This window comes from Canis lupus, chromosome 2, assembly GCF_003254725.2.
Source record: "Canis lupus dingo isolate Sandy chromosome 2, ASM325472v2, whole genome shotgun sequence".
In the NCBI taxonomy this organism is placed as follows: domain Eukaryota; kingdom Metazoa; phylum Chordata; class Mammalia; order Carnivora; family Canidae; genus Canis; species Canis lupus.
The window spans coordinates 56740928-57029285 of record NC_064244.1 but is presented as its reverse complement, the minus strand read 5'-3'; the positions used below and the strand labels follow the sequence as shown (position 1 = coordinate 57029285).

General features: G+C 44.1%; 6 protein-coding genes and 3 long non-coding RNA genes across 37 annotated transcripts in view; 6 read left to right on the top strand and 3 right to left on the bottom strand.

The window, feature by feature from the left end:
• The window catches only part of MMP15 (matrix metallopeptidase 15), a 20506-nt gene extending 10947 nt beyond the window's left edge, over positions 1-9559 (top strand). Inside the window, exons 2-10 of the mRNA XM_025447410.3 lie at positions 506-654; positions 1326-1454; positions 2746-3053; positions 3388-3549; positions 4482-4735; positions 5067-5205; positions 6076-6226; positions 6315-6430; positions 7564-9559. Of these exons, the coding sequence (XP_025303195.1) occupies positions 506-654; positions 1326-1454; positions 2746-3053; positions 3388-3549; positions 4482-4735; positions 5067-5205; positions 6076-6226; positions 6315-6430; positions 7564-8030 (1875 nt within the window). The 3' untranslated portion in view covers positions 8031-9559. The remainder of the gene's footprint in view (positions 1-505; positions 655-1325; positions 1455-2745; positions 3054-3387; positions 3550-4481; positions 4736-5066; positions 5206-6075; positions 6227-6314; positions 6431-7563) is intronic.
• A 43699-nt stretch (positions 9560-53258) lies between these two features.
• Positions 53259-67169, bottom strand: CFAP20 (cilia and flagella associated protein 20). The gene is made up of 6 exons (XM_025447498.3): positions 66692-67169; positions 56654-56733; positions 55779-55890; positions 54631-54819; positions 54172-54282; positions 53259-53697 (listed from the first exon to the last, which is right to left on the bottom strand). Exons 1-6 carry the CDS (start codon positions 66773-66775, stop codon positions 53692-53694), a joined length of 582 nt encoding a protein of 193 aa, XP_025303283.1. The 5' UTR covers positions 66776-67169; the 3' UTR covers positions 53259-53691.
• On the top strand, positions 67042-72623 carry LOC112660110 (uncharacterized). Its single transcript, XR_003136707.3, has 4 exons — positions 67042-67401; positions 68999-69076; positions 69556-69692; positions 71903-72623. It is a non-coding gene; the product is annotated as an uncharacterized LOC112660110 (long non-coding RNA).
• Positions 71828-151355, bottom strand: CSNK2A2 (casein kinase 2 alpha 2). Of its 13 annotated transcripts, XR_003136703.3 has the most exons (14): positions 150588-151329; positions 146578-146718; positions 112537-112648; positions 102890-102991; positions 100511-100561; positions 91201-91260; positions 85404-85487; positions 84498-84608; positions 84159-84260; positions 83316-83416; positions 82155-82303; positions 80553-80647; positions 74504-74752; positions 71828-73441 (listed from the first exon to the last, which is right to left on the bottom strand). XR_003136703.3 is itself a non-coding variant. In XM_025447485.3 (13 exons), exons 2-12 carry the CDS (start codon positions 146688-146690, stop codon positions 80571-80573), a joined length of 1062 nt encoding a protein of 353 aa, XP_025303270.1. In that variant the 5' UTR covers positions 146691-146718; positions 150588-151329; the 3' UTR covers positions 74303-74752; positions 80553-80570. The 13 variants fall into 13 exon arrangements, 12 of the variants coding, with proteins under 12 accessions (XP_025303270.1, XP_025303279.1, XP_048954105.1 ...); XM_025447485.3 differs by lacking the exon at positions 71828-73441 and having other exon boundaries at positions 74303-74752; XM_025447486.3 differs by lacking the exons at positions 71828-73441; positions 74504-74752 and adding an exon at positions 75975-76178 and having other exon boundaries at positions 150588-151330.
• LOC112660107 (uncharacterized) lies at positions 103671-106788 on the top strand. Of its 2 annotated transcripts, XR_003136705.3 has the most exons (4): positions 103784-103801; positions 104429-104518; positions 105304-105537; positions 106602-106788. It is a non-coding gene; the product is annotated as an uncharacterized LOC112660107 (long non-coding RNA). The 2 variants fall into 2 exon arrangements; XR_003136704.3 differs by lacking the exon at positions 104429-104518 and having other exon boundaries at positions 103671-103801.
• A 47-nt stretch (positions 151356-151402) lies between the features above and the next one.
• CCDC113 (coiled-coil domain containing 113) lies at positions 151403-191628 on the top strand. Of its 11 annotated transcripts, none has more exons than XM_049098117.1 (9): positions 151403-151749; positions 152736-152859; positions 153829-153990; positions 157554-157709; positions 158676-158756; positions 161368-161523; positions 166396-166503; positions 178930-179085; positions 191481-191628. In XM_049098117.1, exons 1-9 carry the CDS (start codon positions 151526-151528, stop codon positions 191550-191552), a joined length of 1239 nt encoding a protein of 412 aa, XP_048954074.1. In that variant the 5' UTR covers positions 151403-151525; the 3' UTR covers positions 191553-191628. The 11 variants fall into 11 exon arrangements, with proteins under 11 accessions (XP_048954074.1, XP_025303263.1, XP_025303267.1 ...); XM_025447478.3 differs by lacking the exon at positions 191481-191628 and adding an exon at positions 180049-183379 and having other exon boundaries at positions 151403-151737; XM_025447477.3 differs by lacking the exon at positions 191481-191628 and adding an exon at positions 180049-183379 and having other exon boundaries at positions 151404-151749.
• On the bottom strand, positions 180357-193685 carry PRSS54 (serine protease 54). The gene is given in 6 exon segments (XM_049098167.1): positions 180357-181128; positions 184123-184254; positions 184844-185098; positions 191572-191747; positions 193597-193645; positions 193647-193685. Coding segments are annotated over 6 exon segments (1188 nt in total). The 5' UTR covers positions 193683-193685; the 3' UTR covers positions 180357-180588.
• LOC112660111 (uncharacterized) lies at positions 193340-261767 on the top strand. Of its 5 annotated transcripts, none has more exons than XR_004813910.2 (7): positions 194246-195140; positions 199094-199200; positions 233580-234767; positions 235250-238415; positions 245854-246021; positions 256437-256559; positions 260241-261767. It is a non-coding gene; the product is annotated as an uncharacterized LOC112660111 (long non-coding RNA). The 5 variants fall into 5 exon arrangements; XR_004813909.2 differs by having other exon boundaries at positions 256396-256559; XR_007404289.1 differs by lacking the exon at positions 256437-256559 and having other exon boundaries at positions 194247-195140.
• Positions 261768-268144: 6377 nt separating this feature from the next.
• On the top strand, positions 268145-279174 carry GINS3 (GINS complex subunit 3). 2 transcript variants are annotated; one of them, XM_049098094.1, is made up of 4 exons: positions 268155-268497; positions 268813-268848; positions 275831-276064; positions 277700-279174. In XM_049098094.1, exons 1-4 carry the CDS (start codon positions 268312-268314, stop codon positions 277928-277930), a joined length of 687 nt encoding a protein of 228 aa, XP_048954051.1. In that variant the 5' UTR covers positions 268155-268311; the 3' UTR covers positions 277931-279174. The 2 variants fall into 2 exon arrangements, with proteins under 2 accessions (XP_025303398.1, XP_048954051.1); XM_025447613.3 differs by lacking the exon at positions 268813-268848 and having other exon boundaries at positions 268145-268497.
• The last annotated feature ends 9184 nt before the right edge of the window (positions 279175-288358 follow it).

Here is a 288358-nt window from a genome sequence, read left to right as displayed (position 1 = left end):
GGTACACAGATGGGGGTCTTCTTTTAACATTGTGTTGTCAGAGAATGCCCCTCCACTAAGGGGAGGTGAAAGCAGAGCCTGAAGAAAATGGGAGTGGGAACCATACAGGTGTCTGGGCAGCAGGAGCAGCAAGTGCAAAGGTCCTGAGGCAGAGATGTGACCAGCTAGGGTCAGGCAGGAGCAGTGAGGTCTGAGAGCGAAGGCCCGGCCAGGTACTGAGGGCCTGGCTTTTCCGCTGAGCTGGGAAGTCTTTGGAGGATTCTAAGCAGAAGACTCAGCAGACCTGACTTGTAAAGGCCTTTTATTCTTGCTCTTGTGTGAGAACAGGCCGTAGGAGGTGGCAGCAAAGAGAACAGTACAGAGGCTCACATGGTCACTGCAGTAGGAGGTGGCAGCGGCCCCAACCGGGCGGTGGTGGCGGTGGTGGGCAGTGGTCGGTGCAGGCTGTGTGTTTAGAAGTAGCAGTGCTAGACATGGTGACCGAGTGGTGGCTTCTCCTTTGCAGAACTGGCTGAGGCTGTACGGCTACCTGCCCCAGCCCAGCCGCCACATGTCCACCATGCGCTCCGCCCAGATCCTGGCCTCAGCCCTCGCAGAGATGCAGCGCTTCTATGGGATTCCTGTCACGGGCGTGCTTGACGAAGAAACCAAGGCGTGAGTCCCTCCACCGAGCCCTCCCCCGACCCCAATGGCACCTGCCCTCCTTCTGACCTGCTCTGACAAGGGTTTGGCAGGTGGAGTTTCCAGATTAGAGGGGCCTAGATAAGAAATGGCGAAGGGTTAGGTCTTCCATGCTAGTTCTGATTCCACGCTGGGAGTGGCTGCCTGAAGCTTCATGTTGAGCCCCAGGAGGTGACTCTGGTCAAGCAGCAAGGAGCGTGGGGCGGGCTGGTGATGTCTGCCACAGACAGGGGAATGGGGAGGAGCAGCATGCATGCCCTAGCTGGGACATCCTCATCCTTGCTTGGCCCGGGCTCTGTGCTGAATCTGACAGAGGTGATGGGACACGTCGTTGAGTGTGCACTGAGCATAACATATCAAGGAGTAACTCTCCCATTCCCGGGTGATACTGGTGAAAGGGAGCTTAGCTTGGTGGAGCCCTACTGGGCACTCAGTCTTCCAGTCTGAGGTCAATGGGCCCGTGTTTCTGTTGAGGATACCGAAGCACGGAAAGCCTCCCACCTCCACCATACCCATAGAAAGGGTGGCTGGAGGCCACAGGCAAAGGGGTGGAAGAAGGTGGGCTGCCTGGAAGAGGCAGAGCCAAAGCAGGCAGACATAGGAAGGAGAGGCTCTGGACTTACCCCTCTGTGCCCATGACCCAGGTGGATGAAGCGACCCCGCTGCGGGGTGCCGGATCAGTTCGGGGTGCGCGTGAAAGCCAACCTGCGACGGCGGCGGAAACGCTATGCCCTCACGGGGAGGAAGTGGAACAACCACCACCTGACCTTCAGGTAGGGACTGTGGCGGTCCAGGGCAGCAGCTTTCCCGTCGCATCACTTGGAGACTGCCCACTCCTCTCCCCACCCGGGCTGAGGCCTCAGGCTTCCCAGTGGGCTTGTCTGGAAGGCTTCCTTTCCCAGAAGCCCACCCCAGGGTGCCCAGCACAGACAGTCCGGCCCACTCCCACGCACACAAGTTCAGCCGCACACCCCAGGCAGTCTTCCGCCGGCAAAGGTCAGGACCCTTGGACCTGCTTCCGCTCAGTGTTCCTTCCCTCCTCACTCCCTACCCACCAGCAGTCCCGGGGCTGGCTTCCCAGCTGGGGGTCACCACACTGCCTGGCAGGGGGACTTCAGGCACCTAAGGGGAGGCACGCACCTAAGGGTGGCATGGTGCTGGAATCCAGGCCTCTGGCAGATGGGCAGGCAACAGGTCCCTGCAAGAACCCTGGGTCAGGCATCCGCCTCCTTTGGCAAGAAACCCCCTGAGCCCAGAGCCCTGTGGCAGTCCCAAGGGCTCCCCTTCCTGTTTCACTCCAGCCACCGCCCCACCCACAGCTCTGTCTCCCGAGGAAGAGCAGCTCCTGTGGCCACTTAGACCCAGGCCCCCAGAGCGAATTCATGGCCCAACCAGCTTTTAATGGAGGAGATCTGTCCAGCACACAGAAGCTTAATCTGATTTATGTGGGTAATAACAGGCTGCATCCTGCTTTTATCACGTGCAGACTCGGGGCACATGTCCTACATGAGCTAATTTGTTTTATCCCCACAGCTCCCCAAGATGAGAGCACTGCTCTCCTTTTCCCATTTTACAGATCAAGAAACTGAAATACAGAAAAGACTAAGTCGCTTGCCCCAGGTCACCTAGATCATGCCAGAGCCCAGTCTTAAACTCAGGGCAGCCTGACCCTACAGTCCAATAATCAGAACCACTTGGCCCATGTTTCCCAAGCCTCGGCCATTTGTATGCAAACCATCTAGTTCTTTCTCTCGGCTACATAGTACCTATAGTTTCGTTTGCTTAATGATTTTCCTATTTAAGATAACTGGGGACAGTGCAGCCTTATTTGGTGATATCCTAATGAACTCCCGGGTTTGACACGTTCTGTTTTTCAAATTGACATCGGAGTAAACTGACAGTTTGTACTGATGGGCGCTGTCCGTGAGCCAGCTCAGATCTTCTATATGTTTCTCATGACCATGTGTCTTCACCCCACCCCCACCCCTGCAGCGGGTGCTAGCAGGGGACAGTGAAACCCAGTAGGCCCTGGGTTCAATCCCTTGTCTCCCTGCCCACCCACAGCATCCAGAACTACACAGAGAAGCTGGGATGGTACCACTCGCTAGAGGCAGTGCGAAGGGCCTTCCGCGTGTGGGAGCAGGCCACACCCCTGGTCTTCCAGGAGGTGCCCTATGAGGACATCCGGCTGCGGCGGCAGAAGGAAGCTGACATCATGGTACTCTTTGCCTCTGGGTTCCACGGCGACAGCTCACCGTTTGACGGCACGGGGGGCTTTCTGGCCCACGCCTATTTCCCTGGCCCTGGTCTGGGCGGGGATACCCACTTCGATGCAGATGAGCCCTGGACCTTCTCCAGCACGGACCTGCATGGTGAGAGCACCTGGCCAGGGCAAGGCAGGGCAGGGGAGGCAGATCCAGGCACTGCCCTCTGAGCTGGTTGAGCAGGTACTGGGTTGGTTGGGGAGAGCATCCCCTGTGCATTTCTCTGAGCACTGCCCCTCCATCCCAGTCCGTTGACCCATGATCTCCAAGGGGCTATAGAGAAGAGAAATTATCGTACCCATATCCCAGGGGAAGCATGAGGCCCTGGAGTCAGAGCAGCTCAGCCTCTTCTAAAGGGGCAGAAGGGCCAGCTCTCTGATACCCTCAGCCCACAGGCCCCAGGCCGGGCCAGAGCTGACCATGCTGCCTACCCCCGCTGCAGGGAATAGCCTCTTCCTGGTGGCAGTGCACGAGCTGGGCCACGCTCTAGGGCTGGAGCACTCTAGCAACCCCAGTGCCATCATGGCGCCATTCTACCAGTGGATGGACACCGACACCTTCCAGCTGCCCGAGGACGACCTCCGGGGCATCCAGCAGCTCTACGGTGAGGGGGCAGCGTGGGCACGGCCAGGGGGCTCTGCACTCCGGCTCTCGACTCCCAGCCCGACCAGGCATAGGCACCACCACTAACCCTGTTCTGTAGATGAGGAAACCGGCCCAGAGAGGATTAATGATGGGTCCGCATCACTCAGTGAGTAACTGATGGTGCTAGAAATCACACCCAGGGCCAACTCCAGGGCCTGGCCCTCACCCAGGGCCCTCATGGTGTCTCCAGGCTGGGGTCCCTGAGGTCCCTCACTTACACCTCCTTTCCTCCTCAGGGTCAGTGATATTCTTATTAGACGGGGATGCCCCTGGGGTTCCAGACCCCATCCTTCTCACTCCTACTCCCAACCCAAGGCTGTCCCAGGCTCTCCAGTGAGTGTTGTTGCCTTATCACTTCACAGAGGCAGGTGGCACCCCCTCCACCCACGCCCCACCCAAGAGGGCCTCCAGTGGTGAGGTCTCTAGTTCTGTGGGTCAGGGCCTGCGCTCGGTGCCACACCGGGCCCCTTGTTAGGGCTGGCACTGCTGCGCACGGTACCTGCCCTGCTGCGTACATGATGGACACTCCCCTACTGTATCCCCGCAACTGGGCAATGAGGTGGGCCCTCAGCAGAGGTCACAGAGCCGCGTTCTTTCCTCTGCACGTGTCCACGACTTCCTGGTCCCCTGAAGCAGGCTTGTGCCCTGAGGGGAATGTCCCCAAGGAGAAGTGGAGACAGGGGCAGCGTCAGGGGCACAGTGACCCATGTCTAGAGTGGGGAAGTCAAGGTGGGAGCTGTATGGAGGATGGAGGTCCTGAGGGTGATGGCTGGTGTTGGGCAGGGGTCTACTGTGGATGGATAGCAACTTGGTACGTGTCTTCCTGGACTGGGGGCCCCAGGGTCCCCTGGTTCTGGGCTGACTTCCCACTCTCCCTACCCCCCTCTGCAGGCACCCCGGATGGCCAGCCACAGCCCACCCGGCCTCTCCCCACCGTAACTCCCCGGCGGCCAGGCCGGCCAGACCATCGGCCCCCCAGACCCCCCCAGCCACCACCCCCAGGTGGGAAGCCAGAGCGACCCCCGAAGCCAGGCCCCCCAGCCCAGCCCCGAGCCACGGAACGGCCTGATCAGTATGGCCCCAACATCTGCGACGGGGACTTTGACACAGTAGCCATGCTGCGCGGGGAGATGTTCGTGTTCAAGGTCTGGCCCCTGTCCCTGCCTCCCCAAGTCCCTTGGCCCAGCCTCAGAGCAGGAGAGCACCCCCACATCCCCCTCTGCCTGCCCCAGCATCCCCCGCTGCCTCGCTGAGCAGCCTCTGGGGTGCCATCAGACCCTAGGCCAAGAAGAAACCAGCCTGGAGAGCTCGGGGCTCGGGCCGGGGTGACTAGCAAGTGCAGGCCTGTATCCCGCCCAGGGCTGGCTCGCTGGTGCCCCCCTGGCTTTCCAAGCGACCCTCCGATCTCCCTGATCTGGGCAGGGGTGGGCTGAGGAGGAGGCCTGGTCTGCCCACTGACATACACGCCCTCCCCAGGGCCGCTGGTTCTGGCGGGTTCGGCACAACCGCGTCCTGGACAACTATCCCATGCCCATCGGGCACTTCTGGCGTGGCCTGCCCAGTGACATCAGTGCTGCCTACGAGCGCCAAGACGGACGTTTTGTCTTTTTTAAAGGTTAGCTGGGGTAGGTGGGAGGGCGGGGCAGCCTTCCTGCCCTGGCCTCTGGCCTGGCCTCTGACCCAGCGGGCCTGAGGGAAGAGGAAAGGGTTACATTGCATGTGTCATCCTGTTGTCCCCCATGGGGGCAGATGAGTCAGGGCAGGGGCGGGGGAGGTAGACGGCAACCGGGAGATGGGGAGACCCCCCTGGTGGGGAGGCGAGTGTCTGTCTTCTGCAGCATGGGGCTCTGCATCCTTTTCCTCCGTGCCTCTGGCAGCGCCCCCTCATACAAACAGATCCCCTGAGCCCACTCGGGCAAGCCTTCTGGGGTCTGCCTGCAGGGACAGAGGGGCTCCTTCCTACCAGCCCTCCCTTTGGGGCCCACCTCCCTGGGGAGGGTCTCAAGGGCAGGATGCCCTGGCAGACCTGCCATGTCCCCAGACCTGTGGCCTGAGCCCCCCCTCAAAGCAAAGCCCCTGGGCCCCGAGGCCAGGCAGGGTGCCCCCTTTCCTGTTTGTGCACAAGGACTGTGTGTGGTGCGGGGCGGATGTTCACATGGGAATACAGGCCATTTATAGCGGGAATGTGTGGTGTGTGTACAGCTGTGAGTGAGTGACTTGTACACGTGTAAATGAGTATGTTGTGGGTGTCCCTGAGTGGCGAGTGTGTGTGACATGCAAGTGAGTTGCATTGTGTATTGTCTTGGGTGTGTGTGTGGGGGGTCAGTGCCTGTCCTGCGTGTAAGGGTGTAAGTATGAGTGTGTGTGTGGTGTGTGTGTGTGGTGTGTGTGTGTGTGTGTGTGGTGATTGCAGCCGTGGATGTGGATGGATCTGTAGATCCAGGATAGTATTCCTCGTGTCCTCACCCACCTCCCACTCCTGCAGGTGACCGCTACTGGCTCTTCCGAGAAGCAAACCTGGAGCCCGGCTACCCACAGCCACTGACCAGCTATGGCCTGGGCATTCCCTATGACCGCATCGACACAGCCATCTGGTGGGAACCCACAGGTCATACCTTCTTCTTCCAAGAGGACAGGTGAGCACCCCCTTCCCCAAAGGGAGAAGGCCCCAGTCGAGTGCCCCTTACCCAGAGAGGACCCACATCCCAGTGCTTTTGGTCACAGGTACTGGCGCTTCAATGAGGAGACACAGCGTGGAGACCCTGGCTACCCCAAACCCATCAGTGTCTGGCAAGGAATCCCTACCTCCCCCAAAGGGGCCTTCCTGAGCAACGATGCAGGTACCAAGGCCAACCCCCTGCGCGCTGCCCAGCACCCACATCCCTCCTCCTCCACACCCAGGATTTACCCAGCATCGCGATGGCAGGAAGGGGGACACAGCTGTGTTAGAGCCCTGGGCTGGAGGCTGCCAGAGCATGACTCTCCTGGTCCTTGCTGCACTGTCTCCATCCCCTTTTTACAGACAAATAAATCAGAGAGTTTGAGTAAAGGGCCCCAAGTCCCCCAGCAAGTGTCCAACCCATGTCTGCCTGTGTCCAGAGCTGGCCCTGGAACTGCCCTGCTCCCTACAGAGTCCAGCCCACCCTGGGAAGCCCCCAGGGACCCTGAAGCCTGAGCAGGGTGAGCTCGGCTCAGAGCACTGGAGGGCAAGGGTCTTCCCAGAGTCCCCTTTTACCCGCCTCAAAAGGAAGCTTGACCTCTGTCACCATAACTGACAAAAGGGAGCCGTGGCTTTTATTTCTCTGGTGAGGTCTCTGGCAAACGTAAGAGAAACCATTAGTCTCTGTTCTCAGGTTCTGGGGTCTCGGGCTCAGGGGAGACCCTGCTGGCTTTGCCAGTGCCTAGGCACATCACATGGTGTCTTGTACGATGGCATCACTCCCCAGCCACGCTGATCTCATTGCGTTCAGCCGAGTCTAGACTCACCCATTAGTTCAGACTTGGCCCTTCCTGGGGCTGATGGGCCGTGGGCAGAGTGCCCAAGGCCCCAGAGCTGTCCAAGGCAGTGTGGGGCTCTGCTCCAGGTCCTCCACAGGCTGGCTGCATGGCCTTGAACAAGACACTAGCCTCTCTGGTGTGGGGTGGAGCCAGTCCTGGGACAAGGTAGCAGGGCCCAGGACCCTTGTGTGTCCCGCCCCAGTCAGTGTCAACCCAGCCAGGAAGCACTAGAAGCATAGTCAGGCCCTTGACCCAAACCCTGCCCCTTTCTGAGCCAGGTCTGGCTCCTGTATGTTGGACAGCGGGGGGGCGGGGGGAGGCAGGTTTGAAAAGGCTCAGGCAAGTGACTGGGAAGGTGGGTATTTTAAAGCCGGGGCACCTTCAACATGCCCTGGTCGTCTTGAGGGTCTCTGGCTGGTGAGTGGGGCCTGACCTGACACCTCTCCTCCCTGCCTGCCCCCTGCCACCCCTGCAGCCTACACGTACTTCTACAAAGGCACCAAGTACTGGAAATTTGACAATGAGCGCCTGCGGATGGAGCCAGGCTACCCCAAATCCATCCTGCGGGACTTCATGGGCTGCCAAGAGCAGGTGGAGCCAGGCCCCCGATGGCCCGACGTGGCCCGTCCGCCCTTCAACCCCGATGGGGGTGCGGAGCCCGGGGCAGGCGGGGACGGCGAGGAGGGCGAGGAGGGCCATGAGCCTGGCACGGGGGGCCGAGACCAGGACTCCGGGGAGGACACCGACGAGGATGGGGGCAGCCGTGTGGTGGTGCAGCTGGAGGAGGTCACGCGGACAGTGAACATGGTGATGGTGCTGGTGCCGCCTCTGCTACTGCTCCTGTGCATCCTGGGTCTCACCTATGCCCTGGTGCAGATGCAGCGCAAGGGTGCGCCCCGCATGCTCCTCTACTGCAAGCGCTCTCTGCAGGAGTGGGTCTGACACCACCCCCCTCCTGCCCTCCTGCTCCTGCGCCTCACGGTGCTAAGGGCTGGGGCTGGCGGGGCCTGTGCTTCTCAGACACCTGTGCTTCTCAGACGGCAGACGGCGCCTGGGGGCACCCAGCCAGAGCCTCCTGTGGCTCCCTCAGCCCCTGGGTGGGGGCCCCTCCAGGCCCGCTGACATCCCTGCCAACCCTGCCCCATTGATTATTTATGCCCGGGTTTTGTTTTTCTTTCTTTCTTTCTTTCTTTCTTTTTTTTTCACACTAATTGAGTATTTCATTTCTGCTTTCCTGACCAGAAGCAGTGGTCCCTTAGGACAGGGATCAGAGCTTTCTAGATGTAGTTCTGCTCTGGACAGGGAGTTAGCCCCGCCTTAGCCACAGCCAGAGGAGCAGGGGGTCCAAAGGCCCCGCTGGAAGGTGGCCAAAGGGTTCCTGTGGCTCCTTCCAGCCCTGGGCCCCGCTCAGCCTGAGCTGGCTTTGGAGACTGGTGGGGCCCCCACCTGAATCTCTGCCTTAGGAAGAGCATTCACCTGGGGCAGCCTCAGGCCACAGAGGTCAGAAGGGTCAAGGGGCCTACTGGCCATGAGTCACTTGGAGTTTTGATTCCTTCCCCACCCACCCCTCTCAACCCGTGACCCAGGCTTCTCTTGCCTAAGACTCCTCCCCTGGCCCTGGCTCTGGCCCTGGCCTGCCAAGGGCCCCACAGTCCCCAGTTCCCACATTACCACTTGAGCCTCCACCTCCTCCCCTTTCTTCAGAAGCAGCCCTGGGCCTGCCTTACTAAGGACCAAAGGGGGTTTGCCAAGACCCCTCCACCCAGGGGCCTCCCTCCAGCCAGCTCCCAGCCCCTGTCCGCTCCTCTCTGACCTATGATCCACCTGGGTTCCTGCCCTGGGCCTCCTCCCTCTCTCCCTCACCCATACCACAGTCCTCAGGGGTCTCAGAACCCCATCAGCCTCAGGCACCCACTGCCAGGTCCCAGCTGCCCTGAGGAGACAGGGGGCTGATGGGCACCCACAGCCCCCCATGTACCAGACTTGACGGCTCCTCCGTCTAGCTCCCTGTCCCTCAGGGCGCTGGGAGGAGGGACACTGGCAGAGAGAGGCCAGGAGCTCATCCCCTCATGCAGACTTGTGGGACATGGCTGTAGATCCCCAAGGAGCTCACTGTGGCCTGGAGACTCCCCTTCTCCCTGGCTCAGCCCTAAAGGCAGGGACACTTCCTCCTTCTTTTCCTTCCCAAAGCAGGAGGCAAGGCTGCTGTGGAAATGGTACTGTACAGCCGGCTCTGTCCCCTGTGCTTCCCCGTAGCCCTGAGCAAGCGGGCCTGCCACCCGGACCCCCGAGGGCCCCTAGAGGGAGAGGCGTCTCACGGGCTGGCCCGGAACACAGGTCTGGCAGCTTGCTCCCCTCTCCGTCCTCGGAACCGGAGGGCCAGCCAAGGGATGGGGGGTGGGGGGCAGCGTCCACCCCCAGGCATTTCTTTCTGTAAATACTCTGCACTGATTAAATTGTACAGCCGGCAAGCGTGGCCTCCTTTGTAAGAGGCTCGAGGCTGGTGCTCACGGCTGGAGGGGCTGCGGGTGACAGGAGGGGGTCCAGGCTGGGACCAGGGGCCGGGCCTCCATGCTGAAGAGACCTTGGTCCCAGTTCTCGAGGAGGCGATCTTCCCAGGGGGCCTGGGAGGAAGAGTGAGGGGTGCTGCCCTCCGGAGACCAGGGGAAAGTGAGGCGGGGACGGGCTTGGCCCTGCCGGAGTGGGGCAGGCAGAGTGCAGAATTGACCTGACATTCCTTCGTGGTGAGGGAGGGCGTCCCTGCTTCCCACGCACAGTGCGTGACCAGGAGGGGTGGGAACGCCAGGCCAGGCCACCTCGTTCTCCCACCCATCCACACTGGGTTCTGGGCGCCCGAAGACCAGCTTGGAGGCAAGAGATGGGACATGCTACCGCTTCGGATCTGGAAAGTGCCCCTTCAGCACACGCTCTGCTCAGAGGATGAGATGGTGGCCACCATCTGTCCTGCCATCTTTGGAGAAGCAGAAAATCTCACCCTGGGCAGCCTGCAGATGAGGCCCAGGAGAGCAGGAGACTGAAGCTTTTCTGCCCCTGGAATGTGGGCCTGGCTGGCACGGACCCCACATCCTCCTCTGGGCCGAGCTACTGGGCACTGGCCTGCACCCCCAGAAATGCAATGGTCAGCTGTTGTGGGGTGCCACCGCCACCGCAGAGCAGACCAGGCCTCCCCAACCGCTGGGGCGAGGGCCTTCAACCTGTGCCACACCCCACCCTCCTGCGCTCCTCCTCCCCAGCCCCCCTTGATCACACCCTTTCCTCTCTTTGTGTTGAAAACTGGCTGAGGAGAGGAGGAAATGCTGGCCCTCAGAAGCCCCGAAGGCCTCTCAGGCCCAGCTAGGAAATGGCCCGTGAGGGCCCCCCACCCACCACAGGGCCCTGGGCGGGCAGCATGGCGGCCGGGTTTAGACGCCATCTTGTTAGCCACAGGGCCCCACCAGGTCTGAAGCCTGAAGCCTGAGGGTCACTCAGAAGCCCAGAGGTCCCCAGGCAGGTGGAGGGCGGGGTAGGGGCCCAGGAACGATAAAGGAGAGGATGCGGGACCTCCCACCGAGCTCTTCCTCAGAGCCCGGGCCAGGGAAGAGACTGGGCAGAGGAGGCTGCAGCTCCTCAGGAAATCGCCTGAGGAGACTTCGACGCCCAAGCGCTCTGGTAAAATCTCAAAGAACCAGTGGCTGAAGGAATGAATCCTGTGATGCGCCCCGGTCCTCCTCCCTCTGGGGCCCACACACGTGGAGGTTCTGAGGTTTGGGTGTAAAGCCCCAACCCTGCCTCGCGCATCCCCAGAGAGCCGGCGGTGTGACCGGACACCCTCTTCCCCACCAGGACTAACAGGAACCTACCTGCATCTTTAGGTTGGTTTTGTTTGCTGTGGCTGTACCTGAGCTCACCATGGGCCTCAGCCCCCATCTTGCTAATTGCCAAGTAAGATCATTAAGACTTACCAGATACACAAAAAGAAGCAAAATATAAGTCATCTAATTACCCAGGCCAGTGTTGACCGCTTGGCGTGTTTCTTCAGCCTTTTTTTCCTCACGTTTGCACAGCTTGGAGTCGTAGAGTCTAAAATATCCTGGGCTTCAGCCTGATGCTCCCCATGCCTACATCTCAGCGGACAGGGTAACACGACAGGCCTCACGGGCCACCGGGAGGGCAACGGAGGGTGGGCGGGTGTGCAGCGCTGGCCACGTGCCTGGCGCTCCGCAAGTGCTCAGTGGGCAACTGCGACCCCAGTCGGCTTGCACACTTCCCACTTACATTTTACTCATAAGAAATGGTGGGGTTCAGAGAGGTCAAGTGACTTTGCCAAGGTCACACAGCTAGGAAATGGCCACGCTGGGAGAAGAACCCAGACGGACGGACTTGCAGGGCAGTTCGGCCCCAGCTCATCCTGGTGCCGTTGGAGAATAGAGACAGGGAAGAGGCGCCCCTGCCCACCCTAGTCTTCCCTCCCCATACATTCTAAGCATTAAAGACCCCAGGGCCACCAACAGAGCCCCCTTTCAGGCTGGGGCAGGGGCCAAGCTGGCCGCTTCCTCCCTGCCAAACTTGGCAGAAAAGCCTTTTTGTTGTGGCTCACATAGAGGCCATTCTCCGGCTCACGGGAAGGAATGGCTGGTTTCCTGTCCATTCCCAGACTGCAGTGGGCTCCTCCACGTAGGCCCGAAAGGAACAGGGCTTTCTGGGCCTCCGCATCGTCCAGTCCTACCTCGGGGACCCACAGCTGCCAGGCTTTACCCTCCCGCTCGTGAAACCACACAAGGGGGCAGAGGTCAGCCACTTCCTGCTCACCCCCCTACCCCCCCCACCCCCCTGCCCGCAAATGCTGGAGATTCCAGGCCTCAAGGCACTTTCAGGGCAAAGTAGTACCACCCTCACCCCACTGCTCAAGTGGTCCTGTGAGGTAGAGGCCCCTGCTTGGCTGCTTGACCTGCCCCAAATGTCCCCTGGCCTGGCTTGCTTCTAGGCCTTTGCTTACGCTGTTCCCTCCTACTGGAAAACCCTTCCCTGTACAATTCATCCTGTCTAAATTGTATAGATCCTCAAGGCCCAGACAAGGCTTGCCTTTTCCAGATTGCCACCCTCCCTCCTCAAGATCGTGGAGTTTCCTTCCTCCTCTGGCTCACCCAGCACTCCTGATCATGCCTTGCCTCCAAGAGTAGCCTCCCCCTCCCCCCTTTTTAATTTAAATTCTAGTTAGTTAGCATACAGTGCAATATTGGTTTTAGGAGAATTCACTTCCATACAACACCCAGTGCTTATCTCAATCTCTAATCCCCATCACCTCCACATCAACCCTCAGTTTTTTCTCTATTTTAAGAATCTTCTTAAAAATATATTTTTTTTTTTATTTATTTATTCGTGAGAGACATAGAGAGAGAGAGAGAGAAGCAGAGACACAGGCAGAGGGAGAAGCGGGCTCCCTGCGGGCAACTCGATGCAGGACTCGATCCCAGGACCCCGGGATCACGCCCTGAGCTGAAGGTGGACACTCAACCGCTGAGCCACCCAGGTGCTCCACTAATATCTATTTTAGGTGTGGGTACCTGATGGGCATGGAGGAGGCTTCCCTCCTTGCCTTTCTGTCCAGGAGTGTTTATGGGATGCGGTCAAAGGTTGAGGAGCCTGGGGACAGGTGCGGGGAGGAGGGACATTCCTGTCTCACCCGCTCCCCTCCCAGCTGCCGGGCCCCTCCTCACCCTCGGGTGCCCTCAGTCCCAGACCCTGACTCAGGTTTCTCCCTGGGCCTCCGACACCTCCCACCCCCACACTGCTCACCCACCTCAGTCAGCCCGAAATAGCCTCCAAACTCCCCTTCATTTACAGCCCGGCTGCAAGGCCTCTCCTGGAAAAACGCTATCGGTCCCCTGCCAGCATGGATCACAGCAATAAACTGGATTCCATTAAGAAATCCTTCTGAGTCACTGGAAAGGGGAGAGGCAGCTATACCCCAATCATTTCATTGAAGACACACAGCACCATCCTAAAACCTGCAGGCTTCAGTGAGATCAACCTCTCTGTACAGATGGGGATACTGAGGTCTGGCTGGAAGGGAGCTGATTGGGCCACAGTCCCTGGCTGACTCTGAACTGTCTTCCAGTCTTCAGGCAGGACTCTCTCCCCCCACCAGCCACCGCTCCCCCCTCACTTCCCATGCCCCGTCTTTTACTCCCCACCCAACCCTCCCCCCCTTGTGGGACCTCCCTCTTCTGCTCTTTGGAGAGCTGAGGGCAGTGTGCTGTGATTAATCCTGCCTTCCTGATAAAGGGCATTTCTGTGCTTCACAGAGCACGGATCATGGAGAGGAGCTCTGCCCTCTGCAAATAGCCCCCCATTGTCCTATGAGAACAACCCCTCCCTCCCTCTCAGGCCTGGGATTCTGGTACAGCTGACCCCATTCCCTTGGTGGCCAGATGATCTCGTGACCCAGCACTAGCCAATCAGCAACCCCGTTCATTGTTCAGGGGTCGGTGGGCCAAGCCAATCAGGGCCTCCCTGTCACTTTTTCTGGAGTCCCTTGGGGAGAGAAGCCCTGTGTCTGCCAGGATTGCTGAGCTACTGGAGCAGGAGCCTGGAGATGCTAATGGATTATCTAGACACAGCATGGAGAGAGCCTGCCTCAGAGCAGAGACAGCACAGAGGAAAACAGAGCCTTGAAGACTCTGGAAGGCACCATTTGAGTACCTGGATCCAGCCATTCCTGAAGCTCTAGGGCCCTAGGCTTTCAGTTACTTGTACCAATAAAGCCCCTTTATTTCTTAAGCTAGTGTCAGCTATTATAAGTTTGTTTTTTGTTTTTTGTTTTTTTAATTTGTGTCCTGACTGACACCCAGATGCCAAACTTGAGTTCCAAACTTGTGCTAAGCTTAACACATTCTTTTTGCCCATCTAGGACTCTTCACGGGATAGTGCCAAACCCCATGACCACAAGGCACACATCTCTTCAACCCTTGAATGTTTACTGAGAGCCAGGGCTCTCTCCCTCAGGGCCCTGACACAACTCTCAGCCTCAGTAATGCTGCCTAAGACAGCGCAGGGCACCTGAGTTCTCACATGAGGCCCTGGGGATCAAGTAGCCAGATGGTGGCAGACAAGGAGAGCTGGGGAGGCTCAGTTCACTGTTCCATGGGCTTCCCCAGATTGCAAAAGGTAATACATGGCCATGGAGGACAATCAGGAAACCACAGGAAAGGCAAAGATGACTACGAAATATGCCAGCAATTTCTACTCTGTCACCACGCAGCCCTAACATTTGGATGTAAACCCATACAAGGCTTTTCCTATGAGTATATATTAACATTTTATTTATTTTATTTTTAATTTTTATTTATTTATGATAGTCAGAGAGAGAGAGAGAGGGAGAGAGAGAGAGGCAGAGACACAGGCAGAGGGAGAAGCAGGCTCCATGCACCGGGAGCCCGACGTGGGATTCAATCCCGGGTCTCCAGGATCGTGCCCTGGGCCAAAGGCAGGCGCCAAACCGCTGCGCCACCCAGGGATCCCAACATTTTATTTTTTTAAAGTGAGTTTATACGAGGCATGTTGTTTTTTTACCCATCTTTACCATTTCATACAGCATGAGCTTTGAATGAGAAACAGAAATGTAAGATGTAGAAAACTTTCACTTTATTAGTTGCTTACATATTTTGAGCATGCATTATATGCCCGTAATGATGAAAGAAGTGAGTAAAGGGCATATCTTTCACCCCTTTTTGTGTCCACAGATTGTTTTCTATGACATCCTTTTGGTGGAAGCATCCTATGGATGCCCAGAGGCGTTTCCTCAACCCATGACAAGACAATTGCAGATAACATTTTTAAAACATCCATAATTATCACTAATGGTTCTCAAGGGCTCACTCTACACCAGCTGTTCTTACCTGCTTGACTATAGTTGTTAATCTTGATAAGAACTTCATGGTGTAGTTCTTCTGTTTCCACTTCATATCAGAAGAGCACAAAGCTCAGAGAGGTGAAGGAATTTGCTCAAGTCACACAGCTAATTAGTGCTGAACTCAAGGCCACACCTGCTTCTGACCCCAAGGCTCATGCTCTTGACTATTTATTCGAGAAATGTCTGCTAAGGGATGCCTGGGTGGCTCAGCCGTTGGGCGCCTGCCTTCAGCCCAGGGCGTGATCCCGGAGTGCCCGAGTCCCACGTCGGGCTCCCTGCAGGGAGCCTGCTTCTCCCTCTGCCTGTTTTCCTGTGTCTCTCATGAATAAATAAATAAAATCTTTTAAAAAATAAAATTAAATTAAAAAAAGAAATGTCTGCTAATGTCAGGAGTCAGGTCAAGGATGCAGCAGTGAATAATACAGAGCCCCTCCCTAGGGGGCTCACATTCAAGGGATATGGACATCCCAGACATAGGGAATAGGCTGCGCAAAGATCCTGAGGCTGGACCAGGCCTGGAATATTTAAGGAACAGAAAGGAGACAAGCGGCATGACAAAGGGGAGTAGGGGGGCGGAGAGGGAATGGGACAGGTCTAGGTAATGCAGTCAGGTGTTGGATTTATTCTAAGCCTGATAAGAAAGCTTTGGAGTATTTTAAGGGGTAAGGAGAAAGGTGGCATGATCTCTGATTTTAAAATATTTCTGTCTACTACGTATTTTGATAAGCTACCTTTGCAAACATCCAAGATTCTTGCCTTTACAGAGAATCCTAGAAGTGAAATCACCAGCTCACGATGTTCTAAGACTTTTATTACATACTAATAATGTATTCTCCAGAAAGAAAGCAGAACCTCCCTCGAGTGGCTGAATGCCCATCCCTCTGTCCCTCCCATCCCCCAACCACATTAGCTATGAGGTCATCTTTATCAACATAATGGGTGAAAGTAAGCTTGCTTTGTTGATTTTACTTGCAGTCCTTTGATTGCTGTTGAATTTGCACAGTTTGGGGATTTTTTTTAGGGGAGGGGAGGGTTACCTGTTCATGCCAACTGCTCAGTTTTCTTTTGGGATGTTTCCTCTTATTGATTTGTAGGAACTCTTTATATTGGGAGGAAACTGGCCCTTTGTTAAGCAATGAGTTTTGGAGCTACAGAGTTCTCAGCCCAAGTCCCTCATGTACAGATGGGCAAATGGAAACCTGGACAAAAACAAATACTGACCCTAGTCAGTGCTTTCAGTTCTCTGGAGCCATGCTGGTTCCAGGAGGATGTCCATGCCAGCTGGGTTCATTGCCCTACAAGAATCCCCCTCTAGCCCTTCCTGATGTGTATAATGTTCCTTCCCTCACTGAGGTCCTGACTCCTCACCAGAGCCTCTTACTCAGTTCCTAATAGAGAGGAAGCCATTCTACAGACAAGGGGCTCTGTGTACAGGTGATGTCACCCATGGAGGAATAAATGGGCCCCAGAGAACAGCGCTTAGTTTCTTGGGCCGGGTGGGCTGTGGTGGGCAGGGAGCTGTGCCACTGTCTCTTCCTTGTCCCCAAACACCAGGAGGGGACACAGAATTTGACTGGGAGGCTGCCACACAGACATCCCACACCAGTAGTCTGCTGTATGCTGTGGAGACAGCAGGAGCAGAACTTAGAACACTTGCAAGGGTCGTCAGAGAAGTGGTAGTGAGACAAATCAGAAAAAGTCCTAAATCAGGGCTCAGAAATCCAAGGTTGGAGCCCAGCTCTTTCCCACAATTTCTGTGAGCTCTCAGCCCTTGCTGTAAGACGGGGATTCAGCTCAATGGTGGAACTCAGTTCAATGCCCCGATTACTGCAGTGGTACCAGTGGTGTTGCCCACCCAGCACCCATCCACCTGTTTATTGGCTGCACACCTTGATTTCCCTCTAGAGAGCCAGTCCTCTCCTGCTCTCATTTTACAACCTGCGGAAAGGCTGCCCTTGCCCCCACCTGGAAGGGCAGGCAGGAACCAGTTGGAGGGAGTCCCCTGTCCCTCCCTGCATGCCTACTAGGGCTGGGCAGTGGTCCAGGTCATCTGGGGCCTCATGGAAAATGAGCAGCATGTGAGGGAACAGACACACAAGACAGAACGATGACACTGTCTGAGCCCCCGGATATAGCCAGACCTGATGTCAGTGCCCTTACTGTTTTGCAAGAGCCAATAAATACTCTCTCCAGGCAATCATTTAAGTTGGAATTTCTGTTATTTGCAACTGAGAAAAATATAACCAAACACAACCGTCACTTAATCTAGGTCTTTGTCACCCAAGTCTGGAGCTCCGTGAGAACAGACTTGTCTCAGGTCACACACAACTTGGGAGCAGAGTGACAGCTGTAGAAGCCCAGACACACTGTCTGCTGCTGCAATGCCAGCCCCACTCACTGTCCCTCGTGTCCCTGTGCACTTGTAAGCTAACAGAAGGCTTTGCAAACATGTGATGTTGTTCAGTTTCATAAATGCATCGAGCAGTTTGAGAATCCATATTAAGGAAGTCTGTTTCCAAAATGTGAGAAGACCTTTGTGCTGAAACATGTTCGTTTACCTTTACCTGCAGTGGGAGTAACTGGAAGAACCAAAGGGTCCCATAAGAGGACAATCTTTGATGGAATGGCATGCAAGCATGTTTACGTATGTGGCGATTCTGGAACTCGTCCATGTGGCAGCATGGAATCCAGCCATGGCGAGGGGGACGGGTGGGCAGCGGGGGAGGGCTCCACTGCGGGCCACGGAGGACAGAGCCCAGAGGAGAAGGGAAGGTAGCATCATAGCTGATCAGAAAGGGGCCTTCAAGAGCAGCCCAGGTGGCCCAGCGGTTTAGTGCCACCTTCAGCCTGGGGTGTGATCCCGGAGTGTCGGGATCGAGTCCCATGTCAGGCTCCCTGCATGGAGCCTGTTTATCCCTCTGCCAGTGTCTCTGCCTCTGTGTGTGTGTGTGTGTCTGTCATGAATAAATAAATAACTTAAAAAAAAAAAAGATGACTTTAAGAAAGGGGCCTTCAAGAGCATCTGGTCTATTTCCTACTGGGGAAACTGAGGTCCTAAGAGGCACCATGGCTTGTCCAGGGTCCCAGCAAAAGTCAGTGGCCAAGTTGGACTTACACAGGGTCCTGTGGTCCCTGGAGGGAGGTACAGGTCCCAGCCCTCACTCAATTCCTTATGTGCGCTACATGCATGCATTCTCTGTGTAGAAAGTTGAACACATTGCAGATAAGGCTACAATCCAGATCCTTCTCACTGCTCAGGGGTAACTGCTCCTTCAGTGTGGTGTTCCTTGCTCCAGACCACGTCTGTGCATTTATACACTGTATGTATATATTCATCATCGAGGGAGTATTTATGACCGATTTATTTGCTTAACATAAATGTTATCCTATTGTGTGCAGGGCTCTGTAGCTTGTTTTTCACCCAATATCATGTCCTGGACACCTTCCATGTTGGCATGCACAGATTGGACTCATTCTTTTTTTTTTTTAAGATTTTATTTATTTATTCATGAGAAACAGAAAGAGAACCAGAGACATAGGCAGAGGGAGAAGCAGGCTCCCTGCGGGGAGCCTGATGTAGGACTCGATCCCAGGACACTGGGATCACACCCTGAGCTGAAGGCAGACACTCAACCACTGAGCCACCCAGACAGATGTCCCTTGATTTCATTCTTTTTCATTACTCTCCATTTTGTGTGGAAGAGATTACTAGGGATAAGGACGGCAAAACTCCCCGTCCTTCCTGAGTGTATAGGAAGGCAGCCCCACCTCCTTCGTAGGGAGCCTGTCAGTAGAAAGGGCCAGTGGGACTTTTGGTGAGAGGCAGCTCACGCAGAAGGCCTTCAACCCACTTCCCCTACCCCTGGAGGGCTGATCCCTGACGCCTCTTTTTTTAAAAATATATATTATTTATTTATTTATTTGAGAAAGAGAACATGAGAGAGCACAAGCAGTGCAGAGGAAGAGCAGGCTTCCCATCCAGCAGGAGGCCTGACGCGGAGCTCCATCCCAGGGCCCCGGGATGGCGACCTGAGCCAAAGGCCACCGTCTAACTGCCTGAGGCAGCCAGGGGCTCTCCCTGAAGGCCCTTGTGAAGAAGGGGGTGCCCTCTAAGATGGGAGAGCCTGCCTCAGTCTGTCTCCCTGAGTGACTGTGTGGAGCCGAGGTCTCACCTCCCCCTCCTCCCCGCCCCCCCTCCCGCCCCCCCGCACTTGCACTGGACACACTGACCGAGCAAAACACAACTGTGTGCGTTGAATCCTGACGGTTTCCGGGAGAAGTCAGTTCTGCAGCTGCACGGCCCGCGCGGGCCGACTGACACCGTCTGGGCGCAATCGGTTTTTAAAACCATCCCCTCTACCGACGGGCTGCTCCTCGCTGTGGCTACTAGCGCCGCCCGGGGCCTTCTCCGGGGCATTTCCCAGGCTTTTCTGCATTTGCCCCGGGACACGCTGTCCGCTCTGCTCCACCGGCCCTGGGAGCCTGGCCCCACAGTTGTCCCTCCGCAGGCCCACCTGCTCGCTGGCCCACCTGCTCGCTGGCCTCTGGCTGTGTTCCACCAACAGGAGGCACCTGCAGTTGTCTGAAGGCAGAAGAGAAGGAGGTCTGGTACCCCCCCCCACCCGGCTTCACTACTCTCAGAGCTCCTGGCGGTACACAGCGCCCCGCAGGCAGACCCCCAAGGGTCTCAGCTGATGCTCTCACTCCCCCTGATCTCCAGGCCGAGGGTGGAAAGGTCACCCCTCGGGGCTGTCCAGTGTCTCGGCTTCCCTCGGAGGGTCCAGTGACACCTGACAACACCTGTGTAAGTCGTGAAGACTGCATTTTACTTGGCCTGGAGTGGATTCCATATCCTGCCAGGGCTCTGCTTGATACACTGGAGAGAAGGTCAAAGTCCCAGATCCCTGGAAATGTGTGTTGTTTTTTTAAAACATTTATTTTATTTATTCATGAGAGACACAGAGTGAGGCAGAGACACAGGCAGAGGGAGAAGCAGGCTCCGTGCAGGGAGCCCGATGTGGGACTTGATCCCAGGACTCCAGGATCACACCCTGAGCCGAAGGCAGATGCCCAACCACTGAGCCACCCAGATGTCCCTATTTTTTTTTTTAAGACTTTATGTATTTATTTAAGACAGAGAGAGAAAGAGAGAGAGAGCGCGTGCAGCGAGGGGCAGAGAGAAGCAGTCTCCCTGCTGAACAGGGAGCCGAACTGGCTCCATCCTGGGACTCCAGGATCATGACGTGAGCCCAAGGCAGCCACTCGACCCGCTGAGCCACCCAGGCGCCCCTTGAGTGTTGTCCATTTTAATCCATGCTTCCAAATCACCCTTCCAGGTCACAGTAGAGCTTGCCTGACCAGACCAATGGGCAGCCTTGCGAGAGATGGGGAATGTGGGGCTCCCTCCCTGAGCCTGGGCATCTGGCTCCTGAGGTGCAAGCTTTGTTCTGGAGTCGGTGTCCTGGCTGACCACCAAGAGCACACGGGTGCACCCGGGAAACCCCTGTCTGGCCTCATGCCCAGGCCCCCGCCAGCCCCTCCTGGCCACTGCCACCAGAGACCAGCCTGGGACACCTGCCCCCGTCCTGCTCACAGGCAGGACAAAAACCCGACGAGCATGTTTTCACCAACCTGAGAGTTTCAGCCCCTCTCTGGGGACTGTTTGTGTTTCAGGTCACGTTGTTGGCTGCCCTCGCCTCCTTCTTTCCTCTGCCAACGTGCGTTCCCTGGGCTGCCAGGCTTCCAGGAAGCTGGCCAGTCCTGCCCTGAGCTGCCTGGTGGGAATCTCCTCTTCCTCTTCCAGGACCTTCCATGTCCCCGGTTCCATGTCACTCTCCCCCCAACGTTCATCAAATGGGAGGCACTGCCCCCATCTTCCAGACAAGGAGCAGAAGAGGGGGGACTCGCTCAAGGTCACTACGCAGGCCCAGGGCGGGGGTGCGGTGAACACTGCCCCCCAGCCCAGTACCCAAGCCCACCCGCCCACGCCAGCTCAACCACCCGACCACCAGCAGCCTGCCGGGGACTAGGCCTGGTGGCAATCCCTCTCTCCCTGTCCCGTATTCATTAACAAATACAGAGGCGTGGCCCTTGGCCAAACCCTGCCCCCCACCTATTTTTGTAAATAAAATGTTGGAACTCGGCCACCCCCCTGGGCTGTGTACAGCCGTTTCCCCCATCCGCAGTTTCGCTTTCTGCAGCCTCAGCTACCCGAGGTCAACCGCGGTCCCCTAGTACATGATCCTCCCCCTGGAGTTGTTAGAAGGTCGAGGGCAGCCCTGTGCCACTGCCTCACCCCAGCTCCCCCTCCCGCAGGCACTTCATCACCTGGTGTGCGGGGGAAGCAGGTGCGGGCACAGTGCGACCTGGGAGAGGGCGCCCTGCAGACCTTCATTACAGTATCTTGTTGCAACCGCTCAGTCTTCTCATCGTTGTTCGTCTCTACTGCGCCTCATTTATACATTAAACTTGGGGGCGCCCTGGCTGGCTCAGTGGGTGGAGCTCACGTCTCTTGATCTAGGGATGGTGAGTTTGAGCCCCATGTTGGGTGTAGAGGTTACTTAAATTTTTTTTAATCTTAAAAAAAACAACAACTTTATTGTAGGCATGTATGTATAGGGAAAAACGCAGGGGCACCTGGGTGGCTCAGTCAGTGAAGCATCTGCCTTGGTCTCAGGGCATGATCCTGGGGTCCCCGATGGAGTCCCACATCAGGCTCCCTACAGAGAGCCTGCTTCTCCCTCTTCCTGTGTCTCTCATGAATAAATGAATAAAACCTTAAAAAAAGAAAAAACACAATATGCACAGGTTCAGTTCTATCCGTGATTTCAGGCATCACCTGAAATCCATCGCCTTGGATAAGGGGTCAGGGAACTACCCTACTATCCATGGCTGCTTTCTGCTGCATTAGTCACATTAAAGACCATCAGGTCACCAAACCTAAAGTATTTACTATGTACCCAGGCCACATTATGACTTTCTAGGCACTTTCGTGCCATTTGAGCCCCTTCCTTGTAAAAAAACCCCAACAATATATATGCACATAATTATACAAAATTATATTTTATGACTGCATTGGTATAAAGACAAGTATAAGCCAGGCTGGATTGTATTTTCTCTTTTATTTTAGTGATTTTAAATAAATTAAGGCATTACCATGGGCCTCTAGAACAACTGTGGACCGTAGGCACTGCACCTATTGTGCCTCATGGAGAAATCAGCCCTGAGTTTGCCACACTTTGGGTCCCTCACTGCTGAGAGTAGAGTCCCAAAGGGAGACACCTATGTGGTTAGCCCTCATTTTGGTCCTTACTCCAATAATAAGGAGGCAGGGAGAAGTTTGATGAGTTGGAAGGGAACTATTCAGGGCTCAGACAAAATGACAGCATGTATTTATTTCTTAGGGTGAAAGTATGTATTTCTTTTCAAGTTTCTATATTTTGTATTTTTCTAATTTTTAAATAGTTTTTTTTAATAAATAGATGGCCATGGGTAAAAAATATTTGGAATATCCCAAATAACTTACAAAGGAATGTGACTCTCCCTCCCACCTCTGCATCCCCACCCCCTTGCTGCCACTGGTGTGATTCCTTCCCCCAGTGTGTATACAAGAAGGGACGTGTGCGCAACGTTTATCACACACGTTGTCCCTCTCCCTGCCTTTCCCCCTCTTAAGTCCATATTCTTTTTTTGTTTTCAAGATTTTTTATTCAGGGACGCCTCGGTGGCTCAGTGGTAGACTGTCTGCCTTCAGCTGAGGTCATGATCCCGGGGTCCTGGGATCAAGTCCCACATCAGGCTCCCTGCAGGGAGCCTACTTCTCCCTCTGCCTGTGTCTCTGCCTCTCTCTCTCTGTGTCTCTCATGAATAAATAAATTAAATCTTTTTTTTTTTAAAAAAAAGGTTTTTTTTTTTTCAGAGAGAGTGAGAGCAGGATGTGGGGGGAAGGGTAGTGTCAGAGGGAAAGGCCAATTCCTTGCTGAGCAGGGAGCCTGAGGTGGGGCTGGTGCCCAGGACCCCTGGATCCTGACCTGAGCCAGCCAAGGCAGATGCTTAACCAGGCGCCCCTTAAGTCTATATTCTCATGCATAAAAGCAGCTTGTCTTTGTTGAGCAGGTCTTTGGTATTCCATTGAATGAAGATACCATACTTAGGATATTTGGGTATTTTCAATATTTTTCTACTACACAATGGAACCACGAACACTTCTGTACAGTCCAGCCTATGCCAGAATACAGTTTTGCCTTCCAAACTAATCTCTCAGGAAAGGAGTCTCTTTCCATACAAGTTTTGATATGGTCTCTCCCATTACCTGGCGCTTTCTGACTCCTTTATTTTAAACAAGGAAGTACTATTTGCAGAAGACACAATAGCCTGAAATTACCTCAGTGAATTCTAATTTTGGATGTTTATGGTGGACACCCAGCAGAACTGGGAGGGGGGAGAAAAGGAGGCAAAGACGTTTAACACAGATTTAGTATTTTTCCTGGGGATGTGACTTCACAGTTGCAAGTGTTAAATAGCACTGTAAACAAAACTTTAAAAATTAATTTAGAAAGCAATGCTTTAAAATTAAGAGCACCCATTCACCAAACAGTATTCTCTTAAACAGGAGTAAACAGTGGAAGACACTTGCAATTCATATGGCCAACTAAAGACTTTTTTTTTTAAAGATTATATTTATTAATTCATGAGACACACAGAGAGAAAGGCAGAGACACAGGCAGAAGAAGCAGGCTCCCTGCAAGGAGCCTGATCCAGGACTCAATCCTGGACCCCAGGATCACAACCTGAGCACATCATTGAAAAAGGATAACCCAATGACCAACAAACATATGAAAACACACTCCATTAATCAATTGGGAAATTCATATTAAAACAACAATGCAGAGACACCTGGGTGGCTCAGTCAGTTAAGCATCTATCTGCCTTTGGCTCAAGTCATGATCCCAGAGTCCCAGGAGAGAGCCCCATGTCGTGCTCCCCACTCAGTGGGGAGTCTGCTTCTCCATCTGACCATTCCCCTCTCTTGTCTCTCGGTCTCAAATAAAGTAAGTAAATAAATAAATAAATAAAATCTTTGAAAAACAAAACAGAACAATGCAATACTACTATTAACCCACTAGAGGGCTGAAATGAAAACAAAACAAAACAAAACAAAAACACTATGAAGCGTTGACAAGGACGTGGAGCAACCAGAACTCTCAAACCCCATCGATGGGAATACAAAGGGCACAACATTGGAAAACTGGCACCATCTGTGAAAGCTGAACATATGCACACAACTTCACCCAGCAGCTTCACTCCTAGATGTAGACTCAACAAATATGCATGCACCTGTTCACGAAAAGGCATGTGTATGAATACTCATAGCAGTACTGTGTTATTGTGATTTATAATAAGAAATATACATTTGGTCTCCTTCAAGGTTCCTGGCACACAACTTCTAAGACCCTTGGGGTTTCCTAAGTGATGGGAGCTTTAAGGAGTCTTTTGTTATGTTAATGAAGTGACTTTTGGAAAGCCAGGGCAACCAATCAGTGATTAGAGAGTTGGAAAGTTTAGTTCCATCTCCTCCAGCAAAGGAAGAGGGTCTAGAGATTGCATTCAATCACCAATTACCCATGATTTAATGGACTATAGTTCTGTAATGAAGTCTCCATAAAACCCCAGAAGGACAGGATTTTGAGAGCTTTCTAGTTGGTGAACCTTGAACCCTTTCACGTGCCTTGCACTCGCTGTGCATCTCTTCCATCTGTTTCTGAGTTACATTCTTTTATAATAAAATGATAATATAGGAAGTAAAATGTTTCTCTGAGGTCTATAAGAGGGTCTAGCCAAATAATCCTGCCCAAGGAAGGGGCCATTAAAACCTCCGATCTACAGTCTGTAGATCAGAAACCCAGGTAACAGCTTGGACACGCCCTCAGCATCTGAGCATAGGGGAGGGCAGTCTTGTCGGACTGAGTCCCTAACCTGTGGGATCCTATGCTATCTCCAGGTAGAAGATGTCAGAACTGAGTTAATTGCTTTGTGATGGTGAAAAAAAAACCCACATAAAATAATTAGTATTACTGAGTACTCTTTTAAGTACTATTTGTGATAGCCAAACAAACCAAGTGTCCATCAACAGTATAATGGACAATTGTGGTATAAACATACACATACTAGAGAGTACTAGAAATGAACAAACTGTAACGACAGGGAATGGCATAGAATCTCAAAAACATGAGTCAAGGAAGTGAGACATGAAGTAGTAAAGGCGGTATGACTTCATTTATATAAAATTCACTTCATCTTAGCCAAAAGGCTGAGAAGCGATTATATAAAATTCAAAAGCAGGCCAGGCTAGCCAATAGGTGGGAAACGATAGATGAACAGAGAAACTGAATGTGGTATATCCATCTATCTATCTATCATCTATCTATCATCTATATATCTATATCTATCTATCTATATATATATCCTTATATGGAATATTATTTGCCCTAAAAGGAATGGAATTCTGACCCCTGCTACAACCTGGATAAACTTTGAAGCTATGATGCCAAGTGAAATAAGCCAGTCACAAATAGACAAATACTGGATGATTCCATTTATATGAAATATATGGAGACAGAGTAGATTTAGAGGTTACCAGGGGCCAGGGTGATGGAGAAATAAAGTCGTTGCTTTATGCTTAAAGGGTCTGTTTGGGATGATGGAAAAGCTTTGGAAACAGATTGTGATGATGGTCGCACAATGTCATAAATGTAATTAATGTCACCTAATGTACCCCTAATAATGGTTTCAATGGCAACTTCTAAAAAATATATGTTACCACAATAAATAACTTTTTTTAAAAAAAAAAGATCCTTATATTGCAAATAAAGAAATGAACCCAGAAGGGGGATTTAATTTTTTTAAAGATTTTATTTATTTATTCATGAGAGACAGGGAGAGAGGCAGAGACCTAGGCAGAGGGAGAAGCAGGCTCCATGCAGGGAGCCCGATGTGGGACTCGATCCTGGATCTGGGGATCATGCCCTGAGGCATGAAGCTCAACTGCTGAGCCACCCAGGCGCCCCAGAGTGGGGATTTTTAAAAAAATTTTTTTAAAGATTTTATTTATTCATTCATGATAGACAGACAGAGAGAGAGAGAGAGAGAGGCAGAGACACAGGCAGAGGGAGAAGCAGGCTCCATGCCAGGAGCCCGATGCGGGACTCGATTCCGGGTCTCCAGGATCGCGCCCTGGGCCAAAGGCAGGCGCCAAACCGCTGAGCCACCCAGGGATCCCCCAGAGTGGGGATTTAAGAAGAAGAAGAAAACAAAACAAAACAGCAAAGAACCAAGGCCAAACTAACCTCTGGTGTTAGAAGTCAGGCCAGTGGTTCCCCTCGAGTGGGGGATAGCAGCCAAGACGGGATTCAGGGGGATTCTGGTGGATTGGGTATGTTCTTTCCCTTGATATACAGGCTGGTTACAGAGGATGGGTTCTGTCTGTGAAAATTCATCAAAATACCTGTGTGTTTTTCTCTATGTATATGAAAAGATGAAACAGACTTGCAGGATCTAATATTTTGGCAGATAGCTAATTGGGACCTGGGTTAAATTTTGAGGACAGCGTCTTAGGTGCCTGTTGCAAACGCTTTAGATGGTAGTCACCCTGGAAAGTGGCGGGGCACACTTAGAGACTGACCACAGTGACAGTGATGACGAAATGACAGCTGTGTGGGCAGAAGTGTAATCCAGAAAGTAGAACATAGCTATTTAATGAAATATGACAGAGAGGACAAAGTTACACTTCTAAAGTGAGGTATTATTTCAGCTAATATGTGATTTTATTTTTTTAAGATTTTATTTATTTATTTGACAGAGAGAGCACAAGCAGGAGGAGTGGCAGGCAGAGGGAGAGGGAGAAGCAGGCTCCCCAGTGAGCAGGGAGCCCAATGTGAGGCTCGATCCCAGAACCCTGAGATCATGACCTGAGCCAAAGGCAGATGCTTAACCAGCTGAGATACCCAAGTGCCCCCTAATATGTGATTTTAAAAAATATATGTGTAGCAAAGTCAATACATTAAATATTTCAAGTATTTGAATATTTAACCAACATACTTGAAAGTTATAGATCTAAGCTGGCCCACAGCTTATGAGTGGTAAGATACACATAGCATAAAATTTACCACCATAACCATTTGTAAGTGTGCAGTTCTGTAGTATTAAGTACATTCACACTGTTGTGCAACCACCACTGCTGCCCATCCCCAGCACTCTGTTCGTTTTGTAAAACTAAAACTCTATGCCCATTACCCAATAAGCCCCCCACTCTCTCCCTAGCCCCTGGCCACCACCAGGCTACCTTCTATTTTTATGGATTTGATACTCTATGTACCTCATATTAGTGCAATCATACAGCAAATGTCTTTTCGTGACTGGCTTAGTTCACTTATGTTCTCAACTATCAACCATATTGTAGTATGTGTTCAAATCCCCTTCTTTTGAAAAGCTGAATAACATCCCATGGTATGAAGATAATTTATCTTGCTTATCCATTCATCCATTAATGGACACCTGGGTTGCTTCCATATTTTAGCTATTATGATTAATGCTACTATGAACATGGGTATGCAAATAACTCTTTGAGACCCTGGTTTCAATTATTTTGGGTGTCTACCCAGAAGTGGAATTGCTGGGTCATATGGCAACTCTATCTTTAACTTTTTGAGGAACTCCACACTGTTTTCACATTGGCAGCACCAATTTACATTCCCACCAGCAACTCACAGGGTTCTGATTTCTCCACATCCTCTCCAACACTTGTCATTTTCTGGGTTTTGAAGATGGCTTGATAGATGTGCTGTTGCTTTTGTTTTTTATCTCTTTGGGAAATAGAAGATTGTCATATATTCGAGCAATATGCTATTATTAATATACATATGCAAGAATGCATATCTCGGGGATAAATTCCTAGATGTGAAATTTCTGGATCAAAGGATATGTGCATTTTTTTTAAGATTTTATTTATTTATGGATATGTGCATTTTTAAAGTCAGCAAATTTCCCGCAGAGGCTGCCCCAGTTGCTACTGCCACCAACAGTGTGTCAGAGTACCCATTTTCTCATGCATCACCCCCCCAGCATGTGATCAAATACTTCTATCTCCTGATGTTCCCTGCTGGTGTCCCTGGTCCTTTGCCCTTCCTTCAGGGCCTCAGAAGCCATCAGCCATCCCCCCATTGAGCCTTGTTTCAGGCCCTTTTGAGAGTCCTCTCTCAAGTATCCTCTCCTCCATCCCACCCTCCACAGAGGCAGCCCAAAAGATTTTTCTCAGTTGCTCCCCAGGCTTGGAACTCTGGTGACTCCAAGTCACACATAGTTGTGTTGTAGCTCAATAAGAGTTTGCCAGTGATTTGCTTTTGAAAACGGATGAAAGCAGGTGCAAGGGTACCCCTGTGTCTCAGCTTGGGTTCCCCTAGAAGTGAGCCTGAGACAGGGATTCCAGGGAAAGTTCTGTAGTTTATCACTGGTGATCCAGGAACATGAGCACAAGAGCAAGAAAGTGATAAAGGAAAACAAGACAGAATAAAGAGCATGTTGTCAAGCTAGTTATGAACATGGGTAGCCAGAGCTTACCCCCCTGGCCTCTGGAGGATGGAGTAGCACATGCACATTGGCCATCCTGCCTGAGATGTGGGGAGCTGGGGCGTTACGCACCGACACCCATTAACAACTGTTGAGGGCTGCTCTGGGATGTTCATTCTCTGGCACCTCTGGCTTGCTATGTGCATGGGCATCACCAGAGGAAGTTCTCAGGTAAAGAAATGCAGGAGCTGGAAGTTGGACCAGCATGCCTGACTAGTAAAAGCCTGGGGGCTGACAGCCTCTGCTACAACCTATAATTGTTTCTCCTGTCTTTTTTTTTTTTTTTTTTTTTAGATTTTATTTATTGGGATCCTGGGTGGCGCAGCGGTTTGGCGCCTGCCTTTGGCCCAGGGCGCGATCCTGGAGACCCGGGATTGAATCCCACGTCGGGCTCCCAGTGCATGGAGCCTGCTTCTCCCTCTGCCTATGTCTCTGCCTCTCTCTCTTCTCTCTGTGTGACTATCATAAAGAAAAAAAAGAAAAAAGAAAAAAAAAGATTTTATTTATTTATTCATGAGAGACACACACAGAGAGAGGCAGAGACACAGGCAGAGGGAGAAGCGGGCTCCCTGCAGGGAGCCTGACGTGGGACTCGATCCCAGGACTCCGGGATCACGACCTCGGCTTAAGACAGATGCTCAACCACTGGGCCACCCGCGTGTCTCCTCACTGTGTCTTCTTGAGTGAATAAGAGAAAGGAAGAGTTGCAACTGGTGCAGGGAAATCTGCACCCCAGCAGCTCATCTTACTGTAGCCATAGGCCTTGTGGCTTTCCAGAACTCATCCTGTCTTCTCAGACTAGCTCCTGGATTTTCCTTGGAGGAATCACAGCCAATGTCCCATCCTCTGTCCATGTGGCTGGGGTGGAGTTGGCCCCGCGCCTCAAAGTCTGGTCACATGATTTTGGCCTGACCAATCAGCAGACACCATCCTGCTGGCCATTGTGGTTGGTTCAGAGATAATCAGATGAAGCAAATAGCCCCATCAAAGGTCTTCTCTAGACTTTGGCCACTGGTACTGGGAAGGCGGGTCTTTTTTTCCTCCTGGGTTTGTGGGTGTGGAGCTGCTAGTCACTCTCTAGTCATCAAAAAGTGTATGTGGGGGGATCCCTGGGTGGCTCAGCAGTTTGGCGCCTGCCTTTGGCCCAGGGCGCCATCCTGGAGACCCAGGATCGAGTCCCACATCGGGCTCCCAGCATGGAGCCTGCTTCTCCCTCTGCCTGTGTCTCTGCCTCCCTCTCTCTCTCTCTCTCTATCATAAATAAATAAATTAATTAAATTAAATTAAAAAAAAAAAAAGAAGAAGTGTATGTGTTGGTGGTTGCTGCCTGAGAGCCATTCAGGGACCACCCAGCAGGGAAGTAGAGACTGATTTTGGTGGCACCTTGAGCCCTGCAGTTAGGCCTAAAGTGAGGTCCACCTCCAACCATTCAGGTACCAGTGCAAATTATGTGCCCTTTGTAGCTTAAGCCACTTCGAGATGGGCTTCTGTTGCTTAGAGCCAACAGAGTGCTAACCAGTGCACCAAGGCACCTTGACAAATGTGCCCATTGAGAATAATTGTGGGGCTTCCCTTACCTACACATTTGGGGGGTGGACCATCAATCTGGGTCTCCTAGTGGGAGACAGACAAGTGCTATGTTCCTCATCATGGGAATCAGGGCAGGAAAGGTGGAAGATACAGTCTCATGTGCACCATGCTTTCCTTGTTCTCTCCTTCCTTCTCCACACCTTGGCCACCTTGGCCACCTCAGGTTCCTCATCCTTTCCCACTCATGCTCTGAGTCTTGGTCCTGCCATTCCTGCCATTCCCCATACCTCTCCATTCCCACCCGACCCAGCTCAAATATATCCTTTTCTGTAAGACCAGCCTGGACCAGACTCCAAACAGAATGCTTTGCCCTCCTCCTGTGCTCCTACTGTGAATATCCTTCTATTTAAAGCAGAGTGTGGTGCTCAGTCTGATCATTCATTCACTCATTTTTACAACAGTTATCTAATGAGTATCTTCTGTGCTTTTGTGCATTAGTATATAGCAAAGGGCAATACAGACAAAAATCAATCTTCCTGGAGCTCATCTAATAAGGGAACAGACAATAAAAATAAATGAATCAGTAAACTCCACATGGTATACCTAAGAGTAAGGTAAATCAAGAAAAATCAAGCAGGGAAAGAAGATGGAGAGCTGAAATGTGGCCAGAGAAAGTCTTTCTGAGAATACATAGCATTTGATCAGAGGCCTGAAGGGGATTAGGGAGTATAGTAGATTGAATGGTGGCCCCCAGAATATATGTCTACAACCTAGGCTCCAGGACTTATCGATGTAACCTTATTTGGGAAGAGGCTTTTGCAGAACTATTAAAGAAGGAATCTCTGTTGTTGGACCACCAAGTTTGTGGCAATTTGTTATAGCAGCTCTAGGAAACTAATACAGGATTTAAAAAAAAAAAAGATTTTATCGGGATCCCTGGGTGGCGCAGCGGTTTGGCGCCTGCCTTTGGCCCAGGGCGCGATCCTGGAGACCCGGGATCGAATCCCACGTCGGGCTCCCGGTGCATGGAGCCTGCTTCTCCCTCTGCCTGTGTCTCTGCCTCTATCTCTCTCTCTCTCTCTCTCTCTCTGTGACTATCATAAATAAATAAAAATTAAAAAAAAATAAATAAATAACGAGAGATGGGGTCACTTACATCTATAAAAAAAAAAAAGATTTTATCCATTTATTCATGAGAGACACAGAGAGAGGCAGAGACACAGGCAGAGGGAGAAGCAGGCTCCATGCAGGGAGCCCAATGTGGAACTCAATCCCAGGACCCCGAGATCACGACCTGAGCTGAAGGGAGACACTCAACCACTGAGTCACCACCTAGGTGCCCTCTAATATAGGATTAGATCATGTGGGAATCAGGAAGAATGTTCCAGGAAGAGAGAATCTTAAGGACAAAGGCTCTGAGGCAGGGACCAAGCTTGGTGGGTTTATGAAGACCAAGGGGCCAAAGCAGCTAGAATATATTGAATAGGGCAGCATGCTAGGAGGTGAAGTCAGAGGTTTAGGGGGCTGGACCATGAAATCAAGTAGGGCCTTGTTGGCTTTCACCCTGAGTGAGGTGGAGCCAAGAGAGGGTTTGAGCAGAGGAGTGACATGATTGATGTAGAGTGTAAATAAATGAAGGAATAAATGAATGCATAGCAGCCACCATATCACATCCCAATTATGTCTGTGTCTGTCTATGCTGCTAAACACTAAGCATCTGGACATATGGTCTATATCTTAAAATTTCCCTCATCCCTAGGGTTCAGCCCTAATGCCTGTCCTGGTTTTTCCTACAAACCATAAGAAAAAGACCAAAAAGGGATGTCTGTGTGGCTCAGTGGTTGAGCATCTGCCTTTGGTTCAGGTCGAGATGCTGGCGTCCTGGGATGGAGTCCCACACTGGGCTCCCCACAGGGAGCCTGCTTCTCCCTCTGCCTGTCTCTGCCTCTCTCTGTGTGTCTCTCATGAATGAATAAATAAAATCTTTTTTTTTAATTTTATTCATTTATTCATGAGAGAGAGAGAGAGAGAGAGGCAGAGACACAGGCAGAGAGCAGGGAGAGGCTCCATGCAGGGAACCCGACGTGGGACTCGATCCCAGGTCTCCAGAACCAGGCCCTGGACTGAAGGCGGCGCTAAACCGCTGAGCCACCCAGGCTGCCCTAAATAAAATCTTTTAAAGAAAAAAAGGATGTGCAAATTATGAGACTCTATCTTCCACCTATTGGATCAAAATACAATAAGACTGTATCTTCCAAGCACTGGATTTCCAAAAATGTTCAAGACTAGTGATACCCAGTGTCCTCGAGGCTGTGGGGATTCTCATATACTGTAGATGGATGGGACTGTCATAGTGGCCCTGCCAAAGCCATTGGTCTGGATGCCCCCCATGCTTCCTTCCTGTCCCCTTCCTTCCCCCAGCAGCTCGTCCTTTACATACAATGTACACAATGTTGTATCCTGTTTTCTCCTCAGCATTAGATTATCAACATTCCCCAACTTCTTTAAACAGTCTTTGTAAACACTGCACTTAAAAGAGGCATTGCAGGATTTGGGTGTTTGGGTTTGTTTTGTTTTGTTTTATGATTACAAAGCTCATTGTAGAAAAATTAGAATATACAGAAAAGGACAAAGAAGAAAATAGAAATGCCCTGAAAACCTACCACTCTGACATTTTGTTGACTTGCTCCTTGTCTTCTGTGCGTGTGCCTAGGCATACACGCACACATTCACACAGGTTTTTTTTTTTTTTTTTTTTTTTAAGATTTTATTTATTTATTTGAGAGGGAGAGAGAGAGAGAGAGAAAGGAAATGGGAGTAGGGGGAATGGCAGAGGCAGAGGGAGAAGCAGGCCCCCCGCAAGGAGCCTGATGTGGGACTCGATCCCAGCACCCCAGGATCACGACCTAAGCCAAAGGCAGACACTTAACCAACTGAGCCACCCAGGTGCCCCCACACAGATTTTTATGTTTGTGTGCATTTTAACAAAATTGGGATCCTATAGAACATCATGTTTTATTACTCAATTTTCTTAAAATTCTTCTGGGATGTGTTTTTTCCAGGATGCCTGGTTCTTTAGTGAGGGACCACATTATTTCTCCATTGTTGGGGTCCAGATAGGGTCAGCCCGGTACTTGCTATGCTCTTGGGGATCCCAGGGCAGGGATAGGCCCACCAACATAGATGTTAGAGCTGTGCAGGCTCCTGGGGTCAGAGGGCCTGGCATAAGCACCCACTGATTCTGGGGGGGGGCACCCCATTCCCCTGGCCTGGCTGCCCCAGCAGCCCCCGCCTGCTGCTGCCAGGATCAGCTGAGAGCAGAGCCCATAATCGCTGTCTCCTCAGGGTTCCGCTGCCTGTCCTGGCTTGTCCTGCTTGTCCTGAGCTGCCCTGGCTGGGCCCCGCGTCCCCCTGAGGACTCTGGGAAGAGCTGGCCATCTGGGGCCAGCCGTCAAGGAGTCTTGCTTCAGCGAGGCTCTTGGCCCAAGAAGCAGCCTCCAACCAGCACTCAGCCTGGAGGAAACCCCTGCGCCTCAGGCCTCATTGTGTTGTCAGGATGTCCCGTTTCCTGACCGCCTAACCTATTTATGGGCCACAATGGCTGCTTCCCTGGGGAGGCCTCTACTGTACTTGGGCCCGTCCTCTTCAGGCCTCATCTCTGGACTTGGCCCATATGTCACATCCTAGGCCCAGCCTGGGCTCACCCTGGGGCAAGGACAGTAATGGGTGTTACTCAGGTACTGTTCCAGTGGACTGCTGGAGGCTGCCCGGCGTAGGCTGAGGATTCCGAGGCTCTATGTGGACTGAGCAGGAGAGGGTGCGACAGTCCATCCACCGTGTCCACGGTGTGGTGCTGAGTGACACAACCTTGTAGCCTGGTGACAGCAACCTTCCGATCTGGCCCAACTTCCCTTCTAGTCTCATCTCCTACCTCCCTTCCATCCTCCTCCCCTCCAGCCAAAGGTCTGCTCTTCTCTGAACACTGCCTTTGCCCGCCTCAGGGCCTTTGCTGTATTGCTCTTCTGGCCTCCGGCATCCTCCTTCTCCCTGAGTAATTAAATCAGGCAAGATTTTATCAAATGGAGCATTCAGCCCCAGGTAGCTGGGTTTTGTTTCTTTTTTCTTTTTTTTTTTTCAAATTTTATTTATTTATTTGACAGAAAGACAGAGCAGGGGTGGGGGCACAAGAGGGGGAACAGCAGGCAGAAGGAGAAGCAGGCTCTGCACAGAGCAGGGAGCCCAATGCGGGGCTCCATCCCAGTACTCCGGGATCGGGACCTGAGCGGAAGGCAGACGTTACCGACGGAGTGCCCCAGGCGCCCCCCCAGTTAGCTGTTTAGTTCAGCAGTTCTTACTCAACCTTCCAGGCCCCAATTAGAAGATCACCTCTTCTGGAAGGCTCTCCTGTGCCCCAGGACTGGGCCACATAACGCCCCGCGCCCTGATACCATTCTAGAGGAGAGGCCTCCAGATCAGTTTTTTTTTTTTAATAGCTTTTTTGTTTGTTTGTTTTTTGTTTTTTGTTTTTATGATAGTCACAGAGAGAGAGAGAGAGAGAGGCAGAGACACAGGCAGAGGGAGAAGCAGGCTCCATGCACCGGGAGCCCGACGTGGGATTCGATCCCAAGATCGCGCCCTGGGCCAAAGGCAGGCGCCAAACCGCTGCGCCACCCAGGGATCCCTCCAGATCAGTTTTTTGAGTGTCTAGGGTCAAGCTCCCTGGAAGCAGAGCCAGAGGAGGGAATTCCTGTGCAAGTGGCTTATTGAGAGCTTGGGTCCAGAGGACAGTGGGGGGAGGAGAATAGGACAGAGGCAGAAGCCCAGCAAGACGTGGTTCCAGGAGAAACCTTGCCTCAGCCTGCTCCCCCGAACTCCAGCGTGTGAACGGCCCCAGAGGAGTCGAGCACTCCAGAGGCACAGGGCCTGGGCTGCTCTAGCCCCACGTCAGTCGTCGCGCAGAACCTCCCGGGCATCTCCAGGGAACACGGCGCCCATCGGCCAAGGGCAGCCTCTGCACAGGGATGGGCAGCCGAGGGAAGGGCACCAGCCCTGGGATCTGGGTGGGCATGAGCCACATCTGCCCCTGGGAATGTCCAGTGCCCCCACCATGTGTGAGGCGCCCAGGGCAGGTGTGGCATTTGAGGCCCCGCAGGGCTGCTAGTTGGCATCTACAGATAGCTCAGCCCAGGGAGGGCAGCAGCTTCAGACTGAGTCCAAGGCCTGAGCCCAGGCCTTCCCAGCGGGCCTGGTGCCTACATCCCGGGGCCCCATCTGGTTGGGTCCCACCTCCCACCCCAGGGCTGTTACTCAGCCTGGCTATATGTTGAGCAGGTTCCAGGAAGGCCACAGGCCTCTGTGTAGAGGATGCTCTGGACTTGTCCCCAGCCTGTCCTCCTCCTGGCCCGGGCATCATCCCCCTACACAGGTCACCTCTAGACTAGCAAGCAGGATCCCAAACACTGCCTCCTCCTGGAAGCCGCCCTAGACTTGCCTAGCCCAGCTCCACTCCCCACCCTAAAGACAACTCTAGGACTTACATGATAGAAGATGATTTCTGCAATAACCTAAATATTAGAAGCTTCAAAATAGCCTTTCTAAAAGTTGTTTTATATCACCCATTTTTACAACCATGCCTCCACAAAGACAGACCTGCTGTGCAAGGATGTGAAGGTGGCCTGCCTGGGTTATGGTGCCGTGTTGGCTCATGGTGGTCTGTGTCGGGTGGTAGCAGCAATGTCACCACTATCTTCTGATACCCTCAGTATGGTGCTGTCAGTTATGGGCTTGGATGGGTGGCCACTGTTGACAGGCTGCACGACGCTAAGTTAGTATGTGTATTGGCCTAAGCTTTGCCTTTCTATGCTCACTATGCTCATTTGAAATCAAGGTCTCTAATGTTCAGAAATATGGTTAATTTTGGAACTGGGGACTAAACGATAACAAATCTATACTTCATGTATCCATTTAACACCTCTCAACCTGTATCAGGACCTGACACTTAGTACATATCAGTGGACAGGTGGGTATTTGGTAGATGGGTGGGTGAGTGGGTGCGTGGGTGGATGGATGGATGGGTGGAAAATGGGTAGATAGCTGGGTAGATGGAAGGCCAGGTAGTTGGGTGGCAGGGTAGTTGGGCAGATGGGTAGATAGGTAGGTGATTGGGTGGATGTGTGGCTGGCTGGCTGGCTGGCTGGCTGAATAAAGGGTAGATGGCTGGGTAGATGGGAAGCTGGGTAGTTGGGTGGCTGTGTAGTTGGGTAGATAGGTTGATGATTGGGTGGGTGGGTGGACTGATGGGTGAATGGGTGGATATGAATGAAGGGATAAGTACGTGCTTTACAAAGAGAGAAAATGGAGTTCCAAGAGGTAGTACCACTTGCTCAAGGTCAAATAAATGGCAGAACTAGAATTCCTTACTTATTCTTAGGGCACTCCAACCCCACAATTTGGAGGCATAAGGTATGGAGGAAGGAGGAGATAAGGATTAACAGGTCTCTGGAGAAGGGGAGTGGTGAATTGGTCAGGAAAAGGGATACTGGGGAGTGGGCATGGTTCTTGCTGCTTCCTGCCCCCTAGTGGTGGTGGTTGGTCTCCAGCCTGACTACCCCAGGGACTGACCTCAGGGACCTAGATCATCCAGCCACCTGTTTACACTGGGATGATAGGGTCAGGGTGCAGACAGGGGGGGTCTGGGGGAGAGCTGGGTCCCTTTGAGCAACTTATAGGGGGAGAGATCCATGCCCAGAAAAGGGGTAGGGGCTAGCGGGGTGTCCAGAAGCCTTACTCAGCATCCCTAGCTCACTGAGCAACCTATTTGGGTAGGGCAAAGGAATTGTGGTAGGGTTTGGGCCAGGCAGAAGAGAGAGGAAGGGGAGTGTGCTTGTGTTGATAGCTCCTCCAGGAACCAGTTCAATTCATGCTTGGAGGAAGGAAGAGAGAAAAACAGGCCACCACCTAGACTACCAGGCAGGGAGCTGGAATCCCACTCTGCCCCAGGTGTACCCTGCAATCTTAGGGCCTAGGCCCCCCAGGCCTCAGGATCCTCACTGGCAACTGAGGACAGGAACAGCACCTGCCCCAAGGATTGGTATGAGGACAGTCAATATCCAGGGAGCTCAGGGACATGTGCCTTCCCACCTTGGCTTCTGTGATCCTCACATCAGCGCTACTAGGGAAGCAAGGCAAATGTCATGCCCATGTCTCAGATGACAAAACTGACGCTCCAGGTGGTGAGCTCAGGCATGCCTCTTTCCCCCACTGATGCACCCGGTCTCTCCCTCACCCATGGCTACACATGCTGATGGCCGGGTGCCTCCATTTCCCACCTGCACTAGGGCTGCAACACACACACACACACACACACCTGCCCCCTCTGCAGGGCTGCTCTGGGCTCAGCAGAACTAAGGGTGGGAGCTGGGAGCAGTGCATGGTTTTTCCAGCTGCTGAACTCCTTCTGCCAGAAAGTGAGGGAGGAAGGAATGGGAGGGGAGTGGGACGGCGGGGATGGGGGTGGGGGGGGAAGGGGTTGGGGGGAGGCAGCACTGGCTGTCTATTCTATGGAAGGATCAGTTTTTCCCTGGAAACACTCAGTGGAGTCCGGCCCTCCACCCAGCTCCCTTTTCCTGGAATGAAGGCTTTTGGGGTGGAGAGAAGGTCCCAAGGCCCGCCTGGCTGCATGCACAGTCTCACTACGGGCCCAACTTGGGCTCCAGAGCCCCCTGCCCCCACCCCATCATTGAGGCTCCTAAGTACCTCTCTGCCTCATCGAGGGAAACTGAGGCAGATGATCTGAAAACCACCTTCCTCTGCCACTGAGCTCTATCAACCCAGAGGAACACAGCTCAGTCCATGTCTTTTGAGGGGTAATGGTGACCAGTCCCCTGCTTCGGGAATGCTGGGGGTCCACTGAGGGGGCCACTTCCATTGGCAGGCCTGCTCTGTCGCATCATCAAGACATTGCTACTTCTGTCCAACCAGATCATCCCTGTTTCCTCCTCTGTGAGTTGGAGAACAGGCTGGTATCCACCTTACCCCTGCCTCCCTTGCTGGCCAGTGAGGCCTAGGCTGAGGGTGCGGGGCGTGGGGGGCATGGACAGTGGAAGGCCTAGGCCAGGAAGGACTGGGGGAAGTTCTCTGGTTTCTTGTTCCTCTGCCTGGCTGTGGCCTAGATCTTTCTCCCTCCCCCCGACTCCTACTCTGCCTCCTGCTTTCTGGCCTGCATATGCTCTTCCTCCTTCCTCTCCCCTCTCCCTCTGCCCTCGCCCAGCGTCTCCCTCTCTCTGGGTGCTGGTCTTGTGCAGGATCTCACTTGCCCCTTCCCTGTCTTCTTAGCCTTCTTGCCCCCATCTCCCTCCCATGTCTCTGTTGGGGCAGTGGCCCGGTCACCTCCTCACTACCCACAGGTCCCTGCTGGCTCCTTTCCTGCCTCCCCCTGCTTCTCCCCTCACCCCCAGGTCCCCTCTGGCAGGCTCCCATCAGACAGACCCCTGGGGGGGCCCATTGCCTTCCCAACGAAGTCCCTTCCCTGGTGGCAGCCTCGCTGGCCTTGCCCCCACTTCCAAGAGCCTCCACCCACTCCTGGCACATATTGGCTGCAGGCTTGTCCTCCCTCTGGGACTTTGCACTTGTCCCTTCCATCCAGCAAACCCTGTGCCCGCTCAACTCACTTCCAAGTCACTTCCTGACCGGGAGCCCTCTCCACCCCCTGGGCTTTCCCAGCTCAGCTCCCTCTGAAGGCAGGGAATGTCAAAGCTGCTGTCCCAGAGACCTGACCTGAGCTAGGGGTGGGAGATCCAGGTAAACACTAGCCAGGAGGAATCCCTAACAGACCCCAGGGGAGGCCAGCTGAGGGGCAGCTCCAGAATAACAGAGGTGGGGGGGGGGGGTCTGAAATACCAAGCCTAGACCTTTCACTTTACAGCTGGTGAGTCATGGCTCCCTCTGTGGGGTCCCAGGCAGGCACCCCCAGACCCAGCAGGGGACAGCTCTTTGTGGCTCTCTGCTCTCAGGGCACTCCTGGCTGATCAGTGCCCCCCAGCAGGCTGCCCGGGCTGCAGGCTGTAAATCACCACATTGTCTGCCCCGTTCTAGCCCACACTTTAAAGGGGAAGGACAAGAATCTCCCCTCACTGGCCCCTCCGCCAGCCAGTCGAGAGGCTGGCGCAGCAGAAGAGAAAGGGGGTCTTTATGCCCACAGGCAGGAGGGCACCACATCCCCGCCCAGTCCCCCCACGATGCCCTCTGGTCAAAGGAGCCTTTGTGAAGCCCCTGAGATGGGCCGGAGCAGACACGCAGACACGCAGCCCTCCCCAGGCGGGGGCAGGGCCAGGCAGTGGGGGGTGCTCTGCCCCAGGCGGGGGCATCACAGGCCATGGTTGGGGAGGCCTCGGGGGCCCAAGGACCTGAGGAAGAGGCCGAATGGTGACAGGAAAGGAGCAAGGACACGCTCACACCACAGCACTCGGAAGTGGTCTCACGGTTGCCAAGTCCTGTGTGCACACAGGCCCTGACCTCGCGCAGCTGCCAAGGGGTAACCTCTTATGGACCCGTCACAGGGGAGGGCCGGCCACCTGCCTTGCTGAGGGCTTTCTCACCTGCTCTAGCCCACAGCCACTCAGCTTTTAAGGCTTCTGAACCCCTGGCCACTCCACACCCCACCAGGGACTTTGCGATACTGTTCCTTCCACCTAGAATGTTCTTCCCCAGGAGCCTGCACCACTGGCTGCCTTCTCAAAGAGCCTGTTCTCATGGCTCCCCACTCTACCTCCCCTTCCCCACCTGCTCACCCTCTAGCCAGCTTTGTCCTTTGTCATGTTGCAATTTCTGTCAGTCTTTCCAGCTAGAAGGTAAGCTCAGTGAGGGAACTTGTGTCTTTGCTTTATCTTGCCCCAGAGCCTGTGACACACAGTAGGTTCACGCTGAATATTTCTAGGAGAGAATGCATAGATCGCTCCATTTCATTTACCCTTCCTCCTACCCTGAGAGGGAGGTACAGTGGTTCTCTGTCAGGGGACAGAGGCATTCTTCTCAAGCTATGCACTGAGAAAGAGGTAGAATTGGGATTTAGAGTCAAGGTTGACTGACCCCAAAAGCCATGCCTTTAACCTGCATGCTCCCTGCTTCCCTATGGAGGCACCCTGCACACATCAGGCCCCCACCTGGCAGGATCTCAAGGACAGAAGGCCTTAGCCCTTAGAGAGTGTTCTTGAGGATGCCGTTGAGAAGCAGCTCTGGAGTTCCAGAGACGCCATCTCTCTTGCAAGTTGGATGGGATCCAATGCGGGGTCCTCAGGCAGAGCTCCCTCCGCATGAGGACCTCACAGCTGCAAGCCCCACACGGCCCAGCTAGGTATCATCAGGTGGGGCTCCAGCTCCCCCTGGAACCCTAGTGGTCCCCACCCTCACACATCCAGGTGGGGCAGTAACATCTGCCCGGCAGGTGCATCTGTGAGGAGCACAGATGAAAATATGCAGGAAAGGGAACTTGGGACCCGGACAGCAAAGCCCCCAGATAAAAACATGACCCTCACCCCATCTGCAAAGGCCTGAAGCTGGCAGGAAGCTAGTAGGAAGGACGCCAGAGAAAGGCTCAGCCCCCCTTGGCCCTCAGCTGGAGGAAAAGGCTGAGCCAGGACTGCCAAAGCTGTGAGTCAGCTGTCCCTGAAAAGCCAGGCAGCCCGGGGCCCAGCACCTTGGAACCCGGACCTCCTCTGTGGGTGGAGAAGGTAGAGAGGGTCTCTCCAGGAAGGCGCAAAGCCATCCAGCCAGGTGCCATCTGAATCTGCCTTTTCTGAGCACCATCCAAGTACCTGGAATGATGCTGGCAGCATGTGCCTTTCCACGCTGGTCCCTGGGAAGAAGCTTCCAGACAGAGGCTGAATGGGGTAGCCTGCACCCCTGCGGACTGCCTTCGTCCCCCTCTGCATCTTGCTGCCCCAGGCCCACAAGCGCAGAGTGCCCCCGGCCCCAGGGCCCCTCTTAGCCAGGGACAACAGCAAGGCAGCCCCTTCACTGTGCAGACAGGGGAATCAGCCCAGGAAGAGGTCACAGAACCAGCCAGTGGCACATCTCAGCCCCGAGGCCTTGCACTTGGCTCTGCTCTGAGGACAAGACACTCAAGGGCAGCTGCCCCTCTCAGTGCTGGGTCGGATGCTCTGGCACAGGCAGGTTCTGACTCCAGAGGGGAGATTCCATCCAGTGCCCCATCTCTCACTGTCCCCCACCCCCACTCATGATCCAGCGACACCAGGATGTCCTGAAGTTCCCCACAACTGGCCAGGCTCTCTCCAGCCTCTCCTCTTGCCCTCTCTGAATTCCTACTCACTCCATAGAGACCACTCTGCAGGGTTGTGGTTCAGCCCCAGCTCCCAGTGCCAAGGCCTGCACACAGTAGGACTCAGCATTATCGACTGAAGGGCCTGCAGATGAAGGAGAATGAGCTCCCCGTGGTGCAGGGTCTCTTGGATGGGGGTAGGGAGCACTTTGCTCCTCCCTTTCTGGCTTCCCTCCTCTAACCACTTAGGTAGCTGGGAAGATTGGGGGGCGGTGCCTGCGAGAGGGAGGGGCTACTCTCCCCCACATTGTCTCTGTTTGCCTCGCCTTGGAAGGGCCCACTCCACCCCTGCTCTGTTGGCCCCATTTCTCACTTCCGCTTCCTGAGCCCCTGATGCAAACTGTCCCCTCCTCTCTGTATTTCCGTGTTCAAATTCCAGGCACAGGGATTTGAAGGCTGAGTCCTGGGTCACCAACCAGTCAAGAATTCATCAGCCAGTCATTTCCAGCAGACACTCAAAAGCCTATTCATTCATTCAAAATATGTGCTTTGCACACCAGACTGGTGCTGGGCACTGTCCTAGGTGCTGGGGATACAGCAGGGGAAAATGGACGCAGGCCCTGCCCTCTTGGGCTTACAGTCCAATGGGCTCCTCCCACCTCACTCCACTTTTGGGAACCTCCACCTTCCTCCCTGATAAAGATTTCTTGCTTTCTCCTCTTCATGAAACCCCTTCTGAAGCCCTCTATGAAGGCAGACACACTGCCATGGCCCTAGAGGGAGGCCAGCTGTGATGATACCCATGAGGATGATGAAACACAACAAGAACCGTCACCATGACAACACTCCTGCGTGCTGGGTTTGGCTCTAAGCACAGTCCATCCATTCTCAGTGGATCCCCGCCACAGTCCTATGGGGTGCTGATTACTATTGTAATTCTTGTTTCTGTAAAATGCAACGGCTCAGGGAGGTCAACTTTATGGCCTGAATTCACAGGGCTGGTAGGAGCCAAGATTCAAGTCTACATTGGCATGTCCCAGAGGGAAGGGCGTACCCTCTGGCCACTTGGCTCTTCCCTGCCCAGAGTGCTCTCATCTGTTCATCTCATTGCCCTGCAATGACCCCACAGGCAAAAGGGCAGGTGCCACCAGAGTATGGTCCCCACCAAACTTGCTTTCTGCCTGGAGGGATGTGCTGCGGAAGTCCGTCTGGAAGAGGGGGTGGGCAGTGACCATAAGCTGCTCCGCTAGCCCTATCCCTTACAGGCAGCTCCCCCGCAGTCCCAGTCTCTGTCCCAGGGACCTCCTTTCCTTCCCCACTGTTGCAGTGGCACAGGGTCAATACGGGGAGGTTGTGCCCACCTTCCCCACCCCTTCCAGCCAATCCAGACCACACTCAGGACACTAGCTAAATGTTTTGCATCCTCCATCTTGAGCCTGTTTCTTCTCTGGCCTGTTGTCCTCTACACCCCTGGTTTCAGGGATGACCGTGTCCTGCTCCCCAACACCCCCTGTAATTAATCATACAGACTGCCCTCCCAGTCAGGCCCCGCTCTGGCGCCTCCAGCCCACCCTGTTGCCAGACCCCAACACAGCCATCCATGTCTCCTGGTCAGAAGCCAGTGACCAACTCAAAATAACTATTTCCCTTCCCTCCAACACAACTGTCTTCCCTGGGGAGGATAACAGCTGCAAGGGATTAGGGGTGGGGAACAGAACCAGAGAGAGCCCCCCACCCTCAGCCCTACACCCAGGCCCAAACCCACAGAGCTAGAGGCTGGGGCAGTGGATGTGGGGGCGAGGAGGGAAGAAAGTCCCTGTCCCCAGGAGCAGGAGGCACTGAGGGGAGCTGGAGGGCAACAGCCACCCCCAGCACAGGACCCCCTACCCCCCACCCCAGGCCCACCCGTGGCCACTGGGCCAATCCAAGCCTGAGGCTGCTGCCTGGAAGTCAGGAAGAAGGAACTGCATGCTTTGCTACAACAGGAAGCCGAGGGGTGCCCCCTTCCGAGCCTTTGCTCCTGCTGTTCCCTCTGGATTGCCCTTCCCTTTATGGCCGGCGTCCATTACCCCCAGCCCCTCAGAGTCCTCCATAAAGCCCTCCTTGAGCCCCCAGCTCCCCAACCACATTCAAAGACTGGGAATTACAGCCTTCACCTGGCCACACACCATCTCTAATGGTATGGCTCACAGGAACAGAGGCCCGGCACTGAAACGGCACAACCACCTTCAGCTGGAGGAAATGGGGGCTCTTTCGGACGCTACTGTTGAAGTGGACCGGCCGGGCCTCACTCTGAGCAGCGACCTCTCACCCCGGGGCTAGCTCAGGCCAAAGGACAAGGGGAGGCATGACTGGGCTGGGGAGAGCCCAGTCCCCAAGGCAGGGGCCGCCCCAGGTACGTCTTCCAGGAATAGGGCAATCGCTGCCTTACAGGGTGCTGCTTTTCTCTCGGGGTGGCTCCTCTGTGCGGGAGCTGGAGTCTGGCCGCGCGGAACCGCCATCCCGCCCCGGGGCCGCTCTCCCCGCCTGCTCTCCCCGCCGGCCCCGCCCACTCTCCCCGCCGGCCCCGCCCGCTCTCCCCGCCCGCCCCGCCCGCCCCGCCCACTCTCCCCCACCGGCCCCGCCCACTTTCCCCGCCGGCCCCGCCCACTCTCCCCGCCGGCCCCGCCCACCCTCCCCGCCGGCCCCGCCCACCCCCCGCCGGCCCCGCCCACCGGCCGGCTCCTCAGGCGCTGCGCACCACGCCTCCGTCGTCCCTTTCCTGGGGCAGCTGGAGCTTTGCTTTCTCCCGCCAGGTCTTGGTCACACGTTTAGAGCCCGCATCCCACACAAACACGAGAGCGGGCATGTCTCACGGACCTTCACCTGGCTGGCGGCTCTTTTCCTCCTGCCGTTTTTTTCTTCCAACTTTGAAGACAATCTTACATTACACATATTTTTGGTAAACCATCTCATACTTTTTTTTTTTTTTATGTATGATAGTCACATAGAGAGAGAGAGAGAGAGGCAGAGACACAGGCAGAGGGAGAAGAAGGCTCCATCCACCGGGAGCCCAATGTGGGATTCGATCCTGGGTCACCAGGATCGCGCCCTGGGCCAAAGGCAGGCGCCTAACCGCTGCGCCACCCAGGGATCCCCATCTCATACTTTTTGGAACCGAGATGAGATCTATGTTAGCAAGTAAATAAATATTACCTGCTCTGTCCCGTGCATTTAATTTATCCTTTCCTCCCCTTGCCTGAAGGCCCTTGGTGTCTGGAAAGGGGTGGGTAATAAAAAGGACCAGCTGGCTTTGCTTTCTTACCAGCCTCCTGTGTTACTTAGGTTTTGGTAATCTGTTGCTACTTAGGGAACCACCTCAGAGCTTTCTGGCTTAAAACAACCAATTTTGGGCAGCCCCAGGTGGCTCAGCGGTTTAGCACTGCCTTCAGCCCGGGGTGTGATCCTGGAGACCTGGGATCGAGTCCTGCACCAGGCTCCCTGCGTGGAGCCTGCTTGTGTCTCTGCACCTCTCTCATGAATAAATAAATAAAATTAAAGAAAAAAGAAACAATTTTATTTGCTCCTGGTTCCTGCACCTTGGCTGAGCTCTCTGGGCATTTCCATTGTCTGGTCTTGCTGGGAGCCACCTGCCTAGTGTCACTCAGCTGGAAACTGAGGCCATGCTTTTGCATATAGTTCAGGCCTCCAGTCCATCCTGGTCCAAGTGGCTCTCCATGCAGTTGCCCAGACGATGGCTCTAGCAGAAGTGCTAAGAACAGAGAGTGTTTCCAATAGTAAAAACACAGAAACTGCTAGGCCTCCCTAAGGCTTTGATTCAGAACTGGCACAGTGTCACCTTTGCCACATCCCGTAAAGTAAGTCACAGGCCCAGCACTACACAAGGTGTCCATACCAGCAAGCAATGTCTATTGCAGGCCACCAAATTCGTAGGCTGTCATAATGTACTTGGGACACACTGGAAGCAATTCGTGAAAGATTATGACAACAGGAATCTGACGTGATAGAAATACACAGGCTTTGAACTTCTCTATTTTTACAGTTGAAAAAAGATAAGAAATAAAGGGGAGACTGAGAGGAGGCATCCAGTTCACTGTTCTGGGTGGACCTGTCTCAGGCAGCTGTCATGGCGAGTCCCCTTGATTTCCAGGAAGTTGAGGCTTTCTGTCTGATGGACCCTAAGTGAGCAGGGAAGCTGTTGCTGATGCCAGGGCCTATCCCTTTGGGAAATGAGCCTTCAGGCTGAGCCTTCCATTTACAAGAGGCCTGAAATGTAGGCTTGAGACGTCATGTCTCAATGAGGTTCAGAACGGCCAAAGTATCCAGCCAGGAGTGAAAAAAGATGATGCTCATCACTCATCATGCAATTCTGAACTTGCATTGCATCCCCAAGGTTCATCACTTAAAATGCACCGTTTTTAAATAATCCAGTCATCCCTCACTGTCCAAGGACCAGCAGCATTAGCACAACTTGTGGGCTTGTTAGAACTGAAGATTCTTGGGCTTCACCCAAGACCTGCTGAATCAGAATTTGAATTTTAACAAGATCCCCAAATGATTCTTATGCACAATTACATTTGGGAACCTGTTTAAATCTGTTCTTAAAAACATGATTATGCTACGTTGTACTCTTTTTTTTTTCTTGGTGATAATAAAGTCTTATTTTTTTTTAATTTTATTTATTCATGAGAGACACACAGAGAGAGGCAGAGACACAGGCAGAGGGAGAAGCAGGCTCCATGCAGGGAGCCCGATGCAGGACTCAATCCGGGGTCTCCAGGATCACACCCTAGGCCGAAGGTGGCGCTAAACCGCTGAGCCACCTGGGCTCCCCAATAAAGTCTTATTTTATTTCAGCATTGTACAATTAAAATTTCCTTTATATCTGGGCACTGCCCAATAGGGTAGGATTAGCCAGCTACAGACCACTTGGAATGTGGCTTGTATGACAGAAGAATGGAATTTTAAGTTAAATTTAAGTTAATTAAAATTTAATTTAAAGAGCCACAAGTCACTAATGGCTACTATATTAGCATGAATTTTAAATCTACTTCTTTTTTTAAAGTTCTATACACCTAAAAAATTGCTGCTGGGCTCCCTTCATCTCCAGGGGATTTGCATAGCCGTGAGCTCCTTGCTACGATATGATGTTATGATGTCAGAAGAAATAGATATTTTGGTGCTTGACCTGAGTACCTGGCCAGAACTACTAAAACCGTTGTGATTTCCTATGCCATAAAGGTGCTGAGGAGCATCTTTTTAAATTTTTGGTCTTTGACCTTGGTTCTTGACAGAGCTCCTAAATCCCTTGGAGTTTCCTAGGTGACAGAGTGTCTTTTGGGCAGCCCGGGTGGCTCAGTGGCTTAGCACCACCTTCAGTCCAGGATGTGATCCTGGAGACCCGGGATTGAGTCCCATGTCGGGCTCTCTGCATGGTGCCTGCTTCTCCCTCTGCCTGTGTCTCTGCCTCTCTGTCTGTCTGTCTCTCTCTCTGTGTCTCTCATAAATAAATAAATAAAATCTTTAAAAAAAAAAAAAAAGGAGTGCCTTTTGTTCCAATAAAGTGACTCTTGGCAGGCTCCTGGGTAGCTTCAGCACTGGGGCTGGTGACCTGAAAGACCAAGTGTGGTCAGAAGCTTGGAACTGTCAATAGCCCTTCACACCCATCCCTTGTGGAGGGGAGAGGGGCTGGAGATTGCAGTAACCAGCAATCATGCCTCCATGATAAGGCCTCCATAAAAATCCTTAAAGTATGGGATTTGGAGAGCTTCTGGATGCTGGTACCTCTGAGGCTCATGGAGTCCCCAGTGGGAGGGGAAGATGGCAGCTGCAGTAGGTTCCCCATACCATGTGAGCACCCTTCAGGCCTCAGTGGCTTCCTCAGGCAAGTGGGGCACAGTTCCCACAGCAAAGGCGAGTGGTCCTTCTAGTGTTCAGCTGCCTAGGGAAGCTCAAACTTCTTCATTTCCCTTATTTGAGGTTGCTGGGATTTCCTGGGGCCTGGGCAGGGTCTAGTAAGGGAGTTTGTGGTGAAGAGCATCTCCCCTCCACACTCACTGCCAGCACACCAACCAAAGTGAGTACGGCCTCTGGGATGAGCCTCTGCACCCTTTAATTATACAGGAGTATGAGAAGTACCTGTTCATTGGTGAAGTGAGGCACGTCCAAATACATGACTGGCCAGAAACGTTATCTAGGTGCCTCTGTCCCCAGTCAAATGGGGCACAAGAATTTGGCAGGCCCAGCCATGTAAGCCCTGCAGAATGTTTGAGTCTGGAATGCCTATAGGGTCTGCAGCTCATGCCCCGAACCCACACACACACATTCAGCAGAGCATTCCCTGTGAGCCTGCTTGGTTACTTGATCCCCGCCACACATCCTCCTGTTCCTCAAGGAAGTACGCAAGAAAAGAGCAAAGGGATGCTTCAACAAGTTTTTGGAACGGGTGGCACGAATCTTTCTCATGTGCTTACCAGTCAATGTCATACATGTGGCCTGAGATGTACTTTCAGAGCCGCACACCACCTTGCAGCCAGCCCCAAGGGAGAAAGAGCAACAGCTTTACACTGCCTCTCACAGGTGGGGGCCCCTGACAGTCACCAGGAACCCGACATATTGGCTTAGGTAGGCTTCCACAGTGTGAACCAAGAAAAGAGGCTTTGAAGAATTCTATTCTTCAGGGTTCAAGTGAACATGAGTGCAGCCTTGGAAAGGAGGCAGCTATGGAGGGTGCCCTGGAACCCAAACGCTGCTGTGCATATGGACTGATTCTACTGTCTTTACTGAATTTACTGTATTTCCTCCCAACCACTGGGAGGATTCACAACTGAAGACTAGACTTTCTGGAAGAGAGTTGGGAGAGACCCAAGAGAGGGAGAGAACTCATGGAAATCCTTGTTAATCTTTTATTTCCCCCATGCAGTGAAATAGCAGAGGCTCTCAGTGACATTCTACCCCCTTAATAAGGGGTTCCAGCCACTGCACACTGTTTTGCTTTGCTTCAGACACCATGGATACCAAGAGGCACAATTTTTCCAAGGCTCACGCTTCATCCAGATGTTCAGAGCCTTGTGGATTTACAATCTGGAGCACCTCTACCAGGGCCCAGAGGCACTCGTGGTTTGCATTACAGGACTCCGTATTTTCAGGTTCTGGAAAAGGCGCAGAGATGTAAATTACATACTAGAATTTTGTATAAAAGGAACTTACTTAAAGTTCAAGGAGGGCTTTGCTCTATGCTTTTCTTTCTTCCTGGCATCTGGCCTATCTGCGCCTAACTCTTGCTTACTCCAACTTCGAGCAGCTTCATCAGTGATAGAAACACCAAGTCACCAGGGGACTGCCATGCAGATTTCTGGGCCAGATTTAGATCTACTGAAGGAGACTCTGCATCTTAATGAGCTGGGCCCCAATAGCCTGCATTTTAATAGGCCAGGGCTAAGTAATCTAAATTGGACTTTAAACCAAGGAGTATAATCAGAAGAATGTATTCGTGTGTATAATTCAAATTGTAATGAAACAACATCCGTGTGTAGACACTTCCCAGGTTAGGAAATACAGCCCTGGTGGCCCTTGGAAGTCCCCTGAAGCACTTCTCCCATTGCTCGTGTCCCCATTCCACCCCCCCCCACCGCCGCCAAGGTAAAGCAATCTCTCAAGCCCTGAGATTCTCAATATCCCCTGCCTGTCGCTATGGACTGTCATTTATCAATGCAACCTAGAACAGCACATTGTTTGGCTTATCTAAAAATAAGAGGGAAGTGGAATCATTCTAAATACTGTACCTTGCTGTTTTCACTGCACATGGGGTCTGTGTGCTCGCTATTACTGCACCTAGCTGCAATGGGTCCCTTTTTCATGGCTGTATCATATTCCACGGTGTGAAAAAACACAACCGATCAAAGCCCTCATTCATGGGGTCTCTTGCAGCCCAGTACTGAGGTAAGCTTCCTCATCTGGCTGCTTTTGTTGAGGAGGAAACAGCGGGTCAAAGAAGTCGAGTGATTTCTTGATGGGATGAGCACTGGGTGTTATACTATATGTTGGCAAATTGAACTCCAATAAAAAAATATGCAAAAAAAGAGAGAAAAAAGTGGAGTGATTCAAAGCCTAGCATGGGGGTTCAATAGCTTGATTTTGCAATCCGCTTCTACCAGTTGGGGGATCATGGTGTGAGCTCAGGCATGTTCATCTCTGTGCCTTGGTTTTCTCATCTGTAAAATGAGAGTAATGGTGCCTGTTTCAGTGCTATGATAATTCAGGAAAACAAATCCATATAAAGTAGTTAAAACTTGGCCTAGCCCCTTCAAATACTTTCAGTTCAGAAATGGGACTCAGGGCCAGTCCGGGTGGCTCAGTGGTTTAGTGCTGCCTTCAGCCCAGGGCATGATCCTGGAGTCCCGGGGTCGAGTCCCACATCGGGCTCCCTGCATGGAGCCTGCTGCTCCCTCTGCCTGTGTCTCTGCCTCTCTCTCGTGTCTCTCATGAATAAATAAATAAAATCTTAAAAAAAAAAAGAAAAGATATGGGACCTTTCTGTGACTCAAACCTTTGCCCTACTGCTCTTTACCCTCAGCCTTAGTTGCTGAAGGTCCACTAACACGCAACCATGAAGTGACAACCAGGCCAGCCCCTACCCTAAAGGCCGAGCTGAGTCTGGGCCTTGAGCTGTCTTCAGCAGCCAAGTCTGACCTGGCTCAGCCACCCAAGGGATTCTCCGACTTCTCACTGCCCTCTACAAAAAGGGCACAGCCAGCCACACAGGAGGCAGGTGCCACGGACACCAGGAGGATGGGGATGGTATAAGATCAGGTGACCCACATCCTTGTTCCACTCCTGCCACTATTAGAGGGGTTAGCCCAAGCCTCATCAGTGAAATGGAGGGAGATAAGTCTAGACAAGGAGAGGACCAAGATCTTTCTCAGTGAATACCCTAACCCTTGAGGCTTTTGGCTTAAGCTGGGGAAATCACTTGGAGACTGTCCTCTGGCCTACCTATCTTCCTGAGAAAGCCCCAGAAGGGGGCTGGTCTGGCTACAGGGAAAGCAGTCAACGGGCCAGTGGCACATCAGGGCCGTAATGGATCCACTCTCCCCCAGGATTAAGTCCTGTTGGGAATGGACACATATCCAGCCCATTAAGTTCATGTTGGGAATGGACACATATCCAGCCCATTAAGTTCATGACAATTAACACTCTCATTTTTTTTAAAAGATTGTATTTATTTATTCATGAGAGACACATAGAGAGGAAGAGACATAGGCAGAGAGAGAAGCAGGCTCCCTCTGGGGAGCCCGATGTGGGACTCGATCCTGGGACTCCAGGATCATGCCCTGGGCCCAAGGCAGGTACTCAACCGCTGAGCCACCCAGGTGTCCCAACACTCTCATTTGGAAGGCAATTCCTTCTAAAACATATCATGACTTTAAAGGAGCCTCATAATGCAACTCTGGCTCCTTCAATTTCTATAATCTAAGGTTGGTCTGGTCCCAGCACCATGGAGGAAGCTGCTAACCCTCATGATCTGTCCCTCCCTCCTTCTCTCGGCCTCTTAACTGGTCTTTGCCGTCTTTCTGGTGAGCTGGAAGGCTGAGGGCAAGGGGCCATGCAGTCGTCGGTGCCACAATTCATACTGGCCTGGGTCCAGCTTAGATAATACATCCCTCATCACCCTCACTCCCCCTCACTTCCTCTCCAATGGATATGTAAAGCATCTGGGAACAGCTGCCGCCTTCCACCCCAAAGAGGGAGGTGAGGTAATCCCCATACATAGTCTGACAAGTGCCTCAGGGTGAAAGGGGCTCTGTGTGAAGGAGAGTGTTACTGTATTTCTCTGTACTTCCAGGAGCACTTCCCTGATGGCCTGGCACTAAAGAGTGATGAAAAGCTAACGGGGTCTTCTCGTCTCCATAAAAGCATCTTTCATCTCACAACAGACTCCGTATCAGAAGGAAGATTTCACTATACAGTGACCAGAGACAAGGAGCTCTGTTGAGGTCCCAGGCCACCCCACCACCACCCATTTCTGAGGATCCGCGTGTAATGTAACCCTGCAGGCTTAGGAGATAGGCACATGGAGCCTAACAACGGCAATGCTAATATGTTTAAGGATGGAGAAGCGGGAGGACACTCAGCTGCGATGGGTTGGCCCTGAAAGAGTAAGGCAGTGTCACCTGGGTGAGTGGTCCTCTGAGTGCTGACCCACTGGTGACTGTCAGAGGGGTGGCATCCATGAGAAAGGTAGCTCCAGTCTAGTCGTTAGCACAAAAAGAGAGGGCAAATTTCTTGTGACTGAGCCCACCTGAGTGTCAAGCACTCAGCAACTATGGGGAGAAATGAAATTCAGGGAGTTGCATGAGGTTGCAATGGAGCACCTTCGCCTCCAGACACACCCCCCTCACCCCCCGCCCACCTCCTGAGGGATGTAGCCCACAGAACACTGCACGATGAGGATGCAGGAGGATAATGCTTCTTGCCACTTAACTTCACAGAAAGTAGCAATGGCAGTGTCCAAGCCAGAGCTTTTTCTACCTCTAACCAACGTTAAGATGGCTGGTGCCAATTCCAACGTCTTTCCTATGGAATGGAACTAGATCCAGGAGGGTTCCCTGGGGCAAGCACAGTATCTCGGACGGCCTTTTGTTCTTTTGACTTGGAAATTCTTACTACATAAAATTACTTTTCAAAAAAATTTTTTTATAGTACAAAAAGTCTACATGTGATACAATAACCATTCTCTCCAGCTATAATCACTGTACTAGTTCTTCTGTATCCTTTGGGACCCAGGTGCATCTGCATATGCTCTGCTCTGCTTCCAAAAGGCTTTCCTCAGGAATGTTACACTTGGTACGATTGTATCACCTAAGTGTTTAACTTTTGTAAATTTAACTGTTTGTGCCAGAGTTGGTCATTCCCTAAACAAGCATATGCCCAAGAAGTCTGAGTGGGTAAAGTGGGGTCCGGTCTCAGTTCTCTCATGTGATTCAAGTGTTTAAGAAAACACTTCTCCTCTAAGTCCCTAAATTCTAGGCAACAACTTCATCTGGAGCTCAAATAAGGAAATGGAGATTGGCTCCAATGCTGAGGGACACTAGTTGTGCTATTTACCAAAGAATAGGTGGAGCGCCAGTAGGACAACTTCCTAAGGTATTTTTTTTTTAATTTTTATTTATTTTATGATAGTCACAGAGAGAGAGAGAGAGAGGCAGAGACACAGGCAGAGGGAGAAGCAGGCTCCATGCACCGGGAGCCTGACGTGGGATTCGATCCCGGGTCTCCAGGATCGCGCCCTGGGCCAAAGGCAGGCGCTAAACCACTGCGCCACCCAGGGATCCCCTTCCTAAGGTATTTAAAAGCATTCTGGGGACACCTGGGTGGCTCAGTCGGTTGTGTCCAACTTCTGATTTTAGCTCAGGTTGTGATCCAGAGTCTGAGATGGGGCTTCATGTGGAGCTCTGCACTCAGCTTAGCCTGCTTCAGAGTCTCTCACCCTCTCCTTCTGCCCTTCCCCCCACTCATGCTCTCTAAATAAATAAATAGAGAAATACAATTTTTAAAAAAGAGCAATCTGGACTGGATGCCACTTTGTCTTAAGCTTGACATAGGCCCCAACCCCTAATAAGATGATTCTACTGGTCATACACTGTTCACATTTTTTTTCCCATTTAGTTAATCTTGAGAGTTGTTCTAAATCAGTATCTATAGATTTGTCTTGCTCTTTAAGTGCTTACTGCAAGTTACTCCATAGCATAGGTGTACGGGATGTTCTTTGGAAAGAGCTCTATGTTCACATCACAAAGGAAAGAAAAAATACTTAAAAACTAAGAACAAATTTACAAACCAAGAATATAGTATTTTATTCATTTCCGGATTATGAGTATTACACAGCATATACATATATTTAGATAATATATAAAACAATGAACAAACCGTAGGAAGAAATATTGGTCTGAAATTGCCTTATGAGACATCTTTAATTCTGTAAGTTCGTGGTAAATGTATCTCCCCACGCACTGGGGCAGGCAGCAGGATAAACTCCAGCATTCATGTTCCAAAGGACAGCTTATTCCCTACTGTACTTATAATGCAATTATGGCATTATGGCATGGTCACCGGTGTCCACAACAAAGGATACCAAGTAGTAGATAAAAGAACCACAGCACAGTAAACTAACAGAAATATTTGTTTTTTGCATTGTCCTCCAGATAGTTTCCTTTTTAAACTAAGAGCCATGTCCAGGGTCTATCCCTTGAATTGCATTCCAGTTATTGCTAGGAAAAAAAGAAGAGGCATCAGTTTAAATTCTCAGAAATTAGATGGTCGGTGCCACTGACACCACCGCCCCCCCCCACCACCTTTGGTGACACTGGAAATGTATGTCAGCAGCAGTCAGGCATGTAACAGCCTGCCATTTTGTCAGAGACCAATGGGCTGCTAGTAATTTGGGGCTGATAAAGAGGTTCGGATGGAAGACATCCGAGGAAAGCCCGTGAGCCGGAAGCAGCAGGATACCCACCGGGAGGGGCAGGACCACCCTGTGGAGGTAGAGACAGAGGTAAACAGAACATTTCACAGGATTGATCCCGATTCAGCGCTGGTGGATAAAGAAGACCCAAGGTCTTAGGATGAAAGGTACTCCAGCCCCCATGTCAACATGGAGAAGCTCTGCGGCTGAACTCAGAAGAGAGCACTTTCCCAGCTTCCCCTAATCATGGTCTGTCCTCCTCTGAGGAAGGCCGGCTTACCTTTGCTTTGTTTTGAACTGGGAGATACAGTTTGAACTCTGCTGGCAGTTCATCTTCTGAGTAGAGTCTGTCTGAGAAGTAAACTCGTCGGATGCGACAGTTTGCATGGATCTGTGGGTGCAAGATTTTAAGAGACAAAATATGATTGACCTTCCTCTTTTCCTGCTTCTCCTGGAACCCCTCCCATTGATGCTGTCAAAGCTTCATCTTGTTGGCATCTCCTCAGCATGGTGTAGGGGTGGATTCTTGGAAGAGGGATATTTTGCTTGCTATGTTCTCCCGGTATATCTGAGCAGACACCTGAATGTGTGTCCTGGACCCCTCTGAGCCTTCTGAACAGTGACCTGGGCACCCTGGCCAGAAACCCATACTGTTCTGTCACAAGGGCCATAAGCCTGTAACAGGCAGAGCACAATCTTCTCTCCCGTTTGGGGTTCCCATCAGAAAAGGAAACAGTACCTGCACTCTTAGGGTCTCGATATAATTTGTGCCATATGCCCGCCTAGTGAAGTCTGACAGATTGAACTGAATCTGGTTCCAGCCATCATCCAGCCTCATGGGCATGGTACAGATGAATGGTTTGACTCGGGTGGTGCTCTGGTAGTTACTTGCTCGAAACCGCCGACGCACATTCTTATCATCTAGTACCTGTGAAACACAGAAAAAAAGCCACACAGGCAGCCCCGGTGGCGCAGCGGTTTAGCGCCACCTGCAGCCCAGGGCGTGATCCTGGAGACCCCGGATCGAGTCCCATGTCGGGCTCCCTGCATGGAGCCTGCTTCTCCCTCTGCCTGTGTCTCTGCCTCTCCCTCTCTCTCTCTCGCTCTGTGTCTCTCATGAATAAATAAAAATAAAATGGAATGGAATGGAATGGAATGGAATGGAATGGAATGGAAAGGAAAGGAAAGGAAAGAGGAAAGGAAAGAGGAAAGGAAAGGAAAGAGGAAAGGAAAGAGGAAAGGAAAGAGGAAAGGAAAGGAAAGGAAAGGAAAGGAAAGGAAAGGAAAGGAAAGGAAAGGAGAGGAAAGCCACACTAACTCTACCTTGCAAGAAGCAAACAACCCTCGTAAGACGAGGGCCTGAACTCCCATAGCCCAGTTTCCCAAGGCTGAGGCCCAGGGGAGAATAAACAGACCAGATACAGGTCACACTGGATGCAGATGGCCCGGAAGTAGCAAGTTTATCTTGTCCAATGCCGAAACAACGCCAGCTGCTTATGACACATCCAAGGGCCCACAGATGATTTCATAGGATGATTTCATAAATCTTCTTCCATTTGAAAAATCAAGTTACCAAAACAAAGGCCAACAATAACCAGTACTAAATGGATACTACTCTAACCTTCAAGCTTTGAAATCCTGTTGCCATATTGTTCAGATTTAGTGCTTGCTGCTCCTTTAAAAACTTGGCACGACAGGTTGATTACTAATACCAAATTTCTGTCATAATAATAATGGTCGCAACAAGTGTACAGTGGAGGCAGAAAAGAACACACATAAAAGAATAAAGACACTTTCCTAGAGCTACTTTATTCCTCCAAGTTGATAGGCCATCCCTATGGTATAGCTAGGAGCTAGGAGTGTACATAATCATATGCATCTACTAACCTGTACTTCAAAGGTAAAATACTTCTTCAGATTTTTGATAATCATGACGAGGAAGGGAAGTTTAATCCCTAATGTCTTCTTTGGATCTGCAGGACATGTGATATATGTGGTGCTGCAGAGAGAGGAGATGCTTATAAACACACCAGTTGTCTTTTTCCTCTGTGCTATACAAAGTGAAAACACTCGGTCCAAGAGGTAAATTGAAGAGCAGATTTAAAGATCCAGATACATCATCCAATAATCCTTCAATCCACAAATTAGCTGATGCTTTTATAAAAATAATGCCAGACTCTCAAACAGAAGCTTAACACAGAGCCAGACATCAACAAGAAAATACCTGAGAAACAAAGCCAGGCCAGTGATCTGACCAATTTCCTCCAGCGAGAGAAGACTCACTTCTGGTCTAAGAGAACCATCAAGTGATAGAAAACCTGAACTAAGACCACTGTAGCCCAGAAAACCACACTGGGGTCCAGGCCACCTGACTGGATGATTAGTGCCACCCCTCCATGCTCATCCACATGCTTTGGTTACATATTAATAACAATATAACTACCACTTAGCACTTAGTATGGGCTGAGCAGGCTTTATCTATAAATCACTTACTTAACTATTTACAATTATAATTCACTAAATTGTTTACAGTTCACTTACTTAATCTTCACAATAACCCCATACAGAAGGTGTCTTGTTATCCTCATTTACAGATGAGGAAACTGAGGCCCGGGGCATTAAGTAACTTGCTCAAGGTGAGCTGTCAGCAGCCGGGCTGGTTCCACAGCAGGTGGCTGATCCTGCGGTCTGTGCTATTAACCTCTATGATGTACTGCCTCACTTGTGCACAGTGTCATTGGGTGAACAAAAGGGCCATCTACCTGACATTTGTTCCTTCAATCTCTAGTACCAGGGACTGGATGTCGTTGTCAGTGATTCTTTTGATATGGCCGTTCCGCACCTACAATGAAGAAAATTAAACTGATTAGTTAAAAAAAAAAACAAAAAACTGATTAGTTCTGAAATATTTGGCAATTAGTTTAAGATTCTGAAGGCTGAATGGGACCATTTAAAATTTCACAGTAGCCCTCGGAGCATAACACAGAACTCTGTAACATGGTATAGTTGAGTTTATACGTAAGTAAGCCATGATGTTACCTCTCCACAGGGTCCCATCAACCACCACAGGAATTGGAGGTGATCTGGCAATCTGTACATCAGAATAATGTTGTATATAACTATGCACTAGGAACATTCATATACATTCTCGGACTTAACTTGAAAACAAAAATCACGAGGTAGGTGGTATTTTACAGATGTCGACATTGACACCGGGGAATGTTAAACAAGGATCCTGAGAGAGTAGGATTAATGACCAGGCTTTCCACTACCCACCCTGCCTCATGCATTTTGGCCAGAAAGGCTGAATGCCGGGTCCCACTGAGAAGGAGGGTGGCTGGGGTGCCTGGTTGGCTCATTCAGTTAAGTGTCTGCCTTTGGCTCAGGTCATGATTCCCAGGTCTTGGATCCAGCCCCGTGTTGGACTCCCAGCTCAGCGGGGAGTCTGCTTGTCCTTCTCCCTCTGCTTCTCCCCCCAGCTTATGCTCTTTCTCTCTCAAATGAATAAGTATAATCTTTTTAAAAGAGAGAGAGAGAGAAGGAAGAGAGAAGGAACCAAAAAATGAAAGCATTATTTCCCCAGTATGAAGCATTATGTTTATCTTCTAAAATGCTTAGTTAGTATCATGTTCCTACTTCATGCTTATCTTCTGTTCCCTAAATTGCATTTTGGAAGTTGTCTTATTTTAAAATTTTAGTTGGTTAATATACAGTGCAATATTGGTTTCAGGAGCAGGATTCAGTGATCCATCACTTATATACAACACCGAATGCTCATCAAAGTGCCCTCCTTAATCCCCATCCCCTACGTCCCCTTTAGGAACACTCAGTTTGTTCTTTATCATTAAAAGAGTCTCTTAAATTTCAACTTTCTAAAATGAGAATTCAAGTCTCATCTTTGCCATACACAAAAGCCTTCTTCTTTAGCATTTCATCCCACATTGACCTCTCTTCTTTCTAATTTGTCTGGCTTATGTAGCCCAGATGACATAATTTAGTACTTCATCCTACATTGTTTTGTATTGTCTGCTACATATGTAGGAGGTACAATATAGGGAGGGATCAATACTCAATACAGATTCCCTTTCTCAAAATATTCAGGAAAGCACAGATACCATCAAGCACTGAACTGTGAAGCACCTAATATGGATGAGCAGAGATAGGCACAGGTATTTTCGACTTGGGGCTGGCCTATTAAGGCTGAATGTATTCACACATGAAAACAATCAACCAGCTTTATAACAGGATGCACCAAAAGCATGTAGTCCTTTCCCAGGTGTAGTGAAAATGGCTGTATTGGTCTGTCATAGTCTGTGGCTCAATCCTTTGGCTTTCCACTAGGCTTGCATATCAAGAGAGAACATGGTGCCAAGTCTGATGGATAATTATATTTTGCAAAACATATTATTAATAATACGGCATTTGGTTTCTAGACATCAGTCTCTGTGACCTATTATTGTGAATTTGATCCACTTATGGCATGCTTGGTGTTCCCATGTGCCCATCTTTTTCTGCAAGATGCAACTGAGTCTAGTCTCCTCCAAAAAGTAAGCTCAAAGGTAGGGATCAAGCATTAAGCATCATTTGTGTCTTCTACAATGCTTAGTATCATGCTAGGTATAAACTAAGCATTCAAATATTTGCTGACTTCTGGAACTTGTCACCCTGAGAGTTGGCAAGGATGAATAGATTCAAGGAGGATTTTTTAAAAATTCCTGGATAACATACCCACCATGGACTATTATAGGAAGCCAGAGAGCCTGGGGTATATCACAAAGCCAGGGAGGCTGCCAACGTGAAGAATGCTTTCCCACAAATCAGCCTTTGGTACCCATTATCAGAGACAGAATGCATAGTGGATGGGCCTCAGATCTCTGCCAATGCAGCATTTCTTAGGTTCTTAAGACACAAATGTCACATTGAAGTGCTTCTCAAACAAAGCTGGCGACACCCAATGCCCTCCTGCTTCAAATTCTGGGCCTCTTTCCCAGGGAGATTAAGCAAACAAAGCCTTGGGTCTGTGTAGCACATGCCAACACTGCCCACCTCATTCCCCATCTAAACACTCTTGACCGAAGTGACAATATGCCTCCTCTGTTTGCTAGCCCACAGCTACTGGGGAAAATCAAGCAGGCTTGTTGGTGAAGGAAGACTCAACTGAGAAATTATTTCTATTTCCAAGTAATGTGAGGCAGTCACATTGTTAAGAGCTACCAGTATTCCAATAAGATGCAAACACTAATTTTATAACATACAGCTAATTATTCTAATATAGTTATATCTAATATAACTTCTTTCTTTCTTTAAAAGGTACATAATGCAACAATTAAACAGATGGTTAACTTGATTAATTAGGGCTCAAGGACAACTATTGCTAAAAGGCAACTTGTTGCCTGAAAACATTGCTTGAAAGCATGGCTTCAAATCTTACCTCCCCAAAGGTCTCTCCTAGCACAGTGAGACTTCTCTCAGCTCCAGAAAGCCCAGCCAGATTTCATAGGGAGGAAATGTTAGGAAATTTGCTTCTGCCCATCTCAAAGTTTATAGCAAATGACTTCACTCCAGCAAATGTGACTTTTCAAGTCTTCACAAAAGAAAACACTGCCTTACAATGCATGCAGAAACCACCAGACTGGAAGCCAAAACAGACTTGGTATATTCTCTTCTGCTTCTGCCCTAGAAGTAAGCTCATTTTCAGTTAGACTTTCAACAACTTCTTAAAGAAAAGTTTTTTGGTGATCCCTGGGTGGCTGAGCGGTTTGGCGCCTGCCTTTGGCCCAGGGGGCGATCCTGGAGTCCCAGGATCGAGTCCCGCGTCGGGCTCCTGGCATGGAGCCTGCTTCTCCCTCCTCCTGTGTCTCTGCCTCTCTCTCTCTGTGGTCTATCATAAATAAATAAAATATTAAAAAAAGTTTTTCTCAGCAACACATCAACCACCACACTCATAGACTTTTTTTTTTTTTTTTTTAAAGATCTATTTATTCATGAGATACACAGAGTGAGGCAGAGACATAGGCAGAGGGAGGGAGCCCAATATGGGACTTGATCCTGGCACTGGGATCACCCCTAAGCCAAAGGCAGATGCTCAACCGCTGAGCCACCGAGGTGTCCCTATAGACTTAACTCTTATAAAATTAACTGGGTCCATAAAACAAGAGAACTCAGGAAAAAAGGCAGCTTTTTCAAAGGAATGCCCACCAGTCTCTCTGGAGTTTGAAGTAGTCTTATATCACCAGCTGCCAGAGTTTTGAAATCAAATTAAGTTGATCTGTTAGTGAATTATGATTTTTCTCCTTTGTTGTTGTTGTTTTTTTATTTTTAAGATTTTATTTATTTATTTATTCATGAGAGACAGAGAGAGAGAGGCAGACTCCATATAGGGCGCCTGACGTGGGACTCATCCCAGGTCTCCAGGATCAGGCCCTGGGCTGAAAGGCGGCGCTAAACCTTTGAGCCACCTGGGCTGCCCTGATTTTTCTCCTTTATTAAGTTCACAGGGCTGCAAATACAAACTCATTGGAGAAGAGGGGTGGGGCAGAGGTGCACTTAACAAGAGACATGAGCACTCAAAGGAAACCTCCCCAAACCTCTTTAGGCTCTAAAGCTAGGATCAAAGGGAAAAGGAGGGTGGACAATTTGGGGGAAGGCCTCCCAATCACCCTGGCAATCTGGCTGTCACCACCTTTAATTGTAAAGTTCTTCCAGGAAGCCACCCCTCCTCAGACCAGCTCTGACAAACACATACAACAAGATACACGGCCTCAGAAAGCATCAACTTCCTTTCCTTAGCTCCTTCCAGTTCAGAGGTCACTAAGCAGGCCTGGCTTTGAAATGAAGATAAAATGAACTGGTCAGCATTTATTGCTTAGGGTGGAAGTGGGTTTTATTTTACTTCCTTCTCTAAATGAGAAACTGCCAATTGTCTTTGACTTGTTAATTCTTTTTTATTTCATGACACATTCCCATTATCAAGGTGTTGGTTACATGTGTTTTATTCCGCAAAAAGAAAAAAAAAAAAAAAGGCCAATTCTACATTTTTTTTTTCATGAGTTCCCTACCCCCCTACTCCCCACCCCTGGCTACCCCCAAGCTATGAGCTACAGGACCCAGGCTTCTAGCTGTTACAAATGAGAACCCTTCTCAGCCTCTGCAAATGTGAGGAAGGGAGCCTTCAAGCCCTTGTTGCACTCTCCCAGGCTTTCCATGGTTGCTGAGGCAACTAATAAAGAACACTGATTTTTTTTTTTTTTTTCTCCTTCAATGTAAGCTCCAGGGAGGAGGGTCAAGCTGAGGGGAAAAAAGTACTCCTGGGATAGGGAGGAAGCTGGCCAATGCTCCATATTTCTTCAAGTGTTTTAAAAATAACAGGAGTTGTATCCATTCCCTACCCCAACCTTTCATTTCTCTGGCTCCACCCACTTATCCTGGCAGACAGCTGAGCCCTCCGCCATCTGGCATCCTAGTCTTAATGACACATGTTCCAATTTACATTAAGCCTTTAAGAGCTGTCCATTTCAGCAGGAAAGTTTCTGCCTGCGGCTAGGGGCTGGGATCTAAGTCTGAAAACAGGCAGAGGGAGACCTCTGTGGGGAAAAATGGGCATAGCTCGGTCTCAAGGCTTGGGCCTTGCAGGCTCCAATGGGTCAAAAGCTTCTCTCCCTTTGCTGCACTTAATAGGGACTCTCCAGACAGCACACAGGCAACTCTCGGCATATACAAACAACCCTTTAGTTAAAGTAAGGATAATTAAGTGCATCGCTAACCAATCTTCCCAGCAATGCCTTGCAAGGGCAAGTAGAACTAAAACCCACGCCAGAGTCCAATTACAATAAAAGCTGTTATTCAGAATAATAAACATCAGAGTGATCCAGGGAAAGTCGGAAAAAACAAAAACCACCAAAACCCAAAACAGTTGTACTACCTTCCCATCCAAATGCCCTTGATTCTGCTACTGGAAACTGCAGCAGTTTAACATGTACCAATAAGGCTTGCTAATTAAAAACTAGATGGGGGGGGGCAGCGGGGAGTGGGCGGGAACCTGGGTGGCTCAGTGGTTGAGCATCTGCCTTTGGTTCAGGTCGTGATCCTGAGGTCCTGGGATCGAGTCCTGCATCAGGCTCCCCATGGGAAGCCGGCTTCTCCCTGTGCCTGTGTCTCTCATGCATAAATAAAATCTTAAAACAAACAAACAAGAAAAAACTAGGGTATGGAAACTACTTTTCTGGAGACAATTCATTTTTAAAAATGGGAACAGGGAAAATAAATAAGTAAAATTAGGAACAGGGAATGGGAATCTAATACTATCCAGAAACAATCACAGAAAGTCTGGTTCTAATATTTCATTTTGGAATAGGCAAGGATCAGCAACAGCTGAAAGACAAGGTGAGAGGCAAGAAAGATGGTATGAATGAACATTCTCATCTAGTAGACTTTCAGCATGTTAGACTTATATTTATAATTTGAAATGTGAAAACTGTTTTATACAGACATAAGTGAGAACAGAACTGTCTGGTATCTTCTTTACAAACCAGAAGTAATGACTATATTAAACATAAAAGTCCTTTAGTAAATATAATATTTGCTGGTCCCAGAAGTTAAGGGAACATCAAGAAGCCCCTAATTTCTCATAAGCTCAAAATTTCTCAAGATCTCAAAACAAAACAGAGATCTTGGGGCTCCTTGGTGGCACAGTTGGTTAAGTGACTCTTGGTTTCGGCTCAGGTCATAATCTCAGGGCCATGGGATCAAGCCCTACATTGGGCTCTGGCTCAGGAGGGGGATCTACTTGAGACTCTCCCTCCCTCTCTCCCTGCCCTCTCTCTTGCTTTTCAAACAAATTTTTTTTTTTTTTTTAAATTGCAGAGGCCTCTATCAGGAAGTTTACAGTATAACCAGGCATACAGATTTTAAGAAGCTAATTTCAAGTACGAGGATGATGATGAAAAGGAAGTAGAGGTTCTATAAGGGGATAAAAACGAACTTAACCTTGGAGGGGTGAGTGGATATAAACTAATGTAACCTGAGGAAATGCCTTTCCACTGTGATCCAGAGACTAATGAAGAGATGGCAAGGGGAGTCCCAGCAGAGGGATGGACAAGGACAGAAGCCTGAAGGTTCGAGAACATGACCTCTTTCAGTTCAGTGGGAGGTTACTGCTAAGGTGAGGGAAGAAAGGGAGGTGAGCCTGGAGAAACAGTGAAGCGGGCACCAGACCATGTGCTGTGTGGCCTGAGAGCCATGTTAAGGCTTTTAGACAGGGAAAGCCCTGGTACAATGACTAAATTATTCTAATTTCTGAAATCTGACTTTACTGCACTTCCTATTTCTAAGCATCAATTATAGACTTATTTACTCTTGAGCAAATTTCTCAGTTTCCTGCCCTACTTAGTACTGTATGCCATAACTGCTGCCAAGCATTTTATATACACCTTCATTTAATCCCCATAACCATGGGAGAAGGTGGAATCACTACAAAATGCGACACAATGCAGGTGTTACATATATTAGTAACCACACTCACAACAACAGAGTTTGTCAATTCACTGGCATTAGGATTATGGCATTCACTCCACACATTCATAAGGAGACACAGCCTAAACAGAAGCCAAAACTAGGGATGCCTGGGTGGCTCAGTGGTTGAGCATCTGTTTGCCTTAGGCTCACAGTGTGATCCTGGAGTCCCGGGATCGAGTCCCACATCAGGCTCCCTGCATGGAGCCTGTCCCTTTCTATGTCTCTCACGAATAAATAAATTAAAAAAAAAAATCTGAAAAAAAAAAAAAAAAAAAGCCAAAACTAATTTTTCCAAGATTATTCTTCACAGAAAACAAACTATAGAAATTCTGTCTTGATATACTCAGGCAGGGGAATAGTAAAGTTTGTGTAATCAAAATAGTAAAAATAGGGATCCCTGGGTGGCGCAGCGGTTTAGCGCCTGCCTTTGGCCCAGGGGGCGATCCTGGAGACCCGGGATCGAATTCCACGTCAGGCTCCCGGTGCATGGGGCCTGCTTCTCCCTCTGCCTGTGTCTCTGCCTCTCTCTCTCTCTATGTGACTATCATAAACAAATAAATAAAAATAATAAAAAAAAAAAACCAAAATAGTAAAAATAGCCATATGTACCTACTGGCAAAGGTCAGAGTCATTTCTTTTCTTTTCTTTAGATTTCATTTATTTATTCATGAGAGACACCAAGAGGCAGAGATATGGCAAGAGATATAGGCAGAGGCAGAAGCAGGCTCCCTGCTGGGAGTCTGATGTGGGACTCCAGGATCACACCCTGAGCCAAAGGCAGATGCTCAACTGCTGAGCCACCCAAGCAACCAGGTCAGGGTCATTTCTAAGATAAATGTGGGCAGTCCATCCCTCTTTCCATCAAACTTTGCCTTTACTGCAACTTTGCCTTACTCCCTGAGAGTATGGAAAGGTCTTCTCTCTGCTGTCACCCCAAATCTACACAATGCCTGTGACTTAACTGCTGCTCAATAAGTCTTTGATAAGTCTATCAATTCCCAGTGTTTTCCCAACTGGGTTGGAGTCCCAAAACTTCCTGAGGACTCTGTAATACAGCCAAGAAAAGGCACACATACAACGAGGCCTATGAATCTGATCCCAAACTTGCCATTCTTCTTTTCCTTACCTTGCCCCAGGGGAAAAAATTCACCCCTAAACACTTTGTAGTCTAAATACAAAAAGTAGAAATGTAATTAATTTTTACTATTATGAGAACTTTGTTGAAAATGAGTGTTAGGGATCCCTGGGTGGCGCAGCGGTTTGGCGCCTGCCTTTGGCCCAGGGCGTGATCCTGGAGACCCGGGATCGAATCCCACATTGGGCTCCCGGTGCATGGAGCCTGCCTCTCCCTCTGCCTGTGTCTCTGCCTCTCTCTCTCTCTCTCTGTGACTATCATAAATAAATAAATTTAAAAAAAATAAATGAGTGTTATTCTATATGTTTTCTTTGCTCAAACGTGTTTCATTTAGGCCCTGTAACCCTGCCAGTTGTTCTAATGTTTTCACACGTGTTTATGTCATCAGGGTACCATCCGACCTCTAGTGGTGTTGTTAAGCGACACAGTGCACCATGGTTACTTTGCTTTTATACTCCATGTGTAAACATGTTGACTAATCAAAAAGCTGTAAAAAATAGGCTACAAAAGATCAAGCCCCAAAGGGTTAAAATGGACAACTCTGGTAAGTTTCACACACTAGAAATGCTGAGGCCTCCCTAACCCTGGACTTGTTTCAGTGTAAGTTCTCTGACCTGCTCTGTAAAGCTCTCCTAGATCAAGTCCCATTCTCTAGTTTGACTGCCTCATATTGACAATTCTGTTACCATTCCACGTTCAAGGGCACACAAGGTCACTCTCTCCAGGCCTCCTGACAGCCCATAACTAAGTCAAGCCACAGCTGTGAAGCCATCATCCTTACAAAGTTTCTAGGTATATTTATTCTAGGTTCTCTTTGCAGAGATGTGATTTTAGAGTTTACAGTGTTTATTCCAATGTGAACAAAACCATGGAACTGAAAACCTCAGTAATGTAAAAAATAACTAACTAACTAACTAACTTAAGGAACTACTTTCCTGTGTAATACTCCTGGTATTAGCCTTAACTTGTAAAAGAGGAAAACTGGTCAAATTTTTCATATATGCATAAGCTCCAAATAACTCACTATACTCAGATCTTTCAACTGTCTTATAAAAATGACTTTAAGAACACACCCTCAAAGCTGCTTTGGAAATGCAGAATTTCCTAGTGGTGACAGGCAGAAGACTGTCCGTGTTCTCTCCCAATCTCTGGGTTGCCCAAAACACTATCTGTGGATAAGGGAAGACAAAGAGTTGTTCTGAGATGAAATCCAAGATTCTTGGCTTCATGACCAATAAACTGATTATTTAGATGATTCCACATCCATCTCTATAGAAACACCATTCAACATACCACTTCCACCATTCAACTACCACTTCTCTCTGTTCTCCCCTCAGGAATCACAATAAAGTGCCTGTCTTAACTTATCCTTAACAACAACAACAACAACAACAACAACAACAAAAAGGGGGGGGTGGTGAGTACAGCTGACTGGGAATCTGGATGAGAAATGAAACGACTCAGGACAGGATCATTATCTCCAGGGGTCAGTGAAAAAGTGTTATCCAGAGGATACCTCAAAAAATAATAATAATGAGGCTGAAACCTGGCTCTGAGTTTATTAATCCAAACAAAGCTTTATCACCATTTTGTAACTTTTTCTGATGTAGGCATCAAGCACGGAAGGCACAGTACAGACCCCAAGTAGCACTGAATGTGGAGCAGGTGCCCAAGGCCCCCGAATTCTCCCTGGAGATCACTGGAAGGAAAGGAGCAAATGAATGAAACCCAAACATAACTGCCTCTGGCTTGTGTGCCTGGAACAAAGGTCCTGTGTCTTGTGCCCAGCACAGTGCCCGTCACCCAACAGGGCATCAGGAAATATTCGTGCAATCAGTGAACAGCAGCTTCTTTCAAAGCGGCCTCAAGTTGTAAGGTCATGCATTTCACGCTAGGACACGGTACCACTGATCCCCCCGCTATATAAATGGGGAAACCGAGCAAGCGACTGACCAAGTCAAGACGGCGGCAAGGTTCGGCGGTCACGGCACACCGCGGCCGCAGGCCACGGAAGCCCCGGCCACGCCCCCACCTCGCGCCTGGGGGCCGGGGTCCCGCCGCGGCAGGACGCCCCCGCCGCCCGCCCTCAGCGCCCGCACGAGGAGCGGCGCGGCCCCTGCGCCCCGCCCAGCCAGCGCCCCCAGATCCTGACCTTTTTGTCCCAGATCTGCAGGGGTTTGCTGCCAATGCTGTAGAGGATGGAGAGGAAGCCGCTCTGGAACGTGTTTTTGAACATCTCGCCCGCGGCCTTCCCAGCCGCGCCGGAGCCGACCTAGATACGGACGCCGAGGGGCGAAGGGAAGGCAGGGCCGGCCCCGGTCCGAAGGAGAAGCTGCGCTCCTGGCCGCCGGCTCTGTAGTCACCTGCGGCTAAACTTGGACGCGAGACGCAACGTCCTCCAGTTTCAGCTCCCCGAAGGCAAAAAAAAAAAAAAAAAAAACCTCGACTCGGAAACCACAGCAACGGCCGCCCGCGCCGCTCTCCCCGCCCTGAATGGAGGCGGCGGACCTTCCGCCGCGTAAAATGGATCCCTCCGCCCACTTGGCCCGCCCCCGAGCGCGCGGGGCCCAATCCTGACACAGGCTCGCGGCTTCCGGTCCCTCCGCTCTTGGGCCCGGGTGGAAAGAACTCTGTTGTCAAGGGAATATTTTTCCCATCTCAGTCCTCCTGAGTTGCCTTAGAAGGCGGAAGAAGACGGGAGATTGCAGACGGTGCGGCACCCCCGCGGGGCGTCACGGAAACGTGGCGGGGGCGGGGTCAGGGACCGCACGGCCCGCCCCCGCCCCCGCCCCCGCCCCCGCCCCCGGAGGGACTGGGAGGAGTTACCGGGGCGAGAGCGGAGAAAGGCGCGGAAGGTGCTTGGTAAGCAGCGGCTTGCCTGGTGTTCTGAGAACGTCAGGGCAGGGCTAAAGCGGCCGACCGCTCTTGCGCATTCCCTGGGCTCCTCGCCTCGTATGCATCACTGCTTTATCAACAGTCACTATGGCTATACACCGTGTTGTCCTGTGGGATGCAAACCGTGCCCTCGGGAAAACATTACCTGGAATTCACTAGCAAACAAAGCCTGAATATTAATATAAAAGCAGAAGTTAATAAAATTAAAATAAAGTTGAGTTGGATCAACAGGTTTTTTTTTTTTTTTTTTTTTTAGATTTTATTTATTTATTCATGAGAGAGAGAGGGAGAGGCAGAGACACAGGCAGAGGGAGAAGCAGGCTCTTCGCAGGGAGCCGGATGCGGGACTCGATCCCGGGTCTCCAGGATCATGCCCGGGACTGAAGGCGGCGCTAAACCGCTGGGCGACCCAGGAGTCCCTCAACAGTTTTTTTTTTTTTTTTTTAATTTTTTTAAATTTTTATTTATGATAGTCACAGAGAGAGAGAGAGAGAGAGAGAGAGAGAGGCAGAGACATAGGCAGAGGGAGAAGCAGGCTCCATGCACTGAGAGCCCGACGTGGGATTCGATCCCGGATCTCCAAGATCGCGCCCTGGGCCAAAGGCAGGCGCCAAACCGCTGCGCCACCCAGGGATCCCTTAAAAATCAACTAATACTTAGAACATTTTTTAAAAGACATAAAATAAGCTCTGATATTTCACGTGTGGAAGAAATCCCAAATGCTGGAGACCTATCTATCACTCACTGAGCATCTACCTCCATATTATACCGTATGCCCAGGCCTGTTCTGGGTGTTGTGGCTACGGAAAAGGAGTTTGTAGTGAACATCATCATCAAAACAGCTACAAATGGCTAAGATCAGTGGAGCATTCATTAGGTATCTGGCACTATACTAAGAGCTTTAGCTTTTACTAAATCATTTAATCCTCACAGCAACCCTGTGAACAATCTAGCCAGAATTTCTAGACATGGTACAGGGGGAAATATATGGATCTTATTAGGGTAGAATCTCAAAAATTTTTTATATGAAATAATCCTTTTTGGATGACTTCTGGGAACTCTATATACTTTAGGCCAGTGGACAATTTATCCCTTCATTGTTATTAAATTTTCAGGGATCCTTATTTGCCTCTTCCAGCTCTTGATGGTCCTAGCTGTTCCTTGGCCTGTGGCAGCATTACTCCAATCTCTCTGACATCTTGACATAGTTTTCCTGTGTCCCCTCCTCTTATAAGCACACCAGTAATTGGATTTAGTGTCCACATTGAATCCAGTATGACATCATCTTGAGGCTTTCAACTTACTGCATCCACAAAGACCCTATTTCCAAATAGATGTCCATTTTTGAGGTTGTGTGTAGACATTAATTTTGAGCAGACACTATTCAACTCAACATACTACCTCATCAGAGAGGACTTCTTTGACAACCAACCTGAAATGGACCCCCTACCCCAACTTTTTGTCACCCTACCCCACTTTATTTTTTTTCACAGCACTAATCACCACTTCATAGTCTATATAGTTACTTATTGCTGTCTCCTTTCCCCTGATTTTGATCTTCTAGGAGAAAGAATTTGGTCTGTCTTGCCTATTGATGTATTCCCAATACCCAATCCAAGTGCCTGCATAAAGTGGGAATGCAGTAAGTATGTGTTGATTCAGGGAATCAGAGTCACAGACTTGGGGTCCTGGTTACTGCAGATCCAGCACAGGCTCTGTCTCTCCTAGTTTCAGCAGCTCCACACCCATCCAGCCAGTAGAGATCTTCTACTCTGAATTGGGGCTCATCTAGCCCATTTGCCTGCTCACATTTCTCTAATTAACCATGCATTCTCCTCAAATAAAGTGGAACACCTTAAGTGAGTGTGGGCCTAAGTGCCTTGAACAGATAGCCAATCAACGAGCAAGCTGATGGAGAAAATGAAAGCATTTGCTTCTCCTAACTACCCATTCTCAGTAAGTGTCTGCCTGAACTGTGTTCAGTTCTTCCTTATATTGGATTTCAAAGATGATTGTGATCATGACCTTGGCTACAGTAAAAATGATTTGATCAAAGGTTTGGAGAGCATGAATTAGTGAGTTGGCTCCGTTACGGACCTAATTTTGGTATGCTTTTTTCAGGTGCAGATTGTATCTCTGTGCATTGTATCCCAGCACCTACACAGTACCACCATCATGGCAGGCACACGATGAATGAATGGACGGATGAGTAGACTAGAGCCAAAAGGACACCTCTGACATTTATTTTCATTTCAAAGGTAATGTTGACCAAATTAACCTAAAACCATGTGTCTCTCACAGAAAAATGCATTTAAGCACTAAAATTCTTTAGGATTGTTTTCCCTCCATCAACATGGAGTTATGTAATGACAAAACACAAGAGAAATCTTGCTAATTAGTTGCTTCCTTCAATGATTTCTCTAATTAGAATGGAGTGGGTCAGTTAAAAAAATTAATAAATAGGAAGCAGAACTTACTGAGACAGTAAAGGGATTCCAATCTGGGTAGTGGGTGAGGATGCAAATAGGCCATTAAGAGTTTTAGAACAGGTAACATAATCCTAACCCTCATCAAGTAAGGTATAACATAGGGGGTGGCCTTGAAAACCCCATTACTACTGCAAGGGGCTTAGTTTGTTTACCTGAAATTTGGGTGAAACCATTGCAGAAGTAGCAACCAGTACATGACCAGCTCAGAATCTCTAACCGTGAATGTATCACAGTCCTGACTTTAGATAGAATATGTTACCTTGGTAGGATATCAAAACATACACAGAGATTATGGCAAGTAAATTAAAACCCTGGTTATCAGTAATCTTTGTCAAATTGAGGAATAAGTTTCTGATTATTGTGATATTTTGTTAAGATAATGTATTAGAGAATCTGATACATTGAATTTAATTTTAAATGCTTAAAGGAATGTGAAATTAGATCTGTGATTTTAACAATGTCGAAGAATTATAAGTATATAAGCATTTGATGTTTAAAGATTTTTATTTATTAAATATATGAGTTTAGACATAAATATGTTCATATTTGAATGCTTAGGAAAACTTCATCTAATTTTAGGTCTTCCCTATTAGCAATTGGAAATGTTTGTGGAATTCAAACAGATTGGGTATGTGGTTGACTTTGAAATGTCTGAGGAAACTAGATTCAACGTACAAACAATATTTACAGTTTAACCCATTAAGTTTTGAGATGATTGAACCATCAGTCAAGGAATAAGCAAAAGTGTTTATATACAAAACCAACTAGTTTGTAGTTAGAACAGGACTTGGAAATCAATGTTAAAAACACAAATTAGATTTTAAATGTACAGCTTTAATAACTAAGATACTATTAGAAATGCCAGTAATTATAAGCATCCTTTTCAGTGTGCAAAGGCTCTGGTCAGACACCAGAATCTGATGGACAGTGTTTATTCGTGTCAAACCCTAGGAACTCTGAACACTAGCCTCCTCCAAGAGACATGAAGTACTTGCCACACTGCAAGGTAGAGTTTATGCCCCGCCCTCCTTGCTGATAGGGATGGTAAGGTCTAGCAATGAGAGTAGTTGTACCTGGAGAATCACCCTTTAGCTAGGAACAAGGATGGAAGAGAGCCTTGAAACTGGGTGTTCAGCTGGTGGATGGAGAACCACTGCACGCCAGCACCAGTGGTTATACCCAAAGACCATCAGCCCTGACATCAGTTGAAGAGCCAGTGGTAGGCAGATGAGGCTCCTGTTCATCTGAGATGAAATTCAAATGGGACTCTGTTGATCCCTAGCTTATTGTTTTTAAAATTTATTTTTTAATTCACATACAGAAATTTGTGTGTGTGTGTGTAGTTTTGACAAAGGCACCAAGTCATATAACCATCACCATATTAGGATACAGACAATTCCATCAGCCCTCACATTTCCTCCTGTTATCACCCTCCTCCCTCCGCCACGGGCCATGCTTAATCTCTGGCAACCACAAATCTGTTCTCCATTTCCTACATTTTGCCCTTCCCAGAATGTTATATAAATGGAATCACTCAGTAAGTAGCCTTTTGAGTCTGGCTTCTTCACTTTGTATAATGTGTTTGAGATGTACATTTTAAAAGCTTGCTGAATATTCCTCAAAGTGTTCATCCATTCCATACCCACCCCTCCGTCCAGGGATATTTTAGAACATTTGCTGTCCCCCTGCATGCTTACTTTTGAAGGCTTCCCTACAGCATTTCAAACATATTAAAAGGTAGCCATTTTTCATATTTAAGGTAACTTTTTCTCGTATTTTTTTGAAAAGATCTTTTTGATCTTTTGAAAAGATTGCTTTTGAAATTATTTGACTTTGTGATTGTGACACTTCACCATAATGAGAAAAATAATTTTTTAAAGCAAATAACAATGAGGCTCATAGGATTGGAAAGACATGTAAGTACATTTATTGATTTTTTACTTTGTAGCTTTCTTATGTGAGCACCAATGCTTTTTCAGGTTTCAAACATTCGTGTTTCCCTGGAAAGCTCAAAGACTCTGGACACCGTGTCTCAAGTGCCTAACAGAGCCCCACAAGAATTCCAAGGCTAAAGGCATCACGGTTCTGACCTACACCAGTGAAAGAAGGGAAGAGAAGACTGCTTTCTCTGAATCATAGCAATGCTCTTTCCAAAACAAAACAAAGCATAGAGCACAGTAATTCTTTTTAAAGATTTTATCTCACAAACACAATGAACTGTGTAAAAATGTTATGTGCAAATGTGTTCACTGCAGCAGTACTGGTAATAGAGTCAATCATCAGTAAGGGATTGCTTTGCATGTAGTACATCACACACTGGAACACCACACAGCCATGAAAAGGGGTGAGGTAGATCTTTACGTGCTAACAGTGAAATTGTCACAACTCAGTGAAAGCACAAGTTGCAAAAAAAAAAAAAAAAAGATGTATAGTTTGATTACATTTCTGTAAAAATAAAAATCATCTTGATGTTAGTAAATGTGAAGAAAGAAATTCCACAAGATAGATGCCAAATTTAACCATGGCTTCCTCCAAGGGAGGAAAGAGTTTTCGTATGTGTTTGTGGTAGGATGGGAGTTGGGTGTGGTGGGGGAAGGTGTTCATGATTTACTTTTTGCAACATTTGAATTTTTTGCCACCAGCATTATTACTTTGGTCATCAGAAAAGTTAAATAAACATTAAACAGCCCAAAACACAAACGTGAACATTGAAAGATGTGAATTGATGTTCTGGATCTCCAAGCACGTTGTGGATGAGCTTTACAGACTGTTTTTGGGTAAGCAGGTCCCTTGTCCCCTTCCCTCAAGGTCAAAAAAGCCTAAGCAAAAACTCTCTCCCACCCAATAGTAATCATCCACACAAAAAAGAAACTTATCTGATATGCTTGAGAGGTTTCTGGAAAAGAAGACTTTCCCACTGGGAAATTAAAGAGCACCTTGGTTGAGAGGATAAATGGGGAGCTAGCATTCAAGTTCTGCATGGCATCTAAGAATTCCCAAGTCAATCAACCGTGTCTACTCTGGACAGACCCTTATCCTCTGGGAAGGCTATCAAATGCTGGTGGGTCAATGCGAAGGGAACGTGCTATGTAGACAAACATGCACATGCAAAGCACCGTGTCGGTAGGAGCTTCAGAGACGTGCTCATTAGACCAAGATATGGAGATGCCGTCCCCCAGAGACCTGGTCATTTGCAGAGCCTTGAGTCAGAAGGGCCGCATGAGAGAGCCCACTTGAGAAAACCAGGCCAGTGATGGTGCTGCAAAGTCCCAAGTCCATCCACTCGGCGTCCTGTCGGCCTTACAAAGTCTGCTGGCAGTGGGCCTGCGGGCCCTCCTCGCTGATGTCCGGGGGGCAGGCACTGTCTCAGGCTCCCACACCTGTGGAACTGCTTGCATACGACAGAAGCTGCTCCAAGGGACACTGTGATGCTGCGGTGACCCCGAGGGGCCTCTTTGCTTTTCCCCCCACAATTGCTTCAGAAACTGTGAGTGTCCACACCTGGTTCCCACAGTCACCTGTTCAGGACAAGCAGCAAAGACAGAAGAAGGAATATTGTGGGACCAAGTGGCTTTTGTGGAGAACTAGTGGGCGCCCCTGAACAACCTGGGCATCAGGGTCAGCCCATCACTCCTGCTCTCTATGGGCTGTGGCAGGACATGGGCCATGGCCCAAGGCAAAGCTGTATGGCCACCAGGTTATGGCTGCTTTCACCTCCTGATGGCACGGCTGTCCTGGGAGGGCAGGCCTGAGGGAGCCAGGGAAGGCTCGTTTGTAAAGCAGGTTTCATTTTCACTTAACAAATACAACCGGTGCTTCCACTGTACCCTTTCTCACGGCTGAGTGGGCCACTTTTCCTTCCGGCTCATGGGAGCTTCCGAATGCCACAAGAAACAGCCCATGGATCTGGACCCAAGACCCTTGATCCCTTCCCTGCTGTACAACAGCAGACTCACCCAGCCTCCAAGGTAAGATGCCTTTCCAGAAAGGGCCAGGGGAAGAAGATGGGGAGTTGGAATGAACTATGGAGACACCAGCAACAGAAAGCAAAGAAGGGACTAAGGCATCCTCCAGACGTTGCTGGAGGTGACATTGGTCTACCACCTAATCACTAGGTTAGAAGGGTCAAGGCAAAACATGGCTTTCCTGGCTTGCTCAGTCTACTGGAGTCACCTGCCATTTGCCCCACTCCAAGGATCAGTTCATGATACCTGTCCCACTTCTCATCTCTGGTCAAGAGTGTCCTTAAAACTGGCCCTTCTCACCTCTGGAACTCCCCCCTGCTAGAACCTGGCATGAATGCTCTTCTATTTCACTCAGTTCTCTGTGGCCACGGGTCTTGGTTAATGGCCCCTTCCACACTGAAAACTCTCCATACATTTCTTTTAAAACCTTTTATTCAATAATATATACTTTTAAAATTATAATATGTAACTGCCCGTCATGCCATATATTGCCCCGTTCCCCCACTCTGGAGTCTGTGGTCGGCTAGTTAACGTGGTCTGCTGGAAAAACAGGCGGCCACAGGCCGAGTCAAGGGACACGGGGGAGCAACAGTAACCAACAACCATTTTGCATACCCTTCACATTTCCCATGCTTTCTGGGTCAGGAGGAAGTCAACAGGAAGCCAAAGGCGTGTGAACCTTTTACATTCGGAAGTGAGGTTTGATATACGGTGGTGGGCTGCCCTTCAGTTGGTCTGGTTCGTGCTGGCCAAACCTGCCACCATTTTGTGTCTGCTCACGGAACGTGATCTCTCTACACACGTTAAGACGTTTGATTTGGTTCTTGTTCTGCTTATGGAAAAGTGGGAGGAACCGCAACAGACCTGGGGAAAGAGATGGGAGGAGGGGAAAGATGGCATTAATCAATCTGACCTGGAGTGAGGACAGGCTTCCACTTGCCTGCGGCTAGAGTGCTGGGAACAGAGTACAAGCTTAACTTTCCCATGCCGCTTTGTGGAAAACCTAGTAAGAACTAACTTTATGATCTCAGGTTTCAGAGCAATACCCTCTTCCTTCCTCTTGTGATTGCTGCTAACAAAGATGGTCTAAGGCGTGGTCTTCTGGAAAAGCAAAGGGAAAGCTCTGGTTGTAGAGTGTGTTCCCTGGGTCTCCTCCCCACCTCTTGGGCCCAGAACACAGATTTAGAAGCCCCGAGGCCTTTTGACCATTCTGTGCAAGCTGAGCAAGAAGCTCGGCATTTCCAACTCCACATCCCCATCAGCCGTGGCCCCATTTACTGAGGACACCTCGGGACTAATCAGAGGACTGTATTTACACCAGGAAAGTGCCAAGTCCACAAATAAACAAAGAGTAGAAAGGGAGCTCAAATATTTTTAACTTTCCCCTGGGAGCAGCTGTGTGGCATGGCCTGAAAACCCCATTTCTTCTTCCATGTCCAGCACAGTGAAGTGGGGCGGTGAGATGCCAGCAGAATTATAGCAGTGTCTCAGAGATCCACCCTAACACCAACAAGAGAAAGGACTATGCCCTTGGGAAGGAAGCTGTTACAGAAACATCATCTCATGAAAACTTTCCCTGGACAAAGGAAGGGTTCTACACTCTTGAGCAAGGCCACATGGTGTGGAAGGTTAGGAAAGAAGGGTCTTATTTGCCTTTCAGCACTTCGGCAACTGATTTCCAATTGTCCAGCGCCACAGAGGGATCCGTCAGTGAGAAGCACACTAATTAAAGACACCACCATCTGCCAAATGCAGACTCAATAGCGTGTGCCTGCTTGTGATGCAAGGAATGGGGGTGGGGAGAGGTTTTCATCAACACAGAGCGCTCTGCCACAAAGGTGAAAGCTGTGCACTGGAATGGGCCGATCCCAGGAGCAGGTGCCTGGGGAGGGCAATGAAGAAGCAAGTGCCAAGGAACCACACAAGCCCCCATTGGGACACCAGTCTAGCCCCGCCTCTCTCAGTAAAGGAAAGCCCCACGGGAACATAGGGATTCACTGCAACCTCCATAGCACACATCTTTGCAGTTCAAGGTTTCCCCCTTCTCTCCCCCAAGACACAGGAAATACAAGCTTAAGGTCCTCAGAACAGTGGCTTGTCTCCCGCTTTGGGAAGATGGTGGTTATCAACATTTTTATTTATGAAAACAGGAGTGAACATGGCATTTGTCTTTCCTCTAAGGGCAGCAGCACGTCAGTCATGCATCAGTCATCCAGTGATACAAAGAGGTGGCCAAGTGCGTCTGAAGTGGTCATTTGGAAAGGATAGCAACCCAGGCAGTGGTGCTTTTCTGCAAACAGAAGGAAATAGTTGGCTCCATGGGTCTTGAAGATTTATCCAAGCTTTCCACAGGGTGTCAAGATTTCTGTCCCAACCTCTTAGTTACCATTTACAGCAAGAAAAGCCAGCAAGTGCAAAACTGTTAATTTATTGATTCAATGAAAGGTTTTTTTTTTTTTTTTTTTGAACAATCCCCAATACATGCAGTTCAGGGTTAAGTATCACATTTGTAGCACATTGTTGAGTCTCTACACAGAAGTACTCATCCCATCAGCTGTATAACCCATCACATCACTTTCCCCAGCCTCCACAGCACCTGCTTGCAGTTGTTTCCATGAACACATCCATAGAGCTCAAAAGTATGTATTATTACTGGTTTTCTTGGCCAGATGCTTCACCGCCACCTCCTCTCCCCAACTCCCACCCTGGGGTTAGTTATTAAAAGCAGGATGTTATGCCATCTCAGATTTATTAAACTCACTGATAAACTGTGGCTTCTCGTGTGCCCCCATGGACCCTGCTTTTTGCTTTTGGAAGGGCTTAGATTTCAATGACCTTAACGCTGATCTGTTATTATCCAATCCCATTTATTTGTAGGAGGGAAGTTTGCTTTTTCCCATGGGTGCTCATGCAGTAACAGGTTTCTAAACAAATCGTGCAGTCTGAACTGGCATTAAGGGAAACTGCTGAGTGGGCTTAGAACCATTTCAATCATATATAAAAATTCTTCCAATTGCTGCTTGTGTTCCCCAAATAGTTTTGCTTCTATCCTTAATACAGCACCTGGGAGAACCTAAGTTATTTCCCTGAGTAGGTGTGGACCAAGACCCAACGCCACCAGCTCTTTCTGGGACTCAGCATCTGCCCCAAGGGCACCATCTTCCAGTCCCACCGGGATCAGTCCAGGGTGCCGTGCCCAACTCAGGACACAATTCCAGATCATGAACATGGTGCCCCCTAACTCTCTCAAGAAGTCATGCTCCCTCCTCAATATCTACCCTTTGACTGATTTTCTTACTGTTCCCTTTCTTATAACCACCTCCTCTCTGAGCCCCCAAAGATTAAGCTCTTCTGTCTTCTCCAGCCAAGCAGACTGAGCCTCTTCCTTCTCTGAAGGGAACACAGCAGCTTTGAGCCTGGTGAGCAGCGGTGTGTTAGAGAAGGTCTGTTAGACCTGGCACGTGGCCGGTGTGTAGGTGCCTCAGAGAGCCGCCATCGGCACTGCTCTCATTGGTGAGAAGACCCAGGAATGCTTGGTCTGCACTGTCCACTTGGCTTCTCCCACCCAGTCACCTCCTACAGGAATGGGACAGGGGTAGACAGCTGATATGATCCAGGGGAGAATGAACTGCAAGCAAACTGCAGATGAAAAGACCATGTGGCATTTCATCAGTTCTGCTCCTGCCATAGGGACCTGTCAGCTGAAATCAAGCCTTGTACTTATGCTTACTTGTGGCCCAGCAGCCCTGACAGACCAATCTGAATTTGGCAGGGGAACTTTTTGTTCTCACCATACCAGGTCTATGTTGTTGAACACAGGTGGAACCTGAGATGATAGTGTAACGCTACCCTGTTCCCCACAGTTTTTGCTTTTCTTTAGGAAATAACTAAGTCCTTATCATAGGCACTTTTAATTGGTTATAAGGTAACAAAGCAAATAGATGGCTAATCAAAATTACTGAGATGGATTTAAGAAATACTCTGCTGACCGAAAAGGATATTGGGTGGGTAAATCTACCATAGCTTAAGTCTAAAATATAGGAGCAGACTCCCACTCATTCACACATCCACCCACACACACATCCACCTACACCCTTTTCTCTCTCATCATCTTCCCCTGCCTCTTCCCCCAATTTTGGAACTCTCCATGAACCACCTCCTAACCCAGGTAAGTACTCTGAAATCTCGGGGAGCTATGGTATATCTGGAGACGGGTAAGAGAAAAGGTCTGCACTGGACTCACTTTAGTTTGGGAAAGAACAGCCTACGGCCAGCCAGCCAGATGTCAAGGCCAGACTCAGAAAGGGGTTAAACTCAGTTACGTAAAAACAAAACAAAACAAAACAAAAAAAAACTCAGTTATGTCGTCTAAGGTGGGAAGAGAAGTGAAAAGTATAGGTGGTGGAAGAGTAACCCATGCATTAAAAGGAAGAATTACTCCCATGTCAGAGCCACAGTCACAGAGCCCCAGGATAGGCAGGTTAGCTCTGTCTGCACTGACTAAATTATGATCAACGGAGAGAGGCAGAAGTACATCTGTACAATGGTAAGCACCCAAGTGTACTCTTCCAGATGCTTTCAACTGCCTCTTGGGAACCCAAGGGAAAGTAATGGGGTTTGTACTTCACCAAGACCCTTCAGGTACTCCCCATGCCTAGTCCAGACAGGCAACTTAAAAAAAAAAAAAAAAAAAAAAAATGATTGCGGAGGGGAGAGAACGAATGACAGAGGAGACGAAAGGCAGGGGGGGGCAAAAAAGACACACAGTGGCACATCTCCCTGATAACTACCAACAGTGTTGCCTAGAAGGGCACATCAGAAAGCTGCTGCTGCCTGACAGGTCCAGCTGAGAGCTCATGTCTTGGCTTTGATTTTCAGGTAGAACAAATGCATACATTGACACAGAATGTGCAATACAGGCAGGTAGTACTGGTACGAGAACCTTAAATGAATGCATTTCCTCGCTTTGGGGTTAGGATCTTTTTAAAAATTTTCAATCTGTAAGCTCAACTCTAGTAAGAGTTTTCTCTGCATTTTAAATTCCCACCAACCAAACGACAAAAATACAATCTACATTTAGAGATAAGATAGGACCTGCTACCAATACCAGTATGATTTTATTGGAATATGGAATGTAAACAGATGTTTTCAAACGAACAATCTAACCTTATAAAAATGTATGGCATTATTAAATAGTTAATAAAGAAATCCTAAGGTATGATGTGGGTAGACACCTCAAGCTCTAGCCTAGCTGTAAAGTCCCCACAGCTGTGGCATGGCCCTGCAACTGGGGGGAGGGGACTGCCTGCAAACCATACTGGTGACAAGTCCCCAAAATGAAATCAGCCCGACTATTTTTTAAAGCAGAATCTAGCTTCCTTTGTTAACCTGAAAGCTAGCACAATGGATCCCAAGCTCTGACACTTGCTCCAGGAGCTCCAACCCGCACCCCCCGGCCCTCCCTGACCCCAGGTCCCTCATATGATGTTGCTCTGCTCAGCCACCTAGGAGTGGGCCACCTTGCACATGCAACCCCAGTCCCTGCATGTGAAGAAGACAGCTCTGCCATCACATCCACTTATTACCTCTCAGAGCTTCAAGATGCAGGTTACCCAAATCATAGAGGGAAACTGCTTCTCATGGGGATAAAGAGAGGCAAAAAGGGGTGGGGCAGGGGACTACATTTTCCTTAACCAACAGGTCTTTCCTAAGTACACTCTAATAGGATATTTCTCTCACTCCCCAACCTGCCTGAAGACCAACTTTCCAGCTTTCATTACAGTTGTAACCAAAAAGTCTCTGTTTCAGAGAGGTGCATGAACATAGGTGCACAAACAGGGACGTATGTGCTAGGAAATGGTAAGGTTTTCCTTATAAGGCTGCTAAAGGAAAAAAAAGGCTACACAGAAAAAATAGCAACAAGATTTTATGGTTAGGCAAATCAACAAAGGTTACAGTGAGCTCCAAGTTATGCACTTCGCATTGAACTTTTGATGAGTCAGATGGACCTGTTCACGGCATCACAAGGTCTCAAGTGATGACTCCTGACATCAAAGGGGCCTCTTATGAGTGATTGCAGTTTGCTCCCAAATGACTACACTTAGAAGAAAACTGCAGTGGTGAGGTACATTTCCTAGAGAGCTCATGTCATAAAAAAATACATAAAACATGAATTTGTAAAAGCTTAAAAAAAAATACTGTCACTGTTTTAATATCTCCTTTTCTTAAATGAGGCTGGTGTGTCAGTACAGACTGCTGACTTAGCTAAAACTTGAGCCTGAATCTCACCAAAGGAAACCCAGACCACAGTGGAATAGATAGGAAGTCAGATATTCAGAGCTTGTTGACTGAATGGGTTAATTTAACAGCGGTCTCCTGTTAAATAAAGGTAAATGTACAACAACTCCGAGTCTCTCATCTCCCATGCATTCCAAAGGGAGTGTTCCCTCAGATCCTGAACTATGTGCATCGTCACACTGCCACGATAGCAGCTCCCTGTAGACTAGTACTGGGGGATTTCTTTCTTTTTGACAGACATTTAGGTCTTTACTCTTCTTTGCATTTAGAAGGAATGACTAGAATTTCTTTTTATCACATTGTAGTTTTCCTTCAAGATTTGTGTTTGGTTGGTTGGTTTTATTGGCAAGCATCAATGCCTCATTACCCGTCGCCTTCCAAGTTTTCACCGGGCTGCCGTGAGGCCACTGGAAAGCACAGCATTGTCTGCACAAGGCTGGGACTGCTCCTTTACCACGGGGTCTGCAAGAAAACAGGATGGGAGTCAGCCAAGTCTGGGCTTGGAGGTGACAGAGACATCATCATGACAAACCCCCTTCCACAGTGGGACAATGAGAGAGATGGACAGACTGACGGGAGAGCTGAGGCCAGAAGAGTGACAGAAATCACAGAACGAAGGTTGGAGAAAAATCAGACACTGAAAAATAACCGGGAATTTGCTCTTAGAGTCAACCCTTATACTTGCCTCAGAGGGCAAGTTCAACAACTGAGGCCCACACACACTGACTTCCCACAGCTCAAAATCACTACTAATCTTCCTGTGTGTTATTTTCCTTAGATACTATGTCAGATCCAACCCCCAATTTCTTCAAATCATGTGCAGTAATGAGCACTTGGGAGCAAAGGAATGAAAAGAGCCATTAGAAGACCTATTAATTTTAAGCAGCAGTTATTTGAAACATTTTTTTTTGACAGAAGATGTGTGTTCAGAAAAGTAGACGGATCATGAATTACATATTACAAACACCAAAATTCTTAATTCAATCTAACTCAAAGGTGAAAATAGCATCTTGTGCCAGAAATTGGAAAAAGGACCTCTGGGTTGTACTTGTTAGAGGTCTTGAAGGTTAAAAAAAAAAAAAAAAGAGGTCTAGAAGGCCAAAGGGTAAAACCTTTCCAATTTGCTGTCTACTAATGCTTATGGGCCAACAGCTTCAAAATTTGTATTCTTCAGGTAAGACCCGCTTAATCTCCAGAGGGGAAGAAAAGAAGGTTAGATAGCATACTGGCCAAGCAACAGACAGGCTGAAGGTTTTCTTCTTGATCCAGAGAGTGGGCTGAGACTGGTCCTGTAACCTGTATCCCCTATCTCCTCTATGCCTGGACTAAATCATCTCATGTTGCCAACAATTAAGGGGAAAGTCTATCTGAGACATACTTTATTGGGAGGGAGGGGCCAGGGAGCTGTACGCAGGCAGCCAAGAAGCAACCATGTGCACTGAATACATACACACATACATACATACATACACACTCTGAAGTGAGACCTAAAAATTCTTTAACTCAGATAGGATTTTAGTGAGGTCCTTCCATAGCTGCTTTCCTTTCTTCAGATTCCTTTTACTGAATTTAACTCATTTCCTTCTTTAAAAATATACTACGGTCATCTTATTACTTTTAACCAACTACTTTGTTTTTTTGAGGGGAAAAAAACATGTTTGATTAGGTTTCCACACAGATATATCCGAAAACAAAGTTCAGATATTTGTGATCTCTCAGCCCAGGGCCACAGGGAACGGTCTGCAGACCAGACTCAAGGGGAGCTATGGCAGTGGACAAGCAAACACCTCTGCAGATCAAGAAAAGGAACTGCAAGAGCTGTCTCAATAGTCCAGAATGAATGAGGCCAAATTCCAAGGATGATTCAATCCAAACACCTAGAATTCTCCTGACTGGCCTCAAAGATAAAGAACAGGAGACTTATTCCTTTAATAAATCAGGCCCCTGCAAATGGTCCCTGGAGACTCACAGAAGTAGGGATGCTCCATGGCCTCTTTGGCGGTCAGTCTCTGTTGATGGTCGTATCGCAGAAGTTTGTCCAGAAGATCTAGGGCCTCAGGGCTGACGAGGTGTCTGTTCTCACTGTGGATAAAGTTTTCCCAGCGTTTCCGTGAATGTCTGAGGAGGAAAGGGAAGCACTGGTACTGAGATTCAATTCAACAAGAATCCAGACATTACCATGGTTAAAGCCAATAGAATCTTAGAACCCCAGGAGGATTATAAACTTATTAAATCTCATTCTCACAGGTGTCTGCCCCACCCTCCACGGGAATATCTGAGGCATCTTGAAACAAAAAACATGCTCTCTGATAAAATGAACTAAAGCTTCTACATCTGATTTAGAATTTGTGGCACCTTCCTAGATCATTTCTTATGGATCAGGCTTTTAGTCAATTCTGGTGAGGCACAGAGGTGACAGAGTTATTTTTGTTGTGCAGCAAAAATATTTAGAGAGCTAGCCTTGGAAACAGAGGCTCCACAAAACACTGAGAACTGTCAACGCATTTACTTTTCAACACTAGTACACTGTACCTGCAAATATGCTTTAAAATTTGCCACGTTGGGGGGATCCCTGGGTGGCTCAGCGGTTTGGTGCCTGCCTTTGGCCCAGGGCGTGATCCTGGAGTCCCGGGATCGAGTCCCACGTCAGGCTCCTGGCATGGAGCCTGCCTGCTTTTCTCCCTCTGCCTGTGTCTCTGCCTCTCTCTCTCTCTATGTCTATCATGAATAAATAAATAAGATCTTAAAAAAAAATAAAATTTGCCACCTTGTAGAAAACCCGTTAACTAGAACAAGAAAAAACTATAAATCTCTTCCTCAAAGAAGAATCACAGCTTTCTAAGATTTTCCATTAAAATAAGCATACACTGTCCTGCAAAGCATTTCACTGTAACAGGATTTTGTCTCCTATTTTCTATGGACTGACAGGTTATCTCTTGGAGAAGTACAACGATCAGAAGACACATGTAAACAATGCCCAAACCTCAAAACAAGTTTTAAAAAGCATACATGAGAAAAAAGAAGGGTATTTTCAACTTTGCTATGATTAGCAAGTGATTTCGGCGAATATTCCCTCTTCTGAAATGGGTTTAGTTAAAACCCTCGTTCTCTCTCCCTCTCTCTTACTTACTGTCCCAGGATATCGTTGAAGTGCGGATCTAGGTCTATGTGATACTTCTTCAGATACCCATACAGCTCATCTGTACCCAGAACCTTGGCAATGCGAACAAGCTGAAACACAAAACAAACTGACCAAATTACTGAGCACAGAGCTCACCGCAAGCCTGTGAGGATGCTATCCCAAGAAATGAGAGGACTTCTCCATCACTGAATCTCCAGGGACCAGAGGCAGATTGGAGCCCGGGGCTGACAGGAGGCAGACCAAAGGCCAATGATGTTCACAGAAAGCAAATTTCCAAACTCCCTTTAAAATGGTAATAACTGGGATCCCTGGGTGGCGCAGCGGTTTGGCGCCTGCCTTTGGCCCAGGGCGCGATCCTGGAGACCCGGGATCGAATCCCACATCAGGCTCCCAGTGCATGGAGCCTGCTTCTCCCTCTGCCTATGTCTCTGCCTCTCTCTCTCTCTCTGTGTGACCATCATAAATAAATAAAAAAAAAAAAATTAAAAACAAAACAAAAATAAAATGGTAATAACTTAAGACAATAATCTTCCAGAAGCTGACAATTACGGGGGCATCACAATCTAATCTAGAAGCTAGTTGTTAGACAAGGTGTGTCTGACTTCTTCACAGACTCACTGTGGGGCATACGTGGAGCTTAGTAAGATAGCTTTATCTGGCTCTATGTTTGGGGACCTAGTAACCACAGACAAAATCTCATGAAGCTCTTTACCCTGAAGGAGAACTTAAGTGCAGACACTGAGTGACTCAAGGATAGCATCCCTGTCAACAGACTCCCATTTCTTTGGCATGTGCCCCCACATGGGGAAGAGCCAGTTAGTGTTTGCTCACCTGGTCATAGTTGTCCTGTCCGTGAAAGAAGGGCTCCTTTCGAAAGATCATGCTTGCTAACATACAGCCCAAACTCCACATGTCCAAGCTGTAATCGTACATCTGGGGAAACAAGGTCAGCCTGTTAGTGAAAGGTGTTGCAAATGTATTTCTTTGATCTGGATTTCTAGTCTTCAGTTGACCTTTGCACATATTTTAGAATTCAAAGAAAAAAAAAAAAGTCACTGAGAAAAATCTGAAATGACTGCTTCAGGCTGGGGTTTTGAATGTATCCAAACTGAATAAACAGCACACGAGGAGAAGCCCTAAGGAAACACACAAAGGAGGCGTGAGTTGTACCTGATAGTCCACAAGGAGCTCCGGTCCCTTGAAGTACCTCGATGCTACACGGACATTGTACTCCTGAGCAGGGTGGTAGAACTCTGCCAGACCCCAGTCTATGAGCCGCAGCTACAAACACAACAGAAATCAAACCCGTAAAGGAGTGTTTCTAGATGCCTGTGCCTTAGAAAAAGGCCACATCACGTTAGCTGACAATATGTGCGCTACATAACAAATGTTAGCCAGTGCACTGGCAAAAATTACCCTTTCAGCAACTGTGGAAGAGGTCACCTCTACAGTAGAGCTTTCAGAATCTTATTTGTTGTTTTTTTTTTTTAATTTAAATTATCCTGGCTTATCATTCTCTTCCCATCAATCAAGCTTAAGCTTTTTACTCTGCCTCTGTTTTACTTGCATATAACACATTCCCCCATTATTAACAGCTCCCATCATAAGCTCAAGCCACAACACAAAGGGTTGGAGACCCAGGCCCCACCCCAGGATTGAAGCATTGCTCCAGCTTTTCATTAATCACACAGTAGTGGAATCACTTACTCACCAATCAGAGACAACCAGAATTGGATATGAAAAACAGGAGGGACCCAAGTGTAAAGGCTAGGCAGACTGGTCTAAGGGTCATTAAAAGAAGTACAAACCATCTGCTGGAGTTTCTTTGCAAGGCCCTCTGGAAAACCATGACCAAAATAAACAAGGGACTACAGTTAGGCTCACGGGTCTACTTTCCTTGTGTACCATGCTCATGCAGAGCAGAAAGCAACACTGGAGACCGGAGAAATAACAATAACACAAGTCTGCCAAAGAAAACAGTACTGGTCTGCAGTCCCTCCTAGGTCAATACCTAGAGTTGTGGTCTGCCCTAGACCTTTTAAGAAAAGCCTTGTTGCTGCCTGGCTGCAACGGTACCTTTTTCTGTTGGTGATCTATCATGACATTGTGAGGTTTCACATCCCTGTGCATGATTCCCTTGCTGTGGCAGTAATCCAGAGCCTATTAGATAAGAAAGCACAGAGAAAAGTAAGCACACTGTCTACCAACCTCCCAACGCAAGCATATTATTTGTGACAGCTTCACGTGAATACAATCTCCCAAGGGGCAGCTTACTGCTGCGACAGAGGACAATAACCATGCCTCAGATGGTACCCCTAGTGCTCTGTGCACACTATGCTGGCAGCCGGCGGAAAAGGGGCTGCGTTAAGGAGGGAAGATAGGAGACACTTCTCTGGACACTCTTGCTACTTGCAGTTAGTAAGTAACACTTTACCAGTCACTTTGACTTAGGAATCATACATTAATCTATTGGTCTAACTCAAAGGGTTTAAAACCAGTCCTGGGAAACTCACTAGAGTCCCCTCTCATAGTGATTCAAATGGGAATGACAAACTGTGACATCTGACATGGTTTGTCTTCTAGACAAGTGCCCACTGTGGACTTTTGGGATTAACAAGTATTCTAGCTGAGTGAAGTAAGTCAGTCGGAGAAGGACAAACATTATATGTTCTCATTCATTTGGGGAATATAAATAATAGTGAAAGGGAATATAAGGGAAGGGAGAAGAAATGTGTGGGAAATATCAGAAAGGGAGACAGAACGTAAAGACTGCTAACTCTGGGAAACGAACTAGGGGTGGTAGAAGGGGAGGAGGGCGGGGGTGGGAGTGAATGGGTGACGGGCACTGGGGGTTATTCTGTATGTTAGTAAATTGAACACCAATAAAAAATAAATTAAAAACAAAAAACAAAAAAACAAAAACAAAAACAAGTATTCTAGTATTAGTATTTTCTTTTACAAATAATCCTTAAGCCAACTGGCCTTTAAGGATTCTATTTTTCCTCTAAGGGAAGATATTGCTTCCTAGAAGATAGAGGATATACAGGTAAGATTTTAAGTGTATAAGCCAATGAGTTTTTTGAGCACATTCATAGAATTGTGCGACTGGCACCACAATCCAGTCTTGAAACTTCTGCCATCATCCCAAAAATCCCCAGCAGCTTGCCTGGGATTGGTCACCATTCCCATTTGCCCCCTACCTCAGCAGTAACCACAAACTTGCCATTGCTACTGATCTGCCTTTTCTGGACAATTGTAAAGTGGAACGGTACAATATACAGTACTTTATTTTTTTTTTAAAGATTTTATTTACTCAGAGAGAAAGAGAGAGGCAGAGTCACAGGCAGAGGGAAAAGCAGGAACTCGATACCGGGTCTCCAGGATCACACCCTGGGCTGTAGGCGGCGCTAAACCCACTGTGCCATTGGGTCTGCCCAGTCCTCTATCTTCTTTCCCTCAGCATTATGTCACTGAGATTCATCTGTGTTACGTTTTTCTTCCTGAGTAGCATTCCACTGTATGGATGTACTAGTTGATGGATATCTGGGCTGTTTCCAGTTTGGGGCTATTATGAATAAGGCTGCTTATGAATATTCATATACAGGCCTTTGAGAGGACACAGGCTTTCATTTCTCTCATGCAGATTCCTGAGGGTGGAAATGCTGAGTTTTATGTTAGTTTACATCAAACTTTTTAAGAGTCTGCCTAATTGTTCTCCAAAGTGCCTGCTCCAGTTTACATTCCCACTGGTAATGTATGAAGGTTCAGTTTCTCCACATCCTCGTCAACACTTGTCACTGCTTCATCTTTGTGATTATCGTTGTTCTGGCCGGTCTGAAGTGGGATCTCATGTGGATTTGAATTATATTTCCTTACTCAGGGATCAGGTTGACATCTTTTTGGGTGTTAGTGGTCATGCTGTATCTTCTCTGGACAAATACTGATTCAAATCTTTTACTCATTGTTTCTTTGGGTGGTTTTAGAGAATACAAAAATTTGCTTCTATTTCTCCTTTTTTGAACACAGTAACTTTTCCCATAAATTTTAAATTAGGCCCTATGGCTTGTCTTAAAAAGCACTGAAGCCTACCTGAGTGCCATGATTTTCTTCTTGAGTAACAAAACAGCAACTCACCATCTTGTGGTTCCTACTATGTGCTTGGCACTGAGTGGTTTTAGGGAAGTTTTCCACAGGACAAGATCAGGGTTTTTCAACCTCAGCTGTGCTGATATTTTGGACCAGATAATTCTTTGCTGTGGGGAGCTGCAGGGTGTTTAAAAGAATCCCTGGGCTCTTCTCACCAGATGCCAGCTGCACTCCTCCAAATTGTGACAACCAAAAATGGTTCCATATTTTGTCAATTTGACTTGGTTGAAAACCACTGGACTGGGTCCAAGAATGATCCCCAAGATCAGCAAATCCAGGAATAAACAAATTTTGCTTTTCCCCAGACACAAAAAAGTAAACAGTGCGCGATGCTTTTTATATGAAGGTAAAAAACATGCAAAACTAAACTGGTGGTAGAATTGAGAATATTATCTTCAGAAAAGGAGATCCGGAAGAGAAGGGGCACAGGACAGCCTTCTGGGGTATTCTTTTTTCTCTGCCAGCCCTGTTCAACAGAACTTTCAGTGATGATAGAAATATTCTATATCTGCCTGTCCAATATGGTAGCCACTAGCCACACGAGGCCACCGCACATCTGAAATGTGGCTACTGAGATAAAGGAAAGGAATTTCAAATTTTAATTAAAACTTAAATAGCTGTGCCTGTGGGCAACAGCTACTGTACTGGACAGCATAGTACTATGTAGATCTGGGTGAAGGTTCCACTTATGTAAAAACCCAAAAACCTGTACACTTAAGATTTATTCATTTATGGAAGTTCTACTTCAATGTAATTTTTCTCTGTTTTGTTTTGCAACAACAGGTATAGCAAGATTCCACAACGGCTTTGTGGCAGTATCTTAGGAAACCAGGGCTCCTGAGGACAGAGTTCCCTGGACCTGAGCACAGGCACCCAACAACCACTTCACAGCCCTCTGGCCTCAGTTTCTTCCACTGTTTCAGTGAAGCTGAAGATTTCCTCTTCCTTTTTTTTTTTTTTTAATTTTTTATTTATTTATGATAGTCACACATTGAGAGAGAGAGGCGGAGACATAGGCAGAGGGAGAAGCAGGCTCCATGCACCAGGAGCCCAATGTGGGATTCGATCCCGGGTCTCCAGGATCGCGCCCTGGGCCAAAGGCAGGCGCTAAACCGCTGCGCCACCCAGGGATCCCAGATTTCCTCTTCCTCATCTAGTTCCCCCAAAGAGAAAATCTGGCAAGTGTCAATTCTGTTATTTTGCCTAGTCTTTGTCCAAAGGAATGAACTAATAAGGACCATAATACCTGGGGTGTGAGAAATACCTGAGCAGAGGCTGAACAAGTAGAGGAAGGGAATTCATTCTTGTGCCAAGTTCACTAGTCAGACTCCCTGTGGAGTCACTGACATGCTTTTAAATTCCTTGGGGGAGCTATTTCACTTTCAAAATCTGGCATTATCTGATCATTAGGCATGAAAGACATTTTTCAAGCTTCATCTGGGGTCCTGTGCCTCATTAGCAGAAAGAATGTCCTTACTGCCTGCCTGGCCGCTACCTCCAGAAAGCAGAAGGGATATCAGACACAAAGGACTGTCTGAATGACCAGCCTGTGGAGACTTGTGTCATCGGGATGTCTTTACTTGACCTAAGGACAACTGTGCAAGATTATAAATCTTCATCTTTGGTGTGGTAAGTTAAAAACACAAAATCTTAACACCTTACTTAAAAATAACCCACTGTGAGATTTAGATTGCGGCTCTCATTGGGTGAATGCATGGGGTTCTCTGGAAAGCACCCCCAGGGAAGGAGCTAGCCTGACAGCTCACAAGACCACACCACCACTAATAACCTCTTCTCCACCGACATCTTCAATTCTGGCATGGAAAGGACATGCAGAAAGATGTAATACACCAAGCTCTACCTTCAAATGTTTCTGACCTTATTGACAAAAGAAAGACCCATTAGTTTTAAGAGTGGACTCTTAAATCTACCACCTTGGTACTAATGATAAGAGGTTTGTCTAAGTGCTTCTAAGAAAATACATTCACCGTACAGGGCTAGTTCTTCAAACTCCCATTCCCTAAAACTAAGCCTTAATTAAACTTGGGATTTTGTTCAAGTAATTGTTCACAATTCCATCCAATCTCCATCTTGGCAATTTTCTTCAATAATGCCAATAACTTAATTATCTCTATCTTTCAGAGGTTCTTAAATTGAGATCCCCACACCCCATAAAACTTTATGTAATACTGTGTATTTATACATGCATTTTGGTGGGGAGGGGGGGAGTTTAAAAGTTCTCATTAGATTCTTAGTGATCTAGACTCAAAACAACTTAGGAGCCATTGGTCTATTCCAATTTACAAGCCTTTTTAGAATTCTTTACCTAAGTGTGTTTTTTTAAAATATTTTAATTATTTATTCATGACACACACACACACGTAGAGACAAGGCAGAGGGAGAAGCAGGCTCCATGTAGGGAGCCAATGTGGGACTTGATCCCAGGACTCCAGGATCGTGCCCTGGGCTGAAGGCACGGGCTTAACCCCTGAGCCACCCAGGTGTCCCAGAATTCTTTACCTAAGTGTGTACCTAGACAAACTAAAAAAAGGTCATTCCTCCACCAACCAGTAATGCTTCAAAATTTCCATCTTGGGATTACTAAGTGTCCTAAAAGGGCCACCCATCACCTCTCCTTGCATGTCTAGGTCAGTCAGGGCTAGAGGATAGGCTGGGAAGGGGATTATGAGTGATGACAAGAGAAAGGAGATTGCAAATGCCTGCCTACCCAGTATGCGTGTCCCTTTCTACTGGGACTTCAATGCTCTGGCCCATTAAAAAGTGAAGTCTACTTCCCCACCCTTTGAATCTAGGTATGGCCAGGATCTGCTTTGGTCAACAGGGCATTAAGAGACATGACACAAGTAGACGCTTGAAAAGCACTTACACATTTAACTTCACCCTCTCATGCTACTAGGAACCCTGAGGCCACCACAGGAGGAAGTAGCTTAGACTAACCCCCATAGAAAGAGCCTTCAGCTATTCCAGTTGCCATTCCAGATATGTGAATGAGGCCATTTGGGACCAATGTGCACCAGTCAAAAGACTCACCCAGCTAATCCCACAGAATTATGAGAAATAGTACATAATTTTTAAAAAATTGTTAAGTTCTGGGTGATCTGTTACACAGTAAAAATTGATAGCATTAAGTAAGCAGCAAAAAGAAAATCCGAAGGCCAACAAGAACTATGAAGAAGGAAGTTCTGATTTTTGGCATGTTCTTGGTATCTCCTGACTGTTCCACAGGAAAGTTTCTACGTAAAAATCCCACAACAGAGATCGCAATGGAAGTTAAAACAAAAACAAAAATAAACCCTCGGGGCACCTGGATGGCTCCGTCGGTGGAGCCTGCGACTCCAGATCTCAGGGTCATGATTTCAAGCCCCACGTTGGGTGTGGAGCCTACTAAAAAAACAAACAAAACAAAACAAAACCACCTCACTAAATTCTGTAAGTGTCAAGAGAGAACCTACCTGAGTTCTCTTTGTCCTCTCAAAAACTTCTTGGGAAGTGGGAGGGAGGATGGAATAACTGGGTGACAGGCATTGAGGAGGGCACCTGACGTGATGAGCACTGGGTGTTTGTTACATGTGACTGATAAACTACTGAACACTACATCTGAAACTAATGACGTGCTATGTGTTGGCTAACTGAAATCATAAAAAAAAAAAAAGTCTCCTTTGATGAATACACCTGAAAAGATTCACTGCCTCTGAATGCCACTTACCTTAAGTAGCTCATACATATAAAACCGGATATCGAAGTCTGTCAGGATCTGGTAAAGTTGCTGAAACACATTTCAGATAGCAGAAAGTTAATTTAGTCTCATCATTTTGTCATCCCAAATATTGGCCATAATTCTCTGTAAACTTTACTGCTTAAGTCACTGAAGAACCCCAGGACTTTTTACCACTTGATCTGGAACAAATGAGACAAAGACCAAAGATGAGGGTATAATACTTTAGTTTTTTTTGTGTGTGGGGTGGGGTGTGTGTGGAACTCCAAGGGAGAGAAACACTTAATTCACTGTGGATCTTCTAAAAACTTGTTCAATGCTCCATCATTTCAACACCCTAAATTACATTATTATGGAGATAAAGCCCAAGTTGTCAAATTGTCCTCATATTCTTACTATACTTCAAACAAAGTAATCCACTGGAGCAGCAGTGTCCGTCAGAGAACTAAGTTCTGAGTGCAGAGCAGAACCTGAAGAACTTCATTGGCCCACGTGGTAAAAAGTGGCAAGACAGTCCACCTGCTTGGTTCTGGCAGATGGTAAGAGACTTAAGAAAGGAGTACGAGAGTGAGATGTTACAGAAAAAAAGAATAGACATAGGCACTGAAAATGATTCCAGGTCAAAAGGACATGCAAACAGTTCTCATACTGGGACACAGACATACCCACTAGGAGTTTTGTTTTTTTAATTTCAATTTTTAAGAGGCAGAGTAGCATTAATACATCCAGGTTCATTAAAGTCATCACAAACCTTCATCAGAAACTATACTATTATTTTTAGTAATCAATTCCAAGTATATGTTTCCCCATCAGTCCAAAGCAGCACCTTCTAGAAAATCAGTACACTTTTTAAAACATCCTTTGTTTCTTTACTGAAGACTCAGGCAGTAAGAGGGAAGCTCTCTAAGGAGCTCTGATCAGCATATACAATTGTATCTGTGTAAGGAGGAAGTAAAACTACACATCCCAACTTGTTTGTATTTATAATGATATATGGACATTAATATGTGGGTGATTTTGCATATATGCGTGTGGGGGATGGACAGCTGGCACACGGGGAAATAAAGGAAATTTTTCATTGTGTACCATTTTATATTCTAGATCCATGTAACTACATCACCTGTTCAGAAAGATAAACAATTTGCCAAATTTAACATCCTCTAAGAACACCAGGATTTAGCTTCCTCCTCAAATTTTCCATTGAGAAGAGTAATTCTCCCTCTGGCTTGGTAAGAGTATTTGATTTCTTCAACCTCAGGCAGCAGCCAGCACAGAGCATGAGAACGTGCGGATCAAACACCGGTGGTGCCTGGGAGCTGCCCTGCTATGGGAGGCTAACCTGGCTTAGGGGAAACTGCACAGATGGCACTAGCACAGCACCACTCTGGCTCAGGAGTGGATTCAACTTCAGAACAGCCAAACACCCAAGTATTCTGTCCTCCAGCTTGGCTCCGCATGGCAAGGAAGATTTCTCAGCCGGCATACCAACAACCCATATGTACAGACACGAGCTGAAGATACTATCTCTGGGTGTCAAATCAGCTCCTCCTCCGAGGATTAAGGACATCACTCCTAGACACTGTGCCAAGTTTAACCTCAAGTCAATATACAGGCACATGACAGTGAAGCAAGCATTTCCTAACCCTCAGAGGGTTGGAATATTTTACTTACAGAGAACAAATATGCAGTATTTTATCATTTGGACTTTTATCTGTGGAAGGTTTTCCTCTCCTATCATGTGGTATCCATACCAGGCATCTGTGTAAATGGTGTTAAGACAGAACACAAAACGTCCTTGGATTGCCAATATAATATTTCTAGCTACTCCAACCAACCTCAATGTTATGTAATATAAAACACTAAATGAATACAGTGGTCAGGCCTAATACATTATGAAGTCCCAAATGATAGGCTGACATTCACTCCCATCTCTTAGGAGCTCTGGGAAGGAGACCAAACTACATCTAGAACATTTTACCTCCTGGGCCTAAAATTCAGGACTCGTCAAGGTCCACAGTCTGGCTTCATCTACTTTTGTGGCTCTGTTCCCACTGTTGCCCCCAGGGGGTCTCCAACTCTGGCCAAATAAACCTGCTTGCCTCCTCTGTTCTTTCTTTTCCGGGTCCCTACCTCTTTCCAAACCTAGAACACATCATCCCTCTCCCTTAGCCTGTTAAGTCAAGAGAGCTGATGGTGGTCCCCCTTCCTTATCTGAACTCTCTTGCTATTTACTGTCCTCGGGGGTGTCCCTGGAGTTAATGTTCCCCACTCAGGCACTTGGCTGTGTGCAACAAGAGGCCGCTCCACTCTGCCTGCATCCCAAGTCCCATGCTAGTGTCCTGGCACATCAGGCACACACCTCATGGGGAAAAAATAGGTGCTGTGGCTGGTGGTAGTCACCAGCTTACTAACTCAAGATCTTTGCTTTTCCTCCCTCAAGTATGGTAGGGGCCACCATACAACCTGGTCCATAGTCTAAGTATTTGGGTAACACAACAGCAGAGTAGTACATGCTGTATATATACCTCACCCATGAATGGCGGTACCCAGAAGGCAGTCGATAAATATTTGCCTTTGAAGATGTTCACGAGTCAATGGAACAAAATTAAAACTGTCTTCCAGGAAACACAAGTGTTAAAGAGTCCATGACAAGTTATAAAGGGAAATTTCACAAGAACCACACTTTTCTTCCATTCTTCTTGGCCAGCTATGTGGAGAACATTGTTAACCAACCGACTGTGAAATGTTGGCAGGAAATTAGCTTTGCTTGTGTTTTCATGAAATAAGTGACTTATCAAAAACAAGCCTATGCTTCCCAGAAGATTACAAAGGTGCTGAGGAAGAAACCAATCATCAATCCTTGTTTGGTCTCAAAGCCTCAAACACACTGGCATTTTCTTAGAAACCAGGCCTACTCTAGGACTACTCAAAAGGCCCAAGGTGGAAATTTTCTGGGACTTTTTATTAATCTCAGAAAGTCTGAGGACAATGGGAAAAAAGGCAATCTGATCAATGGCCTCAGAACCTCTTTGGTCTCAAACTACCACCCAGAATAGAATGGCCTCACGTGGGCCTCGCTCTTGCTGTATACCTGTTGGTCCTCTGACTGCAGGTATATTTCAGCATACCAGTCAGCTATAGGTTCCTCAGGCCCCATCCCTGAGAACTCATTCAGGAGGACTACACATCTCAGCAAGCCATATGTGGGAATCACCAACACAGCTAACTCTCACCCTGCACACAGAGCTTGCAGATTCCCTTACACACACAGCTTGGTCTGTATCCAGAAATCCCAGTGGTCCCCACGTAGGGAGAAGAAAAACTGGGGGGGAGTGGGATATAAAGTCAAAGATGCTTAATGCAGTTATCACCAGTTCTGGCATTACGCATAACCGCAAGATCCAGAATAAAATCAAGGTCAATATTTTTAGAAATTTAAGGAAGTAGAAAAAATCATTAATCAAGCAAATCAAAGTTATTATTAATCACCCAAAAACATCTTAGAAGATCTCCACATCAAACTCAAACAGCATTAACAAGGCCTTAGGACATCAGCTAGTCAAGGCCCACCTCTATAGGAGGGATTCAGAAATTCTCCACAGAGCAACTTGGGTCTACTATCTTCTCAAATGGACTCTACTCAGGGTACCTTATCAATCTTTAAAATGTCCAGATGATATACTTTGCTTAAAATGTCTATTCATTTTCATTTATACTCTTCCAAAGGGAAAGAAAACTGAGAAGAAACCTTTTCTGCCATAAACTCTACATTAATTTCCCTGAGAAAATGTCAAGTTTGTGGAGTTTTCTATAACTGTTTATTCCAACTTTTAGAGACTGGCTTTTCCTATTCCTTTGTTTGGAAGTTTTGTCTTTTTTTTTTTTTTCCTGAGTGTCACTATGTATCTGTTATGATCGCTTTGACACATATAAAGCATAACTATTTCAAGGAGAAATTGACCAAACCAGTACCTCTACCATAAAATGAAGTATGAAGGGGAAAAATGATAAGGCCACAGAAGATCTGAACTAAATTACAAGCTTGATGTAAAAAAATGGCCATGCACTAAAGTCGCAAAGCAATCGCCAACAAAGTCCAAATAACCAACATTATATAGGTCATGTTCCTCTAAACACAGTGCAGCCAAATTAGGAATTAACAACAAAAGACTATCTTTGTTAAAAAACCATGTGGATCCTCCCTCATATTATTCACAATTATACAGCTTCTATGAAGGACATTCCTAGGACAATAATTACTAGGAAACTCTTAAATATGGACTCTACTGTGTATCAGATAGCATTATTGTGTAAGTATTGAATTCCAAGTGTCCTAATAGTACTGGCAAGTAGGAAAAGGTCCTACTTAGTTCTAGTGCTAGCATATTTAGGAGTGAAATATCAAGATGCCTACAACTTACTTTGAGAAGATTTCAATAAAAAGATAAAGAAGGGAAAAAAAAAAAAAAAAGAAGGGAGGGTAAGGTAAGGAAGAGAACTGCAAATATGGTAGATACTATCAACCAGTAAATCTAAGAGAAAAACATGAGAGTATTAATTGTGCTACTCCTTCCAATTTTCAGTAGGTTTAAAAGATTTCAAAGTACATAGTTTGAGGAGAAAACCCCAAATTCATGAGTTTGGAATTTGTACAACTTTAAAATGAAGATTTTTTTTTAAAAAATGAAGATTTATTTATTTGAGAAAGAGTATGTGTGCATGCAAGCCCATTCGTGCAGGTGGAGTTGCAGAGGGAGAGGGGAAAGAAACAAGTAGATACCACACTGAGCGAGGGGCCCACAGGGCTCAATCCCACAACTCTGAGATCATGACCCGAGCTGAAACCAAGAGTTTAATGCTCAACTGACTGACTCGGGTGCCCCCTGGAAATTTAATGTCTGATTTGAAACCTATACAGAAGTGAATTTCATAAGCACAGAATGTAGCTAAGATGGTCCTTGGAGTAAGCACAGATTTAAAGCCCACTTACCATTAATCAAGAAAGACAGAAACACTTGAAATGAGCAGACTTTGACTCAAGAAGTTAGGGGGAAAACAATGAAAACCCAAGAAAGAAAAGAGTTAAAAGGAACAAAGAAGGGAGGAAGAAAGAAAATAGAAGCAAGGAAATAGAAAAAACAAAAACATTTAATAAAACCAAAAGTTATAAGGGAAAGGAGGGGAAAATGAGAAGAGGGAGACAAACCAAGAAAGACTCCTAACTCTGGGAAACAAATGGTTGCAGAAAGGGAGGTGGGTAGGGGGATGGGGTAGCTGGGTGACGGGCACTGAGGAGGGCACTTGATGGGGTGAGCACTGGGTGTTATACTCTAAGTTGGCAAACTGAATTTAAATTAAAAAAAAATTAAGAAAAAAAAACAAACCCAAAAGCTGTTTCTTTGAAACTACTATTGAGATCTCTAGCAACACTGGTAATTTTTAAAAAGAGAGAAAAGGTACAAATAATGTTAAAAATGTAAAGAAAGAGGTGCCTGGGTGGTTCAATCGGTTAAACATTTGTCTTCAGCTCAGGTCATGTCCCAGGGTCCTGGGATTGAGCCCCACATCAGGCTCCCTGCTTAGCAGGGAGTCGTCTCCCTCTCAGTCTTCCTCTGTGCTCTGTCAAATAAACAAAATCTTTAAAAGAAAACGTAATTACAAACATATTAAAGTCTCTGAGCTCTAAGAGAATTCTATTAACAGTTTTAAGTAAGATTGAAAGTGGACAACTTTAGGGGTACTTGGGTGGCTCAGTGGGTTAAGCATCTGCCTTTAGCTCAGGTCATGATCCCAGGGTCCTGGGATTGAGCTCCACATCAGGGCTCCCAGCTCAGCAGAGTCTGCTTCTCAGGAGGACTACACACCTCTGGCTTCGTCTCCCTCTTCTCCCTCTTCTCCTAACAGGCACATGATGCCTCTGAATGCCACTTCTTCTCTTCTCCTAACTCATGCTCTCTCAAATAAATAAATAAAATCTTAAATAAGAAAAAAAGTGGACAACTTTAGAAATAGATACCATCCAAAAAGACTCAAGAAGAGACAGAAAACCAGAATAAACCTTTCATTTATATGTGTGTACATTCTGAAAAGGATAGTCCAAAGTCTCCCTTCCCTCCCTAAAGATATCTAGATAATCTCTATTTTTTTTTTAATTTTTATTTTTTATTTATGATAGTCACACAGAGAGAGAGAGAGAGAGAGAGAGAGGCAGAGACACAGGCAGAGGGAGAAGCAGGCACCATGCAGGGAGCCCAACGCGGAACTCTATCTTGGGTCTCCTGGATCACGCCCTGGGCTGAAAGTGGTGCTAAACCACTGAGCCACTCGGGCTGCCCTACAATGACATTTTGAAGCTAGATCAAAATGTCCAACTGACACAGCAGACCAAAAAGAGTAGAGGGAATCCAGAACCAGACAACCTCACATGGAAGAACCATAGGAAGGCTCAGGAATCAGTGACCCTGGGTATCAATGAAAGAGTAAACAGATTCAGCTGAAAACAGGAAAATAGGCTTAAAACCACCACACTGAAAAGGGGAATTATGAGAAAGTATACGTAACATTCCCCATAGCGCCCCCCTGCTGGAGGCCAGGAGGCCCACAGCCAGGCTTGCAAGCTCTACACAGGAGCTGACAAGCAGTCATCAGTAATTTCATGACTCTATAAGAGTAGACAGTCAAAAACCATGACATATCAGACAAGTGTGACAGAGACAAAAAACAAGAACACGCAAAAAAGGAATTTAAGAAATTGAAGAAAACATCATGGGGGGGGGAACCCACACATTCTCAGTGAAAAAATAGAAATTACATCAAAGAACAGGATACTACCTTTAAAAGTTCAGAGAACAGAACAGAGCTGAGATGAAATCTAACATTTGAAGGAGTTCTAGAAAGCGAGAACAACAAAGAAAGGAAGGAAATCAAAGAATGTTAAAAATATTGTTCCAAAATAGAAGGACATGAATTTCTAGATTGAAAAGGCCCAGCAAGTGTCCAGAACAAAAGATAAAAGTGACCCATTCGAAGGAACATCATTGTGAAATTTCAGACTGTGACTGAAGAGAAAATCCTAAAAGCTTTCAAAAGAAAAAACCAAAACCAAAATCAGATCACGTAAGGTGAAGCCAGAATGGCTTCAGTGGTAATACTGGAAAAAGCTCTTCAAAATTTTGAGAAAATTATTAGTTACAATCCAGAATTCTATGCCACGGCCAGTATGTTAACTGGAAAGATAAAATAAAAATGTTTTCAGATATGCATGGCTCAAAAACATTAATTTTCCATGACCTCTTTAAAGGAAGCTCCTAGAGAAGAATGTGTGCCATTAAGGCATTCCTTTGAGAGTTAAGATGTATTAGAAGTAAGATTTGTCCAGGGAGTTAAAAATTCCTGCTGAACTGTTGCCTGCTGTTACATCAACAGGATACCCGTCAATTTAAGAAATACAAAATGCTGAAGTGAAAATTTTATATGTGTGGCCAGACAACTGGTAAAAATTCATTAAGGAGGCAAGAGCATGGGTGCCTGGGTGGCTCAGTGGTTGAGCATCTGCCTTTGGGCTCAGGTCGTGATTCCGGGGTTCTGGGATCCAGTCCCACATCAGGCTCCCTGCATGGAGCTTGCTTCTCCCTCTGCCTATGTCTCTGCCTCTCTCTCTGTGTCTCTCATGAATAAATAAAATCTTAAAAAAAAAACCAAAAAACCAAAATAACAAAAAAGGAAGGCAGCCAGGTGACTCAGTGGTTTAGTGCTGCCTTCAGCCCAGGACGTGATCCTAGAGACCTGGGATCGAGTCCCGTGTTGGGCTCCCTGCATGGAGCCTGTTTCTCTGCCTCTCTCTCTCTGTGTCTCATGAAAAAATAAATTAAAAAATCTTAAAAAATAAAAAAATTAAAAAAAAAGGAAAAAAGAAAAAAGGAGGCAGGAGCATTTAAAATTCAGGCATTTCTCCAACAAGTTTCATTAAGGCCAGCTTTTAAACTTTTGGCATTTAGGAAAATGTTTGGTTTCATTAAGAAATACACATTCCCACTCATGTACCTACACCTTGATACATTGGGTCATTAGTTGCAAAAGTGGGATCAGATGTTTGTATCAGCACTAGCTAAGCACTGCTAGGCTGATGAAAAAACATTTATGTTCTACTGCTATGAGCTCACTATTAACTTCACCTTTGAGACACATTAACAAGGAAACTTGTTATATATCGAAAAGCTGTACTGTATGTAAAATTTGCTTATTGTTTCATAAATTGTAATATCTGTGTTTACTTATTTTCTACTAATAAACCTTAGAGTTGTTTTTAGAGTGGTCACCTGAGAAATATTAAAGGTGAGATGAAGCTCTTATTTCTATCCCAAAGTTTCATTCTCAATACTAGCATATTTCAACTACAGATTTGGTTTTGGCCCTAACTTCCATCACAACAAAATCACAAGCCTTTTATTCACTGACAGAGTATTATCATCTAAAAGGTCTCACAACTCTTCTCAAACTCAACACCACAATTGTTTTTATATTGGTTTTCTTTTTTAAAAAATATTTTATTTAAATTCAATTTGCCAACCTATACATAGTAGAACACCCAGAGCTCACCCCATCGAGCGCCCTCCTTACTGTTTATACTGGTTTTCATATATTATTATGCTCTACCATGTCCAGGATGCCTGGCCCCAGAGACCTTACCAGAAGTTAAGGTTGTAGTGTCTGAACAATACAAACTCATGAAAAACCAGCTTAAAACCATCCTTTTAGAAGCATATTTTAAATCTAAATTAATATGGATTAATTTATAATGCATTTATAAGAAATGTAAATACCTAGGATAGGGCTTTTCTAAAGTGCAGTGACACTTAACTAGCTCTTCAGTGTCCCTTGCTTTGTTTAGTGTTAATAGACACACACACACTCATAGCTTGAATCCCATGTACTGTTTCTTTTCACACAGGCCCTGTATCCCTTTATTGCTTCCTATCAGCAATGGAAGATTCCTATGCAAATCAAGTATCTGCCTAAAACTATGTTGTCCAAAACAGGAGTGTTACAGATGAGGCATTAGTTTAGACCCAGCCCAGTAGTTATTCCTCAGGTAAGCAAGGCAAAGGGTGATGAGTAATTTCACCAAATACAAGAACCCAACCCACTTTCTGCATCCTATACTCATGCTGTAAGGAATCCGATCTGTTGCTTCCCACTCTCACCAATGATTTTTCCTGGTCCCCTCCTGTTCTGGAGTGTACTATCACCACCTGCCCATCCCCCAATTAACCCATGCCAGAAAGAAAAAGCATATACGCACCTTAAAATCTGTATTATTGATATATTCAAATACCAAAGCTGGTGTCTTTGACTGCAAGAGAGAATAGTAATGCCTTATAAGTATTCAAACAATAAAGTCCTTTGCCTCTGTTGTACCAATCCATCCCCAATCCCACTTAAATGAAAAAGGGATATACTCATCTTGGAGAGCCTATTAAGTATCTTCTCAAGACTAGGTGACTGGAATTTGCTTTGAAATAAGTGGGGATGGCAGTGGTGGGAAAGTGGGTGGTAGGGAGAGGAAACAAATTTGGCAACAAGTTGAGGCACTGCTAAAGTTGAGTGATGTGTGCAGGGAGGTTCATTATATCATTCACTTTACTTCTGTAAATGGTTGACATTTTTCACAAGTGTTTTTTGTTTTGTTTTGAAGGAAATGTATTCTCTGACTAACCTGTCAGTGGGCCTGGCACATTATGTGCAGATTTATACTCTGCAGTGTTCCAGTCTGCCAACCACAAAAGGAGTGACATGTTTTCACCTTGGTTTAGCAAGCCAGATGCATTTTACAAAATTATCATAGGTCTTGGGAATCTATCAGAGGCCTTTTCAGGATCCAAAAGGAAAATATCTATGATTATCAGTAAGCTATAATGTGAAATTATTGCCTTGGCTAGACACCCTTAGAGAATGTCTCAATTTACAAAGTAGATATGTTCCCACCCCACCAAAATCATACATAACCAACTATTTCTAAAGTGCTACAATCTTTAATGCAATGAGTACAAAATGTCCAATATTTATTTCCTTGTACAAATTTTTCAAATGTCAGATTTACTTAAGTAAGATAAAAATGCTCATTAGCAGTAATAAGCTTCCACAATTGGGGGAGAAGCAGGGGTTTAACAGGTCAGAGAAAGAAAATCACCTTGGAAATCTTTAAGGCTGGGAAGTTTTGCTCAAGGAAGCAGGTGAAAGTTACCTAGTTAACAGGCCACAGTACATGCACACCGGTCTTTGTCAGAACAAGCAGCAGTCGCGGCAGCCCCGGTCAAAGGGTTCCTCACTAGCCTAAAGGTGACAGGGTTTCAAGACCACCAGATCGCTCTACTGCCTGGGAGCAAGCCCATTTCCTTAAGTTTTGGGGATGAGGGCTCCCCACACCTTGGTTCTCATCCACGGATTTACTTGTGTTATATAGTCTATAAAACACACACATGCCTAAGGCAACAAAGTTAAGACAAGTTATCACTTAAGTCCTATTAACTTAAAAAAAAAAAAAAAAGGCAAAATGAAGAGGCTCCTCATCCAACAATAGTATGTACTGGCTCACACTGCAGGCCAATTTCAAAGATTATGGAGTCCAGAGCTAGTCACTCTAAAGTCAATCCGAGCTGATCAGGCTGATATATTTTTAATGCCAATTAGCTAGAATCTAATATATAACCATTCTTCTCAGTCTTATTCTTCAATTTGATGATACTGTACAATCTTGAACAAACTACTGAACCTTCATAGCCTTCAGTTTTCTTATCTGTACAGTATCACATTTTGGCCAACAACAGTACTTACTCCAGTGGATTGCTAAGGATGGTTGTGAGGTCCACAACAGGGCCTGTACATAGTAAGCTTTCAATGCATGTCAGCTAGTACATCGTTTCTTTAGAATGTCTTCAGCAGACAGAATCAAAGACCTACCTCTTACACAAAAAGCTATCATGGGAGGACAGGAAAACAGGTGAGGTAGAACAGGTGAAGGACAGAAATGGGATGGGAGGTGGTACATAAAAACTTTAGCTAATCATAAACATCAGGTTAAGTTACTCAAGAAGAGAAAACAAAACCAAACACGTCTCAAATGGCTACAAAGTAAGCATTTTTAACAAAAACAGTTTAGTTGTATCAGTATATACAATGTGACACCATGAATTAAAGCCTAGTATGAGAAACAGCAAGATGCCTTCCTTAGTGGGTCAGTGGGGCTGTGATCTCTCTGCCAGGTATCCACGTGGAGATATTTGGTTATTTCCTTCTGTAAAGTCAGACTTTCAAGTGTCAGGCTTAAGTGAAGCAAAATAAGGCTAAGTGGCGATAATAAGCTTTCAAAATTAGGAGAAAAATAGGGGCTTAAAGATGACGTTCAGCGAACATTTGTGGGCTGAATCAGAACGAGGTAATAAACTGGGGACAGGGATTTTTCTATATACACTTTTAGGTTCTATAAAAGTGGTGGTGGCTACTTTTATCACTGGGCCATCATGATTTTTTCTGGTTTTCAGAACTACTCAGGAGTAAAGACAAACACAATCATTCCCACTATGTAATGATGTTGCTCATTATTTTGACATTCTGTGTCTTGCACACACATACTCACTCACTCATCCACTCTCTCCATCTTCCCCAACCACCAGGCACCTACCACAGGGTCCTTCACAGTGTCAATCAGCTTAATGATATTTGTTCCACCACGAAGGTTCTCCAGAATCTTAACCTCTCGTTTTATCTTCTTTTTCTTCACTGGCTTAAATACACAAGAGCAATTGGAAGTGAGATTCCTTTTGAAGTTAATAAATAAAACCTTAAAACAATGTCAGCTAATCAAGTGGATACTGCACTATCTTGCACACCGTGTTATGTTAGAATGTCTAAATCAGAAAAGAGAAATCAAGATAAAATGGGGCCTGTCCTTGAGAATGTTTGAGATTAAGTTAAATACAGACTCATATAGCATATGTGTCAGATCTTTAGGTAGTTACATTTAGGACACTTACAAATTTTGAACACCCATGTCTTACTTTAAAAATAAAATGCTTTCTAGATAACTGCCAAATGGAATGTGCAGTTATAGCTCTGAACAGCTGTATATCATGCACTTGTGAATAGAAAAACTGAAACAAAATGGTGAGACACCTGCTCTTCCAATGAGTTACATGTAATTTTGTCTTCCAGGAGCAAAGACCAGTTCATTGACATCAAGTTACAAACTTGTTTCCCAGCTGCTGGCTCCTATTTCCTGTTGCCACTCCCATTTCCTCAACATCTAGAATCTGAAATCAGCACAGAGCCAATAAACTACCCAACAGATCCCACTTCTAAAGAAAGAGATGATGGATCAGCAGAGGAGAAAACTGATCTCTGATACAGTACTGATTGGAAACTGCTACCTGCTAACCTCATCTGGACAGAAAAACTAAAGCTCTCAATCAGAAATACAAGCATTATATGTGCTATTTCTTGTCTTAAAGAATCTGAAGAATGTAATTCTGGAATAAGAGACACATCACAATCAGCTATGTATGACAAAGCACTTAGAACATTTGATTGGCACATGGTAAGCACTTAATAAATGTGAGCTTTATTATTTTCATATTTTTAGTTAGTAATAAACCACAAAATTCCTATGTAGTAGACTCAGCCTAGTTGAACCATTTGCCCAAGGTCCCACAGCTGACAGTGAAGAGCAGGGGCACAATCTAGATCTAGACAATAACTTTGCAGCCTCCCTCTTGCCCATGGTGCTCTCACTTCCCAAGTGTGGCTATGAGAGAAAGGGAACTAAGGAAAAGGAGTATTCTATCACTGGGTACTAGACACTATTCTGATAGCATAGGCAAAGAGAGTCCAATGGGTTGGCAATGAAATAAGATTTGAAAAGCCTGCGTGCATGTGGTGGTGGGAGGGAAGAGATGTATACGTATGCCAGAGAAACTGTCATCTCTTGTTGGTCACTAAGCTACAGCTTTAAACAGTAATAAAACAGAGGGAGATTATGAAACACAGAGCACCTGCATCACCTCTAACTGGGTGCTTGACCGACTGGAATCTAGCTGTATTCTTCCAAGCCAGCTGCCACACTCATGTCCCCTTTGTCAGGGTTCCCAGGAGAGTAGATCTGGCTAATGTGTCTCTCTCCCAATTCCACTAAGGAATCATACCGATTCCCTTTTTTCATATTTAGGGAGCTCAATACTTTGGGGAAATAAATCACTCAAACATGATGTACAACTTGATCAAAAAAACATCCAGAGAAGGACGTATTACAAAATAAGTAAGCTTCAAAAATGCCAGTCATGAAACAGATGAAACAACTGTTCCAGATTAAAAAGAAATGGCAACTGAATGTAACACATGACCTGGGATTTTCTTTTGCTAAAAAGGACATCATATGGACAACTGGCAAATGAGAACAATGGCTGTAGAATAGTTAACAGCATCGTATCAATGCTGATTTCTGATTTTTTATTGTGGCACTGTGGGATTACATAAGAATTGTCCTTGTTTTTAGGAAATGTACACTACAGTAAAGATTACTGCGATTAATTCTCAAGCACATAATTATATATGTATATACATATATGTGTATTTATACATATATATATAAGACAGAAGCATTAAGCAAATGTTAACATTTGAGAAATCTGAGTGAAAGATATATGGGAATTCTTGAAACTTTTCTTTAAATCTGAAATTACGTCACAAAGTTAAAAGAAAAATAAAAGCTGGCTATCTTATCTATTAAATTCAGACACTGCTACCAGTATATTCAATGTAAAAAAATTTGAGAGTTGTCATCCACTCCTGGAAAGCAGTTACAGATCTGAGACTGATCACACAGGAAAAAATACACCACAGCCAGAGATCTGTATACACTAAAACCCTTCCTCTCCCTCTAACAGTGAATTAGTAAGGGGTAACCCATTAAATAAGTTGCCTTTATGACAATGCCCCATGTAAAGCCTTGCTTTGCTCTCCCGTAGTCAGTAACAGGTCACGCAGGCACACTGTTCCTGGACAATGCCACTGAGATTAAGGTATCTTTCATTATGTCCTAAGGTAACTTATGGAGCAAGTGAGCATATTTTGCTGCCCAACTGTCACCTGTCCAACAACTTTCTCAGAGACTGCGACAGCAGGGCCATTCTGAACTGGCACAATGGTCTCACAGAGCACCTGAAGTCCTTACATCCTGACAAAAGACCCAGAGCTTGTAAAAAAGGAAAGTGACCTACGGCCCAGGACACCCCTCCAAAGCATGGACATCTATTCTCTACAGGAACCAGGTTACAGGTAACTAACTCCCTTTAGCCTCAAGCTTGTTTATCTGAACCCGGGAGATGCCCCAGAAGCTAAAAAACCAATGAGCTCCCAGGGAATTGAAAGTAATCATTTTAAGGTTGTAAACAGAATGGGAAAATGTTAGAAATTATGAAGGAAGACCCTTGGCATCCTATGGAAAATAGATCACGGATTTTACAAAAATATTCTGCTTTATACCTGTAGCCCAGTGTCTGCCTTCATCTACCCACAGCTACATGGAGAAAATGCTCACTTCCATCACAGTCTCATCATTTCATCCTGCTAGACAAAGTCTCTCCCACCTAAGGTTAATTTACTCCAATTGAGAGAATATCTGATTAAAAGATTCGAAATCCATCAGCTTAACGGCCTCCCAATCCCTTCACCATTTTGTTTTTTTACAAAGTCTAGTAGATAAAAAAAATTTTAAGAAATTAAAGTATTAAATCAAGTTTCAATAATAAATGAATTTTGGCACACACCTAGAGGGAATGTTTAAAAGGAAAAAACTCAATTTGAAATTTTTTGTGCATGAGCTCAGGAAAGGAAGGAAAGGGAGGGAGGGAGGGAGGAAAGGAAAAAACAAGAGAGAAAGAGAAAGAAAAAGAGAAAGAGAGAGGGAGTAGAAGGAAGGAACTTTCTTAAAGGTTTCTGCCCACATGGTGGAGAGTCCCAGCTACTGAGGACAACCCTATTCAATGTAATCCAAGAGTAAGATACCACTTCTTTCTCCCTATTGACCAACATTAAAAAATTTAAAAGACAAATTTAGCAATGGGCTGCTTAGTTAATGAAGTCAGTGAGCTGTTCTATTTACTTATGGCTGATTTTAAAAAGCCAGATCTGAGCATGATTTCAACTGCTAACATTCAGTTGTGATTCAATTTGTGAACTAATGTATACACAGGCCGTAAGAATTAGGACCTCAATAACTCCCAGCAAATGCTAATGGGCAAGCATTTTAATTTCTTTCTAAGCACAACTGAATCAATAAATTCAAGACAAGTGGGAAGATAGCTCAGAACTTTCAAACCTGTAAATAACTTTTATTTCAGTGCCACAGCAACAACTGAGAGATTAATGTCATCACCTGCAGTAAACAATCACAATGAACACTGGCTGCCAGGGATGAAGAACAGAGTAAGGCAGAAAAGTTCAGCCTGGATGACAGCATTTGACTACCTTGGGAGCATCTCTCAAATCCCCTGCAACTGACCCAAATACAAACATCATCTGAGCATCTGAGCTGTTCTTTCTTTTTTTTAAGATCTTATTTATTTATTCACGAGAAACATGGAGAGAGATAGACAAACAGGCAGAGGGAGAAGCAGGCTCCCTGCAGGGAGCCCGATGGGGGACTCAATCCCAGGACCCCAGGATCACAACCTGAGCGAAAGGCAGAGAGGCCCAACTGCTAAGCCACCTAGGCATCCCTGAGCAATGTCATTTCTTCACAGCAACTTTTCCCTTAATCGTTCAAGTCCCATCTTTCCAATTATGTTATCAATCCATGAGACTGGTTACTCTCAGAATTTTTGTGTTGTTTCTTCTTAATTTAAAAAAGGCATACATCAGGCCTTTTGAGTCTCATCAAGAGAATGGTATATAGTCCTTTCTGCTACTAGTTTTGCCCTATGAAATCATTCACATGGCCCAACTGTAATATTATTAGAACAATGCTTTATTGCTAAGCGCTAGGCACAATTTTAGGCATATTTAATCCACTTTTAATAGTATTCTAAGAGGGCAGCCTGGGTGGCTCAGCAGTTTGGCACTGCCTTCAGCCCAGGGCGTGATCTTGGAGACCCAGGATCGAGTCCCACGTCGGGCTCCATGCATGGAGCCTGCTTCTCCCTCTGCCTGTGTCTCTGCCTCTCTCTGTTTCTCATGAATAAATAAATAAAATCTTTAAAAAAAAATAGTACTCTGAGAGGAATACTATTGGCACGATTTTACATGAGGATACTGAGGCAGAGTTTAAGTAACTGCTCAAGGTCACAGAGCTTCTCAGTGTTGGGAATGAACATCTGAATGCAGGCAGTCTACCTTCAGGGCCACTTTTGGGAAAGCAGCACTGTGTAGATCACTAAAACACTGTCATTTACCTACCCTCCCCAGATCTCATTTAATTCTCCTAACAATCCCGTGAGTTTCACACAAAACATATATGCATTTTACAGGTAAGAAAATAGAATCAAGTAGGTATAAATGAGGAGGTTGGTTCTAGAACCCAAGTCTTCTGACCTCCATTTACAATGTGTCTTAACTACTATATTAACCTCATCATGAGGTGGCAGATGCTAGAATAAGGCTTTACAAATTATCTAGAGCCATGCTGTACACATGAAAATGGGTACTCTATGTCAAGATATTCTTTTTATACAAGGCTCACTCTCCAACAAACCCAAATATATTAAAGGGATAAAGCTGTTAGCCCCCAAATCTGGCCAGTCATCATAAGGAAACTGTATGTGTTAAAAAAAAGTATAAACACACTGGTTATGGTGGCTTCAAACCAAGAGAGCAAAGTAACATTTTTCTTTTTTTTTTTTTTTTTTTTTTTTTTACATTTTTCATTTATGCATTAACCTCACTCTGTCTAGCAACCTCCAAGTCAAGCATTTAACTTCCAGAAGAATAACTCCCCCAAATCATTAGAAACAAATTCATTTGACTTCTAATGAGTGTTTATCCATCTTCCCAGTACAGTTCAACACCTCAAGAAGTCAAATATGCAGCAAAGGTCCTAATTGCTCCTCACATCTCTAAGACTCCATGATAGGGACAGAGGACCCTAGTGCTTCTACCCCCTAGCCACCTGATCCTGAGAAAACTGTATGCTCTGGGTCTCAGTTTATCTGCAACAAGGATTTGGATTCTCTGCTCCCTTATTTCGTGATTCTGTTTCACTGTACTCTCAAGCTCAGACCCTACAATCACAATACTGGGAGCAGCACTGATTAGGGCCCCCTGGGTGGCTTAATCATCTGGGCAGCCAACTCCTGGTTTCAGCTCAGGTCATGATCTCGAGCCCGAAGTCAGGCTCCGCACTCAGCATGGAGTCAGCTAGAGATTCCCTTTCTCCCTCTCCCTTTACCTCTCTACTTGCTCATGCTTGCTTATGCTAAGTAAAAAAAAACAAAACAACTTAAACCCTCATCACTGACTAGTTCTCACATAATTTTTTAAAAAGATATTTTATTTATTCATGAGAGAGAGAGAGAGACAGAAGCAGAGGCAGAGTGAGAAGCAGGCTGCCTGCTGGGAGCCCAATGCAGGACCCGATCCCAGGACCCCCAGATCACGACCTGAGCCAAAGGCAGACGCTCAACCACTGAGCCATCCAGGCGTCCCTCTCACATAATTTTTAAAATTTATATACTTTTTGATGTTACGAGCACTTTAATAATACCATTTTAACTACTTTTTGCCATATTTGTGGGACTCAAAAATCACAAAAACTTTAGATAATACTAATGTCTTGCTTCAGGAAGATGTTTTGGTACACTTGCCTAACAAAGTACATGGAGGGCAAAAACCTACCCACCAGAGAAAGCAGAAATAAAGGAGCAAGCCCGCACCAGCATGGAGCAGACATCATTTTGATAGAACCTACTAGACAATCGTCTGCTCACTAGGAAACAACCCCACAAGATAGGTGATCGGTATGCCTCCCATTCTTCTAATACTACTGCCTCATAGCACAGAATTTTAGAAATATCTACAAATATGTTAAGCACACTTAAAAAGTAAACTTGTAGTAACACCATTCTTTGCATTAATCTTGAGATTTAACCTCTGGGGGAAAAATGGATTTGCCCAACTCTTTAAATAAGACTACCAACAGACTACCAACTTATTCTTTTATATGAAAATTTCCAAGTTGGTGCAGCATGGGTTTAAAACATCATGTTTATTTAAAAGTGGTATTGCTCCTAACTTCTATATAGGAAATAGCAGTTTTAACTTGAAGGATCCCAAGAAGGGCTGAAATCCACACATAGATGGTGCCCACAAAATGCTACCAGTTGTTCAAAATGGAAAAGTGCTTTTATTTCTGCACGTACCTTCTAATGAGGTACTACAAGGGAACTGAGAAACGGATTTTTCAAAATCAAAAGATGAAACTTTCGGCATTTCAGGGGCTTTCTGCCCTCCAACGTTAACCCTTACCACCTACCCTCCTCCCTTTTCTCCTCAAAACAATTTCTGCCAAAAAATACATAACCTTCCTATTGATTGGAACATTTTAAGATTTTAACCTCAGAATTTCACTTCAAGAGATTTCTTGAAAATCATTTTGAATTGAATTCAATATTTCTTGAATATCAATATCAATTTTGATTTCATATCAAGAAATTGTGCCCACCAACTTCTAAATTCCTAAAACCTCTTAAGGGCTCCAATATGTTTTGACCAAAAAAAAAAAAAAAAAAAAAACTAAAAAAAAATCTACTGATGCTAATTAAATGACAGAACTCCTCTGGGGCCATTCACCACCATCTGACCATCCTCATTTATTGGAAAGAACTAAAGGAAAACGTTATTGACCAAAAGGGAAGACATACCACCCTCATGGAATATACCCTCTATCTTGGTCACCGTGTAGACATTAACATTCATTTCCTTCCTGCAGTTGAAGTACAGTAGGCCTTTTATGAAGAGGAAGTTTTCTCTAGATTCCTCTCAATTATGAGCAGCTGGTACTCTGTTAAGGACCTAATTTCCTATGACCAAACACCATTAACAGCAGATGACAGTTATAACTTCTCTGAGTAGGGGCACACACAACTTGGGATCAAGACCCTGTCCATTAAAAAAAAAAAAAAAAAAAAGTAATTTTAATCTACTTTAATTCAGCCTGTGAAAATGAGACAACCACAATACCATCAGCAGTTTCTCACCCCATCCTTCAGCTAGGACAAAATCTGGGGAGAAATGCCACAGGGCTTTGAAAAAAAGAAAAGTGAAGGTGGTTTTCATCAGCAGCAATGAGTTGGTTCAGGCTGCAGCCTGAAAAGAACTTGTATGGAAAAGATACAAGAAACACTTCATTAACTAGAGCTTCGAAGGAACCTCTCAAGTCTTATTCCAGAACACAGGAACTTATTTGGAACATCTTACAAACCAATTCTAAAATGGGGTCGGGGTGGGGGGATGGGAAACAGGTGTTCTAGCTAAGGGTCATTTGGACATAGTGGTTATCAAGTAAGGTTTCCGGTGCCTAGGTTTCTTGTCTGTAAAAATAACCTTTGGCTTCCATGTTGGGTTCCCTAAACATATCCAGTGAATCTTTAGAGGAATGATGCCATGAAGACCTCTACACAGAAGTCTAAAGAGCAATGCAATGTTCTCTTGCATGAACATACTCTCACTCATATACCTAAAGGCCATTCCTCCAAAAAAGACCATAGGAAGTTATACACTTATTCTAAAAATGTTGCTACGGCATAAAAGTTCAGTTATTTTTCTGAAATTGTTCTGGAGTCAGCAGTTCATTCTTTCAAAAGCACAGCCGTGGAATATGGATATTCCTAATTTCAATTTATGCCTTTGCTTACTTTGTGTCGGGCTCCACACAGGGAACCTGCTTCTCCCTCTGCCTATGTCTCTGCCTCTCTGTGTCTCTCATGAATAAGTAAAATCTTAAAAAACAACAACAACAAAAAACCAACAACAAACATTTATGTTTACTTATAAAGAAAAAAAAAAGTCACACGGCTTCCCCAGGTAACTTCTCGGAAGGGAATGTTTTGTTAAATATTCATGCTTGTAAAGGGGGGAGGAAAAAAAGACCATGTGACTTTTCAGGTCCAATTCACATTTGGGGAAGAAGGGAGTCAAACTCCACATCTCCAGTATCAATTTCTCACTTCTCACCCCAGTGCCTCTGATGGCACAGATAACTCTGCCTATTTCTCTCTACTGCAACTCTGCATCTTCATCACTAGGCTTGGATGGTACTGAGGAACAGAACGGAGCTGGTCACTTTTCTGAGAAGTGATTTTCAGACGATGTAAGCCTGACCCTTCATACGAAACAGGGACACAGCTGCCTCAACTCTACCCTTAAAACACAAAAACAGTTTTTCAATATATCCTTTTTCACGGAGCCTCTGCAAATGGCCACACTGGAAATCTTGTATATGCAAAAGTGCTTATATTAATTATTAATTATTAATTTAACATTTCACTAAATGACATGCACACACATTAAACGATCTGGCAACAATGGGGACCCTTCACAGACTAAGAATTACCCCCCTTTTTAAGTGCATCCTATAAAACATTATAAAGGAGAATTTAGCCAACTTACACTCATTACCGTGTCTCCACTGAAGAGACAACAAAAGGTGTATCTTTATCAAAGTTAGGCTGCTAAACCAGACACTAAGATGGTTTGTTCCAATTATTAACTGTAGTGATTAGACATGTACTCTTCTACTGCTCCCAATTTCACTTTTTCTATTGGATAAGCATCGATGAACCTTCTGGCTACTACTGGTTCACTGTATCGACTGCATCTGACAAACTTTTACTGCCAAAGGATACGAAACAACTGATCATCCACTGAAGTGTTATGCAAGCTTCAAACCCATCTTTGAAGCTGCTCTAATTTTTTCCAACTTTCTTTCTGAAATAATTTTGAGCACCATGGGTAACAAACTCAGTGCTCACGGAAAAGCTTTTCTTTCATCTGAACCCCATTTCTTTAATAACAAATGGACTCCTTTGGAACCTTCGCTTTGGGAGCCCACAGTGACATTTCAGAACAAGTATGTTCCTGGACTATCATACTTAGATTCCAAACAGGTGTACATTCTTTCTTCAAAGTTCACAGGAACATGGGTGGGAGAAGGAACAGTAAAGGGGCGTCAGAGAGAAGACGTGTAAAACGAAGGGCTTGCACTGCTCATCCATCCTACAATGTGGCTGGAGTTTAGTCCTGACCAGTTAACAAAAATCTTAATGCCATTCATAAGAAACTCACCTTGAGAATTTTTACAACCACTCTCTCATTGTTGGTGATGTTAATGGCCTCAAATACTTCACTATACTTTCCCCGACCAAGTTTTCGAACCAGTTGGTAATCATCTTGATTACTGTGAAAGGCAAGAGTGACACATAAATGCCAGGACTTGGGATTAACCAAGCCTATGCCCATTCTACACCCCCATCCAGCCACTTCCATTAATCAAGGGTTGGAAGCGTCTATACATCACCACACAACTCATTCCCTAAGTGAAAGCCACAACATAAACTTGGCTCCTTCCACTGTGCGCACAGCTCCTAACCTAATTGGTCCATCACAACCTGGGGAGCAGAGGTAGGAAGGCAGGGCTCTGAGCCACTGCAGAAGGGGGAGCAAAGCATCCATCCTGGAGGCTCAGAGCGTGCCTCTCTGCCTGGGGCTCCACAGCAACTGCTTTAGACTTCACGTCCCAAAGGTGGCCAGCGCCTGCTTTGAGAACGTGGATGTCGTTAAAATATTTCCTCTCACCCGGGCTCATTTCAATAAACTAAAAAGGCGGAGAATTTTAATAGCTCCAGAGGACAGCTGCTGCCTGCCCACCCCAAACAGAAACCCAGAAGTGTGAGGAGGAAGGGCTGCTCCCTCATCTCCACCAGGCTCCAGTCCCCGGACCCTACACTTCCCAGTAAGAAGCATTCCTCGGGGTAAGGCGGAGAGAGGGGTGCGCAAGGCGGGGACACGGGGGGGCGGCGAGGCCGGGGCTGTGCGGTGGGGGAGGGGGCCCTGCGTCCAGCAGCCGGGCGGCGGGGGCGGCGGGGCGGCGGGGGCGGCGGGGGCGGCGGGGGCGGCCGGGCGCGGGACGGGGGGCGGGGGGCGCGGGGCGGCCGGGCGCGGGGGGGGCGGCGGCGGCGGCGGCTTTACCCCCAGCTCGGGACGTGAGCCTCATAGTCCCAGTACTCGCGGCTCCTCAGGCTGTTCACCTCGGCGTAGACCCGGGCCCTGCTGCCCGCGGCCGGGCCGGGCATGGCGGGCGGGACCGGGGGGCGCCGCGGGGCGCAGAGGGCGGCGGCGGCGGCGCGGCGGGGGGCGCGGGGCGGCGGGCGGAGGAGGCGGCGGGCCGCGGGGCGCCGGAGGAGGAGGAGGAGCGCGGCGGCGGGCGGCCACGCCAGGCCGGGCCCGCGGGGGCGGGCGGGCTGGGGGCGCGGGGGGCGCCGGCCGAGCCGGCCCGGCCCTGGAGCGGCCGGCGGGGCGGCGAGGCGGGCGGCGCTCGCGCTCCGCGGCGGCCTCCGCTCGGCTCGCGGCCCCGAGGCGGCGGCGGCGGCGGCGACGGCAGCAGCAGCGGCGGCGGCTGCCGGCCGGGAAAGGGGCAGCGGCGGTGGCGAAGAAGGAGGAGGAGGAGGAGAAGAAGGAGGAGGAGGAGGAGGAAACCCGGAAAAGGGGCCGCGCTCACTAGGAGCGGCCGCCGCCGGGCCCCGGGCCGCCCAGCCTCACAGCGCCCCCTGCAGCGCGGGGGGACCGGCCGGGCCGCCCCGGCCCCGCCCCGGCCCCGCCCCGGCCCCGCCCCCTCCTGCCCGCCCGGCCCCGCCCCCTCCTGCCCGCCCCCCGGAGCCCCTTCCCGCCGCTGCCCGGCGGACCTGCGGCGCAGTGCGCCCTCCCCGGAGCCTGCCCACCCCCGCCCTTGAGCCCGGCCCCTCACGCCCCTTCAGGACCGTCCCGGCGATGCCGGCTCCGAGCCCTCCAGCCGTCCGCATGCTGACCCTTCCCGTCAACCAACCCGTCCTCATCAAGTCCCTCCCCATGACTCCCTCCTAACCACCGAGAGCATCCCCCACCTCAAGATTTTTCCCTCCGTCCCGGAGACGCCCCCTCTTTCTCCGATGGACCCTGCCCTGTCACCCAAGAATCCCTCAACCTCAAGACTTCCCCTTCTTTCTCCAACCAGACCCTTCCTCACAGATCCTTCTCTTGCACCTTCCCCTCGTTCCCTTCCCCGAGAACCCTCTGAATGCTCACTGTGTCACTCGGTTAAGCAGGAGTGGGCCAGGGAGCTGGCTGCAAAGTTCCTATTTTTCTCTCTGTAATTAATAAGGGCAGTTCGTGGGGAGGCACGTTGAGACGCTGTACCTGTCCTGCTATTTGGGAGGACAGAAAGCAGGAGAATAGCGAGTCCTGCCTGAAGGGTTGGGGGAGGTGTTGGGCGTGGATGGAGGGGGAGGTGGCCGACCAAACTTTGTCCTATTTTATGATGATGCTTTTTAGCCCCTGACACTCTTCTCTCTTTGATCTTCTGGGACTTTCTTTGTCTTGTTTTCCCATTCCACATCGTTTATCAACAGCATTTCCCACTCAGCTCAGGTTGCTCTGACTCCAGTCTTTTTAAAAAAATTCTGTTTTCTAGGTGAGACCCTGCTTCTCCGTCCTGATATAGTTAAAAGCACAGACTGAAGTCAGATGCATCTGGGTTGAATCCTGGCTGTGTTGCTTATGAACTGTGTGACCTTGGGCCAAATACTTAGCCTCTCTGTGCTGCCGTGTTTTACAGCATAAAAACAGTAATGGCCTTTTCACGGGACTATGGGGAGACAGGCAAGGTAAACCATGTAAAACACTTAAAGCAGCGTCTAGCAGTTACGAAGTGCACAGTATCATCATTGGCAGACATAGAGCCTTTTTCCTATCACTTCTTCCTCCCTGAGGACACCTCATGCCCAGCTTTTGGTTCCTTCCACCCTCCAAGCTTGGCTGTGGCTGCCTCCTCTCCCTCCACCACCATGTTCCCATGCTTGCCTTCTTTTTCCTCCTCCCTGAGTCCCACCTTTAAGCTCACTTTATTTACTCGGATGTGGATTATATCTAGTTGTAAACATGGGATGGTGTGAGCTCAAAGTCCTTTTACTCTGCCACCTTCCCAAGATCTCTTTAAGTTCATTTTACTCTTTTAAAAAAAATTTTATTATTTTTTAGTGGATTTTTTATTTAGGGGCACCTACCTGGCTGGCTCAGTTGGAAGAGCATGCCATAATCTCAGGATCGTGAGTTCGAACCCCACGCTGGGTGTAGAGATTACAAAAAAGTTTTTTTTAACCTTTTTAAAAAATAGATTTAGGGACTACTGAGTGGCTCAGCAGTTGAGCGCCTGCCTTCAGCAGCTCAGGGCATGATCCTGGGGTCTGGGGATCAAGACCCACATCTGGCTCCCTGTGAGGAGCCTGCTTTCTCTCTGAATTATGTATCTGACTCTTCTGTATCTTTCTGTCTCTCATGAATAAATAAATAAAATATTTTTAAAAATAAACTTATTTATTTGAGGGGGAGTGGGAGAATCTTAAGCAGACTCCGGGCTGAGTGCAAAGCCTGACGTGGGGCTCAATCTCACAACCCTGAGACCATGACCTGAGCTGAAATCAGGAGTCAGACTCTCGAGCGACTGGACCAGGTGCCCCATATTAAAATTTTTTATAGATTTTTAAATTTAAATCTCTACTTTTATTTTTTTAAGTAAGCTCTACACCCAATGTGGGGCTTGAACTCAAAACCCCAAATCAAGAGTTGCATCTCTATGGACTGAGTCAGCTAGGCAGGTACCCCTTTAAGTTCACTTTAAATAATGGTAGAGTTGATTCTTCTCTATCTCATCACTCTATCCTTCAGAAAACTGCATATTTTGTAATGGTAATTCTGTCTCCACTGTAAAAACAGCATGAGAGCAAGGACTGAATCTGGATGCTCACCACTAGCTCACTCAGCATTTGCTGCATTTAGAGGCTATCAATGAATACAGTGTTACCCCAGAGATCACTTACTAATTACAAAGTGGAGGTCACCACTTTAACCACAAGTCAAATTTAACATCATCAATAAGGGACCAACTAACCCTGTGATGTGATGCATCAAGAAGGGACATGGCATCTGCCCAAGATGCTTAACTTGGATCTCATTATGAGGATACAAGCAGACAAATAAAAACTGCGAAATATTCTGCAAAACAGCTAAGACTGGGACTCTTCAAAACTATCAATGTCACAGGAGAAAACAACACGAAAGAAAATAAAACTCTGGAATAGTGTTCTTGATTACAGAAGCCTGAGAGATAGAACTAAATGAAGTGTGTAATTCTGGATTTGATCCCAAATGAGAAAGGTAGGAAGGAAAAGGAAGGAAGGAGGGGTGGATGGAGGGAGGGAAGGAGAAAGAGTACAGCAAAGAACACATCCTAATGAATGCAATTACTGGAGCAGTTTGAATATAGGATGTTCATTACATAATAGTATTACATCAATGTTAAATTTTGTGAGTGTGAGACCATCTTGTGGTTATGCAGGAGAATCTCTTGATCTTAGGAGTTATATGCCAAGTGTTTAATGATGAAGTATTATAATATCTGCAACTTGTTCTCAGATGATTCTCCAGAAAAATGTGGGATCCCAAGAGTATAAGCATACCTGGGCATATGGGAGCAATGAGGCAGAAATGTTGACAATGGTAGAATATAGTTGAAGACTACAGGAGCTTGCAACTTTTTGATAGATTTGAAAATTTTCAAAACAAAAGCTAGAGAAGATAAAGCATTTATGGAGTGAGTGGACTTTGAAATTCAAGACAAAAACCTGCAAATGTCTCTAAATGTCTTCCACACAAGAAGGGACAAACATTCTTTCGCTCTTAACACAGCCTTTGTATTTTTTTTCCAACAAGTCCTTGTGAATTAGTCTAGGCCAGACTTTCTTAATCCTGAGCCCTTGAATGAGCTTCCTGGGTTCCAGGAATCCCTGACATGGTAGGCAGAATGTGTGGGTCACTTCACAAGTGTGAGTATGTGTGTGTATGCATGTGCATTCTCTCCTTAGCATTTATCAGATTCTCAAAGGAGGTTGTGACCCAAAAATGGTTCTAAACTCCTGGTATGATTACTAGGTCTAACCCCAGTGGGGGCCCCATTCCTCACCTCCACCTCCTCCCACCTCTGACCCCACACACCCTCCCTGCACGTTCCTCTCATCCCTCACCACCTAACCCACACCCATCTCACGTAACCTGCTCTCACACCTGCTGGGATGCCAAGGATTCACCCACACATTACTCTGGTGCAACACGCTCCTGGATTTGGCTGACACTTCACTAAATCAGCCCTGAAACCTGCAGCCAGTCCTCCCACAGCCACACTATGTTTTTATGATTTGTTGTTAGGTAGGTTGGGCTTTCTGTGGCACTGGTGGAGACCCACCACCTCTCCTTCCTCCAGCCCACTATACAGTGTGCTTGGTGTGAATTAAGATTGGTGATGGGGGATGGTGCTAATGCAGCCCTCACTGGAATAAATCTCACTTGGATATGGGGAGGGACAGGCCAGTGGCTCTTGCAGGGTTGGGTGACAGTGAGCCAGAATTGACTTCTACTAATTACTATGTGTGCGTGGGTTTGGGAGTGAGTACAATTCAGGATTACACAAGGGAGAATGCAAGAGAGCATCTTGGGTCAAATAGCTCAACAATTTCATGCCAACTCTTATGCTCCCAAATTCTATCCAAACACACACATACACACACCCTACAAAAATATAAAACCCTCAGAAGAACACTTTATATCTTCTATTTCTATTTCTGTCTATTTCTAAAACATTTGAGAGATTTTACAGGCTTTTATCTTATACGGCTAGTTCTAAGAACTCAGCCTAATAAAATAACATAAATTATGATCAAAGAATTATTAACAGTGGCGACAATTCATGTGTTCAATATCACCATATCCTGTAAAAACCCTGAAGTTAAAACCCTGATTTTGTAGTGGGTGAATTACATGGTATATGAATTATAGACCAAGAAAGCTGTTAAAAAATCCTGAGATTGGAGTGGTAAGGATCCTGTTTTTGTAGTTGAGGAAACCAAGACTCTAATGAAATGGAGAATTGAGGCAGAATCTGGATTTGAATTAAGGCCTTTCTGACCATCAACTCCACTTCTGTGACCCCTTTCTAATTCTATATATCCCCTTTCCAAAAGACCAAAAGATGTTCATCATGAAAATTGTGAAAGGTAAAACAACCCAAATATCCTAAATTGCAGGACCAGTTAAATAAATTGCGGCATATCCCTATGGTACAATATTAGGCATCATTAAAACTTATGATTATCCTGAACTTTTAGTGATGAGAAAATTTTTATTTCATAAGATTTTAAAATAAGGATTATTTATTTATTTAAAAAAATATTTGTTTGGGAGAGAGAGCATGAGTGCAAGTGGGAGGAGGAGTAGAGGGAGAGGGACAAGCAGACTCCACGCTGAGCTCGGAACTTGAGGCAGGGTTCAGTCCCACAACCCTGAGATTATGACCTGAACCAAAATCCAGATTCAGATGCTTAACCAACTGAGCCACCCAGTTGCCCCAGTAAGAGTTTTATAAAAGTTATAGAAGTAGTGGTGGTAAGCAGAATAATGCCATCCTTCCCACCTTGGTCCCCCCAAATAATCTATTTCCTAATCTCTGTGGCTTGTGAACTTGTGACTATGTTATCTTACTCGGAAAAAAGAGTAAGATGTGATTAAATGCAAGATTTTGAGATGGAGAAATCGTCCTGTGTTATGTCCAGGTGGCTTTAATTTTGTAGGGGTCCTTAAGCAGGAGAGGGAGGCAGGAGCATCAGAGAGGTAGATGTGATGGAAGCAGAGTTCAGAGTGGTGTGATTGCTGGCTTTAAAGAAGGAAGGGGGCCATGGGCTAAGGATTGTGGGCAACCTCTAGAAGCTGGGAAAAGGCAAAGAAATGAAAATCTCATCTAGGGCCTCCAGAAGGAATCCAGCCCTGCCTACACCTTGACTGTAGTCCAACAAGACCAATTTGGACTTCTGAGCTCTTGAAGTTTAAAATTTTTTTTTTTAATTTTCATTTATTTATGATAGTCACAGAGAGAGAGAGAGAGAGGCAGAGACACAGGCAGAGGGAGAAGCAGGCTCCATGCACCGGGAGCCTGATGTGGGATTCGATCCCGGGTCTCCAGGATCGCGCCCTGGGCCAAAGGCAGGCGCCAAACCGCTGCGCCACCCAGTTTATAATTTTAAACTTCGGGATAAACCCATATCCCGAAGTTTAAAATTATAAATTGGTGCAGTTTTATGCCACTAAATCTGCGGCAATTTATCATGGTAGCGATAGGAAACTCGTTCAATAATAAACATTTACCAGGAAATGCAGAAGTCCATGAGGTGAAAAGTCAAAGTTGCCCTTCTTTGCCTTTCAGGTTCCCACAAGTTGGCAAGTATCCTTAAAAGCCCTTTGCACTAAGGACATAAAATACAACCCATGTTCTTTTGTATTGCTTTGCTTAGTTTCAAAGCAGGATACCAGAGTGTATGTATAGATTTAACGGGTAAGTTCTCAGACATGTAACAAAAACATAGGAAAAGACCTGGAAGGAAGCATACTCTGTGCCTTGGGGTCTCAACATTAGAAAACATAACCTGTGTTTACGGGCTGTTGACTATCCTAGCCCTTCCCCTAACAACTTGTGAGTTAATGGAGACTTTTGGCCAGTTGGGAAAGGCTAGAGGGTAGGGCAGTAGGGTCTTAAATTCTTTCTGTAACCAAGGAGTCTACAAGGAATGTTGGATCCTCATATCTGTCTTTAAGGCTCCAAACAGGTGAATAAAATATGTTAATTAGAGCCCTACTGGCTGCACTTCACCTGGGTACATTTATATGCAATATGCTTTTGTCTCTCTCTCTCTTTTAAAGATTTTATTTATTTATTCATGAGAGAGAGAGAGAGGCAGAGACATAAATAGAGGGAGAAGCAGGTTCCCTGAAGTCAGCCTGATGTGGGACTAGATCATAGGACCCTGGGACCACTCCCTGAGCTGAAGGCAGATGCTCAACCACTGAGCCACTCAGGTGCCCCAGGGCTATCTCTTTTTAATTCTTTTTTTCCTCTCTAATTATCCTTAAAGTATGACCCACTCTGCCCTCCAACCCACCCAGAAAGTGCCTCTATGCGGACAGGCAGGGATGGGGGCACAGCCTGCCTAGGCTAGAAGCGATAGAAACAGACATTTTTCAGCTAGTGCTGGGGGGAGTCCCCTTTTATTCAACATTGGCTCACTGGGAAAGGGGGCACACTTTTAGCTGCCATCCCTCAATAGCCAACTATTCCCAGAAGCTCAGTGAATTAGAATTTTTCTAATATTTTCAGGGAAGGATGGATAAACTCGTTCGGGCTAAAATGTGAATAACAGCTCTCTATCTCTAAAAAGGGATTTGTATTTTAAGGAGGGTCAGGACTCTTGCAGAATGTATAGGGAGGGGTACTTTACAGGGTAGGTGGGATTTCTCTGGGGCTTCACCCACTCCGGGAGGTTGTGGGAGGCATTTAGAGGGAAGTGGGCTAACCTCTAAAGAAGCAGGCACCGCATCCATGGTAAGGCTAGTGTACTGAGAAAACCTTCATCTGCTTCCTGCCCAACTGCTCTTCCAAATTATCCAGAATCACCATCACCTCTCATGTCCCATCTGTCACTGAGGTCTGTCCGGCTCACTTCTGGCCTCCCGTCTGGGTGCCCATAGCCTTGCCCTGACTTATGCAGGCATTGTGTCATCCTTGGGCTTCCTGCAGGTCCTTTGCTGAAGTGATTTCTGGGCTGTCAGACCCACCACGTGATAACTCAGTATCCTTAACCTGAGTGGGTGGCTAGGACTTAGGATGTTCATAAACTTGGACGCCAATAATTACATCCTTATTCACAAACCTTTAAATGAAATTTAGCATTTCCTTCCATTATGGATAAACACTCAAAAACAAAAATAAGAACAAAGCACGTGAGCTGTACCTGAGAGTTTGTCACCATTAGAAATCACAGATAATTGCTTATCACTTTGCGGTTGGTGTTATTTTAAAGTAGAAAGTTTTCTCTCCAAAAGGACCAGCTGCTCTAATTATTGGAGGCAAAAGAATATGAAGGAACCTCCTAACACTGGGCTTTCCACCCTATGTTTCCACTGGGTTTTCCGCCCTAGAAGCCCCTACCCTTCTTCATCTTAGGGTATCTGTTTAGAAGATTCTGAGCCTGAGATTTTGTTGCCTTTTATTTTTATTTTTCTTAACTTAAGTTCAATTAATTAACATTCATTATTGGTTTCAGAGGTAGAGGTCAGTGATTCATCAGTCTTACAACACCCAGTGGTCTTTATCTCACATGCCCTCCTTAATGTCCATCATCTAGTTACCCTATCCCTAAGCCCCTCCCTTCAGTTTGTTTCCTATGATTAAGAGTCTCTTATGGTTTGTCTCCCTCTCTGATTTCATCTTGTTTTATTTTTCCTCTCTTCCCCTATGATCCTGTTTTGCTTCATTTCCATATATGAGTGAGATCATATGATAATTGTCTTTCTCTGACTTTTTTTTTTTTTTGCTTAGCATAATATCCTCTAGTTCCATCCATGTCATTGCAAATGGCAAGATTTCATGTTTTCTTTGATGGCTTAGTAGTATTCCATTGCATATATATCTATATCCCACATCTCCCTTATCCCTTCATCTGTCGATGGACATCTGGGCTGTTTCTATAGTTTGGCTATTGTGGACACTGCTAGCTCCATAGCTTTCATTTCCCCCAATAGATACTATACCAAGGAATGAAAATTAAAACACGAGACAATGACAACAACAACAAAACTAAAAGATGTTGCATCTGCAGGCTCTACTTTTGTTTTAGGAAATGCATCATTTCTGGGTACTTGCAGAAGTCTTCCTGTTTGACTGGAAGACAACCTGAGAAACCCAGATGCTAGCGATGGGCCCTAGGAATGTGCAAACTTGGCAATTCAGCTGCCCATATGGGGACAGAGGACAACAGAAGTCCTCATGGATGAACTGTCAGCCCCAGAAAGCACAACCCAAGCCCAAGAATAAAATCCAAACTCCACATCTCTGAGGTGGAGGTCGATCCCTTCATTGAGAAAGTGGAGGAGGGAACACAGGTGACAGTGGCAGAGATGATTGGGATAAGGTGGGCCTGGCACAAGCACACTAGACATTGGTAGCATTGGTGGAACCATCATGGAATCAAGTAGAGACTCCCCTAGGTAGAGCAAGAATTGTGTTATACTGCCAACACCATAATCCTTAGACCCCATTCTAATTTTGCCATTTGTCCCAATAATATCCTTTAGAGCCAAAACATCCCCTCCAGAACAATGTTTAGTTGTCATGTTTTTTTTTGAATCGAGACATAGTGACATATAATGTATTAGTTTCAGGTGTATGACATAATGATTCAACGCATGTATATACCATGAAACAATGACCATGTTGTGTCTAATTAACATCCAGTGCCACACATAGCTACAGAGTCATATCTAGTTCATCTCTCTCCATTTAGAGCAGTTCTTACATTTCTTTTCAAAGAGTATTATCAGTTATTTTGTAATCTGTTCCTCGATTTGGGGTTATCTGATGGTTTTTCATGGTTTGATTTAGTTGTATATCTTTGGCAGAAATCACAGAAATAATCACAGAAAAAAATATAATCACAGAAATAATATTGTGTACTTCTTGTTTCCTCCTATCAGATGGTGGGAAATTTCTATTTGTTCCATTTCTTGAGGTATTAAATTCAATCACATGACTAGCATCTGTCAGATTTCTCTACCGTAAAGTTACTCTTTTTACTTTTTTAAAGAAATTTGTATTTTATGGGGAGACATTTTGAAAACTGTGTAATTATCCTGGTCCTTACCACTTTTTATTTATTTATGTTCACAGGGGCTCACAGATTCTTATTTTACTTGGAGAATTATAATTGATTATTGTCATTAGTTATTTTGGTGTTCAAGCTATCCTTTATTTGGCTAGTGGGAGACCCTTTAAGCTAGTTACTGTACCTTTCTAATGTGTCACACAATCCTTTGAGCACTTTCTTCTTCTTCTTCTTTTTTTTTTTTTTTTGGCACAAAGATTGTTCCAGGCTCTTCTTGAACTTTCCCTGCCCCAGGCCTGGAATCAACCAATTCTCCAAGAGGTCCTGATTGTTTTTAGTGGAGAATAATATGTGAAAGTCGAGATCTGGGCATGAGATATGCTCATTGTTATTGGACTGTTGCTCCCAGGCCTTCACCAGTGGCCTGAGTTCAAGAATATATGTACACACACACACACACACACACATGCGCACACACACACACCATTTCCATCTGTATTTATTGCTATATATATTTGTCTATTGAAAACCATGAAAAAAAAAAAGAAAACCATGAGTTCACTCCATATCTCTGATTCTAATCTACCACCCTAGAATTCATTCTAGTCTTTTCCCTTTCTATATTTGTAAACTGCTTTTCTGACAGTGAGCAATCTGGCACGTGCAGGGCTCTTTTAGGTGGTAGAGGGAGTGCTAAGAAATGTCTCTCTGAGGAGGTGACATTTAAGCTGAGACTCGAAGGAAATGAGGGCAGAAGCCATGCAGATTCTGGGAGAACAGTGTTCTAGGCAGAGCACTGCAGTCATTGCAGTGGCCCTGAGCAGAAGCACCCTGGTGTATCTGAGGAGCAGCTGGCTTCCTGTGGCTGAGCCAGTGGGTGGATGACATCAGCCAGGTAAGAGAGGGTAGTTCAGGCAGCACTTTGCAGACTGTTGTAAGGACTTTGGTTTTTATAGTGACAAAGATAGGAAGCCAAAGGAGCATTTCAAATACGGGAGGGACATTCTTTTGTAAAAGATTGCTCTGACTGCAAAATGGGGAAGCAGGGAGAGCAGGGGGAGATATGCAGCAAGCCTGGGAGGAGGCACATGGCTGGAAAGGTGGTGAGAAATTATCAGACTGGGGGAGCCTGCAGGATCTGTGCGAGATCATGGATGTGGCACGTGGAGTGTGAGAGATGGGTAGCAGTACATGGGGCTTTGCAAGTGCTTGTTGCATAAATAAAACAGAAAAGTTTTATTCAAAGCACTTAGTACACTGGGTGGCATGCAATAAAGTAATCACAATCCCTGTTTATTATCATTGATGAATGAAGCCGGCTCCTTTTCCCCACCAATCCAATTCCAACCCTGTTCTGGCATCCTAGAATGTTCATACTTGAACAGAGCTACCCCCTTGCCACCAGAGCTCCTTCCCATCCCTTCCTGCCTGGTCCAGTGAGTCAAAACTCCCACTTCCTCCAAGTGGTACCTCGGGAGAGTGTGGGTCAGCATCTGATAAGCTCATTCACAACCAGCTATTGACTTCTTGCAAGATGTCTACCCCTCCCAGAGGTATTCACATTTTCAAAGGCGGCAACTTATTTACTGAGTTTGGGGATAGGGTGGAATCTCTTACTCAACTCTGATGGTGGTGAAGGAGGTCATTTGATTGTGGGCAGCACCCAAATGACCCTTTGCAAAGATTGGGGACATTCTCGAAGGGCCCAGTCCAGGGCCAGCCTGCTTTTCCCCTCTCCCTTGCCTCACTCAGCCATCCTGGGCATTTATTTACTGCCTCCTTTTACATGAGGATGATGTGATCCATGTCTGGCCAGAAGATCATGCATTCTAGATGCTTCCTCCTAGGTGGGTAGGATTTGGTGTAGGCATCCTGCCCCTTTGGGAGCTCCCATCTGTGAGATAGCTCAACAGGGCAGTCTTCACTCATCCATCAAACTCAATCTACTAGTAGAGGCTTAGAACCATCAAGCAATTGTGCTTAGTTCCTCGGTTGTGTGCAAAATTGTTTTCTGTGCAAGACTGATTTAGGAAGCAAGGCCATGAAAATACCATGACAGCACTTCACATCCATTAGGATGGCTATAATCAAGAAGGCAGATGATAACAAGTGTTGACAAGGATGTGAAGAAATTGGAACCCTCCTACACTGCAGGTGGGAATGCAAAATGGCAAAGCCACTTTGGAGAACAGCTTGGCAGCTCCTAAAATGGTTAGGTATTATTACCAAATGGCTAAGAAATTCCACTCCTAGGATATGCAATGAAAACATAGGTCCTGGGGCAGCCCGGGTGACTCAGTGGTTTAGCGCCTGCCTTCAGCCCAGGGTGTGATCCTGGAGTCCTGGGATTGAGTCCCGGTTTGGGCTCCCTGCATGGAGCCTGCTTCTTCCTCTGCCTGTGTCTCTGCCTCTTTCTCTCTCTCTCTTTCTCTCTCTCTCTGTCTCAAACGAATAAATAAATAAAATCTTAAAAAAAAAGAAAACATGGGTCCTCACAAAAACTTGTAACTCAGATTTATAGCAGCATTTTTCATAATAGATAAAAGTGGAAACGACTCATATGTTCATCAACCGATTAAAATATGTATATCTATCCAGGGGCATATTATTCAGCAATAAAAAGGAACAAAGTAGCAATGCATACTACAGCATGGATAGACTTTGGAAATATTGTGCTAGTTGAAAGAAATTAGACACAAAAGACTCACATGTCATATGATTCCATTTGTAAAAAGGTCATCCAGAAAAGACTAATACATAGAGACAGGATGTAGATTACCAGTTGCCAGGGGCTGGGAGGAAATGGGGAGTGATTAATGGATAGAGGATTTCTCTCCAAAACTGATTTTATAACTGTGAATGTACCAGAAACCATGGGATCGTGCACTTTAAAGAAGTGTGTGGTATATGAGTTGTATCTGGTTAGCTATAGTGTCTAATTGGAAATACCCAGGTCCCTGGGGACTGATCTCCCCTTCCTATAATGGAGGAAGGAGGATGAGGGATGCCAAGAGCACCACCAAAACGGTGGCCACTTTCTCTGAGAGAAATCTTGCCAAGAATTTGTTTGGGGAACCAGGGAATAGAATGAGAATATTCAGAAAAATTATCCCAAACTTGGATATACGACAAAAGGAGACTGGTGCAGACTGGGGGGAACACAAACAAACGACCCCAGCATTATTTCATTATCTAGAGGATATACCTCTGTTTCACTTCATCTATCCTCTTGACTGGGGCCCCAATTCTGTAAGATTGTGTGCTAGGTTATAGAATTTTGTTTGGTGGAGATGCAAATGATTTTTGTTAGGATAACCTGAAAGGTTATGGTTTTATTGCCCTGTAGTATATGAGTCCGTTTTGCCTTTAACCTAGCACACTGATTTTCATATGCCTTTCCTCATGGATTATATAACCTCTTTCCTCTACTTCTTCTTTGTTTTTTTTTTTAAGATTTTATTTATTTATTTATTCATGAGAGACACAGAGAGAGGCAGAGACACAGGCAGAGGCAGAAGCAGGCTTCACACAGGAAGCCCTATGTGGGACTCGATCCCAGGACCCCTCAGCCAAAGGCAGACACCCAACCACTAAGCCACCCAGGTGCCCCTCTACTTCTCCTTTGTACTAATTTTTACCATCCCACTGATTCCCTCATTAACACGTTAAATATATCTGGGGTGGGTGCTCGTTTGTCAAGTGCCATGTTTTCCATGTTCTTCAAGTTATACTTTGGGGACAGAGGTCATTTTGTCGTGTGTTAACAATGGTATGGGCACAGAATCTCGTCAGTGCTGTCAGAACCTGAGCAGTAAAGCAGAACCTTCTAGACGCACGAATAAGGAGCGATTACGAAGGACTCTTGGTGCTTAAAGCAAGAAGAGATATTACAATATTCTATTTTTTTAATATCCTATTTTTTTAAAAGGGGGTTTTGCTTAAGATTTTATGCACATATCTAGGTATATATACAGATACATATTCTACACAGAGGAAGAGAGAAAGGGGAAAAAAAAGACCAGAAGTCTGTGAAGGCAATTATGTTATCAGTGATTATCTGGAAGGGATCCAGAGGAAAGATTTTAATTTTCTTTCCTGTGTTTTTTTCTGTATTTTCTGATTTTCACTAATAAATACTTATTACATTTGAAATTTTTTCAAAGTTCTTTATAAGAAATCCAGCAAATAAACCTGACAAGGGGAAAAAACTTGGGATTAAGGAAAATTAACCCTGTCTGGACACTCAGGGAATGGCATGTTGGGACTATACATCTTCCTCTAGAAAAACATAGGTAACTAGTTGTAAGGGCACCAAGGGAAAAGAGCCAGCTGACCAGTTTACAGGCTGCCAAGAGGACTTCAGATCATTTTATAGCAGTGGTTTTCAACTGGGAATGATTTTGCTCCGGGGGACATCAGGCAAAGTCTGGAGACATTTTTGGTTGTCACTATTAAGTGTGTGTGTGTGGGGTTGCTATTGGCATCTGGGGGATAGAGGCCAGGGATGTCACTAAACATCCTAGAAGACACAAGTCAGCCCCACAACAAAGAATTATCTGGTCCAAAATGTCCATTGTTGCAAAATTTGAGAAATCCTGGTTTTTAGCAATAAAGCCAAAGGGGGGAAAAAACGGAATCTGAAGTGTACACCCTGTCATTATAATTATGTACATGTACATAGACTCAAGGATATGGTTAAAGCCATGTACACCTCATTACCACCCACCAAACCCTGTCCCTGACCTTGTGGCACTCCCCTGGGGAGCCATTCCATCCCTGGGGGATAAGGAGTGAGGGATAGGTGCTACCCTCCCTTTTCTTTCCTCTGAGATAAAATTCCTGTCCCTACCATGGGACATTACACAGCGATTTTATTTTATTATTACTTTTTAAAGATTTTATTTATTTATTCATGAGAGACACAGAGAAAGGGGCAGAGACACAAGCAGAGAGAGAAGCTGGCTCCATACAGGGAGCCTGATGCAGGACTTGATCCCAGGACTCGATCCCGGGACTTGATCCCAGGAGTCCAGGATCATGCCCTGGGCCAAAGGCAGATGTTTAACCACTGAGATACCCAGGTGTTCCATATGCAGCTATTTTAAAGAATGAGATAGATCTCTATATATTGACATTGAAAGAAGTCCAGAATATATTTTTATATATATAAAATGATTCATTTTTGTAAAAGTAAACTATACAAAGAGGTACTGATGCTTGCTTATGTTCATAATGAGGCATTATTGCAGCAATTTCTATTAGCAGAAAAAATGGAAACATGGCACTTTTAGTTAAAATAATAGATTGAGGGGATGCCTGGGTGGCTTAGTGGTTGAGTGTTTGCCTTTGGCCGAGGGCATGATCCTGGGGTCCCAAGATCTAGTCCTGCATCAGGCTCCCTGAAGGGAGCCTGCTTCTCCCTCTGCCTGTGTCTCTGCCTCTCTCTCTGTCTCTCTCATGAATGAATAAATAAAATCTTTAAAAAAAGAGAGAGAGGGATCCCTGGGTGGCGTAGCGGTTTGGCGCCTGCCTTTGGCCCAGGGCGCGATCCTGGAGACCCAGGATCGAATCCCACGTCGGGCTCCCGGTGCATGGAGCCTGCTTCTCCCTCTGCCTCATTCTCTCTCTCTCTCTCTCTCTCTCTCTCTCTCTCTCTCTTTCTGTAACTATCACAAATAAATTAAAAAAATATAAAAAAAAAGAGAGAGATAAAATAATAGATTGAGGATATGTGTTTTCCTTTGCCCCTTCCCCAAAGCCCAACCAAAATCACGGTAAATAAACCAAACTGGTATAAGCTTACAAGAGAACCAAAAAGAACAGGAGAGAGGACAGCAGCGGATGAGAGGTGTTGACAAATTGGGGAGGGGTAAGGTGGAGAGCAGAGGAATGAGTAGAGTTGAAAATGCCTGCTGAAGGCAGTGCCAGTGAGCAGCCAGGCCACCCACTAGCCCTTAGGCTAGACATGTGCTTCTCAGCTCTCACATTTGCACACGGAGGCCCCCCACAAGAAGCAGGAAGATTCATGGACCCAAACCAAAAAATGCCAGGAATTGAATCAGAATGATGTATCAGAGGTGGAGAGGGATTGCCAATGGAAGCGTGGCTAGAACCCTGAGAAGCAGGGAGACGCAGTGGTGGGTTGGATTTTCCAGAGATGACCCCAACCATATCACCCATCGCTTGTGTTCCACAATGTGATTGTGACACTGAGAGATGGGGTCTATGTCCCCTCCCCTTGAGTGGGGCAGGCTTGTCACCCACTTGTGATAACAGAACATGGGGCAGTAACACTGTAATCTCTGAAGCTGGGACCATTGTGCTGGAATCTTAAGTCTCTATATAAGCAGTGTGACTGTCCTGAGACCATGATGCTGTGAGGAAGCTTGTATGGAGGAACATGGAATGGTCTTGAGAGAGAGAGGAGAGAAAGAGAGAGAGAGAGAGAGAGAGAGAGAGATTGAGAGACACAGAGACAGAAAGAAACAGAGCAGTAAGTAGATGCCTGGTTCCTGGTATTCCAGCTTCAATTACCTCATGAGAGATCCCAAGCCTGTTCTGAGCCTTTCTAAAATTCCTCAGCCACAGAAACTATGAGAGATTTAAAAAACGAATATTGTTGTTTTGATTAGTTTTGGGTGATTTCTTACTTATCATTTATAACTGGAATGACCAGCTGGGGCCACTTTCAGATCTAGGGCAGCCAATAAATTATCTCTGCCTGACCTCGGTAAACATTTGTTCTACAGAAAAATGGAAGCAAGGAGGTTCCAGACCTGAGGATATCAGGCACGGCAGAAGGCAGGAGAGACACTGAACAAAAAACAGGAATGTTATGTGAAAGTCTGTGTGCTGACCAGAAAGATTCCTGCCCCTCCTGCCCACTGGCTCTAAGGATGCTGCCAGTCAGGCACAAGTCCTCATCACTATAGGAAACTGGAGGATTATCTATAGAGAAACCCGCAAAAACTAACCTGTAGATATTATGAGCCAAGCTAAGTCTCCATATAGCAGCAGGAGTGAAACTTTTTAAAACAAATGTTGGATCTCATTGTAATTAATATCCTCAGAGAGATAATACAGTATTGCATCTATGAAACACAAATAAGATTCTATTTAAGAAGAAAAAAAGGAGTGTTTTGGTTTGGGTTTCCCCAGATGCCCATTCCTGAGATAATAATTGCAGTGCAAGTGATTTTTGGCAGGTAATCCCAGAAAATATGAGTTGAGGAGTTGGGAAGTGAGGCAGGGAAGGGAAGGAAACCAACAAAAGGTGTGTTATCCTAGCCAGTTACTATTATGGGCACCTGGAGCTTGATATTTCTGGAGAACCCCGGGAACTGGTGTAGAACATGCCTCAGAGGTATCCCAACCAGTGCACAGGAATCTACTAACTGCTTCAAAGGGGGAGTGAGTTCTTATTTATAGCTTGTCCTGCACTTAGGCTGAGGATGCTGTTGGGAAGAGAATAGCCCTTGGGCAGAGTGTCATAGATATTTGTAATAAATAGCCTTGGGCAGCACTCAGGGGTGAATGCCAAGGGCCTGTGCCAACAGGGTTTGCTGCAAGAAGCAATCAGAAAACAAGAAAGAGTTCTTGTAAATTAAAAATAAAAGAGTGGAAAGAAAATATTCAATGGAAGATTGACAAGGAAAAAGTTGAAGATAGCCTGACTTAATCGATCTGGAGTGCAGACTGGGCTTTAGGATTATTTAAAGCTCCCAGGTGATTTAAAAGCTCCCTGGTGGCAGTTGAAGTTAAGAACCTTGGCTTGGCAGGAAAAAAAGAAAAGATCACAATAATGTAAACTGAGAATACTGATCTAACCAGAAAATTGTTACATAATCAAATAGGAAGAACAGAGAGAGGGGAAGTAAGTTGGTGGGTATGGTGCATATAAAGCATACCTACCTCAATAGGAAGGCAGTAGATCATGTCTCAGGTTGATAAACGAAGAAATAGCATATAAGTTTCTTAATTACAAATATGGAGGTCAATGCCAGAGGAAACAGTAAGAAGAATACTAATTTTCTCAGAGAAGCAGGACTTAGGTGTGTGTGTGTGTGTGTGTGTGTGTGTGTATATGTGTGTGTGTTGCCTTACTGATAATTGCTAGAAACCTTGTAACATAATTCCATGGGCTGTAGTGAGAATGGACTCAGATGAAGGATAAAAGTCATGACAGATTTTGTACTGTTTCATTTTTTCTCCCACAGAAAGTAAATTTTTGCATTATTTGTAAAATCAAATTAAAATTTAAAAACTGAATATTCATCAAGAAACCCAGAAGACAAGCCACAGATTGGGGGGAAATATTTGCAAATGGCATCTCTGACAGAGTGCTATTGTACTCAAAATATACAAAGAACACTGAAACCTCAACAATAAGAAACAAACAACTCAATTAGAAAACGGGCCAAAGACCTGCACAGACATCTCACTGAAGAAGATAGTCAGATGGCAAAGGAACATATAAAAGATGCTCCACATAATATGTACCAGGGAAACACAAAATAAAACACTGAGATACCATTACACACATTTTAGAGAGGCCAAATTCTGGAACACTGACAGCGCCAAATGCTAGAGATGATGTGAGGCAACAGGAAACTCATTCATAGCTAGCAGGACTACAAAGATGGTGCACCGACTGTGGAAGATAGTTTGGCTATTTCTTCCAAAACTAAGCATACTCTTACAGTATAATCCAGTGATCACAGTCCTTGATATTTACCCAAAAGAGTTGAAAGCTTATGTCTACACCAAAACCTGTACATGGATATTTATAGCAGCTTTATTCATAATTGCCAAAACTTGAGAGGGACCAAGATGTCCTTTGGTAGGTGAGTGGATAAACTGGTACTTCCAGACAATGGGATATCATTCAGAACAAGAAAGTTATAAAAAGACATGGAAGAACCTTACATGCATTTTTGCAAGTGAAAGAAGCTGTTCTGAAAAGGCTGCATACCGTATGATTCCAGCTGTATGATGCTCGGGAAAAGGCAAAACTGTGGAGACAGTAGAAGGATCAGTGGTTGCCAGGGTTTGGGAGTGAAGGGAGGGAGTATATAGGTGAACACAGGGGATTTGTAGAGCACTGAAAATACTCTACGTGGTTCCAGAATGATGGATACATGCCACTATGCATTTGTCCAAACCCGTAGAATGTACAACACCAAGAGTAACCTGTAATGTCAACTATTGACTTTGGCTGATTATGTTACATAAATATTGGCTCATCAATTCTAACAAAAGTACCACCCAGGAGGAGGATATTGGTAATGGAAGAGGCTGGGTATATGTAGGGGCAGGAAGGATATGGTAAATCTCTACACCACTTCCCTTCAATTTTTCTGTGATCCTAAAACTGCTCTTAAAAAAAAAAAAGTCTTGATAAAGAAAATTGAATGTGATGGGATGCCTGAGTGGCTCCAGGATTGAGTGTCTGCCTTTGGCTCAGGGCGTGATCTCGGGGTCCTGGGATTGAGTCTCACATCGGGCTCCCTATAAGGAGCCTGCTTTTCTCCTTCTGCCTGTGTCTCTGCCTCTCTCTGTATCTCTCATGAGTAAATAAATAAAATCTAAAAAAAAAAAAAGAAAATATAATATGCATTATACAGGATCTGGAATGTTCCACATGAAGCTATTAATGGTTTCCTCTAGTGCACGGATTGAGATGGAGGGCAGAGAGGAGGGGAAAGCTTTCTCTTTCCTGTATGCCAGTCAGTAATGATTGTTTGACAAAAACTGTGATAGTATGAAAGCCTTTTCAATAGAATAGGGTTCTGAGAGGCCTGGTAGTTTTGGCTGACAAGTGTCTTTTGCTTCTGACAAAGGAGGAGGGTGAGGGTTCCAGCTTGGCAGGGATGGGTCAGCTCCAGGGGATCTGGTAAAACCAGCTGTGACATCACAAGGGCATGTTGATAGGGTGACTCACTTTGCAGGAGGGGTGGAGATGGCTCCCTCCTTTTCTTCTATGTGAGCTGCCCATGGGCCTGGAGCCTGCAGAGCGCCCTTGTTTTGGCAATCCTAAAGGAAGAGTTCTTTCCAAATCAATAGGACCATTTCAACCCAGGCCTATACACACCCAGCCTGGGGTGGGGGTGTGCATTGCTCAATCAAGGTTCATTGATTGGAGCAAGAAAAAGAGGAGGGATGGAGGGGGGCTGGGGATGAGCCTTGAAAATGGCGATCTGAACAGTCTTGGGCCTATAGGTGTGTGTGGCGGTTGGGGATAGCAAAAGCTTCTTATCAACCATTGCTTCATTAGTAACCTTTGATTTAAAAACATTTTTGAGATGTCTGCCTGGATGGCTTAGTTGTTTAAGCATCCAACTCTTGATCTCAGCTCAGGTCTTGATCTCAGAGTTGTAAATTCAAGCTCTTCATTGGGCTCCATGCTGGGCATGGAACCTACTTTAAATAAATAAACAAATAAATATTTTTAAAGTAAATAAAAGAGCTTTTAAGTATGGCCATTTTCTTACTTGGCCCTCAGGATCACCTGGTGTAAACATTCCCATTTTCCAGTTGGAGAGACTGAGGCCTAGAAAGATTAGATCACTTATCTGAAGAGTAAGTTAGTAGCTGTGTGCCATGTCCTCTTAGCCAGGCCCACAGACCCTCTTTGCTTTTTTATCTGCTACAGAGTTCCTCCTTAAGACACAGGAAAGGTACCTCTGTCCCAAGACAATGGTTTCCCTCCTTGAAACAGTGTTAGCTAAGCAGCTGGTGCCAGGCTAGCAGGTGCAGAGGGACCCTTAGACAGTGCTGGTCTCTGAGTGGGTCATTACTTCTGCATCCACCCAGGGTTGGTGGAACTGTTGCTCTTGGCTGGGCACAGTGCCAAGTACCCTATATGCACAATCTTACCACAAGCCTATAATTTAACTATAGTATAATATAATAGCCAGGCTCACCCTATGGGCAATTTTTATAACCCTGTTTCTATGCTTCTTCATTTTGCTTTTTAACATATAGTAGTAAAACAGCAACAGTTGGTCTTTCTTGATGCCTGTTGGCCTGTGTTCATTCAACATGTACTTAACTGAGCACTTGATCTGTGCTGGTTTCTACTAGATGTGGGCATATCACAGGGAACAAAATATGGTGTCCCTGCCTTCAAAGAGATTACAGTTTCCTACTGGTCAGGTGGTCCAGAGAGACCACAAACAGATGTTAATCACTCTTGACCTTCATAGCATGCTGGTGATATGGGGATAGAGGTAAAGGAGATTATGTCTCAGGTCATGCAGAAAGGAGCTAACAGAGGACTGGGATCTTCTGTGGTCAAAGTGGAGACAACTGGAGCCATGATGGTATTTATAGAAAAGTGTTACTTATGGGTGCCCCAGAGGTCCTGAGACCCCACAACACACAGTAGATGGAGAACTCTGGACATCAGCCATCCCTCCCCATAGCCAATTTTATCCAATTTTGCTAGCAGCCCTTTGTAGGGAAGGCAGGCAAGATCTCTTCACTTAAGGGAGGTTTGGAGAAGCTGAGTCCCTTGTTCAGGCCACACAATTAGTGGGAGATATAAAAGAATGGGGGTGGTTGGGCTTAGACTCCAAATCCAACTCCCTCTCTTACCCTGCCACTCTGTGGAACTTAGAGGAAGGAGGATGAAAATAAGACCAAGAGGGACCCTGGCTTTCCAGACAGATACCCTCACCATAGTCCCATGCTTTGAGGTTGACAAAGCACTCTGACACTCACATCCTTGTCACACTGTCTGTTCCTTCTTTTGTGGTCACTTAAGACCTCACCTGTGCCCTAGAGGTGAGCATATGCATCAGCAGGAAGGACACAGGTGGCATATCCAAGTAAGTCACTGAGGAAAAGTATAATGAAGGATCTCTTACAAAGGTGAAGGTAGGATCCAGGGAAACCAACAGGAACTGGTAGTCCCCTGGGGCCTTCAATGGCTAGCAGCCATCATCCCTCTTAGCCTAGAGAGGCAAGGATAGAGAATGATTACAGGGTCCAGGAGGAATGGTGTTGTGTTGAGAAGGTCCTTTGGCAGGAGCTGAGACCTTCAGTGGAAACATGCAGCTGGCTCACAGCAACCCAAAAGGGAAAGAGCTAGAAAATCCATACCATGACTATAACCTCTTCTTATCCTCTAGGCTCTTGTGTGTGCCTCCCATTTGATAAGTCCAACCTAAATTCAGAAAGCAAGAGAGTCTGCTTTTGTAGTTTGCATGTGTCCATCTCCCAAGGCACAGAGGAGGGTGGAAAGGGTGGAGAGTGGTCATGGAGGGGCAAATAGGAGAGATCTAGCATGGCAGGACCCAAACAGACCAATAGACCTTTACTACCTTTACATCAGCCCCAGGACCTTTACTAAGGCTACTAGGAAAGACACATTCTCTCTTTTCTGGGGTTGCTCAGCTGGTAGGACTTGAGGCTGGGGCCACTGATCATTTTTTTTACCACATAAAAGTGAAGCTTCATAGTGAAGCCAGCATGGAGGAAAACTGAGTCCAGAAGAGATGGAGGGGATTGATGGCATAATTGTGTCCCTGGATCCAGCCATGCCTGAAGATTGAGAAAGCACCCTTAAGAGCCAATGAGTCCTTACTTTGTGTCACCTGGTAGGAGTCAGGATTCTGGAAATCCCGCACTGGAAAGCATCCTGACTGATGCAAGTATCTGATGCACAGGTGCCTGCAGGTGGCCAGGACTGAAGACGGGCTGGAGTGGCCATGACTTGTAGTTTGTGAGCACCAATCCTTGGGGATGGGGGAGTCCTGAGGCCCTGATTTAAGTGATGAACTTAGAGTGGGAAGATGTCCCTAAAGGCAGCAGCTTTCATGTGAGGTCATGACACCAATATAAAACTCTTATGTACCAGCTACTGCTTCTTATGTTTGACATACATCAGATGGTGTTATCCTCTTCAATATCCTCTGGGGGCAATACATCCCTATTTTACAGATGAGGAAACTGAGGCAAAGAGAAGTTAAGTGATTTGCCAGAGCCAGGATTTTAAAAAAGATTTTATTTATTTATTTGAGAGAGAGAGGTAGAGGGGGAGAGAGAGAGAGAGAGAGAGGGAGGGAGGGAGAGAGGAGAGAGAGAGACTCTCAAGCGGGCTCCATGTGGGTTGATCCCATGATCCTGAGGCCACAACCTGAGCCAAAAACTGATAGTTCGATGCTCAATTGACTGAGCCACCCAGGTGCCCCTAAAGCCAGAATTTGGAATCAGGTAGTCTGGTTCTTCTTAATCACTTTCCCTACCCTTCTGCCCTAAAACTTCCCTCTATAAAACTGAGTAAAATCCCAATCAATCAATGTATAAAACAAATATTAGCACAGTTGTTCTGCAGGTAAAGGGGTCCAGGTCAAGGTTCGGAGAAGAAAGACCTAAGCTCCCTGAGATTCACCATCTCACTGTGGGCTCCCCCATCCCCAATTAAGCAGTACTGACATAGGGCCATTATGGAGTGTGCTGGGGAGGCAAGGAGGTGATTGGGACCCATATTCAAGAAGAACCTCAAATGCATACTTGGTGTAACTATCTTATGAGAAGCACTGTTATATTTTGCATCATACTTTTTGTTTTAAAACCATTGATTTGTTGGGGCACCTGGGTGGCTCAGTCAGTTGGGCGTCTGACTTGTGATTTCAGCTCAGGTCATAATCTTGGGGTTGGGAGATTGAGCCCTGCGTTAGGATCCCCAATGAACTGTTAGGATCCCCAATGAATGGGGAGTCTGCTTGGGATTCTCTCTCTCCCTCTTCCTCTGCCCCTCCCCCCTGCTCACTCGTGTGCACACACACTTTCTCTCTCTCTCTCAAATAAGTTCAAGTCTCTTTTTTTTAAACCATTGATTTGTTAAAACATATACTATAATCTTTGTAAACCTCCCCACCGCCCTTTTGGGGCCCCCACTTCCTTTCCTTTCTCCTTTTTCTTCTTCTTCTCCTTCGTTGTTTTTGAAAGTTGAGGTATAAATTCTCCACTAAAAGAAATTAGAGCTGTTTGGAGAAATGGCTGATTCCAGATTTGGGTAAGGGCAATATAGGTGAACATCTAGTTTGCCAGAAAGTAAGCAATACACAAAAAATGGTAGCAACATTGCAAAAGGGAAAAGGAACCAACTTTAAGGAGCTCCCATTGGCCAAATTCAGTATAAATCGAACATCAAATTAAATAATGACAATAAGGGATTACAACTCATAGAATAAAATAAAAATCCACGAGTCCATATTGATATAAGTAAATAAAGTAGAATACTAACTTAAGAAACATAAAAGGAATGGTGGAGTTTAAAAATTGCCATTTGCCAGCTGCCATAGTAACAATTTACTCAGCAAGAGTCAACAATGAATACTAAAACTGGTGGGTGAAGGTATGATAGGAAACAGGTTATTTACATAGACTTGTATCTCCCCACAAGATACTTAAAAACAACAAAGAAAAAAATAGTAACTTTACAGCAGAAAAAATCTGGCAGGCACCACCCTAACCAAGTGATCTAAGTTAAAACCACATGATGTCACATGCCTCCCCACACGTTGCCCTGAGAATGACGCATCACTTCTGCGATATTCCTGCCCAAGATTCAGAACTTGCATATAATCACAAGATAACATAGGACAAGTCCAAATGGCGGAGCACTTTTCAAAATAACTGGCCTTTACTCTTCACAAATGTCAAGGTCACAAAAGACAAAGACTAAGAAACTGTTCCAGATCAAAGGAAACAAAACACATGACTTAATGCAATTCTGGACCAGAAAAATTCATGTAGTTATTTTGCTAAAAAGGCAGTAATGAAACAATTGAGAAAATTTAGGTAAGATATCTACATTAGATAACAAAATTAAATCAATGTTTATATATTGATTTTTATAATCTTTTAAGGAAATGTTCTTGCTTTTAGGAAATACAAATACTGAGATATATTTATACAAATAAATACTGAGATATTTAGGGATAAAGGGACTCATCAGATCTGCAACTATTCTCATGTTTCAGGAAAAGGGAAACATTTGGGTAAGGGATATAGATGAACATCTAGTTTGATATAAATGAAAGAAAGAGATATTTAAGAGAGAGGGAATGATAAAGCAAATGTAAGATGTTAATTTATGAGTAATGTGGAAAACCTGTGTAAAGGGTGTATGGCAATTCTTTATTATATTGTGCGACTGAAATTATTTCAATATAAAACATTTAAGATAGCACCATATTAAAAATACACCTCTTGGAGGGATTATTAATGTGGTCCCAAAAGGGATAATTTATGATCTGAGGCTGGTGTTTGGGTAACATAGGCAAGTTCATTATATACATTATTTTATCAGATAAAATACGTTAATTATTGGCTTGTTAAATCTGAAGGTCATAACTTGTTTACAGGCCATTACTAATCATAAATAAGTGTATGATTGCAAATTCTTGAATTGTAACATATACACAGTGTATGTTGTAAAGTGTAAAGTGTAATTTTGCATTATATATCATCACACATAGATATAAACATACATGTTTAAATTCTGCATGCTCTACTACCACTGATGCTCACCCACTGCATAATCTGCTCAGGAATCAGGGAAGGTGGGCATCATTAACCTTATTTAAAAAATTTTTTTAAAAATATTTTATTGATTTATTCATGAGAGACACAGAGAGAGGCAGAGACACAGGCAGAGGGAGAAGCAGGCTCCTTGAGGGTAGCCTGATGTGGGACTCAATCCCAGGACCCTGGGATCACGCCCTGAGCCAAAGGCAGCTGCTCAACCACTGAGCCACCCAGATGCCCCCATTAACTGTAAAAGGAAACTGAGGAAAATCACACACAAGCAAGGGGCAGGATCCAGAATCAAATACCCACCATTTGCTTCGACATGGATGGACCTCGAGGGTATTATGCTGAGTGAAATAAGTTAATCAGAGAAGGACAAACATATGGTCTCACTCATTTGGGGAATATAAATAATAGTGAAAGGGAAGAGGGGAAGGGAGAAGAAATGTGTAGGAAATATCAGAAAGGTAGACAGAACATGGAAGACTCCTAACTCTGGGAAACGAACTAGGGGTGGTGGAAGGAGAGGAGGGCGGGGGGTGGGGGTGAGTGGGTGGCGGGCACTGAGGGGGGCACTTGATGGGATGAGCACTGGGTGTTATTCTGTATGTTGGCAAATTGAACACCAATAAAAAATAAATTTATTATTACAAAAAACACCATCGTCTTTTGAATTTATTTTATCTTATTTTTTATTTTTATTTTTTAAAAAAGATTTTATTTATTCATTCATGCGAGACACATAGAGAGAGGTAGAGACACAGGCAGAGGGAGAAGAAGGCTCCCTGTAGGGAGCCCGATGTGGGACCCAATCCTCATACCAGGATCAGGTCCTGGGGGCGGGGGAGTCAGATGCTCAACCTCTGAGCCATCAAGGTGTCCCCATTTTTTTTTGAAAAAGATTTTATTTATTTGAGACAGAGAGAGAGAGAGAGAGAACATGCAGGAGCGAGGAAAAGGCGGAGAGGGAGAGGGAGAGGCAGAGAATCTCAAGCAGACTCCTGCTGAGCGCAGAGCCTGAGGCAGGGCTTGCTCTCAAGACCCTGAGATCACGACCTGAGTGGAAACCAAGAGTCAGGACACTTAACCGACTAAACTACCCAGGCACCCCAAGCCATCATCTTTTGAATTCCAAAGCCAGCATTTTTAAGCACTCTGCTATATCAGTTAATGATATCATCAACAAACAAATGCCGAGGACCAGCCTGCAGATGTCTGGTCCATAGAACCAGACGAAGGGGATGCCCTGGAAGGAGTAGCCTCAACTAGTAGGACACGGCGGTGGGAATGCCAACATGGCTGGGAGGAGCAACTGCCCCTATCTGATGGAAGTCCTCCTGGTGACTACCCAGGTGACCTAAAGCATGTACAACTGGCCATCCCCCACCTACATGTCTCAGCTGCTCCCATTGGTGCAATGATCTTGGTGAATGAGTCTGGTCCTTTTATCTGAAGATCTCCCTGCTGGCCCTGTAGGTCTCTGCCAGGATCAGTCAGGGTCTAACCTTGAAAAAAGAAATCATTCTTTTTTTTTTTTTTTTAAAGATTTTGTTTATTTATTCATGAGAGACACACAGAGAGAGGCAGACACATAGGCAAAGGGAGAGACAGGCTCCCTGTGGGGAGTCTGATGCAGGACTCAATCTCGGGAATCTGGGATCACGACCTGAGCCAAAGGCAGATGCTCAAACACTGAGCCACCCCGGTGCCCCAAGAGAAATAATCCTAAAGCAACTAAAAAGGGTATGATTACAGGGAAATGATTGGATGCACAGGTGGTGGAAGAGGGGGAAAGCCTAAGAGCCACCAAGTGTAAGAAGCCACTGCTACCCATCAGCTGGAGGGACAAGGGAGCAGGTGATGCTACTGAAGCGAAGGGCCAAGGTCACCTGAGGAAGCTGGAATCATGGAAGATACACAGCCACAACCAGAAACATTGCCCCAGGCAGAGAGAGGGAGGAACCCTCACACCCCTAGATTTTTCCTTTCTCTTGTCCGCTGACTTCCAGCCAGTGCCCACCAGCTGACCTGGAGCCTAGGAAATACAGCTCAGAGGGCTCCCTAGGTTATCCCTGTCCTCCTCCTCACACACACATTCAAGGGGAAGGAGAAAAGAGAAGGGGATGGGGAGGGGATAGATATCAGGGCACACAGAGCCAGGATTAGCCCATGGCACTTCCACTGTGGCCTTCCAATCCCTCATTTAGCGCCTTGCACAGATCCAGGGTTCATAAATGTGTGTGAATAAATGATTGACTGTGGGGAAGGAGGTCACCGTGCCCCATGTCACAGATTGTTTTAAAAAGTGAACTCTGGTAATCTTTGGAAAACTGTTTGGCAGGGTCTACTAAAGTTGAACATACTGTGACCTAGCATTTGCACTTCTAAGTGCATATATAACAGAAATGTGTACGTATGTTCACCAGAAGACATCTACTAGAATGTTCATAGTAACTCTTATTACAACAGCCCCATACTGGAAACTCCCCCAAAAGCTCACCAACAGTACAATGGATAAACACAATGGAATCCTGTACAGCCATGAGAATGGACGATCTATGATCACCCATGTCAATGTAAATGACTCTTGTCAAAATGATGGTGAGTGAAGGAAGCCAGACACAAAAGAGTGTGGGCTGCACCATTCCATTTGTATAAACAGAAAAAAGGGGCAATATTAAGGTCAGCTTTGGAAGTCAGGGTCGTGGTTATCCTAGAAGATGGTGGTGACAGTTAAGAAGTATTTGGAGGGCTTCTGGGATACTAGTATTGCTCTTTTTCTTCAACCATGTGCTGATTACACAAGTGTGTTCAGTTTTTGAAATTTTGTCAAGCTGTGCAGTTTCCTGAACAATATTCTTTTATAAAAAGCTAACTTTAAAAAAGTGATCCAGTGAACAAACACTAATTTGAAAAGATATATGCACCCTGATATTTATTGCAGGATTAGTTATAATAGCCAAACTATAAAAGCAACCTAAGAGTCCATTGATAGATGAATGGATAAAGAAGATGTGATATATCTATATCTGTATTTATCACATGTAAAGAAGATGTGATATATATAATCTGTATATACATTTAAATATATATGTAGTGGAATATTACTCAGCCATAAAAAAGAATGAAATCTTGCCATTTTTAACAACATGGCTGGATCTAGAGGATATAATGCTAAGTGAAGTAACTCAGAGAAAAACAAATACTATAAGATTTCACTCATATATGGAATTTAAGAAATAAATCAAATGAATAAAGAAAACAGACTCAAAAAAATAGACTCAACTATAGAGAACAAACTGATGGTTACCAGAGGGGAGGTAGATAGGGGGATAGAGGAAATAGTTGAAGGGGAATAAGAGTACATTTATCCGATGAGCACTGAGTAATGTATAGAATTGTTGAATCACTATACTGTACACCTGAATTTTTTAGAAGTGAATACCCTAATGGAAGAACTGTTTTGTTTTCCTGCTTCCTCCATCTCAGCCGAGGGAGCTTCCCTGGAAACTGGATAAAGGAGTAGGGTGGGCCTGGGTTCATGGTCAAAGATGAGAAAGAAACAAAGCCAAAGGTCTAGGCATTTTTTGGGTTCCAAGTCCTGTGTAGACCTCTTGAGTGGTTTTTGTGACTCCCTCAACACACACACACACACACACACACACACACACACTCCTCTAGGGGGCATCACTATGGTAATGAGAAATGAGTGACTTGCTTCAAATCACAAAACTAGGAATGGTCTGGGGCTGGATTTGAACTCAGTCGTTGGCTACAGAGCCCAGATTGTTAATATCTTTGCTCCTCCGTGATGCAGAGAGAGCAGGAGACACAGTAATGTTGACTGTGGGTCCTTGTCCTTGGCTACATGCTTCTGATTTTCTGATCTTCAAAGTGGGAGCGACCTTGTAAGTGGACTAGCCCCAGCTCTGATGCTTACCCAGGACTTTCTGCCTCTGTCTCACCTTGGCTGAGACTAAGTGATTTCCATATATTTGATAAGACACCAAAGATATCTGGTTATGCCTGATGTTCCTTCTGCTTCTAGATGAAGTCAAAGGCCTTTGTCCTTACCTGGGGATCAGACCTAGACGAGGGTCTCTGAAACTGAGAAGGGAGTTGAGTTCAACAAGGACAGCAAGAGAAAGCATCCAATAACAGCTCATATTAGAAAGGGAGGTCAAAGGGAGTCCCTGGAGGACAAAGAGGAAAACCAGAAGGTGGATCTTAGCAATGACCTTCTTTGCTTTCTTCTCCTGGGAAGGTAAAGCCTAGACTGACCTTCCTTCAATTTCCCAAAAGTGCTTGCTCTTCCCTCTGGGCCTTTGCATAAACTCTCTCCTCTCTTCCTCTCTCAACCCTACTCTCCCTTTGGTCTTTGCTTGGGGGCTAAAGTTGTGGTTGACTTTGGGCTAATGAGCCTAACCTATCTGTTTGTGAATCTTACTCAGTCTTCAAATCTCAGCTTAGACCTTACCTGCTCCAGAATACCCTTTATAACCCCTTGAAATCTGAGCACTTGTATTTCCTTACAATAGCACTTACCACACTGGATGGCTAGTGTTTATATCACACTGGAAGGTTCATGTGAGCAAGCATACCAGCCTTGCTGCTCACTATTGCATTCCTAGGGCTAAGCTCATAGTAGCTGCTAAACAAATATATGTTGAAAGAATGGAGGAAAGTGCCTGGCAGCCATCAGGTGATTGTCCACCTCGCAGGGCTGGTCCCTCTCCCATAAATTGCAAAGCTTGAGTTTCTTTCTCTGGTTTTTGATCATCTTCCCTCTTGGGAAAGAAGAAGCCAGGCATTTATTTATGATTGAAGCTTGATATTTTGGGTGGATCTGACCATATCATTCTTAAGTCAAAATGCAAAATGCTGTAAAAATGCCAGGCAGGGGGCAGCATCCACATGGAGATACTGGGGGCTATCAGAAGAAGGAGTGGTCCCAGAAAAGTGGAAAGAGAAGGACCTCTGGACGACTTGACGGCACTCTGAGACCCTTTCTGTTTGTAGCTGTGTGGATTAACAGAGACACATACTCCTTGCTTCCCAGAGAAGAAATGCCTCCTTCTAAAGCAAAGTTTCTCAACTTTAATACTCTTGACATTTTGAGCCAGATAATTCTTTGTTTGGGGGTGGGGCTGTCCTGTGCCTTGAAAGGTTAGCAGGTTGAATAGTGTCCCCCCAAATTCATGTCCACATAGAACTTCAGATTGTGACCTTATTTAGAAGTAAGGATCTTTGCAGGTGTAATTAGTTAAGAATGGTGACATGAAATCATCTTGGATTTTGGACTGGCCATGAATCTAATGATCATTGTTATCATAAGAAAAGGAGAGGATACATAAAGACACAAGGAAGAAGGCCGCGTGAAAGTGGAGGCAGAGAGTGGAACGATAGAGCGACAAGCCAAGGAATGCTAAAGATTGCTGGGAGCCACCAGAACCTGGGAAGCATTCTTCCCTAGATCCTTCAGAAAGAGTGTGGCCTTGCTAACACCTTGATTTTGGACTTTAGTCTCCAGAACCATGAGACAATAAATTCTTGTTTTCAGCCACCTGAAATAAATACAAGTACCACCACTGCCTTCTGTCCTCTAGATGCCAATAGCAACCCCCTCAGTTAAAACAAACATAAGCATCTCTAGACATTGCCAAATGTCCCCTGGGGGCACTATTTTGCACCCCACCCCCACCGGAATCACCACTCTATCAGGTGAATACCATGAAAGAACAGAGCAGAGTAGGATGAACCCAGGCTTGAATTTCAGCCCCAAGATAGCTATGTAGTTTGGGCAAAGTTGCTTAGCTTCTCTGAGAATTGGTTTCCTCACTAGTAAAATGGACGTTAAGAAGGTACCTGTATCTCACAGAACCATCAAACTGATGCAATGAGACAATGTGTAGAACGTGCTTAGCATGACGTCTGGCACATAGCTAGCAATCAATAAATAGTAACTGAAACAATATTGTTATAAATGTTTTCATTAAGCAATAATAATCTTACCTAATTGGCCATAAATATATTAAGAAATAATAATGGCAATTGTCATCACTATTATTTGAGGCCTGCAAGCTGAGTCAATTTTTCAGTTAATAATCTACTACAGATAGTTGTCAAACTAGGGTAGTGGCTCCTTCCAGATGGAGGATGTGCGCTGAGTGTCCATCTTAGTGTCATACTTTCCTAACTACTGTTTTTTCTTACTCCATCTCATTTCAGCCTGAAAATAAACATGTAAGATGCATAAGGTAGTCATTTAAAATATGTCATCCCAGAACATGAGAGACTCCTAACTCTGGGAAGTGAACAAGGGGTAGTGGAAAGGGAGGTGGGTGGGGGAATGGGATGACTGGGTGATGGCACTGAGGGGGGCACTTGACTGGGATGAGCACTGGGTGTTATACTATATGTTGGCAAATCGAACTCCAATAAATATAAAATATACAAAAAAATATGTCATCCTCATTTTACAGAGGTGGAAATTGAGGGACAAAACACTGAGAGACTTGAGTCAGGTGGCCAGTAGCCAAGCAGCCTCAAACCGCACACCATGAAAACACTCTGCTCCTGACTCCCTCCACCTCTAGGTTACTTCCTTTACCACATCTTTTAGATATCTGATACTACCTCCCTAACAAAGCTTGACTCTTAGAAATTCCACTCAGTTCAACTGAATAGACCTTAGTGAAAGGACTATCTACACTCACATGGACGGAGCTAAGGAACCAGGCAGGAGGGTGAGCTATCCATGGACTAGAAGCATTCTAGGTGTGAAGGGAAGGGGAGGGATGGTGAAGCTAGTGTTTATCCATGGCTGATACTGAGTGAGGGGACGCTACACAAGAGGTGTGGTCATGGAGGGCTTATGCCCTACCACGACTGTGATGCCCAAGCAGGGAAGCAGTAGGAAAGAAATCCCCCACTACCCTCCCCCTGCCCCCGCAATCTCTCTTCCCGCCCTCATTGGATGAAGCTGCCGGAAGTCAGCCAGCAAGGGAGCCTGGGAAATGGAGTCCACAAGAACTAGTGTCCCAGGGTGTAGAGGGTGGAGGGACAGGGATAGGGATGGGAGACACATCAGTGCAAAAATGAAGAAGGTGGTGGTGTGAAGGGGGCAGAGGTAGAATCAGCAAGCAGCACAGATGAGGAGTTGATGTGATGATGGGCTATGTTTGTGTGACTCTTCCGCCACGAGCAGGAAACCTGAACCTTTTGTATCTTAAGGGCTTATTTCAAAAACTGACCAATTTTGCTTGCTAAGTTGCCAGGACTCAATAGGGGGCAAGGAGAAGAAGGAGATATCCTTGAAAGATAATTGAATCTACTAGTTTATATCCTCTGCAAACAAGTTGTCCAGATAACTGGTGCTCACAAGGGGTGTGATGAAAGCAGAGATTATGTTTTTAATTGGCTTTTTGAAGAGCATAGATGGTAGGGGTGGGGATGTGGCTGTGCAGGGAGAGCCAGTGAAGCTGGCAGTCAGATGGCCAAGGCTGGCTGTGCTCTTGTGAAGAAACAAATGCTTTCTGATACCCACTACACCCATCATCTTGGGGAGAGGAACCTACTGTCAACGACCAGGCAGGGATGGATTCTGGATTACTAAAGGAAGGAGGTAAAAGGGGCAGTGCCTGGAAGGTTGTCTTTGGGAATGGTCTCCACCTTTCCTTCCTCACCAGCCCACCTCAGGGGAGGATTCAATGTCTGATTTAAGCCCAGAAGAGGGAGGTATGCCCAGTGGACTTAGCTTTTCTCCCTAGTGTCTGGAAATTCTTTGCTTGGAGCATCTCAATGGCCTCCCTGCTGGTCACCAAGGTTTACTTACCCTCCCAGGTGGGAGTGAAGACAATGCAGTGTCAGAACTAGACGAAGAATGACATCTCCTGACCTCTCTTCTATACCTTCCCTCTGCTTTCGTGAATCTCTCTGGCTGCCCATAAGGTAGGTATTTATCCCATTTATTCATCTTTAGAAAAAAAGAAGGAAGAGATTTTGGGACAGAGGCGATCAGGGACTTGTCCAGAGTCATTCATACAACAAAAGAATGACTGTGCCCAGATTCCAACCTGAGTCTGTTTGATCCCAGAACCTGAGCTCTTAAACTCCTCATAGTCCTGCCTTCACATTCTTGCATTTATTGAATAAATATCTCTGGGGCATCTACCATATGCCAGATGCTGTTTTAGGTACTAGGGATAAAGGCACATACAAAACAAACAAAATTATTTGCCCTCATGAAGCTTATATTTTAGTTGCTAGGGGTAGGGTGGAACTGGGGACACAGACAGATAAACAAATAAATAAGTGGGTTGCCTCAGTTGGTTAAGCATCTGACTCTTGGTTTTGGCTCAGGTCTTGATTTCAGGTCGTGAGATGGAGTCTACATTGGACTCTGCACTCACTATGGAGTCTGCTTGGGATTCTTTCCCTCCTCCACTCCCTCCCCCCTGCTCATTTTCACTCTCTCTCTCTTTCAAACAAACAAACAAAAACAAACAACAAACAAACAAACAAACAAAATCCTTAAAAAAATTAATAGGTAAGGGGTATCTGGGTGGGTCAGTCACTTAAGCATCGACTCTTGATTTTGGCCCATGCCATAATCTCAGGGTTGTGGGATTGAACCTCAAGTTAGGCTCCATGCTCAATGGGGAGTCTGCTCAAGATTCTCTCTCTCTGCTCCCCCCTCCACCACTTACACTTGTGTGCGTTCTCACTCTCAAAGTAAATAAAATCTTTTAATAAATGAATAAGTAAAATGCACAGTAATTTATTTATAAGTGTCATGGGAAGAATAAAGGATAGAGAATACCAAGGGCGGGGTGGAGAGGGAGGTAGGGAGGGAACCTAATTTTACCTAGGGTGATGAAGAAAGGCTTATTGCAAAGATATTAATTTAAGCAAAGACCTAAAGGAGGTAAAGTATAAAAGGAGTGAAAATTTGGTAAATAGGCAGTGTTTTCTTCTCCCCACCCTAGGTTTTTCTGGGGGCATATAACTGACATGTAACAAATTGCACAGTGAGGGGTCAACTATGATAATTCAGGCAAAAGATGATGGTAGCTTGAACTAGGGTGGTCATAATAATGAGAAGAGTTCTAGGTTCATTCTGAATGCACAGCCAATGGGCTCTGCTCACAGATCCAATGTAGGGCCAAGAAAAAGAGGGGAGTCAAGAGTTAGCCAGTGATTACTCCCAGTTTTCTGGCCTGCGTCCCTAAGAGGATGGAGTTGCCAGTTACTGAGATGGAGAAGAATGGGTGAAAAGCAGATTTGGAGGGAGGAGTTTGACATGCTCACTCCACACTTGTGTGCAGCTACTAAGTAGGTACTTTGATGTATAAGGCTGTAGAGAAGAGACTGTGTTTGTTTGCTTGCTTGTTTTACAGCTTTACTAAGGTATAATTGACGTACAATACACTGCACATATTTAAATATTGAACAACATACAACTTAATAAGTTTTGAAATTTTTATTTGTGTTTAAATTTTAAAGCACTGTTGTTTTTATTTGTGTTTAAATTTTAAAGCAACCCAAGTCTCCATCGACAGATGAATGGAGAAGCAAAATGTGTTATGTATGTACAATAGAATATTTTTCAGCCTTCAATACGAAGGAAACTCTGACACGTGCTACCTGGGAATGAACCTTGAGAACATGCTAAAGTGAAAAAGCCTGTCACAAAAAACAAATACTTTCTGATTGAGTTTATTATTTTTTAAGATTTTATTTATTTGAGAGAGAGAGCAAGTGAGAGAGAGAGAGAGCGAGCAAGAGCATACACACACACACAGAGAAGGAGAGAGAGAGAGATCAACAGAGAGAGGGAGAGGGATAAGGAGAAGCAAATTCCCTGCTGAGCAGGGAGCCCAATGCAGAGCTCCATCTCACTACTCCGGGATCATGACCTGAGCCAAAGGCAGTCACTTAACCAACTGAGCCATCCAGGGGCCCCTCTGATTGAGTTATTTGAGGAATTGAAAGCAGTCACAAAGTGCTTGGAGACAGAAAGTAGAATGGTGGTTGGCAGAGGCTGGGGGCGGGTAGGAAGGGAGGGTTATTGTTTGATGGGCACAGAATTTCAGTTTTGCAATGTAAAAAAGCTCTGGAGGTTGGTTGTCCAACAACGTGACTATACTAAACGCTACTGGACTATACACTTAGAAATGGCTAAGATGTTAAATTTTATGTTGTGTTTTTTACCACAATTTAAAAAATGTAATGCAGCAAAACAGAGTGTGAACAGCAAGGTATTTTTGTTTGGCAAATGCAGATTTTAGTTCATACACAGGCTATATTACTATATTTTAATATCTTTAGGATTGAAATTTATTATTTGTGTCAGTTCAGGTCCTCTAAGCCAAGGTGGAATTAGACTTGTGAAATTTATTTAATGGAGGAAATGCCTGTGGTGGACAAGGAAGATGAAACTGGAGTAGATAGGGAGAGTGTTCAGGCCACAGTACAGGTCTCATACTTGGGAAAGAAAAGAGGGAGGATTGGAGAGGAAATTTCTCAGATGATAGCATCTAACAGCATTTCAGCCAGGCTGATGGGGAGTCCCTAAGCCAAAGTTCCCCCTTAGATGAGTCCCTGTAACCACTTCTCACCTGAGGTCACTTCTCCTTCCATACAAAATAGATGACCAGGTGCCACTCACAGCTCTGCCCTGTGAAAAGATTTTCCTCCTCTACTGTCTTTCAGAGCCTTCATGAATGTGGTTGTGATGCAGCCACCCTCCTTGTTGGGCTTGTACTCACATTCCAAACCAGCCCACCTCTAAACCAAGTTCAGGCTTTTTCCTCCTTTTTAGCTGGTTGTGATCCTGTCCCCTCTCTTAATATGGTCATGAGTGTAAATGGGTGTGAGTGTGGTGGATGACAAGTAGGTCTGGACTTCCTGCTCATGCAGCTTACTCATGCTCCCTGGTCCTTCTGGGACTCGATCCTGGACAGAACATTTCCATTTTGCAATGGACTGAAGCTGGGCCTGTCCAACTTTATACCTCGGTGGGTCCAACAGGACTCACATCACGATGAGCAGGGCTGGATGCATGCTTTTTATAAAAAAATTATTTATTTATTCATGAGAGACATAGAGAGAGAGAGAGAGGCAGAGAGAGAGAGAAGCAGGCTCCATGCAGGGAGCCTGATGTGGGACTTCATCCTGGGACTCCAGGACCATGCCCTGGGCCAAAGGCTGGTGCTAAACTGCTGAGCCACCCGGGGATCCCCTGGATGCATGCTTGAGCGTTCTGTCCCTATGAGGGTCTAAAACCAGGCCAGGAGCTGGTTTTCAAACGGTGTGAAATATCCTCCTGTGGACTGCATGGTGTTTTTGCAAAATCCCGTGTCCTCAATTGTGGTCCCTCAACTAGATCTTACTTTAAGCTTCACACTGCATCTTTCCCTACCATCAATACTTCTAACCTTATGGAACTTGTGTGGACCTGCCGCACAGAGTCCTTTCTGGCCCTCTTGGGGCGGGCCTCTATTTGTATCACCTGGTATATGAACATCTTCAGTATCTCTAAACGTGGTCTGCATTGCTCCTAGAGAGGCCTACCAGAGAGAAGAAGGTGATGGCAGGGCTCAGCCTCTCTGCCATCATCTCCAGTATTCCACTCTGGCCCCAAATCTGCACCCTATGCAAAATAAAAACCAAAATCCAAACCCCCCAAAACAAAAAATCTTTCTTTGGAGTTTAGTAACTGTATGTTGATGCTAAGGTGCGTCCCTTATGGGAGGAGGTGGCTGACCTCCACTCTAAGCAGTTTATTATAGCTTGCCTTCTAACCACATCCAGCGCGCACCTGACCGGGAGAAGGCTGCTCACCTTGGCCTTCTTCCATCCCAGGGCGGGCAGACAGAACGCCAGGCTGCCGCCCTGCGGGTCCTTGCGGGGCACACATCAGTGTAGAACCTGACTGTAGGAGCTTCGGGTTCGGCCAGACCTTGATTCCATTCCTGTGTGACCACGACCAACTCCGCCAAGCTACTGCTCAGTTCCTGATCCGTGAAATGAAGACAGTAATACTAATTTCATAAGACTGTTTTGAGGATTAAATGAAATGATGGCTGTGAAAAACTGTGAGGCACCACATTGTTGCTCTCGTCACTCCACTTGCAACAGTGGGTTTAGGGGCTCTTTCCCTCACTTAATCTGAAGCGAGAGCTGGATTCAGGATTGTCTGTTCCTTACGTTCCCCCAGCACATAATGGCTGTTTCGGTGCCTATTTAGGGTTGTCTCTTGAATTTATACCATTTAATAATCGGTCAGCTTTTCCCTTCTAGGAATGCAGGATATCGGTGTCTGAGAGAAACTGCAGTTAGTGCGGGTGAAGCACCAGGGGGTGAGCAGACATAGCGGCCTCACAGCGAGGCGGGGGAAGGAAGACACTCCGACAAGTCAAATGAACTTTCCGGGTCTGTTTCCTCTACTTGGAGAATAAGCAGAATAAGAGAGAATGTTACGAGAGCGTTGCAAGGACTTGCCTCAACCGTGCTTGGCACAGCGCCAACGGCGGAGGAAGCGCGGCGCAAGCAGCAGCGGCAGGTAGCGGCGTGGTGACGACGGCTGCTGAAGGAGGGTGGGAGGCCGCTCGCTCGGCGCCGCGCGGAGCCGGCGGAGGCCCCGCCCCTCACGCACGCGTCCGGTCGCTCCGGCAACGCGCCGCGAGGTGGCCGCCGGCCGCGTGACGCTCGGCCGCTGGCGCTCGGCGCCCTCGGTCTCTCGCGGCATTGGCGAGGCTGCTGGGGCGCAGAGATGACTGATGAGGAGGACTCCGAGACCGCCGTCGTCGAGTTGCAGGGCGGGGAGGAGAACGAGCTGCCGACTATCCAGCTGTGTGAGCTGGTGGAAGAGCTCAGGTAGGCCGGCGGCCCCGGAGGTTCAGAGGTCAACTGTACAACTTCCCGGTCTCCCAGAGTATCCGGTTGTAGCAGCGGAGCGGCTGTTACTTCACTATGTCCGTGAACAGTTGAGGTCAGAACTGAGGTAATCTTATTAATAGCTACAGTTTTTGGAATGCGGCATGACGTGCTGGGGGGAAAAAGGTGTTTTGATTCCTCCGGCTTTCCATTGAGCATTTTCCACTAATCTTAAATTTTAGCCCACAGGAATTCCCTCAGTATTATCCAATATGCATATATTCATATATATCGTACACACATAACTTGTGTGTTTTAAATATGTAAAAGTTAAAAAGGTCAAAATCTTCGCATATTACAGGATAAACTAGGTTTGTCATCCCCAGTTTATTCCGAGCCTTTCCACCATTTACAATACGCTGCTTGTGGATACTTCATCTCTCTGGTGCTGGAAGGAACAGCTGAGAAACATAAACCAAAGCAAACATCCGAAGATTGTGGATATGTAGTAACTTCAAGCATGTAGTAATTCAGAAGGAATTTCATGAATGGGTTCGAAGATACTGGAAAGTGGAATTTGTAGCTTCATCTCAGCTACGATTTTCAACATAATGCCAGTTTTTTCAGTTTTGTGGCTTATTAGACATTTGAAAAAAATCAGATATTTATTTTTTTAATTATTTATTTATTCATGAGAGACACACACACACACACACACACACACACACACAGAGGCAGAGACACAGGCAGAGGGAGAAGCGGGCTTCATGCAGGGAGCCCAATGTGGGACTCAATCCCGGATCCCGGGACCACCACCAGAGCCGAAGGCAGCCGCCCAACCACTGAGCCACCCAGGCTCTGAGCCGTCCCAAAATCAGATATTTAAATAGAACTTACTATGTGCAAGGCACTGTTCTAAAGGCTTTGCCTTTCTTATTGCAACTCTTCATAATAGGCACTGTTACTATTCTCATTTTACAGATGAGGAATTTGAGGTACCAAGCAGTTGAGTGTTTTGCAGAAGGTAAAGGTAGCTGCTAAGTATTAAATACTAGTTATTTGGGGTTTGAACTCTTATAAGTAGAACTTACTCAGGTACCCTCTGTCTTGCAGCTATGGAAACTCTGCTCTCAAAACTGAGACAGAGATGTTTGAGAAATATTATAATAAACTGGAGCCCAGGGATCAGCGACATCCACGATTATCAGAAATTATATCAGGAGCCGAATTTGCACAGGTATACTGTGGAGATCTAATAATTCTTTTATTCTCTTTGTCCCTTTAGATACAAGTAGTATTTGTGTATCTGCCTCTGGTATGTCCTCTTTGGCATATAATTCTCTCCCTATTCTACTTTTGATTCTTCCTTCCCTCCCAAGGTTTTTCTTTCAAGTGAGTGTGAAGGGAATCAGGTTCAATTAATAGTGGATTGACTCTCCCAGAATATCTTAGTTTGTTTGAAATAATTCCTTTAAATTGGGGGACTCGAATGTTTACAGGGCCCAGCTAGCCACCTATAATAGGAGTGAAGTGAACCTGCTGTGGGCATGGAAGCTTTCCTCCCTCATCTAAAAGCCAAACCAGGTGGCCTGGTATTGCCAGAGCTGATTTTACAAGAGAAGCTGAAAATATAGATTATTGTGGTGGAATGTCCCAATTTTCAAATGTGGGTAATTAATTTTTGAAAATATACACCTGGATGTAGATCCATCTTTTGAGAGCCAAACAGTCTCATCTCCAGGCCCACACATTCCCTGGGCCATCTGCTGGTGACCTTTGGCTTAAATGTGTAGGGAATCAAAATATTTTTGTCTGTTTGGTTTTTTTTGCTGAACACTGTGCCCCCAGATGCAATTTCTCTTCTGTGTTCAGTTTAAGAAGCATTGAGCTCTGGGCTTCCCCTGACACTGACTTGAATGCTGGTCTATAGTAGGTTCACAGTCCTTCCACAGCCTCAAGACACTTTCCTTTATTTATTTTAAGGTCATTATCAAGAACAGGCCTTTGAATTCTTAAGCACAGGGCCTTAGGCTGACTTCTGAAATAAACATCACCTCATACCTAATATCCCACATCCTTTCACGTTGCATTTGTTCTCCCTGGCTGTCACTCAGAGTAATTTCTAGCAGGTCTGAGTGGTCACTTTGATACCCAATTTGAGCATAAATTCCTACTTGACAGTGGCTTGGTTTTGCTTTTATTACAGTTCCGAGGCAAGCATAGATCCAAATCCCGTATAGGTATGGACCATGTGATAGGCCTCAGTTGTGACCAAAAATGCGAGCTTGTACAAAAGGAGCTGGAAGACATGAAGGACGAGATCAGGCACATGAGAGCAAATGCCGAACGAGACCTGCAGCATCATGAGGTATACCATTTTCTCTATGGCTGGTCCTTCCTGGGCTCCCCACTTCCACCTCATCGAGAAGGACCGAGAATATGATCATATAATTGTTATTTTGAAAGAAGCATCAGTAGGAGAAGACAAATTAAACCCGACTTTTGAGAACCCTGGGTGGCGCAGTGGTTTGGCGCCTGCCTTTGTCCCAGGGCGCGATTCTGGAGACTTGGGATCGAATCCCATGTCGGGCTCCCGGTGCATGGAGCCTGCTTTGCTTATGTCTCTGCCTCTCTCTCTCTCTCTCTCTCTCTCTGTGACTATCATAAATTAAAAAAAAAAAAAAAAAAAAACCCGACTTTTAAGGAACTTCCCAGATGCTGGAAGAGACAACAAATTATAAACCGTTTTTCTTTTTTAGATGTATTTATTTTGGAGACAGGGAGAGTGAGCATGAACAGGAGGGGCAGAGGGAGAGGGAGAGAGAATCTCAAGCAGACTCTGACATGGGCTCCAACCTTGAGGTCATGACCTGACCAAGGGTTGGATGCTTAACTGATTGTGCCACCCAGGTGCCCTTTAACTTTTTTAAATGGAAAATTTCAAAAATACACACATGTAGAGAGGCTAGCACAATGGACCCCTATGCACGCAACAGCCATGTGCAACAGTGATCAACATATGGCCACCCTTATTTCTTCTGTATCCCTACCAAATTCTCCCTCATGATGGGGCCACTGGGCTATTAGGAAGTGATACCTCAACATATCATTTATACATATTTCCATATATGTCTCTAAGATATGAATTCTTCAAAAAAATAACCATAATAAACAGAAATGCCCTTAAAAATGTATAGTAATTCCTTAATCACATAAGTAATTTAGGATTTAAGTCAATGGGTTAGATGAAAAATCCTTTAAATCATTTTCTGTGTTGGTTATGCATGACCATGGTCCAGGTCTTGTTGGAGACCAACATGGTCAGTTTTCCTCCAGAGAGCAAATATCACTGTTAGTTCAGTTGCCCATGGGATATAGTTGTTGGCTTGCATTAGAGAGCAATATTGAATGAAAAACAGGTATTTCTGTTCTATTTATAAATTTTTCTATTTCTAAACGTGGGCACAGTGACTCACACTCATTGCAGTAGATTCATGTCTTTATTGATGGAATCATCTGTACCACATAAACCTAACCTCCCTCCATTTCTTCCTTGACTCATGCCCCCCCCTTTCTTTTTTTTTTTGTTTGATAAATCCTTTTTAAATTTTTATTTATTTTTATTTTTTTATTGGAGTTCAATTTGCCAACAGATAGCATAACACCCAGTGCTCATCCCATCAAGTGCCCCCCTCAGGTGCCCATCACCCAGTCACCCCTCCCCCCACCCACCTCCCTTTCCACCATCCCTTGTTCATTTCCCAGAGTTAGGAGTCTCTCATGTTCTGTCTCCCTCTCTGATATTTCCCACTCATTTTCTCTCCTTTCCCCTTTATTCCCTTTCACTATTTTTTATATTCCCCAAATGAATGAGACCATATAATGTTTGTCCTTCTCTGATTGACTTATTTCACTCAGCATGATACCCTCCAGTTCCATCCATGTCGAAGCAAATGGTGGGTATTTGTCATTTCTAATGGCTGAGTAATATTCCATTGTATACATAAACCACATCTTCTTTATCCATTCATCTTTCGATGGACACCAAGGCTCCTTCCACAGTTTGGCTATTGTGGACATTGCTGCTATAAACATTGGGGTGCAGGTGTCCTGGCGTTTCACTGCATCTGTATCTTTGGCCCCCCCTCTTTCCCAACATACATTGTTGAATTACAACATGTTAACGTGAGCTAGAGTGGCCAAAGAAGACTTTTTGAGGAGGTGGGTTATAGCATGGTATAGGGTTTTGCATGGTCTTGAAGAAGATGAGGAATAAAGCAAAGTACCAGAAAAGAAAGGGACCCCAGATAAGGTGAATGACATGAGCAAGGAAGTAGAGGTGGGAATGAACGTGGTAAGTCTTGAGACGTTGAAGGGGCTGGTGTGTTTGGGGGGCTTTTTGAGGAAATAGGGCCAAGGAGGGCTGTGAGACCTTTAGAGCCAGGCAAGGGAGTTTATCTTTGATGCCTTAGGACGTAGAACTTCAATGAAGATGGCTGAGCAGGAGAGTGAGTGTTGAAAGTGGCATTTGGGGGGTTGAGGTTCTGGCACGTGAAGACAGTGGGGAGAGCAGGGCTCCTTCCAGTGAAGGAAGATGCTTTTGTTTCTTGATGCCCAGGGACAAAGCTGGAACTAAGATGATTTGCTCTACAGCTATGGATACCTTTTCTTTCTTTCTTTCTTTCTCTTTGGACCTCTAATATAATTTTTTTTTAATATTTCACTTATAAGTGATCCCTGGGTGGTGCAGCGGTTTGGCGCCTGCCTTTGGCCCAGGGTGTGATCCCGGAGACCCAGGATCGAATCCCACGTCGGGCTCCCGGTGCATGGAGCCTGCTTCTCCCTCTGCCTATGTCTCTGCCTCTCTCTCTCTCTCTCTCTCTCTGTGTGACTATCATAAAAAATAAAAAAAAAAAAAATAAATAAACAGTCCAAATTGGCTTTAAAAAAAAATATTTCACTTATAAGTTCATCACCCTCCATGTTACGGATACCTTTTCATTTTATTCTTTCAAATAATGTGTATGCATGTGTTTGCGTTTTCTTATTTAAAGACAGTCTCTATGTTGTACCAAATTCAAATGTACAGGTAAGCTAAAGGAGCATTTATATACATCCACAATCTACCTAGAGGTAATTAATGTTGACTTTTGTGTTTATCTCCTAGAGTTTAGATTATTTTTTCGGCATATATGAATGTCTTTATAAAAAGTATTACATTATTTTGTAAATTGTATTTTGCATTTACAGTCTTTCCGTGTGAATATGTATATATTCATTTATAGCATCTTTTTTCAAATTACTGTAATATATGTTAAGTGTTGGTCTCCCTAGTGATCCGCCTCTCTAGATGTGACTGTGGCTAATGTTTTGGTGTATACCTTTCCAGATATTTTTTATATCCTATCCTATCCTATCCTATCCTATCCTATCACATTACATTAATGATATAATTTTTAGTGGATAAATAATATTTCAGGCATGGAAATAGATCTGTACAGAGATACTTTAGGCCCTGATTTTGTTCACCTCCTTTTTGTGGATATCCCCCTTTTTTTGAGGCCTGCTTTTGAAAAATCTATTTATTTGAGAGGGAGAGAACGCACAAGAGGTGTGGAGAGTCAGAGGGAGAGGGAGAAGCAGACTTCCCACTGAGCAGGGAGCCCCACACGGACTCAATCCCAGGACCCTGAGGTCATGACCTGAGCCGAAGGTAGATGTTCTACTGACTGAGCCACCCAGGCACCTGAGACCTGCTTTTTAATAATAACATTCATGTAGTCAAATTTGTATCTTATGGATACATTTCTAAGGCCAAGAAGAAACATTTTGTATTAGGGCACAAAGAGGCCTGAGAACTTAGGTTTCCTTAGAGGGAGATATCCTTGAAGATTTTTGGAAACTGTACTTTCTTTGTGCTTACTCCTTCAGGCTATCATTGAGGAAGCTGAAATCCGATGGACTGAAGTTCAGAGAGCAGTGCATGAGTTTAAAAAAGATATTCTCAAAACCATATCCAAGAAGAAAGGGAGTATTTTGGCCACTCAGAAAGTGATGAAGTACATTGAGGACATGAACCGCCGGAGGGTGAGTTGGCAGGAGGCTGGAGCTTAGATGGGAGAATAGATTCACAGAATGAAGACATAAAAATGACCCATGTGCAGTAGTCACCCTCCATTTGGTCCACCAAAAATGTCCACATGTGCAGATTTATTGCATCCCCCAAATTGTATGTCTTAAAAAAGTGCAAGCTTATCAAGGCTAAAATCAATCAGGCTGGATGAATATTAGTAGTATCTCAGACCGATTTTTAAAATTTATTTATTTATTTATTTGAGGGAGAGCATGAGCAGGGAGAGGGACATAGGGAGAAGCAGACTCCCGCTGAGTGGGGAGCCCTATGCGATGTGGGGCTCAATCCCAGGACCTCGGGATCACGACCTGAGCCGAAGGCAGACACTTAACCCATTGAGCCACCTCAGACTGATTTTTTTTTCTTTTTTATCGTTGCTATTTGTTTCAAGATCTGATATATTTTCTAGAGAAAAGCGATATAGATCTTTCTAGTCAGGTGACTACATGGAGGAGGACAGGTAAATTCCAATCTCTTCAAATTCCATTATTACAACGAGACATAAAATGCTCCTAAACTTCCAAAGATTTTGTAGCATGTCAAGCTTTGGATCCTGGACATAGGTAGAACTACTAACCCTAGCCTGTTATAAGTGATAAAAATTATATAAACTACCAAGAGAATAAAAGACCAAAGAATCATAAGATCATTTTGTCAGGAATGGCCCCATATCCAAATTATATATCCAAATGATCTCGAATTTAAAAATAATAGAAGATTTGCAGGAGCAGACCCAGTTAACTTCTGCTTCTTGGTCACGAGTGAAGTGTTACTGCTTGGGTAAATGTAAAAAGACCTAAAAATAAGTGACTGAATGTTAGAGGACTTAAGATTTGGGGTGTAGCCCCAGACTTTTCAACTTTTCAAACCAACAGAGAAGACGAAGAGAAGTGGATTAAAATTTACTTGTATTTTTTTAGGATAATATGAAGGATAAATTACGTTTGAAAAATGTTTCTCTCAAAGTACAGAGGAAAAAGATGCTTTTACAATTGAGGCAGGTATGTGTCTCGCTCTTTCTTTCTTTCTTTTCTTTCTTTCTTTCTTTCTTTCTTTCTTTCTTTCTTTTTTTTTAAGGTTACTGTTGAAGGTAGAACAATGCATTCCCAAAGATGTTGATGTCCTAATCCTTGGAATCTGAATCTGTTACCTCACATTGCGAAAGGATTTTGCAAGGGTAATTAAGTTAAGGATCTTGAGATGATCTTCAAATAATCTCCCCTTGACTCTAAGGGAGATTATCTTGGATTATCTGAGTGGGTCCAATATCATCCCAAAAGCCCTTGTAGGAGGGAGGAAGGAGGGAGAGTTGGGATCCTGGAACAGAGATCAGAGTGATGAACTTCTAAGGTACAGGAAGGGGTCATGAACAAAAGAGCGTGGGCAGCCTCTAGAAGCTGGGAAAGGCAAGGAGACAGATTCTCTTCTAGGGCCTCCAGAAGGAACGCAGCTCTGCCAACACCTTAATTTTAGCCCCAAGAACTATTTTGGACTTCTGACTTCATGAGCCATAAGATAATAGATTTTTGTTTTCAGCTACTGAGTTTGTGGTAATTTGTCACAGCAGTGAAAGGAAACTCACACAGTTACGGTGCCGGCAAATCTGTAGATATAGTTGGCTTGTATTTAAAAGACCCTTGTGAGACAGAACATGAGAGACTCCTAACTCTGGGAAACGAACTAGGGGGTGGAAGGGGAGGTGGGCAGGGGGTGGGGGTGACCGGGTGATGGGCACTGAGGGGGGCACTTGATGGGATGCACACTGGGTGTTATTCTATATGTTGGCAAATTGAACACCAATAAAAAATAAATTTATATAAAAAAAATAAATAAATAAAAGACCCTTGTGATGTACTTATTGACGTTTTTTGGTGAGCCTGGCCTGGGTGGCACAGTTATAGGGTGCTTTGGTTGCCTTTGCAGCAGACTAAAGGCTCCTGAAGAAAGGTAGTAAGGCAGACTCGGCACAGGGCCTCTCAAATGTGATTACATGGCTCATCCTCTCCTAGCTCCAATTTTTTTCATTAACTTGAATATGGGCACTGATGTCTTGTATATTAGAGGTTGGCAACTGACAGTGACACAGAGTTGTGCAGGAGAATTAATGTGTCTGGAATTACTGCCTGATTGACTTGGGATCCCAAAACGCGACAAGCTGGGACAGCTGTAACATCATGGAGTAACTGAGGACAAAGTAAGCTTCTCTATTTCAATCTACCAGGACATCTGCACAGGTGCCAGATGGCTTAACCGTAGGGTACCTGATAAAGTCAGCTCAGCTGGAAGTGATGCTACGGCCTGGGTTGCACCCCGAGAACCACAGTGCCCCACCAAGAAAAGGCTGGGCTTATTGTCTTGTTCTGAGCAGCCCTACCTGGAGTGCTGTGTCTCAGTGAGAGCTGCATTCTTGCAAGAATTGGTAACTTAGAGCTCACACAGGCGAGGGAGCTGGAGAGCAAGGGGAACAGAGAGCCTGTCAGATGACCTGGGGCTGAGGGACCCAAGAAGACTCAGGAGGGCCCTGGGCAGCTATGGAGAGAAGAAAATGCACTGCCTTGGAGGTCCCCAGCAGGAGCAAAGGCTGGAGGGACGGTGTCCCCTGTCATTGAAGGAGATTTGAAATAATGAGGTTTGTGTAAGAAAGGAGAGAGGAGCTGCCTCCACAGAGAGAGTTCCTGGTACTCCAGGCTTTGTGCAAGCTCAGGCATCATGAGGAGGGGATTTAAGTGTGAGAGAGGGAGGAGATGGATGACTTTTAGCCCGAAAGCCAGTGCCACACAGAGCTGACACCGAGGTGGTCCTGTCCTCAGGAGCTCACATACTAGTGGCGCATGGGGATGGTGGGAAAAGGCAGGATGTGGAACTGCTATCCAGACGCAACAACAGCAGGGACCACAGAGCTGCAGCAGGGGTTCTCCTGATGTGGAAGATGGATTAGGAGTGTTTGAGCTGGAGGATGGGTCATCACTGGGGCCTAAGGAAATTGGTGTGTTGGTTTAGGGGAAAGGGAAAAAGCCTCCTTAGAGGTATTGTGTGGGTAGAGTGTGGGGGTGAGGAACAATTCCTGGGTTCAGCTGTTGCCTACCACCAGTGTAAGATGGCCTGGCCTGGTGCAGCAGAGAAGGTAGGCCAGGTTGCGGAGGGAACCCAATACACTGATACAACTACAGTACAGAAGTGTCATGTGATCACAGGATGGGAATTTATGGGCTGCTGGTCCTGGCCTTTCCAGGGTAAAAACAACTTTTATACAGTCTCCTTCTTTCATAGCCCTGTTTAGACACTACCTCTTGTGGGAAGTCTTCTCTGACTGAGCCTCCCATTCTTCTCTGGCCTGGCTGAGCGGCTTCCGTGTGCCCTCTGCCCCTCTTACTACACCACACTGCAACCTGTCTGAACCCTGGGTGAATATGTGCTCCTTGAGGCCGGGGACTATTGTATTTATTCAGATTTCTATCCCAGGGTCCTGCGCCAAGCAGATCCCAGTCCATGTTTGTTGAATGACTGACTAAATGATGACCAACTTTCAGAATCTCATCCAGAACTACAAGGTAGGAGTCAGATTCAGAAGTCACAGCCTCACGTTATTTCTTTCTTCTTTCTGAGCTGTAGAAGGAAGAGGTAGGCGAGGCCCTCCATGATGTTGATTTTCAGCAGCTGAAGATCGAGAATGCTCAGTTTTTAGAGACAATTGAAGCAAAGAATCAAGAACTGATCCAGCTAAAGCTGGCATCTGGAAACACCCTGCAGGTCCTCAATGCATACAAAGTAAGATCTTCCCTGATGGCCGGGTCCCTGAGGCCTTTCACACTTACCATTCCAGCCACAGCAAGGTTCCTGTGCACCATTGCACTTCTACATAAGGTCTTGGGAGTCCCTCAGTTTATCATTGCTCCCTGATTTCTCTTGACAGAGCCATTCTCCTCAGATACCCTGAATGTTCTCACACCCGTTCTTGTGCAATGCAACCACCCAGAGAGCTTTTGTTTTTTTAAAAAAATATACAGGGCAGCCCGGGTGGCCCAGCGGTTTAGCGCTGCCTTCAGCCCAGTGTGATCCTGGAGTCCTGGGATCGAGTCCTGTGTCGGGCTCCCTGCATGGAGCCTGCTTCTCCCTCTGCCTGTGTCTCTGCTCTCTCTCTCTCTCTCTCTGTCTCTCATAAATAAATAAAATCTTTAAAAAATAAAATAAATAAAAAATAAGAAAATATACAAACACCTGACCAGTTGAATTAGGAGGTGAAAGCCATGCATCTATTTCTCTTAATGCCCCCAATGATTTTTATGCACAGTGAGTTTTGAGAACTAACCACATTCAGGATCCTGTTTAATTTAGGCCTGGAATAAGCACTTCCCTGCTTACAACCCTCCAGAAGAAAACTTTCTTAGCTAAAAATCAGGAAACTAACATATAATTCCTTATCTGCCCAGAACCATTTTGGGAGTGAAAGAGATACTACTAATAATGAAGTGGGAACGATAGCCTGAATGTCCAGCTACCCTGCTAGCAATTGTCTGAAGCAGTAGTCAACTACTGTGGGCCGGTGTATCCTGCCCACCCACGTGGCCTGTGAGCTAAGAATGGTTTTTACAGAAGGATATTTGTAACTGACTACATAGAGAATGCTACCTTTGAAACCCATTAAGCAAAATTGGTTTCTTCCCTGGAAATTCCATTCTTCTTAATAGACCTATATTCCAAAATGTACTTAATGATTATATTTTGAATTTCATCAATAAAACATTTGTGGAAATTTGTTTTTTCTTTTGTTAATATAAGCAATTACATAATATGCTCAATTTTGCCTCTTGGCCAGCAAAGCCTAAATATTTGCTATCTGGCCTTTTACAGAGCAAGGTGGTTGACCTCTGGCCTAGTGCCTGCTTGACAATGGTGGCTATAAGCTTAGGTAACTCACAGGTGGTCTTCATTTGGCCAATACAGTGTCATTTTAAAATATAAATTTGTAAACAAGTAAATAAATAAAATATAAATTTGCAAGTGTTTAAATTAGACTATGTTTGTCGAACATTTTCCTCTTAAAATTAAAAACATGAGGCCCAAAGAGAGTAATTGCCAGCTTCAAGCAACAAGTTTGTGCAGGGCTGGAGCACCTAGTCCAGTGTGTGTCCTACCTAACCCAACTGCCTCTCCCTGGCTTAAAGCATGTAGACAACATTATGCTGGCATTTTGAAACTTGTGTCATCCGTCTGCAACAGATCATCCACTTTGATCTTATCTCATCAGTAGTGAGCTTATCTGATCACTGTCATTTCAAGATGAAGCCAATCCATGTGACTCCTGAGCCCTCGTTGGCTAGAGAGCTGGGTGGTACGTGGCTACATCACATTGGATCTTGATGGTATTCTGTGGAATCAACTTAAGTAGCACAGGGCCTGTCTGGCCTTGTGTAGAAAAGTCAGGGGTTTGGAGTGGAACTACTGGTTTATAAAATGAAACTGCCAAGTCCAGGGTCTGAGGTCTCTAGGACAGGTCTAAACGCAGAGGATCCATTGTTTGCGATACCCAGGCAACAGCAACACAGGCCACAGTGGGTGAAATGGGAGCTCTTCCAGTTAGAATTATAGGGGCCATCATGTCTGTAGGCCTGTTTCAAATAATAGTAAGTAGATGGGGGAGCTTGGGAGGAGATGCCCACAGGAGTCCTATGGTGGACACAGTGATGGGTTGAGGGAGAAGCAGGCTCATTTCTTCTGTGTCTCAGTTCTTAGATCTCCTGGGGGAAGGTGGAACAGCTGTTGAGTTCTGGAGTCAGGCCTCACTTGGGTTTGAATGGGGATTCCACTAGGGACCATGGGTACAGTACTTCACCTCTTAGAGGTAGGCTTTTGTGACTCATCACCAGGATAGAGCTCTGGCTGGTGTGTGCTACATACCTAGCAAGTGCTCAGCCAGTATTGTCAAATGAACTGCTATCAATTGAGGTGTGTGTTTAGGGGATGGGAAGGTGGCAGGAGGGACCACTTTCATATAAATACCAAACACCCAAGTATAAGACCTTGTAAAAGCATGCAGAATAATTCTTACCGATGTGTTCTTTTCAGCAGTACATATACGGACTGACTTACCAAACATACCCAGGAGCTGTTGCATGCCAGGCTCCAGGCTAAGTGCTGAGGGTATAGGTGTGAAGGAGACAGACAGGGTCTCTTCTGTGAGTTTGGTGCATGAGCTTCAGCCTGAGGGGCACCTTTTCTCTGACTTCATGCCATCAAGCCCTGCCCGGTAGAGTCTGGTAGAACACAAGCATGTGATGACAGCTGTGATGTGTCATTCCTGACTGTAAACCAGCAATCCCCCTGTGGTAGGTAGAATTCCAAAATGTCCCCCAAGACTCCCTACCCCTTGGCGTATATATCCAGTGCAATCTCCAAGGCTTTGGGGTATGATGAGTTCTATGATTCAGTTCTGTTCTATGATTATGTAATATGATATACCACAGTTGACCTTAAGATAGAGAGATTATTGGATGGTCCTGAGCCAATCATATGAGCCTTTGAAGGCAGAGAGTTCTGTCTAGAAGAAGAAGTCAGGGATTTGAAGCACGGAGGGAATTGTCTGGGTGAGAAGTTCTTCACCACTGGCTTGAAGATAGAAGAACCTCAAAATGCTGAGGGCTATGCTCACAGCTAGAAAGAAACAGATGGCAGTCTTACAAGTTCAAGGAAATGTGTTCTGCCATCAGTCTGTGAGCTTGGAAGAGGACCTCAGATCCAGATGAGAGCCAGCCCTGGCCAACATCTCGACTTCACCCCAGGGGACCCTACCTGGGCGGAGAATCCAGCCTCACCATGCCTGGACTTCTGACCTATGGAAACTGAGATAATAAATGGGTGTTGCTTCATGCCACAGAATTTGTGGTGATTTGTTAACACAGCAAGAGAAAGCTATAAAGTGCCCTTTCGGAAAAGCTAAAGTGGCCCATGTCCTGCTCAGAATCACAAATAGCTCTCCTCACATGTTTTTGAGGGCCCTGCCCAGTGGAGCCAGTGATGGCCTAGCAGTAGCCTTTGCAGTTCCATTCTTTCCTGCCCTGTCTCTGCATGGTGGGGGTAATGCCTTCCCTCCACTCTCTCTTCCTCCCCCACTGACTTTCTGGTTTGCGGTGGAGTCCTGCGCTGCCTCCCCTTCCCCTAGCACACCTCCCCTCAGTCTGGTGTCTCCCCCATGGGGCTTTCCTAAGCAGAGTGATGTCGTGCAGGATGTGGAGCAGGAAATGAGCCTTAGGGGAGGGAGGATTGGCAAGAAGGGGAATGGGGGGTAGGGGGCGTAGTGCCCTAAGGTCCCCAGGCAGCTGGCTCTAGGCTTTTCTGCAAGGTCTAAGATTTGATACCCTGGATGTATTGCGCCAGCACCCACCTCTCCCAGGCTTTTCCTTAGCTTGGCACATTCTCCCTGCCCTCTCACCTAGACAGCCTTTCAGCCTCTACTTGGCTGCCTTTCAGCTTTCTTTCCCATATGCTTTCCCCCAGGGAAACCTCAACCACTGTGCTCATATTCTTAGCACCGGCACAGCTGCAGTTTTACATTGCTTCTTGCATCTCTGTCAAGGCTGTGAACCGGCCGCAGGCTGGCAGGGCTGCGGTGTGGCTGTAGTGCTGCTCAGCGTTCTCAGAGTTCGTTGAGCCATCCCCCCCCTGGAGTCGCTGGCTTCTGTCACTTGGATTACTCTTCAGCCCAGCACAGTACCTCTCAACTCCTCCAAGCTGACCCTTCTCTGCAGCAAAGGGGACAAATTGGAGAAGCAAGGGCTTGTGGGGAGCTGGTGAAGAACAGTATCGAGTGATGCAAGGGGAGGCTGCAGGGCAGTTTGTGTAGGAGGCCTCCAGTGCCAGTGGGCCCGCCTGAACAAGTATTGGAGACGATGGTGGAGCCTGTGGGCCCCGGAGTCAGATCGCCTGGGTGCAGACCCTGGCTGACCTCTTATCTCTATGACCTTGGGCAAGTTGTTTTACCCTCCGTAGAGTCAGTTCTTTTTTTTCTTTTTTTCTTTTTTTAAGATTTGTTTATTTATTCATGAGAGACACACAGAGAGAGAGTGAGTGAGAAGCAGAGACACAGGCAGAGGGAGAAGCAGGAGCCTGACATGGGACTCGATTTGGAGTCTCCAGGATCACGCCCTGGACTGCAGGTGGCACTAAACCACTGCGCCACTGGGGCTGCCCTGGAGAGTCAGTTCTTTTACCTCTAAAGTGGGATGCAGCATCACCTAGCTCATGGGGAGTGTTTCTCTTCATCTAGCTTGTATGAGTGTTCTCCACACGTCAGGTGCTGTGGTCAGCTCTTTACCACAATTATCCCCCTTAAGTCTCTCCACAGCCCTGTGAGGTGACCAGCCCAAGTTTAGAGAGATTCTGGGACTTGCCTAAAGTTTCTTTTAGTAAGTAGTGGGGCAGGATTTGGGTCCTGGTGCATCTAGCCACCCGGCAGGTTTTTATCTCCCCTACCATATAGGCACCAGAATGCTGAATACCTGAGCAGCTGTGAGAAGGGCAGGCCCAAGTTCCTAGTTGGTCTTAATAAAGAGCTGTCATCCTGCTTAATAAAGAGCTGACTATCCTTCCTGTAGTGCGGAGTGATCATCTTTGCTCAAGACTTGCTGTGTTGTTATATTTCAGAGCAAGCTATACCAAGCAATGGAAATGTCTGTCAATCTGGACAAGGAGATCTTGCTGAGAAATGAGTTACTTGAAAAAATTGAAAGAGAAACCCTACAAGTAGAGGAGGTAGGAGAGGGTAAAGTGTGTCACTTCTGGTGTTTGCTTCTGTCTATAAAGGTTTGAGCCAATGTACACCAAGATCCAAGCCACCTTGGTTTTTGTCTAGAAAAGTATAGACCATAAAAGTCAAAACAGCTCTGGGCCTTTGAAAGAGGAAATGGCACCTTGAGACTCATAGTCCAGTAGAGTTACATTTTACTGCTAGGTTAGGGTCTAGAATCAGAAATCACGTAGAAATGAAATCATCTAGAAATCACGTAGGGTCCAAATAACCCTTCAGAATTCTTTCAGTGACCTGTAAAGTACCATACTCAAAGTGTCATGTATATAATATCACACACAAAAATCTATAATGCATCTAATTGGTATGAGAGGTACATATGCCAAAATACAGCATTCTATGTAAAGGAGAGAGTTCTTTAAATGTGTAATTTTCATTCAGTACAGTGGCTGGTGGGATAACAGACCTTCAGCCTCTGTCCTGAGCCCTCTCTGGGGCCTGTGGTCACTGTGAACAGATGTGTGGCATTATCTGAGCTCCTTACATCTACATTGTGATTTAGTGCTCTCACTACTTTGCTGAACATGTACAGTTGAGTTTTAGCAAGTTAAGTTGTACAAAGGATGTGACTCAGAGGACTTTTTTTGGAAAGATGGGGGAAAGAGCATAAGCTTTGATGTTGCCAGGTTCTAGCTTTGAATAAGTCTTTTAGTTAGGCCTCAGTTTCTGCATCTATGAAATACGTGTCACAGGCCTTGTGCTGATCCATTAGGACCAGAATAGCGATGCTTTGTCAGCCTCCCAAACCATTAGTATAGTTATTAGTGGTCTTGTTTTGAATGGGCCTAAGTGTCCCCAGCAGTATGCGTGGCTCCAGACCTGTCCACAATAACTGAAAAGCCACAGGATGACTTCATCTTCAGTTTTGTCATGCATTCACATCATATCCTTGATGGAGAGCCAACACCTGCAAAACAAACAAACAAAAAAACAAAAAAAAGGTCTCAGTAGAGTGGCCAGTAACAAAGTTAAAGCAAAAGTCTGTGTGCTTTCTCCATGTAGGATTTCTGTGGTATTTGGGTAGATATTTATTAAATTACAAGTGAAGCATGACAGTAGTTTTTAAAAGCCTGGTATTCACTGCTTAGTATATTTTAGGTTTCTTGTGGACTTTTTAAATAGCTCTGTTGGGTTATAATTCACATACCATGTTATTCACCCATTTAAAGTGCACATTTTCATGGTTTATAATATATTCACAGAGTGGTGTAGCCACCCATAAGAAATTCTTGTCTGTTCCCCACGTCACCTCACTCCCACCCTCCAGCCCAGTGACCACTAATCCACTCTCAGTCTCTGATTTTGCCTGTTCTGGACATTTCATTTAAAAGGGACCATACAGTACAATGACGATCACTTTTGTGACTGGCTTAACAATATTTTCAAGATTCATGTTGTAGTATGTGTTAGCACTTTGTTTCTTTTCATGGCTGAGGAATATTTCCTTGTATGGATGTACCACATTTTATCCATTCATCAGTCAAGAGGTTGTTTCCCATGGGTTGTTTTTGGCTGTTATGAATAATGCTGCTATGAACCTTCACGTACAAGTTTTTGTGTGAACGTCTGTTTTCTTTTCTCTTGAACATACAGCTAAAAGTGGAATTGTGGGTTGTATATGGTGATGCTATGTTTAACATTTAGAGAAACTGCAGAACTGTTTTTTTTTAAAGTGGCTGCACAATTTTACATTCCCACCAATATTTGAGGGTCCTGATTTCTGTACATCTTCACCAACACTTGTTATTTTCAGTTTTTGTTCATTTGTCTTTTAATGGCTGTTCTAGAGGGTGTGAAGTGATACCTCACTGTGGTTTAGATTTGAATTTACCTAATGACTAATGACATTGAGCATCCCTTCATTTGCTTTTTGGCCATGTGTGGTTTTTTTTTTTTTTTTTTTTTTTTTTGAGAAATGTCTATTCAAACCCTTAGCCCCTAAATTTTTAATTATTTGTCTTTGTAAGAATTCTTTTTGTATTCTGGATTAAAATACCTTGTCAGATATGTGACTTGCAAATATTTTCTCCCATTCTGTGGGTTTCCTTCTCACTTTCTTAAAGGTACTGTTTACTGGTGAGCTTCAGTCCATCTATTTTTTTCTTTTGCACTTGAGCTTTTGGTGTTGTATCTAAGAAATCATCACAATATCATGAAGATTCAGTCCTATGTCCTCTGTTTGAGCTTTATAGATCTTACATTTAGGATTATGATGCATTTTGAGTTAATCTTGTAAATTCTGTGAGGAAGGGGTCCAAAAGCTGAGAGAAGAAAGGAGATGAAGCCTGGGGTTTTGTTTTGTTTTAAGTAGGCTCTACTCTCAGTGTGGAGCCCAATGCAGGGCTTGAACTCATGGCCCTGAGATCAAGACCTGAGTGGAGATCAAGAGATCAAGAGTTGGACACTCAATGGACTGAGCCACCCAGGTGCCCCAGAGATGAAGTATGTTCACAAAGTTTGTTGTATTAGCCTTCCTCTTTACCATTGCATGGTTCTCTCCATTTCTTCCTCTGGATTCAAGTTATCATCTGATGTTATATCCTTACTTAGATATGGCTTTGTTTCACCCTGCCTTCTTTTAATTGTTATTGTCAAATATGTTTTTATATGTCACAGATCCACAGTAGAATTATATATGTGTTGCTTTATGAATTACTTTTTAAATCAATTAAGAGAAGGAGAATATGCAATTTTACTGTCCCTTATAATTATTTACATAATTACCTTTACTTGTGCTATTTGTTTTCTTCACATGGGTTTAAGTCACTTTCTAGTGTCACTTGTTTTCAGTCTGAAGAACTTCCTGTAGTACTAGCTTGTAAGGCAGGTCTGATAGCAATGAATTCCTTCAGTGTGTGTTTATCTGGGAATGTCTTCACTCTTTATTAAAAAAATAAAGTTTATTTTATAATTGTTTTAGAAAATGGTGTAGAGTACAGAGTTCCCAAATAATCTCACACCCAATTTTCCCCATAATTAACATCTTACAGTGGAATATTTATTAAAATTGAAAAACCAATATTATTAATTGGCCTTATTATTAATATTTATAATTAATATTATTCATATAGCCTTGGTTTTTACCTGAGGTCCTTTTCCAGGATCTCATCCAGGATAATGCATTACATTCAATGTCACATCTCCTTAGGTTTCTCTTGGCTGTGACAGTTTCTCAAGCTTTACTTGTTGATGACCTTGATAGTTTTGTAAAGTGGTCAAGTATTTTGTAGAATGTTCTTCTATTAGGATTTGCCTTCTGTCTTTCCTGTGTTTAGATTGAGGTTAAATGGTATTCGGGAGGATGATCACAGAAGTGAAGTGCCATGTTCATCATATCATATCAAGGAAGCGTACTTTCAACATGACTTACTACTGGTGATATTAACCTTGATCACCTGCCTGATGTAATATTATAAGGGTTTCTCTGCTGTACAGTTACCTTTCCTCCAATTTTCAGACTCCGCTCTTTGGAAGGATGTTACTATATGCAGCTCACACTTAAGAAGTGGAGAGTTGGGGCAGCCCCAGTGGCTCAGTGGTTTAGCGCCATCTTCAGCCCAGGGCGTGATCCTGGAGATGCGGGATTGAATCCCACATTGGGCTCCCTGCATGGAGCCTGCTTCTCCCTCTGCCTGTGTCTCTGCCTCTCTCTCTGTGTCTCTCATGAATAAATAAATAAAATCTTAAAAAAAAAAAAGAAGTGGAGAGTTATGAATTGTATGGAATTCTTCTGTCTGGGACATTTGTGTATTCTCCATTTATTTTTTAAATAATTTATTTATAGCAGTATCAATTCATAGGCATTAGCTTTATTATATGTGCTGTTGAAGTGAGCATGGATATTTTATATGTTGCATTAAAATCGAATATTATTTGTTTCATTACTCATATTGTTTCACCTTAGGCATTGGGAGGTTTTTCAGTTGGCTTCTGTGTCCCTTTGACATATCTCATTTGTGTATGTGTGTGTGTGTTTAACACTTTCTTTTCTGGCACTAGAAAATGCTTGAGACTCATCTCATGTATTTCCTGCTCCAGCCCTAGAATTAGCCATTTCTCCAAGCAGTCTTGATTCCTTTTATTTGAGAATAGCATTAGAAACCAAGATCTGAGTATGCTCATTGTTTGCTTTCATTTTTGAAAGATAATTTTACTAGATATTGAGATTCTTAATCACTTAATTCACAGTTTCACTTAATTCACTTTTAACTTTTAAAAATAATCTGACAGTGTTTTCTTTCCATTCAACCCTTAGAATGTCATCCCACTGCCTTCTGGCCTCCATTGTTTCTGATGAGAAATCACCTGTTGTTCTTGTTTGGTTTCACCTGAATGTGATGAATTGTGTTTTCTCATTGCTTTCTATATATATATTTTTTTAATTTTTATTTTTCCACTGAAGATGGAGCTCTTTACTTTTTAATAATAAATTTATTTATTTATTTTTTTTAAAAAGATTTTATTTATTCATAGACACACAGAGAGAGAGAGGCAGAGACACAGGCAGAGGGAGAAGCAGGCTCCACGCAGGGAGCCCGATGTGGGACTCGATCCTGGGTCTCCAGGATCACACCCCAGGCTGCAGGCAGTGCCAAACCGCTGCGCCACCGGGGCTGCCCTAATAAATTTATTTTTTATTGGTGTTCAATTTGCCAACATACAGAATAACACCCAGTGCTCATCCCGTCAAGTGCCCCCCTCAGTGCCCGCCAACCAGTCACCCCCACCCCCCACCCTCCTCCCCTTCCACCACCCCTAGTTTGTTTCCCAGAGTTAGGAGTCTTCCATGTTCTGTCTCCCTTTCTGATATTTCCTACCCATTTCTTCTCCCTTCCCCTCTATTCCCTTTCACTATTATTTATATTCCCCAAATGTGTGAGACCATATAATGTTTGTCCTTCTCCGATTGACTTATTTCACTCAGCATAATACCCTCCAGTTCCATCCACGTCGAAGCAAATGGTGGGTATTTGTTGTTTCTAATGGCTGAGTAATATTCCATTGTATACATAAACCACATCTTCTTTATCCATTCATCTTTCGATGGACACCGAGGCTCCTTCCACAGTTTGGCTATTGTGGATATTGCTGCTAGAAACATTGGGGTGCAGGTGTCCCGGCGTTTCATTGCATCTGTATCTTTGGGGTAAATCCCCAACAGTGCAATTGCTGGGTCATAGGGCAGGTCTATTTTTAACTCTTTGAGGAACCTCCACACAGTTTTCCAGAGTGGCTGCACCAGTTCACATTCCCACCAACAGTGTAAGAGGGTTCCCTTTTCTCTGCGTCCTCTTCAACATTTGTGGTTTCCTGCCTTGTTAATTTTCCCCATTCTCACTGGTGTGAGGTGGTATCTCATTGTGGTTTTGATTTGTATTTCCCTGATGGCAAGTGATGCAGAGCATTTCCTCATGTGCTTGTTGGCCATGTCTGTCTTCCTCTGTGAGATTTCTGTTCATGTCTATTGCCCATTTCATGATTGGATTGTTTTGTTTCTTTGCTGTTGAGTTTAATAAATTCTTTATAGATCTTGGAAACTAGCCCTTTATATGATATGTCATTTGCAAATATCTTCTCCCATTCTGTAGGTTGTCTTTTAGTTTTGTTGACTGTATCCTTTGCTGTGCAAAAGCTTCTTATCTTGCTGAAGTCCCAATAGTTCATTTTTGCTTTCGTTTCTTTTGCCTTCGTGGATGTATCTTGCAAGAAGTTACTGTGGCCAAGTTCAAAAAGGGTGTTGCCTGTGTTCTCCTCTAGGATTTTGATGGAATCTTGTCTCATATTTAGATCTTTCATCCATTTTGACTTTATCTTTGTGTATGGTGCAAGAGAGTGGTCTAGTTTCATTCTTCTGCATGTGGATGTCCAATTTTCCCAGCACCATTTACTGAAGAGACTGTCTTTATTCCAGTGGATAGTGTTTCCTCCTTTATCGAATATTAGTTGACCATAAAGTTGAGGGTCCACTTCTGGATTCTCTATTCTGTTCCATTGATCTATGTGTCTGTTTTTGTGCCAGAACCACACTGTCTTGATGACCACAGCTTTGATCAAAACTCTTCAGAGTGTAGGGATAGAGGGAACATTCCTCAAATCTTAAAAGCCATCTACAAAAAGCCCACAGCAAATATCATTCTCAATGGGGAAGCACTGGGAGCCTTTCCCCTAAGATCAGAAACAAGACAGGGATGTCCACTTTCACTACTGCTATTCAACATAGTACTAGAAGTCCTAGCCTCAGCAATCAGACAACAAAAAGGCATTAAAGGCATTCAAATTGGCAAAGAAGTCAAACTCTCCCTCTTCGCCGATGACATGATACTCTACATAGAAAACCCAAAGCCTCCATCCCAAGATTGCTAGAACTCATTCAGCAATTTGGTAGCGTGGCAGGATACAAAATCAATGCCCAGAAATCAGTGGCATTTCTATACACTAACAATGAGATTGAAGAAAGAGAAATTAAGGAGTCAATCCCATTTATAATTGCACCCAAAAGCATAAATACCTAGGAATAAACCTAACCAAAGAGGTAAAGGATCTATACCCTAAAAACTGTAGAACAGTTCTGAAAGAAATTGAGGAAGACACAAAGAGATGGAAAAATATTCCATGCTCATGGATTGGCAGAATTAATATTGTGAAAATGTCAATGTTACCCAGGTCAATTTACACATTTAATGCAATCCCTATCAAAATACCATGGACTTTCTTCAGAGAGTTAGAACAAATTATTTTAAGATTTGGGTGGAATCAGAAAAGACCCCGAATAGCCAGGGGAATTTTATTTTATTTATTTATTTATTTAAAAACATTTTTATTTATTCATGATAGACATAGAGAGAGAGAGAAGCAGAGACACAAGCAGAGGGAGAAGCAGGCTCCATGCAGGGAGCCCGATGCGGGACTCGATCCCGGGTCTCCAGGATCACACAGCCAGGGGAATTTTAAAAAAGAAAACCATAGCTGGGGGCATCACAATGCCAGATTTCAGGTTGTACTATATATATATTTTAAATGTTTTTATATATATTTAAAAAAATATATATATATATTTGCCTGTCATTCAACATTTTGGGTATGATGTGTCTGGGTGTGGATTTATTTCCAGTTTCCTACCCAGAGTTTGTTAAGTTTCTTGGATGTGTGGCTTAATATCTTAAATTAAAAAATAATTTCATCAGATTTTGGCAGTTTTCAGCCATTATTTCCTTGAATATTTTTTCCTTTCTCTTTTTCTCCTGTTAATTCTATTACATGAATGTTGGTACACATAGTGGTGTTTCACATTTCTCTGAGACTGAATTTTCCTTCTTTTTCCTCTGTGTTTTCCATATTGCATGATCTCTATCAATCTACCTTCAAGTTTACTAATTTTTTATTCTGCTGGCTCAAATCTGTGATCTCCTCCCATAATTTTTCATTTCAGTTATTTATATTGAAAATATTCTAAATTTTCCATTAAAAATTTCTCTTTATAGATATTTTCTATTTGAGGAAACATTATCATCATATGTTTCTTTAATTCTTTAAAAATGGTCACCTTGTTTCTTTGAACATATTTATAATAACTGCTTTGAAGACCTTGTCTGCTAAGTCCCCCATCTGGACTCCCTCAAAGGTAGTTTATGTTGCCTTCTTTTTTTCCAGTGTGGATCACACTTTCCTGTTGCTTTGCCTATTTTATATTTTTTGTTGTAAACTAGACATTTTAGATATTATAACAATGCTGGATACTAATCCCACCTATCTCTTGCTTATTTGGTGTTTTGGCTGGAATCATTTAGTAAAACCTGTTCATCTAGCTGTTGGTAGCCTCTGGTGTTGCCTTAGAGGGGGCAGCCTTGATTATGGATACAGTCCCTGGCAACCAGGAATGATTGGTGTTTCTGCTGAGTTCTCTTTGAGTCTTCCCTTCACTTCCAGCTGAGCTTCTGGCTGGCCTGCTTCTATTGTTATCATACCCAGCTGTTAACCTCCATTAATTACTAGCTGATTGCTCTGTTGCTTTCAACAACATTAACTGCCACACATTCTGATCTAGTCAAAGTCAGGCCTGTTTATAGGGACTTTTTTGGCAATTTATGAGATTTGCTCCAATCCCAAGAAGTCTCTTAGTGATCTCTTTCTCTGGTTCTGTTGAACATCTAGCTGGTCTACTGTTTTGCTTATTGCTACTAATATCATGGAACTTCCAGCGACCTCGTAATTGCTCATCCCAAAGATCTCCATTGTTTTCCACAAAGTACTTAAGCATGAACTCCCCACACTTTGTTCCAAATAAAGTCAGTCTTTCCAGGCAGCATTCTAGAGCTATTTTATAGCCTTTCCCCTTGAGTAAAACTTCTGTACTGCTACACTGGATCTGAGGGTGGGAACAGTGGCCCATCTGTCTTGTAACAGCCCTGTTCTACAAGTGGATGCTGGGTAAGGATTGTAATTCCTGGTCAAAAGCACATCCCTCATAGCTGTAGAACTTCTTTTTTTTTCTTTAAGATTTTATTTATTTGAGAGAGAACAAGCATGAGTTGGGGATAGGGGCAGAAAGAGAGGGAGAAACAGATGCCCTGCTAAGCAGAAAATGGGATGTGAGGCTCAATCCCAGGACACTGAGATCATGACCTGAGCGGAAGGCAGATGCTTAATGGACTGAACCACCCAGGCACCCTTGTAGAACTTTTTTTTAAAAAAGATTTTTATTTATTCATCTCTCTCTCTCTCTCTCTCTCTCACACACACACACACACATAGGCAGAGACACAGGCAGAGGGAGAAGCAGGCTCCACGCAGGGAGCCTGACATGGGACTCGATCCAGGGTCTCCAGGATCAGGCCCTGGGCTGAAGGTGGTGCTAAACCGCTGAGCCACCTGGGCTGCCCCTTATTTTTAATGCCTTTTAACGCCAAGGTTCTTGCTCCTTCGTTATATTTTCTTAAGTATTCTTTAATCATTATCCTCACAGGGGTGTCCACTGATAGTTCCAGGTCAATGTTAGACCTCCCTATGCTAGACACAGCAGATATTCACTGAATGCTTCTTGACGAGTTTTTATTGCATTCTGACAAGTTAATTAAAAAATAATTGTTTTGGTTTTCGTCAAAGTGAATTAAAGTAGTGCTTCAAACTAGAAGGTGCAAACCAGTCACCTGGGGATCTTATTAAAAGGCAGATTTTTTTTTATCTTTTCTTTTTTCTTTTTTTTATAAATTTACTTTTTATTGGTGTTCAATTTGCCAACATATAGAATAATACCCAGTGCTCATCCCGTCAAGTGCCCACCTCAGTGCCCATCACCAGTCACCCCACCCCCCGCCCACCTCCCCTTCCACCACCCCTAGTTTGTTTCCCAGAGTTAGGAGTCTTTCATGTTCTGTCTCCCTTTCTGATATTTCCACTCATTATTTTCTCCTTTCCCCTTTATTCCCTTTCACTATTTTTTATATTCCTAAAAGGCAGATTCTGATTGGATAGGCCCAAGAGTCTTCATTTTCACCAGTTCCCAAGTGATGCCAATATCATAGACTTATACTTTGTGAAGCAAGGAATGAAAAGATGGTGCTAGGCTAGGAAGGTTCAACATCATAAGAATGTTAGCTCTGTTTAAGTTGAGATGTGAAATCATGGTATTCCAATTAAAATACCAAGTAGATTTTTAAAAAGGATTTAAATAAATTGACTCAAAATTCTTTTGGAAAAATATCCCCCAAATTCTTAAGTAGATGAGTGGACTAGCCCTACCAGATACTGAAACATGATATGAAGTTACAGTATTTAAAACAAGCTTGTGAATAGACTGGAAGATCAGAGAGAAAAAATAGAAGTCCTATGATGAGCCCTAACACAGATCACATAGATGTCATGTATATGATCAAATATCTGATAAAGTTTTGTTATTGATGCAGTTTATGGTAAAGGCATTGCAGTGAGGCACAACCAGATTATTCAATAAATCATTTGGGATGAGTAGGTGGCCATTTAGGAAAAAACAAAGTTGGAGCTATGTGTGTTATGGTGAAATTAATCCAGATGTGTCAGAGATTTAAATGTAAATGATAAAACCATTAAAGTCCTAAACTTAATAGTGGGAACATTTTTATTATAACCTCAGAGTGGGGAGAACTTTTGAAGATTACATACATACATACATGCTCATGGATGGGCTTCTCAACCTAGACGTCACTGACATTTTGGGTCAGAAAATTCCTTGTTGTAGGGGACTGTCCTATGCCCTGTAGTGTGTTTAGTGGCATCCCTGACCTCTACCTACTAGGTGCCAGTAGCACTCTCCTAGTTGTGACAACCAAGAATGTCTCCAGACATTGCCAAATGTTTCCTAGGAGCACAGTTGCCTCCCCCACACCTGTTGGTTGAGAACTATGGTCTTAGAACAGGCAATTTCACTTTCAGTAGTTCATCCTACTGATGTACTTGCATATTTACAGTATAACCTATACCCAGAAGATTAGTAATCACAGCACTGTTTATTGTAATAGCAGGAGATTGAGGAACTGAGTGACTGTGAGGACTTGTTATGTTACAATGGAAAATGGAATACAGTGGAAATGAATACAATGGAAAATGATGCAGCTGTTAAAAAGAATGAGTAGTTTTTTTATGTGTTGATGTAGAAGGATCTTCAGTATTTATTGAGTGAAAAAGAGTTGGAAGTGTAAAAGTGAATAGCATTGGCTACTCTGTGCAAAAAAGATAAATATACATTTATATGAATGTAGATCTCTAGAAGAATATGCAATACCTAAAAATAGTGCATGCTTCTGGGAAGAACTGTGTGGCTGAGGACAAGGTGGGCTGGGAGATCGTCCTGTATACTTTTATACCATTTGAATGGAATGTATTGCCTATTCAAAACAGTTAAAATAAAACAGAGGTGGCTGGGTGGCTCAGTGAGTTAAGCTTCTCACTCTTGGTTTCAGCTCAGGTCGTGATCTCAGAGTCATGAGATCAAGCCCTGCATCAGGCTCTGCACTCAGCATGGAGTCTGCTTGAGATTCTCCCTCTCTCTCTGCCCCTCCTGCTCATACACTCTCTCTCTAAAATAAATAAAACTTGGGGCAGCCCGGGTGGCTCAGTGGTATAGCACTGCCTTTGGCCCCAGGCATGATCCTGGAGACCCGAGATCGAGTCCCACATCAGGCTCCCTACATGGAGCCTGCTTCTCCTTCTGCCTATGTCTCTACCTCTCTCTCTCTCTCTCTCTCTCTCTCTCTCTCTCTCTCTCTCCTCTCTGTGTATTTTCACGAATAAATAAAATCTTAAAAAAATAAAATAAACCTTTAAAGAATAATAAAGGACATTGTCAATTCAAAAAATCCACTCAATTAAAAGAAAGACAAATTAATTTTACAGTATGATAATTTTAAATATAAAATTTAAAAAGACAGAGATTTCTCAAAAAGTTGAATAATGATTGATCCAGCAATTCTACTTCTGGATACATATCCCATATAATTGAAGGCATGAACTTGAAAGGATGTTTGTACACCCATGTTCATAGCAGTACTATTTCATGATAGCCAAGGGGTAGAAGCAACCCAAGTGTCCATTGGCAAGGTAAATGGAGAAGCAATGTAGTGTATACATATGTATGTATGTAGTATATACATTAATTTAGCCTTAAATAGGAAGGAAATTCTGCATATAACACAGATAAGCACTGAAGACATACTGAGTGAAATAAGTCACAAAAGGACAAGTATTCTATGATTCCACTTATATGAGGTACTTGAGGAGTCAAATTCATAGAGATGGAAAGTAGACTGGCGGTTGCCAGGGCCTAGGGGAAGTGGTCCTGAGGCATCAGTACTTCATGAGTTCAGGGGTTTAATTTGGGAAGATGAAGAAAGTTCTGGAGATGGATGATGGTGAAGCTTGTACAACAGTGTGAATGTACTGAATGCTGCAGAACTGCACACTTTAAAATGGTTAAAATGGGAAACTTTATGTTATGTGTATTTTACAAAAAGATAGGAAAGTGAGTTGAGTCCGATCAAATCAAAATGTACATAAGTACATAGTTTTCCCCCAGAGAACCCACCAAACCTAAGAAATCACAATAAGGAAAGCATATTCTTTAAGGAAGGAAGAAAGGGAGGGAAGGAGGGAGGGAGGGAGGGAGGGAGGAAGGAAGGAAGGAAGGAAGGAAGGAAGGAAGGAAAACTTAGACTGCACTTACTGTTTCTGAACTGGATGAAAACATCACCATTTGTAAAAAAAAATAATCAGAATCTTTGAAAATTTTAACATTATTTTGAGAACTGCATTGAAACTGGAGAGAGATGGGTCAGGGCCAGTAAGTCCAGTAAGCCAGGACCACCAGGGATCCCTGGTTTAATATGTCCTTCCCAACCCAGGACCGGGCCAAGGCTGAGGCTTTGAACAAGAAGCTCCGCAAGCAGCTGGCTGAGTTCCGCTCGCCACAGGTGATGTTATATGTGCGGGAGAACATCTTAAATGGGGACCTGGAGAAGACCATCAAGATGTGGGAAAGGAAAGTGGAGATAGCAGAGGTAAGTCTCAGAGAACCCCCAAGATAGGCTATCTTTTCTGTCCTTCACGTTTTTGTCCAGAGTTATATTTTTCAAGCCAAGAATATGGGTGTTGGGATATGTAATGTCTGTGAGAAATCTCAGCAGTTTCTTCAGGGAAATATAGAGGAAAATGAAAGATGCCCTCCCTTCCTTTCTTTCCTTTTTTTTTTTTTTTTAAGTTCCCTTTTCAATATTAGGGACAGTGTCTTTTCAGGTGATTGGGAAGACACTCAGTAGTCATAGTATGTTTTTAGTTGCTTGTTTTCTTAATGAATTCTGGAAATTTCTGAATTCCTTCCCCCACCATTGGTAATTTAGTGATTGCTACTTTATACATGGAGAAGCCAATATTCTTTAAAAATGAGATAATAATGGATTTTTAATACCACTCAGAACCCGATTCCATGCATTTACATAGTTGCCATGTGTCTTTCATTTTTTATAATCCCGCAGCCTTTCTGTATGATATGGTGTGCTCAGAGCACCCTAGCCCCTTGTGAGCACAGAAAGGAAACGGGAAATGTGCAAATGGTCAGAAAAAAAGCACTAGGTCTGCCACAGGCCTGGTTGCATACTGAGGACACTTGAGACACACGAATAGCTCAGAAACCCAGGCAGGTCACTCTGGAAGCCTGGCATTTCACATCTAGACCCAGGTTCGTTTTCCCACAGTACTTTCTCTGCTTGGTGGCAGGGAGTGAATTAGGATCCAAACTTAGGCCCGTCAGATTTGGAGCTGAGAAATAGCACAGCAGGAACCTAACAACCACTCACTTCACTGAACAGAAACAAGCTCTTTGGAAGAATCTTCCAGCCTGGCACTGGCCATACAGACTCCTCTGCATCATCGCAGGACTAGATGCGGGTTGCATTCTGAAAAATCACAATCTCTTTTTCCCAAATGACTGTCTCCCCCCCCCCCCTTTTTCCCTTTTTTTGCAGATGTCCTTAAAAGGCTACCGCAAGGCATGGAATAAAATGAAAACCACCAATGAGCAGTTGCAGGCACTTTGCCCCCCCCAGGAAATAGCCAGAGGGAGGCCACAGCTGCAGACCAGAGTGATCCATTAAAGTAATCAGCTCCTTTCCATTCAAGGGGTCCTCTCACTGTTCCCTGTGCTGCTTGGTGTCCCCCACTCTCCAGCCGGACTGCTGAGCACTTCCCAGGCCACATTTGCCTGTGGGGAGTGTGGCTAATTTCATAGCCTGGCCCCTGGAACCGTTAACACTGAAAGAACCACAGGGCACTCTAATGGTTTGACACTTGTTAGCCCACATTTAGTTCACAAGCACAAATGAAAGTGACCTTCCCGCATGTAGGAGTGGGACAGAGGAGGGAGAGCCCACCCATTATGCACTGTGGGCCTGTCCATGGCAGCCCAGGTGTGCAACTATCAAAAAACAGACACCAAAATAGCATGGTGACTGCCTGGCACTCAGCATTCTGAGCTTACTCTTCAGTTGAGAGGTTTAGGTCCTTGACTAGATACCATTGCAAAAGAAAACCAGCACAAAGAAAAACAAGATAATTTCTTGGGGCTGATGTAACCTGTTCTGACCTGAAATAGGCCCACCACCATCCCTGGCATCCCCACCATAATAGTCATAGTACATGGGTTGGATGGCCGCAACAGAAGACTTGCCTAATTCCTTTAACCCTTTCTCCCCAACATCTGGACCCTTTCTAAAGCTGTTTGTTGGCCATGAATGTATGGCGACCCTTTTTTGTCCTTGCGTGTATGTTTGGGACCATCCACCCTGGCCTAGCCCAGAATGTTTTCTCTGTGTCACGATGATATGTGATGAGTAGCTGAAGAAAGGAAACGAATCCTCCAAGTGGTAGAAAGAAGACAGTGGATGGCTGGTTTTCTTAGTCTTGGATATAATCCAGTCACTATAGTCTTCCACCCTGATGTACAGAAATACGCCAGGGCATTCCTCACCACCATGGGACAAGATTCCTCTCAGCACCCACAGATTCAGTTGCTGTAGCTGGCACATCATTGGGTTTCCTGGGTCCCCCTGTGACAAAAGACAGAAGGTTTCAGGTCTTATATGTATATGTGTATGTATATATATATATATATATATATATATATATATATATGCTTGTACAATTTACTATTTGTTCCAGAAATGTTTTACACTGGTTCTCACTGGAGTTGGGGTACATTATAGCATACCAATTCCAAACTAGGCGGCTGCTACCATAAATTCCAACAAGATGACTTTTTCTTTTATTATACAAATTATTTGTAGATTTTTGCAGTTTGGCAACAGCTTCCTGGTTCCCATTTCATTTTCATGGCCCTTTGACTAAATCCTCACTCTCTTTTGGTTTCTCATTCCTCAAATGTTGATTCCCCCGCTACCCCCCCACCCCACCCCCACTGTTTCTGGCCTGGAATGCTCACAATTTTTCCTTCTCTCTGCTGTGTTTCTATCTTCCATTCAAGCTGCTCCCTCCATCCCACACTCCTGCTGAGGTCAGAGCCACATTTCCCCGGGGAGCACTGACCAGGCTAGGTTCACAGCCTGTCCACTTGGTCGGCACCTGTCGGTGCCCCTGCTCATCAGCCCTGCCCACGCTCCCAGCCTTCCCACAGGAAGTCCTCTGGGACTCAGAGGTGATTCTGCCGCACAGACCTGATCTCCCTTTGAGGGAGTGCGTGGAAGCTTGGCACACTTACCTAGATATGTGACCCTGGCGAGTCACCTACTACTCTCTGAGTTAAAGTGCATATACTACATGCAGAGCTCCTAACACAGTGCCTGGCACACAGGCTGCACTCAATGAAGAATTGGCTACCATTATTCTGGTGTCTATAAAAGGCCATCATTTTTATGTGAAAAGCTGAGAAATATGAGGACTAGCAACAAGACAACTGCTTGGTATAATTTACCTTAGTTGCCCCACTCCCAGGCCTCCCCTTAAGGGTATTTCTGACCCCTCACTCCAGCCTAGTGGTCCATCTTACCCCAAGAGGGGTTGTCATTCAAAGGCTGGGCAGCCCCCTTGACCTGTGTGGCCTGTCTCTGAGAAGGGCTGGTCAAGCACACATTGCTTTTGCTGCCCCGTGCTGCCATGGCGCAGAGGGTAGAGATTTCATCCCAAGTTCTGGCTGACAGTGATAGGACTGTTAAATAGACTCCTTTAGCACCATATCATGTCTACTTTGGTCAGAGAGGTTCTCTGGCCAAGCATAGCATGGCCTCCCCTCCTGTCACCAATACCACTCCCAGTTTGCCTTAATTGTGGTTTTATAGCTTAAGGAAGAAAAATCATGCCATTTAGGACAAATAGTTTGATGAATGATTGTGCAGTAGACCTCCCTGGCTGTTGCATGGTTTTGCAAGTTGCCATTCCACCTGGGTGTAGAATGCAGTGCTTTTTCTCTTCCTCCTAACCTGTGGGACCTAACTTCTTAAGCCCAAGCAGCTGAGAGAAGTAGTACCAGGTGCTTCTCTGAAGCAACCCCAGCTCATCTCCCAGAGGAGCAGCCCCAGCTTAGAGGGGCTCTTTCATTGTGTGATGCTCAACTTTGACATTGAACAAAAGCCCTAACAGTTGTGAGGAGAAGGGGGAGCAGTGAGTTCAGAGTGATTCTGCTTTGGGTTGGATTTCTGGGGACTCATTAGGCAGATACTGAACTTGGGTGGCTTATCCTACATATCTGAAATATGACTATGAGGATCTCTGGACACTGGAACATATTTCTGAAAGAGGAAAGGATCCTAGGTGGACAAGTCAGTGTCTGAGCCAGTTTGCAAGCACAGTTCAAAAACAAAGGACTGACTGCAGGTGCTCTATAGTTAAAAACCAATAGGTAAAAACCACTCTGAACTTTGTAGATAGATTTAAAGAGGTAATCATTTTAGAGTATGAACAGCTTACCATATTCCATTGAATCTAAGATGCTCTTGAAAAATTTACATCTTTGAAATGAGATGTGTCTTTTAATTGGTTGATGTCAGAGTTCTCTCTCATGATTGATCATAAAAAATGGTGGATTCTACAAATAACAGCATCTTCAATTTGATGAAATATGTACTGGATTGATGGAATGGTTAACAGCAGGATTTTGGTAACTAGCTATATTTTCTAATGTATTTTAACATGTTATCTACTTTAAAAAGTTGTTGGTCTTCTATGGGTAGAGAGACTCATACAAAGTAGGCACTCAAATGTTGAACCAACTTTGGAAAGGCAAACTCACTGCCTAGTGAAAGGTAGTCCTTCATGTATTTGCAATAAAATTACTTTTAGAAAGAATTATCTGCATATGTGTATTTTTCTGCCTTTCTCTAAAATACTTTCCATAAATCATCTGGGGAAAAAAAATTCCCCACCAGGGAATCCTGACACTTAATTGAAGGAGAGTGGATGATCCGCACCTTAGAAATTTTGGAGTAGAGGAGAAAAACTGCCTGGAGATCTGGTGGACCTATGTTCTCATCCTTACTCTAACATTTATTAACTGTATGACCTCTGTAAATCACACTTTCTCTGAGTATGGGCATGAGGGAGCCTGGGCCAGGGGTTTATGAATTCCACACATTTTGCCGAGGTGTAGGACAACCACATCTATACAACTCTCTTCCAGATGGAGGGCAGGGCTTCTTACAGAAAAAAACTCCGATAACTGATGAGCAATAGCATCAGAGTGTAGGCTCTATAGAAGCTGAATACAATGACCCCACCCTGTAGACATGCTTGAAGTATATCTTCATGCATAGTTTGGATTCACACTTTCAGACTTTTAGCCAGTGAGAAAACATCTATGACTTAGAAATGCTTAATCATGTCACATTTAAAATGGTGACTGTTTAGTCCATTTAGTAGATTTTTATTGAGCATCTACTGTCTGCCAAGTGCTGGAGGCAGCTATGAGTGCCAGGTGCCAGTCCCTGCCAGTCCCTCATGGAGTTGACCATGCAATGAGGGAGTCTCAAGGTTCCCTCGAAGTGACCACTGCTCACTCTCAGCCTTTAGCTTTTACTCCATCTTGCTCTTACCAAGCAGACAGCATCAGTTTCCTGTTCCATGTGATTGCCACATCCTGTTTTCTTGAGTTTGTGTAGGGGACATAGGTTGATGTCTTTCACATAGATTTTCCTCAGGATACTCATCGTCATGTGATTTCCTGTCTAGACCATGCAACAGAGAGCCAAGAATTATTAACAAGAAGACATTGCCTATGTCAGCTCAACTACAACTCACGTATCTACATGGGAGTGAGTAGAAAATGTTCTGATAAACCCCTTTTCCTTATAGAAATCAGAACCTGTGTCAGAGTTTTTCTGAAAACTACCTTTGTTTTGAACTTGGATGTGAAAATAACATATTCCATCCTTCTTCTACATCTACAGAGAATACATTTCCTTATTCATTTTCCAAGAATAAGAGAAAACAAGGACAGCTTAGCAAAGAGGATAATCAGTTCCAGTTCAGGGAATAGTATCCCCTTGCCCCACTATAACTTTGCACTCACTTCAGGCTATTTGCTGCCTATGTACTTCTAATTTTGGTGTAGGACTAGAAGAAAAAGGAACACATATAAGAATGGCCACAGAAAAGGCAAGCATTGGAAATCTTGACTTATTACATGAGGGTTCCAGCCCAATACCAGAATCTCAAACAACCTGAATTATTAAGATAAGCTCTAGAATGGTTCATCCAAGTCACCCCCACTGCTAGCATACACACAGCCTCCTCTAGGAGAAGGAAGGCATTAACTGCAGACGTGGGATTCCATCCTGCCACCCAGCAGTTCCGCAAGGCTGGTGGCACATGCAGCTTTCTGCTGAGGAAGCAGATGGGCTGGATCAGGTTGTTGAACTCCATCGCCGTGTCTGTCTTCAGGAGGGCTATGTTATTGATCATGGTTTCATTATCAAAATCCTCATGGATGATGATGTTATTGGCTGGATACTCTTCATGAGCAACCACTTTGGCATCCATCTTAGCTATACCAACTATAACAATGACGTCCTTCCTAGAGAGAGAGAGAGCAAAGGAAACTTGAGAAGCCAAGGCACCATGGAAGATTCACACTTCCCTGTTTTTATATTTAATTTTTGTTTGTTTGTTTGGAATACTCATCCACCTCATTTTTCCTGGGCTAATTTTTACTCATCTCTTTGGATCCAGTCCCCAGAAAATCTTTTCTGAACCTCTAGGCTTGTGTCTTCCTTTGTGAGCCCATAGCAACTTGGGAATTTCTCTATCTTAACATCATTTGTCCCACCACCAAAAGATAATCTGTTATATCAGGGATGATTATCTTCATGCTTTTCCCATAGTTTTATTTTTTGTTTATGTAGTCATTGTTACATCAAAGATATAATCTTGACTCCTGATTTTAGCACTTAAATTTTAATATAAACATCTTTTCATATTACAAACTCTAAGTACTCTTCAGAGAAATTCTGATTTTAATAATGATGGAGTTCATTCGGGTGTTTTCCCTTTCTTCTCTTGGGGATCACCCAAGGAACTACAAGAATGAGAAAGGCTGCAAACACCATGAAGCAAAGAGACACAAGAAACCCCAAATATCAGAATCAGAGGAAGGGCTAACAAAAGCAAGGGGAGACAGCAGGAGTGCAAGGAGTTCTAGATGATACCTACCCCCACAAAGTCAGAAAATGCTGGTCAAACATGCTTTTCAGCAAACAAGTGGAAAGAAAACAAAACCATTGCCAAAATAAAGGCCAAATTGGAAGCAGCATGAAGGAGAATAGATAACACAAAAAATACAGTAAGGGACACAGAGGGAGGGACTGAGAGAAGTGGCCAAAATGAAATAGATATTAACAAAGATTTTTATTTATTATTATTTTTAAATCACAATTTTATTTTTTTTAAAGATTTTTATTCATAAGAGAGACACAGACAGAGGAAGAAGCAGGCTCCCTGCAGGGAGCCTGCTGTGGGACTCCATCCCAGAATCATGCCATAAGCCCTGAGCCGGAAGGCAGCCACTCAACCACTGAGCCACCCAGGCATCCTTAACAAAGGTTTTTTAAAATTTATTTTTATTGGAGTTCAATTTGCCAACATATAGCATAACACCCAATGCTCATCCCATCAAGTGCCCCTCTTCAGTGCCTGTCACCCAGTCACCCCCACCCCCTGTCCACCTCCCTTTCTACCACCACTTGTTTGTTTCCAGAGTTAGGAATTTCTCATGTTCTGTCTCCCTTTCTGATATAAAAAATAGTGAAAGGGAAGAAAGGGGAAAAAAAAAAGAAATGAGTGGGAAATATCAGATTTTTTAAAAATTGGAATTCAGTTTGCCAACATATAGCATAACACCCAGTGCTCATCCCATCAAGTGCCCCCCTCAGTGCCTGTCACCCAGTCACCCCAACCCCCCGCCCACCTCCCTTTCCAATACCCCTTGTTCGTTTCCCAGAGGTAGGAGTCTCTCATGTTCTGTCACCCTCTCTGATATTTCCCACTCATTTTCTTTCCTTTCCCCTTTAATCCCTTTCACTATTTTTTATATTCCCCGAATGAATGAGACCATATAATGTGTGTCCTTCTCCGATTGACTTACTTCACTCAGCATAATACCCTCCAGTTCTATCCATATTGAAGCAAATGGTGGGTATTTGTCGTTTCTAACCCTAACAAAGATTTTTAAAGGAGAGAGAGGAAAATAACAAATGTGGCAGTTAATGGTAAGTCAGCAGATCACAAAGAAAGTCACCCAAATAACAAAACAGATAATAAAACAGATAATAAAACATTTTATGATATAATTTAAGAAAATTTTCTGGAAATAAGACTTCAGTCTACAGTTCAGAAGTGGACTCCATATCCTAGGAAAAAAGGGATACAGAATGATCAACAAGGAGACATATCCTTGTCAGCTCCCAGCAGGAAATAGATGGCATACTCAAGGTAAGTTGGGGGAACTCTACAAAGGTCTTGGAAAGATGTAGGAAAATCACAAAGAATAGTGCAGTGCCTGGGCACCACGTGGCAAATCCAGCTTTCTGCTGAGATAACAACCAGGGTGTTCCTGTGACTCTAGGTACTAGAGAAGGGGAGGAAGTGCTCGGAGCTATGGGGATTAGGTCACTTGGCTGGAGGAGGCAGCCAGTCTGCAGTACCCCTCAGTGGAGTAAAGACCTTGACCTCACTCTCCTCGCTTCCTCTGATCTCTTGCCAGTGTTCCCCTTGGCCAAACCCAACTGGAACCCAGAAGGTAAGAGTGCCTGTGGTGTAACCCACATAAGTTAGCCTTCTGGGACACAACAAGCTAGAAAAGAGTAGAAATGGGAGAGATCCAGCATAGCTAGTAGCTGGTCTTCAGTGACAAAGGACTCCATGGGCATCCAGACAAAACCTAATTAAGTCATCTTAAATGAGGCCATATAATTTATTGCCAAAGGAACTTAAGAGAATGAAAGGGGGTACAAACAGCAGGTATACTGGGATAAATGATCACACACCTACAGAGGAGAAAATCAGAATGGCTTCAGACTTCAGTAAGATTTAATACCAGAAGCTGGGGGTAATACCTATTAAGTCTCAAAAGGAAAGAAGGCATGATCTATGAATTCTATACTTGAATTGTCATTCAGGGGTGCCTGACTGGCTCAGACAGTAGAGCGTGCTACTCTCGATCTTGGAGTCATGAGTTTGAGCCCCACACTGGGTACAGAGATTACTTAGAAATATTTAAAAAGGGCAGCCCCAGTGGCTCAGCGGTTTAGTGGTGCCTTCAGTCCAGGGCGTGATCCTGGAGACCCGGAATCGAGTCCCACATCAGGCTCCCTGTATGGAGCCTGCTTCTGTCTCTGCCTCTCTCTCTCTCTCTCTCTCTCTCTCTCTGTGATGAATAAATAAATAAAATCTTTAAAAAATAAGATTGAAAAAAGGTGTCATTTAAGCTTGAGGATAGCACATTTCCGAATATAAAAAACCCAAGGAAATATGGTTCTTGGGAGTCTTTTAAGAAAGTACATACCTGAAGACAAATTTTAGCCAATTCTAGTGTGGAATGGAGAAAATCCAGCAAAAGAGTTGTCAGTAAGTGTGGAATTCATTTTAACATTGGACTAAAATTTAAAACCTTTTAAAATTTAGGTTGGAGTAAAAATGTAAACTCTGGCAGTAATTAGATGGTATTACTGAAGCTGAAAAGAAAGTTGGGAGGTAGGCATATATGTCTGTTTTCTCTTTTACAAGAGCCTGAACATATTATTTGCTTACAGCTAAATTATGAAGTAATAAGAATGTGCAAATATGCATATGCATCAAGGTAAACATTAAAGAACCTATTATAATCTATCAAAATGGTGTGGTGGAGAAGGAGAGAGAAGTAAAAAGATAGGACTTCTAGCATTGGCCACAGCAGAGTCTAAAGAAGACAGTCCAGAAAGAAACTGATATGTAGTCATCTTCCATGAAATTACAACTCTCAGATGAACACCAGAAAACTCAAACTTCCCAAATTTGTCAGAGGAGACCTACAAAACAAAACAAAGGCCACAGAGTGAAAAGAAAAGAAGCAACAGAAGCAGAAAATATAACCTAAATTAAAAACAAGAAGTAGGAGTTTCATTCTGAACATCAATTCAGAGCAGAAGAGCAAGGAGTAAGATAAAGAGAGGGCTCTTGATAAGAAGGAATCTAGTCAGGCAGCCCCCGTGGGTCAGCAGTTTAGCACTGCCTTCAGCCCAGAGCGTGATCCTGGAGACCCAGGATCGTGTCCCGCGTCGGGTTCCCTGCATGGAGCCTGCTGCTTCTCCCTCTGCCTGTGTCTCTGCCTCTATCTCTCTCTCTCAACTGTCTCTCATGAATAAATAAATAGAATCTAAAAAAAGAAAGAAAGAATTTAGTCTCCAGTGTAGACCTCATAGTCTCAAACACCTGTAGCACATGATATAATGTTCACAAAGGGAACACTCCAGGAAATAGAAAAAGCCAGAAGCTTGTTCATGATAGACTTTAACTTACCTTTGTCAGCCTAGGACAGATCAAGATTACCTTTCCCAATTTCAAAGATTTTATTTATTTAATCATGAGAGACATATATATAGAGAGAGGCAGTGACACAGGCAGAGGGAGAAGCAGGCTCCATGCAGGGAGGCCGACGTGGGACTCGATCCCAGGTCTCCAGGATCATGCCCTGGGCTGAAGGCACGCTAAACCGCTGAGCCACCGGGCTGCCCTCCCAATTTTATATAGTAAATTGTACACCAAAGACAGAGAATGAACTTTGAATTTTCTCTGTGGAAAATATTCACATGGATCACATATAGCAGAAGGACAATCCCAGCAAATTCCTAAGTAGATCTGATCACTATGTAGTGTAACTCAGAATTCAGTAATGCTGGAAAACAAAATAGACCAAACACCCCACCACCTAGGTATTTAAAAGCCCTTATCTTTAATAAAACCCTGAGGCAAAGGGAAAATCCAGACCAAAACTGGTTGACCAGATAAACAGTAGTAATGAAAACACTACATGGAAAGCAGGACCTTTCTGGAAGGCTAGTTGGCTGGCAATGGCTATCAACATTAAGTCCAGTCTTTCCACTCCTGGGTTATTCATTCTACAGTATATTGCGTGTGTGTGAAATAATATATGTACAAGTATATCTACAGCATTTTTTGGTCTGAGTAAAAGATCGCAAACAACCCAAATTTCCATTAATAGAGAACTGTGTAATTATAGTAGAACCATTTTGGGATACTGTGCAGCTGAGAAATGTGGGAGGTCCCTATGTAATGGTAAGAAAAGATGGCTCAGCATTCCTGGTAGAGTGAAACAAGCTACGAGTGTAATACTGTGTATGGTGTGCTACCAGTTGTAGTGTGGTTGTTATATTCGAACTGTGTCCTGCTGAATTTGTAGGTAAAGGCCTAGCCCCAAATGTGGCCATATTTGGACATAGGACCTTTAAAGAGGTAATGAAGATTAAATGAGGTCATAAGTGTAAGGCCCTAATCCAGCAGGACTGGTGTCCTTATAAAAGGAAGCAGAAACACCAGGAACACACACACTAAGGAAGGGCCATGTGAGGACAGAGTGAGAAGGCAGCGGTAAGCAAGCCAAAGAGAGAGTCCTCAGGAGAAACCAGTCCTTCTGATCTTGAACTTGATCTTGGACTTCCAACCTCCAAAATGGTGAGAAATAAATTTCTGTTGTTTAAGCTGCAATGTCTGTGGTATTTTGTTATGGCAGTCCTAGCACATTAATACGGGGGGAAGGAAAATTCTTTCTCTGTCAGTAGATAGAATCAATATGGATAGACCTATAGGTATATTACAGATATCTGTAAATGCATTGAGTAATTAAGGAAGAATATTCAAGAAACTGATGACAGACTATGGTTTAAGACAGGGAGTTAGTGTCTGAAGGCCAGGGGAAAGAAGCTGCTTTGGTTTCTCCAGAACATTAAACTATGTATATGTATAGTATTTCATTTAAATACATGTATTTTCAAAAAAAATAAATGCATATACTTTCAAATAGTAATTATAAATCATAGGTGTAAGAAAATTCAGTAGCTGTACAATATTCCATCAAGGATTTATACTATTATTTAGCCAATTATAGTAATTATAATCTCTCTCCCCATACTTAGTGTATATATACATTTACATACACATATAAGGCATATAAATAGTATATATAAAGATACATATGTAATTACATATTACTTATATACTATATATTATATGTTATACATATGAAAGAGTAATTAGAATTTATTTATCCATGATAATTGGACATTACATTTCCAGTGTTTTATGTGTAACTAACCATTCTATGAACAATTTTCTGCAACCACTTTTCCAGTGGTTGAAATTATTTCCTTAATGTTGATTCTCAAAAGTGAGGTCATTGGGTCAAAAAGTAAGATTATTCCTTTAATAATATTTGAGGGGTTTTCCCTGGTTTACAGGAACAAATATTTACTACATAGAAGTTGGGGAATAGATTGAAGTTCAAAGAAGAATACAGAAATCATGTGCATTCTGAGCATCCAGAGATAAGTGTTCTTAAGCATTTGCTTATTTCCTTCAAGTCTTCTCTCTATGTACATATATCTGTGGCAGACCTGTTGTTAAGGCTTGAGGTTAAGTGTTTTAAGATATAGGTTCCTATCAATTCACTTAACAAGACTAGAGGAAGGACCTCTAGTATCAGGAGTCAGTGCCTGTGATTTCAGGAAAATGGGAATGGATATCCTTCCTATGGAGGATGAAGGAACACTCATTTCACCTTGCAGTCCCCATAGTAGAGAACACACTGGACAGCATGAATTTGGCAACTGATGATTTTAGGACCCCAAGAGTCCTGGCAGAACAAGTGCAGAGTCAGTAAAATGTCCTGTTGCCCTGTTTCCAGGAATCCACCTTCCAGGCCTCCCCAAGCCGAGCAGGAAAAGGTCCCTCCGCCCCGCTCCAGGGGGCTGTGTAGGCCCCAAAGGCAGAGGTACTGGCCTGTTCTGCAAGGCGGATGCGATGCTGATGATCCAGAACTCACTAAGGATGCTGCCAAAAGCCAGGTGGGTGTATTGGGAATCCTGCAGCGACACTACCCACGGGAATTCCTTGTCGTTGACCAAACCCTCCTCGGAATTTTCCATAATGTTGGTTTTCTGGATGCCACAGCCTGCAGAAAAGGTAGCGGAGAGGCCTCACTGTTGGGGCAAGGAGTTGATGACCTGTGGCCACCACCACCGTGTCAGACCTCAAGACTCCCTCTCCTGCTGGTTCCTCGCTCCTTCTGGCTCTCCATCTTGGTTGCCACTAACTCTGCCACCCCTCCCCGACCCATTTCTTTTCCTAGTAGGTCTCCTTCTCCGTAAAAGATTCTTGATGGCATCTTTGAGTCTAGAAATAACTTTAGGTACCAATAATCACTCTCGTCTTGGGCACTTAGAGCACACTCAAGGCAGTATTGGAAAGCATCAGTGGTTCTCAATGTGGTCCAGGACCCCTGGGAGTCCTCAAGACCCTTTCCAGGGTCTGCAAGATTTATTTAAACTGTTTTCATAAGAACACTAAGACAGTTTTTGCTTTTCTCACTCTCATTCTCACACTGGTATGTGGTGGAATTTTCCAGAAGCTACATGATGTCATCACCCTGATGGCTAATAGCATATGTGAACCTGGGTATTCTTGTGTTTCAAAATTTTCCCAGTTTTTAATTTCTAACATAGTAAAGATGGGAAGATATAGCCTCATAGCAAAAATTCTTTTGGGGGGGATTCTCAGTAATTTTTAAGAGTTATAAAGGGGTCCTGAGACCAAAAAGTTTGAACTCTGCTGATATACACTACTTCATATAATTTCTCCAACAGAACTGGAGGTGGACACTATATCAATCTCCATATGCAGGTGAGAAAATTGAGTTCTAGAGCTGGTCCAAGTTACACAGCTGGTAGGATACAAGGCCAGAATTCAAACTTCATATACCCTCAGCCTGTCACAGTCTCTGTTCCAGCCACATTTCATATCCTCAGATTTGCCCTTGCTGTGCCCTGCCTGAGCAGTTGGCATACATGGTTCCGCCAGGTCTATTTTGCTTGCCAATGTATCCCTAGAGCCTAGTACAGTGCCTGGCCCACAGTAAGTACTCAATAAATCAACTGGTGAATGAACAAAAGCATTTTGCCATATCAAGCACTCCCTGAAGTCTTGTCATCAAGAAGCTAAAAGGTCCCACCAGGTGGAGGCTGTATCTTGCCCATGCAGGCCTGCTTGGCCTTTGCCTTCCCAAGCCCTTGAGGAAATTGCCCCCAACTGAGCAGTCTCTTGGGTAGTCTGGACTTTGTTTCAAATGAGAGTTAAATGTTGACTAAAGTTTTAAAAAATATTCTCCCCCTGCCAGGCCTAGTTTCACCCAAGATGCTGTATTGCCCTATATAAAAAAAGAAGTCCACATTCATAGAATCATGAAGAGAGTATAACTATGATAGAGCAGGAAGGACCTTTGAAGTTCAAAGCCCTAGGCTGGGTGAGCCAAGCCTCCTACTTCACTGGGTGTCGGGCACTTGATGGGATGAGCACCGGGTGTTATACTATATGTTGGCAAATTGAATTTAAACTTAAAAAATGATAAAAGGTTTCATTGGAATAACAATGCTGAAGTAGAAACACAGGAACCTGGTTCCTGAGTGTACCAGATGCACCACAGGCTCCCACCCAGGCACAAGGGAGGACATCTCCCACCTTTTGGCACCTGGGGGGATGAGCCCCAGGAAGAGCAGGGTGGGCTTTTTGAACAAGCCTTTCTGTAGCCCGAGGATCCCTCTCACCCAAGGATCAGCTGTGACATCAGACTGCTGAAGCCAGTTTCCCACATCCACGCCTCATGTTCCCCTTCTTTGCCTAATTCCCACCACCAATGCCCGCTGTCTGAGTCATCGTCCCTCTGGATCCCTCTCTGAACATCAAGGGCCATGAGCTTTTCCCAAACAATTCCCCCTGTCATGTTACAGAGAAAGCAGCACACTCACTGGCAGAAGAGTGGGAGACATAGAGCAGTACTAAGAGCATCCCGCGCATCTCTGCCATCCCCAAAGCGAACTGCAGCGGACACCATGGGCAGCTGTGGAAACACAACATCTGAAGGCACAGGCTTTTCCTCTCCTCCCCAAAGTGGTGATTTCCACACCCCCGCCTCACCCTCCTCAGCATTGGTTGCCCTGACTCTTTCCTTCGCATTGACAAGGCTTCCAAGACGTGGGACACAGACCTGTCACGTCCCAATTGCTTGGTTCCGTGCAGTGAAGAGCTCAGGGACCAGCTGCCCAGCACTGATATCGTTACGATAGGTAAGGGGGCCCACAGAAAGGAGGCAGCCCACGCTCGTCAGTTTTCTCCTCGATCCAGCCAGGATCCTCGGGCTTCCCAGAGAGTTGGGGCTCAGAAAGTTGTTTTTTGACTATTGGAATTTGACCCCTTTCTTAACTCCATAGCCATAAAATGCTGCTAAAAGAAAAAGCAGGGTTTAGTGTGAGGCCACCCCCACTTTTGCTGTCCTGCTATACTTGGCTGGCTTAGAGAACACTGGAATTTCTTTAACTACTGACACCTTGTACTTGTACACAGTAACTGACTGACATTTAGCTCAGTGAATTTGTGCAATAACCCTGTGAGGTAGATAGCATCACTGTTCCCATTTTACAGACTCAGAAGCTAACATTTGGACCCTGAGAAGCCTGGCCAAGGTGACACAATGGCTAAGTGGTGGAGCTGGAATTTGAACTGAGTTCAAAGCCCATGTGGGTCTCATCATCCACCCCATCACCAGGCCCGCCCTTGCCTCAAACAATGCACAATAGCTGTTCTCAGTCACCATGTTCCACTCATGACACTGGGTATTTCTTGTTGTCTGGATGGCTCTCAGAGTCTTCTGTGAACTGCTACAGCCAAAGGAGAAATGAACTCATTCTGACCTACACAGCAGAGCTCAACAGAGAGATTCCTTCTACCACCTTGGGAAGAATGTCCCATTGTGGCATCACAGTTACCATGGTTTCACCAAGCAAACGTCTAGATATGGAGACCTAGGAGGAGCCGGGATGAAAAGCCTGCCTATTTCTTAAACTTAGCAGGACTCTTCTGGAAGCCTGGCTTTCCCTGGGCTTGGCCAAGAATACATCCCTTTTGCTAGATCCCAAAGCCCGGTCCATGCAGCTGTGGTCTGTCTACCTCCTCAGCACCCACTCTGTGCTTTCATGACTTTGTCAGACTGGATGGTAAAAAGCCCACTACTAAGCTGGATTTGTTTTTTCCAATCCCCATGAGCATTCTGATCTGGAGCTCAGTTTTCCTTAGCCTTTCAACTTGCAGGTCCAAGCCAAGCCACCAGACTGGCTCTGCCAAGCCATGGGGCCAGATGGGATCTGCCCTCCTGCCACTGTTAGCAGCTTTAGTTTTAGCACAAATGCCAGGACTCGAGAGAACTGTTGACAACTTAGTGGTAAGATGTAACTCCATGGAAGCAGAGGGCTCACAGGCTGCTGGCTCAGTCGCATGAAAGATATTTATTGGACAGGTAGGTGAATGGCTGAATGGAGGGAAAGATGGCTGGAAAGTGAAGCCTGACTCAGAACAGAGCCGCTATCACCTTCCCCTTGAGATTCCCCTGACATCCTGTGTGCCTCCAATAATCCATCACCTTTAACACCAATGATTGGCCTCTGCTGGGAGGACAGTATGGGAAAGATCTGGGGCAATGGGGGAAATGAGAGTTGACCTTTCAGTCTGTTCCACATCGTCGATGTCAAAATGCTTTCACATGTATTTTCTTGTTCACGATTCACAATCACCCTGCCAGGATGAAGGAATTACTTGAGCTTTCCCCATGGGAAAATGGTGACTTAGAGAAAGTCACTGGCCTACAACCATACATCTGGAAAGTGGCAAGGGCAGGTCTCCAAACCAGATCCTTCCAACTCCAGGGTAGTGAGCTGTATTCAAGTCTGCGTTTTTCAGCCTGGACCTCGTGCTACCTGATAGGGGGCTGAAGCAGAAGTGATGATTAGGGCAAAGCCAGGAGTGGCTCTTTAAGAGTGAGGATGCTGAGAGCAGTGGCTGAGACTCCAGCTCTCTCCAATTCCTCTTTAATTCCTGCATGAAAAGAAGCCATGTGGAGGTCACCAGAAACATTCACTCTTAACAAGAACAATTTAGCATACTTTTATAACAATAAACGCTCAGAATCCTTCAGGGACCCACCCAGCAAACTGTATGAACAGAGGGCCTCAAATCTTCAGCCTCTCTGGGTCACTTAATGCAAATCACCAACTTCAGATAAACTTTTAAAGGACCCATCACCATTTTGTAAATAACTATTTAATTCTTTAAGGTTAATAATAATATTAATGGCAATCATAGTTTTATATCTTGGAGAGGAAATTCATTTGCAATCTTATACCATGGGCTGCATATCCAGGATTGTGACAGCGTGAAACATATGTAATTTCTCAGCAGGTCACTTTCTATTTTTACTCTTTATTTTTCGAAGTTAGAAAATCCTAACTCTCAATTAAAGGACATATGAAATTGCAGCAAGTTCTGGAAAACTCTGGCAGATGGTTCTGGGTATTCAGATTGACAGGGACTCCAAAATCATGGAGAGATTTTTTTCCACTCTGCTGATGACTGCCCTCAATTATTTATGGGCCTGCCCGTCATGCTCAAAACCTAGGGTGTTAAAAATTTCTTCTGGGTAGGTTGAAAGTTTCATCCTAGGGGATAGTGATGGTTGGATTTCTAAATCACTTGGTTGCTTTTCCCTCTAGAAAGTATTTTTTCATGTTCTGTTGCAGTTTGGGAAAAGGATGTTTAAACATGCCAGTAACGGGATTCCTGGGTGGCTCAGCGGTTTAGCACCTGCCTTTGGCCCAGGGCATGATCCTGGAGTCCTGGGATTGAGTTCCACATCAGGATCCCTGCATGGAGCCTGCTTCTCCCTCTACCTGTGTCTCTGCCTCTCTATTTCTCTCTCTCTATATATATGAATAAATAAAATATTTGAAATAAATAAACATGCCAATAAGCTTCACTTGAGAAATGAACAAAACAACAAAAAAATCGGATACTATTTCATTTACATATCACACATTTTCCAAGTGTTGCCTGCTACTGATCACTGGTTTGTTGAACTTTAGGCAAAATGTATGCTAGCACAATATATGTCATTGTTATTGTACACTGCACAGTATGACTTTGATACTGATGCAACATCCTACAAAGTCCTTTGAGCAGGACTTTGAGCAGGATTTTTGTCAATAGTTCATGCTACATTTTCTTTGAATTATTTTTCATTACTAACAATGCTCACTGAGAACTTCCTAGCAGCGGTATGATGTCTACTCTGAAGAAATTTGAGTTAGGATTTTGCCATTTAAATGCAAATCACCTGCTGAGCAGAAAAAAAAAAAAAAGAATTTCTTATAATGCCTTCAATTCTGGAAAAAAATATCTATAATTTATTTACCAAAGAGGCCATTGTGTTCAGTTGAAAATGACAAAAATGCTTTAATAGTTTCATGTGATTATTTGGCAATTTTATTTTCAGATACCTGTGTTGTATTTGCAGATTTTTTGTTAAATAGATCACCCATAGAATGTTTTTCTAAAAGTGTTTAAAACAGAATGTCATGTTTATCATATTCTTAATGCCTACAGAAAAAGCTTGTGTGCAAGAGTTTTTCAATTTTTATCTTAATGAAATGCATTTCATTAACCAAATCATCCAATCTGCAAGCCAAATTACCCAATTGACAATCTTTGAGATTGGTTGACAGTCAACATTTCTACCACATGTAGCTAATATATCTATTAATGTAAATTTCCCAATTAAAATTCCATTTTAAGTTATTCAATTTAGAAGGAACTTTTAGGAAATTTATTTCTCTCTCTTTTTAAATTTTTGTTTATTTATTTATTTATTTTAAAAGATTTATTCATTTATTCATGAGAGACACACAGAGAGAGGCAGAGCCATAGGCAGAGGGAGAAGCAGGCTCCATGCAGGGAGCCTGATGAGGGACTCGATCCCAGAACTCTGGGATCACGCCCTGAGCTGAAGGCAGACGCTCAACCACTGAGCCATCCAGGTGTCCCCCTTCTCTCTCTTTTTTAAAAAAGATTTTTATTTATTTATTTGACACAGAGAGAGCACAAGCAGGGGGAGTAGGAGAGGAAATTGAGAAGATGGTACAGTAGAATATATTGTTGATGTGGATCTAGGAGAAAGTTTCCTAAACAAGACACAAAGAGCCCTAACTGTATAATATTCTCAGCAGGTTCTTCGCTGAGCAGGGAACTCAATCCTAGGACCCTGAGACCATGACTTGAGCCAAAGACAGATGCTTAACTGACTGAGCCACCCAGCTGCCCAGAAATTTATTTCCTATTGTCATCTAACAAGACTAGAGCTAAACCATTACCATTATCCTGTACCTACCTACATATTCCACCCTCTCATTCTCTTGCTCTTTAACAAGCTCATCCATAGACATATATGACTAAGCTCTCTGCTCATGGTTCTCTAGGATGTATATACTTAGGAATAGGAGTGCTAGGTCAGAGAATATGTTAGGATATGCCTCATTCTAGAAGATAATGCTAAATTGTTTTCCAAGATGGTGGAAGCAATTTACACTCATACCAGCAATGTAAGGTGATCCTGCTGACTCATGTTTGTCCTCTCCAACACTTACTACTGTCAGCCTTAATTTTTGGCCAATCCAATGAGATATAAAGGGATATCTCATTGCTAAGGTTGAGGATATTTTCCCATGCGTTTATTGCCTGTATGAGTTAATGCTTATGTCTTTGGTCCATTTTTCCTGTTTGGGTTACTTGCCTTTTTCTTTTAAAAAAAAAAATTTACTTGCCTTTTTCTTATTGAGATGTAGGAATTCTTAGCACATTCTGAATATTGTTTACTATATGTATTGTTAATATCTTCTACCAATTTCTGGCTAGTGTTTTCTATTTTAATTTCATTATGAGGTTTTCAAATAAACAGAAATATTAATTTTTTTAATTTTTTATTTATTTATGATAGTCACAGAGAGAGAGAGAGGCAGAGACATAGGCAGAGGGAGAAGCAGGCTCCATGCACCGGGAGCCTGATGTGGGATTCGATCCCGGGTCTCCAGGATCGCGCCCTGGGCCAAAGGCAGGCGCCAAACCGCTGCGCCACCCAGGGATCCCGAAATATTAATTTTAGTTTTAATGAAGTGAGATGTATTAATATTATACAGTTAGGGCTCTTTGTGTCTTGTTTAGGAAACTTTCTCCTAGATCCACATCAACAATATATTCTACTGTACCATCTTCTCAAATATTTAAGGTTTTGTTCTTCACATATAAGTCCTCCACCTATCTGGAGTTATTTATTTGTTTGTTTGTTTGTTTGTTTGTTTATTGTATGGTATGGGCCCACTTTTTCCCACATGAATACCCAGTGATGGCAGCATCATTTCTTCACAGATCTTCAGTGTGACCTCCGATGTACATGCTGGAACTGTTTCTGAGAGCTCTCTCCTGCTACGCTGGTCATTTTGCCTATATCCCTGTGCCAAGTCACACAATCTTAAGTATTAAAGCTTTGCAAAGTTTTAACTATTTAGTAAGGCAAGTGCTCCCACATTAGTTCTTTTTCTATAGGAATGTCTTAACTGTTTTTGATTTGTACTTTCATGTATTTTAGAATAAACTTGGCACCTGCTACCAACCAACCAGCCAACAAACAAAACCTTCTAAGGTTTATTAGAATTGCATTGCATCAAAAAAATTGCATTGCACCAATAGTTCAGTTTGTGTCTAACATTAATATCCTTATAATATTGAATCTTCTTATCCATAAGCACAATGTATTTCTCAACTTAATTACATCACTAATTAACTCAATTTAGGTCACTAGTTAGCTGGTAATTTTTTCAGTAAAATTTTATGATTTGCTCCATGAAGGTCTTGTACATCTTTTGATGGGGTTTATTCCTAGGTATCTTACACTTTTTGGTTGCAACTAAATGATGCCTTGTTTTGTTATGCTTTTGAACTATTTCTTACTAAACTGTTATTATTTGTAATAATTTATTATTAGATTTTTGGGGGTTTTCCATGGAAAAGAATCCTATCATCTGTCAATAATGACAGTTTTGTTTCTTCCTTTACAATTGTTATGCTTTTAATTACTTTTTCTTATCTTATAGCCCTGGTTAAGACCTCTAGTATAAAGTTGAATAGGATCAGTAAAAATGGGTATCCTTGTCTTGGTCAAAGGGAAGGCTTCTAACACTTCCTTGTTTAGAATAATACATGGTATAGATGGCTAAATAGATTTTCTTAATTATTTTAAGGAAGTTCCCTTTTATTTCTAGTGAGTTTTGTTTGTTTTAATCAAAATCTGGGGTTGAATTTTGTCAAAATTTTTTGCATTAATTAAGATAATCATATGATTTTTTTCTTTACTTTGTTAACATGATTAGTGAAACTTAGGGATTTTCTCAAAATAAGCTACTCTTGAATTTTAGGGATTAATATTTTATCATCTTATATATTACTATTCACCAATGCTTTGTATGGGGTTTTGGCATCAACATTTGTTAATTAGATTGGCTTGTAATTTTCCTTTCTTGTATGTTCCTTATCAGTTTTACTGGCCTTGTGGAATTAGTTGGGGAGATGGAAATGGTCTGTTACCTGAATGATTGCAGAACTCATCTGAAAACTATTTGGGCCTGGTGTTTACTTTGTGGGGCAATTGCTTTTTTTTTTTAAGATTTTATTTATTTATTCATGAGAGACACACACAGAGAGAGAGGCACAGACAACAGGTAGAGGGAGAAGCAGGCTCCATGCAGGGAGCCCGATGTGGGACTCAATCCCTGGTCTCCAGGATCACACCCTGGGCTGAAGGCAGGTGCTAAACCACTGAGCCACCCGGGCTGCCCGTGGGGCAATTTCTAACAGCTGTTTGTGTTTTTTTTTTTTTCCAGATTTTATTTATTTATTTATGAGAGAGAGGGAGAGAGGGAGAGAGGGAGAGACACAGGCAGAGGGAGAATCAGGCTCCATGCAGGGAGCCCGACATGAGATTCGATCCTGGGACTCCAGGATCAGCCCTGGGCGGAAGGCAGGCGCTAAACCGCTGAGCCACCCAGGGATCCCTCTAACAGCTGTTTAATTGATTTTTATTTTTAGTATTTCTAAGACTATCCACTGTTTATCTTGAGGCAGATTTATAAGTTGTTTTTCTAGGAACTTTTCCACTTTGTTTTCAAGTGTATTGGCACAAGGATTAAAAATTATTTGCTCTGCTTTTTTCTATACCCCCCTTCTTTCTTGCCTTTTTTGGTTTTGTTTTGTTTTGCTTACCCCAAATTTTCTTGCTACAGGTTTGGAATTTGTACACTCTATGCATATTCCACTGAGGGTACCATTAAAATTTTACCATGTGCATGTAACTCAATCACCCCTAACATCAATTGCTCTCTTAACTCCCCCATGATAATACTACAGTCTTGGAATGCTTTAACTTCAATCTCCCCATCATGCTGTTACATAATATTCTCATTCCATATTTTAGCTCTTTTCTAAACTCCATAATTATGCTATTATTATTTTATTCAGACAGTATTTGGTTTTAAATAGTATTTACTATGTTATTTGCTCTCTGTTCCTTCTTATATTGATGGTTTATATCTTTTTCCTAAAGAACATCCTTTAGAAGTGTCTTTAGTACAGATTTATTTTTTTTAATATTTTTTTATTTATTTGACAGAGAGAGAGAGCATAAGCGGGGGAGTGGCAGGCAGAGGAAGAGGGAGAAAGAGGCTCCCCGCTGAGCAAGGAGCTCCATCTCAGGACCCTGGGATCATGAGCTGAGCTGAGAGTAGACCCTTAACTGATTGAGCCACCCAAACGTCCCTAGTACAGATTTCTTGATAGCAAATGTTCTTAGTTTTTGCTAGCCTGTAAATGTCTTTTTTTTTTTTTGGACCATTTTTCTTGAAAAATTGTTTTGATGGTACACAGTTCTAGGCTGAGAGTTATTTCCTCTAAATTTTCTGAAGATGTTCTTTCCCTGTGTTCTGGATTCCATTGTTTTGAAAAACTTTATCCTCAATCTAATTGTGTTTCTTTATGAAAGAGATTCTCTCTTGCCCTTTTTAAAGACTATCTTGTTTCTGATGTGCTATAGTTTCATTAAAGTGAATTGAAGTATGAATTTATTTGTATTTATTCTTTTAAGGATAGATTATACTCCCTATGCATATTTTCTTATAAATTCTGGAACTATTTCAGACATTATCTTATCAAATATTACTGGATCTTCAGGCTCTCTATTCTTTATCTTTGGGATACTAAATAGATATGTTAGACTTTCATATTTGATCCTTCATATTTTATTATTGCTTTCATTTTTTTCTTCACTTGAACTAGGCTTTAATTATTTATTTAAATTAAATTGCAGTTGACATACAATATTAGTTTCAGTGTACAACATAGTGATTCAACAATTCTATGCATTACCTAATGCTCATCACTCTAAGTGTACTCTTAATCCCCTTCACCTGTTTCACCTGAGTCTATTTCTGGGAGTTTTTTGTTCATATGTCTTGTTTCTTAGATTCTACATATAAGTGAAATCATATGGTATTTGTCTTGTCTGACTTGTTTCATTTAGCATAATACCCTGTAAGTCCATTCATGTTGTCACAAACTGCAAGGTTTCATTATTTTTTTATGGCTAAGTAATATTCCATGATAGATAGATAGATAGATAGATAGATAGATAGATAGATAGATAGATAGATAGATAGATTCCAATCTGTATGCCATGTCTTCTTTATCCATTCATCTACCAGTGGACACTTAGGTTGCTTCCATAATTTGACTATTATAACCGATGGCCCTAGGGATACAGATAGCTTTTCAAATTATGTTTTCAGTTTCTTCAGGTAAATACTCAGCAGTGGAATTACTGGATTGTGTGGTATTTCTACTCTTAGTTTGTTGAGGAGACTCCATAATGTTTTCCACAATGGCTGTACCAATCTATGTTTGCACCACCAGTGCATGAGTGTTCTCTTTACCCCACATCCTCAACAACACCTGTGATTTGTTGACTTCTTGATGCTATCCATTCTGACAGGTGTGAGGTAATATCTCATTGTGGTTTTGATTTGCATTTTCCTGATTATTAGTGATGTTGAGCATGTTTTCATGTGTCTTTTGGCCATCTGTCTATTTTTTTTGGGAAAATGTCCATTCAGATCCACTGCACATTTTTAAATTGGATTGTTTGGGGTTTTTTGGTTTTTGTTGAGTTGTATTGGTTCTTCATATATTTTAGATATTAACCCTTATTAGATATATAATTTGAAAACTCTCCCATTAATTTGCCTTTTCATTTTGTTGATGATCTCCTTTTGCTGTGCAAAAGCTTTTTAGTTTGCTGTAGTCCCAGGTGTTCATCTTGGCTTCTGTTGCACTTGCCAAATGAGACAGACCCCCCAAAAATATTGCTAAGACCAATGCCCAGGAGTTTGCTACCTATCTTTTCTTCCAGGAGTTTTATGATTTCAGGTCTTACATTTAGGTCTTTAATCCATTTTGAGTTTATTTTTGTATATGGTGTAAGAATGTAGTCCAGTTTCATGCTTTTGCATGTAGCTTTCCAGTTTTCCCGACACTATTCATTAAAGAGACTATCTTTTTATCATTGTATGCTTTTTCCTCCTTTGTCATAGATTAATTGACTATATAAGCATGGGTTTATTTCTGGACTCTACTGTTCCATTGATCTATGTATCTATTTTTGTGTGAATACCATACTGTTTTGATTACTAGAGCTTTGTAGTATAGCTTGAAATCTGGGGTTGTGATACCTCTATCTTTGTTTTTATTTCTCAAGATTGCTTTGCCTTTTCAGAGGGTTTCCTTTTCTAAGATTTTACTTCTTTATTTATTTTAGAAAGAGAGAGAGAGCATGACCAGGGGGAGGGATAATGGAGGGAGAAGGAGAGAGAGAATCTCAAGCAGACTCTGTACTGAGCGTGGTGCCTGATGCTAGCTAGGCTCAATCTCCGCACAACCCCAAGATCATGACCTGAGCTGAAACTAAGAGTTTGGATGCTTAACTGACTGAGTCAACCTGGCACCCCTGGAGTCTTTAGTGTTTTCTATGTACAGTGTCATGTCATAAGCAAATAGTGATGGTTTTATGGTTTTACTTTTTCCTTACTAATTTGGATGTCTTTATTTCCTTTTTCTTTTTTTTTAAATTTTTTTTATTATTTATTTATGATAGTCACACACACAGAGAGAGAGAGAGAGGCAGAGACATAGGCAGAGGGAGAAACAGGCTCCATGTACCAGGAGCCCAACGTGGGATTCGATCCCGGGTCTCCAGGATCGTGCCCTGGGCCAAAGGCAGGCGCTAAACCACTGCGCCACCCAAGGATCCCTTTATTTTCTTTTTCTTGTCTGATTGCTGTGACTAGGACTTCCAGTACTATGTTGAATAAAAGTGGCAACACTGGATATCCTTATCTTATTCCGATCTTAGAGTGAAAGCTCTCAGCTTTTCACCATTGAGTATGATGTTAGTTGTGAGTTTGCCATTATATGGCCTTTATAGTGTTGAGGTATGTTCCCTCTATACTCACTTTTTGAGAGTTTTTATCTTAAATGGAGCTTGAACTTTGTCAAATGCTTTTTCTGCATCTATTAAGATAATCTTATAATTGTTATCCTTCATTTTGTTGATGTGGTGTGTAGATATTGAACTCTTGCATCCCTGGAATAAATCCCACTTGATTGTGGTTAGTGATCCTTTCAATCTATTGTTGGAGTCAGTTTGATAATATTTTGTTGAGGATTTTTGCATCTATGTTCATCAGGGATATTTGCCTGTAGTTTTTTTTTGTAGTATCTTTGTTTGGTTTTGATATCAAGGTAATACTGGCCTCATAGAATGAATTTGGAAGTATTCCTGCCTCTTCAATATTTTGGAATAATTTGAGAAGGATAGATAATAACTTTTCTTTCTTTGAGAGAGAAGAGAGAGTACTTGTAGGTGGAGGGACAGAGGGAGAAGGAGAGAGAATCTCAAGCAGCATCTCACTCAATGCAGAGCCTGATGTGGGACTTCATCCCAGGATCCCTGAGATCATGATCTGAGCTGAAACCAAGAATCAGACACCCAACCAACTGAGCACACCTGATGCCCCAGTATTAACTCTTCTTTGAACTCTTTAAACTTTAACTCTATTTAAATGTTTGGCAGAATTCACCTGTGAAGCCATCTGGTCCTTGACTTGTTTGTTGGGAGTTTTTTGATTACTGAGTCAATTTCATTACTAGTAATTGCTATGTTCACATTTTCTATTTCTTTCTGATTCCATCTTAGAAGATTTTGTGTTTCTGGGAATGTATCCATTTCTTCTAGGTTGTCCAATTTGTTAGGGTATAATTTTTCATAGTAGTCTTTTATAATTTTTTATATTTCTGTGACGTCTGTTGTAACTTCTGTTATCATTGCTGATTTTGTTTGAGTCTTCTTTCTTTTTGTTTGATGAGTTTGGCTGAAGGTTTATCAATTTTGTTTACTTATTCAAAGAACCAGCTCTTAGTTTCATTGATCTTTTCTATTGCTTTTTTAGTTTTTATTTCATTTATTTCCACTCTAATATTATTTCCTTCCTTCTATTAACTTTGGGTTTTGTTTGTTCTTCTTTTTCTGGTTTCTTTAAGTAAGATTAGATTGCTTATTTGAGATTTTTCTTATTTCTTGAGGTAGGCCTGTATTGCTATAAACTTCCCTCTTAGAACTATTTTTGCTGGTTCCCAAAGATTTTGAAACATTGTGTTTCCAATTTAATTTGTCCCAGATATTTTTCTATTTCCTCTTTGACTTCTTCATTGTTGAGGAGTGTGTTGTTTAGCCTCCATGTGTTTGTGGGTTCTCCCTGTTTTTTCTTGTAATTGATTTCTAAGTGTCATATCATTGGGTCAGAAAAGATGCTTAATATGATTTCAATCTTCTTAAATTTACTGAGATTTGTTCTGTGGCCTAACATGTGACCTATCCTGGATAATGTTCCATATGCACTCATGAGAAACATAGAGAGAGAGGCAGAGACATAGGCAGAGGACTGGATCCTAGGACCCCAGAATCATGCCCTGAGCCAAAGGAAGACACTCAAACACTGACCACCCAGTTGCCCCTCCCTATGTCTTTTGATTGTAGTGTTTTGTCTAATTACATTTAACATAATTGTTGATAGGTATATACTTATTGCCATATAGTTAATTGTTTTCTGGTTGTTTTTGCAGTTCTTCTCTTGCTCTCTTCCCTTGTGATTTAATGACTTTCTCTAGTTTTATGCTTGGATTCCTTTCTTTTTATGTTTTTTATGCACTTATTATAAGTTTTTGGTTTGTGGTTACCATGAGGTTCATATATAATATCCTATGTACATAGCAGTCTGTTTCAGGTTGATGGTCACTTTCTAAGAGCATTGCATTTTTACTCCTCCCTCCATGTTTTATGTATGTGACTACATATTTTACATCTTTTTATTTTTTGTATACCTTAACTAATTATTATAGATACAATAAATTTTACTACTTCTGTCTTTTAGATTTCCAACTAGCTTTCTTAATAATTGGTTTACTACCTTTATATATTTTGCTTTTACCAGTGAAATTTTTTCCTTTCATAATTTTCTTACTTCTAGTTATGGACTTTTCTTTTTGCTTTAAGAAGTCCTTTTAACATTTCTTTTAAGGCCAGTTTAATGGTGATAACTCCTTTAATTTATGCTTGTCTGGGAAGCTCCATTTCTTCTTCAATTAAAAATTATGTCCTTGTTGGGTGGAGTATTCTTGATTCTAAATTTTTTCATTTCAGTCCTTTGAATTTATCATGCCACTTTTTTCTGGCCTGCAAAGTTTCGGCTGAAAAATCAGCTGATAGCAATATGGGGTTTCCTTGTATGTAACTAGTTGCTTCTCCGCACACCCCCCCCCCCACACCTTGCTACTTTTTTAAAAAGACTTTATTTATCTATTCATGAAAGACACAGAGAGAGGCAGAGGCATAGGCAGAGGGAAAGGCAGGTTCCCCCCAGGGAACCTAATGAGGGACTCAGTCTCAGGACCCTGGGATCACAACCTGAGCTAAAGGCAGATGCTCAACCAGTGAGCCACCCAGGTGTCCCTCTTTGCTACTTTTTAAAGAGAAAGTGAAGGGAGGACAAAGGTAGAGTCTTAATCAGACTCCACGCTGAGCTCAGAACCTGACACAGGGCTCAATCTCATGATCCTGAGATCATGACCTGAATTGAAACCAAGAGCTAGACACCCAACTGATTGCACCACTCAGGCACCCCTTTGTTGCTGCTTTTAAGATTCTCTCTTTATCTTTAATTTTTTTTACATTTTAATTATTATGTGTCTTGGTGTGGACCACCTTGAGTGTATCTTGTTTAGAGCTCTCTGTGCTTTCTGGACTTGGCTGTCTGTTTCCTTCCCCAGGTTAGGAAAATGTTCAACTATTTTTTTTTTCAACTATTTTTTATTCAAGTAAGTTTTCTTCCCCTTTCTCTCTTTTCTCCTTCTGGTATCCTTATAACATGAATGCGGGTACACTTGATATTGTTCCAGAGGTCTCTTAACCTGTCCTCATTTTTTAAAAAAATTCTATTTTCTTTTTGCTGTTCAGCTTGGATGATTTCCACTACCCTGCCTGCCAGATCACTGATCTGTTCTGCATCTTCTAATCTGTTGTTGATTCCCTCTTGTGTATTTTTCACTTCAGTTATTGTATTCTTTGGCTCTGAATTGGTTCCTTTTTATATTTTCTCTTGTTAAGTTCTTACTGAATTCATCGACTCTTCTCATAAATCTGGTGAGCATTTTTATGACCATTATTTTGAACTCTCTATCAGATGAATTGCTTTTCTCCATTTCATTTCATTCTTTTTCTGAAGTTTTGTCTTGTTCTTTCATTTGGAACATATTCCTCTGTCTCCTGGAATCTTAAAAATCCAGATCCCCTTGTCTTAAAAATAGCAGCATTGTGTACATGGCACCCTGTGGGGTCCCATAGGACAAACATGCCTGGTCACCAGAACCAGGTGCTCCGGAGGTATCCCCTGTGTGGGCTGTGTGTGTGTGCCCTCCTATTTCGCATGGGCTGAAACTGCTGCCAGTGTACTGGTGGGCAGGGCTAGCCCCTCATACAGCTGCGTGGCAGGCCTGGACACAACTGTTTGCAGACATGATGGTGGGTAGGGCTGCCTTCCCTGTCTCCAGCACAAGACTTGTTTGGAGGGGTGAGGCTTCCTGCCAGATGTGGCTGAACAGGAGCCACTTTGAAGGGGTGCCTTCAAAGGTGAATGGGTTAAGTGGGGTGAATCAATGGAGGAATGCTGGGGTGGGGCAAGTGGTGTTACGTAGATAGATTGAGAGTGTCAAAACTGGCTCCTGCCAGTGTCAGGCAAGCTAGGCAGAAAGAGAGGCAGGAAGTGGTTGCTAGCACTTCTGTTACTGGAGAAATTTCCTACAGATCTCTGTCCATCTGGTGCATGCCCTAAAAGGGGTCAATAAATCCCCTTCATGTATAGCCAAAGTACTTTTTAAAATGCTGCCTCTGTGCTGGGTCTCAGACCAAGTGATCTAGGGCACTGGCATTTTAAAGAGCAGAGTCCCAATTTTCCTATAGCCCTCTCGTTCTCCCAAAGTTAAGCCCCACTGATTTTCAAAGCAAGATATTATGGGGGCTCATCTTCCTGGTGCAGATCCCCAAAGTGGCCGATGTGCTGGCTGATCCCCTAATCCTCCAGGGGCACTTGTGATATCCCTCCCACTTGTGGGTCACCGCACAAGTGGATTGGTTTCTGACCGGGTATCTGACCTTCCTACCCCTCTCAATGTGTTTTTTCTTTATATCCTTAGCTGTACCCTGTTATTAGCTATTCTGCTGATCTTTAGGTTGTTTTCTGAGTATGTTGATCCAAATGTAGTTGCAGCCTTTTTTTTTTTTTTTTTAAAGATTTTATTTACTTATTCATGAGAGACAGAGAGAGGCAGAGACACAAGCAGAGGGAGAAGCAGGCTCTATGCAGGGACCCGACATGGGACTCAATCCTGGGTCTCCAGGATCATGCCCTGGGCTGAAGGCAGCGCTAAACTGCTGAGCCACTGGGCTGCCCAAATATAGTTGCAGCCTTGATGTGTCCATGGGAGGAGGTGAGCTCAGGACCCTCCTTTTCTGCCATCTTCCCAAGCTCCAAGCTTTGTGTCACTCTGTGCTGTGTTCTTGGTGATTATTGTAAATATACCTTCCAGTTTACTAATTATTACATTTTCTTTTTTTAAAGATTTATTTATTTATTCATGAGAGACACAGAGAGGCAGAGACAGCAGATACTCAACCACTGAACCACCCAGGTGCCCACCCCGCCACTAATTCCATTTTCATCTATGTCTAATTCACTGTTCAACTATTCTCTGGAGGTGTTTTTATATTTTTTAATTCAATAAAGGAATATTTTTATTTCTAGAAGATCCATTTTTTTAAAGTTTCCTTTCTTTCTTTCTTTCTTTCTTTCTTTCTTTCTTTCTTTCTTTCTTTCTTTCTTTGAGAGTGCACACACAAGCAAGGGTAGAGGTGGGGGCAGAGAGAGAAGAGGATGTAATTTGAGCAAGCTCCAAACTCAGCACAGAGTCCAATGTGGGGCTTAATCTTATGACCCTGAGATCATGACCTGAGCCAAAATCAAGAGTTAGATGCTCAACAGACTGAGCTACCCAGGTGTCCCAATGTTTCCCTGTTTCTGGTTATATCTCAGTGGTCTTTGTCATTGCATCCTTTATTTCTTCATCCATTTCTTATATATCTATTCTGTATTTGATATCTGACAGTTGCAAGATCTGCTATTTCAGGGTTAGAGAACTCTAAACATGCTTTTTTGCTTTGTCTGCTAACTTCTATACAAATTATCTTCTCATGTGCCTTTGTAATGATGGTCAGGTTCAGTATCCCTTGGGTCTAAATTGTACATATTTTCTTCCAGAGTTTACTTCTGTCTCTAGTCACCAAAAGGCATCAGTACCAGAGACTATGGCTTGACTTCCCACATTTTCCACTAGTTCAGAATTTAAACAGCTGTGCTGCTGAAGCCCCTGCCATAAGGTAATCGTTCCTCTCCCAGCTGTTGAGAGCCTTAGCTCACTTTTCTTGGAATCTTCTGCTATAGTTTGTAAGAGCAAAGATAACTTAAAGGGTGTGTCCTCTGCACTTTTTTGCAATGAGAAGGCTCTTCAGACCACCTAACCTGCAGTGATGCTCAAAGCCAAAAGGGACTGAGCTTTACAACAAACCATGGGTTAGAAATTGGACAAATAGGTTCCCGGTAGAGGAAAATATAATTTCCAGGTAGTTATTATTGTACTTCCTATTTCACTTTCGATTGTTTTATTGCTGTTGTTTGGTTTTATTCACTTAGATTTTTGGCTGCTTACTTGAATGCATCACACTCTCAGAATCACTTATCCCAGAATAAGTGAATCACATTTGAGTCCTAGCCACTCTTTTTCTGAGTTACAGTATTTATGCTTCTGCTTTTCAGCATTATTTTTATACTTCATGGAACCTTGTAGCTATCCCCTCATTTTGTGTGTTGGAGCTGTAATATCACATAGGCCTGCTATTCCTGTGGGCCCAGGGGTGGACCTGTGACCTTAGCCAGGCCCAGTAGACCCTCCCGCCCTTGGAATTTGAGTCTTGAGCCAAAGGACAGAGGAACTGAAACAGCTGGAACCACCAAGCCAGGCCAACAGCAGGCTCTGCTGGCTCTGCTGCCATACTGAGTGTTTCTTCCTGTCCTGTCTTCCCTGAGACCTGGCTCTTCTGTGAACCAGTTCATATGCTGCCAGCAAACCTCTTTACTGCATAAGAGTCAGGGGAAGTTTCTATATGTTCTGACCAAGGAAAAGTTGACCACTCCATTGGCCTAGGGCTCAGAGTATCTTTTATGCTTAAGAATTGTTATTGCATGTCTGATGAGTGACTGTTGTCTAATAAGATCTCTTAACAATAAGAATAACTGTATTCACTGAAAAGCAGTGATATTTCTGCACGGGAATCCATAATTGGGTGACACATGTTATATAACAGTTATATAGCAATATCACTTATAAACATTCAAATTCAAACCTTTTGAAATTTTAATCCTTTTTTAGATTTTTTAGAATTTGAGAGAGAAAGAAAGCACAAGCTGTTGGAGGGAAGGACAGAAGGAAAGGGAGAAGCAGCTTCCCTGCTGAGTGAGGATCCTGACACAGGGCTTGATCCCAGGACCCCAAGATCATAACCTGAGCCGAAGGCAGATGCTCAACCAACTAAATGGATAAAGAATATGTGGCATAGGGGATCCCTGGGTGGCTCAGCAGTTTAGCGCCTGCCTTCGGCCCAGGATGTGATCCTGGAGTCCTGGGATCGAGTCCCATGTTGGGCTCCCTGTGTGGAGCCTGCTTCTCCCTCTGCCTGTATCTTTGCCTCTCTCTCTCTCTCTCTCTCTCTCTCTCTCTCTCTGTGTGTGTGTGTGTCTCTCATGAATAAAGAAACAAAATCTTAAAAAAACAATATGTGGCATATACATAAACAATGGAATATCATTCAGCCTTTAAAAGGCAAGAAATTCTGACACATGCTATCACATGGATGAATCTTGAGTGCATGATGTTAAGTAAAATAAGCCACTCATAAAAAGGTAGTTATGGTATGATTCCATTTATACGAGGTGCTTAGAGTAGTCAAATTCATAGAAGTAAATAAAATGATGGTTATGGGGGTAAGGTGGAGAGTTATTGTTTAATGGGGATGCTTTCAATTTTGTAAAATGAAAAAGTTATGGGGATCTGTTGTTTCGTGACCATGTGAATATACTTACCACTACTGAACTAACTGTACACTTAGAAATGGTTAAGATGGGGGCACCTGGGTGGCTCCTGACAGTTAAGCATCTGGCCCTTGATTTCAGCTCAGGTCATGGACAAGTCCCATGTCGGGCTCTGTGCTCAGTACAGAGTCTGCTTCAGATTCTCTCTCCCTTTCCCACCCACTCATGTGCACTCTCTCTCTCAAATAAATAACACTTTATGTAATGTATGTAATGTGGTCCAGGCAGGCAATCCCTTTCACATCTCCCTCCCCAAGGTCAACACCATGATCTCTGGTGTTTTTCACACTCTTACTACAAATCACACATATCTGTAAACAATATGCAGGATTCTGTGTGTGTTTTTAAAACACTCTTACACCATACCTAACATTCTGCTGTTTGCTCTTTCAATGTGATTTCGAGATAGAGTCCATTCATTTTAATTGCTGACAAGTGTTCTAGCCTATGAAAGTGCCTCAATTTATTTGTTCATTCTCTTGCTGATGGATATTTGAATTGTGCCCAATTTTTAAAATGCTAATAAATAATCCAGCAGAAACTGTTTGTGTACAGGTTTCCATAGGCAAGCATAAATAATTTTCTTTGTATTTCGTAGAACTAACCCATTACACTGAAGAAACATTGTTGCTTAACTGTCCTGAGTGAATGTAACAGTTAGTTTTCCTGGGAGGAACTTTTCTTCCAGATAAAATAAATCAACTTGTCATATTTCTTATTGTCAGTGACCAAAGCCCCAGAGGAAATGGAAAATGTGACCAAAACATGCTCTGTTGGGGCTCTGGCTCTGGGATCCCCTACAGCAAAAATCTGACCCAGCAGCACAACTATTCCCCACCCCCCCCACACCCCCCGCCTACTCCTGCTCTCTGGGGCTTGTCCAGTCCCCCCTGGGACCCTCTTGCTGCTGGGGGAGATTTATAGTTTCCTTGAGTCTGAGGCACATGGCATCCAGCCATAGGCTGGTGCTTTGTAAAGAACAAAAACTTCCATTTTGCCAAGGACCCTCTTGCAAATTGCATTGACATCTTCGAGATCTGCTTTTTCTAATACAGACAGCCACTTATGCCTTTAAGAACAAAGTCTGCATGGACAGGATTCTTCAGCCAGTACATAGGAGGGGGTGCAACTCAATGCCAGGACCCCCAAAAGGCCTGGCCATCTATTGTTGAAGGAAAAAGGCAAGTTTCAAAACAGGGTGTAGAGTGTGAGCTCTTTTCTGATTTGGGGTTTTTTAAAGTTATAGGAAATGTCTGAAAGACCACATTCACACCCTTGAGGAGTAGATTAGGAAGGTGGGAGTGGTGGAGATAGATAAGAATCTTTTGCTTTGGGCTTCATTTAATTGTGTACTTTCTCTCCAGTAAGCTCAGGTTACCTTTGTAGAGTGAGGTACATTTACCAAATGCAGGCTGCAGTCCTACCAGCCCTTCTGCGGAGCTCCAAGGAGCAGAGTTAATTTTAAAAACTTCTATTATAAATAATTTAAAAAGACTATTGTGCTTCAAAAAATACATCATAGCTTTAACATTTATTGGCCAATAAGCACTTACTGAATGAGAGTTAAAACAAGAGGATTTTCTGGGTGGCTCAGCGTTTTAGCGCCTGCCTTTGGCCCAGGGCCTGATCCTGGAGCCCCCCGGGATCAAGTCCCATGTCGGGCTCCCTGCATGGAGCCTGCTTCTCCTTCCACCTGTGTCTCTGCCCCCCCCCTTTCTATGTCTATCATAAATAAATTAAAAATAAATAAAAATAATAAAGACAAAACACTTTAAAAAAAAAAAAAAGAACAAGAGGATCTTTTTTTCTTGGAACAAAATGTGATGTATCTAAACCAGCTAACAATTAACTAATTAAGGAAGGAAGGAAGGACTCCAGGGATGCCTGGGTGGCTCAGCAGTTGGGCGCCTGCCTTTGGCTCAGGTCGTGATCCTGGGATCTTGGATCAAGTCCCACATTGGGCTCCCCTTGAGGACCCTGCTTCTCCCTCTGCCTATGTTTCTGCCTCTCTCTCAGTCTGCGTCTCCCATGAATAAATAAATAAATAAATCTTCAAAAAAAATTAAGGAAGGACTCCAAATATTCCTCAATACAAAATAAAACAATTGAAGAGACTGTCAGACTGGCTGTTAAGATACTCTGCCTCATTGCAGAAATTGCCATCCTGGGTTCATCTACATCATCTTATTGAGACGACAGGAGGGACAGGAAATTTGGGGCAACAAAAATACCTCAACTGACAGTTGCATGAGAGGACAAAAGCAAGAAGACTGTTGGAATTATGTCCTAAGTCCTATGCATGGTACTCGAGGTCCTCCCCAAGGCAGGCTTACCCCCAGCTTCCTACCTGCCCCCAACCCCTCCATTATCTCCCACAGATCCTGCACCCTCCCTGGTCTCCCTACCTCCTCCATCCATCCTGCACCATGCTGCCAGTCATCTCGCTTGGCCACTTTACCTAGGTCTCCCTCCTTGCCCACGGACAGGAAGCCCCAGCATGGTCACAAACTCCTCTGCCGTTAGGCTCCTGACAACCTCTCTAGCCTCATCCTATTGCCCCCTGCTTAGGCACCCACCTCACCAAATCCCGTGGAAGCAATGCCCCATGTAATGTCCCACCCACCCTCCTCCAGAAAGGCCCCCCATCCTGCTGCCACCCACTGTCCCTGACTCTGGTGAATTCTGTATGTATTTTTAATATATAGTCCTTAAGATTCAAATTCCATCTTCACCACTTGAAACATCTATTAATAATCAATATATGAGACATGTCATTGTACTATTATATTAGCTCATTTGATTCCCACAACCAATCTGAGCAGCAGGTCCTGTTGTCATTGCCATTTTACAGATGAAGAAACTGAGGCTTGGAAGGGTAAAGACTGAGGGTCTGCACTCAGGTCCCTGCCAGTCCGAGTCCTAGGCTCCTATCCACTGAGCCACTTGAGAATCATGAGTGGATGTGGATGTGCTCTGCATGGAAACATGAGATTCCTGAAGGGAGAGACTATGTCTTGTTTGCTTTATCTTCCCAGGGCAGAGCACAAGCCTGGCCCAAAAACACAAGGCAGGGAGGGAGAGAGGAGGAGAGGGAACAAGTCTTTGGGTGATGAGTTAGGCAGACTCTGGCACTGGCATCTCTAAACATTCACTTCTTCATTCATCCAATAAATGTCAATTGAGCAGCTGCCCTGTGCTGGACACATCCCTAGATGCATGAACCAAATAAAGTCCCTGCATGCTAAGTTCGCCTTTAGGTAGTAAAAGAAAATAAAAAATAAAACCACATACAGAAAAAAAAAATGTCCACGGTAAATACTAGGAAGAAAACATGAGGCAGGTGCAACAGGGAGTTTTGTGCTGTTCAAGGAGTAGTCAGGGAAGGAGGCTGCTATGTGGAGGGAGCAGACTGTAGGATTGCACTGGTGACCCACGTGCCACCAGTATGGCAGTGTGATTCCAGTTAGGGAGCTGCTGGAGACGGCCAAGGCTCAGACCAGGGAGGAGAAAGTGGATTAGAGAGAGTAATGGTGGCGTTTGAGATATATGTCAAAGGTAACACAGTAAAAGAGTTCTAAACACAAACTTGGCCTGTTCTCTGCCATCACACACTTATCGAAGGGGATCTATTTTCACTTAATAATGTCTTTGATGAAGCCACTGAAATTATTTTATTAAATCTTGACCTTTGAGTATGTGGTTTTTTAAAGATTCTGCATGATGAGCCAGGAAGTAAGCATAAAGCATTTTTTCTGCAAACTAAAGACAGCAGTTATGTAGAGGAAAAGCACTTTGTGATTGAACTGCCAGCCAACTAGCCCCTTTATTTACTACATAGCATCACTTTTACTTGAAAGAATGATTTACAGGGGATCCCTGGGTGGCTCAGCGGTTTAGCGCCTGCCTTCAGAGCAGGGCGTGATCCTTGAGTCCCGGGATCGGGTCCCACATCGGGCTTCCTGCATGGAGCCTGCTTCTCCCTCTCCCTGTGTCTCTGCCTCTCTCTCTCTCTCATGAATAAATAAATAAAATCCTTTAAAAAAAAAAAAAAAGAAAGAATGATTTACAAACTGTGATTATTCAGACTTGCGTATTTGGCAGATGTTTTCTTGAAAATGAGTGGAAGGAGGCTGTCAAGTCAGTGAAAACAACAGAAATATTTGTGGACAATGAGAGATTTTGAGCTTTCAGGTGAAATTAACATTTGGAAAACTTGTGTCAATTATTGTGAGGCAGACAGCTTTCCAATACTTAAATGAGATTGGCAGTGATTATTAACAAACATGATTTTTAAAATTTATATAATGAAAACATTTGGAAAAATCTGTACAACTCAATGAACCAATATTTTCTAAATGGCCCAAACATGATGTCACAAAATCATGCATGAGTAAAAGATTCACTCAAAGAGCAAGTAGACCAGGGTATCTGGGTGGCTCAGTGGTTGAGCATCTGCCTTTGGCTCAGGTTGTGATCCTGGGATCCTGGGATTGAGCCCTGCATAAAGCTCCTTGCAGGGGAGCCTACTTTTCCCTCTGCCTGTGTCTCTGCCTCTCTCATGAATAAATAAATAAAATCTTTAAAACAACAACAACAACAACAACAAAACATAGAGCAACGGGACCAATGGGTTTTAATATAACTGAGTAAAAAAAAAAATCATTGATATGGTTTCAGGTTTCACATTGCAATTAACCTGTAAGGAATAACTATCAGGTGTCAGTCTTGGGTATGGTATCAAAGAAGGATACCTACAACTATCTAAAAAGGCCACTAAAATATCCTACTTTTTCTAACTACCTATATGTGGGAGCCAAATTTTCTTCATATATTTCAACTAAAATAACATAGTGAAACAGATTGAATGCAAATGCAGATATGAGAATTCAGTTGCCTTCTGAGCTAGATATTAAAGATATTTACCAAAAATGTACAACAATGCCACTTTTTTCCAAAATGCTTTTTTTCTGGGAAAAATTTTTTTTTCAAAAAATGTACTATGTCAATAATGTAACTAGTTTATTATTTTTTAAAGAATTAACATTTAAATAATAGTTTTTGACTTTTGTTTTAATTTCTAATAAGTAGTTAATTTTTGGTAGATATGCACTATATAAACAAAAGCTCTTTGGAGTAACAATAATTTTCATAGGGTAAAAATGTTCTGAGACCAGAAATTATTGTTTACAACAATAATTTGTGTGTAGATCTTTTTTTTTAAGATTTTATTTATTTATTCATGAGAGACACAGATTGAGAGAGAAGCAGAGACACAGGCAGAGGGAGAAGCAGGCTCCATGCAGGGAGCCTTACATGGGACTCGATCCAGGGTCCCCAGGATCACACCCCGGGCTTCAGGCAGCGCTAAACCGCTGTGCCACCAGGGCTGCCCTGTGTGTAGATCTTTTATCAGAATGCTCTACTAGAAGACTGACCTCAGGACCTTTGCACTTGTTCCCTTTGACTATGTCAATTATCATGTCCAGGTTTGGTGAAAAAGGGATGTTTGGAGAAGGCTTACCCACCACCTCCCCTTCTCTGGCATTTTCTCTAACCTGAATACTGTCCTGAATCATCTCCTATGCAGAAGACCTGGATGGGCATTGTTCAGGTCTTAATTTAAATGACACTTCCTCAGGAAGACTTTGCATGAAACTTCCTCTCCCCTACTCCACCCTACCGAGGAGAAATAGACTCTCATGGTATCATGTGTCCTTCCCTCACAGCCTTTAACACTGGTTGGGTGGGTGGTTGTGGAGTTGATAATCTTTTTGTTCATTGCTGGATGCTGAATTTCTAGGACATTTGTTCAAAAAATGAAAATGTACATTCATCCACGTGTGGACCAGCTGAAGCTCTGGGTTGTAGGCTTGGCAATTGTGTGTATGGGCATGCAGTGCAGAACCATGGCTGGATACTTTAAAAAAATCAAACCAGAGCTAGCTTCATTTTAGAATTTATTTTCCAGAGTATCTATAGAGCAAGATATTGCTGCATGGAGTGAGAGACACAAGAGGTGGGGTGTGCCTTGGATCATCACAGCCTCCACCCCTTCTCTTCTTTTGCTCCTGACAAGTGACCCCTTCGAAGGGGAGGGTAGAAGGACCAAAGAAAGAAGTAGACCACCTTCTTTGTGGGTCTCCATTCAGGCCCTCCTCTCCAGGGAGAAAGCAGAGTGCAAATAAAGATTTTTGTCTTATATAGATTTGGAAAACGTCTAATTCAGAAAGGCCTAGTGTGGATTCAGTGGCAGGCCCAGAAAATAAGTTATAATGATAAGGAAAGAAGGAAATAATTGTCAAAATATGAATCCATTAAGGCATATTCCCTAGGGGTCTATTTTGGCAGCAAACATAATTAAGCTTAAATTTTAAAGGTCAGTTTTAACCAACTCATGAAGCAAATGGCAACAGTGACATCAGACGTCATCCTGGTCCTCTGTATCTATGGCAACCGAATTTCTCAGCCGTGATGAGACATAAAACTAGAACTACTGCATGAGTCCCAGCACTAGCCCCAAATAAGTGTATGAGCAAGTGGCAAACTTGACACTTCTCTTGAGATGTTCTGGTCATTTGTTGGGAAAACAAGCAGTAGAATCTGCTGTTAAGACTGCCTGCTTGCTAATGAAGCCAGGTCATCAGCCCCTGCCCTCTTCTGAGTTCTTGCAGAAGAGGAAGATCACCCCCAAAATCCATGGCTCTTCATTCACATATTGGTCTTATGTTGAGGAGTAAAAGTAGCACAGGAAGGTGATTACTTAAGCATTTTAATCATTTTTTAAAAAACTGGTTTCTTGGGATGCCTGGGTGGCTCAGCAGGTGAGCGTCTGCCTTCAGCTCAGGGCATGATCCCGGGGCCCTGGGATCGAGTCCCATGTCAGGCTCTCTATATGGAGCCTGCTTCTGTCTCTGCCTATGTCTCTGCCTCTCTCTGTGTGTCTCTCATGAATAAATAAATAAAATCTTTAAAAAAAGAGAGAAACCAATCTATATTTATTGTAGGAAATTTCTAAAGTCCAGATCAATGTCAAGAAGAAAAACGACCTGAAATCTCGATCGGGGTATTTATTTCCTTTTTTTCTGCATATGCATTTATTTAATAAAATTAGAATTAATAATATGATTTTTTCCATGTCATTATTTATAAAAATATTTCAAATATGTTAATACTAACAGTGGCATAAAATTCTATCACATAAACCAACTATAAATTATTTTTAAGCTTTGCCTTGTTTCTTCATCATTGTAAGATTAATTGAAGTGTAATTCTTATACTTTGCATTTTTACAGCCTCTTAGCATGTCCTGTGAAGGCAATCCTGCCCCTCACTTAGGAGGTGGGGCTCATGGCATGTGTTGCATTGGTCTTACCCTATTTTGGGTCCTCAGTGGAAGCTGGAATGAGGAGTCCCAATTTAGTTTCCTGTGTCTTACATAACGTCAGAGTACAGGAATAACAGAGCAAAACAGAGAGAAATACAACAGTGAAGGTAGACTTTCACCCACTTATGTCAGTCCTGGTCAGACTAGATAGTGGAGAAAAAGTAAGAAAATTAGAAATAATAATATAATTAGTATTATTATTTAAATAATTACAGTATTTTATATCATAAAATTATATATATTAACACTGTATTAGTAATAATATATGTGTTTATTAATAAACCACAAGAACAATATAGTCGGTAACTAAATATCTTAAACTGCATCCCTCGAACAGAGTAGACTTCTTCTTAAGCATGAATGGAAAAATTTTATAAAAATGAACCCAAAGGAAAACTAATTATACATAATGAATTATAAATAGTACAAATAACATTCTCTGATCACGACACCATAAACCTAGAAATAAACAGTAAAAGCAAAACATCAACCATTTGAAAACGTCAGGACTTTTTATCAAACTACCCTTAGACAAAAAACAAATTTATAGACTCTGGGAAATAATGCTGACCAAACACTGCATTCAAACCCCACAGATAGAGCTGTACTCAGGAAAATGGGTAGTTTTACAACATGCTCCTTACTGTATAAAAAAGAAATCTAAAATACAGCAGGCAACCTAGTTTGCCCAAGAAGCAGGGATGAAGAATGTAGTTTTTCCTTTGGGGGTTCCCTGGAAGAGATGCCCATTTTACTAAACTCCCCAGAGTCAAAGGTCTGGTCCAACAAAACACTCAAAGAGACAAACAAATAAATATCACAACTCCAAGGCTTATTCAGAGCTCAGTAAATTAGACATTAGTGTTTTGTTGTTTTTTCTTATTATATTGAGATATAATTCACATACCATCCAAGTCACCCACCTAAAGTTTAAACTTCAGTGGCTTTTAGCATAGTCATAGATTTGTGCACCTACCAACACAATCAATTTTAGAACATTTTCATTACCATTAAAACAAAACATACACTTTGATAGTCACTCTCCATTTCTCCCCAATACCCCTGCCCCAGTGCCTGGCAGTCGCTATTCTGCTCTCTGTCTCTGGATTTGCCTATTCTGGATAGTTCGTATAAATAGAACCATTTAACATGTGGGGAAAATGGGAATGAGGAGTGACCACTAAATGGCTGATACGAAAGCTCTGGAACACAATGCTTCCAACCAGGTAGAACTAGGTGGTTGCACGACACTGCATCTATTGAATGCCACTGAATCATACTTTAAGATTTTATTTATTTGAGAGAGAGCATGAGCAGGGGGAGAGACAGAATGAGAGGGAGAAGCAGACTCCCTGCCCAGTAGGGAGCCCCACAAGGGCTCAATCTCAGGACCCTGAGATCATGACCTGAGCAGAAGGCAGGTGCTTCACCGACTGAGCCACCCAGGTACCCCGTGAATCATACTTTAAAATGGTTAAAATGGGGCAGCCCGGGTGGCTCAGTGGTTTAGCGCCACCTTCGGCCCAGGGCGTGATCCTGGAACCCCGGGATTGAGTCCCACATCAGGCTCCCTGCATTGGAGCCCACTTGTCCCTCTGCCTCTCTCTCTCATGAATAAATAAATACAATCTTAAAAAAAATAAAATGGTTAAAAAGGGGACACCTGGGTGGCTCAGGTGTGATCCTGGAGTCAGTGCCACATTGGGCTCCCCCAGGGGGAGCCTGCTTCTCCCTCTACCTGTGTCTCTGTCTCGCTCTGTGTCTCTCATGAATAAATAAATTAAATCTTTAAAAAAAAACAATATATGATCCTGTCTAATGACTTCACAAATACCACTTTGAATTTTTTAAATTACTATTGTAGTAAAGCAGACATAATATAAACTTGACTATTTTAACCATTTTATTTTTTAAAGATTTATTTATTCATGAGAGACACAGAGAGAGAGAGAGAGGCAGAGACACAGGCAGAGGGAGAAGCAGGCTCCATGCAGGGAGCCTGACATAGGACTCAATCCTAGGACTCCAGGATCAGGCCCTGGGCTGAAGGCGGCGCTAAACCACTGAGCCACCTGGGCTGCCCGACAGATTGTATCTAATTTAAGAATTAGTCATGAATATTTAAGTGATTCTTTTTGTCACATTGTATTAAGAGAAACAACAAATCACTACCAGCGAATTATCACCCAAAATAACAAATATTGAAGCATATTTAACAAAAAGAAGGAACTTAGCATTTTGTTTCTTCAACAGCAAGGTATAATAATTTTAACAAAACAAACATAAGGAGTTAAAAACTGTTTTCACTATAAATATGAAACGTGCTGTCATTGTATTTCCACAGACCGTGCTGAGTGAATGGGAAAGGACCACTTGCAACGTCAGGTTATGAGGCTGGCTTCCCCCCACTCCTCTTTATTTGCAGGTTGGGGAAGGTAGATAATCCTCCAGCTTCTTTTTTTTTGTTTTTGTTTTTTAAGATTCTATTTATTTATTCATGACAGACACAGAGAAAGAGAGAGAGGCAGAGACATAGGCAGAGGGAGAAGCAGGCTCCATGCAGGGAGCCCGATGTGGGACTCGATCTCGGGTCTCCAGGATCATGCCCCGGGCCAAAGGTGGCACCAAACCTCCGGGCCATCAGGGCTGCCCAATCCTCCAGCTTCTCAAGTCCCGGGAGATTTCTCGCTTGAGCAGCATGAAGGCTGCGTGGACAGGAGAAGGTATTCCTTCTGTAGGGGCTGCCCCGCCTCTTCCCTCTCCCCTTGGGACGGCCTGACTCAGCCAGCGCACAGGGGGCCATCATCTCCCCCAGAGCCTGTCTGATCCTGAAGGTGATTAGGCTCAAAGAAATGGCATCACATTCTAGAGCAAATTCAAGGTATGCACGCACCATGGTCGTGCCAAACGTTCTTCTGTTTCCATGTAAGGGAACATGACAGTTTCTGAATGGTTTGGGATTTTGTTTATTTTTTTAAAAAGATTTTATTTTATTCATGAGAGACACAGAGAGAGGCAGAGACATAGGCAAAAGGAGAAGCAGGCTCCTTGCGGGGAGACCAATTGGGGACTCGATCCCAAGACCTTGGGATCACAACCTGAGACAAAGGCAGCCACTCAATCGCTGAGCCACCCAGGTGCCACTGGCTTGGGATTTTAGGGGTAAAAATTGTTGAAGAATACTGCAACAAAGCACAGTGGTTTGTGAGGTTGGCTACACATTAGAACCATCTGGCAGCTTTCAAACACCTCCATGCCCTCCCTGGTCCCACCCAGACCAGCTGAGTCAGATGCTGGGGTCGGGGCAGGGGCGGGACTTGGCTCCTCAGGTGGTCCCAATGTAAGAGCCTCTTCGACTTTGTAGGAATAACCTGTAGGAGGAACAGAAGTCCCGCTCCCAGCCCGGCAGCAGTTCTCCTGGAAAGCTCTGGACATGCTGGGCGGGTGGAGAAGACACAGGGGAGCCAGGTTTCCATTCACTCCCTCACCCACTTAGTATCCATTTGTTCACTCACTCATTCACTCAACAGTTCTTAGGCTGGGCCCCGGGGAAACCGAGCCAGAAGGGAGGCCGGGTGCCTCCCCCAGAAAGCTCAGAATCTGGCAACCGAGAACCAAACATGTTCTGGAAGAAGCCCTGGGTGTCGTGGAGCACTCAGGGGAAGGAGCGTGTCACCTAGACCACCTAGGCAGGAGGAGGGGGCACCCTTGAAGACAACATTCTTTTTTTTTATATATAAATTTATTTTTTATTGGTGTTCAGTTTGCCAACATATAGAATAACACCCCATGCTCATCCCATCAAGTGCCCCCCTCAGTGCCCGCCACCCAGTCACCCCACCCCCGCGCTCCTCCCCTTCCACCCCCCTAGTTCGTTTCCCAGAGTTAGGAGTCTCTCATGTTCCTGAAGACAACTTTCTGAAGGAGGAGACGTCTGACTGGAGACATGGAGGGGGACCAGGTATGAGCCAAGCGCTACACTTCTGAGAAATAGCAAATCCCCCGTGAGCGTGTTCTCAGCCTGGGTGCCCTGGAGCCACTGGGGAGCTTCTAAGCATGTTCACCTTGCGTCCCACCTCCAGAGGCTCTGGCTTAATTAGTCTGCAGTGGGGGAGGGCACTTGTATATTTTCTCAATGTCATCATTTTTCATCGAGGTGGAATTCACATGACACAAAATTAACTTTATTTTTTAAATTTTTATTTATTTATGATAGTCACGGAGAGAGAGGCAGAGACACAGGCAGAGGGAGAAGCAGGCTCCATGCACCGGGAGCCCGACGTGGGATTCGATCCCGGGTCTCCAGGATCACACCCTGGGCCAAAGGCAGGCGCCAAACCGCTGCGCCACCCAGGGATCCCGACACAAAATTAATTTTAAAGCGAACAATTCAGCACCATTTAGGGCATTCACTTTGTCATGAAACCACCACCTCCATTTGGTTCCAAAACATTTTCACTGCCCTAAAATAAAATCCTGTATGCATTAAATAGTTACTCCCCGTTCCACCCTTACTCCAGCCCCTGGCAACCATAAATCTGCTTTCCATCTTTACAGATTTAACTTTTCTAGATATTTCACATAACGGGAATCGTGCAAAATGGGACCTTTTCGATCTACCGTCTTTCAGCATGTTTTCAAGAACCCTCTTTGTTGTGGCAGGTGTCAGCACGTCATCCCTTTTTAGGCTAGCTTATATTCTTCATATGGATATTCCATAATTTGTTTATCCACTCACCCATCAATGGACATGTGGTTTGTTTCCTCCGTGTGACTATTGTGAATAGTGCTGCTATTCATGTAACACAAAAATTTGACATCTATTTTTCAATCCTTTATGGGTATATACTGGACATCTGTAGTTTTTAAAAGCTCCCCAAAGATTCTAATACATTGGCAAGGTTGTAATCTAAGGTTGTAAACCATAGATTTGGAACAGTGGTCCCAAAATGTGGTTCTGGTTTAAAGATTTTATTTATGTACGTACTTATGTATTTATTTGAGAGGGAGAGAGCACGCATGTGGGTGAGTACAAGGTGGGGGGAGGAGAAGAGGGGGAAAGAACCTCAAGCAGATCCTGCACTGAGCAAGGAGCCCTAGGGGGGCTGGATCTCGTGTCCCTGATACCATGACTTGAACTGAAAACATGAGTGAGGGATCCCTGAATGGCCCAGCAGTTTGGCGCCTGCCTTTGGCCCAGGGCACGATCCTGGAGACCCGGGATCGAATCCCACATCGGGCTCCCGGTGCATGGAGCCTGCTTCTCCCTCTGCCTGTGTCTCTGCCTCTCTCTCTCTCTCTGTGACTATCATAAATAAATAAATAAATAAATAAATAAATAAATAAATAAATAAATAAAAAAGAAAGAAAACATGAGTGAGATGCTTAGCCGACTGAGCCACCCATGTGCGCCTGGTTCTGGTTTAATAGATTCCCAGGCCTTCCTCTGGACAGTCTAATTTAGTGGCTCAAGGAATCTCTCTTTCTGGCCTCCTCTCTGTGTGGCATCTCCTTCCTCCTTGTTGACAGGCCAGCGTACCTATTAGCCTCAGGAGTGCTTCTGACAGCGTACGTCTTATCCAGTGCAGGAACAACACTTCCCCTCCAAGGGAGGTCCCTCACTTCCCCAGCCCAGTGCCCTGGAGCTTGTTTTTCTGGGACCCACTCCAGGTAAGGAGGGGATGCTGCTCATCCTTCCTGCCCAGACCTCTGCTCCTGATCTCCTGGGGGAGCCTCTTGGGCATGCTTATTCCCCAAGAACAAATCATCACATTTAGAGATGGTGCAATCTGGATTGATCTTTATGGCCTAGAGCCCTCTGACTCTTTAAAGACGTATTTGGCCTAGCGATGCCCCCACCAGTCACATGTCTCATTCATGGGATATCCTGGTCCAAAGCATCGACATTTTGGTTACAGATGACCACACAGTTGTCACCAAGAATCTTTTATATTAGTGTCACTAAAAGTCCCATCCTGGAGATTATCTCCAAGCAAAGGAAGCTGCTCCAAAACTGATCACAATCTTCAGAGACAGAAAAGTGACCACTTTGAAAAAGCACTTCTCCGGCTTCAGAAAATTTGAAGTCCATGAGTACCAGTTATTTAAATAAACCAAAATTATATGGGTTCTGGCACCAGCATCAAATCCAAGGACATCATGGGGCCTCTGTGAGTATTTACAAACATACCTGGTGTGATCTCCTGCAGGTAAGGCAGCCCCTTTCCTCCCCTGAGAACTGGAAAACCAGAGAAACAGACTTGTTTGCCTCAATGCAAGGGTCAAAGCAGCTCTAAAGAGCTTGAGCATTACAAGACAAAAATTTGAAAATGCTTGCATGTCAACCAAGTCCCACTTTATAAGTCAAAGAGCAAAACCACCTTAATATATTTAATCTACATGTGGAAATGCTTATAACATCTACTTTTACAATAGGCCACTTTGCTCAATGCATTAACACATATCTTATTTAATCCTCACAACTGCCACGTGAGGTAGAATTCATTTTTTTGACAGTTTTTTTAAAAAGATTTTATTTATTCATGAGAGACACACACACACACACACAGAGAGAGAGAGAGAGAGAGAGAGGCAGAGACATAGGCAGAGGGAGAAGCAGGTTCTACACAGGGAGCCCGATGTGGGACTTGATACTGGGGCTCCAGGATCATGCCCTGGGGCTGAAGGCAGACACTCAACCCCTGAGCCACCCAGGCATCCCAGGAAGTAGAACTTATTATCTACATTTTAAAGATGAGGAGATTAAAAAATAATAATAAAGATGAGGAGATTGAAGCTCAGAGAGTATAAGCAACTTGCCTGAGGTCACACAGCTATTAAGTAATGGAGCTGGGATGCAAGCCCAGATCTGACTTCACAGTATATGCTCTAAATTACAAATATTCTCTTGAAAATTGTATTTTGGGAAAGGAATGACCTACTGCTCTGCACAGATGCTGCACCCACTCAGAGTGGTAAGAAGGATTTAAAAAGGATATCCTCTGGGCGTGTTTAAAAAATAGAACATGATGTAAGCTAAGTGCTAGACTGTGCAGTCTGGGAGGCACGGACCTGGTGAATATCCCTAGTTTCCAACGCCTGGCCCAGTAGAGGATGTGAGCTCTGCTGGGTAAGATCTGGTGATGTTCCACTTGATCTTAGATTGCTCTTTCAAATTTAATAACTTATAAATCCATTGGGTTACATCTTTTTAGAGCTTCTGTTCTACAAGGTGACTTTCTAAGACATTATTCATTTTAGACAACGCCAGTTGTTAGGTAAAGAGGGTTCCCAGAGTGGCAACAGAATAAGAACACTCCTTCCGCAAGTGGGTAGGTTCTGGGCTCTCATTCTTTCTGGAAGTTACCACATACATATTATCTCTCATCCATTGTCCAAGAAAGCTCTCCAGCCACAAGCCACCTGGCCAACCAAATGCCACCCTGGCACTTGTGTGTGGTGGTCACTTCAGCCAGCAGGCGGCGATCTTGCCTGAGACATTCCACCTTCCAGGTTTCTCAGAAGGGCAGCCAGATGCGACACTCCAGCCAGTTAACTGAAAAGGTCTCTACGCGGAGGACTCCTTGGCAGAGAAGCTGGTATTCACAACAGTGAAAGAAAGTGTCCAAAGGAAATGCACCTTCTCTGGTCTGTGATCATTGTTTTGTTTTGTTTGTTTTGTTTTTTTAATTTTTATTTATTTATGATAGTCACACAACAGAGAGAGAGAGAGAGAGAGGCAGAGACACAGGCAGAGGGAGAAGCAGGCTCCATGCACCGGGAGCCCGACGTGGGATTCGATCCCGGGTCTCCAGGATCGCGCCCTGGGCCAAAGGCAGGCGCTAAACCGCTGCGCCACCCAGGGATCCCTGTTTTGTTTTTTTAAGAAGGAACTGCTTTTTAAAAAAGGAAACAATTGCTTGCTTTTGTCGACTTACTGAAATTTTATTATTACATTAAAATTGGGCAGCCCGGGTGGTTCAGTGGTTTAGCCTGCCTGCAGCCAAGGCTCAGGGCATGATCCCGGGATCCAGGATCCAGTCCCCCATCAGGCTCCTTGCATGGAGCCTGCTTCTCCCTCTGCCTGTGTCTCTGCCTCTCTCTCTCTCTCTCTCTCTCTCTCTCTCTCTCTGTCTCTATGAAAAAATAAATAAAATCTTAAAAAAAATAAACTCATTAAAATTTTAATTACAAGCTTGGCAGGTTAGGGTGTTTTCATTGATGTCAAGTAGCCTGAATTTGCCTCATTTTCCAAGGCAGCTTAGCATCTGGACTTTCTTTTAAATGAATTCTCAAAGTAGAGGCTGAACAGGTGGATTGGCCTTGCAGGAGAATGTCTGTCTGTGGCTGTCACCCTCCCTGGGTTTAGAACATTATCACTACTTTAGTGAAACTTGGGGTCTCAGCTGCTTTTTGCCTTCCCCCGCAGAATCTCATGGACAGGCTGTGAATCCAGGAGACTGAGAAGGGCCCTGTTTTTGTATTGGAGATCGAGGCTAGGGTTCTTTTTGATAGAAATTCTCTCTTGCTGCCAAAACAAAACACCTTCAAAAACCAGTAACATCAGGGCACTTGGGTGACTCAAAGGCAGTTGAGCGTCTGCCTTTGGCTCAGGTCGTGATCCCGGGTCTTGGGATCAAGTCCCACACCAGGCTCCATGCATGGAGCCTGCTTCTCCCTCTCCATGTCTCTGCGTCTTTCTCTGTGTCTCTCATGAATAAATAATAAATTTTTTTTAAAAAGTACTGTCGCAAAGACCCAGGGGCACACAGAGGCAGTGGGGATTATTCTTCAAGATTGGGAAAGACAAAGCTCTTTACAGAAATGGTGTTTAAACCTGGTTGTGGTCAGTTTGAATAGAGTCACAGAGCTTAGTGTTTCTAAGCTTGAATTGTAAACGAAAGCTAAAAAAATCCAAGCTTCCAAGTAGAAAACTGTGATCCAAATTATTTTTTTTTAATTTTTTTTTTAATTTTTATTTATTTATGATAGTCACTGAGAGAGAGAGAGAGAGGCAGAGACACAGGCAGAGGGAGAAGCAGGCTCCATGCACCGGGAGCCCGATGTGGGATTCGATCCTGGGTCTCCAGAATCGCGCCCTGGGCCAAAGGCAGGCGCCAAACCGCAGCGCCACCCAGGGATCCCCCAAATTATTTTTGAAAAGATGATCAACACACAACCCTTTTGGATTTGCACGTTAGAGGTGTTCCAAAATCTTTTGTTTGGAAAGATGGAAATAGGCATCACTACTCAGAACACAGATGAGTTTTTCTGGAAGCTCATCTGGAAATGCAATTGTATGACATCCTCGAAGTCAGGAATTGGGCAAGAAGAAACACCTGATTGGAGCATTTTCCTGTCTCAGACCTTTCTCCTGGGAGAGGATTCTGTCCTCACCTAGCTGGCAGGGTAGACTTTTCCCCACTGCTTGGGGGAGACTTCTCTCCTGCCTTTGCCTTCCCCCTAACTTTGATTGACCTCAGAGAAAACCACAGTGGCTGTCTTTTTGTTCTGGCAAATGGTAAAAGTAAAGAACCACCATGGGTAATTGTGGAGTTGGAAAGGACAGAACTCAGATTGTCCCACTCCCTTGTTTGTAGAAGTGGAGGCTAGTGACTTGCCTGAGTCTCCTTGGGTTACATACAGCTTGGCTGGAGGCAGCAGATCTGATGTCTAGTTAGGAGTGTTTTCCACTGAGTCCCAAGTGCCTAAGACTAGGTCAAGGGGACTTTACTCATCAAAAATTACTTAGGGACATCTCATGACCAAGTCCCCGAGAGAGTTCTCTTTGGGCCACTGACAGAACTTAGCTCCCATGATGTAAAAATCCAAGGAATGGTGAGGCTGCAGAACATTTTGTGGGGGTTTTTTAATGGCCATAATCTGATGAATAAAATAACTTTTTTTTGTAATAATAAATTTATTTTTTATTGGTGTTCAATTTGCCAACATACAGAATAACACCTAGTGCTCATCCCATCAAGTGCCCGCGTCAGTGCCCGCCACCCAGTCACCCCCACCCCCTGCCCTCCTCCCCTTCCACCACCCCTAGTTCGTTTCCCAGAGTTAGGAGTCTTCCATATTCTGTCTCCCTTTCTGATATTTCCCACTTATCTTTTCTCCTTTCCCCTTTATTCCCTTTCACTATCCTTTATATTCCCCAAATGAATGAGATCATACAATGTTTGCCCTCCGATTGACTTATTTCACTCAGCATAATACCCTCCAGTTCCATCCACGTCGAAGCAAATGGTGGGTATTTGTCATTTCTAATGGCTGAGTAATATTCCATGTATACATAAACCACATCTTCATAAAATAACTTTTTAAAAAATAATTCTTTGTATATATACCCTGGCTCCTTTATGAGAGTATAAGTTCTTTGAGGGTGGAGAAAGTTTTATGTCCATTCCTATAGATTCTGTAGTTCCCTCTCTACTCACAGTTCATGTCCAAGAAGTATTCATTGTTTGATTGAACTGAGATGGCTCTGAATTAAAGACTGGATTTATTTATTTATTTATATTTTTAAAGATTTTATTTAAGATTTTATTCATGAGAGACACACAAAGAGAGGCAGAGATACAGGCAGAGGGAGAAGCAGGCTCCATGCAGAGAACCTGATGTGGGACTCAATCCCAGGACTCCGGGATCATGGCCTCAGCCAAAGGCAGACACTCAACCACTGAGCCACCCAGCATCCCTAAAGACTAGATTTAAAAACTCAAAGCAATGGCAGGATTGTTCACACCTCTCATTTATAGGTGTTTTTCTCCCCATGACCAGGCCTCCTGCAAGTTCTCCTTTTCTCTCAAACTTTTTCTCTGTGACAGTCATTGGAAGTCTCGTCATGAATAGCCATTTCCTGTTACTTGCTTCATATATAACATATTTTTTCCACCAAGGTTGTCCTCAAAGGCCAGGCTAATGTTTCCTATGCTCCAGTGTGCAAGTCAGTATGTGGTAGTGAGCTAGACCCAGAGACAAATTCCAAAGACTATCGAAAAGAACGGTTTCTGAATTGGTAAGAATTTACATGATGCTTTTTAAAAAGATTTTATTTATTCATGAGAGACACAGAGAGAGGCAGAGAGACATAGGCAGAGAAGAAGCATGCTCCCTGTGGGAAGCCCGATGAGGGACTCGATCCCAGGACCTGGGATCACGACCTGAACAGAAGGCAGATGTTCAACCACTGAGCCACCCAGGCATCCCAACATGATGCTTTTAGATAGCATTTTTTTAAAGTTCTCTCTCAGAAACTATTCCTTTTTTCAATTATTCCTTTTTTGAATTCAAAAATTGTTTTTTCAACAACATAACAAGTTTTTAATTTTCAATTTTTATTCAGAATATATTTTTTAGAATTTTTTAAAAAGATTTTATTTATTTATTCATAGAGACACAGAGAGAGAGAGGGAGGCAGAGGCACAGGCAGAGGGAGAAGCAGGCTCCATGCAGGGAGCTGGACGCGGGACTCGATCCAGGGTCCTCAGGATCAAACCCCGGGCTGCAGGGGGCGCTAAACCGCTGCGCCACCGGGGCTGCCCTCAGAATAATTTTTTAAATTCATATGATTTAGTTTTACTTGTGAAATTTCCATAACACAAAATTTACCATCTTAACCACATTGAAGTGTACAGTTTGGTGGTAGAGAGTACATTCATATTGTACATTCATTTTGGACTTTTCTCATCTTGCAAACCTCAAACTCTGTATGCATTAAACAGTAACTCCCTCTTCTCCCTTCCCCCCAGCTCCTGGTAAGCACCATTCTATCTTCCAACCAACTCTATAAATTTGACTACTCTAGTGCTTTATGTTAGTGGAATTATACAGTATTTGAATTTTTGTGACTGGCTTGTTTCACTTAGTGTAATGTCTTCAAGTATTATCCACACTGTAGCATATGTCAGAATTTCCTTTTTTTTTAAGGCTGAATAATATTCCATTATATAAAAGTGCCACATTTTGTTTATCCATTCATCCATCAATGGACACTTGGGTTGGGTTGATTTTGCCTCTTGGCTATTGTGATTAATGCTGGTATGAACATAGGTATACAAATATCAGTTCTAGTCCCTGTTTTTAATTTATTTGGGTATATACTCAGAAATATAATTTCTGGATTATTTGATAATTCCATTTTTAATTTCTTGAGGAACTTCCATACTGTTTTCCATAGTCGCTATGCCATTCTACACTCCTGCCAGCAGTACACTAGAGTTCCAATTTCTCCATATCCTTGCCAACATTTGTTATTTTCTGTTGTTTATGTTTTTGTTTATGGTGGTCATCCTAATGACTGTGAAGTGGTATCTCATTGTGGTTTTATTTTGCATTTCCTTAATGATTAGTAATGTTGAGCACCTTTTTGTGTACTAACTGGCCATTTTTATATTTTCTTTAGAGAAATATCTATTCATTCTTTGCACATTTTAAAATCAAGTTATTTGGGTTTTTTGTTGAATTGTAGAAGTTGTTTAAATAATCTGGATATGTATGACTTACAAATATTGTATCACATTTCATGAATTGCCTTTCCACTCTTGATGGTGTCCTCTGATGCACAAAAGTTTTCAATTTTGATATAGTTTCAATTTGTCTACTTTTCTTTCACTACCTATGCTTTTAATGTCTTATCCAAGAATAAGCTAACAATTTGATAGTGCTATGAAGTCCCCCCAAATGGTTTCTAACCCTAAAATATTAGAAATTCGACATCAGTTCAAGCAGGGAATTTCATTATTTCATTTTTTTTAATTGCAGGTGGGGGCACTTGAGTGGCTTAGTCGGTTGAGTGTCCAACTCTTGAGGTAGGCTCAGGTCTTGATCTCAGAGTCACTGGACATGGAGCCTACTTAAAAAAAAAATAAACAAAATTACAAGTGAATTGAATTAGTATCATTTTGATTAGGGATTGTGTTGCCATTACTGAGAATGTTTGAATCTTATTTTTGTGTTGTGCCCTGATGAGTAATAAGAGAGCCTGAGCCAGCCACTGCTAAAGTATCCTGACTCTCTTCATCAGTAGGCTTGGCTTACAGGATCAATGTAACATGTCTTCACTACTGGGTGAATCTCTGTCCTTAGAATACCTGGAAGAAGCAGAGGGTACAGACATGGTCTTATAGACATAATTATTTTTTATATATAGACATAATTAATGAGGAAAAAATGTCAGCCATCTCAGAAAAGATTGTTACTCTTGGAATTTTTTAAGACTTTATTTATTCATGAGAGACATAGAGAGATTGACAGAGACATAGACAGAAGGAGAAGCAGGATCCCTGAGAGGAGCCTGATGTGGGACTTGATCCCAGGACCCAAGATTATGATCTGAGCCAAAGGCAGATACTCAACCATTGAGCCACCCAGGTGCCCCAACTCTTGGAATTTTAACTGGCCAAGTATTATTATAAATTTTATCTGAAAAGCATATATATGACAACTATGTAGAATAAAAATTATACCTCAGAAAACAAAGGAGGATTGAGTGAACATGTACTTTCATCATAGGAGAGGAAGAGAGGCTTGAAATATGCTCTGATGGCAACTTTCTGATTACTCTGGTTGATACCAAAAAAAAAAAAAAAAACACCCAAAGCTTCAAGTACAATTTCCACAACATTCTGCTTAACCCCCAAAGAATTTATTTTTGTCACTCATTTATAGTATCCATAAAGTTATCTACTCTATAGGAGTGGGGAGGGGCAGAGAGTGAGGGAGAGAAAGAGAAAGAATCTCAAGTCAACTCCACTGCTGATGGCAGAGCCCCCCCCCCCCATGTGGGGCTTGATCCTATGAACCTGACTGAGATCATGACCCAACCTGCTGAGCCACCCAGGCACCCTTACTCTAAAGGATTCTTAAAAGTTTCTCCTACATTTCCCTCAAATTTGAAAACAAGCACTTGTCTTTATTTGTGGGCTCACATGAAAATATCAACCTTACATGATTATGAGAACTTAAAATATAGACTCATTCTCAAGTCACCAAAAAATATTGGAAGTGTCAAAAATACATTCTTAATTATATTCTGGTTTGGAATTTTAAAAGTTTTAACAATCATGAGTCTTTATATTAAAATGTAAGTTGACCTTTTTCAAATACTGGGCTTACTGATATATAAAAGAGAGAATGTCATAAAATAAAATTTATGTGAGTTTTACCTAGCAACTCATATTAATGGGGAGTTTTGGGAAAATAATAATAATGGCAGTAACATTTTAGAGTTATTACTAAGTTGGAGATGAAGATTATGATACATTTTTCCTGTCTCTGATGTTACCACCTACCCAAGTCAAAGAAAAACAAGTGTAATATATTTTCCACCTATAGGTGGCAATATTTGTACTATTAGCATCCTCTTTATTAAAAGGCAGATTATTAGAAATAACTAGAAATCATCTTTTTGCAAAAATTTTTAGAACTCTTTAATTATGAAAATGTTGAACAGAAATAAAAGTGTAGAGAGTAATATCATGAACCACCGTGTTCTCACCAGCTATTTCAACAGTTACCATCATCAGTCTTGTTTTATTGGTCCAGATCCCCTTCTCCACCACCTGGATTTTTTTTTTTTTAGAGTTTGTTTGTTTGTTTGTTTGTTTAGGTAATCTCTATACCCAATGTGGGACTTGAACTCAGGATCCCGAGACCAAGAGTCCCATGCTGTTCTCACTGAGTCAAGCAGGCACCTCCCACCATCTGGATTTATTTTGAAGCAAATCTCAGACAATGAAAAATTAAAATAGAAAAATAAAGTCATGGTACCACCTTTAAAACACCGCCAAGGAATTCTAGTAGCATGCATGGAATCCTATGGACAAGTAAGAAACCAACAAAAGCAAGCTCCCTACTATGAAGATGAAGAAGCATTAAATGTCATATCCTATAAAACATGGGGTGATATAACTCCATCTGTCAAAAATGTAAGAATGTTTTTATTACATACATTGAGCATGCAGGTGAAGTATAGGTCTGAAGGAGAGAAACTTCTTTTTTTAAGCGATGACTAAGTTACAGAAATATTGAGTGACAGAATTTATGACATCCATTTCCTTCCTTGCGGCTAAAAAAGTGGATAAGACCAAGTTGGAAGTTTTGGCAAGATGAATGATGAGATATATAAAGGGGATACAGTAAGCAAGAGGAATGGAAAATTACTGACTTGTTAGAACAAAGCAGTGACAGCTGCTAGCTCTAAAATTAGGAGCAGAGAAGAAATTTTCAGAACACCACCAAACAAAGGCACAATCCACCCGCGTCTCTTTGGATTTTAACCCCTGAAACAATACAAGGCAAAGACCTACTGCCAGCGTGACCACTTCATGGCTGTTCTTGCCCTATCCCTGATGCTCTCTGTGTCCAGGACCACCTCTCCGCAGAGGGCGCCCTTGACAAACAGCTCAAATGAAAACCAAGGGGGGACTGAGTATTTCTGGAAAGACTTAAGTGTTTCTTTGATTTACTGAGATGTTTATGACTTCACAGACAATCTGAAAGCCTAAGACATATTGCTTACATCTGTATCATGCTCTCTGAGGTCTTCTAGCCCAGACTCTGGAAATGAAATGATTCCCAAAAGCACTTGAGGCTTCTGGGTTGTAGATTCTTTCACCTACCTGAAATAGAAACTTAGCCACTGCTACTAGACATTTTTTTAGTTATAAAAAAATCCCACATAATTATCTATACACAGAGCACCTCAGAATTAATAGAAGGCAATGCTAGGGTTCCCCAGACCTGCTTTCTAGTCAGGTCATTGCTCCCCGGTGACCAAGGACATCACACAAGCCAGGTGAGGCTTGAGTTTCCTGCCTCAGGAAGAGGGAGTAGCTGTGCTTGCTGTAACTGAGTCATGGGAATATTGCTAAGGACAACTAGGAAAACCACCATAAACACACTCCGAAGTTTTTAAAACACTAAAAAGTTAGGTGGCATAAGGGTTCCTTTTGTTCTGTTTCATGATTGGCTATGTTTTTATGCTAGTAGAGGTCATTTGCTCTCTTGATGATGACCTAACATCAACTTCTCCTTTGCTGATAACAGTCAGCAAGTTTGCCCTAGGGCCACCTCTCCCCACTCTCAGTCCTCTGCTCAGGTACACTTGACCCCACCTTCCCCACCAGAGCAGGAGCTGGTCTGTCCACAGGATGGCACGTGCCCAGTGCGGGGGGGGGGGGGGGGGGGGGGCGGGGACGGCTTGTAGCTTTGAATGGGGTTTTAGGGGAGTGATGAAAGTCCTTTCTTCTCTTTTCCTGCTGGACTTGAACCTGGAAGAATGAAAGGGTACAACTGCAGCCACCTTGACTCAACATGAAAGCTGGGAATGAAGCTAACACCCAGAGAGAACACAGCCAATACACCAAGAGGTGGAGGCCTGAGCACATCACTTTAAGTCCCAAACCCAGATCCCCCAGGACCCTCACTTATTTCAGCACATTCCCAGGTGGGGTTGGGTCTTCTGAAACTTGCTATAACAAGAATCCTGACAAGACATTTGCTTAATAACTTGGCACAAGGTACCCAACAGCTTCACGCAGGGAAGCTCACTACATCACAGAGTATCTCAAATGCAGGGATTCTTTGGTCACTGACTATCCCACAAATCCTTGTTTACCTCTGAATTAGAACTCTCTTAAATAATGTCTGAAGTGTCTAGTTTCACTTCCTCCTTTGCTCTCAGGAAATCAGTGAAATACCATTTCTTGGAATTTTGAGGATTTCTGTCCTAGGATGGTGGCTGCCAACTGGAGACAATGACCTGGTTCCTGTATATTTCAGATTCATTGCTACATGGGGGTGTTAATATGGAGATATTTGCTGCAAACAAATAAATTTGTGGATTATATCCATTTTCCAGACCACCTGAGAGTGAAGAATTTGAAAGTGCTCTTACTCAATAGCTAAAAGGAGAGGGGGTCCTGACCATCACCTCTCCAAAAAGCTAGAATACTGGTTTGATTTATGGTTTGCACTACAAAATGCCAATAATGTAAAGTAAGATATAGGAAGAGGTGGTAAAAGCTTCATGTAAGGTCAGATTTTGGAACAATTAAGCAGGGGAAGCCTTTTTTTTTTTTTTTTGGGAAGCCTTTTTAAACATAAGTTACTGTTCAGAAACATTTTTGCTGATAGTAGACTAAAGCTGTCAGAACCTTCCGTGTCTCCTTTAGGGAAAGGAGGCACTTTTCAATTCCATTATGTTCACTACAAGTCCTTCGTTGGAAAATTATGGTCAGTGTAGAGCAGAGAAATGCCACCACTGTGTAGATCAGGATTTCTTAAGTTCAATACTATGGAGATTTGGGGCCAGATAACTCCTTGTTGTCGATAGCTGTCCTGTCCATTGTAGGATGTTTACCAGCATTCTCTACCCACCAGATACCAGGAACACCCATCCCCAACTATCAGAACCAAAAATGTGTCCAGACATTGCCAATGTCCCGTGAGGGGGAAATTGCCCCCCAGTGGAGGACCATGGGTGTACAGTTTCAGCCACTAAAACAAAACCTGTCACTGAATTGAAACTGAACTGGTTACCCACAAGGCTTGGGCTACCATCTGGTGCAGTTATTATGAAGATTAATGAAGAAGCTATCTACTGTGGCTCACTTGGGAAATTCCAAAAAGTAAAATATGGGCTGATAATCCTACAGTGGTTAAATAATCAGACTATAATATATTTAGAGTGTTTATAAACTGTAAGCGATTTCAGCTCAGTAAAGTTCCTTTTCTTTAAATCATTATTTTACTGTAAACAACAACAACAAAACTAGTGTTTGTATGATTCCACTCATCTAAGCTACCTAGAGTAGTCAAGTACATAGAAAGGACAAGAGTGGTTGTCAGTTGGGGGAAAGGAGAAGTAGGAAGTTATTGTTTAATGGATACAAGAGTTTCCATTTTGCGAACTGGAAAGAGTTCTGGAGATTAGTTACACAGCAATTTGTGTTACTTAACACTACTGAACTGTACACTTAAAAAGGTTAGGATGGTAAATTTTATATTATGTGTATTTTACCACAATAAAAAAATATAGTGTTCACCTCATTTGTGGTTGAGAGAAAGTAAAACTTTTCCATGAATTTCAATGCCCGTCTTAGTTTATCCCAGACTGAAAAACCCCAAAAAGGGCTCTCTGATTGGCCTGGCTTTGGAAATGCCCATGTGTAAACCAATCAGAGGTGGACAGGATGGGGGCAATATGATTTTCTCAGGCTTCAGGAGAGAAGGAAAGATCACATACCCATCCCTGACCCAATTCACTCTAGCCAGGGATGGGGAATCTGTCATGGCCAGTTTTCATCCACACTATACGGCTGGAATGGGCAGAGAAGCAAGTTCTAGAAAAGAGTGGGAAAGGAGGTTCAGGGCAGACAAAAAAAATAACTGAATATTCCAATATTCAATCATCATAATTATGATCTAGTGTTGTCTTTCCTAGTTCCCTCCTGTTATCACTGTTACCAAACTGAAACTCAGCTGGTTACATACCCAGAGCTTGGGATACCATCTGGTACAGTCATCGTGAAGATTAATGAGGTGCAGGCTTTTGCAAACGGAAACACATGACTTATAAAAGCGTGTTGAATAAGAGTCTGCATTGCATAGCCTGGGAAGAGACTGGAGTTGACTCCGGTTTATTCATTGCCTCATCAATGAAGGCATTAGACATTAGAATGCCAGGTAAGAGCTGTACCACCATGAACTTGGGAGTCAGTGAACCTGAATTCATAGCCCGGCTCCACCACTTTGGAGCGGGGGTCACTTCACCTCTCAGAGGCTCCAGGTTCTTATAAAAAATTAACCCAGGTGGCAACGTAGAGCATCCCTACTACACAGGCTTTGGAAGAACACAGATATAGGCAGGTAATTGGGGCATATCATGAAGGCCTCAGCAGCAGTGAAGATTGGATGCTCACCCAGGCACTGCCCCCTGCAGGAGCTCACAGAAATAGCCACCAATTGACTGGCCTGATGGACACTGACATCCTTTGTGGTAGGAGGACTGCAACCCAGCTGAAGTTCTCAGGAGAGAATGTGGTGGGCATAGCTAATCACCCCCACCCTTTTTGGGTAGGGTTTTTTCAGTTGAGCCCTTCATAGGGTGCTCTCCTCTCTGGGTGGACTGGTCTGAGCCAGCTCCTCCTGCCTGGTTTGGACGTCTGTGGTCCAGGAGTAAGGTTTCATGATGTAGGAAGTGGGCACCTGTGGCTATTCCCTCTGCATGACTAGGGCACAGCTGTTTTTTAAGAGAGGAGGATGGGCACCATCTTAACCTAGTTCAAAGCCCACATATACACATAGGCACTCAACCTGTGTTTGCTCTTATCCTTAGAACATCCATGTACTGTGTTTCAGTGACTGTGTTGGGCACCAAGAAGTGAACAGGATAGAATAAATACCTGACTCCCTGAGCTCTCCAACCCAGTGAGGGAAGCACGTAAGTTTCATATGGCACGTAAGTTTCATCTTCATAGAGATGTTGAGAGGAGATGCTCTGGGAGCCTGGTAGAATGGCAGCATGGTCTAAAGAAAAGTGCAGTGGAGAAGGACAAGATCAAGGGGAGTCTTCAATGTCATGAGTGTTCTGTGTCCACTGGAGAGCTTTAAAGCAGGGTGCAATACTTTGGTATAACCAGGGCAACAATGTTAATGAAGGAATGTTTCCACTTCCCTTCCCATTCTGGGATGAATGCTCCGGTGCTGAGGTCTACAGATGTGCAATTTACTTACAAAGACCAAAAGAATAGAGGCAGAAAAAGGGGAAAAGAGTGTGTGTGTTGGGGGTGAGGGAGGTAGATAACAATATGAATGGTACACAGAGATTTTTTAATTTCATTTTTTTACAACAGTTTTACACTTGGGGCACCTGGGTGGTACAGTCAGTTGAGAGTCTGATTCCTGGTTTCAACTGGGGTTGTGGGATCAGCTCCATGTTGGGCTCCATGCTCAGTGCAGAATCTGCTTAGGATTCTGTCTCCCTCTCCCTCTCCCTCTGCCCCTACTGCTCATGCTCTCTCTTTCTCTCAAATAAATATTTTTTTTTTAAAGAGAACAATTTTAGGTTCACAGCAAAATCAAATGGAAGGTCCAGATAATTCCCATACCACTTGCCCGGACACACTGCATGGCCTCCCCAACTATCAAAATCCCCCATCAGAGTGGTATGTTTATTACCACTAATCAACCAACACTAGCACCTCATTATCACCATAGTTTACATTAGGGTTCATTCCTGATGTTGTACATCTTATGGGTTTGCAAAAATGTACAATGATATGAATTAATCATTACACTATCCTACAGAGCAGTTTCACTGCCCTAGAACTCCTCTGCCTATTCATCCTTCCTTTCCTGGAACCCCCAGGAACCACTGATCCTTTCATTGTCTCCATAGTTTTGCCTTTTCTAGAATGTCTTATAGTTGGAGTTATTAGTATGCAGCCTTTCAGATTAGCTTCTCACACTTAGTAATATGCATTTAAAGTTCCTCTATGCCTTCTTATGATTTGATAACCCATTTCTTTTTAGCACTGAATAATATTCTATTGTCTGGATGTATCATAGTTTATCCATTCCCCTACTGAAAGACTTCTTGGTTGCTTCCATGCTTTTAGCAGTTATGAATAAAGCTGCTATAAAGACTTGTATGCAGGTTTTTGTGTGGACGTACGTTTTCAGCTCTTTTGGGTAAATACCAAAGAATGCAATTGCTGGATCATATGGTAAGAGTATTTTAAGTCTTGTAAGAAACTGTCATCCAATGTAGCTGTACCATTTTGTATTCCCACCAGCAGTGAATGAGAGTTCCTATTATTCCACATCCTTGCCAGCATTTGACGGTATTTGTGGTTTTCATTTTGGTCATTCTAATAGATGTGTAGTGGTATCTCATTGTTACTTTAATTTGCGTTTTTTGATGGTGTATGATGTTGAGCATCTTTTCATGTGCTTCTTTAAAATTTGTATATTTTCTTTAGTGAGATGTCAGATCTTTGGCCTATTTTTAAATTGGGTTATTTGTTTTATTGTTTAGCTTTAAGAGTTCTTTTTTTAAAAAGATTTTATTTATTCATGAGAGAGAGAGAGAGGCAGAGACACAGGCAGAGGGAGAAGCAGGCTCCATGCAAGGAGCCTGACATGGGATTCGATCCCGGGTCTCCAGGATCAGGCCCTGGGCTTGAAGGCAGCGCTAAACTGCTGAGCGACCTGGGCTGCCCAGCTTTAAGAGTTCTTTATGTATTTTGGACACCAGTCTTGTCTTTTGAAGATAATTTCTCCCAGTTTGGGGCTTGTCTTCTAATTCTATGTTTTTTACAGAGCAGAAGTCTTTTTTTTTTAATTTTTTATTTATTTATGATAGTCACACACACAGAGAGAGAGAGAGAGGCAGAGACAAAGGCAGAGGGAGAAACAGGCTCCATGCACCAGGAGCCCGACGTGGGATTCGATCCCGGGTCTCCAGGATCGTGCCCTGGGCCAAAGGCAGGCGCCAAACCGCTGCGCCACCCAGGGATCCCAGAGCAGAAGTTTTTAAAATGAAGTCCAGCTGATCAATTCTCTGTTTCATGGATAATGCCTTTGCTGTGGTATCCTAAAACATCATCACCATACCCAAGGTCATCTAGGTTTTCTCCTATCCTATCTGCTAGGAGTTTTATAGTTATGTATTTGACATAAATGCACCCATTTTGAGTTAATTTTTGTCAAGGATGTAAGGTCTGTGTCTCAATTCATATTTTTTACATATGGATGTCTACTTGTTCCAGCACCATTCATTGAAAAGGCTGCCTTTGCTCCATTGTATTGTCTTTGCTCCTTTGTCAAAGATTGATTGAATATATTTATGTGGGTCTATTTCTGGCCTCCCTATTCTGTTCCATTGATCTGTCTATTCTTTTGCCAATATCCACTGTTTTTATTACTATAGATTTATAGTAGGTCTTGAAATCAGGTAGTGTCAGCCCTCTGACTTTGTTCCTCTCCTTCAATATTGTGTTTGCCATTCTGGGTCCTTTGCCTCTCCATAAAAACTTTAGAATCAGTTTGTCAATAACCAGAAAATAAATTGCTCGGATTTTAATTGGGGTTACATTACATCTGTAGATCAAGTTGGGAATAACTGACATCTTGACAATATTGAGTCTTTTTATCCATGAATATGGAATATCTCTCCATTGATTTAGTTCTTCGATTCTTTCCATCACAGTTTTGTAGTTTTTCGTGTATTGATCCTGTAAATATTTTGCTTGATTTATACCTAAATATTTAAATTTTGGAGTTGGCAATGTGAATGGTACTGTTTTTAGTTTTGAATTCCATTTGTTCATTGCTGATATGAATGGAAAGTAACTGAGGAAAGTAATTGGCTTTTGTATATTAGCTTTGTAACCTGTAACCTGTAATTTTCTTATTAGTTCCAGGAGGGTTTTTTGTGGACTATTTCAGATTTTCTACATAAACAATCATGTCATCTGCAAATGGAGACAGTTTTATTTCTTTCTTCTCTTTTAATTATTCTTCTAGTCTTATTGTATTAACTAGGATATAATGCTGAAAAGAAGTGACGGGAGGGGGACATCCTTTCCTCATTCTGGATCTTAGTGGGAAAGCTTCTAGTCTCTCAGAGAATTTTTAAAAAATAGTTTAAATGATCCATATTACCTGTGTGTGCATACAAAAACCCTCCACTCTTATCTTACTCCCTCCCTCTACCATCACCTTGCTCTGAAGTCACCACCTACTAATTGTTCTGTGTATTTCATGCTGAACTTTCCCTATAATATACTCACATATACCTTCTGTAAACATAGATGGAATTGTAGTCTACATTTTTTTCCATAACTTGTGGGTTTTTTTGTTTTGTTTTGTTTTGTTTTAACTTAAGAGTGTACTAATCATTTTAGCTTTCCAGGCTAGTGCATATAAATTTACCTTATTCTTTAAATGTCTGCAAAATAGGGAAAGAAGATTTGGGGAGGTAGTGTCTAGGATTAAACATAAGACGTTCTTTATGATGTTCTTTAAGATGTAGAAGAGAACATTGGAAGTATTTTTAATTTCCTTTGTTCACTGGGGTGTGTTTCTTTGAATGCCATGCCAAGCTGAGATGGGCAGTAGAGACCCCAAGATTTATTCAAGTTATAATAGGAAGATTTCTGGGGCAGTAGGGTGGGGGATATATTTATGGAAGACGGTTATTAGACTAGAAAGGAAAAGGGGAGTAAGGACTATGGAAAGAGAGGAGGGTAAGAAATGAAGCCAGCAAGAGAGACTAAAAATTAGTGCTGAAAGGCAAGAGATGTATCAAGGGAGCATGCTATCTTGAAATGCAAGAGGAGAGAATATGTCAAGAAGAGTGGAATGGCAAATAGTATGCTGCAGAGAAGCCAAAGCCAGGTAAGATCTGAAAAGGGTCCATTGGATCTAGGAGATCATGGGTAAGTTCAGTGACATGGAGGGGACAAAAGCCAGAGAGCCAGGCTGTAAAGGGTAGAGAAATGACTCAGTGGAATTTAAGAAACAAAGCTGATGAACATAGGAGAAGGGCAGGAAAAATAAGATAAAAACAGAGAAGAAGCCAAACCACAAGAGACTCTAAACTCTGGGAAACAAACAGAGCTGCTGGAGGGAAAGTGGGTGAGGGGGATGCGGTAACTGGGTGATGGGCATTAAGGAAGGTACTTGCTGTGATGAGCACTCGGTGTTAGATGCAACTGATGAATCACTAAACTCTACCCCTCAAACTAATAATGCACTCTATGTTAACTAAATTGAATTTAAGAAAAAAAATTTAGGGATCCCTGGGTGGCACAGCGGTTTGGCGCCTGCCTTTGGCCCAGGGTGCGATCCTGGAGACCCGGGATCGAATCCCACATCAGGCTCTCGGTGCATGGAGCCTGCTTCTCCCTCTGCCTATGTCTCTGCCTCTCTCTCTCTCTCTCTCTCTCTCTGACTATCATAAATAAATAAAAATTTTAAAAAAAGAAAAAAAATTTAAAATATTTGTAAAGCTAAAAAAAATGTAGCTGGGGAGAAAATGATGGGCACAGCAGGGTATACTACACTTTTGAAAGGTTTCACTCCAGATGAAAGGAGAGCAATTAAGCAATGACTAAACCGAGTCACCTGAGGTTATAGGGATAATTTTAAACTCCTATTATGATTATATATAAATATGAAAAAATCAGAGTTTGGACAGTCCTCCTCAATTTTATAAAATCAAATTGTCAACTTAATGAGCTTACAGAAGTGAGTCAGACCCCATTAGAGCTTATGTCACTTGACTGTAATGGGTACCTGGCCATGACTCAGAAATGCAGACACAAAGCCACGTGACACCATATATTACTAAGCATCGCCTATGCATTATCAAACAGTGATTTAAAAGCTTGCATCGTGGTATACAGCTGGCAGACCAGACCAGAACTATGGAAGTTACATTTCCTTTTGTGGAAACTTTGGGAGCCTGTATTTAATTTGAAAATGCCTTGAGGGGGCACCTGGGTGGCTCAGTGGTTGAGCATCTCCCTTCGGTTCAGGTCATAATCCTGGGGTCCTGGGGTTGAGTTCCACACTGGGCTCCCCGCAGGGAGTCTGCTTCTCCTTCTGCCTGTGTCTCTGCCTCTTTCTCTTTGTCTCTCATGAATAAATAAAATCTTTAAAAAAAAGAAAGAAAATGCCTTGAGATTATGAATGCCAATCCATAGATATACAAAAGTTGTAACTTTCTTCATATCTAAGCCTATGTAGGACAAAATGTCTCTCAGAAATGTATTGATTCAAAAAAAAAAAAAAAGAAATGTATTGATTCGATTCCATAGAACATTTTTATTCCTGGCTCAAGTAATTAATATTTCTAAGTAACTAGGTGGCAGTGTGGAATAATGGTGAAGACCACAGCAGTGGGACCCAACCGACCTGGAGTCTGAATCCCAAGTCAACCTCTTATGAGCTGTGAGGTCATGAACAAATTCCTGATTTGTAGAATGAGAAGAGTAATAGTATCAACACAGAGGGTTTTGTTGCCCATCAAATGAGGCCATGTGTATGCAGGACTCAGCACCAAGATGTATATTATATACAATTGTATACACACATACACTCACACATACACTCTACATGTCATCCTAGGAACATCTTTCCTATGCTTTGCTAAACCAATGACTGAGATATTATTTGAGCTTCTCTGTCTCTCTCTATCAAGTGACAGAAACCCAACTTCAAGTAGCATAAGTCAAAATTGTATTGTACCAGCTCATAGCACTGAAAACTGCAGGGCATGGCTCTGGTATCACTAGATCTACTGCCTTCAAGAGAACCAAGCCTCACCCCCTCTCACTGCTCACTTGTCTCTGTGGGCTCCCAGGCTAGGCAGGTGCTCCCTTCTAGGTGGCCAGCAGTTCAGTTACCTTCACAGCATCCCCCACTAGAAGACAATGCTCTTGGTGCCAGAATTGGTCTGGTTTGGTCACAAACACATCTCTTTACCCTGATCACTTTTGTTTTTTTTTTTTTTTTTTAATTTTTATTTATTTATGATAGTCACACAGAGAGAGAGAGGCAGAGACACAGGCAGAGGGAGAAGCAGGCTCCATGCACTGGGAGCCTGACATGGGATTCGATCCCGGGTCTCCAGGATCGCGCCCTGGGCCAAAGGCAGGCGCTAAACCGCTGCACCACCCAGGGATCCCCCCTGATCACTTTTGAAAAAGGTATCAATTTTCTGATTGGCTAGCCTGAGATCCATGACCATTCAGGTCAACCTCACAGAATCCACAGGACCCGAGAGCGGAGAGTGAGGACTGAGGTGAGGAGGGATTACTGCAAGTGAATAGATTCTGAACAAACAAAAACAGCTTGTGTCCTCCATTGCCTCTGTCTTGGTGGTTGGAAATGCTTTTAAATGATTTAATGTTAGTACATTAGGATCTGAATTAATTCTTTTTTTAAGGATAGATAGATGATAGATAGACTAGAAGATAGATAGGTAGATAGATAGATAGATAGATAGATAGATAGATAGATGATAGATAGATGATAGATAATAGATATGACAGAGAAAGAGAGAGCGCAAGAGAATGAGCACAAGCAGGGGGAGTGGCAGGCAGAGGGAGAAGCAGGCTCCCAGCTGAGCAGGGAACCCAACATGGGGCTCTTCCCCAGGACCCTGAGATCATGACCTGAGTCTAAGACAGATGCTTAACCGATTGAGCCACCCAGGTGCCCCAGGATCTGAATAAATTCTTGGGCATATATTTTGAAGGCTCCAATCCTCTTTAGCGGAGTTTTCAAAGTCATCACTATTGACATTTTGAGACAGATAATGCATTGTTGTGGACCACTGTCATGTGCATTGTAGGATCTTTAGCAGATCCTGGCCTGCACCCACTAGAAGCCAGTAACACCTACCTACCTTCTCCCTTCTGTTCTGACAACCAGAAATGTCTCTCAAGATTAACAAATATCCCCTGGGAAGCAAAATCACCTCCTGTTGAAAACTACTGCTCTAGGCTATGTGATTTTCCCAGCTTATTTTTATTATAATTATTCAGATAAAATCCAATTTTATCAAGTGATTCTAACTACAGAAGTGCACAAAAGGCTTCTCAGTGAGTACCACCACTTTTGGGGAGTTGGGGGAGGAAATCCTGTCCAAGTAGCTCAAGTGAAAGGCTATCATGAGAATAAAGTCTTCTTGCAATCCAAAGAAGGCTGAATCGGCAAGCTTCAAGGAAGAGTCCCTCAGACCCTTCTGTGTTTCACTCTGTTTCTCTATTTCTCATTCCAGAGTCTGGTGCCAATTGCATCTGTACTTTGTGCCAATTAGTACAAATAGTCAAGGGACAGATCTGACTGGTACAAATCATCTTTTCTAGCCACATCAGGAGTCATGCTCTGTTTGGACCAAGGGTCAACCCATCTAATCACCTATATCCAGGGCTGGAGCGAAAATGGGATCTGATTCTTCAGAACCTGCCCTTTTGAACAACAGAGGCTGAAGCCAGGGAATCTTCCACCGATGGGATCATGGTTCGAGTGAGCAGGTGAATCAAAATACATTTGCCATATGACAGACGGGTGGAAGGGAAGAATACAAAGGTGCAAGACGGGGATGGCCCACTGTCCCAGTTTGTCTAGCAGTGGCTCAGTTTTCTTTTTTTTAACTAAAAAAGGTTTTACAGTGATAAAACATATAAGAGAATTTATTATTATTTTTTTTTGATCAACACCACAGTTTATTTGTAAACATATTATATGTGTCAATAATCAAATTGACAACACTTTATACATTTTGTTGTAGAATATTAACATCGAGAATTTATTATTTTAACCAGTTTGAGTGTATAGTGGCGTTAAGTACAATCTGTATATAGTATGTATAGTAAGTGATACTATGGCATTGGTACTATGGTAAGATACTATGGTACATGGTTGTGCAACCATCACTACCAACCATCTCCAGAACATTTCCATCTTCCCTAATAGAAACTCAACTCCTCAGTCCCCAAGCCCCTGGGAATCACCATTCTACTTTCCATCTCTCTAAATCTGACTATTGTAGGTACCACATGAAAGTGGATCATACCATATATGTTCTTTTGTGTCTGGCTTGTTTCATTCAGAATGATGTCCTCAAGGTTCATCCATATTGTAACAGGTGTCAGAATTTCATTTCTTTTGAAGGCGGAAGTGTTACATTCTATGGACGTATTACATTTCGCTGAACCATTTATTTGTTGGTGGATACTTGGGTTGCGTCTACCTTTTGGCTATTGTCAATGGGACTGATTCTTTTTTAAAAGAAACTCTAATATTTTAGGAGGCACCTGGGTGGCTCAGTCAGTTAAGCGTCTGCTTTCGGCTTGGGTCATGATCCCAGGGTCCTCAGCAGGGAGCCTGCTTCTCTTTCTGCCCCTGCTTGTGCTCTCTCTCTCTCTGTTCTATAAATAAATAAAAATCTTTTAAAAAAAGAAACTCTAATATTTTAATATTAAAATAGCGACTGAAGATTTCATTAAACAAATTTCCATATCAAAAGCATCAAGATTATACAGAACTAAAAAAAAAAAAAAGATTATACAGAACTGCTGCAGGACACTGACCAAAGAGCATTCATAAAATTATATATCGTATCTTCTTTTTATGGCTTTTTCTTTAAGTTTTATTTAGGTAAGTAGTCTCTATACACCATTTGGGGTTCAAACTCACGACCCCGAGATCAAGAATCACACACTCCTCTGACTGAGCCAACCAGGTGCCCCTTTTTTTCATAGCTTTATTGACGTATAATTGATATACAAAAAATCATATGTATTTAATGTAGAAATTTTAATGAGTTAGAATAACTTCTATGATATCAGCACCAGCACAATAAAGGAAATAAATGTATCTGTCACCTCGAAAAGTTTCCTTGTGTCCTCTTGCTTTTATGTATGTGTGTTTATATGTGTACCTGTGTGTTAAGAATATTCAACATGAGATCCACCCTCTTGACTTTATAAGGGCATAACACCCCACTGTTAACCATAGGCATCATGTTGTACAGTTTGTCTCTAGAACTTACTCATCTTGTAAAATTGTAACTTTATACCTACTGAATAACAACTTCCCATATCCCCATCCACCTACTCCCTGACAACCACCCTTCTATTTTCTGCTTCTATAAGTTTGATTCTTTTATATACTCATGTAGATGGAATCATGTAGTATTTGTCTTGTGGTGACTTATTTCACTTAGAATAAGGTTTTCCAGGTCCACCCATGTGTTGCAAATTGTAGGAGTTTCTTCCTTTTTTAAAGGCTGAATAATATTCCTTTGCAAGTATATACCTCACTTTCTTTGTATATTTATCTGTTGATGGACATTTAGGTTGTTTCCACATCTTGGCTATTATGAATAATGCTGCAATGAGCATAGGATTACAGATTATCTCCTCAAGACCCTGATTTAAATTCTTTGGATATATACCCAGCAGTGGAATTGCTGGATCATATGGTAATTCTATTTTTCATTTTTTGAGGAAACTCTATACTGTTTTCCATAGCAGCTGCACCATTTTGCACTCCAGCCAACAGTGTACGAGGTTCCAATTTTCCAGCATCCTTGCCAACACTTGTTACCTTTTGGTAACAGCCATTCTAACAGGGGTGGTGTGATATCCCCGTTGTGTTCATGTGGTTTGCAAATATTTTCTCCCATTTCACGGGTTGCCATTTCTTTCTGTTGATTGTTTCCTTTGCTGTGCAAAATCTTTTAGTTTGATACAGTCCCACTTGTCTCTTTTTGCTTTTGTTGCCTGGATTTTTGGTGTCCTATCATGAAATCATTGCCAAAACCAATGTCATGAAGCTTTCCCTCATGTTTTCATCTAGGAGTTTTACAGTTCCCAATCTTAAGTTTTTTTTTTAATAAAGGTTTTATTTATGTATTCATGAGAGACACACAGAGAGAGAGGCAGAGACACAGCAGAGGGAGAAGCAGGATCCCTGCAGGGAGCCCGATGCAGGACTCGATCCCAGGACCCCAGGATCACACCCTGTGCCAAAGGCAGATGCTCAACCACTGAGCCACCCAGGCGTCCCTTCAGTCTTATGTCCTAAGTCTTTCATCTTTAGTGCTTAGTTTTACCACTATAAGTTCTGTGCCCCAAGAAACCCCTCAGGCCAGGACAAACTGGGACATGAACCCACTGTAGACAGGAACCCAGCAAACACACTGGAAGCCAGGACCTCAGCATGAGCAAGTGAGAGCATCACCTTGTGCTCCAGGAAAGGTGGCCCCTCCCACACAGCCTCGGAAGACTAGAGGACAGAGCAGACTAAAGAGAGGTAGCTCTCAGAGGCCTCCAGTGGACTGTCCAGGTCTCAGTGACAGAATCCATGTCCAAAGGGGACACTGAAGATCACTCTCTCTCACACATTCACACGACAAGATTCAGTTTTGCATAAACCTGGCCTTATTAACAAACGAAGCTCTTCAAAGACCTAACTCTTATAAAGCTAGGAGCATTTTCCATTAATAAGAAACTTTATTGCAATCATGCATTTTCAGTAAACCCAAGATCTGTTTCTTTCTTTGTGCTTTTGTGTATTGTTTCTTAAACACATAGCTGCCAAAGGCATCCTTTTTCTATATATTTCTTTCACACTGCATTGGTTGTGCAGTGTAAAAACTGAATGCTCAGTTTCTGGCATTAAACATGTTCTTTGGTATTACTGTCAGTCTAACCAACACTGCCTCTGTTTGTCAGGGTCTGTAACGTGACTTGTTGTGTGGTAGGAATAGGAACAGTAGGTTTTGGGGAGGTGTCATGTTCTATTTGCATGGGTTTCCCAATTGTTAAACACTGACAGATTTGAGCATCTTTCAGGTCTGAAATATTTTAGGTCGTTGATGGCATTGGAGGTGGCAGAAGGGAAAGAGACATTTTAAAGAAATAAGTACTTGATCCACTCATCACGGAATCAAATCATACTAGTTGTACCTTAAATCTCGCATTTTAAATTTCAACTGTGAGATACTGGCTTTTGTCTATTGGTAGTGTGGGATGCAGGATTTTTTAGTGTATTTTTTACAGACTATTCAGCTAATTTTTCTATTTTTGCTAAATAAAAATCTTTACCTACTAAAAAAAAAAAAGATTCACCAACAAATATTAGGTGAACACGATCAGTGGTAAAAAGAATTCAAAAGGACTCAGTAATGCTGATATGGTGTTGACCATGGTAAAGTGAGTGATGAGCACCTGAGTCCCTTTCTAAAGATCAAACAGCCACAAGTAACTTCCCTACAAGGATCAGAATCATCAAGGGCTGTTCCTGGTTACTGTTGGAAGCGTGGGCCATCTTTACCTCCAGCACACCTTCCAACTCAGAATGTTAATACATAAGAACACCTACGTACCTGGGACTGATGATTGATTTTAAATGTTAAATTATGTGTAATGATATTTCAGAGGATAAAAGCTTCCCCTGGGACTGAACCATGGGGGCTTAAAAGTGGAGTCACAGTACTGTCTGTATAGCCAGCAGCAGAATGTTGGCAAATGCTTTTGTCAGTATAAGGGGTGCAGGGACAACTCTCTCACCCAGAATTTATAAATTAGGAGATACAAGTGGCCTCTGGCAGGGGTACATGCTGCTGGAGCTTTCCCAGAAGTTGTTTCCCTTCTCCCAGTAAAAGTCCTGATTCCCCCATTAAAAGGGGCATAGTATCCTTATCATACGTAAAGTGGTGGCTTATAAGTGCTCATCTTTGGCTTTCACTACAAAAATATATACTTAATATTCAAACGTGCTTTATTTTTTAATTTCTTAGAGTTTTTTTTTTCTTAGAGTTTTTAATGTAAAAGTAAGACACGCAAAAGTTTTTTTAAAAGATTTTATTTATTTATTCAAAAGAGACAGAGAGAGCGAGAGAGAGAGAGAGAGAGAGGCAGAAACATAGGCAGAGGGAGAAGCAGGCTCCTTGCAGGGAGCGTGATGCAGTAGTGGATCCCAGGACCCGGGGATCACGCCCTGAGCTGAAGGCAAACACGCAACTACGCACAACTACTGAGCCACCCAGGTGCCTCAAGACATGCACAAGTTTAAAATGTCCAACTGTGCAAAAGATTATACAGTGAAAAGTAAGTCTCCCCTCTCCCCTGGCCCTCTGACCCCATTTCTCCTTCCTAGAGGAGACCAGTTACCATCTTGATGAATATCTTTCCAGAAATAGTCTATGCAAAGATAAGCATACCTATAAATTGAGAGCCCCCGTTTTACAAAAATGGTAGCATGTTCTACATTTTGTCCTGCATCTTGCTTTTTTTAAATCGAGCTTTTTAAAGATAATTGTAGATGTACATGCAATTATAAGAAATAGTGCAGAGAGATCAACATACTCTTTATCCAATTCTCCTCGATGGTAACATCTTGCAAAACTGTTCTACACTATCACGACCAAGAGGTTGATATCGATACATTCCAGCCACATAGTTCAGATTCCCCCCTTTTCCTTGTACTCCCTTATGTGTATTTATCTCTGAACTATTTTATCGCCTGTGCAGGTTCCTGTATTCCCACCACAATCAAGACATAAAATATCTGCATCACCACAAGCATCTCTCCTGGGGCCACTTATCACCATACCTGACTGCCTCCCAGCCCCTTCCTCATCCTGAACCCCTGGCATTTCTAAAATTTTGTCCTATCTTGCCTTAATTTTAATTTAAAAAAATTTTTAGGGACGCCTGGGTGGCTCAGCGGTTGAGCGTCTGCCTTTGGCTCAGGGTGTGATCCCAGATCCTGGGATCGAGTCTGGTATCGGGCTCCCTGCATGGAGCCTGCTTCTCCCTCTGCCTGTGTCTCTGCCTCTCTCTGTGTGTCTCTCATGAATAAATATAAAATCTTAAAAAAAAAATAACTGGAAGCATATGGTAAGTAACCTTTTGGTATTGGTTCTTTTTTCCTAAGCACAATTTCCTGGAGATTCATCTAAACTGTTACATGTCTCAGCAGTTCATTCCTTTTGTTGTTGTTGTTGTTTTAAGATTTTATTTATTTATTTATTTATTTATTTATTTATTTATTTATGAGAGTGAGAGAGAGCAGGGGGAGGAGCAGAGGGAGAGGAACAAGCAGAGTCCATGCCTAGCATGAAGCCCGATATGGGGTTCAATCTTACGACCCTGAGATCATGACCTGAGACAAAATTGAGAGGGATGCTTAAGCACGTGCCCCTGTTTGTTCCTATTCTATTGCTGGGCAGTCTCCCCCAATATGGATACACCACAGTTTATTTATCTATTAGCCTGTTGGAAGATATCTGGGTTGTTTTCAGTGTGGGGCTCTTATGAATCAAGCCGCTACGAATGTTCATGTATAAGTTTTGGTGTCAACAGAAGTTTGCATTTCTTTTGGGTAAATGCCCAAGAGTATAATTGCTGGGCCATATGGTAATTATATGTTTAATTTTTATAAGAAATTGGAAAACTTCCATTTTAACCACTTTGCATTCCCACTGACAACCCAGTTTCCTTGCATCCTTGCCTGTATTTGGTGTTTGTCATTACTTTTTCTGCACAAGGTAGTTCTATTTCTTCCTTTCTAAGCTGTATGTCTTCTATTTCTTTTTCTTGCCTTCTCCCAGTGTTGTCATTGTTGTTGCTTCACTAAAGAACATAACTTTCAGGTCATGAGATTTTTCAGTTGAGGAGCTTCTTTTTCTTTTTTACTTTTTTTTTTTTTTGATGGGGGAAAAGTTGGTGTCAAAATCAAGAGGTTCTGCAAATCTTTAGTATCAGTAACCAGTGTTTGATAAACATTATCACTGGTTTTCTTCAAAGAATTTCTTAATTCCTTTCATGCTATCAGGAGCATTATGCAAAAAAAAAAAAAAAAGAGCATTATGCACACTGCATTTGATTCCTGCATCATTTGACTATTATCACTAACTTTACTTAATCTCTTACCTAGAATTAGTGCTGAATAAATAAAATTTAAAGTTAATAATTTCAGAAGTATACCTTTGGCTTGCATTCTTTGTCAATTAGCATTATCTCTATCAATAAAATTACTGATGGTTGGGCCACTGGGTGGCTCAGTCCATTAAGAGTCTGCCTTTGGCTCAGGTCATGATCTGAGTCCTGGGATGGAACCCTGCATCAGACTCTTTGCTCAGCAGGGAGTCTGCTTCTCCTTCTCCCTCTGGCCCTCCCCTGCTGCTTGGATTCTCTGGCTCTGTCCCTCTGTCAAATAAATAAATAAAATCTTTTTTTAAATTATCATGATTTTTTAAAAAGAATATAACTTAGATGTCCTATCAATCAGTAATATGAATCTGCCTCATTCTTTTTAATGGTTTCGTAGTATCCATAGTAAAATTGCCTTAATTTATTTTACCAGTGTCCTATCAGTAGGCTTTTATTTGATTCTAATCTTTTGCTAATAGGAACAATATTCAATAAATATACCTGCACATATCTTTTCACACATGAACAAGAAATTAGAGGAAAAAGACCTAGAAATAGAACTATTGTATCAAAAAGTATGTTCACTTTATATCTTGATAGTGGCTGAATTATCTTCCAAAGAGGTTGAACCAATTTACAGTCATATTCAACACAGTGTCTTCTCAAATTTTTAAAAATTTTGCCAATCCAATAGGTTAAAAAAGGATTTTGTTATCGTAGTAGCTGATTTTTTTAAATTTTTATTTACTTTTATATATTTTTAAATTTTATTTAAATTCAAATAATTAACATAAAATGTATTATTGGTTTCAGAGGTAGAGTTCAGTGATTTATCAGTCTTATATAACACCCAGTGTTCATTCCATCACATGCTCTCCTTAATACCCATCACCCGCTCTCCTTAATACCCATCACCCAGTTACCCAATCCCACCACACCTCTCTCCTCCAGCAACCCTCAGTTTATTTCCAGATTAAGAGTCTCTTATGGTTTGTCTCCCTCTCTGATTTTGTCTTGTTTTATTTTTTCCTCTCTTCCCCATGATCCTCTTTTGTTTCTTAAATTCGACATATGAGTGAGATCATGTGATAATTGTCTTTCTCTGATTGACTTATTTTGCTTAGCATGATATCCTCTAGTTCCAACCACATTATTGCAAATAGCAAGATTTATTTTTTTTAATGGCTGAGTAGTATTCCAGTATATATATATATAAAATACAGTATATATATATATATATATATATATATATATATATATATATATCCCATATCTTTATCTATTCATCTGTCAGTTGGCATCTGGTCTCTTTCCATAGTTTGGCTATTGTGGACATTACTGCTATGAACATTGGGGTGCAGGTGCCCCTTCAGATCACCACATTTGTATCTTTGGAGTAAATACCCAGTAGTACAATTGCTGGGTCATAAAGTAGCTTTATTTTGAACTTTTTTTTTTTTTTTGAACTTTTTGAGGAAACTCCATACTATTTTCCGGAGTGGCTGCACCAGCTTACATTCCTACCAACAGTGTAAGAAAGTTCTCCTTTTCACCAACATTTGTCATTTTCTGGATTGTTAATTTTAGCCATTCTAATTGGTATGAGGTGGTATCTCATTGTGGTTTTGATTTGCATTTCCCTGATCCCAAGTGATGAGCGTTGTTTCATGTGTCTGTTGGCCATTTGTAGGTCTTCTTTGGAGAAATGTCTGTTTGTGTCTTTTGCCCATTTCTTTATTGGATTATTTGTTCTTTGGATGTTGAGTTTGATATGTTCTCTATAGATTTTGGATACTAGCCCTTTATCTAATATGTTATTTGCAAACATCTTCTCCCATTCTGTTGGCTGTTTTTTGGTTTCATTGACCATTTCCTTTGCTGTGCAAAGCTTTTTATCTTGATGAAGTTCCCAAGAGTTCACTTTTGTCTTTGTTTCCCTTGCCTTTGGAGATGTGTCTGGTAAGAAGTTGAAGCAGTCAAGGTCACAAAGTTTGCTGCCTGTTTTCTCCTCTAGGATTTTGATAAATTCCTGTCTCACATTTAGGTTTTTCATTCATTTTGAGTCTATTTCTGTGTATGGTGTGAGGAAATTGCTCAGTTTCATTCTTCTGCATGTGGCTGTCCAATTTTCCCAACACCATTTGTTGAAGAGATTGCCTTTTTTCTATTGAATATTCTTTCCTGCTTTGTCAAAGATTAGTTGACCATAGAGTTGAGGTTCCATTTCTGGGTTCTTTATTCTGTCCCATTAGTCTATGTTTCTGTTTTTGTGCCACTACCATACTGTCTTGATGAGTACAGCTTTGTAATAGAGCTTGAAGTCAGGAATTATGATACCACCAGTTTTGGTTTTCTTTTCCAACATTCCTTTGACTATTTGGGACCTTTCCTGGTTCCAAATTTTAGTATTATTTGTTCCAACTCTGTGAAATAAGTTGATGGTATTTTGACACCTAGGAATAAACCAAAAAGGTTATGGATCTTTACTCAGAAAATTATAGAACATTTATGCAAGAAATTGAGGAAAACACAAAGAAATGGAAAGATATTCCATGCTCATGGGTTGGAAGAACAAATATTATTAAAATGTCTATGCTACCTAGAACAATCTATACATTCAATACAATCCCTATCAAAATGCCATCAACTTATTTCACAGAGTAGTTGCTGACTTTTAAGATGAGTTTAAACTTCTTTAAAATGATATCAAATTTAGGGGAGCCTAGGTGGCTCAGTCAGCCAAGCGTCTGCCTTCGGCTTGGATCATGATCTCAAAATCCTGGGATTGAGCTCCCTGCTCAGTAAGGAGTCTGCTTCTTCCTCTCGCTCTACCCCACCCCCAACTCACACTCTCTCTTGTGCTCTTTCTCTCTCTCAAATAAATCAAATATTTTTTAAAAATGAAATCAAATTTATACAACTGAAAAGTGACTTACCAAAAATAGAAGAGTACTATATGATCTTTTCATATAGTCAGATAGTATTACTATTTTTTATTCAAGCCAATTCTCCAGGCTGTATTTTTTTTCTTTTTAAAAAAATTTTTTTATTGGAGTTCAATTTGCCAACATATAGCATAACACTCAGTGCTCATCCTGCCAAGTGCCCCCTTCATTGCCCATCACCCAGTCACCCCAACTCTCTGCCCACTTCCTCTTCCACTACCCCTTGTTCATTTCCCAGAGTTAGGTGTCTCTCATGTTTTGTCACCCTCACAGGCTGTATTTTTGAAACAACGAAGGGCTCATTACACATTTCTCTCATGTATATGGAGGGAGCTTTAACTGAGAAACTTGAGCAGATGGTATATGCCAATGAATCAAGCTATGTCTTTAAGGAATGTGTGGTCCAGCCACAGGGTACAAATAGTTATTTGTAACATGGTAGGTATCACTGTCTTCCATGGATACTCTCTCTATCTCTCTCCAGGTAGTTCAGATTAAAAAGGCAAAGGCACTGAGGCATAAGCAAATAAGCTTGTGGAGTAAGAATACCAGAAATTCAGTATTTCTAGAGGGCCAGGCAGAGGACTCGGCCACAACTTCAAGCAGGAGCCCAGTTAGAAGCAAAAATTTAAGCTTTCTCCTACAGGCTATAGGAATCATTGATGGTTGTAAGGAGAAAGTGATCAGATTTGCATTTTAATTGCTTACTTCTTCCGAATTGTGCAAGCTTGGATATACAGGTACTTAGATAGTTATGCCCTTTTGGTGTGCCTAAAATACTTCGTAGTAATAAAGACCAAATGTGGTTATACATTAAAATTTCATCTAATTATGTCCTTGCCGTTTGTATTAATAACTACCACAAATTTAGCAGCTTACAACTGCACCAAGTTTGTTATGTTTCAGTTCTGGAGGTCACAAGTCTGAAATGGGTCTCATAGGGTTAAAGTCAAGATGTAAGTGTGGCCTTGTTACTTCTGGAGGCTCTAAGGTAGAATCTGTTTTCTTGTGTTTCCAGCTCCTGCATTCCTTAGTTCATTGCCCCTTCTCCATCTTTAGATCCAACAGAGCAGCATCTTGAAATCCCTGAGTCTCTCTGTGGCTTCACTACATCACTTACAAAGATCCTCGTGTTTACACTGGGTTGACCCAAATCATCCAGCATAATCTCCCCATCTCAAGGTCAGTTGATCAACAACCTTAATTCCCCCTTGCTATGGAATATATTTCCAGTTTCCAAGGACTAGGTCCTTGATGTGTTTTGTGAGGGGCCAGTATTCTGCTTACCATGCCAGCCATCCAACATTAAAATTTTTTATTCAAATTGTGGTAAATGAGACATAACATAAAATTTACCATTTTTCAGAATACAGTCAGTGAAATTAAGTACATTCATGTTGTTGTACATCCATCACCACCATCCAGTTCCAGAATGTTTTTATCTTTTCAAACTGAAACTCTGTCCCCATTAAACATTAATGCCCCCTCCTCTCCCTTCCCCCCTCAGCCTCCTCATGCCCTCAGCCCCTGGGCACCACCATTTGACTTGCTTTCTCTATGAATTTCACTACCCTAAGTGCTTTATCCAACATTTATTGAATACTTAACATGTGCTAATCACTTTGCCACATACTTTGATTCATAAGTTAATTTTCCTTGATACTTTTTTCTCGGCTTTTTATTGCAAAATATTCACACACAGAAGAGTTAAAAGAATTGTATAATGAACAACCAACCATATACCTAGTACCCAGATTCAAGTAATTGTTAACCTTCTGCTATATCTGCTCTGGGTGTGTGTGTATGAGTGTGTGTGTGATTATTTTGCTGATGCATTGTATGGTAAATTGCAATCATAATGACACTCGATTCATAACTACTTCTGGAAGTGTCTCTTAGAAATCACATTTTTCTACATAACCACAATACCATGATTGTATCTAACAAAATTAACAATAATTTTCTAAAAATATTGTCTAATAGCCCATGTTCAAGTCTCCCCAGCTGTCCCCAAAGCATTTGCAAATTAGTTTTTTGAACCAGAAGCCAGTCAGGGCTGACTTATTGCCTTTGGTTGCTATAGTCCTTTTAATCCACCCATCTTTCTCCCCGTATCACATTGACTTTTCAAAGAGCCAAATTCTGTTCCAGCCATCTATATAGAGAATTTTATTTTATTTATTTTTTATAAATTTATTTTTTATTAGTGTTCAATTTGCCAACATATAGAATAACACCCAGAGCTCATCCCATCAAGTGCCCCCCTCAGTGCCCGTCACCCAGTCACCCCCACCGCCTGCCCACCTCCCCTTCCACCACCACTAGTTCGTTTCCCAGAGTTAGGAGTCTCTCATGTTCTGTCTCCCTTTCTGATATTTCCCACTCATTTTTTCTCCTTTCCCCTTTATTCCCTTTCACTATTTTTTATATTCCCCAAAATCTTCTATAACTTTAGTAGCTTAAAACAACTATTTTTTAATTTTTTAATTTAATTTTAAAAATATTTTATTTCTAAGTAATCTCTACATCCAACATGGGGCTTGAACTCAAAACCCTGAGATCAAAGTCCCAGGTGTCTCTTAAGACAACTATTTGTATCTCACAATTTTGTGAATCTTGAATTTAGGCAGGGCTCAGTCAAGGAATTCTTCTGTTTCCTATAACATTGACAGAAGCCATTTGCTGGTATTCAGTTGACAGATGGACTGGACTGGAGGTTCCAGGTAGGCCTCATGGTCATTTTTGCTGAGCACCTTGGTTGGGGTGGCTGAAAGGCTGAACTCAGCTCTGAGAATGCTCACCAGAGTGTGTCCATGGAGCCTCTCTAGCATGGTGGCCTCAAAGTGGTCAATTTTCTGGTATGATGGCTCATCCATCCAGGAACAAGTGTTTAGGTAAACAGGACAGAAGCTGCATTACTTTTTTAAAAAAGATTTTATTTATTCATGAGAGACAGAAAGAGAGGCAGAGACACAGGCAGAGGGAGAAGCAGGCTCCCTGTAGGGAGCCAGATGTGGAACTCGATTCCAGGACCCCAGGATCACACCCCGAGTCAAAGGCTTCATTCAACCACTGAGCCACCCAGGTGCCACTGAATTACTTTTTATGATCTTGGCTCAGAGTCACAAAGCATCGTTTCCATCATGCTGTGTGGAACTAGTCACAAAGCCCACCGAGATTTAAGGAATTTGGAGCTATGCCTTAAAAATTGCCATGAGATCACTGTGCCTTCCAGCCACAAATTATTTGCTTTTCTTTCACTCGCAAAATACACTCTTTTCCAGGATTTCTTTAAAATCTCATCCCATTATGACATCACGATCAGGCTCTTCAAGAAATTACTTTCCTTACCTAGATTCCTTGTGGAACTTCTGTTGGACCACATCCTTAGGAGTACAAGCATACCTCAGAGCCATTAGAGGTTCAGTTCCAGACCACCCCAATAGAGCGAGTCAAATGAATTTTTTTGGTTTCATAGTGCGTGTAACATTTATATTAACACTATGCTGTAGTCTATTAAGTGTGTAATAGCATTGTCTAAAAAACATACTACCTTAATTTTAAAATATTTTATTGCTAAAAAAATGCTAACCATCATCTGAGCTTTCAACAAGTCACAATCACTGATCAGAGATCACTGTAACAAATATGATAACAAGGAAAAATTTTGAAATATTGTGATAATTACCAATATGTGGCACAGAGACATGAAGTGAACAAAATGGCACCAATAGACTTGCTCAATGCAGAGTTGCCATAAACTTCAATTTGGGGGAAAAAAAAAAAAGCAATCTCTGCAAAGCACAATAAAATGAGGTATACCTGAATCAAAAGTACTGCTCTCTGAGAGGAGCTATAGAGCATGCCTTTAAGATTCTCAGAGAACTGTTTGTGTACCTGAGCAGATTATGAAGAACTATCTTGTCTTTCTGAGGTCAGAAACATACATCTTACATTTAGGTACCAGATCCCCCCACCCCCCAAACCATGTTTTATTAGTTGATGCCCTTGTAAAATGGTCCACATTCTTTTTTTTGTATCTACTTGTTTTCTCTTGGTGTCTTTTTAACTTTTTCTCATAGCACCCACCCCCCCCACCCCACCCCACCAACCCAACTGCCATATTTCCTGCAAAGTCTAGAGGCTTGATTGGATTCAGGTTGGAAGCCTAGATGAGTCAACACACATATTGCCTCTCTACAGGCACAGAAACTGTTCCACGGTTAGTGCATTAGATTTGATCACTTCCATATGGTGGTGACTAGCAGATCTCTCCACTGTAAAAGTTCACTTTCCTCTTTGTGATCAGCATGTCATCTGTAGGGCGATACTATGAAAAATACGGAATGCTTCACAAATCCACGTCATCCTTGTGAGGATCCATGCTAATCTGACACCCTCCCAATTTTACTCTGTGCTATGTAAAGGCCAGCAAGCCCTGGCCTTTAAGATTAAATGAGGTCATAGGAGTGGTCATAGTACTAGTATCCTTATAAGAAAAGGAAGAGAGGGGCAGCCTTGGTGGCCCAGCGGTTTAGTGCCGCCTTCAGCCCAGGGCCTGATCCTGGAGTCCCGGGATCGAGTTCCACATCAGGCTCCCTCTGCCTGTGTCTCTGCCTCTCTCTCTCTCTCTCTCTCTCTCAGGAATAAATAAATAAAATCTTTAAAAGAAAAGGAAGATAGGGGCACCTGGGTGGTTCAGTGGGTTAAGCATCTGACTCTTGACTTCAGCTCAGGTCGTGATCTGAGTTGTGAGATTGAGCTCTGCATCAGGCTCTGTGCTTAGCATGGAGGCTTCTTTTCTCTCTCCCTGTTCTTCCCCCTATACTCTCAATCTCTCTCTAATTAATTAATTAATTACAGAGGAAGAGGAGACAGCAAGGATGTGCATGCGGAGAGGAAAGGCCATTTGAGGACACAGCAAGAAGGTGGCCATCTGCAAGCCAAGGAGAAGAACCTTGGGAGAAACCAACCCTGCTGACACCTTGTTCTTGCACTTTCAACCTTCAGAACTATGAGAAAATTATCTCTTGGTTAAGACACCCAGTCTGCAGTATGTTGTTATGGTGGCCCTGTCAAACTAATACAGGTCTTGGAAAACATCTAAGATTTACTGAGGAGTTTAGAATTTATTCTGTAACCAGTGGGGGGTGATTTGGGTTGAAAGCTGGGAGTAACCGGATCAGAGCTTTGGACAGGAGGATCACTGCCAGAGAAATACAAAGGAACTTTGGAGCAAGGAGAGGTAGAGACAGAGAAAAACCGGCCGGGAGGGATTTTAAGAGTATGGGTGGGAAATGATGAGAGTTCAAACAAAGGCAACTGGACAGACAAAAGAAAGGTAAGAAGGTAGAATCAGCAGTGTATTGACCAGCTGGACATGGGGAGCTGTGAAAGGAAGCAATACAGAATCCTGCCAGCTTCTTGATTGGATAGTGATTGTAGTGCACATTTATGTTTCCCACCTAGCTTCCTCCATCCCAAAAACACTCTAGAATTGACCCCAAATCTTCCCTATTGTGCAGCCCTTGTGCTTTGGGGAAGCTCACCCTATCCCAACATTAATGGCAGGCTTTTACTGACGTACACTAATTAGCACATGCCATTGCTCTGGGTAGTTTTTGGTTCAGGAGTGAGCATGTGATCTAAACATGCAATGGAGGTGAGTGTCAGAACTCTCAACTGAATGTTCTCCCCCACTGGACAAGAACAAGGAAGCTTATATACCTGACTTAACTGGCAAACATCTTGTGATCCCAGGGGAATGAGCCATAGACTAGAGCTGACCATGTGCTGAGCAGAGCAAAGATAGATCCCCAAAGACACCTTCGGGCCGTTGGATCAACTGACCATGAAGTCCTGGACGCCCCAGTCATGGAGTCTAGAAATCCCCTGATGTTTAAGCTGGTTTGAATTGAATTTCCCTATTACTTGAAAGATAGATACAGATAATCAGGTGAATGGTGGAGCCATTAACTGGCATATGCAGGGAAAAGGAGGGGCTGGTTTGAAAGGAAAGAAATTTCATGAACTTTCACAATCCCACCTCTTTGCTCAAAGTTGATTCTTGGGTCTGGAACGACCCTCTCCTCACGTTTTTGGGCCTGCTAAAAAAGTCCTCCTCATACCCAGAGGCCCCATTCTTATGCACCTTCCTTTGTAAAGCCTTTGTGAATCCCTATGAGGTCCAGGTCAGAGATTATCACTCTTTAGTAACTTCCATAATATATTGGACACAGTTCTATTATAGCTTTAATCATTTCATGTTACTATTTCCTCCACTGGGAACCAACCTCCTAAACAGTCCAGAACATGTCATATTCATCATGTCCACACCATAGCCCTGCAGCATTTGAGCATCTTGAATAAATGATAGCTATTCTTCCCCCATATTCTTCTCATACTAATGAAATTCCTTGCCACTCCACCCACTTTGGACTGAGGTAAACTCTGGCTATCAGATCATGGATTAAATTATATAAAGATTACTCAAGGGGATCCCTGGGTGGAGCAGTGGTTTGGCACCTGCCTTTGGCCCAGGGCGCGATCCTGGAGACCCGGAATCGAATCCCACGTCAGGCTCCCGGTGCATGGAGCCTGCTTCTCCCTCTGCCTATGTCTCTGCCTCTCTCTCTCTCTGTGTGACTATCATAAATAAATAAAAATTAAAAAAAAAAAGATTACTCAAAAAAGATGAAAATATAGGAACAAAAGGAAGGGGTATTTTTATGGAGCTGGGAACACAGAAAAAGAAAAGTTGGATCAAATGAGTACCTTGATTATAATGATGTGATTGCTGTTCCTTTGCCAAATTATGAGGGTGACACACACACTGAATCTCTCTGGATGTATGAGATGGGTTTACAATGTCTCCTAGTACTGCTGAAGACTGTGGGAAGAATCTAAAATCGGCACTACCCACACATAAGGTCGCATCATGCCTATCAATTTATTTTGATATCATTGAAGGCGTTTTGGAGCAGTGCTCAAGAAATAGCTCAACCAAAAGAACATTTAAATTTAAATTAGGTAAAAATGAACTCTAGTGATTTAAACCCATTAACCTTACATAATAAAATTTCAAACATAGTACTGTAATTTCAAAATATGAAAAAAAAAACCTTTAATGATTTGAACTCAGAGGAGATAAGTTCTATCTGAATCTTTGCAGGAAAAAGTTGAAGAATACCAGTTTGTCCCCTTCAAGTCCATTTGGAAATGTGAATTGCTAGCGAGGCAAGTATAGCCACACCTAGTTTGATGATGATAATAATGAATGATGATAGCCATTTAAAAAGATTCAGAGTGCTTGCTTTGTGCCAGCAGGTGCAGAGGACACAGCAGTAAACAGATACATCTGAATAATAGTGGTAAGAAAGACATTCACTGAGCCCTTGCTACGTATGGGCCAGACCCTGAGCTAAGTGCTCTGCATATATTGGCTCATTCATTCCATTCATACCATGATTGTTCCCATTTTACAGGTGCAAAAACTGAGTTTTAGATAGGTAACCCTCCAACATCACAAAGCCAACTGAAGTAGTGCAAATAGGACTCTATCTAGGCCTATTGGATTCCAGAAGTCACACAGCAGTTGAATATAAATGGCTGCTAGAAATGTTCCATGGGTAGGGAGCTAAGCCATTTTAAATCCTATTCACTCCTTTTGCTTACAAATTCCATATTTACAGTTGGCATGAAGGTAAAATTCAAGATAGTTGTACCAAAACTTCAATAACTTTAAATTAGTGGAGCCCAATCAATGAGTTTTCATCAGGGCATTATCAATGACTTAAGTTCATGGACCTGGAAGATTATGCAACCTAATCTGTTGCATACTATTTTTACGTTGGCAAACTATTTTTACCACTTTTTAAAAATATTTGTTTATTTATTTCAAAGAGACAGTGTGTGTGCATGAGTGGGGAGAGAGGCAGAGGGAGAGGGAGAGAGAGAATCTCAACCACACTCCCCGCTGAGAGCATGGAGCCCAATGTGGGGCTTGATCTCACAACTCTGAGATCATGACCTGAGCCAAAATCAAGGGTCAGATGCTTCACTGCCGAGCCACCCAGACACCTCTATTTTTTATCACTTTAATTCAGGGTTTTCAGTGTTTCACTACTACCCATTGTGACTATTGTAATATGTGTACACCACTTGTCCTATTATTTACTTAAAATTGATTCATTGTTTTTTGCTTAATGTTTTAAAGGAAAATAATATCCCTACTATAACTAAAGAGGATGAACTAATTCATTCAACAAATATTTATGAAGTGCCTAACATGCACGAGGAAGTGGGAATATAGGAATGAAAAATACACCAAAAAGAATCCCTGACCTCATGGAGCTAATGTTCAAGTAGGGGTGACAGACAATACACAAGGTTAAAAAGTAAAATATATGGGTGCCTGGTGGTTCAGTCATTTAAGCGTCTGCCTTTGGCTCAGGTCATGATGCCCAGGTCCTGGGATGGAGCCCTGTGTCAAGGTCCCTGCTCAGCAGGGAGTGTGCTTCTCCCTCTACTCTCTCTCCTCCCCCACTACTTGTGTTCTCTCTCTCTTAAATAAATAATTTTTTACGTAAAATATATAGAACATAAGAGAGTGATGGTACTAAGGAAAAAAAAGAGGGGGTCAGTTGGGGAGGGTTAAAATTTTGGATAGAATGACAAGGGAAGGCCTCATTGAGATGGTGACTTTTGAATAAAGACCTGAAAGGGACCACACATACGAAAATCCAAGACAAAGGCAATCTAGTGAGTGAGAACAGACAGTGCCAAGTCCTGAGAAATGAGCATGCCTGGTGCTTTCAACAAAAAGGAGGTCATGGACAGAAGCAAGACTATACAGGAAGCTATTGCAAAAATCCAAGCAAGAGATGATATTGGTTGGTGGCAAGAAATAATCAAATTCTAGAAATATTATGAAGGCAGAGCCAACATTTGCTGATGGACTAGTTATAGAGTACAAGGGGAGATGAATGAAGAAAAACCCTAGAACTTTTGGCCTAGGAAGCAACTGGAAGGATGGAGTTCAATACGTTTCATCTTCTTTTTTAAATTCCTCCATAGATCCTCCCCCGTCCCCCAGATCTGGATTTCTGCTGGATTTCTGTGACTTGCATCACAGCCTCCCCACTCAGTGGAAGAAATTTAGAAAGCACCAGTATTCAAAAGAACAGATTTAACGCTGCTTGTGGTTTTGGTGATCTAAAGTCTGTGTCTGTCCCACAGTTCTAGGATTCTGCAATCTTGAAATGATGACACTGGGAAAATTAGTGCTTTTTTCAGGGATTCAGTAGACACCTTTGGAATACTGAAATTCTATATATGGTAAATATAGTGCCCACATCTGAATATCATAAATATGCTGAAATTCTGTCTACCACAATTCTGGTACATAGGTTGATAAGCTGGGTAGTAAGGAACACAAGCTTTCAGAGAGAAAAGAAACTTTCCTGGCTCTTAAAATTTAGGGTATAAACAGACCTATACTTGATAAACTGTGTACCACTTTTGTCAAGTGAATTAATGCAATTGTTTAGCATCATAAGTTCAAACTTTATTTTCACGTTTCCTGGCTTACTCATTAGTTCAAGAAGACATTAAATAAAGCAAAAATATGCAAGCAGTGAATAAGTTTCATGCCGAACCAAGATACCACAAAAGAAAAACAAGGTAATCTGATTTTATCTTAAACACTAGCCTATTATTTTAGTATTAAAATAGCTGTGGCATTTGAGTATAGAGACAATTTGTAGAAAAATAAAGCCTTTTTTGGCACTGATAAATCATTAAACATCTATCTTAATGGTTTCAACATAAAAAATGGCTTACTAGCCTTGTCAGTAAATAACCCGCATTGCTTTCAGTTAGACAAATTAACATATTTCTAGTCACTGTATCCAGACCCTACAGCCATTTCATCAAATTATAAAATTTGACTATGAATTATGTTTACTTTTATATTGGGTAGTCTAGCAAATGGAACATTTAAAATATGATAAAATTAAGGACTCTCCTGTAACTACCTCTAAACAGATGCCTAACTAAATGTTCAAGACTGGTTTCTCTATAGGGCTGGAAATCTACCAGTCTAGTGGCTCCTGGACTCCATGACCAAACTCATCTCTTACCCCAAATTGCCCATATTCCTGTGTTCTGCATATCCGTTAATGACATCTCCATCCACCTGGTCAACCAGGCTAAAAACCTGAATTATCTTTGGCCTCTCTCTGCCCTTCACTTTTATCTAATTAATTGTCAGATATGGTTCACTGAACTTCCAAACTGACTTCCCTGTATCGAATCTCTACCTTCTTCACCCTACTGCCAGAATTCTCTCCTTAAAGCTCAGATTTATGTTGTCACTTGCTCAAAAATCTTACTCTTCCCTATTCCCTGTGGAATAGCCTATACTCTTTAGCACCCGGGGCTTTCCACAATTTGGCCCCATTTCCCCCACCACCTCTTGTTTTGATTACAACAGGATTTAATTTGTAAGGGTGACTGAGTAATGACAGAGTGGTCAGTGCCATTGAAAGAAGTTTTATTGCTCACATATCTCAAAAGAAGGGGGAACATTATGCTATTCAAAACCACATAGGGAGGGATGCCTGGGTGGCTCAGCGGTTTAGAGCCTGCCTTCCGCCCAGGGTGTGATCCCAGGGTCCTGGGATCAAGTCCCACATTGGGCTCCCTGCATGGAGCCTGCTTCTCCCTCTGCCTGTGTCTCTGCCAATCTCTCTCTCTCTCTCTCATAAATAAATAATCTTAAAAAAAAAAAAAGCCACACAGGGAGGTATTAGGGTCAGGAAGGAAAACAAAAGGAGTGAAAGGAGAGCATGATCCAGAGCCTTTATTGTGGTTTCTGTGGGAAGAAACGGGTGACATAGAGTAGGCAAATTTGAGTGAGCTTAGGATGGGATACTTTGAATAATGTCAGTGCACTCTGTAATAAAAAAAGGTGTCTCTCATTGTCCAGTACTCAGCCCTGGGGTGATTTGGGGCAAGGGAACTATTGGCTTGGTGTGTGAGAGTTAAAGGAAGTAGTTGGGGATACAGACTTTCAATTGTTTGGTTAGTGGAAGCTGTGTGCACTGGCAAGTTGTTACTGTAGGAGTTAGCTCACTTTAGGAGGGACAGCTCCTGGGAGTGGAGGGGGCCTAAGTCCCCAAGATGTCACAGCATTTTAAAATGCAGGGAATAAGAAACATAACTAATACACATCTCCCTTCCCATGAACCTTTGGCTCATAGCTCTAGTCACCCCAGAAAATGCCCTTCTGTATGAAGTTCTACAGTGCATCTCTCAACACCGCCACTGCCCATAGCTGTGATGAATAGCACCCCAAGTCTGGTAGCACGTAACTGTTAACCTTAAAAATAAAACTGCGTTATTTTCCCAGCAAAAATATGTTTATTCGAGAATAGCAGAGAATTGCGATCCAGGGCAAGCAACTTATGGCAACACCAAAGATATGACCAGAGAGCAAACCAGAGTTGGCTCATTTGTGGGGCGTGGGGGCAGTTTGGAAAGCTGTTATAAACAAGAAGTCATGGGATGCCTGGGTGGCTCGGGGGTTGAGCCTCTGCCTTCCACCCAGGGGGTGATCCTGGAGTCCTGGGATTGAGTCCCTCATCAGGCTCCCTGCAGGGAGCCTGCTTCCCCCTCTGCCTGTGTCTCTGCCTCTCTCTCTCTCTCTCTCTCTCTCTCTCTGTCTCTCATGAATAAATAAAATCTTTTTAAAATAAAAATAACAAATAAATAAACAAGAAGTCCGTTGGAGTAAAATGGACAGTGGCTTCTCATTGGCTCAGTTGTGACTGCTTCTCATTTGGCTGGTCCGTTCGAGGAAAGCCTTTCTTCCTTTTGCTAAGGTAGTAAGATTATACCCCAGTGCAAGGTCCTACTCTCCCTGTTGGATTTGCAACTAGCAAAGACTGGTAGGGCATGAGAGCTCCCCCTGCTGAATCTCCTGACTGCATTTTAATGAGGTTCTCTTTAATAATTTTCACAATAACCATGATCCCTTCTCTATCTCCCCCCCCTGGCCCCCCCCCCGACTAAATAAGTGATTGCACCTGACACAAGTACCCATCCAATCTACAGGGGTGGCTGGCAACATGGGACTGTTATGACCCTCCCCAAAAGACAAACTGGGCCAATCAGATGTCCTCTTTTCAAATTAAGAGCCGACAAGAGATTTCCAGTGGATGGTAAAGTGAACTGGAAGGCCCTGAAGTCAACTCAGGACCTTTAAGCCAGGGATGGACTAGTGCTCCACCCCTCCTCCTACTCCATCCCTTACTAATGCCAAAATACTACAAATAGTGCATAAATTATCTTGGGCTGGTGCTGGAGATTTTTTGTTTTAATGTTTCTTTCAAGGACGAAGAATAACAGGTACAGTGACAAAACGGGAGTAAACAGGTCTGACTTGATCGAGCCCGAGACGGAGGCCACAAGGATGCCTTTCTACACGGCCCCAAACGTGTTGCAAAGTGTTTTTAATTTTATGTAAACATTTAATGAGGATCACATAAACACAGTCTAGTACAACGCATCCAGCAATGGGCGTTTCCAGCTCCTTTTTAAGTTTCCCACACTGGGCTCACACTGTGCAGGGTAGAAATCTGCCCCGGGGCGGGGCGGGGCGGGGTGGGGGTTCGACTGCTTCCCGCCCCTAATCACGTGGGACCAAGTCCGCACACTATCTATCGATTGCTTCTGCCTGGGCAGAGCCGCCGGAATCGACTGCTCCGGTCTGGCTCGTCCCCGGCGCGGGAAAACTTCCAATCCCGCCCCGCGGCCGCCGAGACCGCCACACCCTCCGCGTCCCGGAGCTGCCCGCGCTTCCTCCTGCTTTTCCGTCCCGGGCTCCCGGCATCGCACGAGTGGAAGCGGAGACGCTCAAGCCGCAGTCGCCGTCATGTCCGAGGCTTATTTCCGGGTGGAGTCGGGTGCGCTGGGGCCTGAGGAAAACTTTCTGTCCTTGGACGACATCCTGATGTCCCACGAGAAGCTCCCAGTGCGCACAGAGACCGCCATGCCCCGCCTCGGCGCCTTCCTCCTGGAGCGGAGCGGAGGGGCCGAGACTGACCACGCGATCCCTCAGGTGAGCCTTAGGGCGCGGCACCCGCCGGAAAGACTACAGTTCCCAGGGGGCCGCGCGGCCACGTCGCAGGGCGCTGCCCTCCCTGGGATTTGCCGCGCTGCCGCGGTGCGGGGAAGCGGGCGTCCGCGCGCCCGGCTGGTTTCTGAGCGTTGGTCCCACGCGGCCAGGCCGCTGCTTTCACTTTTGAAGCTGTCCAAGTTGAGCATGTCCGCCCCACCCCCGTGTGTCGAAGGCTGTAGAATTGGCTACTGCTGGCCGTTTCGGGACCGGGGTTCTGATCACGTCTGTCTTTAAACCAAAGCTTTGGTTCTGTAGGAGGACGTGATACGTCTCGGAGCCGCACGCGGCGAGGTTCGTGCCTGCGCAAGGATGAGGGCTCCTCCGCGAGCGTCCACGGGCCACGCGGGCGTGGGTGGAGCGAGGGAGAGGCTCCCTCCACGACGCCTTTGATCCTGCGACCCTGTGCTTGGACGCGGCCGCACGCTAGGGATCGGGCCAGGACCGGTTGTGCACCTGCTCAGGGCCCCGCCGCCCGCGGTGCGCTTAGGACTGCAGTCTGGAGCTGTGATTGCGCACGCAGGTCCGTCCCGGCAAGGGCTCGTCGGCGTTATTGTTATCTTCTCTTTCATCTACATTTTGTTTGGAAGGGTGTGTTACTTCGGCATATTTGTTTTGTTTTGTTTTTTTTATCGAAGTAATGCATATACGGCGTTTTAAAGGTCAGAGGGTACCAGCAAAATTTATGTCAGAAACTAGTAGTAGGTTCTGCCTTGCTTTCCCTCACTTTCTGGCGACTTTTTAAATAGTTTCTTCAGGATTCGCCTTTGCTTTTCTTTCTTTTTTTTTTTTTTAAGATTTTGACAGAGAAACAGGACAAATAGTAGGAGCCGCAGGCAGAGGGAGGGGGGAGGAGCAGAACCCCTGCTGAGCAGGGAGCTCAGCGTGGGGCTAGATCCCAGGCCCGGGGGTCACGACCTCAGCCCAAGGCACAGGCGCAAGCTAGGCCTGAGCCACCTCGGCGCCCCACTTCTGTTTTTAAATAAGAGTCTTAAGCTTGTTTTCTTGATTTGTAAAAAAATAAATTATTTCTTGGCTTTGCGTTTTAGTAGATAAAGGATTTTGTACTCCTACACACTGGTAAACTGAGATGCACTGCCCTTTTTTACTTTAAATTTAATTAATTAACATATAATGTATTATTAGTTTCAGAGGTAGATGTCAGTGATTCATCACTTGCATAATAACACCCAGTGCTCATTGCATCACGTGCCCTCCTTAATGTCCATCACTGGGTCACCCCACCCCCTCCCCTCCAGCAACCGCTCCTCTTGTTTCCTGTGAGGAGTCCGTTATGATTTGTCTCACCCTGATTTCTTTTTTTTTTTTTTTAAGATTTTATTTATTCATTCATTCATTCAGAGAGAGCGAGAGACACAGGCAGAGGGAGAAGCAGGCTCCATGCAGGAAGCCCGATGTGGGACTCGATCTCAGGTCTCCAGGATCACACCCCAGGCTGCAGGCGGCGCTAAACCGCGGCGCCACCGGGGCTGCCCTCTCACTCTGATTTCATTTTATTTTTTTCCTCTCGTTTTATTTCTTCTTCTCTTCCCCTATGATCCTGTTTTATTTCTTAAATTCCGCAAAGGAGTGAGATCATATGATAATTATGTTTCTCTAATTGAGTTATTTCACTTAGCATAATACTCTGATTCCATCCATGTCATCACAAATGGCAAACTTTTTTTTTTTTTAAGATATTATTTATGTATTCATGAGACACAGAGAGAAAGAGAGAGAGGCAGAGACACAGGCAGAGGGAGAAGCAGGCTCCATGCAGGGAGCACATCGTGGGACTCGATCCTGGGTCTCCAGGATCACACCCTGGGCTGAAGGAGGCGCTAAACCACTGAGCTACCCAGACTGCCCAGACTTCATTTTTTGATGGCAGAGTAGTATTCCATTGCATATATATTCCACATCTTCTTTATCCCTTCATCTGTTGATGGACATTTGGGCTCTCAACGTAGTTTGGCTATATGTCCACAATAGCTCTGGACATTGCAGCTATGAACATTGGGGTGCAGGTGCATCGCTGCCCATACTTTATTCATATTACCTTCTTTTACCTAATGTCACTTTGTGTTCCAGGATTCCATCTAGGAATCCCCATTGCATTTAGTATCTTGTCTCCTTAGCCCACTCTTGGCTGTGACAGTTTATCAGCTTTTCCTTGTTTTTAATAACTGACAGTTTTGTGGAGTGCCAGTCAGATAATTTGTGGAATGTTCCTCTATTGGGATTAGTCTGACATCTCCCTCATGGTTAGACTGTAGTGACAGGTTTTGAGGAGGAAGAAAACAGAGGTAAAGCGCTGCTTTTATCGTATCATATCAAGAGCTCATGCTGTCAGCATGACTTATCACATTGATAGAACCTTGATCACCCAGCTGAAGTAGTGTTTCTCAGGATTCTTCACCGTAAAGCTACTTTTTTCCACCCTCCATACTGTTCTTTTTGGGGGGGAGTCATGCACAGCTTCACTTAAGGAATAGGGAGTTACGTACTTCTTTTAGGGCAGAGTGTCTATGTAAATTATTTAGAATTCTTCTGTATGGGAGCTTTGTGTAGGAAGGTTTTTAAGGACATGTTTAATTTCATTTGTAGATATAGAACTATTCACGTTTTCTGTTTCTTCCTGTGTTACTCTTGGTATATTGTTTTCTCCCCTAGGAATTTGACAATTTCATTTCCATTTTCAGATGGAGTGGTACAATATTCGAAACCTCCTTTTACTGTCTTTTTGACATCTGTAGGATTATGTTGGTGTCTTGGTTTTTTATTCTTGATAAGAAATGCCCCCTTCATTAGTCTTGCTAGGTGTTTATCAATTATATTAGTGTTTTTTTTTCTTCAAATTTTTTATTTATTCAAATTTTTTATTTAAATTCCAGTTAACGTACAATGAAATATTAATTCAGGAGTAGAATTCAGTGATTCATTACTTACACATAACACCCAGTGCTCATCATAACAGGTGTCCTCCTTAATCCCTATCACTCATCTAGCCCATCCCCCACCCACCTACCTCCATCAACCCTTGTTTTGTTTGCTATTGTTAAGAGCCTTTTATGGTTTGTTTCCTTCTGTCTCTCTTTTTTCCCCTCTCACATGTGTTCATCTGTTTTCTTAGGCTTTTATTTGTTTTTTAAGATTTTATTTATATGGGAGAGAGAGAGTTCAGAGCAGGGGCAAAGGGAGAGGTAGAAGCAGACTCCCCTGCTGGGCAGGGAACCTGATGTGAGCCTCAATCCCAGGACAACCCTCCCCCCCTCCCCCATCATGACCTGAGCCAAAGGCAGACACTTAACCTACTGAACTACCCCAGTGCCCCTGTTTTATTAGTGTTTTAAAAGAACTTACAGCTCTGTTAGTTTTCTCCTTTGTACCTTTGTTTTCTAGCTCATTAAGCTCTTAATTAGTTCTTTCCTTCTACTTTCTTTGGACTTAATTTTCATTGTTTCCTACCACCACCACCCTCAGCACTAACAATGCATTTTGAGATGGGTCCCCAGGTTATTGATTTTTCTGCCTGCCTTTATGCATTTTCTAGCTCTACATTTCCTCAGAGCACACCTTTAATTGCATTCCACAAGTTTTGATTTGTTGTATTTTATTTTCATATCAATGAGTTCAAAATAATTTCTAATTTCCCTTGTGATTTCTTCTTTGACTCATGGGTTATTTAGAAGACAAGTGCTTAATTCTAAACATGTTGGGATTTTGCTCTTTATTTTTTGCTTTCGATTTTTAGCTTAATTCATTCCACTGTAGCCAAAGAATGTAATCTGAATGATTTCAGTCTTTTGAAAGTTAAGGCTTGCTTTATACTCCAACATAAAATCAACTTAACCATTCTATATGCACTTGAACCAGATGTGTATTATGAAGTCATGGTGTGTGATAAATAATGTAAGGTCAAGTTTGCTGTTTGTTTTGTTGAGATCTTTTATATTCTTACCTTTTGGCTGTTATTTATCTAAAGAGATATGCCAAAGTCTCCCACTCAGATTATAGATTTGCATGTTTCTCCTTTTACTTCTGTCAGTTTAAACAGCTACCTGTCTTTTTTTAAATTTATTTATTCATGAGAGACACAGAGAGAGGGAGGCAGAGAGAAAGGCAGAGGAAGAAGCAGGCTCCATGCAGGGAGCCCGACGTGGGACTCGATCCCGGGTCTCTAGGATCATGCCCTGGGCTGAAGGCGGTGCTAAACTGCTGAGCCACCCGGGCTACCCACCTCTTTTTCTTGTGGATATGATGATCCTGTTATTCTTGTCAGATGTCCTTTTTATCTCTAGTATGCTTATTTCCTTTGACTACTATTTGCATGGCATTTTTTCAACCTTTCTGTGTCTTTATATTTTAAGATATATCTCTTTTAAACAGCGTATAGTTGGGTTTTGTTTTTCTTTGGTTTGACAGTTTTCCAATTGGTGTACTTAATTTGTTTATATTTAATTATTGATATGTTTGTGTTTATTTTTGCCTTCCTACTATTTACTTTGTGTTCTGCATTTCCATGTTTCTTTCTGGGATCATTTTCATTCTCCTTTCAAGATTTCCTTACTCTGTGTCTTCGGGTCTGTCTCCATTTCTGTCTGTACAAGGATCCCCAGGACCAACCCTGGGTTTGATGATTCACTAAGAGAACTCATAGGACTCAGCATACAGTCATACTAATGTTTAAATTTTAATATAATAAAAGGATACAGAGCAAAATCAGCAAAGGGAAAGAGTGTGTGGGGTGAAGTTTGCAAGAAGCTGGACACAAGCTTCCAAGAGTCCTGCCCCAGTGGAGTCACAGGATGCACTGAATTTCTCCAATAATGCATTATGACCATGTGCGTGAAATATCGTGACCAGGGAAGCTCGTTAGAGGCTCACTACCCAAGGTTTTATTGAAGGCTAGTTACATAAGCACTCTACCTAACATATATCAAGATTCCAGAAGGAAAGCAGGTATTCAGCATAAAGCACGTTGCATAAACTGTTTAAGCACAGTGACTCACTCATATCCATCCTGAGAATACTGGGAACCCTCCTGAAACCCAAATTCTAGGACACCCACCAAAGACCAACCTTGTAAGCAGGCCCTTCCTAGGATGGCAGTCTCAGGCTATGTTAACTTTCTGTACACTTCCTATCTGGAAATATCATTATTTCACCTTTGCTTTTAAAGGTTATTTTCACTAGGCATAGAATTTTAGATTTGCAGTTATTTCAGGCCTTTTTAAGAAGCTGTCATTCGGGATCCCGGGGTGGCCCAGCCTTCAGCCCAGGGCGTGATCCTGGAGTCCCGGGATCAAGTCCCACATCGGGCTCCCCTTATGGGGCCTGCTTCTCCCTCTGCCTGTGTCTCTGCCTCTCTCTCTGTGTGTCTCTCATGAATGAATAAATAAAATCTTTAAAAAATAAGATGTCATTCTATTTTCATTATTTTGTGGCTTCCATCTGTTGAGAAGGTGACTTTGACTCTTTTTGCTCCTTTTGTAAAAGAGATGTGAAAAAAAAGAGAGAGAGAGAGAGAGATATGTTCCTCACTCCCACCAGCAGGACCTTCTGGGATTTTCTCTAGGTCTTCATTTTTTCAGCAATGTAAGATGTGCCTAATTGTGATTTTATTAATATTTATCCTACTTGGTGTTCAAAATGTTCCTGGAATCTGTGATTTAATATCTCTTTTTAGTTTGGAAAATCCATGGCTTTTGTCTTTTCAGATACTTTCTTTGCTTCAATGTACTCCTCTCTTTCCAGACTTCAAATTCCATGCAGGTTTGACTTCTTTCTTTCTTCCTTTTTTTTCTTTCTTTCTTTCTTTCTTTCCTTTCTTTCCTTTCTTTCCTTTTTCTTTCTTTTCTTTCTTTTCTTTTTCTTTCTTTTCCTTCCTTTCCTTCCACCATATTCCATATGTCTCTTACACTCTTTTCTCTATTTTCCTTTTATGCTTCAGTTAGATAGTTTCTATTTACCCTTTTTTCAACTCATGACTGTGTCAAATCTGGTAAGCTAGTTAATGTGACTTAATCTATTTTCTTTTCTTTTTCTTAAGGGGTGGAGGGGCAGAAGGAGCACTATTCTCTCTGATAGTGCTCAGAGAGAATCCTGATGCAGGGCTCAATCTCACATCCCTGAGATAGTGATCTGAGCCAAAATAAGAGTCAGAAGCCTAATGGACTGAGCCACCTAGGCGCTCCCTACTGAGTTTGTTTGTTTGTTTGTTTTTATTCATAGAGACACACAGAGATAGGCAGAAACACAGACAGAGGGAGAAGCAGGCTCCATGCAGGGAGCCCAATGTGGGACTTGATCCCCAGTCCGGGATCACACCCTGAGCAGATGGTTGACTGCTGAGCTACCCAGGCATCCCCCCCCTACTGAGTTCTTAAAGTTCAATTCTTGCATTTCTCAGATCTGGAATTTCCATTTGATTTTTAAAAATTTATTTAAAGTTGGTGCCTAATTAGTCTTAATATTCGGTACCAGATATTGGACTTATTTCTCTCTCTGTCCCTTTTTTCTCAAATCTTGGTCCCTTATGTGTACTGGCCGCTTGGCAGCCTTGAACTCAGGATTTGTCACTCAGGCCCTGTGAGGTTGGCAGAAAGCTCTGCTCACACACACCACAGAGCCATTCCTACCTTTTGCAGCAGTTTTATGCTGTTGCTGCCTCCTTTGATTCAGTTATGTTTGACTTTTATTTTTTTGGACATTTCTCTTCATTTCTGGTCTATCATGGCCATCTCACTATATTTCCCAATTCTCTTAATGCTTTAAAAATATAGACATTTATCTTTTCTGTCACCTCTGAAGCTGTGAAGCGGGACAGAGAGGCGCTGTGGCCTGAGCTCAGGCTGATGCCACTTTTCCTGGGAGCCCCCAGCACCCAGGCTGGTGATTAGCACACAGTAGGCCCCCAGCACATGTATGAGCAATAGATATTCATAGGAAGCAAAAATGTTTATTATACTTCTGAAGTGTCTGCAATTAGAAGTTTTTATTTGTGAGTTAGAAAACTTTCCCTTTACCCCATTCTTCTGTTCTGTGCTTTTGTGGACTAAATCCATTTCTCTCACCATTCCATCTTGACATTTATGAAACTTCAGCCCGTGCAGCTCAGTTTTTCAGGTCACATCCAGATCTTCTGTGTTTGGTAGCTCTGCCCCCAAAGAGAATAGGCAGCACTGATAGTGCTCAAGCTGTGTATATTTCCTTTCTGCCACACACATTTACTATGGTATTTGCTCTTAAAAATCTCCATTCTTGTCTGAGGCAGGGCTCCAAGCTTGAACTCCCCTTGTGGCTGGCGAAGGGACTTTTTGACAACAAGCGGCGGATCATTTCTGTGGAACTTCCCAAGATCTACCAACAAGGTTGGAGGACGGTGTTCAGTGCCGATGCCAATGTGGTGGACCTCCACAAGCTGGGGCCACATTTCTACGGGTTTGGCTCCCAGCTCCTGCATTTCGACAGTCCAGAGAATGCAGACATTTCCGAGTCTCTCCTGCAGGCAAGTAATTAATGTGAAAAGCCAGGACACTGCACATGCCCCGGAGCTGGCATGGCAAAAGCCCCAGACTTGCATCATTTATACAGTTAGTGTATTTGTCATTCCATGTCAACCAACAGACTGTGTTTTCCAATGATATACATACTTAAAAGTGATTGGTCTGGGCTCTTCATATTTGTTTATTAAGAATTGGGGAAAAAAAAAAGAATTGGGACCAGCAGGAAGTCCTGGAAATAAGAAAGGGATGATGGTTGAGCACACATGACAGGCACTCAAATGCACCCCAGCCCAGTCCAGCCCAGCGCAGCCCCAGGACTGGCAGGAATGCATGTGTTCTTGTTCACTTCCCTTGTTCTGGGGTTAAGATGTGGCCCTGCCATGTACTCACTGTGTAATTTGGTCAAGTCACTTAACCTCTCTAGGCTTCTCAACTTTTACCTGCTAAATGGAAATATAATAGTGCTAAAACTATCACATCGCAGTGAGATGATGTCGTGCTATTTCATAAATGGTGCCTATTACTGTCAGGTTACAGATAAAGTAATGTTTTATGTATATTACCATCCTTACTATATGACCTTATTTTAACTTTCCATAATTACTTTTTATCCTGCTAATATTAGAAGAAACCATCCTTCCTACCTCCTGTTTTACTTCCTCATTTCTAGCTTTAGAAGAACTGGAGGCTGAAGACACATTTTCTCCCTGGGCTGTGCACATGCCATCCATCAGGCTCAAGGGTTGTTTGGCCTAATATGTACAGGTGCTGTTTTTAATGTGGATAAGAAAGAAAAACTTTGTTGCAATCCATTCAGATAATACCTAGACTATAGACAGTTGGAGCTTAGGAAACTTGAACAGGAAACTAAAAATGAGGAAGACCCATTGGTCTAACAATGTCACCAAAGCATGTTCTTGACCAGGAACACTGCCCTTTGTTAGTGAGTTCCGTGTTTTCTTTTCCCAACACTGCTCTGAAGTCCTATAAAGTTGCTTATATAGGAGGTGACATTGCCATGAGGCAGTTGATGAAACTTCAGCAGGGGCTTATGGTTTGGCCTCAGAGCCCTAGGGTAGAATGACACTCCTAGATCACACGTGTCTCTGTCCTGCTCTCAGACTGAAAAAAAAAAAAATAGAAAATGTATTCAGTTAGATCAGTTTCTGGTTAAGACCTGTCATCATGTGTCACAGGACATTATTATGGCCTTTGTCACTAATAACAGATGGGTAAGGCTTTTCGAGGAGCTTACTCTTCCTAGCCATTTGCTAGGTGCTCTACATGTGTTCCTTCACTGGTTTCCTGACAACCATTGGATTTTCCTAACAGTCCATTTCACAGATGGGGAAATTGAGATGTAGCAATGTCATATAACTTCCTCGAGTGGTAAAGTTGCCTCAGACCTCCTTCCGACTGAGTCCGAGACCAAACCCTTTCCCTCCATGACTTTTAAACGTTCAGGGATGGGGCCACCAGGTTGGCTTAGTCAGTAGAGCATGCAACTCTTAACTCAGGGTTGTGAGATCGAGCCCCACTTGAACTCAGTGTAGAGATTACTTAGATACAAAATCTTTAAAAAGAAAATGTTAGCCATAAAGATGGATCTGATTTCTCTTACTCCCTTCTCCCTCCAGACATTCATTGGACGATTTCGCCGCATCATGGACTCCTCCCAGAACGCTTACAATGAAGACACTTCAGCTCTGGTAGCCAGGCTCGATGAGATGGAGAGGGGCTTGTTTCAAACAGGACAGAAAGGACTAAATGACTTCCAGTGTTGGGAGAAGGGCCAGGCTTCTCAGATCACAGCTTCCAGCCTTGTTCAGAACTATAAGAAGAGAAAACTCACTGACATGGAAGGCTGAAGGCCAGGAGAACACAGAAGTGCTCCTGGTGGAGTTATCACTGTGTGTCCTTGAAAGGAGCCTCGCTGACCTTGTCTAGGACCAGAACCGTGTCCCATGTCATGACTTATTCCTGGCAGCAGTCCCAGGAGTGGGACCATCTGGTTGGGACATGCTGAAGGATGTCCCTAGCCTGTAAGGCTTACAAAACTATCCTATCCTGCTGATCCACAGCCAGGGAGAAACCTGAGTCCTCCAGAAATAGGGGTAGTTAATACATGCATTGCAATACAGTTGGAACTGGGATCCCTCATGCTTGGGAGTGTCACAGCCTCCCATGTCCACTTTCAATGGCTCCAAAGCGCAGGTACAAATGGGCCATCTTAGCCTGCTCATAAATATTCTCTCAAGCCTAACTGCCCCATCTTCCTTGTGTTTGTCCAGAGGACGGCACCCCCAAGACACCGGCCTTACCTGTATCTCCTGCCTCTGGGGAGTTATCAATTTCCAAAAACAGTTGCCACGAATAAAGGAGAAAAAGGAAAAGGCAGATGAATGGCAGGGCTTCTAAAGAGAAGGCAGTGCTTTCCTCCTCTGTCATCAGGGCAGGGACTGAGCGTCTCAGAACTCAGCAGTCAGCCTGGGGTGGGGGCGGGGGGAATGATTAACCTGCGCCTGTCTTTTGGCTTGAGAGCTTCAGAACCACCTGCACAGCAATCAGTTCCCTCCCTAGAAGAGCCAACAGGGAGTCATTTGGAATTGCAAAGTAGTTATTAAAGGGTGTTAGCCAGCCCTTATTACTACATTGAAAGCTGGACTTTTAGGGTTGCTGGTTAGGAAGAGCCCCGTTTGAGAAGCTTAACATGACAAATTTAAGTGGGCAGGAGGCCGTGACTATGTTTCTCCTCTTCAGTAAATTCAGCAGCATGACTACCGAGAGGATTCCTGACCATTTATCAAGGATCTGTTTAAGCAAGCACAAAGCTCTTCCTCCGAAGATCAAGGCAGAAACGCTGGCTCAGGAAGAGGCCTCATTCCCTGCAGGCCAGCATGTGAAGGGTAGTTGTGCTGCCACCAGCCTCCCACGAGTGACAGTTGTCTTTGTCATTAGAAATTATAAAGGGGTTTGGGTATCCAGATTGTGCACATGTCTCCCTGCAAGTTTAGAATGCCACAATGGCTTTTTAAATGCATGTTTCAAGATGAAACCAATGTTTTTATAATTTAATTTTGATGCTAAATAAATGATCTATTTTGCACATGAATACATTTTGTACAAGTATTATTTCTGTAACTCGAGTACTACAGACGATCAAAGTGATCAGAGAATTTTGTCTTTGATCAAATTCAACAGTAATGCCCAATTAAACCTGTGTGTCAGTGACTCCTCTTTTGTTTGCACCAGACTCGTGAATGTGAGGTACGTTCTCTGTAGGAACAAGACGTGTCCCGGAAAGGTGGGACTTCATTGCTAGCACAGCATTTACATATAGCCAGGGCCCTGGAGAGGATTCATAGGGTAAGAAGAGCATATCATTTCATTTTTGGAGTCACTATTTTCACAGATAGCTTTGTATTTAAAGTCTGGCCAAAGGCAGCTGCCATTTTTTTCCCTCTTACTGGAAAAACAAACGTGCCAGAGTCACATGCCAGGGCTATGTGGGGATGCATGTGCAGAATTTATTCCCTGTTTTACGTTTTGAACAGATTATTACAAATAGCTTTTGAAACCTATTTCCAGTCACAAGTTTGCCTTCAAGCCTTTCAATTACTACCCTTCTTCCCTGCGGTCCTTCCCAAATCAGGCTTAGAGTCACTATTTCAAAAAGAGTCCCAAAATGATTCACATAGCAAATTACTCTTAAAATCAAGGAGTGGGGGAAATGTATGTCCTTTCCCCTTAAGGCTTTGTTCCCAGGTAACTGGCCTTAAGTACAAAGACCTCACCATATTCAGGTTTTTTTCCCTGAGACCATCTGGGCTGCAGAAGGAGTGGGGGAAGTCTTGGCCTCCTGGGTCAGTCCCTTGACCTCTGAACTTTAGAGAGCCCCAGGCTCAGTCCTGGGTCTCCCCTAGCGGTTCTCATCTCTGAGGGCATCTCATCCCATCTCAAGCTTTAAATACCATCTATGTGCTGTTGACTGCCTAAAATTTTATCTCCAGCTCAGACCCCTCCCTCCCACTCCAGATTTTGCATCCAGCCACCTGCCTGACATTTCTACTTAAACATCTGACCTAACATCGCTGAAATTGAGCTAGTATTCCTCCATCTGCTCCTCCTATAATCTTTCTCTTCCCTGTTTCTGACTAAGGCCAGAAAAGTACTCCCTGTTGCAGGGGACAAAAACCCAACTACTTCCTTGGCCCTTTCCTTACTCTCTGTGTCTTTTGGTTCTACCTTCAAATCACTTGCACAACCTGACCATGTCTTACCCACCTTAAGACCTCACCATAGCAGCCAGAATGGTCTTATTCAAAAATAAATCAGATCTTACTCATTCTCAGCTCAAAACCCTATCTCTGAGAAAAAGGTCATTCCACCATCCCAATCCCTTTTGTTAAAAAGTTCACTTAACCCCAGTGATCTGGTGTAGAAATTGTTTTTAATCTGCTTTTTGAAAGATTTATTTATTTGAGAGAGAGAGGGTGAGCAGGAGGAGGGGCAGAGGAAGAGACTCTCAAGCAGATTCCCCACTGAGCAGGGACACCTTGCCTCCCCCACCCCCCCCCCCGCCCCCATGCAAGGCTGTCTCAGGACACTGAGATCATAATCTGAGCCAAAATAAAGAGTTGATGCTTAACCGCCTATATCAGACACCTCTGGTGTAGCAGAAGTAATTTTTTTTTTGGTTTGTTTTTGTTTTAAAGATTTTATATATTCATGAGAGACACATACATAGGCAGAGACACAGGCAGAGGGAGAAGCAGGCTCCATGCAGGGAGCCCAACGTGGGACTCGATCCTGGGTCTCCAGGATCACCCCCTGGGCTGAAGGCAGGTGCTAAACTGCTGAGCCACCCAGGCTGCCCTAATTTATTTTAAATAAAAATTTCACATTCTGCCTAAGAAATTTTTTAGTATCTTAGAGAGTTTCTCATTAATGTCTCGGCACCACTGGACCTGAAAAATTTCTGGAACGCTGCACCTGAAGTAGTGAAATCAGAATGCAGAAGTACTGAGTGATGTGCTCGAGCACTGTGAGTCTATCTGTTCTCTTCGGTCCCCTGCCCATCCTTCAAGAAATCCCCAAAAGTGCTTTTTTCACCTTTATGCTTGAAACAGTTGTGCTTAAATGAAAATTAATATTTTACACATTTTAGCAAAGGAAAATGACTATGCAGAGGCCATATGTTTCTGAAAGTAGATATCTTTGTATTTAAGAGAAAAAATCTATACTTGAAGTAACTGGTTGAACAAAACGTAGGATAGATGCTTAACTATAAGAACCTTAATTTTACAACATTTACCTAGTATGGGCAAACTGAAATTTTTTTATATTGGATACACACTGCTTGATAATTTCTAAAAGACCATTAAATACCCTTAACCTAAAGACAGGTGTCTAAATTTGGAGTTCTCTTGCTCACTCTTGATACTACTATTTTGACTGAGCAGTAAGCCTCCATATGAATCAAGGGTAAGCCTGAGACAATGCAGAACCACACTCTCTTACTTCGAGCAAATGATTAACAAAGGTGACGGGCCCAGCCAGCTTTTGTTTGAGCTCATTTTGTTGATTTTTCCAGGCTTGTGCATTTCTGTCTAACTCAGAGACACTGAGACCCAGCTTATTGCCTGGCAGCCTTACTTAGGAAGAGCATTCTCCTTTCGGGGTACTCTCTCCTGTTGCCTGTGCTGGGTCTAGGAAGGTACCAGTGGGGCTGCCCCCAGAAGCCAGAAGTCACCTTGTGTGTCTTCCGAGATCAGAGTCAAGTCGGCTAAAGGGGCATCATTCCATTAAACCTCTTTTATTTGGGAGTAGTTATAGATTTATACGACAGTTGTGGAGGCAGCATGGAGAGGCGCCCTATCCTTCCCCCAGTGTTCCCCCACATCTTATGTAACCATGTGCATTTATTAAACACTGTTAACTAAGCCACAGGCTTTATTGACATTTCACCAGTTTTCCCACTAATATCCTTTTCCTGTTCCAGTATGCAATTTTAGAATCCTCTTGCATTTAGGGGGCAGTCATTTTTGAAAGCAAAAAAGAACATCAGACTCTTCCCTACATTAGTTTCAGGAGTTTAGGGTATTGGAAACATTTCATTGCATTGATACAGGTAAGGGCGGCCAAGTAGGGGCCTTTTAGGCCTTGTCCAAGAGCAAGCTGCTGGTCAGTTCATCAAGAAGGCAGAGAATCTGCTTTTCACCGGAAAATTTTACTCCCTTATATTTGGATCTGATGGGGAAAGGCCTCTTTGATTTTACTTAAAATTTTAGCATTCTCTCTCGACAGCAATAACATAATTTTCTCTCCTTTCCCTTCTGGTGCATACTAGCTAATTTTCTTTGTGTCTAAATGAGTTTAAAAAGAGCACAGCTTTATACACCAACATTATTAACAAGTGTCAGGACAGCTCTGAAAATAGTGCCTGGGAACTGCTAGTGTTTCAGAATCCATAAAGGGAGCACACAGAACCAGTTAATCCTGGCAGATATCTCCCACCTATGCCCAACTGAAAAAAAAAAAAAAAATCCCAGAGTTTTAAATCTTTATGACATTCTTTGCTCCTGTATCACCCTTGAGAGTTTATTTGATTCTCACATAATTTTCATGATTCCCTTTGTGCAATGAAAATTCTTCCCTGAGGACAGTTTCTTTGCTTTGGATACAGAAAAGCAAATGAGTGGCTAAGGAATAGAGATTCAAGTGCAACCAGTGAGACAGGTCAGAGAAGGGGGGGGGTGTGATTCATTGAAGGGAACGTGTGGTGAAGATGCATGTTGACGCTTGAAGACTAGAGACAAACCTGTAATTAGAGTCGGCATTTGCCAGAACCGTAGGATGGGAAAGGTGACAACAGTTGTTCCCAGAGAATGACCTTATGTTAAATGGAAACAAGAGGGCTTGGCAGTCGGCTATCTTATAGGCTCAGGAGCAAAACACTTACAAAACTTTTCAAAAGACACTGTCATTTTCTAATTTAGCATTTCGTGCTCATGTCTTAGATATATCTAAGATTCCAGATAAATATTAAGTAATGTGCCTCTTTTCAAATCATTGGGAAGCCCAGGAGAGGTTTTTCTTGGGTTTTAAGCCAGTTCAGGCCTTGAACCACATTTTGGAGGATTCTCCTGGCTGACTGTCCAGATCATTTCAAATATCTTTAAGGGGAGCTGTCCATATAACATGATGCAGCCATGTTTCTGTATGGCCAGCGATGAAAATCAAGTTCTGCAATTTTTAAGGCATTTTCAAAAGACATTAGCCCAAACTGACCAACATCACTCCATTTTGAAAGACTGTTAGCTCCATTGACTGTTGTGATTTTAAAAGGCTTCCCTGCCACTGCAATAAAACAGAGAAAGCATAAGAAAAAAAAGTGTCAAGTTATGTATCTGTTTTTGTCAAAGAAACAGTGTAGCTGAGTTACATGGAGATGATGGTCTTACCTTGCTTATTTATAGCTTGAGGCATGCCCACCTCCTCAGTGTCATCCACAGGATGCAGCAAACTTCCATGAGGACCTGTACCATATAACAGATCTCTCAGGAAAGAGGTCATGTCTTCAGGCCCCTGATGTGGTCATTAATTCTGGAAAGCCAAAGAAAGAGAACTAATGTAGGGATGACTTCTTGATTGTATTCTCTGTGGGACCCCTTTGTTTAGTGATTCCATTCCTGTCCTTTCTAGACACGCATTCCGTGTCTGACTTGGGCCACAGTGCAGGAAGGTATAGGCTAAAGAGTTCTCACAGTCCTGGGGTGGTGGGGGAGTTGGGTCAGGCACAGTTCACCATCTGGCTCTTTCCTCCTGTCCACAGGGTCTTTCCTGATGCCTCCTCTCACCAGCCTCCAGCCACCACTCTGGGTTCTATGCCCAGAATTTGTTTTGGAGGCAGTGACACGCCTGCTTTTTCCAAATTCCTCCCCAAATAAGCAGATGTTAGAATAATGGAGTGTTTGTTATGAGGTCTCCCTAAACTGGTAGCTGTGACACAATAGCTTAGAGCTGAAGGGACCCAGGAGGATTAACTAGTACAGGTTGTAAAAAATACTTTTTTAAAAAAGTAATCTCTACACCCAACATGGGGCTCAAACTCATGACCCTGAGATCAACAGTCACATTGGCTGTCTGAGCCAGCCAGGCACCCCATAAAAAATTTTTTTTTATCGGGTTATATTTACATGTAAATACACATGAAAGAATCTGTACTTTAGATTATGAAGCATTACAACATGAAACCCCATGAACTTCCGCTCATTTAAGTTCTAGAACATAATCAATGCTTCTTGGTTCTTTATGCATGGTTTCCCTGTTGCCTCCTACCCCAGAGTAACCATTATCTTGGATTTTACACATATGACTCTCTTGCTTTATATGTCTAATTATATTATTTTGGTTTGGTTTCAAACTTTGTCAAATACCATGCTGCATGCACCTTGCCTCTTTCACTCAATTTTATGTTTTAACTTCCAACCACCCTATTGTAGCTCCTTTTTACTGCTGAACATTATCCTACTATGGGAATATGTCACAATTTCTAAGCCTTCTCTCATTGCTGGACATTTGGTTCACATCCAGTCTTTTTTCCTATCACAAACATTGTCACTGCGCACATTCTTTGACACATCTGGGTCATTTATTTGAGAGCTTCTCTCGGGTGAGTTTCACCCAAGAGTGAAATTGCTGGCTGGTAGGTTCTGTGGGTGCTTGACCTCACAAGGTAGTGCTGAAAGGTACCAATCTGCTCTCTGATCAGCTATGTTTAAGAGTCCTCATTATTAGAGTTCTTAACTTTTGCCCATTTAATGAGTATGAAATAACTCATTGTGATGCTAATTTGCATTTTGCTCAACACTAATGAAGCTGATTTTTTTTTTATATGTTTACTGGACGTTCATGCTTCCTCTTCTCTGAAATGTCTTTTTATGTGTCTTGCCTGTTTTTCTAGTAGGCTTTTGTCTTCTCCTTACTGATCTATTGGACTATCCTGGATACCAATCCTTTGTTGATTTTCCATGTTGCAAAAATATCTCCCAGTTTGTTGCTTGTCATTTAATTTTCTTTGTTGTATCTGTTGATGGATAGAAAAATTCTTAACCTACTTTTTTAGTTGAAGAGAGAATAGGCACAAAGAAGTGATAGGAACTCCTCAATACAAACATGTTACTGCGGAAGAACAAAGTTGGACCCTTACCTAACACCATATACAAAATTTAACTCAAAATGGATTAAAAATCTAAACATAAGACCTAAAAGTATAAAACTCCTAAAAAAATAGGGAAAATATTCATGATTTTGGATTTGGTAATGAATTCTTGAACCTGACACCAAAAGCCTAGGTGACAGAAGTAAAAATACTTAAATGGGAGTAAGCACTTCTGGACAGCAAAGGAAATAACGTGAAAAAGAAAACATGGAATGGGAGAAAATATTTGCAAATCATGTATCTGAGATGAGGTTAATGTTCAAATATATAAACAACTCCTACAACTCAACAACAAACCAACCTGATTAAAAATTGAGCAAAGGAGTGTATAGACATTTCTCTAAAGATGACATACACATGGCCAATAAACATGAAAAGATGCTCAACATCCCTTATCATTAGGGAAATGTTCATCGAAACCACAGTGAGGGATCCCTGGGTGTCGCAGCGGTTTAGCGCCTGCCTTTGGCCCAGGGCGCGATCCTGGAGACCTGGAATCGAGTCCCACGTCGGGCTCCCGGTGCATGGAGCCTGCTTCTCCCTCTGCCTGTGTTCTGTGTGTGACTATCATAAAGAAAGAAGAAAGAAAGAAGAAAGAAAGAAAGAAGAAAGAAAGAAAGAAAGAAAGGAAGGAAGGAAGGAAGGAAGGAAGGAAGGAAGGAAGGAAGGAAAGAAAGAAAGAAAGAAAGAAAGAAAGAAAGAAAGAAAGAAAGAAAGAAAGAAAGAAAGAAAGAAGAAAGAAAGAAAGAAAGAAAGAAAGAAAGAAAGAAAGAAAAAGAAAGAAAGAAAGAAACCACAGTGAGATACTATCTCACACTCATTAGAATGGCTGCTATCGGGATCCCTGGGTGGCGCAGCGGTTTGGCGCCTGCCTTTGGCCCAGGGCGCGATCCTGGAGACCCTGGATCGAATCCCACGTAGGGCTCCCGGTGCATGGAGCCTGCTTCTCCCTCTGCCTGTGTCTCTGCCTCTCTCTCTCTGTGTGTGACTATCATAAATAAATAAAAATAAAAATAAAAAAAGAATGGCTGCTATCAAAAAACAAAAACAAAAAAACCCAAAACAGAAAACAACAATTTCCAGCCACTGTGGAAAACAGTATGACGTTTCCTCAAAAAGTTAAAAATGAAATTATCACATGATCCAATAGTCCTACTTCTGAGTATATACCCAAAAGAACTGAAAGCACAATTTTGAAGTAATATTTGCATACTCATGTTCATCACAGCATTATTCACAATAGCCAAGACCTAGAGGCAACTCAAGTGTCCATGGATGGATGAATGGGTAAACAAGATGTAGTAATGCATACAGTGGAATACTATCCAGCCTTAAAAACAAAAGAAATTTTGACCCCTGCTACAATGTCCATGGACCTTGAGGACATCATAGTAAGTGAAATAAGCCAGTCATAGACAGACAAATACTTATATGAGGTATTTAAAATAGTCAAACTCTTAGAAACAGAAAATAGAGTGGTAGTTGTCAGGGGCCAAGGGCAGAAGAAATGGGGAGTTGTTCAGGTATATAGTTTCAATTTTGCAAGTTTAAAAAGTTCTGGAGATCGGTTGCACAACAATGAATATACATAACACTACTGAACTATACACTTAAAAGTGGTTAATATCGTAAGTTTTATGAAATATATTTTTCACCACAATTTACATTTTTTAAAGTTTTTTTTAAAGATTTTATTTATTAATTCATGAGAGAGAGAAGCAGAGACACATGCAGAGGGAGAAGCAGGCTCCATGCAGGGAGCCTGATGTGGGACTGAATCCTGGGTCTTCAGGATCACACCCTGGGCTGCAGGCGGCGCTAAACTGCTGAGCCACCGGGGCTGCCCCCACAATTTACATTTAAAAAAAAATTTAAATATCATAGCTAATAATAGCTGTCATTTATTGAGCACTTACTCTGTTCCAGGCACTGTGAACGGACTTTGTATGCATTATCTCATTTACTCTTCTCAACAACCCTGAGGGATAAATTACTATTTCCCCTCATTTTCCTGGGAAAGTGGCTCAGTGAAGTTAAGTAACTGCTCAGTGTCACACAGCAGCAAACGCTGAGCCCAGGGCTGGAACCCAGGTCCAGTTGACTCTGAAGGTTGAACTCTTCACTGCTCTGCCGACTTACGCAGTGAGCCGCAGAGCCAGGCCAGGAGCCATGGGAAGAGCCCTCTTCCCAGCACACCACCAGGTGTCTCGTTCTTTAGCTGTGGTCCTTCCAACACAGCTTCTGCAGGCATCACCATGCTACTACTCCTAAGCATCGCCTTTAGGGAAATTGGCCCAACTCCTATAAATAGGAGTCCTAAAAAAATTTTTTTTTTAAAAAGGAGTCCTCTTTCTGTTTCAAAACACTGCTCATGTCTTTGACAATTCATGCTCATTCTGGAGATTGGAAGCTGCTATTTTTGAAGATATTTTGCATTGCGTCTTGCTCCAGGGGCCCTTGGTATCTCAATTGGCAGAACACAGTGCAGCCCTCTGGATTTGATTATATGTGTCTAATCTGCAACTTTGGCTGTTCCCAAAATTCCCCTCCCTTCCTCTCTGTTCCCGCCCCAACCCCTCACTCAAAACAAAGTGCTGGGTTGGGGGGGGGGGGTGTTCCTGGGTGGCTCCGCGGTTTTGCGCCTGCTTTTGGCCCAGGGCACGATCCTGGAACCCCGGGCTCGAGTCCCGCGTCTGGCTCCCTGCATGGAGCCTGCTTCTCCCTCTGCCTGTGTCTCTGCCTCTCTCTCTCTCTCTCTCATAAATAAATAAAAATAAATCTTTAAAACAAACAAACAAGCAAAACAAAGTGCTGGGTGGTTGGTCTGTTAGAAGGGAGGTTTGCAGGAAGAAGAGCCCACAGAGCAAGGCTGGCTGGTTTCTGACCTCTTCCAATGTGGATTTCACTGAGAGCAGAAACCCCATTCATTTGCTTCTCTGATGAGGATCCACTCGGAGCCAGTGCTAGACGCCAGGTCTACAGTAGGGAGTGGAATGCTCACCCCTGCTGCCTCCTGGGGGATTATATCTGTGACAAGACCTGTCATGAATTAAGGGACATGTGAAAGGGAAGA

Bases quoted from the DNA above. Each gene is read 5' to 3' on its own strand.
- CCDC113 (XM_025447477.3), top strand. From the start codon at position 151,526: ATGAGGAGGACTCCGAGACCGCCGTCGTCGAGTTGCAGGGCGGGGAGG. The intron at 153,991-157,553 runs GTATACCATTTT...TTACTCCTTCAG, and splicing joins GAGACCTGCAGCATCATGAG to GCTATCATTGAGGAAGCTGA. The intron at 157,710-158,675 runs GTGAGTTGGCAG...GTATTTTTTTAG, and splicing joins AGGACATGAACCGCCGGAGG to GATAATATGAAGGATAAATT.
- GINS3 (XM_049098094.1), top strand. From the start codon at position 268,312: ATGTCCGAGGCTTATTTCCGGGTGGAGTCGGGTGCGCTGGGGCCTGAG. The intron at 268,498-268,812 runs GTGAGCCTTAGG...TTGGTTCTGTAG, and splicing joins CTGACCACGCGATCCCTCAG to GAGGACGTGATACGTCTCGG. The intron at 268,849-275,830 runs GTTCGTGCCTGC...TGTCTGAGGCAG, and splicing joins TCGGAGCCGCACGCGGCGAG to GGCTCCAAGCTTGAACTCCC.
- CFAP20 (XM_025447498.3), bottom strand. From the start codon at position 66,775: ATGTTCAAAAACACGTTCCAGAGCGGCTTCCTCTCCATCCTCTACAGC. The intron at 56,734-66,691 runs GTCAGGATCTGG...TCTTCATTGTAG, and splicing joins TGCAGATCTGGGACAAAAAG to GTGCGGAACGGCCATATCAA. The intron at 54,820-55,778 runs GTTAGTAGATGC...TGTGTTTCACAG, and splicing joins ATTTTACCTTTGAAGTACAG to GTACTAGATGATAAGAATGT.
- CSNK2A2 (XM_025447486.3), bottom strand. From the start codon at position 146,690: ATGGGCAGCCAGAGAGATTCACGAAAGCAGAGGGAAGGTATAGAAGAG. The intron at 91,261-100,510 runs GTGCGTATATGC...AATGTGTTTCAG, and splicing joins TCAATAATACAGATTTTAAG to CAACTTTACCAGATCCTGAC. The intron at 84,609-85,403 runs GTACCGTTGCAG...TTGTGTTTGTAG, and splicing joins TAGATCACCAACAGAAAAAG to CTGCGGCTCATAGACTGGGG.